Source organism: Pituophis catenifer, unplaced genomic scaffold (assembly GCF_029215685.1).
Source record: "Pituophis catenifer annectens isolate HBS135680 unplaced genomic scaffold, rPitCat1.0.hap2 SCAF_1, whole genome shotgun sequence".
Lineage (NCBI taxonomy): Eukaryota > Metazoa > Chordata > Lepidosauria > Squamata > Colubridae > Pituophis > Pituophis catenifer.
In genome coordinates this window covers 4,709,873-4,962,215 of record NW_027256881.1, presented here as the reverse complement: position 1 = coordinate 4,962,215, position 252,343 = coordinate 4,709,873, and the positions used below count along the sequence as shown (strand labels likewise).

The following is a 252,343-nucleotide window of genomic DNA, read 5'->3' as shown; positions in this document are numbered from 1 at the left end:
GCATAGAATACAAATTACATGAAGTATTAGTACTGCTTTATAAAGCCTTGGTAAGGCCACACCTGGGATACTGCATTCAATTTTGGTCACCACATTACAAAAAAGATGTTGAGACGTTGGAAAAAGTGCAAAGAAGAGGAACTAAAACAATTAAATGCCTGGAGACTAAAAATATATGAAGAACGGTTGCAGGATTTGCGTTTGGCTAGTCTAAAGAAAAGAAGGACTGGGGGAGGGGGACATAATAGCAGTATGACAGTATTTGAGGGGCTGCCACAAAGAAGAGGGGGTCCAAAGCACCTGAAGGCAAAACAAGAAACAATGGATGGGAACTAATCAAGGAGAGAAGCAACCTGGAATTAAGGAGAAACTTCCTAACAGTGAAGACAATTAACCAGTGGAACAGCTTGCCACCAGAAGTTGTGGGTGCTCCATCACTGGAGGTTTTTAAGAAGAGACTGGACAGTCACTTGTCTGAAATGGTAGAGGGCAGTGATGGCTAACCTTGTTGCCATCACGTGCCAAAAGCTGGAGGAGTGCGGGGTGGTCGCGCGCGTGCGTGCCCACACCCATAATTCTATGCACCCTGCCCCCCTATTCATGTGTGCGCGATCCCCCATGTTCCCCCTGCTTTTGGCATGTGATGGCCTAGTGGGCCCGGTAGGTCTGTTTTTTGCCCTCCCCAGGCTCCAGAGGCTTTCTAGGAGCCTGGGGATGGCAAAAACAGCCTTCCCCACCTCCCCGGAGGCCCTCCAGAGGCCGAAAACAGCCCATTTGCCGACTTCCATTGTGCCCAGAAGGGCCAAAAATCAGCTGGCCAGCTCATGTGCCCACCAATATGGCTCTGCATGCCACCTGTGGCACACGTGCCATAGGTTCGCCATCACGGGTATAGGGTCTCCTGCTTGAGCAGGGGGCTGGACTAGAAGACCTCCAAGGTCCCTCCCAGCTCTATTCCGATTGATGCTAGCTCAGGAAGGCGCTAAAATAACTCAGCTTGGCTATGATACTATAACTTGCTATCAGAAACTTAGCTGTTATTTCAAGCAATAGCAAACCTCTCTAGACAGTTCAGTGACATTGTAAAGATTAGACCGAGCTCCAAAATTACCGAAGCAAAGAAATGTTTCTTCTGGAAATTTACCATTTTCCTTTTGGGAAAAGAAAACGGATCTTCCGTGGAAGGTTAACGGGTGCGAGGTTGGGTTTCCCTTTCGCTGAAGACTTTGTTTTTTAAGGTCTGCATTTTTATGGCGTTGCATCGTTTACGTAAGGAGGTATGTCAAAAGTTTGCTTAGGTGCTAAATTCGACGTTTTGGAGTCTCCTTGATTCAGCTTCTCTCTCTCTCTTTCTCTCTGACATTTCAAACAAGGTGAATGCCAGCAATCGGTGTTTGAGAGAGATTTAATGTCTATGCAGCTGGCAAACTCCAGTCAGCCGCCAAAGGGAAATTTACAAAGATCACACAAGACAAAAATGAAAAGACACAAAAAAAATATACTCACCTCATTTATCTGAGGTGGGAAGCTTTATTTATAGTGACTTTCTGGTTCCAACTCAATGGGTCACTTCCAGTGGTGGGATTCAAATAATTTAACAACCGGTTCTCTGCCCTAATGACCGGCTGGGTGGGCGTGGCCATGGTGGGTGTGGGCGTGGCCAGGGGGTTTGTGACATGCAGCACTCAGTCTCCTGCACCCCCCTGGGAGCAAAAATCGGCCGGGGGGATGCACCGCCCCCCACACCCTGTTTTGGGCCTAGTAGGCCTCCCTGCACCCCCCTGGGAGCAAAAATGGGCCACCTTACCCCGTGCCCTGTTTTGGGCCTAGTAGGCCTCCCTGCAGCCTCCTGGGAGTAAAAATGGGCTGTGGGGTGGGGGGAACGGACACACACCACACCCCGTTTTGGTCCTAATGGGCCTCCCTACACATACCTGGGAGCCAAAATGGGGCATGTGGGGACTCCTGGAAGGAGTGGGCCAGCCAGGAATTTAACTACCGGTTTGCCTGAACCGGCTGAATCCCATCACTGGTCACTTCCATGACTTGGGACCTGGCTCTCTTCAGGAATTCTACCCTTTTTTTTAAAAAAAAAAATGATTTATATGCCACCCTTCTCCTGAGACTCAGGGCGGCTTACAATGCGTTAAGCCTTCATACTTTTGTATATTTATACAAAGTCAGTTTATTGCCCCCACAATCTGGGTCCTCATTAAAATCTCATTAAAGAGGATTTTGTGTAGAGTTTTCCTCATAAGGAGATCTTAAGTGGTCTATCTCATTCAACATCACTGGCCCTTATTTGGTGAAAACACCGGCCTCCTTATCAGGAAACTACAACAGAGAATACAAGGGTGTAGAGAGTCAGTAACTGCCGAGCATTAAGGCAGCTCTGATGGAGGAGCAGGTTGGAGATGGAGGAGAAGGTTGAGGGGGATGGCAGGAGTGGACAAGAAGAAGCCTGCAGAGATCCAGTCCCTCCAGGATGAAACCAGTAGAAGCAAACTTCCTCACCACTTTACACTGTCTGGCCTTGAGATGAAAAGGGAAGGGAGGGGAGGGGGAGAGAGGAGAGGGAAAGTCCAGAAGTGGTTTCCAAATAGAAATAAAAGTATTATATATATTTTTATATCTAAATATAAATACTTTTATTTCTATTTGGAAACTGCTTTTGGACTTTGTCCTCGAGGTGGGAAAAAAATGTAACTTTGATTTTGGGTTTTATATATATTCTTTTATCAAAACAGTCAATTTAGGCATCTCTGCTAACTCCATCAATTTTTGCAGTCATTCCTCCATTGTGGGGATCACTATGAGCTTCCATTTTTTTTTTTCGTAAATTAATCTTGCTGACGTCAACATACGTAACATCAAAGTTCCGAATTTTTTTTTCTCCGGGTCTTCTTCCCCGAAACCCCAAAGAAATGTTTTTAAATTCCACCTTCCTATATATTCATCTCCTTTCTTTCAATAATCAAAGTGTGTTTACAGAAGATAGTAAGCCATAAATAAATAAACCCATTAATAATCCACAGTTTACTTAGCCATGAGTGACCATGTCATAAAACCCCAGCCCAGAGGAATATAACTGAGTTTGTACACGGAAAGGTTAAACTCGCAAATCTAATTTACAGTGCTCAGAATAATAAACTGTATTTATTAAAAAAAAAAACACACAAAAGTACACAGTAGATAATAAAACAAGACTGTCAAACCAATTAGTTAATTAGGCCCCTTTCGGTGAACCGAGTTAATGAATCATTACATCTGTAGAGTACTTGCATATTACCGAAATCTTAGTTCAAGCATCTTTTTGAAGTATTAAGGGAGGTCTGAAGTAACCCACAATTTAATAAGCAAACAAATCCTCCACATGCAAATAAAAGGCCCGTTTTTCAGCGGAGGAATATTCTTTGCAGGCGTTTGCACAAGGATTCAAGTTTCAAATCTTTCAAAGTTTGAAATCCTCCCGTTTCAAAATACTCGCTACCCTAACTAGAAAGTTTTCAGTCATTCTTGAAACCCTTAAAGAGCAGGGATGCCCAAACTTGGCAACTTTAAAACCTAGTGTCATGGCCCCATCGAAGCTGTTGCTGAAGAGGACGACAAGCCGGAGCTAGGGCTGAAGAAGGTCGAAGGGGCGGCCTCGCTGGCTTCGGAGGAACGCGGGGAGGAGCAGGACGAGGCAGCCCAGAGTCCCTCAGGTTTGGGATGGCTTGCCAGCAGGGAAGAACGGGGGCAAGATGACCGAGAGGCGGGGAAAGAGAGGGCAGGCAGTGGAGACGAGGAGAGACAGAGCTCAGGTGACGAACAAGGACCGCCTCCTCCTGATCCCCAAGCATGGAGAGAGGAAAGTGTCAGGGCATTGATTAATCCCATGTTTGGCTCTGGGACAAATCACCCTGGTTAGAGGATGGATCGTGGCTTATTCCTTGTTGCAATATTCTGAAAAGAAATCCTGAAGAAAAGTTCTCTAATAAAACTCATTTATTTGTTATAAAGAAAATAAAACACCTCACTAACTAAGAAAGATAATTGTTACATTTTGGCAAGTGAGGTCTCCTGCCGGTCCAGCCGGACCTCTGGCAAGAGAACAAAGGAAGGAGTGTGTGAAGCAAGTGAAGGAATGCAGACATGCATAGTAACTTTTGATAACAATTCTTGGCAAGGTACGGAAAGTCAGATAGTCCAGAAATATGAAGCTCAGCTGGTAAATAAAATAGCGCAGTGACATTCCCCTTCTTTTGCCAGTTGAGCGAATATCAGTACATCATCAAATAAGGCACATCTTCTTACGCAGATACTCGTGTTGAACTGCTGGAAGTGGTTTGTTGAGCATATCAGCAATTTGATCATGTGTAGATACATATTGCATTTTGACAAAACCTTTTTTCACTAAATGTTTTATGTTTTGATAACGGATGTCAATGTGTCTGGACCTAGAACCTGTAAAATGAGATTCAGAAATATAAACCACCGATTCATTGTCTTCCATCACGGTGATCGGTTTGATCGGGTGTGTCCAGATATCTGTGAGGCAGCAACAGCGCAGGCTGACCGGACAACTTGGGAGGAGAACGCCCCGCTCCTCTTCACAAGACACACCTGGGGACTGAGACTTAAGGAGACACTGTGGGGAGGGGCATTTGTCAGGAACAAAAGCTGAATTCGTGGAGTTTGGTGTGCCTTTGCCGACGTCTGGAGTTCAGTGGACATCTTGCCTTGTTCCTTTGCTTCCTGGACTCATTGCTTTGTTCCTTTGCTTCGTTGGACTCCTTGACTGGTTCTCTTGACCCGCTGGACTTCTTGCCTTGAAGCCATTGTGCTAACAGCATTTTGCTGGATTACTCACAGCCAGAGGCTACTGGAAGTGTGTGTGTGAGTGCTTTGCTTTGGGACTTGCCATAAACGTGGGAGTGTTTGGGGGAAGGTTGGGAGTAATAAAGGGGAGTTTTGAACTATCAGCTGTGTTGCCTTCGTGTGATGCCTTGCCCCGGGTCATCACAGCTGTAGACTTTAATTCCCAGAATTCATGCCAGTTGCCAAGGGTCCAAATTTTTATCATGTGACTGTGGAAAATGCCACAACGGTTGTTAAGTGTGAAACGAGTCACTTTTTTTAGTACTGTTTTAATTTTGAATGGTCAAAATTGGTTGTACCTGTACAAAGAGAAGGAGGGAGGGAAAGGATTCTTAGACTGATGATATCTGGCAGAAGACACAAAACAGCTGAACAGCTGAAACTTTCATGCAAAATCGAATTTGGGTCGCTTGGAGGTGGGAGATACTTCCAATGTAATCTATTGGATCTCCTGTGTGGATTGTCCCTGTGATTCTGCAGGACAAGCAGGGAGGAAGCTAAGCCATCAGATTGCATGAACGCAAGTGAGCGGTCAGACGAGGAGACTCAAGCTCATTGGTAGCCTCACATTGCAATGAACAAGGACAAACATTCAATTTCGCAGCTACTAAGATTGTTGGCCGAGCAGGGACAAAAATAGCCAAAGAAGCGATTGAAGGATTTATCTGCAGCTTATCAGGTACTTAGGAGCCAAGGGCTTGGCAGCACAACAGCAGCCGATCTCTAGCCATCAACACACCAATCAGCCAATAGGAAGGCACCACATAAACACGATTCACAGAACAGCCCAAAGCATGTATTCCATTAGAGAAATTCCCTGAAGATGGGCTCCATCACGAGTCCAAAAGCTCAGAAGACCAGGGACCAACCCAAATTCGATTTCCCATCATTATCCTGGGATAAATATATTTGCCTTCATTCGTGAAACTTTCATCACCGAAAATAATTTCCTGAACAGAATAGTGTTGGAAGGAACCTTGGAAATCTTCTAGTCCAACCCCCTACTAAAGCAGAAGACTCTATCCCATTTTTTTTAAAAAAAATTGATTTATATGCCGCCCTTCTCCGGAGACTCAGGGCGGCTTACAATGCGTTAAGCAATAGCCTTCATACTTTTGTATATTTATACAAAGTCAGTTTATTGCCCCCATAATCTGGGTCCTCATTTTTAGAGAAGTGGCTGTCCAGTCTCTTCTTCAAAACCTCCAATGTTGGAGCACTCACAACTTCTGGAGGCGAGTTGTTCCACTGGTTAATCGTTCTCACTGTCAGAACTTTTCTCCTTAGTTCTAAGTTGGGTCTCTCCTTGATTAGTTTCCATCCATTGCTTCTTGTCAGACCCCAGGAGCAGAAATGGCACACCGCAAAGGGCAACATTTGAAAGCAGATTCTCTTGGGACTATTTTCACACACACACACACACACACACATCCAAGCTGAGGAAAGAAAGGAATTGAAGATGGATGAAAAGGAAAATAAGAAGATGAAAAATCAATGCACTTCCCCAAGATCTACAGCCAAGACTTGGCTGCAAACGCGCCTAAAGATTTATTCATCAGTGCTACCTACATTTTCCAAGACAAAATTCAATAGCAACTTTGACACAGATAGTTTCTGCACCCCAGCAGGAGGCAAAAATTAGAAAATGTTGGCCTTTTTTGTGGGGGATGGGAGTGGGGGGCACCGTGTTACGGTGGTTCTCCTCCTTCCTCTCTGACCGTACGCAATGTGTTGACGGGGGGACAGAGGTTGACCTCGAGGCTCCTCACTTGTGGGGTGCCGCAAGGGTCAGTCCTCTCACCCCTCCTGTTCAACATTTATGTGAAGCCGCTGGGTGAGAGCATCTGTGGCTTTGGGGTGAAGTGTCAACTGTATGCCGACGACACGCAGTTGTACATTTCAACCCCAGGCCACCCCAATGATGCCCTTGACGTGATGTCCCGTTGCCTGGAGGCCGTGCGGATCTGGATGGGGAGGAACAGGCTTAGACTCAACCCCTCCAAGACTGAGTGGCTGTGGTTTTCGATGTCCCGATATAGCCAGCTAGAACCATCACTGGCTATTGGGGATGAGATCTTACCCCCCTCAGAGAGGGCTCGCAACTTGGACGTCCTCCTGGACTCACGGCTGTTGTTGGATGATCATATGACGGCCGTAGCCAGGGGGGCCTTTTATCAGGTTCGCCTGATCTCTCAGTTGCATCCCTTTCTGGATCGGGACGCCTTGCGCACAGTCACCCACGCCCTCGTCACTTCCCGTCTGGACTATTGTAATGCTCTCTACATGGGGCTCCCCTTGAGAAGCACCCGGAGGTTCCAACTGGTCCAGAATGCGGCCGCGCAAGTGATAATGGGGGCGACTCGTCACTCCCATGTAACACCTCTCTTGCACGAGCTGCACTGGCTCCCGGTGGTCTTCCGGGTGCGTTTCAAGGTGTTGGTTACCACCTTTAAAGCGCTCCATGGCTTAGGGCCTAGATATTTACAGGAGCGCCTGCTGCCACTGACTGCCTCCCACCGACTGATACGCTCCCACAGAGAGGGCTTCCTCAGCGTGCCGTCGGCCAAACAATGTCGACTGGTGACTCCCAGGGGGAGAGCTTTCTCTGTGGCGGCTCCTGCCCTATGGAACGAATTGCCCCCGGATATATGAAGGATCCCCAACCTCCGTGCCTTCCGTCGTGCGCTGAAGACCCTGTTATTCCAACAAGCTGGTCTGATGGGACAATAATTTTAATTGGGTTTTAAATATGGGTTTGAATATGTTTTATAAGGGTTTTAGAATGGGAATTTTAAATTTAAGTCAATTTGAAATATAAAAGATTTCTCTTAATTCATTTGTAATTTTAGTTTAAATATTTTGTTGTTGAATTTACTAATTCCACATTCTTTCACCTCTGAATGTACTTTCATTTGTAAACTGCCCAGAGTTGCTTTGACAGTGAGATGGGCAGTATCTACATTTGATAAATAAATAAATAATTAAAAAAATCTTCCTTGACAATCTATTTCATCAACCCTGTAATCCTTATGACATATGTGCTCAGTTCTCATTCTTAATTATTAATTTAAATAGCTAATACGGAAGGCTCTCTTATTTATTAACTGAAACAATACTTTAATTTTTAAGCTCAATAAATCTATAGAAAAGTGTTTATCATTCAAGGCACATACACATATGGCATCATGCACAAATACAAAGGTGTAAGACTATATTTTATTGACTACATTTGTGTGAGTGTGTGTTTGCACGCATTTGTGAGTGATGGTTCAAAGACAATCAATATAGTAAGTTGTATTATTACATACATGGACACATGTTACTTATACAAAATAACCTTCACTGGAAGACTGATCACAGCATGCTAATAAATCCACTTTATGGGATTTTAATTTCCAATGATCTTCTGAATAAAAGCAAGTGAATTGTACTTCCCTTTGTTAGATTCATTCTGTACCTAACTTCTACAAGGAGGAGAAGCGGTCTGGCCTCTTCAAATCCCTACCAGCAAAAATAATTAAATATATTAATAGCTCTGGACTCATACAAAAATTCACGAGTATTTATCAGTTAGAGAATGACAGATAAGTAGACAGAACTACTTCCCTGAGCTCTTCAATGGCCTCGGTTCCAAAGATGGATGCGAAAAGCATTTCAGATTTTTTAAGTAGTGGGTTTCAGTTCAAAAAACAGTGTGCTGGTGAGGTCTCAAATTAGGGGAAATTTTGATTTTAGAAACACGCCGATTTAGCTTCCAAATATTTCACCCAACGTTTTTGGAAGGTGGGATGGAGGTTACAGTGCTGTCCAAAGAGATGTTCAAAAGTTTAGATTTCTACTTTCCAACTGCAGGAAAGGCACAGCCAAACAATGGAGGTAAGAATTAAGAACAAAATCAAAAGGGCTTAACTGTTGTCCTGTAGCACTCGCTGAGATTGGCAGCTCTTTCTCTATAAGAAACACATGCGCATACACACACACACATACATATAGCGAGAGAATCATTATTTTTCTAAAAAAAAAATTAAAAAAAAAAACCAATTTTATTCGACGACTTTTGGGGCCAATGTCATAACATCCACTTATGCAACATGTCACCAAGTTTTTTCAGGAAACGTGAAGGCCTTTTTTCATCAAGCAAATTGCTTTGGCATCCATCCATCCATCCATCCATCCATCCAATCCATCTATCCCTCATCCATCCATCCATTCTCCATCCATCCAATCCATCTATCCCTCATCCATTCTCCATCCATCCATCCATCCATCCAATCCAACCTCCCACCATCCAAACTATCCATCCATCCAATCCATCCATCCATCCAATCCATCCTCCATCCATCCAATCCATCCATCCATTCTCCATCCATCCAATCCATCTATCCCTCATCCATTCTCCATCCATCCATCCATCCATCCATCCATCCATCCATCCATCCTCCATCCATCCAATCCATCCATCCATCCAATCCATCCTCCCTCCATCCAAACCATCCATCCATCCAATCCATCCATCCATCCAATCCATCTATCCCTCATCCATCCATCCATTCTCCATCCATCCAATCCATCTATCCCTCATCCATTCTCCATCCATCCATCCATCCTCGATCCATCGATCCATCCATCCAATCCATCCTCCCTCCATCCAAACCATCCATCCATCCAATCCATCCATCCATCTATCCATCCATCCATCCATCCATCCATCCATCCATCCATCCATCCATCCAATCCATCCTCCCTCCATCCAATCCATCCATCCATCCTCCATCCAATCCATCCATCCATCCATCCATCCATCCATCCATCCATCCATCCATCCGGATGCAGTGACAGTGGTGATCTTTGGAAACAGTCTTGCCCTGCCAGAACGATGAGGAAAATCCAAGCTGGCTTCGTGCTCGCTGTGTCCTTGAAGATCCCACAGGAAACAGCCTGACTGAATTGAAATGGCTCATCTTGAGGGGAGTTCAGAAACAGAGATGGGGGGAGGGGAGAGTAGGACAAAAACATTGTCCCGCTTCCCAAGGTGATCATGGATGGCAGCTTCCTTAAGGTTCTTCTCCATCAAATGGACAGACTCTACCTTGGCTCTCCTGAGCGAGGCCTGTAGGGTGGTGGGACGATCCAAACCAAGAACTTCTCCCACATTCCAGAACCTCCAAAGGTCTCCTATGGATCACTAGGCTTGGTGTCCTTCTTCCAGGCGGGCCTGCTTGCCAAACAGTGACCGATATAATTCTGTCCTGGAGGGGAGGGGAGGGAGAGACAAGAGGCAGAGAAAAGCAAACAATTCGAAGTTATTAAAAAGTTATTCACGTTTGTAAGCCTTAGCTCATTCCAGAACCAGGAGAAAGCAAGAAAAGCAACAAAATAAAGTCAATAAAATAAGGAGGAGAAAGAGAGACTGGTTTCCACAGGTTTCGGCACCTGGTCCACTATGTATTTGGGATAAGTAGGATTGGACCCGGTTAATTCTTGTTGCTAAAATTCTTGACAGCATTCCAGACTTGCAGAGGCAAGATTGAGAAATCAAAATATCTTTCAGATATAAATGCACTGACAGTCTGTAGAGATTCTTGGTCATTTGGGTCATGATTGTCTCAGGACCTGGATGACTGAGAATCTCTACAGTAGGGGTCTCCAACCTTGGCAACTTTAAGACTTGTGGACTTCAACTCCCAGAATTCCTCAGCCAGCTTTGCTGGCTGAGGAATTCTGGGAGTTGAAGTCCACAAGTCTTAAAGTTGCCAAGATTGGAGACCCTTGCTCTACAGACTTTTAGCTATACAATTTGGGATGAACGCCCTTTGAATAGTGCGGGAGTAGGAATGGATTTCTACAAGGAAAAAAATAAAAAATAAAAAATTGCAGACTACAGGAACTGGGAGCACCACTCCGATGACCCTGAGGACACAGATAAACTCCCAAGTGCTTCAAAGCCCCAAGTGCTTCATCCTCTAAAAGGATGCAAATGACCAGCTGTCTGCAAGGAGTATAAATCCTTCCTCCACCATCCAGTCAGAGCCGAAGAAGCTTCTTCGAATGAGAAGCAAAATGTCTTCAAAAGAAAAAACAAGAAAGTCCTGTTGCCTCTTGAAAAATTCTGGGAGTTGGAAGTCCGCAGGTCATAAAGGAGCCATCTTTCCCCGCCCCTGCTCTAGAACATGGCCGATTGGGGAATTCTGGGAGCTGAAGTCCACAGGGCCATAAAGGGCCATCGTTTCCCACCCGTCGGGAACGACAAGATCCAGAGACTCCCTGAACAAATGGGGCGACGACACTTACGTATACCTGCTCTTAGCGCTCTGATCGGTGTACACTTGAGGAATTCATGGCAGTTGCGATGGAACGCAATTAAATGTTGCAAGTTTCTGGGCAAGAGCTGTTCAATTTGTACCTATTTTAATCTCGTATTTTAAATTTTTATGTCGTATGGTATGCCCTTATTTTAATTGGGATGCTTCCGACACGAATAAACAAGCAAACAGCATCTCCACAGCCCCCGTGAAAATGATGTTGCTGTAGGCGCCTTCTGAAGGGATTGGAGGGGGGAACGACAGGAAAAGTAACTTCTCAAGGACAATTTGATACAAGGCAGGACCTGCCACCTACGTCATCTGGTTCTTCGAGCAAAAAGGCCACCCGATAATTAAAAAGGCATCTTTATTAATAAACACCAGGACTGCAGAGACCTCACGCATGGCATCTCTCTCTCTCTCTCTCCTCACTCTTTCTCACTTTCTCTCTCTCCTCTCACTCTCTTTCCTTTCTCCTCTCTATCTTTTCTCTCGCCTCTCACTTTCTCACTCGCCTCTCCTCACTCTCCTCACTCTTTCTTTCTCTCTCTCCTCTCTCCTCTTTCTCTCCTCTCACTCTTTCTCTCTTCTCGCACTTTCTCACTTTCTCTCCCCTCGCTCGCACGCTCTACTCTCACTTTCCTTTCTCCTTTCTCTCCTCTCCCCTCACTTTCTCTCTCCTTTCTCTCCCTCACACACTTTTTCTCCTTCTCTTCCTCTCTCTCCCATCTTTCTCCTCACTCATTCCTGTCTTTCCCCTCTCACACTTTTCTCTCCCCCTTTTCTCTCTCTTCTCACTCTTCTCTCTTTTTCTATCCTCACACTCTTTCTCTCCCTCTCCCCTTTCTTTCTCCTCTCTTTCATTCCTCTCTTTTTGTCTCCTCTCTCTCTCTCCACTTCTTTCTCCTCTCCCTATTCTATCTCTTTTTCTATCCTCACACTCTTTCTCTCCCTCTTCCCTCTTTCTCCCCTCACTCTCATTCCTCTCTCTCCCTCTCTCCTTCCCTCCCCACTCCTCTCTCTCACACACACAGCCTCCCAATATGTAAATACGACACGAGCCTTAGATCCCATCTCTCCAGGGAATGGCATTTTTTTGTTCCTCCTCTAAGTTTGCCCTTTCCAAACAAGGCTTTTCAAGGAAGGAACAAGATTGAATATTTTAATAGGAATGTATGAGAACCGGGCGATGAAAGGACGGGCGATTCAATCAGCCAGGTTGTATGGGATTGTAATTTCGTTTTCATATATGTTATCCTTTCTTCCTCGAGACTGACATGATACTTGAAGGAGAGACAATCAACTGAAGCCCGCAACGATGTTCAAATTGATTGGGGTTTTGGACAAGCGGAATGTTGCTCGCTGAATTAAAATAAAAATTGGTTTGTTTTTTTCGGGGGAACAAAAAGTTACGTGCGATAAAGAAGTGGTCATAGGACCAAATGGCAGGAAGGTAGAACAGATTCAGGAAAACAACAGCTGTGCAGATATCACAGATGTTAAAACATATAAATATGCAATTGGAGATACTATTTAGGTCAGGGGAATCCAAGCCTGGGGACTTTAAGGCTTACGGATTTCAACTCCCAGAATTCCCCAGCCAGCATGGCTGGCTGGGGAATTCTGGGAGTTGAAGTCCACAAATCCGACATTTGTCTGGCTGGGGAATTCTGGGAGTTGAAGTCCACAAATCCGACATTTGTCTGGCTGGGGAATTCTGGGAGTTGAAGTCCACAAATCCGACATTTGTCTGGCTAAGGAATTCTGGGAGTTGAAGTCCACAAATCCGACATGTGTCTGGCTGGGGAATTCTGGGAGTTGAAGTCCACAAATCCGACATTTGTCTGGCTGGGGAATTCTGGGAGTTGAAGTCCACAGATCTGACATTTGTCTGGCTGGGGAATTCTGGGAGTTGAAGTCCACAAATCTGACATTTGTCTGGCTGGGGAATTCTGGGAGTTGAAGTCCACAAATCCGACATTTGTCTGGCTGGGGAATTCTGGGAGTTGAAGTCCACAAATCCGACATTTGTCTGGCTGGGGAATTCTGGGAGTTGAAGTCCACAAATCCGACATTTGTCTGGCTGGGGAATTCTGGGAGTTGAAGTCCACAAATCCGACATTTGTCTGGCTGGGGAATTCTGGGAGTTGAAGTCCACAAATCTGACATTTGTCTGGCTGGGGAATTCTGGGAGTTGAAGTCCACAAATCCGACATTTGTCTGGCTGGGGAATTCTGGGAGTTGAAGTCCACAAATCCGACATTTGTCTGGCTGGGGAATTCTGGGAGTTGAAGTCCACAAATCTGACATTTGGCTGGCTGGGGAATTCTGGGAGTTGAAGTCCACAAGTCTTAAAGTAACCAAGCTGGGACACCTCTGACTGAGATAGCTGTCCAAAATTCCCAAAGAGCCCACAGATAATTAGCCGAGCGTTGCAAACCATAAGGTCAATAATCTTCAGGAATTTATAAATTTAGCCAAGCCTGGTTTTTAAATCCTCAGTTTCCTAAATGTTTTCTTCCACGATAAGTATTTGGTTTGTACATTTTATCGCGGTATGGAAAGAGGTGCAACCCATTTGCCGGGAATAATTCAAACATTATTCATAGGAAGCCATCCCCGACAAGCAAAACTACACACTACGCAAACAAGACATGTTTTCTATTTTAAAACTAATGAAATCCGGATGAAAGGTACTTCCAAAATTACTTACAACAGCAGTGCTGGAATAAAAAAAGAAAAACAGTGAACCGACCCAATCTTCCCAACTTAATAAATAAACAAGGGTGCAGGATGGAGAGGGAAATCTTCTATTTTTTAGGCAACTCCCATTTCCAAATTGAAACTGGAAAGGAAGAATTCTATGTTTGCTTCTTTGCCCTCTCTCTGCTGCAGCGACTTAGGGTGGCTTACAAAATGACAAAAATGATAATACAAAACAATTAAAATTAAGAAGATTAAAAAAAAAGAAAACATAGGGATTAGATTGAGGGAAGAGATGTGGAAAGGATGGGATCTTTCAGAAAAAATATATATATGAAACTTTATTTTTTAACCTCCTCAATCAGGTCCAAGGTAGCAATTATGAAATTAAGTCTAGGTCAACATATTGGACATGTTGACGTAGACTTGTTGCTGCTATCAAGGTCAACGAATCTGGGCTGATAGTAGCAAGATTTCTTACAATCATAGCCTGGGAACCTTTGAATCAAGGGTGGGATTCAGCTGGTTCGAACGGATTCTGGCAAACCGGATGCTAAACCGGTAGTTGCAAGGACTAGCTGTCCCCACCTACCCCTCCCCAAAATTTCTGGGAGGCCCAGTTTTTGCCCTCTCCAGGCTCTGGAGACTTTCCTCAAGGCAAAAACTGGGCCTCCCGCAAGTGGGCCCGTTTCCGGAGGCCCACTCCGGAGCCTGGGGGAGGCCGTTTTCGTCTTGAGGAAAACCTCCAGAGGCTGGGGAGGGAAAAACCGGGCCTCCCGGAAGTGAGCCCATTTCCGACCTCTGGAGCCTGGGGGAGGCCATTTTCACCCTCTCGGAGGCTCGAGGAAAGCCTTCAGAGTTTGGGGAGAGCAAAAACGCACATACCCCCGCCATCGTGCAGGAAGCCAAGTAGGCCATGCCCGCCATGGCCACGCCTGCCCAGCAACTGGGTGGGGAACTGATTTTTGAGTTCCCTGCTTTGAATATCAACATGTTTCTTTGAGGCACAATTTTGGCACTCGTGTTTCACTCTACGAAGAGAAAGATGAGAACGAATTGAGGGGTTTTACGATAGTTTTACAGCTTCAAAAAGACTCAGCTATATTCTGAGTGGCAGGAGAAATCCTTTTACACGTCTGCCCTAAGGAAAGCGCGCAAAACTCTGGAAAGCAAGCTGTTAAGTGAATCGCTGGAGTTGTTAAGTTAGTAACATGGTTGTTACTAACAACCATGGTAAGTGAATCTGGCCTCCCCGCTGACTTTGCTAGTCAGAAAGTCGCAAAAGGGGATCGCGTGACTCCAGGACACGGCAACTGCCATAAATACAGGCCAACTGCCAGGCGTCCGAATTTTGATCATGTGTCCATGGGGAGGCTGCCAAGGTTGTACCGCTTCCCCTAAAATAAGACATCTCCTGATAATAATTGGGTAGATTATTATCTATCCGATTGGGTAGATCCAGGGGAGGAGACGGGGGCAGGTCTTGAGAGCGTTATCTGGGAAGAGTTTGACTCTGTGGCTCCTGAGGACGTGGACAGGATTCTGGGCAAGCTTAACGCTGCCACATGTTTATTGGACCCGTGTCCCTCCTGGTTGGTACTGGCCTCCCGGGAGGTTACACAAGGCTGGCTCCAGGGGATTATAAATGCTTCTCTGAGTGAGGGTGTCTTTCCCGCCGCCTTGAAAGAGGCGGTTGTGAAGCCCCTACTCAAGAAGCCTTCCCTGGACCCGGCTATATTATCAAATTATCGTCCAGTCTCCAATCTTCGCTTTGTTGCGAAGGTTGTTGAGAGTGTGGTGGCGCGACAACTACCCCGATACCTGGATGAAGTTGTCTATCTGGATCCGTTCCAGTCGGGCTTCAGGTCACGATACAGCACAGAAACGGCATTGGTCGCATTGGTGGATGATCTCTGGAGGGCTCGGGACAGAGATTGCTCCTCTATCCTGGTCCTATTAGATCTCTCAGCGGCTTTTGATACCATCGACCATGGTATCTTACTGCACCGGCTGGAGGGGTTAGGAATAGGGGGCACCGTTCTTCGGTGGTTCTCCTCCTTCCTCTCTGACCATTCGCAGTTTGTGTTGGCAGGGTGGCAGAGGTCGACCTCGAGGCACCTTATTTGTGGGGTGCCGCAAGGGTCAGTCCTCTCACCCCTTCTGTTCAACATTTATGTAAAACCGCTAGGTGAGATCATCCGTGGTTTTGGGGTGAGTGTTCATCAGTATGCTGATGACACACAGCTATACATCTCCACCCCAGACCACCCCAATGATGCCCTTGCTGTGATGTCCCGTTGCCTGGAGGCCGTGCGGATCTGGATGGGGAGAAACAAGCTCAGACTCAACCCCTCCAAGACCGAGTGGCTGTGGCTTCCGGCGTCCCGGTATAGTCAGCTGGTACCATCACTGACAATAGGGGATGAGATCTTGCTCCCCACAGAGAGGGCCCGCAACTTGGGTGTCCTCCTGGATTCACGGTTATCTTTAGAAGATCATTTGACGGCCGTGGCCAGGGGTGCCTTTTATCAGGTTCGCCTGATCCGCCAGTTGCGTCCCTTTCTGGATCGGGACGCCTTGCGCACGGTCACTCATGCCCTAGTTACCTCCCGTATGGACTACTGTAATGCTCTCTACATGGGGCTCCCCTTGAAAAACACCCGGAGGCTCCAACTGGTCCAGAACGTAGCCGCGCGGGTGATTATGGGCGCAGCTCATTACGCCCATGTAACACCTCTCCTACGCGAGCTGCACTGGCTCCCGGTGGTCTTCCGAATGCGATTCAAGGTGTTAGTTATCACCTTTAAAGCGCTCCATGGCTTAGGACCTGGGTACCTACGAGACCGTCTTTTGCCACCAATAGCCTCCCACCGACCAGTTCGTTCTCACAGGGAGGGACTACTCAGGGTACCGTCAGTCAAATTATGTCGACTGGCGACTCCCAGGGGGAGGGCCTTCTCTGTGGGGGCTCCAACCCTTTGGAATGAACTGCCCCCGGAGATACGGAATATCCCTGATCTCCGTGCTTTCCGCCGTGCCCTCAAGACCCTGATGTTCCAACAGGCAGGGCTAAACATACAAACATGCAAATGATTTTTTAAATGTTATCTAATTCTGGGTTTTATTTAATTGACCAAACTAAGTAACAATTTTAATTAGCAATTTTATGATGTTTGTGTGTCTATATTTTTCTTGACTGTACACCGCCTTGAGTCCTACGGGAGAAAGGCGGTATAGAAATATAATAAATAAATAAATAAATAAATAAATAAATAAATAAATAAATAAATAAATAAATAAATAAATAAGTCCAATCGGGCTTTTGAGCACATGCACTAAAATAAGCCCCCCCTGAAAATAAGCCCTCCCCAAAAATATTTAAACGCATGTGCAGCCAGTCCCCGCCATTTCTTCTGGTTTCCTCCATGCCCCCCAAAATAATAAGACCTTCCCAAAAATAAGGCCAAGTGCTTATTTTGGAGTTAAAAAAAATATAAGAAAGGGTCTTATTTTCGGGGAAACACAGTAAGTGTGAAAAACGGACACAAGTCACCTTTTTCAGTGCCATTGTGACTTTGAACGGTTACTAAACGAATGGTTGTAAGTCGAGGACTACCTGTATTTTAATGGATTGGAGCCGCTCATTCCCCTTGAATTCTCGTTTACAAAATGTCAGAAGTACGTAGTGCAGGAAACTAAGTGCAGGGTCTAAATCAGCAGAATTCTTATGTTCTTAAAGAGATTGAAACAACTGCTTCTAACTACATGGCGGTAGTCCTCGATATACGACCATAATGGAGCCTGCCCATTATGTCATAATGGTTGCAAAATGGGTTGGTCACACAAGCAGCACAATTCTACAATCCGTGTGTGTGTGTGTGTGTGTGTGTGTGTGTGTGTGTGTGTGTGTGTGTGTGTTGGTTTTTCAAGCAAACACCACAGTTCATTAAGTCAACCAATAAACACTGGTAGCAGTTTTGCCGAAAACAGGAAGTGCCAGTTTTCTGGCAAAACCATCGTAAAACGTGATCACATGACCGTGGGACGCCGGAAATGGCTATAAATGTAGCTGTCTTGCCAAGTGCCCGAAATTCAGTCACATGACTGCAAAAGGAGGTCCGTCAGAAGTTTGAAGCAGGGTCGTAAATCCTCTTTTTCGGATCGGTCATAACTTCGAACGGTTGCTGAGTGACCGGTCGTAAGTCGAGTACTACCTGTATGGAGGACAAACCTTTGATTTATTAGCAGGACTGCACCTCTAACCAGCTTAGAATACTAGCTATGTTTCACTTGTTTTTGGTTTTCGGGGGGGGGGCAGGAGGATGGGCCCCCCCATCAATTTGCCAATCTCCGTTTCCTGTCCAGACAAAGGGGCAGGGACCATTAGTAGCCAGGAGGGGTGAAGGGAGGAAGAAAAGAAGGAGTAATAAGACCACCCAAAGGCCAGGAGTAACTTACAACGTCCGTAATTGCTGGGGCTTTCAACTGGGTGGAAGGCCCGCCCGGGGGTTGAATTGAGACTCGCCTGAATTAAAATTTAACTTTATCACAATCTGAGAACGCAAGTAATGAGCAGTAACATTTTTATTTCTTTTAAACTGTCATTTTAGGCTGAGCTGGGAATAATTACCTATTTCCACTGCAGTAAGGTTTTATCACCTCGAGTGAGGCATTTTCTAATTTAATATTTTTACTATATTATCATAAAACTTGGTTCCGAGGAGAGGTGGGGAAAGTTATCGTGAGTCATTGGCTGTAAAACTCAGTGAGTGCCTGGGCTTAATTATTTATGTCAGCGTTTCCCAACTGTGGCAGCTTGAAGATATGTGGACTTCAACTCCCAGAATTCCCCAGCCAGCGTTGCTGGCTGGGGAATTCTGGGAGTTGAAATCCACACAAACTACCACAGTTGAGAAACATGGATTTATGCCTTTTCTAAAGCCTGAGGAGAGAGAAGCTTGGACCAGTTACCTGCATGGGGGCACTCTTGACATGCCCCACAGCCCACAGCAGTGAGAGGGTCGTGTGTAGGCCAGAAATGTTGACAGATTAAAGGAGAGCAAATTTTTCCTGCAATTTAGGCCTAGCAAAGAAACTGATAACAAGGAGGAAGGCCAATTTGGTGTGGTGGTTAAGGTGCTGGACTAGAAATCAGGAAATGGCGAGTTCTAGTTCTGCCTTAGCTGTACAAGCCAGCGGGGTAACTTTGGGCCGATCACCAGGAGAGGGCGAGTTCTAGTTCTGCCTTAGCTATATAAGCCAGCGGGGTAACTCTGGGCCGATCACCGGGAGACGGCGAGTTCTAGTTCTGCCTTAGCTATACAAGCCAGCGGGGTAACTTTGGGCCGATCACCAGGAGAGGGCGAGTTCTAGTTCTGCCTTAGCTATATAAGCCAGCGGGGTAACTTTGGGCTGATCACCGGGAGACGGTGAGTTCTAGTTCTGTCTTAGCTGTACAAGCCAGCGAGGTAACTTTGGGCCGATCACCAGGAGAGGGCGAGTTCTAGTTCTGCCTTAGCTATATAAACCAGCGGGGTAACTTTGGGCCGATCACCGGGAGACGGTGAGTTCTAGTTCTGCCTTAGCTATACAAGCCAGCGAGGTAACTTTGGGCCAATCACCCGGAAAGGGAGAGTTCTAGTTCTGCCTTAGCTATATAAGCCAGCGGGGTAACTTTGGGCTGATCACCGGGAGACGGTGAGTTCTAGTTCTGCCTTAGCTATACAAGCCAGCGGGGTAACTTTGGGCCGATCACCAGGAGAGGGCGAGTTCTAGTTCTGCCTTAGCTATATAAGCCAGCGGGGTAACTTTGGGCTGATCACCGGGAGACGGTGAGTTCTAGTTCTGCCTTAGCTATACAAGCCAGCAAGGTAACTTTGGGCCAATCACCGGGAGACGGTGAGTTCTAGTTCTGCCTTAGCTATATAAGCCAGCAGGGTAACTTTAGGCCGATCACTGGGAGACGGTGAGTTCTAGTTCTGTCTTAGCTGTACAAGCCAGCGAGGTAACTTTGGGCCGATCACTGGGAGACAGTGAGTTCTAGTTCTGCCTTAGCTATATAAACCAGCGGGGTATCTTTGGGCTGATCACCGGGAGACGGTGAGTTCTAGTTCTGCCTTAGCTATACAAGCCAGCAAGGCTTGGGCCGATCACCAGAAGACGGTGTCTTGCTTAGAAACAGAAACTTTGGGCTCCATTGTGGTCGTAAGTCAAAGGCTATCTGTTTTCCAGATTTCTAAAGCTTGCGGTCTTTGTGGATTTCCGCTACCCCAGATTTTAAACGTTGTTCAGACGAAGCAGACCAGTTTGTTCCTGGCGAATACAATCTGCTTACTTTCCGTTTTCCTTTCTGCTTGCGCTCTTCCCATCTCTTGAATTTATATCCAGGCTCTGGCCTAAATCTATTCCTTCCCATAAATCCTCTGGTTCATTGATCTCCTTTGTTTTTGCATTTTTCAGACAAAGGGGCGAAGACTTGGGAACGCACTGAACTCCGCTTGCAGAACGGAGCCGAGGCGGCTTCCCTTCATATCTGCATATGCGGCTTTGGTGAATCGCATCCACAGAAGGCAGTTAAGACTTTCGATTATTACTCAGGATGAGTTTCTACACATTTTAAAAATCCGAACGGAGATGAGTCTTGTTTTTGTTGTTGTTGCTGCTGCTGCTGCTGCTGATGTTGATTTGTTACAGTGATTCTTAGGCCATTATGTTCCCATGCCTTTGGGACAAGGCAGAAGATTAAGCCAACTTCCAATTGTGGTTTAATAAACCCCGATCTGTTCTGAAAACTTCCAACACCTTTTCCCACTTCAAATGGACTAGGAAACTATGATTAACTGAACCTGGCTTGTTCTTCAACTCATGGGCAAAACGCCTCTGTTTGTGTATCTTAATTTTGGGATAAGTTCGTTAAACAGAAATCTGAAGCCAAGTGCAGAAAAAACAATTAAGGCCTGTGAAAATATTTACAGACCTCTCACATCCTGGATATAAACTGTTTCAACTCCTACCCTCAAAACGACGCTATAGAGCACTGCACACCAGAACAACTAGACACAAGGACAGTTTTTTTTCCTGAACACCATCACTCTACTAAACAACTAATTCCCATAACACTGTCAAACTATTTATTATGTCTGCACTACTATTAATCTTCTCATTGTTCCCACCACCCATCTCCTCCCACTTATGATTGTATGACTGTAACCTTGTTGCTTGGATCCTTACGATTTATATTGATATTGTTTCCTGATTGCTTATTTGTACCCTATGACTATCATTAAGTGTTGTACCTTATGATTCTTGACAAATGTATCTTTTCTTTTATGTACAATGAGAGAATATGCACCCAAGACAAATTCCTTGTGTGTCCAATCACACTTGGCCAATAAAAATTCTATTCTATTCTATTCTATTCTATTCTATTCTATTCTATTCTATTCTATTCTATTCTATTCTATTCTATTCTATTCTATTCTATTCTATTCTATTCTATTCTATTCTATTCTATCCCATCATTCCATTCCATTCCATTCCATTCCATTCTATTCTATGAAATAGCTAACATGGGACAGGAACAATGATGATGATGATTTCTATGCTTGGAAAGCGAATATGCCAAAAGCGCTCCCTCTGCCTTTTAACTTTGCAATTATTCTTTTTAATCCTGTTTTAGTATTGTTTTTAACTTCGGCTTTTATATCATTTTATCTGAAAACTGCCTAGATTCACACAAGTGTGGCGGGCAGCACAGAAATTTGATGGAAAGATGGATGGATGGACGGACAGACAGACAGACCAGAGAATATAGTTTGTCTGCCCAAGCTAGAGAAGACAGATTAAAACTTTTCTTGTCTCACTTGCCATTCTAAATTATATTTAGATAATTAATCACTGCTTCTGTTTTAGGTTTAGAATTTTTCTGTTCCGTGTTGAATTTTTAATATTTGTAGCTGTGAAACTTTTGCAATGTGGCACAGATTCATTATTTTAATTTATTGCAATCGGAGCTTAAAACCATGAGGTTGCCTCTTGAAAAAGGTGCTTTTTCAAGAGGCAACTGGATTTTCTGGTTTTTCTTTGAAGACATTTTGCTTCTCATCCAGGAAGCTATTTCAGGTTCTTGGATGAGAAGCGAAATGTCTTCAAGGAAAAACAAAGGAAGTCCAGCTGCCTTTTGAAAAAGCAGCTTTGGGACAACAAAGACCTGGATGACTGAGAATCTCCACAGACATGAGGCTGAGTTGGGTTTTCCTGTTTTGTATCACACATTTTATAACTGATGTTAAGGCTTACGTTATACATTTACTTTTGACTGCTGGTTATTGCAAAAACTAATAGTGAGAGGTATAATCCCCTTTTTAAAAAAGCATTTCAGATTTATCTATAAAAGGTGCTGTAGGTACGTGGGACTGCAAAAACAGCAAAATCTGCACCTAAAACTTTAAAGCATGTGAGCCTTTTCTTGGGATTACAGAGTTACAGAACATTAAATGGAGACCGAAATCAAAGCATTGCACAGTCCTACTTAAAGTATGCAATAAACAGGACAACCCCAAATTAGTACAAAAAATATATATTTTTTTAAAAAAAAATGACTTCCTACTAATGCATGATCTCATTCTTTTAAGTCCCATGCTCACCTGATCCCCTCTGTCTTCTCTAACTAATAGGAACCACTGAGGATAATTCTAAGTGCTATGGATAATAAAAGTGATTTTCAGAGATTCAACGTTTTTATAATATGCAATTCTAGACTAGAGATGACAAACTACATTTAAAGCTACATTTCGAATATAGAGAGTTTAAATTTTAGTTTGCCACACATACCGAAAGCCTTGGTTAATCCTTGGTTTCCAGTTCTCTTCCAGACTTCAAGCGCACAAATAATGGCAACAGACAATTTTGCCCATGTTCGCCAGTAAATCAAGCTTCCTATTATTCCTAAATATAAACTAAGTCAGGTTGGTTTCATGGGTGCCAAGGATGACCCCAGATTGTCAAAAGGACCCTAACTGAAAGCCATTTACTTATGTTCACCACCCAAAGCGCTGTTTCTCCACCTTGGTAGCTTTAAGATGGGTGGGCTTCAACTCCCAGAATTCCCCAGCCAGCATGCTTAAAGGTAAGATGATAAGGACAGCAATAGCACTTAGACTTATACACTGCTTCTCAGTGCTTTACAGCCCTCTCTAAGCGGTTTACAGAGTCAGCATATTGCCTCCAACAATCTGGATCCTCTCTTTACACACATTTGGAAGGATGGAAGGCCAAGTCAATCTTGAGCCTGGTGAGATTTGAACCGCCAAATTGCAGGCAGCCGGCAGGCAGCAGAAGTAGCCTGCAGTACTGCACTCTAACCACTGCGCTACCACAGATGAGGTGAGGTGAGGTAGGCTAGGTTAAGTTACGCTAAACCAGGGGTCGGCAACCTTAAACACTCAAAGAGCCACAAAGGTCCTAACCGGAAGCCCCCCATTCAATTCTGGAGCCGACTGGAAGTCCGGTTCCCCCACCATAGAGTCTCCTCCTAGTGTGGCATCCTTTTTCCTCTGTCGACCGGAAGTCTGGTTCCCCCCACCATAGAGTCTCCTCCTAGCGTGGCATCCTTTTTCTTCTACCTGTCCTAACCAAAAGACCTATAAATTGTGGAGCCGACCAGCAACAGGGAGCCGCAGCAGAGGGATGAAAGAGCCACATGCGGCTCCAGAGCTGCGGGTTGCTGACTCCTGGGCTAAACTAAGCTAAGCTAAGCTAAGCTAAGATTTATTGTCACTTTTTTCTGTGGATACTCTGGCACACATTAAGAAATGAAATTCTGCTGCCTGCTGTCAAAAGAAATACACACACGCAGAGTATAAATGCCAGAGTTCCAAGTAATACACCCATAGCAAACAGAACTTCAACAACACTGAAGCCCCCAAGATGGCCTCAGTCAGGCCCACTTCAGAGTTGACAATATATATCCATACACATACATGCACATAGAGTACATATATCTCCATATGAGTCGCGGTGGCACAGTGGCTAGAACGCAATACTGCATGCTAACTCACTGCTCACTCCAGGAGTTTGATTCTGACCGGCTGATGGTTGGCTCAGCCTTCCATCCTTCCGAGGTGGGTAAAATAAGGACCCAGATGGTTGGGGGGCAAGAGGCTGACTCTGTAAACCACTTAGAGAGGGCTGTAAAAGCACTGTGAAGTGGTATAGAAGTCTAAGTGCTGTTGCTATATACATATGCATATACATATGTATATCTACTGGTATACACACACATATACATACCGGGGTGGGTTCTAAATTTTTTTACTACCGGTTCTGTGGGCGTGGCTTATTTTGTGGGTGTGGCTTGGAGGTCATGTGACTAGGTGGGCATGGCTAGCTGGTCAGAGTCATTTCTGGAAGGTCCTCGCACTTACGACCCAACTCATTTGTTTGCTTTTAACACTGATCAGCTGTAGGACGGCCCTTTGAAGCCCCGCGGCAAGAGTTTAAACAGTTTTTTTCCCTCTAATCATCAGCTGGGACTCAGGAGGCAGCAATAGATTGGGGGTGGGGCCAAATAAAAGGTAAGAATAACGTGGGGGGGGAGGGCGGGGGGGGGAGGAGAACCGGTTTGATGTCATATCATCACCGCTACTGGCTCAGCCGAACCGGGCCGAACCGGGAGGAACCCACCACTGATACATACATATATTAATTGCAGTCCACTTTGAAGAGATAGTGGTGGGAAAAAAGAGTCTTGAGAGTTAACAAGGTTGATACTATATGGCACAAAGCTATTACAGAATCTAGTTGTTCTGCTTCGGATACCGCGAAGCCCCTTCCCAGAAGGAAACAAAGAAAACCAGAGAGGATTGTGTAGTGTCCCTACAATATTGTGGGCCCTGCTCAAGCAACCTGTCCTGGATAGAAGGAAGGGTCCTTCCAATAATCTTTTCTGCTGTCCTCACCACTCTCTGCACTGCCTTCCTGTCCGATACTCCCAAACTACACAATACAATGTGACAGGATGCTTTCAAAGCGCCACACATCTTAAAACTGCCAAGGTTGAAAAACACATTGGCCCAAAATATATTATCCAATTCCTATCTACCCAATTCCTCCACTATTTTGATGCTCTCATGTTCCGAAGACTGAGATTATGCAAGCTACAATCCTGCCCATATGAAGATGACTTGACTAGGGGAAAACTGAGGCAATACCGTAGGAATGCTTGGTTTTTATACCCACTTGGACTTCTCCAAGCTGTACCGATAGGTTTTATAGTCTCTCTTCCAAGGTTACAAATCAAGGGGAACTGGACAGCCATTCTTGGATGGATTTTTATACGTCCCTCTCCTAATGCTACCCGTTCACTTTTCTGTAACCTATCCATAACAAACTAATGGGAGATGGTAGATCGTTGTTTTATTTACAACCAAGTTGTTCCCCAGCTAGAAAGAAAGAGAGGGGGGGGGGGGAAGGAAGAAAGACTGAGAATAAAGAATTTTTGTTAATAGCTGCTTCGTTATAGGAACATTTTCTAGAGAGCTGTACTGATGCGCAGGTAAGTCCCATTGGTTAAGTCCAGGGGTGGGCTTCAAAAATTTTAGCAAGGGGTTCTCCGCCCGGTTTCTGGGTGGGCGTGGCCTAGTTGGCCTCCTGCACCACAGCGGGGGGGGGGACGGACGGACGTTTTTGACCTCCCCGGGCTCCGGAGGCTTTCTTTGAGCCTCTGGGAGGGTGAAAACAGCCTCCCCAGGCTCCAGAGGCCCTCTGGAGGCCGGAAACAGGCCCGTTTCCAGACTTCCTGAACTTCCGGTAGGCCCGTTTTTCGCCCTCCCCGAGCCTCCGCACGTGCCCTGCACTTACCTGCATCCAAAATGGGCCACGTGGGGACTCCTGGGAGGGGGGGGGGCGGGACCAGCCAGGAGTGGGATTTGGGGGTTCTCTGAACCGCACAGAATCTTAGCTAGAGGTTCTCCCGAACACCTGCGAACCCCCAGCAGCCCACCCCTGGTTAAGTCTCGAAACGCCCTAAAGTCAGCCCAATAACTATTTTCACGGGACTTCAGGGAGGTACTTAACAGAATAGCAGATTTGGAGATCTTCTAGTCCAACCACCATCCACCCCCACTCAAGCAGGGGAGGGAGGGAGAGAGAGACACCCAAAGCAAACAGCAGCCCTAGATCCCAGCCAATGGGGTGATGCCCGCTGCAAGGAAACCTCCGACACATAAGGGAGGAAGTGAATTTTCCTCCTCCTGCTTTCCAGCTCACCTGTCTTCCCCAACTTTGAAAAGAAAAAAAGAAATGAACGCTAGGTGGCACTGTCACCCTCGGGAAGCCACGGCAGCTTCACAATTGCACACACATCCACAGAGAAACCCACGGAAGAACGTGGTCAAAAGAGGGGCCATAAATTAATCCACAAACTGCCTAGCCCTGCAGGATCTCTAGCTCCCCAAGGGAAGGCTGATCTTCCTAGCCCCACACAGATCTGCTCTTACAGATCCCCAAAGTCGAGCCCTGACCTCCCATCAGCCTGGCATTCCTGCCTGGATAAAGAATAAGATTTATATGGACTTTGCTGAAAAAAGAAATGGGGAGGGAGGGAATGAGGGACCCTTATATTCCAATGATGCTGCACAAAGGGGAAGTGCTGGTTATGCCAAGTGCTCCCTTTCCCCCCCTCCCCACCGCCCTTCACGCTTCATGCAATTTTACCCTCCAACGTGTCTTGTCCCACCCCAGAGCCATGATTTCTTCGCCAGCTGGGCTGCACGGCACCCGAGTGGGCTGCCGTCCCACTCTAATTATAGACTTGCACATGGCCATTCTTGAAATTGCCTGCTTCCTTTCACTGTTTTGGAGAGGGGAGGGCTCCTGGTGGGGGACAGGGAGAGCAAAGTAAAGAAGACTGTCCAGGGGTGAAATCCAGCAGGTTCTGGAGAACCTGTAGCGGAAATTTTGAGCAGTTCGGAGAACCGGCAAATACCACCTCTGGCTGGCCCCAGAGTGGGGTGGGAATGGGGATTTTGCAATATCCTTCCCCCAGGAATGGGGAGGGAATGGGGATTTTGCAGTATCCTTCCCCCTGGAGTGGGGTGGGAATGGAGATTTTGCAGTATCCTTCCCCTGCCACGCCCACAAAACCGGTAGTAAAAAAATTTGGATTTCCCCACTGGGACTGTCGGTCCTCTTCGTTTTTGTTTCCCAACCCCCCACCCCACCCCTTACGGAACTTTGGCCTAAATGATGTGACTGAAATTCGAACCCAGGGCTGGGCTCTCCTTCCCCACAGCGGTGGATTCTCCAGGACAAAATTTGTGGACGGGCGAAAGACGTCTTTCCTTCCTTCTAACTTTGATCTCCCGCCTTTCAGCTTGGCTGGATGACCCTTGGCAGTGGTTGATTTGGCTTGAAATCAGGGTGCAACGCAAGCCGTTTATTTATTTAATTTGTATCCTGCATTTTCAAGGCGGTAAACGTATCTAATATTCCTCTTTCCTCCTATTTTGCCCACAACGACAATCCTGAGGGGTAGGCTGGACAGAGAGAAGAGTGGTTGGTATAAAGCAGGGGGTGTCAAACTGGCGGCCCACGGGCCGGATACGTCACACGCAGGCCACGCCCACCTCAGCTCCGTGAAGGGGAAAAACATCGTGAACTATCACCTGACGGAGTTTGACACCCATGGTATAAAGTCATTAATGCCTAAGGCAGGTTAGAACTCACGGTCACTGGATGATTGGCCCAAAATCACCTCATTGTCTCCTGATTTCTAGCCTTGTGTGATGATTTCCCCGGATGCTTCCCCAGTTATCTCCCCAGATGTCAGCTCAGAGGAAGATGAACCAGTTGAAGGCACATCTGGAGGGGAGTTGGTCAATGAGAAGGATTTGGCTGAAGCACAGCTGCAGCGGGGCAGCCCAGAGGCTTCAGATGGGGGAAAGCATGCAGCTGCAGCCAGTCAAGTGATGAGGAAGAGGAACTGCCTGCTGCACCTGATCCTGGAACACGTAGGGCAGAGGAAAGGCAGGAGCAGTGAAGGTCAGCCTGATTGCTCACGAGGAGGCAGCCTCACCCCTATTAATGGGCTGCAGCATAAGCTGGCTATTTAGCACAGCAGACAGATGGAGGCTTCTGCGCATGCGCAGATCACCCATGATGACATCATGGCGGGTGGGCGGAGCCTCCCGCCGGTTTTACTACCGGTCCTATAGAACTCCTATAGAGGGCCTCCTCAGGGTGCCATCAGCCAAACAATGTAGGCTGGTGGCCCCCAGGAGGAGGGCCTTCTCTGTGGGGGCACCTACCCTCTGGAATCAGCTGCCCCCAGAGATAAGGAGAATCCAAGACCTCAGTGCCTTCCGCCGTGCCCTTAAAACCCACTTTTTCCAGCAAGCCGGGCTGGCTTAGGAAGAAATTTTTAAAAATTTTTAAATGTTTAATTGGTTTGTGGTTTTTTAAATTTTGGGCCAAATTTATATAGATTTTAATTGTTTTTAATATTTGTATTTCATGTTTTTAATTCTGGCTGTGCACCGCCCTGAGTCCTCAGGGAGAAGGGCGGTATATAAATTGAATAAATAAATAAATAAATAAATAAATAAATAAATAAATAAATAAATAAATAAATAAATAAACAAACGCACCACTGATGTGCGCCAGAAACCCAGATGCCAAAGGCGATGCCGTGCGTGCCAGGCAACATGGCTCCGCGTGCCACCTTGGGCACGCGTGCCATAGGTTCGCCATCACGGTCCTATCCCAAACAAGGAATGGTGATTTGGAAGTACAGGTAGTCTTCGACTTACAACAGTTCATTTAGTGACAGTTCGAACTTAAAATGGCACCGAGAAAGTGACCTGATTATTTTTCACATGTACAAGTGAAGAAGATCCCCAACGGTCATGTGAGAAAAATTCAGATGCTTGGCAACTGACTCATATTTATGACGGTTGCAGCGTTCCCAGGATCGTGTGATCACTTTTTGCGACCTTCGGACAAGCAAACGCAACGGCAAAAGCCAGATTCACTTAACAACAGTTGCCAAAAAAATAAAAGGGTCGCAAAATGTGGCGAAACTCATTTAAGAAATGTCTTGCTTAGCAACAGTAATTTTGGGCTCAATAGCGGTCGTAAGTCGAGGACTACCTGTACTTCCCTGAGAGATTTCTTTTTCTCTTCTTCCCTTTTCCTTCCCTTGCACTGAAATTTGGATAGATTAATCACTGTAAAGAAATGGCCATGTCTAAAGAGATGCGGAGGGGGGGGGAGAGAGAAGCACCTTCCTTTGTGTACTTTAATATCCCCTGTGTCCGGGATGAATTCTCCTTTTCACAGCTTGACTGTTTTGTTAACAGATTCCAGGCAAAGGGATGACAAATTGTCTCACTGGGAAAAGATGACAAATCACGTCGGCCGTTCTTAAAACAGGTTAGCTTTTTATTTATTTTATTCTTATTTGTTTTTTTCAGGCTTTTAAAGGATAGAAATCATGGTAATGAAAAAGGGGTTTGGCAAATATGTATGGCTGGATTTTTACCAAAGGGAGGGAGGGAGGGGGGGAGAGAGAGAGAAAGAGAGAATGTGTGTGTGTGAGAGAAAGAAAGAATAAAAAGAGAAATAGAGATAGAGAAAAAGAGAGAAAGAGGGAGAGGAAGAGAATGAGTGTGTGAGAGAGAGAAAGAATAAAAAGAGAAAAACAGAGAAAAGAGGGAGAGAAAGAGGGACAGAGAAAGAATAAAAAGAGAAAAAGAGAGAGAAAAAGAGAGAAAGAAAAAGAATAAAAAGAGAGACAGAAAGAGAAAGAATAAAAAGAGAAAGAGAAAGAGAGAGAGAGAATGAGAGAGAGAATGTGTGTGTGTGAGAGAGAGACAGAGAAAGAATAAAAAGAGAAATAGAGACAGAAAAAGAGACAGAGAGGGAGAATGAGAGAGAGAGAATGTGTGTGTGAGAGAGACAGGGAAAGAATAAAAAGAGAAACAGAGACAGAAAAAGAGGGAGAGGAAGAGAACGAGTGTGTGAGAGAGAAAGAATAAAAAGAGAAATACAGAGAAAAGAGGGAGAGAAAGAGGGACAGAGAAAGAATAAAAAGAGAAAAAGAGAGAGAAAGAGAGAGAAAGAATAAAAAGAGAGAGACAGAAAGAGAAAGAATAAAAAGAGAAAGAAAAAGAGACAGAGAAAGAGGGAGAATGAGAGAGAGAGAATGTGTGTGTGAGAGACAGAGAAAGAATAAAAAGAGAAATACAGAGAAAAGAGGGAGAGACAGAGAAAGAATAAAAAGAGAAATAGAGACAGAGAGAAAGAGGGAGAATGAGAGAGAATGTGTGTGAGAGAGACAGAGAAAGAAAAAGAGAGCGAGAAAGAGGGAGAGAGAGAGGGAGAGAGAGAGAGAGAGAGAGAGAGAGGGAGGGAGGGAGGGAGGGAGAGAGAGAGAGAGAGAGAGAGAGAGAGAGAGAGAGAGAGAGAGAGAGAGAGAGAGAGAGAGAGAGAGAAGCCAACAACTTCACAAATAATTAAATAAACAAATTTACTGCCTTCTTTATTAGGTCGGGTGAGTTTACTCGGTCAGGAACAGGGGTTGGTCAGGACCAAGAATCTTGTTTTCAGCATTATATGACACAGAGAAACAACACAGTCTATTTCGGATTTCTCTGACCCAGGTACTTTTATGCCACGGAAATGTATTGAGGCATTAAAGGCTTGGATTTGGGGTATAGGTTCCTGACTTTACAGCAGGGGTATCCAAACCTGGACTTCAATTCCCAGCTGGGGAATTCTGGGAGTTGAAGTCCACAAGCCTTAAAGCTGTCAAGGTTGGCCACCTCTGCTTTACCGTAAAAGGACAGGACAGAAACAATGGCGAATCATCACCCGTTTTAAGAACAGGATCAGCTCAATTGGCATCACCGTGCTCCGTCAGTGTAGCTAAAATCCTCCAGGCTCTCCTGCCCATGAGCCCTCTCCTCTCTATCTCTGCCCTTCAGGATACCCCCATGATCCCAACCAGTGGTGGGATTCAAATAATTTAACAACCGGTTCTCTGCCTTAAATGACCGGCTGGGTGGGTGTGGCCATGGTGGGTATGGCCATGAGTGTGTGACAGGTAGCACTCGGCCTCCTGCACCCCCCTGGGAGCAAAAACGGGGCGTGGGGGGGAATGGACGGATGTGCCACACACACCCCCGTGCCCCATTTTGGGCCTAGTAGGCTTCCCTGCAGCCTCCTGGGAGCAAAAACGGGTTGTGGGGGGGATGGACGGATGTGCCACCCCCCCCTGTGCCCCATTTTGGGCCTAGTAGGCTTCCCTGCAGCCTCCTGGGAGCAAAAACGGGGCGTGGGGGGGAATGGACGGATGCGCCACCCCCCCATGCCCCATTTTGGGCCTAGTAGGCTTCCCTGCAGCCTCCTGGGAGCAAAAACAGGCTGTGACCCCCCCCCCGTGCCCCATTTTGGGCCTAGGAGGCCTCCCTGTACTTACCTGGGACCCACCACTGAGCCCAACCTTAAATGGCAAAGCACAATTTGGCGCACAGAAGAGTCATTCTGTTGGCATGATTGATAAGCCATGAGGATTCAGCTTCCGAGCTTCCTGCATCTCACCTAGCAAATCTGAGGCTAGATCCAGAACTGCCTTCTGCCCAGCCATGATTTAGAACAGCTGCCAACTAAGGCCATTCAAGAGACCACCTGTTCTCTATAAAGCAGAATCAAGAAGCCAGCGTGCCACTCTCCCGAAGCCTCCGGGGCTTTGGGGGAAAACATCTGAGTCCTCACCTGTGATGCTCCAACCTGCTTTAAAGCCCCAGGTTGAAGTGGTTTCTTGACCTCTTGGGCAGGTGAGGGGAGAGGGTACCTCTGGGCTTCATCGCTTGATTGGTTTTTTATCTCAGCTGCTTTGGGTTGTTACAACTTCTCCCACCTGAATGCCTTTTGCATCTTTGTCCTTTAAAGCAAGGGTGAAATGCTACCGGTTCAGGCTGGTTCGCCTGAACCGGTAGTAAAAAAAAATACTAAAAAAAGTAAAAAAAAAGTTCCGATGATCAGCTATGCGACAATAAACTGTCACCACACTATAAAAAAGATGTTGAGACTCTAAAAAGAGTGTAGAGGAGAGAATCCAGGATGATTAGGGGACTGGAGGCTAAAACATATAAAGAACGGTTGCAGGAACTGGGCATGACTAGCCTAGTGAAGAGAAGGACCATGGGAGACAGGATAACAGTCTTTCAATATTTGAGGGGCTGCCACAGACAGGAGGGGGTCAAGCTGTTTTCCAAGGCACCTGAAGGCCAGACAAGGAATAATGGATGGAAACTAACCAAAGAGAGATTCAACCTAGAAATGAGGAGGAACTTTCTGACAGTGAGAACAATCAACCCATGGAAGAGAAGTTGCCTTCGGAAGTTGTGGGAGTTTCATCACTGGAGGCTTTCAAGAAAAGATTGGACTGCCATTTGTCAGAAATAGTGTAGGGTCTCCTGCTTGAGCGGGGGGGTTGGACTAGATGGCCTATCAGGTCCCTTCCAACTCTGTTATCTGTTTTTTATATTCGCTAGAAAGCAGGAAATCCTGCTTTCTAGCGAATCTAAATCGCACGGCACAGCTGTCCGTCCCCGTCCCCCCCATCGCTGTTTTACTTACCTTTGCAGACTCAGAAAAGGCTTCTTAATGCCTGCGGTGCGCATGCACCCAAAGCAAACGGGGTAGCAGATGTCAGAGCATTTCAACCCTGCTTTAAACCGTAACTCCGGGGTGGGGTGGGTGGGGGAAGCAACCACATAATATATTATTCCAATTAATGTTTATTAGTAACCAGAGTGGATTGCTGGAAAAAGTGAAATTGTAAAGTCTTTAGGAAATACAGATTCTAATCACTTCTTCCAGGAAATCAGGAGCCCTGGCAAGGGGAACGTTGGCAAGGCTTCATTACATCACCAGGAGGAAGGTGTGGCTTGAAGTGCTACAGCCAATCAAGTGTTGCAGGACATATTTATCAATCACAGAGGAACTTTTTCCCCTTTAGCTGCTCCTTCTCTCCAGCTCTCTTCTTGGCCCCCAAAATCTATCCACCTTGCAGGTATGCAACTCCCATTTTAGCCATGCTTGGGATTTTTAAAACTCGCTAAACTCCTTTGACCTAAGTCGGGGAAGTTTGCTGTGGGGGTGAAGTCCTTTGTGAAGATGATGATCCCCTTTTAAAATATCACTTTTTAAGCCATCAGGTGAAACTCCAAGGAAATCCCAATGCACTCCATTCTGCAATTAATAATGACTTATTCTATATAATGGGGTTTTAATGGGAATTTGAGTTTTTATTGTTGAATTTTAATTGGACTTCTTGTTGTTTATTGCTGTGAGCCGCCCTGAGTCCTTGTGGAGAAAGGGCGGCATATAAGTCCGATAATTAATAAATAAATAAATAAATAAATAAATAAATAAATAAATAAATAATGCTCAACCTGAGCAACTTTAAGAAGTGTGGACTTCCAGAATGCCCCCAGCCAGAATGCTTTAAGAAGGGTGGACTTCTACTCCCAGAGTTCCCTAGCCAATATGCTTTCAGAGGTGCGGACTTCAACTCCCAGAATTCAGCATGGCTGAGGAATTCTGGGAAATGAAGTCCATTCTAAACAGTGTTTAGAATGCTTTTTACTATTAGTATAGTTATCTACCTCAAAGATACCCTTAAGCAATAAAGGTTTGGCTTGGTGGTCTTTCCCTGGACAACAGCCTAATTCAGTGATGGTGAACCTATGGCATGTGTGCCGGAAGTGGCACGCAGGACCATCTCTCCGGGCATGCCAGCCGTCGCCTGTTGCTCTTCCGGTTTCTGGCACGTGCATACATGCTGGCCAGCTGGTCTTCGCACGTGCATGCCTGCCAGAAACCGGAAGACCAGTGACCGGCGCGCTTGTACATGGCGGAAACTGGAAGCTGAGCTTCCTGGCGTGCGCATGCGCGCCAGGGAACTGCTCTTCCGGTTTCTGGCGCTCACGCACGTGTGCACCAAGGAGCTGCTCTTCCGGTTTCCCGCGTTCCCGGCACTCGGTGCCGAAAAGGTTCGCCAACACTGGTCTAATTTATATCATGGCTTAGATCAGGGATGTCAAACTTAAGGCCCACGGGCCGGATCTGTGGGGGACTGGCCATGTGGCCCACCCGAGCTCTGGAGGCCGTCACAGCTGAAAACGGAGTTCGGGAGCCCGTTTTCACTGGCAGAGGGCTTGGGCCGCCACAGGCGCCCCCAACGTGAGTGACATTGAGCTGGCCACACCCATTCTCTCCCCCCCCCTTGAGGTCAAGCATAACCCTGATGCGGCCCTCAATGAAATAAGAGTTTGACACCCCTGGCTTAGATGGTTCATTAACCCCATATAGGTTTTTCGGCTTCCCCACGTTTCAGTCTCTGGGAACAATCTCTGGTTTAAAATCTGGGCAAAAGGGAACCGTTCATGAGTAACTGTTTTCCAACAAAGGGCTCCGGTCCCAGATGGATTGCTCCTACATCTGAAGATTATCTGGTTTTCCTTCTTTAGTTGGAATTCGGTGTTGTCAGCCATCCCGGTACAATTAATTTATTTTATAGGCAGTAAGCACAACTCTGTTTTTCTGATTTTTCACACTATAAACATGCAGCGCTCCCCGCTGTACGAGACTTTATTTGTTTTGGGGTGAAGCCTCCAAACTAACGGAGCAAAAGGCTGAGTGCATGATCGCACCACTGTGAAATGTGTATTTGCATTTTCAATCTAGTAATTCACACTTGCAAACAATGAAATTACCTTCCACTGCCGCTAAAGAAAGCAGTGTTATTATTATTACTGTTCATGCATATATGAGCTTTGCATTACCACACACACACACACAAACATACGGGAATGGAAAGGTATAAACTAGAATTTAAAATTGGACAGTTGTCTTCACATGCATTGTAGACATCAACAGCACTGGCTATACATCTCACAATTGTATCGTGAAGCAAAAACCAGTGCATGGTTAGCAACCAGCATTATTTAGCATCGCCAATTTTTATTTTTAATTTAAGGTCTCCCTGGCGAGCAGCTGTGTTAGTCTGCTGAAAACACAACAGCCATATTCAAATGACACCTGAGTCACTGTTCGGAGTTGCTGAAAACAGTGGTTTGTTTCAAACACCATTACACAAAGTTTCCTGGGTTGGCTAAAACAAGGAACTGTAGTTAATGAAAGACTTCATGAAGATCTGGTTTTATAATTGGATAGTTCACCAAAGAGAGATGCAGGGAGGAAGGAGAGAGGGGGAGGAGAGAGAGAGAGAGAGAGAGAGAGGAAGGGAGGTAGGGAGAAATAGAGAGAAATGAGAGGGGGGGGAGGAGAGAGAGAGAGGAAAGGAGGGAGATAGAGAGGAGAGAGGGGGGAATGAGAGGAGAGGACAGAGAGGTGGTGGGAGGGAGGGAGGGAGAGAGAGGAGGGAGGAGAGAGAGAGGGAGAGAGGGAGAGAGAGAGAGAGAGAGGAGGGAGGCGAGAGAGAGGAAGAGAGGGAGTGGGAGGAAGAGAGAGAGAGAAGAGAGGGAGAGAGAGAGAGGAAGGGAGGGAGAGGAGAGGAGGGAATGAGAGGAAAGGACAGAGGTGGTGGGAGGGAGGGAGAGGGAGAGGAGGGAGAGGGGGAGGAGAGAGAGAGGAAGAGAGGGAGTGAGAGGAAGTGAGAGAGAGAGGAGAGAAGGAGAGAGAGGAAGGGAGGGAGAGGAGAGGAGGTGAGAGGAGGACAGAGAGGTGGCAGGAGGGAGGGAGAGGGAGGAGAGAGGAAGGGAGGGAGGAAGAGAGAGAGAGGACAGAGGGAGGGTGGCAGAGAGAGGAGGGGGGGAATGAGAGGAGAAGACAGAGAGGTGGCAGGAGGTAGAGAGAGAGGAGGGGAGGGAGGGAGGGAGGAAGAGAGAGAGAGAGAGAGAGAGAGAGAGAGAGAGAGAGAGAGAGAGAGAGAGAGAGAGAGAGAGAGAGAGAGAGAGAGAGAGAGGGAGCGCTCTTAAGCCAAGAAATTATTGTCTGATCTTTCGCAAAGTGTCTTATGGCACCTTAAAACCTAATAAATTCACCATGCCAGGAGCTTTCACGGACTAGAATCCATTTTATGCCTTTGATTAAACAGACTAAGCCCACAAGAGTCGCATATGTTTATCTTGAACTTACAACAATATCCTGTCCAAAAAAAAAGAAAAAGAAAGAAAGAAAAAGAATCCCCCCTCCCCCCAAATAATCTAATTCCAGAGGGATCACCACAGGTAACATCTGTTCCAGCCAAAGAAAGGAAGGATGGAAGAATTTGGTGGCAACTTTGAATGGAAATAATTGGACGCGTGCATTTTGCGGGCCTCGCGCTTACATCCTTGTAAATCTCTTCTTTTAAGATGTCACAGAAGGCGCTATAACGCTGCAATCCTCCGCCCCACCCACCCCGCTAGGGCGGGGGGTGGAAGGAAATTAAAAGCACACGCGCGCCACAAACTCAGCTCTCCCTGAAGCACTGAAGCGGCAAATATCAAGGGCACAGGCCGGGCTGAACTGTGGAAAAGCGCCATGGTGACAATTTGGCAGGGGGTGCGGGAGTGTGTGGGAAGCGCAGGCAGCTGGCTCAGCCTGGATAAAAGGGGCGGCCTGGCCTGTGACAAATGGCCGGCTGATACAAAAGAACCCGAGACGGTGACAGGCTGAAGAACAGGTCAATATCAGGCTGTCACAAAGCCCTTCCAGAAGCGTAATTAACTGCTTACTAACCTGGCATCATCATTCATTGTGCAGTGGTCAATGGGTGCCATGAAGCTCACCAGCTTGCTGTGGACATGATACCTGGAAGGCCGGGGAGGTGGGTTGGCGGGGGGAGGGATGAGAGGAAGGAAATAAGAGAAGAGAAGGCGTTAAAGGAAGATCTTCCAATAGAAAAAGCTTTGCCCATCCTGAGAAAAAGGGGGCTTTAAGGTAGGGGCTCCGTGGAAGAGGTTTGGGGCTCCCGAGTTGAAGGGTGGGCTCCTGGGTGCTTTCTGAGCGTGGCTGTTTTCTTGCAGAGGTTTCATGAGCCAACTAGGTAACAACATCGGGGCTAGAAGGGAGCGCAGGGAAGAGGAGGAGGGCAACGGGGAGGACTCCTCTGGGATGCTTGGTGCTCTCTGGGTTCGGTTGTTTTCTTGCTAGACATTTCATGACCCAACAAGGTAACATCATCAGGACTAGAAGGGAGTGGGGTTTATGGAAAGGAGGAGGAGGAGGAGGAGGAGGAGGAGGAGGAGGAGGAGGAGGAGGAGGAGGAGGAGGAGGAGGAGGAGGAGGAGGAGGAGGAGGAGGAGGAGGAGGAGGAGGAGGAGGAGGAGGAAAATGACTCTGGGATCCTTGGGGCTCTCTCAGTTTGGTTGTTTTCTTGCAGACGTTTCATGACCCAACTAGGTAACATTATCAGAGCTAGAAGGGAGTGGGATTTATAGAAAGGAGGAGGAGGAGGAGGAGGAAAATAACTCTGGGATCCTTGGGGCTCTCTCAGTTTGGTTGTTATCTTGCAGACGTTTCATGACCCCACTAGGTAACTTTATCAGAGCTAGAAGGGAGTGGGATTTATGGAGAGGAGGAGGAGGAGGAGGAGGAGGAGGAGGAGGAGGAGGAGGAGGAGGAGGAGGAGGAGGAGGAGGAGGAGGAGGAGGAGGAGGAGGAGGAGGGGAGAGGATGATTTTGGGATCCCTGATGCTCTCTCAGCTTGGTTGTTTTCTTTCAGATGTTTCATGACCCAACTAGGTAACATCATCAAGTCTAGAAGGGAGTGGGGTTTATGGAGAGGAAGAGGAGGAGGAGGAGGAGGAGGAGGAGGAGGAGGAGGAGGAGGAGGAGGAGGAGGAGAACTCTGGGATCCCTGATGCTCTCTCAGCTTGGTTGTTTTCTTTCAGGCGTTTCATGACCCAACTAGATAACATCATCAGTTACCTCTCTACTTACCTACAACAACTTCAATTTGCGAACCTGAATCCCTTTTAACACTGGTGGTGCTACCTAGTTGTGTAATGAAAGGTTCCTTATACATATTATTGTGATTCTCCAGGCTCAATCAGATCAATACCCTCACAAGACTCCAGAAATGGAGTCTGACTTGAATTCTGTGAGGTTGTTTTGAGGGGCGGGGGATGGGGGAGTTCGCTGGGTGTTTTTTTTTGGAAAATTTTTGACTGATGGTTTGGAACGATGCATCCCACAAAGTTTAATAATGCGGATGGTTTGGCTGAGGAGGTAAAATGTCTACAGAAAACCTGACCTTGGTGTTAATCTCTCCAACCATGAAGGACCCCAATAAAAACCATGCAGTTTGAAATATTTCATCGTTTATTTCAGGGGTCTTCAAATCAGGCAACTTGTGGACTTCAACTCCCAGAATTCCCCAGCTGGCATGGCTGGCTGAAGAATTCTGGGAGTTGAAGTCCACACGTCTTAAAGTTGTCAACTTTGGAGAACCCCTGATCTATTTTATAGCACTCACAGAAAACCAATGATTTAAAGAACTAAACAGAATTGTTTGTCACAGAATTATTTTTTATAAAAGGGAGGGGGGGGGCAGAATCCAGAAGTTGAGAGAACAGAAAACGGTTGTGCCTCTTTCTACTCACCGGATTTTTCTTCCTTTACTGGCCTTGGTGTCCACTTTCTTCCGAATTTTACTCCTCAATTTCTGGATAGCCAGCCATTGTCTATGGAAACAGAATGACAGGGTGGCATTTGGGCTGCACGGTGAAGAAAGGGCCTTCTATCTCCTTCTCAAAAGTGATGGAATCAACAATTGCAATCCAATCAGCTGCTGCCTCCATCTTCTGAGGCGCCTTCGTGGTATAGATAGTCCTTAATTTATGACTGCTTCAAATTTATGACGGATCTCCCTTGGGGATACTTAACAATCCAGTTCCAAAGTTCTGACAGTCACGTGTCCCCCCCCCCATGGTCATGTGACTGCAGGTGGGTTGCTTGGCAACGAACGTGTGTTTGCGGCCATTTTCAGCGGCCCATGATCACGTGACTATATTTTATGATGGTTTTGTTAAAAACTGGTATTTATTTTCTGGTTTTTCGGTGAAACGGCTGACAGCGAACAATGGATTCACTTTAGGACAGTGGCATTCATTTAACACGTCGCAAAAAAGATGGTAAAATTGGGTCAGGCACAGGGGTGACTTGCTTTGCAGACACATTATAACTTGCGACCATAATGGGCTCCATTATGGTCGCAAGTTGAGGACTATCTGTGTTCCCTTCTCAGGACTGTGACATTGTGGGTTCAAGATCAGGGCTGTTAGAACTCAGCACCTGCAGCAACAGCCTCAGTGGCTTGCCCTTATGCCCACAATTCCAGGTAGTCCTCGATTTACGACCACAATTGATCCCGAGATTTCTGTTGCTACATGAAACAATTGTTAAAGTCAGTTTTCTTGCCACAGTTGTTAAATGAATCACAGCGGTTGTTAAGATAAGAACAGAGTTGTTAAGTGAATCTGGCTTCCCCACTGACTTTGTCAGAAGGTTGCAAAAGGAGATCACATGACCTGGAAGACTGGAACTGTCATAAATATGAGTCAGCTGGCTGGACATGCGATAAAGCAAAGAAATACTGGAGTAGGATTCATATCCGAATACAGAAGAGTCTTAAAGTGAATATTAAGATAAAACCAGAAATGTTTCTTTTGGGTTTAATGGAAAAAGACTTGGAGAAAAAGATTGGGAACTTTGATTTTATATACCCTATTGCCTCGAAAATAAGACCCAACTGGAAAATAAGTCCTAGCATGATTTTTCAGGATGCTTGTAATAGAAGCCCTACCCCCAAAATAAGCCCCAGTTAAGATTGTCAGCCAGATGGATGCATTTAGTATCGTATTTCCCCCAAAATAAGAACTAACCAGAAAATAAGCCCTAATGTGTCTTTTGGAGCAAAAATTAATATAAGACCTGGTCTTATTTTCGGGGAAACATGGTATGGCAGCAAGATGAATTTATGCACAAAAATGGAAGGACACTTCAATTCCCCCAATGGACAAATGTCTGCTAAAGTTGGTGAAGCAGACATTAGCAGAGATGGCTAAGCCAACTGTTTTGATAAAAGAAAAAAAAAATACAAGTAATTTTATTTCTACTTGGAAACCGCTTCTGGACTTTGTGCTTGAGGAGGGGAAAAAAAATGAAACTTTGAAATGGCTAGTTGATATTGCTATGTAAAAGTAAAAAGTTGAAGTTTGATATTACTATTTTATTTTACTGCACCAAAGGGAGTTGGAAGTCAACTCCCTTTCTTTCTTTTTCCCTTCTTTTCTGCAATTTTCCCTTTCGTTTTCCCTCCCCTATTTTTCCTACTACCTATTTGTTTTTGTATTTTATACTATAAACTAATAAAAAATAAATATTAAAAAATAATAATAAATATGACTCAAGTTATCAAGCATCTGAATTTTGATCACAGGGATACTGTAAACGGCTGTTAATATGAAAAATGGCCAAAAGTCACTTTTTTCACTGCCGTTGTAACTTCTGTCACTAAACAAACCGTTGTAAGTTGAGGACTACCTGTAAAAGTTCTTTTAAAAATGAAAAAAACAAATGCCATGCTATGGGGCAAATTCTCTATATTCCCAATTCTAAGAGGAAGAGGGGAAAAAAAACACCCCACAATATACATACACCTGTTTTTTTTTAATTCGTGTTTAATTAAGGATATTTATTTAATAACAGCCGCTGGCTAATGCATAGGAAATGTGTTAAAGGAAACCCAAAATGAAATTAAAAAAAAAAAAAAGATTCAAAGGGCTGAAACAGCAACTCACTGCTGCAAAAAAAAAAAAAAACACCACAAAACTACTGGATGCATTAAAAAAAACCCAGGTGTGCTGGCAAAATGGTTTCATTCTTCTTAAAATATTGCCTGAGTTTCAGCTGCTGGGTGTCAAATATATTTGGTGGTTTGGCTGGAATAGCTCAGGTAACTTTACTCGGCTATAATTTAATGGGACAGAGACCAAACTACCACCCCCCTGCACTTAAGCAGTTATTACACTGCACATTTATCTGACTTTACAATAAAATAGATTACAGCAATTAAGATTATATTAAGATTGCGGTAATTGGATTTTGAGATTTGCCTCCCTGATCTGGGGCTCCCCAACAAGTAAATCAGATGAAAGCGGTGCCATTTGGGGTCTTAAAATAAAAATGTCTGTAATTACAATTCCTCTTTCTTCGTGGTTTTACTCTTTGGCGCAACGCTGAAGGTAAAAAGAAACTTTTTAAAAACATCTGTCCTATTTTTCTCCTTGACCCAAATGTCAAAGTGATGTACCAGAATTAAAAAAAAAAAAAAGAGAGAGATTTGCTTTGCAGGATAGCCAAAAAACCTGAGTTCTGAACAAATTATACACACCATGTTCAAAGTGTTGTTTTATCGTTGAGCTGCAGGACGCTCAGCTCCAGAAATACTTGTAAATGGTCAAACTCTAAAGAGATGTGAACCTGCCTAGTTTTTTTTAAAAAAAACTGCAAGTTTTTAAGATATGGTATAGAGAAGCGGTATCAAACACAAGGCCCACGGACCAGATATGGCTTGTGATGTGGTTGGATCTGGCCCGTAGAGTCGTCCTGGAAAATGTAAGGGGCTGACCCGGTCTATCCAATTTGAAGAGGAAACATCAGGCCAGCATGACTTTGGCCCGGTCTACCCAATAAAAAGAAACATGCCAGCAGTTTGGGGAGTGGTGTCAAGCTGGCCACGCCCACCCAATCTGTCACACCCTCCTATCTGCCACGCCCACCCAATCGGCCACACCCGCCCAGCCCCCCCAAGGACAATAACAGCCCTGATGCGGTCCTCCATGAAATAGAGTTTGACACCCCTAGTATAGGGTATCCTGCCTAAGCAGGGGGTTGGACTAGAAGACCTCCAAGATCCCTTCCAACTCTGTTATTCTAAATTCTACTTTAAGGGGAAAAAAAAATCATGCTAGCTGTTAACGTTTTACCCTCAGCCCTTTAAGTTAGCAAACAGTGATTTGCTTGACAACTGTGGCAAAAAGATTGTAAAATGGGGGAAAACTCACTTTAAAACTCACTTTGCTTAGCAATGGAAATTTCGGGCTCATTTGAGGTTGTAAGACGAAGATTGCCTGCAAAATTGCATGTTAAGCATAGAGGCCCGTGATGGTGAACTTATGGCACACGTGCCACAGGTGACACAGAGAGCCATATCTGTGGACACGCGAGCGTTGCCCTAGCTCAGCTCCAGCGCGCATGTGCGGGCCGGCCAGCTGATTTGCCCATAAGACACAAGGAATATAGTGAAACACTTGCCTTGTTGCAATGTAAACACAGGAGGTATTGACTTCATCAAACTAATATGATCCTTACTTTCCGATTTACATTTTGTGATTATGCCTTTAACTAAGTGGATTATGACATACTGGTAGTCCTCGTTTAACGAATACTTACAAGAGCCTTGATAGTACAGGGGTTTAGTGCACCCTGTTATTAACACAGCTGCCTGCAATTTCTGCTGGTTCGAATCTCTCCAAGGCTCAAGGTTGACTCAGCCTTCCATCCTTTCTAAGGTAGGTAAACTGAGGACCCAGTTTGTGGGGGCAATAAGCTGACTTTGTATAAAATATACAAAAGAATGAAGGCTATTGCTTAACGCATTGTAAGCCGCCCTGAGTCTCCGGAGAAGGGCGGCATATAAATCAAATTAAAAAAAAAAAAAAAACCTTACTCGGGGATCATTTTAACTTACAAACGATGAATGAGTGGTTTTTAGGACCAATCCTTGAAATTCTGGTTGTTGCAGTGTCCCTGTGGTCACACGATTGCGGCTGGCAATTTGGTGCCCAGTTCACAATCACAATGTTGCAGCGCCCTCATGGACATGTGGGAAGAAGCCTCATGGACTTCACTGCCAGCTTTTGACAAGCAGTCAATGGGAAAGCCAGCAGGAGGTCCCAAACGATGAACATGTGACACTGCACTTAAATCACATCACGGGATTCATTCAATGACCGCAATTGGAAGTGCCGTTGCTAAATTGTGCAGTCACGTGTGCTTTCAACCGTGTCATTTAATGACAGAAATTCCTGTCCTGGTTGCTATTGTTAACCGAGGACTACTTATATTTATATTTTCTCCTTATTTTTTGTGGTTTCTAATTTACTGCCTGATCCTTGCATGTAGAATAGAATAGAAAAACAGAGTTGGAAGGGACCTTGGAGGTCTTCTAGTCCAACCCCCTGCTTAGGCAGGATACCCTTCACCACTTCAGACAAATGGTGATCCAACATCTTCTTAAAAACTTCCAGGGTTGAAGCATTCACAACTTCTGGAGGCAAGTTGTTCCACTGATTAATTGTTCTCACTGCCAGGAAATTTCTCCTTAGTTCTAGGTTGCTTCTCTCCTTGATCCGTTTCCATCCATTATTCCTTGTCTGGCCTACAGGTGCTTTGGAGAATAGCTTGACTCCCTTTTCTTTGGAGCAGCCCCTGAGATAGTGGAAGACTGCTATCACGTCTCCCCTAGGCCTTCTTTTCATTAAACTAGACATACCCAGTTCCTGCAACCGTTCTTCATATGTTTTAGCCTGCAGTCTCCTAATCATCTTTGTTGCTCTTCTCTGCACTTTCTAGAGTCTCCACATCTTTTTTACATCGTGGCGACCAGCACACTGCTGGCTGATATTTAAATGATTGAAGATCCCTCTCAGAGTTACTACTATTGAGTGAGGTACCACATATACTGTACCTGTGCGTTTTGTTTTTCTTGCCTAAATGTAGAACCTTACTTTTGTAAGGTTCTTTATATAAAAATATATATATTCAAAGTGTGATCATTTTGTGTACCAACCCTTCTCTGTATTGTAGCAACTCAGAAGCTCAATGTGTGGTCAGGATGTCTGGCTGAATATAAAGTCTTTTTCAATCTAAGGGCAATTTCCCTGATTTGAGTAGGAATAGATCCACTTCATGAATCAATCCGTGTAGACGTACCACGTCTGTTTTTTTTTAAAGGATATAAACTCCCTGCCTTAAGCTGAAAGATGGACCGCCTGACTTGTATTCTTTGTTCTCAATAAACTGCAGGGTCTGTTTAGAAGTGATAGGGCCCTGGAGCTGATAACGTTTGTGTTATGGGTGACCAGCTGTAGGAGATACACAGTCTGAATCTGCCCCAACAAGCTTCCAATCAAATACCGTCTTGAATTCTGCATCTTTTCACTTGCGTCGAAAAAAGAGGGAAAGTTTTGCCTTCCAAATTGTGAGCTCTAGTCTACCATCTGCTGCCATCCAATTTTAAAAAAGGCTGCCTGGTCCTGGATTTGTTTCTCTTCCTCTTCATTCATCTCTGCCTCCTTCCCACATCGGCTCTGACGGGGGCTCATAATTAATATCGAAGGCAAGTTAGTATAATAAATAGCAACAACATAAAATATAAAGACAAGCAAATTACCAAGAACGAAGTACAATTCAGTGAGGTGGGGGTGGGTGGGAGAGAGTTTTATTCTTATTTATTTTAGGTGGGTTTTTTTTTTACCTTGCCTTTATTATTTTTATGAATAACTCAAGGCAGTGAACATACCTAATGTTCCTTCCTAGTTCTGTTTTCCCCACAACAACAACCCTGTAAGATAAGTTGGGCTGCAAGAATGACTGGCCCAAAGTCACCCAACTGGCTTCCATGCCTAAGGCGGGACTAGAACTCACCGTCTCCTGGTGATTGGCCCAAAGTCACCCAACTGGCTTTCATGCCTAAAGCAGGACTAGAACTCACCGTCTTCTGATGATTGATCCAAAGTCATCAAGCCAGCGTCCGTGCCAAATTGGGACTAGAACTCACGGTCTCCTGGTGATTGGCCCAAAGTCACCCAACTGGCATTCCTGCCTAAGGCGGGACTAGAACTCACCGTCTCCTGGTGATTGGCCCAAAGTCACCCAACTGGCTTTCATGCCTAAAGCAGGACTATAACTCACGGTCTCCTGGTGATTGGCCCAAAGTCACCCAACTGGCATTCATGCCTAAGGCGGGACTAGAACTCACCATCTCCTGGTGATTGGCCCAAAGTCACCCAGCTGGCTTCCATGCTTAAGGCAGGAATAGAGCTCAATTTGCTGGTTTCTAGCCTAGTGCCTTAACCACTAGACCACACTGCTTTTAAAAGCAGAGCCTCTGCAAAAGAAAGGTCTGAAGTGGGAGGATTTACTAAATTTATTTGAGACATATTTGTCAATATTCAACCAAGATGGACAACGTATATTTAACATTGGTTTGATATACAGCTAATCCTTGATTTACAACAGTCCATTTAGTGACCATTCAAAGTTACAACGGCACTGAAAATGTGACTTATGACCATTTTTCACACTCATGACCGTTGCAGCATCCCCATGTTCCTGTGATCAAAATTCAGATGCTTTGCAACTGGTTCATATTTATGACCGTTGCAGTGTCCCAAGGTCACGTGATCCCCTTTTGCGACCTTCTGACAAGCAAAGTCAATGGGGAAGCCAGATTCACTTAACAACCAGGTTACTAACTTATCGACTGCAGTGATTCACTGAACAACTGTGGCAAGAAAAGTCGTAGAATGGGCCAAAACTCACTTAACCAATGTTTCACTAAACAACAGAAATCTTGGGCTCAATTGTGGTCCTACGGACTTGTATATTGTGCAATTATGATGATGATGATGATGATGATGAAGAAGAAGATTATTATTATTATTATTATTATTATTATTATTGTTGTTGTTGTTGTTGTTGTTGTTGTTGTCTTGTTTACAAACTTTGTATTTTTGTTTCTGTGGAGGTTTTTTAACAACTTATCTTTAAAATACATAAAATGTATTAGAAAAAAAAGAGTCTGAATGCAAGCTATTAGTCGCAGAGCCTCTATCTCTTGTTAAAGGCCTATGACAGGGGTCAGCAACCCACGGCTCTGGAGCCGCATGTGGCTCTTTCAACCCTCTGCTGTGGCTCCCTGTCACCAGTCGGCAAAAGGAAAAAGGATGCCGTCCTAGGAGGAGAGTCTATGGTGGGGGACCCGGACTTCCAGTCAGCAGAGGAAAAAGGACTCCATGCTAGGAGGAGACTCTATGGTGGGGGAACCGGGCTTCTGGTCGGCAGAGGAAAAAGGATGCCGCGCTAGGAGGAGACTCTATGGTGGGGGAACCGGGCTTCTGGTCGGCAGAGGAAAAAGGATGCCGCGCTAGGAGGAGACTCTATGGTGGGGGAACCGGGCTTCTGGTCGGCAGAGGAAAAAGGATGCCGCGCTAGGAGGAGACTCTATGGTGGGGGAACCGGGCTTCTGGTCGGCAGAGGAAAAAGGATGCCGCGCTAGCAGGAGACTCTATGGTGGGGGAACCGGGCTTCTGGTTGGCGGAGGAAAAAGGACACCACGCTAGGGGGATACTCTATGGTGGGGGAACCGGACCTCTGGTTGGCTCCAGAATTGAACGGGGGGCTTCCGGTTAGGACCTTTGTGGCTCTTTTGAGTGTTTAAGGTTGCTGACCCCTGGCCTATGATATCGAAGCACTTACCTGCCCATCGCCACTTGATCATTTGGATCCAAGGAAGTGGTTTTGCGTTCAATAAGTTCCCGGAGCAGCTGGAAGCAAGAAAAAGGGAAATGACGTTGAGAAAGAGCAGATCGAGACAAAGCTGGAAGCCTTTTGAATGGGCAGATAAGAATCATGATGATGGTTTGCATCACGACTTCTGAAGCTAGGAGCTATGCTTTCCAAGAGCTGTTCTCCTGATTTTTCCTTCTACATTCTAGAGAGAATTGTTCTGAGTTATAGCTTCTCGGTTTAGGAAAACAACTAGCTTGTATTCCACTGCTTGACTCTTACAAGCAAATCTGTATTGTTATCTTCTGATGTAGCTAAATTAGGGGGATTTGGATCTCTGTCATATATTTACGACCTGGTTCCGAAAATCAGACAGCACCAGCCGTGGGTTTCACATTAGGTTACTACCAGTTCGCCCCGCACACACCTGCTTCGTGCACCCGGCCTTCTGTGCATGCGGCCAGCCTCAAAAACGTGCCTAAATAGGATGGCATAGAGCAGGCCCACCCACAATTTCTGCTACCGGTTCGGGTGAAGTAGTCCAAACCGGCTGAATACCAACTCTGTACAGCACACCCCCTCCGCACATAAACAAAACCATAGCAAATAATGGATTAATTTAACAACCACAGTGTTCACTTAACAATTGCCACACACACACAGACACACACACACACACACACACACAAAAGCTCACAAAATTGGGTTGGTCATTGGGGTGATCCCCTTTACGATCATGACTTGCAACTGTATTGTTCTTGATTATATTGCAAGCCAGGGTTTGTGAAACTCAGCCTGGAATTTCCTCAACCGGTTTGTCACCTTTCAAAAAGAATAACAACTAAAACGATCTATTTAGCTGAAGAGACATTTTGCAAACGGCTCAGTAAGATACAAGTCTTCAAGGGTCTCCAACCTTGGCAACGTTAAGACTTGTGGAATTCAACTCCCAGGATACCCTAGTCACTAGAAACCAACCTAGAACTCAGGAGAAATTTCCTGACTGTTAGAACAATTAACCAGTGGAAGGACTTGTCTCCAGAAGTTGTGTGTGCTCCAACACCGGAGGCTTTTAAGAAGAGATTGAACAGATATTTGACCAAAATGGTATAGGACCGTGATGGCGAACCTATGGCACACGTGTCACAGGTGGCACGTGGAGCCATATCTGTGGGTATGTGAGCGTTGCCCTAGCTCAGCTCCAACTAATTTCTGGTCCCACCGGAAGTCAGGAAACAGGCTGTTTCCGGCCTCTGGGGGGCCTCCATAGGCTCCAAAAAAGCCTCAGGAGTCTGGGGAGGGCGGAAAACGGGCCTACCAGGCCATCATGTGCCAAAAGTGAGGAGAGCACCGGGGGGGAGGGGTCGGGATGCATTGAATTATGGGGGTGAGCACGCATGCACGCGACCCCCCCCGCTCCCCCCACTTTTGACACGCAATGGCAAAAAGGTTAGCCATCACTGGTATAGGATCTCCTGCTTGAGAAGGGGGTTAGACTAAAAGACCTCAAAAGTCCCTTCCAACTCCATTATTCTGTCATCTCCGGTAGCTTTCGGACATGGTCGTAGATACTCTACACTGAGCTTATTCTTTATTCTGGAGGTTCTGTCAAAAGCATGTCGGATATAAGAACCAGCTTGCCTTCTTCATTCCCTGCCAAGGTATTGAACAAACATGGGATCGCATCTCATAGGAGATGAGAAACTAAGCTATACTGTGGAAACACCATACAAGCTTATCCAAGACAAGCCTTGAAGCCCTAAAGGAGTTCTCACAAAGAAGAGGAAGTCAACCTATTTTCCAAAACATCAGAAGGCAAATCAAGGAACAGAGGGCCAGACAAGAAGCAATGGATGGAAACTAATCAAGGAGAGAAGGAACCTGGAATTAAGGAGAAATTTCCTGACAGTGAGGACAATTAACCAGTGGGACAACTTGCCTCCAGAAGTTGTTGGATACTCCAACACTGGAAGCTTTTAAGAGATTAGACAACTGTTTGTCTAAGGAGCACCTGGAGGCTCCAGCTGGTCCAGAATGCAGCCGCGCGGGTAATTATGGGGCAACATGGCGCTCCCATGTAACACCTCTCCTGCGTGAGCTGCACAGGCTCCCGGTGGTCTTCCGGGTGAGCTTCAAGGTATTGGTTCTCATCTTTAAAGCGCTCCATGGCTTAGGGCCTGGGTACTTACGAGACCACCTTCTGCCACCGATAACCTCCCACTGGCCAATTCGCTCCCACAGAGAGGGTCTCCTCAGGGTGCCGTCGGTCAAGCAATGTCGACTGACAACCCCCAGGGGGAGAGCCTTCTCTGTGGGGGTACCTGCCCTCTGGAACGATCTACCCCCAGGAATATGACTGATCCCGGACCTCTGTACTTTCCGCCGAGCGTTAAAGACCTTCTTATTCCAGCAAGCCGGGCTGGCTTAAAATTTTAATGGGTTATTTTATGGGGAAAGGGTTTTAAAATTTAGGGAAGCCAAACTGATTTAATTCTGTTTTAATTCTTTTTAATTTTTATACCGTATGTGTTTTAAATTTTGGCTGTTCACTGCCCTGAGTCCTTCGGGAGAAGGGCGGTATACAAATTTAAATAATAAATAAATAAATAAATAAATAAATAAATAAATAAATAAATAAATAAATAAATAAAAAAAATGGTATAAGGTTTCCTGCCTGAGCAGGGGGTTGGACTAGAAGACCTCCAAGGTCCCTTCCTACTCTTTATTATTCTGTATTCTGTCATCTCCAGTAGCTTTCAGCCCTGGTCACAGATACCCTGAAAGGAATCTTAGGAACGAAGGGGAGTGGCGAGTGGGGAAATCTTTGGTGTGACAGAAAGCGGGAGGGGAAAAAAAAATGAGGAAAGCGGAATCCACTTGGGAATGCAACACAGAACGCCATTAGGAAGACGTATTGTACTACAGTTAATTTCAGGCGAATCAATGAGCGTTGCGGCGTTCCCTTCATCATTTTATGATTAGTTTAATCCGCCCCGTCTATATCAGCTCAGGTCTCTTTGAAAGGTCAGGCAGAAAACACAGGGAGAAAGGTTTGGCGAAGCATCCATCTCTGCCCCGGTAGGGGTGAAATAAGTTAACACGCATTAAATTCCCGAGCGAGAGGATGGGGTGGGGGGTCCTGGATTAGCAGAATCATATCAGCTGAGTCAGTGAATGGGTAGGAGATCATAATTGTAGCTCGGGGTTGAACTGTGGGGTCCATGGTGCTTGGTTGTTTTCTTGCAGACGTTTCATGACCGAACTAGGTAACAACATCAGGGCTAAAAAGGAGTGAGCTTTGTTCTCTTGTTTATAGACCGGTGCTTTGCCCTGTCAAGTGTAGGTAGTCCTCCACTTATAACAGTTCATTTATTGACTGTTCAAAGTCACAATGGCACTGACTTAGTGACTTATGACCATCTTTTGCACTTACGACTGTTGCAACGTCCCGTAGGAATGGCGTAGGAGGCTAATGCCTCTTACTAAGGCAGCATTTAACATCCAGCTGCCTGCAATTACTGCGAGTTCAATTCTCACCAGGCTCAAGGTCGACTCAGCCTTCCATCCTTTCTAAGGTGGGTGAAATGAGGTCCCAGTTTGTGGGGGCAATAAGCAGACTTTGTATAAATATACAAAAGGATGAAGGCTATTGCTTAACGCATTGTAAGCCGCCCTGAGTCTCTGGAGAAGGGCGACATATAAAAATAAATTAAAATAAAATAAAATAAATAAATAAATAAATAAATGGTGACGTGATCAAAATTCAGCCGCTTGGCAACCGACAAGTCTGATAAAAGTTGCCAAGATTGGAGACCCCCTGCCTTACAGTATCGGCTGCCAACTTTGCCATGCTTTTCAGCCGAGCCCTCCAGGGCTGCTGTTTATAGAGCTCAGCTGTCCTTACATCGGTTTGCTGTGTTACCCAACTGCGTATGGGTGGATTTGGACCTTGTATTTAGCTGCCAAGAGTGGCTGTGATGAAGTGGGGGAGATAGAGTGATAAATTGTGTGCCAGGAAGATGTGGAAGAATCAATCAGAGAGCCGGCATGGAGGGAGGAAGCTGGTTGGGTTTCCAGGTTTCTCTTCCTAGCCTTTGCGAACAAAATTGTTGTCCCTTTGCACTTAAGAGCCCTGAATATAATTGCTACGGTCATAATAATTTGGTGGTAAAATAAACTGAATAACCATCATGGGATGCTTTTAAAATGGCTGGCTATATTTATTTTTCTTTAAAGAGAAAAATAAACAGAGAACTTAAAGAGGAAGGGTTTTATGGTTTTGCTTTATTAATGTATAATATTTGTTCAGCAAACATTAATGGGTAGAGATGCCAGACTAGTTTTTTTCCCCCCCCAATCTTAGCAACTTTTAAGATGTATGGACTTCAACTCCCAGAATTCCCTAACTAGCCATACTGGCTAGGGAATTCTGGAAGTTGACGTCCACGCTGGCTGAGGAATCCATGTTGCCTGGGAATTCTGGGAGTTGAAGTTGTGCTGGCTGGGTACTCTGTGCAAGTTGGTGAATTCTGGGAATTAAAGTGCACATGACTAGGGAGTCCATGCTTGGCTGGGGAATTCTGGGAAATTGGAAGTCCATGCATCTTAAAGTTACCAAGGTTGAGAAACTTTACTAAGATTTGAATGTTGTGGTCTGCCAGCAGCCTGCGGAGCTGGCAGCGGAGTCGGACAGTGAGGAGGCTGGGGAGGACCATGGGCCAATCCTGGAGTCTGGGGAAGGCCCGGACAAGGGCTCTGCGTCGGAGGCAGAGATGGGGCCAGGGCCATTTGGGAGTGATAAGCGGACTCCGGAGCCTCCAGAGTTGGACAGCAGAGAGGCAGAGGAACAGGAGGAGCCTGTTCCTAGTGCACGCATGCGCAGAGCAGCCAGAAGGCAAGAGCAGCTAAAGCAAAAAGGACGATTCAGGAGTAAGGCCAGGAGATGATTGGCCCCTCCCATGAGGCTTAAAAGAGCAGCAAAGGCTCTTGGGCTCTTTGTAGGAAAGCAACGTTGCTAAATCTGTTTTCCAGTCGGCGTCTCTTGTTTCTGAACTTCATGGGGCTTTGCCAAGAAAGGCCTTTGGCAGGGTGCCAAAGAAGATAAAGTTTTGTGATATGCCGAAGGACTTTTTCTGAAGGACTTGTTTTAGAATTTAGAATTTGGACTAAGCTGGGAATGAAGTAATTCTCAGCTGTTATAATAAAATAGTTTTGTTTGAGACTGTGTCCTTAATGACTAAGTGAGCCTAGGTCACAACACTGAATTACAGTTATCAGACAGGGAGCAAAACTATTACTTCTCTCTTGGCTCATCTCACCCTATCATAAGTTTTTATTTATTTTCATTTATTTATCAAATTTTAAATAGGTTCCTGGAGAATGATCAATAGTGTTATCTATATAGAACCGTGATGGTAAACCTATGGCATGCGTGCCAAAGGTGGCACGCAGAGCCCTCTCTGTGGGCACGTGCGCTGTCGCCAGCTGCTCTTCCAGGTTCCGGTGAGCGCAAGGAGTGACTGGGAGGGGAGGGCGAGGGGCGGAGCCAGCCAGTGGTGGGTTCAGCCAACAGGGAGCCACAGCAAAGGGACGAAAGAGCTGCATGCGGCTCCAGAGCCGCGAGTTGCCGACACCTGATGTAGTCATATGACCATGGGAGGGAGATGTTGTAACTTCAGAACAGGATCATAAATCACTTTTTTTTTTAAAAAAAATTTGATTTATATGCCGCCCTTCTCCGGAGACTCAGGGCGGCTTACAATGCGCTAAGCAATAGCCTTCATCCTTTTGTATATTTATACAAAGTCAACTTATTGCCCCCACAAACTGGGTCCTCAATTTACCTACCTTAGAAAGGATGGAAGGCTGAGTCAACCTTGAGCCTTGGCGAGATTCGAACCTGTAGTAATTGCAGGCAGCTGGTCTTAATAACCAGCTTAATAACAGGGTGCCTTAGACCACTGTACTACCAAGGCTCTTTTAGTCTCTCTTTTGGGAGAGTCTGTTGTAATATCAAATGGTCACTAAGTGATCAGTAACATTAAATGTACCAGCATGGAAGGGAAGTTACCCACAGGAAAAAAAATTAGATTGCTTGCACATAGTCGCACACACACATACAATCTTGTAGCATTCCATTTTTTGAAAAATATAATTAGATTTTCTGCCTTTTGGTTCACGGCCTCCCAGCCAGCCAGCTTTCCCCTCTCCCGTCCCCAGATGGATTCCAGAGCCAAGCAAGGGCTTCGAAATACAGGATAAATGATAAACTAATTTACTGAAAGAACTGGTCCTCTCTTTTTTTTCATTCTAGTACGGTGTCTAAAAAAAAAAAAAAACAGGAAGAAGAACGAATATCCCCTGTCCTCCTCCTGAAGTTGTAATATTTCATGGGGCCTCAGCAACTCCGACTGGAATTTATTAGCCAAAACAGTGTAAAAAAAAAAAAAGAAATGTAGCCAGGCCCACGCGTATTTCGTTAGGGATGACAAATATAAGGAAATCACACCCACACAGCATTAAAAAAAAAAAAATAATAGTAAAAAATTTTTAAAAAATGCCTGGGAAAAGTGACTGCTAAATCCAATTGGCTTCTCGTCTCCTAGGTTCCTGCAAAATGGGCACCATTTGACTTTTTCTGTGAACCAGGCAGCTTGGCTCACTTGCATGAGTCATCTTTGTCTGAAACGGTACAGGGCTTGGCTTGTCAGAAGGTCGCAAAAGGCGATGACATGACCTTGGGACACAGAAACGGTCATAAATGTGAAACAGTTTGTCAAGCATTTGAACTTCGATCACATGATCATGGGGGTGCTGCAAAGGTCTTAACTGTGGAAAAACCGTCATAAGTCACTTTTTTCATTGTTGTTATAACTTTGAATGGTCACTCAATGAACTGTTCTAAGTCAAGGACTATCGGTAGTTGACAAGCGCCTGGATTTTAATCACCTGACCATGAGGATGCTGCAATGGGTGTTAAGTGTGAAAAATGGTCATAAGTCACTTTTGTCAGTGCCACTGTAACTTCAAACAGTCACTAAACAAATCTGTCTATCTATCTGTCTCTCTCTCTCTCTCTCCATTTATCCATTCCATCTATATTTATCTACCTACCTATCTATTTATCCATTCCATATCTATCTATCAATCAATCTATCTATCTATCTATCTATCTATCTATCTATCTATCCATCCATCCATCCATCCATCCATCCATCTCCCTCTTTCTGTATCTCTCTCTCTCTCTCTCTCTCTCTCTCTCTCTCCATCCATCCATCCATCCATCCATCCATCCATCCATCCATCATATGTCTATCATTTACCATTTCACAATGTAAAAAAGATGTGGAGACTCTAGAAAGAGTGCAGAGAAGAGCAACAAAGTTGATTAGGGGACTGGAGGCTAAAACATATGAAGAACGGTTGCAGGAACTGGGTATGTCTCTAGTTTAATGAAAAGAAGATTTAGGGGAGACATGATAGCAGTCTTCCACTATCTCAGGGGTTGCCACAAAGAAGAGGGAGTCAAGCTATTCTCCAAAGCACCTGAGGGCAGGACAAGAAGCAATGGGTGGAAACTCATCAAGGAGAGAAGCAACCTAGAACTAAGGAGAAATTTCCTGACAACTAGAACAATTAATCAGTGGAACAACTTGCCTCCAGAAGTTGTGAATGCTCCAACACTGGAAGTTTTTAAGAAGATGTTGGATAACCATATGTCTCAAGTGGTGTAGGGTTTCCTGCCTGGGCAGGGGGTTGGACTAGAAGACCTCCAAGGTCCCTTCCAACTCTGTTATTCTAATAGTGCTTTATCCATCCATCCATCGATCTGGAAAATTTATATGGCCGCCCACTCTCTCCCAGGGACTCTGGACAGTTAAAACCCAATATAACCCCCCCTCATCCCCCCCCCAAAAAACCCCAATCACCCCTCCCCACCCACCCCGGATAATCAGCCACTTGATGAGCTCCATCCCACCCCTAGATTCCCCAGGCCCATTTGACAAAACCAAGGCTTCACGGTCGTTAAATGGAGGAGTACCTGTAGCCGGTCACTACAGGATGTTGGATGGCACAAGCCAGCAGAGTTTCTTCTTTAATCCCAACTTTACAGAGACGACGGGAAGGCTGCTCTCTCTCCCCCCAACCCCGCTGAGGGAGATCTATTTCTAGTTCAGCAACAACCTCGTGGGGGAAGGGAATCGCCTCCCGCTGTTGATGGGTCGCGGTTCTTGCTTGTTAACTGCCCAAAGCGGTTGACAAGGTACCATTTTCTTCATAGACTATTAAAAGAGATGCCCCCTCCCCCCCAAACGAAGCTTTAAAACGTGCTATTAACCATCTACTCAGCCATTCTGGAGATGCACGCCGATGATAATATTCCTGCCTTGCCATTAACCTACGCGATGGCTGCAGGCGTTGCCAATTTCTGCAAAAAAAAAAATCCTAAACGCCCGCCTAATGAGAGCCACGAGATCAACTGTCCATATTAATCACTCACCAGTTTAATTAAGGTAAACCAGCTTGTCAGAAGGAAAGAAAGCCAGGGGATGGGGTGGGGTGTGTGGAGGGGGTGGGTGTGGGTGGGAGAGAGATACAAGCAGATTTCTCTCCATCTTTTACTAACATCGGCTGGCAGTCGCTGGCTGGGTTTTTGTTCACCGCTCCTTGAAAATGCAAGATCGGACATTTCCGATCCAGAAATGAGGACCCGGATTGTGGGGGCAATAAGCTGACTTTGGGGCAAAAGCCCTACTAAGCAGGTATATACAAAAGTATGAAGGCTGTTGCTTAACGCATTGTAAGCCGCCCTGAGTCTCCGGAAAAGGGCGGCATATAAATTGAACCAATAAATAAATAAATAAATAAATTTTATATGCGGGTACAGAATATTTGCCGCTGTCAGACTTAAAATTCATTCAACATTTTCCACACGCCCACGAGTCACGACTGGAGAGAAACCCAAATCGATTCACAAATATAAAAACACACACACACACACACACACACACACACACAAAAATGGTTGCGACGTTATCGCCAGGAATCGGGTGCTAGTGTTGTGACCCAGGCCCAAGTAGGTATTATCAGACGCAAACAGTTCTAAACAAACAGACTTTATTAGAACAGCTGAGAAGTAACTCATTCTCAGAGTAGTCCAAACTAATTCAAAACAAATTCTTCATAATACAATTCTTCAGCCTTATCAGCAACCTCGGTCTAATTAGGCAACCTGCCAAAGGCTTTTCTTGGCAAAAGTTCAGGAGCAGAAGACGCCGACAAGAAATAAATGCAGCAAGACAAGAAACAAATCTATCAACGTTGCTTTCCTACAAAGAGCCCAAGAGCCATTGCTGGTCTTTTAAGCCTTGCTACAGGTATGTTACTTGGAACCCTGACACGAGATTCACCATTAGCGTTTTTAACATTTTGTAGAAAGTCGACAATTTTAACTTCCCTGGTTTTTCTACCCTTGAATGAAAGGTGACATCAAGTCATAGGTAGATTTTTGGACATGTATATACTGGGTCAGTGGTGGTCAGGAAGCAGATCCTTGCCATTTTTGACCAAGCTCAAATAGTTAAGCCAAATAGAACCATTTTAATACCTGAATGGGAGACCACAAAGTGATCCTGAGATTGAAGGTTCAGCTGGGAAATCCATCAAAAATGCCCAGAAAATAGTGGTAGTAAACAAATTGTGTGTTGTTGTCACGGGGATGGGTGGGTGAGTAGTTATTGTTTGTTATTTTTCTATAATGTGTTTTAATTATTTGTAAGCCACCTGGAGTCATTGTGAACGAGGACGCGGCTATATAAATTTTCTAAATAAATAAATACCGTATTTTTCGGAGTATAAGACGCACCAGAGTATAAGACGCACCTTAGTTTTTGGGGAGGAAAATAAGAAAAAAAGCTGATTGGCAGGTGGATCGGCCTCAGAATACCCCCAATCAGCTGTTCCCAGAGGTGAATTTTAGCAACAGGTTCCTTGGTTGTGAGCTCTGTGCCTTGCTTTTTTTTTGCTTTTTTTTCTGCCTCTGAAACTTCTGAAACTCCATTTCAGAAAAAAACTTTTTTCCTGCCTCTGAAAGCCTCCGAAACAGAGCTTCAGAAAAAAAGTTTTTTTCCTGAAGCTCTGTTTGGAGGCTTTTTTTCTGAAGCTTCATTTCTGATGCTATTTTCAGCCTCTGAAACCCCCGTTTGAGAAGCTGGGCGGGGCTGCATTTGGAGTATAAGACGCATCCAGATTTCCCACCACCCCCCTTTTTGGGGGAAAAAGGTGCGTCTTATACTCCGAAAAATACGGTAAATTCTTCAGACTGCCCAGGAATCGACATTGACATGACCATGAAAATTGACACAAGTTGAGCTCTACTTAAAATTGTTGAGATTTTTTTTTAAAAAAGGCTATATTGATAAAAATGAATGGAGACAGAAAATGGAGGAAATTTTTCATGATACAAGATGTTCAATGTTGCTTCAGAGTATCATGGTTTTTTTTTTCACCCTTGAGCAAGGGTTCCAATTATAGCAAAAAAATTCAGAAGCCACAGAGGCACGAAAGGCAAGGACCTTCCAAAGTTGTCATCAAATCAGGTTTAGTTAGATGTAAACATAAAAGCATGTGTCACGTTTCTCTCGAAACAGATTTGGCTCCTGGTGACTTCAAAGACCCATTTCTATAGTGCAGAGAGTACACCAGTTTAGTCTAGTGGTTAAGGCACTAGGCTAGAAATTACCCTGTTTCCCCTAAAATAAGACATCCCCTGATAATAAGCCCAATCGGGCTTTTGAGCGCATGCACTAAAATAAGCCCTCCCCTGAAAATAAGCCCTCCCAAAAAATATTTAAATGCACGCACAGCCGGTCCCTGCCATTTCCTCTGGTTTCCTCTATGCACCCCAAAATAATAAGACCTCCCTGAAAATAAGGCCAAGTGCTTATTTCGGCGTTCAAAAAAATTTAAGACAGGATCTTATTTTTGGGGAAACACAATAGAAGACCTCCAAAATAGTTTGCATGGGCTGGTTCTCCTCCAACAAAGTTTCTGGTATCTGAGCATAAAATAAAAGCCTATAAATCCAGGGACGTGATATTGGGGGCTCCATTTTTTAACAGGGAAACAAGCAAGAAGGGGTAAATCAAATCCCCAACAAGCATAATATATAACTTAACAAAGAAATTAAACTTGCAGGGAAAAAAAAACCCTCGGTCCCAAGATGAAATAAGGCTCTAAAAAGTTGACCCTAACCCAAGGATGGATTAGTCCAGCTGGGTTACTTTGGGCCAATCACCAGGAGACTGTGAATTCTAGTACTGCTTTACGAATGACAGCCGGATGGGTGATTTTGGGCCAGTCACTCTCTTTCAGGCCAGCCCACCTCACAGGATTGTTGTTGTGGGGGAATATAGAAGGAGGGAGGAGTACTATGTACGTTTGCTGTCTTACTTTTTTAAAAAATCTAATCAATAAAATAAATAATTGCAAATCAGTATGTGCTTAGGACTTATTCATGGGGGAGGGAGGATTAAACTAGGGGCCCCATCCCCTCTCCCTTGCCTCCCAAAGCCTTTCTCCATTCTGTTTTCCTCCTCTGGCAAATAAACGGTTTTCATGAAGTCCGTTTCATTGGGAGGAGAGAGGAAACACTCCCCCCCGCTTTGCTCCTTATCAATACCTAAGATTTGAGCGCCAATCTGTCTGCCAAATCCTGCTTAGCAGTGGAAGAAAATTAACCCGGTCAGAACAAAATGGGTACTGCACCGCTGTCCGTCAAAGAGGGGTGTGTGTGTGTGTGATGTCCCTGATCTCCACAATTACACAGTCAACACAAAGGGGCAATTTTTACTGACTGTCTCTTCCAAGAATCCATCTGGGGAAGAGGAAGGAAAGAGAGAGAGAGAAAGAGAGAGAGAGAGAGGGAGGGAGGGAGGGAGCAGGGTGTATTTGATTTAAATCGAGTTGATTTAAATCACAATTTAAATCATGATTTAAATCACTAGTAAAAAGGCTTGATTTAAATCAACTCGATTTAAATCCTAATTTTTAAAGAGCAACTGTCATCTCTGCTACTCCTTCGACCCACCGTTGACTCACCAATAGTCCCAGTGTTGCAGAATGTACAGCCTCCTGCTACATAACTAAGCTCCATTTCATGCTGAATAAACTAAATTATTTATGTATCTTAAATAGAAAACTATCTTACGATAGATTTTTACCCCAAAAGTTTTTTATTAAAATAAGTTCGATAAAAATAAAAAAAATCCGATTTAAATCAAAAAAATCTGATTTTTTTGATTTTTTTTTTAAAAAATCATTGATTTTTATCCACCCTGGGAGGGAGGGAGAGAGAAGCAGGAGTATCAAAAGTACAGCTGCCTCTTTGCTGAGCAGATGTCTACCTGTGATGTACGAGGAGCTGCTAAGCTGTCACCAACCCGCTGCTAGATCCAGGTAAATGACGGAAGCCACCACAGCTCCGTATTTAAAGATAGCAGGGCATCCCAAAGTCAAGCCTGCTTCACGTTCAGCTGCCAGATGTTGGCATCTGGGACGTTTCCCCCTTTCTCTGTTTGACAGAGACGGCAGACACACCGTCGGAGCGCTGAGCAGGCAAGCACCAAGCCGCTTCCTAAAGAAGGGGGTTAAAAAAAACAAAACCAACACCCCCAAACTTCAGACTGGAAGAGCTCTTGTTTTAGTCGATGCTCTCGACCTGCGTGCCCAAAACCTATGTCGGAAATCCCTAAGCAAGCAGGTGGCAACTCCTGGGAACTGAAGGTGTTTCGATTCAGATCGTTCTTCGCTTTAATTTGGATTAACCTTGGCACCCCTGCTCCCTGGAGGAGGGATCACACAGCTGTGACACGTCTCAAGTCTGAAGCCAGGGAACAGCAAATTAAAAGTGTGTTGGGGGCAGAGGGCACAATACGATTCAAAGTCCCAACACTGCGAAACTTCGCCGGCTCTTGTATCCCAGCAATCGATTGCCTGTCTGTTTATTGATTGACACGATCTCCTTTAAGGCAGTGATGGCAAACCTGTGACACACTTGTCGAAGCGGAGACACCGCGACGTGTTGGGTGACACGCCAGCGTTAACCAGCAACCAGCCACAATTATTCTGAATGGCATGCCTCATTCTAGTTTATGGCTATGTCTAGTTTATCTCTCATGTCTAGTTTAATGAAAAGAAGGACTAGGGGAAACATGATAGCAGTCTTCCAATATCTCAGGGGCTGCCTCAAAGAAGAGGGAGTCAAGCTATTCTCCAAAGCACCTGAGGGTAGGACAAGAAGCAATAGGTGGAAACTTATCAAGGAGAGAAGCAACTTAGAACTAAGGAGAAATTTTCTGACAGTTAGAACAATTACCGTATTTTTTGGAGTATAAGATGCACCGGAGTATAAAACGCACCTACCTTTTTTGGTGAGGAAAAGAAGAAAAAGAAATCTCCCTCTCCCTCTGAGCAATTTTGCTTCCTTGCAGCAAACAGCCTGCTTTACTTTCATTTTCGTTTTCAGCATAGCTTGATTAGCACAAGGAAAAAAAAATCTGCTCCAGCAATTTACCTCTTTGCAGCAAGCAGCAGAGCCCTGCGCAAAACAGCTGAGAGCAAATCAGCTGAGAATTGGGAGGCCGATACAATCAATTTATGCTAATTAGCCTGTGCTGAAGCTGAAAGGAGCTGATTTTTCTTGCTGTTTGCTTGCAAGGAGGTAACTGCTGCGAGGCAGAGGCCAAAGGGTGGGGGCCAGTGGGTGGGCGGGGCTACATTTGGTGTATAAGACGCACCTAAATTTTCACCCCCTTTTAGGGGGGAAAAAGGTGTCTTATACTCCGAAAAATACGGTAATCAGTGGAACAACTTGCCTGCAGAAATTGTGAATGTTCCAACACTGGAAGTTTTTAAGATGTTGGATAACCATTTGTCTGAAATGGTGCAAGGTTTCCTGCCTAAGCAGGGGGTTGGACTAGAAGACCTTCAAGGTCCCTTCCAACTCTAATTCTCATGCAATTTTCTAATCATCTCCTTCCGGCAAGCAAATTCGATGGGGGAACCAGATTCACTGAATCATGTTACTAATTTAACAACTGCAGTGATTCACTTAACAAAGTAGCAAAAAAAGTCGTAAAATGGGGCAAAACTCACTTAACAAATTTCTCATTTACCAACACAGATTTTGGGCTCAATTATGGCCATATGTTGAGGACTGTCTGTACTCTACTGCAGGAATGGACAACATTTTGTCCCTGGGTTCAAATACACTCCACCTTTTTTTTTAAGGAAAGGAAAAAAAGAAAGGAACATTTAGGAGGCTTTTAGAATGCAGAATTGCAGGCTAACTCTGCCCACAGCCTGGAGTTCGATCCTGACTGGCTCCAGGTTGACTCAGCCTTCCATCCTTTGGTAAAATGAGGACCCAGATGCTTGAGGGCAATATGCAAAATAATGCTTCCACATTGTAAAACACCCAGAGAATGCTGAAACACCATGAGGTAGGATACAAGTCTAAAATACTGTTGGCTATTGCTATTTATTCACAATACAGATAGTCCTCGACTTATGGCCAGTCACTTAGTGACCATTTGAAAGCACAAAGGACTTAAGACCTGCCTCGTGGTACTTATGAGCCAGTTCTGAAGTTTCGATGGCCACCTTCACCTGCCGTCACGAGATCACATGTCGGATACTTGGTGATACATGCAGCATCCACGGTCACATGATACAAAAAAAAAATAGCATTTAGACTTCTGGTTTTTTGGCAAACCGGCCCACAGTGAGCCCTTCGTTTGTTTAATGATCGCAACAGTCACTTTACAACTGCACTGGTTCACTTAGTGACTGTGGCAAAAAAGATCATACAATCAGGTTGGTTGTATGAGTGACCCATTTTATGACTGTCGTGACCGATGGCTGTGATGGGCAGGCTCCATTACGGTCATTAGCCAAGGAGTACTGTGTTTCCCTGAAAATAAGACCGGAATCAGATCGGCTTACTATGATACTGAAAGGACGGGGGGACACAGATTACTATATATCTTGGAGTCAATGGTATAATTGGATTTCAAATCGAGCTACAAATAGAGGTATTGGATAAGCATATCAATTGGTATATGTAATAGACTTTTGTAGGTTACCCTATATATGTAATGGGACAAGTTTATTTCCTTCTCGCATTGTGATGTAGACCGCTATAGATTTAATGTTTGTTGGATGTATAAGGTAAAATAAATAAATAAATAAATAAAATAAAATAATAAAATAAAATAAAATAAAATAAAATAAAATAAAATAAAATAAAATAAAATAAAATAAAATAAAATAAAATAAAATAAAATAAAATAATAAAATAAAATAAAATAAAATAAAATAAAATAAAATAAAATAAAATAAAATAAAATAAAATAAAGACTGGGTCTTATATTAATTTTTGCTCCCAAAGACGCATTAGGGTTTATTTTTTGGTTAGGTATTATTTTCGGGGAAATACAGTACTAAATCCATCTGTCTGGCTGACAATTTTTAACTGGGGCTTATTTTGGGGGTAGGGCTTATATTACAATATCCTGAAAAAAAAATCATGCTAGGGCTTATTTTCCGCTTGGGTTTTATTTTCAGGGAATGTTGTGACCTGTCAGCAGCCTGTGCAGTTAGTAGCTGATTCCGACAGTGAGGAGACTGGTGTGGTGCTGCGCCAGCAGCCTGTGCAGCTGGTGCTCGAGTCAGACAATGAGGAAGCTGGAGAAGATGTGGTGCCAGAGGCGGGGATTCAGCCAGGGCCTTCAGAACCTCTAGAAGCTCCTTTAAGTGAAGAGGAAGAAGAGGAGGAGCCTCTTCTCAATGCACGAGCACGCAGAGCTGTTAAAAGGCAGGAGTGGCTCCTCAGGAGGAGGTCTCCTCGAGAGTAAGGCTTGGGGCTAATTGACCACTCCCCTAGCCTATTTAAGGAAGGACGACAACTGATGCAATTTGCAGGAAACAACTTCGTTCATATTCCTTCGCATCTTGATTCCAGAAACATTTGATTCGGCTCTTGTTTCTCTCGTCAGTTTTCCTGCAAATTGCTTCTGGGCATTCTGCCAACCACAGTAAGATTACGGTTATCTGAAATACTGTGCCTCAGAATTGAGTTATTATTCTTTGGATTCTTGTCGGCTGTTAATGAAGTTAAATTAACAGCCCTTGTTCAGAAAAGACTGATTTAAACTGTACTTGTGTTCGAACAACTACTAAGGAAGCTCATTAGTAGTCCTTAATTAGTAAACTAAAGTTTGTATGGACTTTGTGTGTGCTGCGTTCTTTGGGGTCTGTAGCTGGGACAGAACAGGGAAACACGCTATCTAGTAACGCTTTTCAGTTCATTCGCATGTGAGTCAGGATGGAAACGGGCATCCAAGGAGAACATCTGAATGTGCTTTTAGAGGGATATTTTCCCCTACTCATGCCCAGCCATGCTGGCCTCAGCAGCAAGCAGATGAGTTGAGAGGGGTGTGTGTGTGTGTGTGTGTGTGTGTGTGTGTAAAACTCTCTTTCACACATTTCTTCTGGCTACTGCATCCCTGCCATAAACTCTTCAACCGGATGATGAAAAAAACAGTAGAGGACACTTAACATGTTCAGGTGCCTTTCCTTCAACACTCTGCACTTGTCAAGTGGGACTCACCTGATGATAAAAGTCATCGTCATCGAAGATCTCCTCGTCCAGGTCTTTGAGGTGGGCATTTGACATCGCTGGAGGAAGCGTCTCCTAGAAGGCCGAGAAAGAAAAGAGACTTCTGTGAGGACCGTCTCAGCTCCCATCTAGAACGGTGGTTCTTAAACTGGGGTGGGTGAGTGGGGGATAATCCAGGCATACCCTGGGAGTAGCGGAGCCATTTGTGTTTGCTTGTTTGTGAGTCAACGATAAAGTTTGAGAACGCCACTGCCAAAACTTGTGTAAAATAACAGTTCCTGGGGGGCTTGGGGGTGAAGATAATGGCAGTATTTGAGACTGGGAAAAGGAGTTATTGAGTCAAACGGTTTAAGAACTACCGATCTAGATTCACAGTGGCTTTTGTAGATAGCAATAGCACTTATATACCACTTCACAGTGCTTTACAGCCCTCTCTAAGCAGTTTACAGAGTTAGCATATTGCCCCCAACAATCTGGGTCCTCATTTTACCCACCTCGGAAGGATGGAAGGCTGAGTCAACCTTGAGCTGGTGAAGACTGAACTGTCGAACTGTAGACAGCCGGCAGTCAGCAGAAGTAGCCTGCAGTATTGCAGTATGTAAGTCTAAGTGCGAGCCATTCTGGCTTCCTCCATTTGACCTGCCAGGCCAAAAGATGTAACCGGAAGAAAAGCAATGTGTAGTTCAGACATTTGAAGAATGTCTCCTTACCAGTGGTGAAATGTAAAATTTGTTACTACCGGTTCTGTGGGCGTGGTTTGGTGGGGGGTAATATGACTGGGTGGGCGTGGCCAACTTTTTTTTTTTTAACTTTTAAAAGCATTTTTTCTACAACCTCTGAAGAGATTGTAAAAAAATGCTTTTAAAAGGCTCTGAAGATCTCAGTTGAGTTGCCTGAGCGTCAGAGGCTTTTTTTTCTTTTAAAAGCAAAAAAAAAATGCTTTTAAAAGAAAACAGGCAACTCAGCTGGGATTGTCAGAGCCTTTTAAAAGCATTTTTTAAAATAACCTCTTCAGCCGTAGAAAAAAATGCTTTAAAAAAAAAAAATTGGCCAGACCCATCCAGTCACATTAATCCCGCCACCAAGCCACGCCCACAAAACCGGTAGTAACAAATTTTACATTTCACCACTGTGTTGGGGGCAATATGCTGACTCTGTAAACCGCTTAGAGAGGGCTGTAAAAGCACTATGAAGCGGTATATCTAAGTGCTATTGCTATTAAGGTACCACAAGCGTCAGATTTCGCACTACAAGTCAGGAACAAGTAAGCAAGGACTAACCCGATTTTATTCAATGCTCCTCTGGGATCAACAGAGAATCTTGGGCAGCCTAAGCGGAATTTCCTATCCTCCTTTCTGGTGAGTTCATTAAGATGGAGATGCTTAAACACATTGAAATGCTTCTTCCCAGCTTTTCCTCCATCCTGGGCTGAGTTGCCATTTAAGAGCTAAAGCAGAATCTCCTTGGATAATTTCAATTTTTTTCTTCTCAGCTTTCTCTTCACCTGGACTGAATGGCTGTTTATGAGATAAGCTGCCAACAAGGCTCACTTCCTTTTTTTGGGGGGGGGGACTGTCTACTCTTCCTTCCTTTTCTAACCTCGCCACAACTCTCTCGCAGTGCTTGCTATTTGTTGCTCCAGAAATCTTAAAAATATGCAAAAATGCTTCGTTCTGAGTGTGGAAACACCATGAAATCTCCCATTTCAAAAGGGCTGCTGCTGCCTTGAACTTTAAATCAGCTGTTTTGAGCATCTGGGGGCATGCTTTGACTTCAAAACCAAGAGACGCTTTCGTACATACACAATTTATCTCTAATATATGTGTTAGAGTGTGTGTAAAAAGTATTTGTTGCTTGTGCAACGAGCAGAGCAGAAACACACAGGGAAGGAGATAAACGTGCAGCTCGTGTGAGAAAAATACTTTATATACAAGATAATAAGCAGTCTCGGTGTAGGTAAAACAGTCCAAGGTCATAAACAGTAATATCAGTCCAGTAAGTATCTTCCCTTACCAAAGCAAACAGACTTTAGTAACTCTCGGTATACAGTACCATATAACAATCCAGTCTAACACCAATCAGCAGAAAGACGCAGGAAGCAACAGGAACAGGAACAATCAGGAACAAAGAACGCTTCTCTGCGCTGCTTATGTATGCACTGTAGCCTAATTACAGGGTTCAGCAAACCCTGATTACGTGGCTCAGTTGTTTCTTAAAGAAACAGATATATTGCCTGACCAACAAGTTAGGAGTAAGCTACAAGCTGAACCTAACAATATGTACACTCAAATGGACACCGAAGGCAGGGCTGGTCTGTTCCCTTTCATATGTGCTATTCTTTATGGAGTGAGAAGGTCCGGGAAGACCATCATCCATCAAAAGTCTTTGCGCAACTCAAGCAAACAAGTCCTTGATTTTTCAAATCAGATGATAGCTTATAAACGTGACATATTACTCTGGTTATCCGGGATTTGAAAGGGGGACGGAGGGAAGCGCATGCAAAACAGGACAGTTCACAAGATGTGGCTCTTCAAACTAACATGTCACCCAGCTGCACCGAACAGTCGTTTTACCATAAAGGAAACTGGTAACGCTGCTCCACCTCGGCCTACCTAACTAACCTTGCAGGAAGCAATTTACAGACAGTTCTCGCTAAGCGACTGGTCACTTAAGTGACCGTTTAAAGTTCCTTGTTGCCTTCTGGGAGGAGGCTTCGGGCTATCCGAAGCAGAACATCTAGATTCAGTCACAGTTTTGTTCCATAGAGCATCGACCTTGTGAACTCTCAAAGTTCCCTCTTTCCTCTATGTATTCAAAATGGACAGTGATTAGTGTGTGTGTGTGTGTGTGTGTACATACACACATACTGAGAGAGAGAGAGAGAGAGAGAGAGAGAGAGAGAGAGAGAGAGAGAGAGAGAAAGACACAGAGATGAGAGAGGAAGAAAGAGGAGAGAGAGAAGAGAGAGAGAGAAAGAGGAAAGAGAGAGAAGATAGAGAAAGAGGAGAGGAGAGGGAGAGAGAGAGACAGGAGAGAAAAATGGGAGAGAGAGGAGAGAAAGAGAAGATAAAGATGAGAGAGAGAGAGAGGAGAGGGAGAAAGAGGAGAGAAGCTTTGAGGGAGAGGGAGACAGAAAGAGGAGAGACAGGAGAAAGAGGAGAGGAGAGAGAGAGAGAAAGAGGAGAGAGAGAGGAGGGACAGAGAGAGAGAGAGGAGAGAGAAAGAGGAGAGAGAGGAGAGAGAAAGAGGAAAGAGGAGAGAGAGAAAAGAAAGAGGAGAGAGAGAGGAGAGACAGGAAAAAGAGGAGAGAGAGAGAAAGAGGAGAGAGAGAGAGAAAGGAGGGACAGAGAGAGAGAGAGGAGAGAGAAAGAGGAGAGAGAGAGAAAGAGGAGAGAGGAGAGAGAGAGAGAGAGAAAGAGGAGAGGAGAGAGAAAGCGGAGAGAGGAGAGAGAGAGAAAGAAAGAGGAGAGAGAGAGGAGATAAAGACGAGAGAGAGAGAAGAGAGAGAGAAACTATATATGTATATAGCATGTGTATATGTGTGTTATGTGTTTGGTTAGATATATACTTTCTCTTGAGAGCAGGCAACAAATTTTCATATTCAATGTATATCGGTGTACTCACAGTAAAAAAAAAAGACAATAAAGTTATCTTAGCTTAAAGTTAAACAGACCTGGAGTTACGACAATTGCAAGCACATGCCTGCGCACACATTGTGGTCATGTGGTTACATTTGGGCCCCTAATCTTGCATTTATGGCAACTTGCAAATGTCCCGCGGTCACTCGACCATAAAAAAAAATGCCTGTTAAATGGTTTAAACGGATTCATTTAACAACCACCAGAGTCATATAACAGGGCATGACAGGTAGTCCTTGGCTTACAAACACCACTGGGGCCAAAACGTCTGTTGCTAAGTGATGCAGTTGTTAAGTGAGCCAGGCCCAATTTTGCAACCTTTTCGTTAAGTGAATCACGAATCCGGCTTCCTCCCCATTGACTTTGCCTGTCGGAAGCCCCCTGGGTAGGTTGCAAATGATCATGTGACCCAAGTGTCACATGATTGTGCTCATGTGACTATGGGGTTGCTATGATGGCTGTAAGTGCAGGGACCTGTTGTAACTCACTTTTTTTTTTGTACTGTCATAACTTCAAACAATCGTTAAACGAATGGTCGTAAGTTGAGGACTACCTGAAATTTGTTGCAATCGGCTTTTCTTCCCCCCCAAAATCAATTTCCTCCAAATAAAAGAATCAATTTGTTCCCCCTGCTTGGTCCAATCTGTGTCATTCCTTACCGTCTCGTCCAGTTCAGTTTGTGGAAGCACCTCAGCAGCCGAGGGGTTTTTTCCCAGCACCCTGTATGCTGACCTCTTGGTCTGTGTCCGTCGGAGTAACCTCCCTTTGTCCATCAGAATGTGATCCACTTGAGTCAAGATGGATCGGTCAAAGGCACCAAAACCCTGGAAGAGCATCAAGCAATGTCAGGGAAAGCAGGAAAGACACTGAGGTTTCTCCCAGCCACAGCCCCCCCCCCCCCAACTTTATCTTTATTTATCTTTATTTGATTTGTATACCGCCCTACTCCCGAAGGACTCAGGGCGGTGAACAGCCAAACAGTAAAATACATAAATACGGAAGGTGCGCAGATCCGGGATCCTCCATATCTCCAGGGGGAGCTCGTTCCAGATAGTAGGTGCCCCCACAGAGAAGGTCCTCCCCCTAGGGGCCGCCAGTCGACATTGTTTGGCTGACGGCACCCAGAGGAGCCCCTCTCTATGGGAGCGTACCGGCCGGTGGGAGGCTATTGGTAGTAGTAGGCGGTCCCGTAGGTAACCAGGTCCTAAGCCATGGAGCGCTCTAAAGGTGGTAACCAAAACCTTGAAGCGCACCCGGAAGACCACCGGGAGCCAGTGCAGCTCGCGCAGGAGAGGTGTTACATGGGAACGCCATGTCGCTCCCATTACCACCCGCGCGGCCGCACTCTGCCTCCTTTACCAGCCAATGAGCAGAATATCTTTCCTGCCATTATTTATTTATTTTTTTAACACAGTGATGACATTGTTTGCTTTTGGGAGGGTATACTGTATTTTTCGGAGTATAAGATGCACCTTCCCCCCCCCCCCCCAAAAGAGGGTGAAAATCTGGATGCGTCTTATACTCCGAATGCAGCCCCGCCCAGCTTCTCAAACGGAGGTTTCAGAGGCCGAAAAAGCATCAGAAATGAAGCTTCAGAAAAGAAGCCCCCAAACAGAGCTTCAGAGGCTTTTTTTTTTTTTTCCCCTGAAGCTCTGTTTCGGAGGCTTTCAGGGGCAGGAAAAAAAGTTTTTTCTGAAACGGGGTTTCAGAAGTTTCAGAGACAGAAAAAAAAGCAAAAAAAAGCAAGGCACAGAGTTCACAACCAAGGAACCTGTTGCTAAAATTCACCTCTGGGAACAGCTGATTGGGGGTATTCCGGTAGGCCAATCCACCTGCCAATCAGCTTTTTTCTTATTTTCCTCCCCAAAAACTAAGGTGCGTCTTATACTCCGAAAAATACGATACTTTTACTTGTAAATTTTTCTTCAAGGTGATCCATCCATCCATCCATCCCTCCCTCCCTCCATCCCTCCCTCCCCCCCTCTGCTTTATTTGTATAAATAAGGGGTCCCCAACAGTAGTGAAATTCAAAATTTTTTTACTACTGGTTCTGTGGGCATGGCTTGGTGGGTGTGGTATGGCTTGGTAGGCGTGGCAGGGGAAGGATACTGCAAAATCCCCATTCCCTCCCCACTCCTGGGGGAAGGATACTGCAAAATCCCCATTCCCTCCCCACTCCTGGGGGAAGGATATTGCAAAATCTCCATTCCCACCCCTCTCCAGGGGAAGGATACTGCAAAATCTCCATTCCCACCCCACTCTGGGGCCAGCCAGAGGTGGTATTTGCCGGTTCTCCAAACTACTCAAAATTTCTGCTACCAGTTCTCTAGAACCTGTCAGAACCTGCTGGATCTCACCCCTGGTCCCCAACTGGAGGACCGGAGACCTCTACTGGGTTATGGCCTATTGGCCACTGGGCTGTGTGAGTAGCCCCACTTGCGACAGCGTCGCTGCGAGCATCGCGGACGCTAGCAGCCCCACTCGCATGGGTGATCACAGCCCCACTTGCATGGGCACTTGCAGCCCATTCATGTGAGCATTGCTGTGGTGTGGGCACTTGTGGCCCACTCACGCAAGGGTCTTTGTGGATGCTCGCGTCCCCACTTGCACGATCAACAGGAGCACCCGCATGCGCCTGTCCGTCCCACAAAACTATCCCCTTTCCCCACTCCCCCCACTTTGGACCGCCAACCAGGAACTCTGGTTGGTGTCAAGCCTGAAATTGAGTGGGGTGCTGGGGAACTCTGGTATAAATAACTCAAGGTGGCAAACCTACCTCTTTCCTCCTCCTATTTTCCCTACAACAACAGCCCTGTGAGGTGGGCTGGGCTGAGAAAGAGTGACTAGCCCAAAGTCACCCATCCGGCTGTCATACTGAAGGTGAGACTAGAATTCACAGTTCCCTGGCAATTGGCCCAAAGGCACCCAGTCAGTTTTCATGCGAAGGCAAGAATACACTTCAACACAACCTGGTGATTAGCTCAAAGTCATCCAGCCAGCTTTCATGCCTGCGGCAGAACTAGAACTCGCAGACTCCTGGTGACTGGCCCAAAGCCACCCAGCTAGCTTTCATACCTAAGGTGGGACCAGAACTTACAGTCTCCTGGCTGGACTGGCCCAAAGTCACCCAGACAGCTTTTGTGTCTAAGATGGGACTAGAACTCACAGGCACCAGGCTTCTTGCTGGTGAGTTCATACCATGCATCACTCCCCAGCACCTCTATAAAGAAATAATACTTGCCTTGCCCAGTTTGCCAGAAGCCAGTCTGGTCCTGTCGTGCCACTTCTGTAGGGTGTTGTTTCTGTAGACCCGAAACTCGGCAAACCTCTTGGATGCAAATTCAGGGTAGTCCTCCATCTCCAACTTCCGTTTGGGTGGCCTCTGCACAACCCTCTTCTCTTCCTCAGCTTCATCGCTGCCACTTGAGATCTCTTCATTGCTGACAATAAAGATGGTGGCACAATTAGCCTACAGAGCTGTCCGAGCATCTCCCGATAGCTTTCTTTCTTTAGTACGGCTTTATCACTAAACCTGGTTAGCAACGGGCAACCTAAAGGCAAAGCTGTCAAGCTGAACCAAGGGATGGAAACTAACCAAGGAGAGAAGCAACATGGGTTTTTTTTCAAGAGGCAACTGGATTTTCTTTCCTTGAAGACATTTTGCTTCTCATCCAAGTAGCTTCTTCAGCTCTTCAACCGTTCTTCATATAAAGAACGGGTGCTGGAATTGGGTATGTCTAGTTTAGAAGGACTAGGGGCAACATGATAGCAGTCTTCCAATATCTCAGGGGTTGCCACAAAGAAGAGGGGGGTCAATTTATTTTCCAAAGCACTTAAAGGCAGGACAAGAAGCAATGGATGGAAACTAATCAAGGAGAGAATTAACTTAGAACTAAGGAGGAATTTCCTGATAGTGAGGACAATTAACCAATGGAACAACTTGCCTCCAGATGTTATGAATGCTCTGACACTGGAAGTTTTTAAGAAGAGACTGGACAACCATTTGTGGGAAATGATATAGGTACGTGATGGCGAACCTATGGCACGCGTGCCAGAGGTGGCACACAGTGCCCTTTCTGATGGCACGTGAGCCGTTGCCCCAGCTCAGCTCCACCGTGCATGCGCACGAGCCTCCTGCCGATCAGCTGATTTTCGGGTCTCTGCTGCGCCTGCGCTGGAGGGGAGGGAGAAGCATGCGGGAGATGAATGTGCACGGGGTCTCACTTGCATGCATGGGGTCGCGCACGTATGTACAGGGGTGGGGTCACACAGCTGGTCGTGTGTGCATGCACAGGGGGCAGGGGTCACGCGAGGGGGTTGTGCACGGTGGTGGTGGGAGCACGGGGGGCCCGTGCATGCGCAGGTGGCCGGGGCCCGCGGTGAGGTGGTTGCACACGCCTTGCATAATGGGTGCATGCGTGCAACGACACAAAGGTTAGCCAACACTGATATAGGTAGTCCTAGACTTAGGACCACAACGGAGGCCCAAATTTCTGTTGCTACGTGAGACAGTTGTTAAGTGAATTTTGCTCCATTTTACGACCTTTCTTGCCACAGCCGTTAAGTGAATCACTGCAGTTGTTAATCGCAGTTGTTAAGTGAATCTGGTTTCCCCCATCGACTTTGCTTGCCAAAAGGGGATCATGCAACCCTGGGACACTGCAACCGCCGTAAATACGAATCCGTTGTCAAGTGTCTGAATTTTGGTCAAATGCTGCTTATGGTCGTTAAGTGTGAAAAATGGGTCATAACTCCCTTGTTTCAGTGCCGTTGTGACTTTGAACAGTCATTAAATGAAGTGTTGTTAAGTCGAGGACTTACCTGTATAGAGTTTCCTGCCTGAGCAAGGGGTCGGATTCGAAGACCTCCAAGGTCCCTTCCAACTCCGTTAGTCTGTTAAAGCAGCGGATTTATCCTTTGCTGCTTCATATCATCTTGGCCTTCAATGGTATACTGCCCCTGAATATGGCATTTCCATTTAGCCTTATGGTCAACAGAGGCTGATTGCATTTCTCTCCCCCCCCCCTTATGAATAGCTAATCCCCCGTTAAAGCCATGTAATCACACAAGCAGATAATACCCTATGAAACGGGAACAAGCCTTTCGACAGCTCTGAACCTTATCCCTGGATAAGCCTTAGGCCTAATGCAAAGGGGAGAATGGAAATATATCTATATAAGGGACATGGTGGCTCAGTGGCTAAGACACTGAACTTGTCGATCGAAAGGTCGGCAGTTCAGCGGTTCGAATCCCTAGCGCCGCGTAACGAGGTGAGCTCCCGTGACTTGTCTCAGATTCTCCCAACCTAGCAGTTCGAAAGCACATTTAAAAATGCAAGTAGAAAAAATAGGGACCCCCTTTGGTGGGAAGGGAACAGCGTTCCGTGCGCCTTTGGCGTTGAGTCATGCTGGCTACATGACCACGGAGACGTCTTTGGACAGCGCTGGCTCTTCGGCTTTGAAACGGAGATGAGCACCGCCCCCTAGAGTCAGGAACGACTAGCACATATGTGCAAGGGGAACCTTTACCTTTATATATAACTGGGCAAGCGAGGTATTATTTCAGAAGCCTCATTGTGGTCTTCCAGTGCCTTCCCACCCCTAAATCAAGACATTGCTGTTGCCAGATTTTTTCAGAATTGGCTCCTTTTCGGCCTCAATAAATAAGGCCACTCATGACCAGGTTTCTAAGTTTAAATCACAGGTGGGGGGCCACTATGGCAATTTTACAACCTGCGGACATCAACTCCCAAGAATTCCTTACACGAAATTAAATTTCAATTTCTCTTAAATTAGCTTAAATGAGACTCTAGAAAAAGTGCAGAGGAGAGCAACCAGGATGATTAGGGGACGGGAGCTAACATATGATGAATGGTTGCAAGAACTCGGCATGTCTAGTCTAGTGAAGGATAAGGGGAAACATGATAGCAGTCTTCCAATATTTGAGGGGCTGCCACAGAGAGGAAGGAGTCAAGCTATTCTCCAAAGCACCTGAAGGCTAGATAAGGAATAATGGATGGAAACGGATCAAGGAGAGATTCAACCTAGAAATAAAGAGGAATTTTCTGACACTGAGAGCAATCAATTATTGGTTGCCTTCAGAAGTTGTGGGAGCTTCATCACTGGAGGCTTTCAAGAAGAGAACTGGACTGCCATCTGTCAGAAATAATGTAGGGTCTCCTGCTTGGGCGGGGGGTTGGACTAGATGACCTACAAGGTCCCTTCCAACTCTGTTAATCTGTTCACTTGCCTGTAGCTTCGGGGTTGTGCCACCAGATGCTGAACATGCCTAAGTCAATGGGGAATCCAAATTCACTTAACAACCGTGTTACTAACTTAACAGCTGCGGTGATTCACTTAACAACGTTGGCAAGAAAGGCCGTACAGTGTGGCAAAATTCACTTAACGACCATCTCGCTTCGCAACAGAAATTTTTGGCTCAATTGCGATTGCAAGTTGGGTTCAAGGGATGACCCCCATCTCATTTTTTCCTGCCCTCCGCCCCTATGTTGGAAAGGTGTTTTGTGGCCTTTGCCCGCCCGTTGCCCAGCCACCGCCATCGGTATCTTTTTTTACCTCTCCTCTTTCTTTTGTCCTGTTACCAAATGTCTGGTCCCCGAGTTCTGGTGCCACAGCTCATCCTGAAGATCCACCAGGCTTCTCAGCAAAGCCTTTAACGCTTTGTAACCTGCGGAGCAAAACGAGAAAGTGCGTTAAGACGACTCTGCGAGGAATGCTACCCACTTGATAGGAGAAGAGGTTGTCGAGAACCTGACAGGTTGGGATATTGCTCAGAGGAAGACTTCTCCACCCCTGAAAGCCTGTAGAGATTCTCTATACATTTCTTTAACTTTCTCTTAACGCAGATAAGAAAACGTATTTTTCCTTTATATATAATGCTTAGGTAATTCCTAAAGTTTGTAAAATATTATCCAAAGTGTATTTGAGCAGTTCAGATTCTTGCAGAGACCATTAACATGCAATTAACCTACAGTCACTTGAACTGCCTTGTTTCCTGATTTCTTGCACCTGACCAGGCTTAACTATGGGCCCATAAGTCAGGACTACCTGTTGTTCATCATAGACTACCTGTACATGCTTCTTATCTGGACTGCCTCGCAAAGCTGACAACCTCCTCAGAAGAATTCTGGAATGGCCAATTGTCGTAAAGGAAGTTGACAGAGAATGAAGAGAGAAAGAAAAGACAAAAAGCTGCCTTCCACTAAATTAGATCACTAGTCTCATAGTTCCATACCGCAGGTAGCTCCCGAACCACTTATGAAGAGCTCGTGCCTCAAGCTATTAAACTGGAACCAAAATTATTAAGCTGGTTTGAAAGAGGAGTCAAAGAAGCCATCTATGTCAAAATTGAGCAGCCCTCTCTCGACAGAGGGGGACTGTAAGACATCATCTATCTCCAGTCAACACGGTCCTTTCAGCAGTTCCAAGAAGGTTCCACACCCATTTGCACCACTCAGGTGACTCTGATGCCACAGACAAACCTCCAGTGGCCTCCACAATTATCTAAAAGGATGCAAATGACCAGCAGTCTGCAAGGAATATCGAATCCTTCCGTTTCCCCACCATCCAGTCAGAGCTGAAGAAGCTTCTTGGATGGAGAAGCGAAACGTCTTCAAAAAACAACAACAAATTCCAGTTGCCTCTTGAGAAAAAACACCTTTGGGACAACCATGACCGGGATGACTTGAGAATCTCCATAAACATATTAAACTGGAACAATATTTCTTAAACTTTCCAACTTTAAGCTGTTTGGACTTCAACTCCCAGAAGTCTCTAGCCAGCTGGAGACTTCTGGGAGTTGAAGTCCACATATCTCAAGTTGCCAAGGCTGAGAAACACTGAATAGAGACAATGAGATCCAATGAAGGGCTTCCTATATCTGAGAAACATGCAATCTTGATGAATTATTAGTGGAAGGTTTGCAAAGCCTAAGAAACGACTTTGAGCCATCAGTTCTGACAGGAGATTCTGGAGGTGGAAGGTATGGCCTTCTCCATGCAAAGAAATACTATTTCCCAAATTAGGGCCTCTTCCATACCGCCATTAGGAGAAATGGATAGACTAGTCTGTTTATATTTAAATCTAGAAGCCACGTTTCTGGATTAGCGGTAAGGAAACAGCCCAGAACACATTTCCCATTTATCCTGTGCCTGCATGCCTCCCTCCCTCTTATTTTTTAAATGTTTTTTTTAATCTTATTTTAATACAAACATTTCATCTTTCATTAATCAGTGTGTTGTCTGGGTACAAAATCTTTTGTGCAATAACAATTAAAATTTACAGCCATGTTCATTATTTTATCTATTCTTAAATTAATACTAATACATAGCATACCTAGCATTATGACAATCCTCAACTTATTTAACTTTGCTAATACATTTTCCATATTTCACTCCTCTACTTTTATTTCTAATTTTCATCTTTATTCTCTAATCATTGATAAAAAACCTGCCATATATTATAACAGTATAGTCAAGGCTATGGTTTTCCCAGTTGCAATGGATGGCTGTGAAAGTTGGACCATAAGGAAGGCTGAGCGCCAAAGAATTGAGGCCTTTGAACTCTGGTGGTGGAGGAGACTCCTGCGAGTCCCTTGGACTGCAAGGCGATCCAACCGGTCAGTCCTAGAGGAGATCAACCCTGACTGCTCTTTAGAAGGCCAGATCCTGAAGATGAAACTCAAATACTTTGGCCACCTAATGAGAAGGAAGGACTCCCTGGAGAAGAGCCTAATGCTGGGAAAGATGGAGGGCAAAAGAAGAAGGGGACGACAGAGAACGAGGTGGCTGGATGGAGTCACTGAAGCAGTCGGCGTGAGCTTAAATGGACTCCAGAGGATGGTAGAGGACAGGAAGGCCTGGAGGAACGTTGTCCATGGGGTCGCGACGGGTCGGACACGACTTCGCAACTAACACCACTATAATAGTCAGATTCTTCCTTTTCTTTAATTGCTTGTGTTAATCTATTCATTTCTGCACATTCTAGTATCCAGTCTGTCTCCCTCTTGCCAGCTTTAGCAAGTCAAAAAGAGCCAGCCCATTCATTCCGAACAGTGGTTTTAGCCAGCGACAAGAAGGCCACAAAAGGAGGCATCATATCACCGTGCCGGAGGAATGGCAGGCAAGCTCTCCAGAGGAACAAAGCCGAGATAAAGTGGGGGGAATTATTTTTGCCATCAAGCACATTACATATTTATTCCTGAATGGTGAAGGCGCTGGAGATGTATTAAAAGGGGGAGGGGGAAGGAGGGGAGGCATCCCTGCCGCTGACAACTGGCACATGCAGAGAGACGGCAACATATGTATTACTTCTGCTCTGGATGCCAGTTTCTGAAAGGGCTAAGAGAGAGGGACCGAGTTGCCGTATTACCCCTACTATCATCTCTGTTCATTGTGGGCTATGGGCCTACAGACTGGGAGGTTGGGAAAATTGTCATTTTACTAGACGAGCAAACAAACATGATTAAGGGACTGGAGCTAAAACATATAAAGAACGTCTACAGAGATTCATCCAGATCATGGTTGTCCTTCCATTCCCCACCATCCAGTCAGAGCTGAAGAAGTTTGGATGAGAAGCGAAACGTCTTCAAAGAAAAATCAGAAAATCCAGTTGCCTCTTGGGGGAAAAAAAGCACCTTTGGGTTTTTACTTGTAAAGTTTTCTTCAAGCTGATCCTATTCATCCACCCATTCCTCTGCTTTATTTGTATAAATCAGGGGTCCCAACCTGTGGGCCGCGGATCACCACTGGGCCACAGCCTATTGGCCATTGGGCCACGTGAGAAGCTCCACTCGCGACAGCGTCACCGCAAGCAAGCATCACAGGCACTCACGGCCCCACTCCTCCAAGAAGCTTCTTCAGCTCTTCAACCGTTCTTCATATGAAGAACGGTTTGCTGGAATTGGGTATGTCTAGTTTAGAAGGACTAGGGGTGACATGATAGCAGTGTTCCAATATCTCAGGGGCTGCCTCAAAGAAGAGGGAGTCAAGCTATTCTCCAAAGCACCTGAGGGCAGGACAAGAAGCAATGGGTGGAAACTAATCAAGGAGAGAAGCAACCTAGAACTGAGGAGAAATTTCCTGACAGAACAATTAATCAGTGGAACGACTTGCCTCCAGAAGTTGTGAGTGCTCCAACACTGGAAGCTTTTAACAAGAGATTGGACAACCGTTTATCTGAAATGATATAAGGCAGTGATGGCTAACCTTTTTGCAGTCGTGTGCCAAAAACAGGGGGAGTGCGGGGGGGGGGGTCGCACCCTCGTGTGCCCACATCCATAATTCAATGCCCCCCAGTGCCCCCCCCCGCATGCATGTGTGACCCCCCCCACATGCGCGTGCAACCCCACTGTGCTTTTGGCACACGATGGCAAAAAGGCTACCGGTAGGCCAGGTAGACCCATTTTTCGCCCTCCTCAAGCTCCAGAGGCTTTCTTGAAGTCTGGGGAGGGCGAAAATGGGCTTCCCCCTCCCCCTGGAGGCTGGAAATGGCTTGTTTCCCAACTTCCAGTGGGCCCGGAAGGCCTGAAAATCAGCTGGCCGGTGCACACTTGCATGCTGGAGCTGAGCTAGGGTAATGCTCGCGTGCCCACAGATATGGCTCTGCATGCCACCTGCGGCACGCGTGCCATAGGTTCGCCAACACGGATATAAGGTTTCCTGCCTGAACGCAAGGTTAGACTAGAACAGGGGTGTCAAACTCAAGGTCTGCAGGCCGGTTCCAGCTCTCAAAGTGGTTAGATCTGGCCTGTGGGGCTGCCATGGAAACAGCAAAAGATCGGCCCCCGGCCCCAGCCCAGCTGAGTGCTGATTTACAACTTGGTGGCGGCCATCGAGGCTGGAACGCAGTCAGATCCGCGGGGCCCCCCTGGAACCAGCAAGGGGCTGCCCCCACTTTGCTCCCTGGGTGCGTGCTGGAAACAATGGATCCCCCAGGCCCACCACAGGCACCCCGCCCCGACATGAGTGACATCGAGCTGGCCATGCTCACCCTGGCCACACCCACGCAGTCTGCTGTGACTACCCGGCCACGCGGACCCGGCCTCCAGAGGTCAACCACAATCCTGATGTGGCCGTCAATGAATTCGAGGCTGACACCCCTGGACTAGAAGACCTCCAAGGTCCCTTCCCACTCTGTTATTCTATTCTGTATTAATGTCACGGGAGAATTGCGTGCTAAGAATAGCAGTTCCCCCAGTTTCAAATTATTTCTCTTGCACAGTATTTCTCTTGCAAGGGACAATAACCCTTGCACCACAGTTATTTAAGGATAAGTATGGATGTCAAGAGGAAGTCTAACCTAAAGCAGCAGAAGAATTAATGGAAGAGGGACGAAGGCAGCCGAGATTCATCAATTCAGAATGCAGCCTCGATGCCACACCGACTGCCAAAGGCAACCAAACCAGCCCTCTTTCTGTTATCTCTGCCCGTTGACAGGAGGACATTTTTATTCAATTTTCAAAAGCCCATCTAAGCCTGATGAGTTCTATCAATCGGGGCGAGTCCCGCTGTTTAATTTTACTGCTAGGCCTTTTATTCCCAGGTTTCCATCTCTTGCATTTTCAAGGTTTTGTTTATCCTACTGCCTCTTTTATTAAAGACCCTGAGCACCGCATTTAGCCCTCAGTCTTTTCGCTGGTGAGATCTCAAGGCGGCCAACAATACTGGAAGGAAGGAAGGAAGGAAGGAAGGAAGGAAGGAAGGAAGGAAGGAAGGAAGGAAGGAAGGAAGGAAGGAAGGAAGGAAGGAGAAAGAAGAAAGAAAGAAGGAAAGAAAAAAGGAAGGAAGGAGAAAAGAAAGAAAGAGAAAGAAAAAAGAAAGAAAGAAAAAAAGGAAACAAGGAAAGAAAGAAAAAGGAAGGAAGGAAGGAAGGAAGGAAGGAAGGAAGGAAAGACAGGAAGAATGAATGAATGAATGAATGAAAGACAGAAAGAAAGAAAGAAAGAAAGGAAAGGAAAGGAAAGGAAAGAAAGAAAAAGGAAGGAAGGAAGGAAGGAAGGAAGGAAGGAAGGAAGGAAGGAAGGAAAGACAGGAAGAATGAATGAATGAATGAATGAAAGACAGAAAGAAAGAAAGAAAGAAAGAAAGAAAGAAAGAAAGAAAGAAAGAAAAGGAAAGGAAAGAAAGAAAAAGGAAGGAAGGAAGGAAGGAAAGACAGGAAGACAGACAGACAGACAGACAGAATGAATGAATGAATGAAAGAAAGACAGAAAGAAAAAGAAAGAAAGAAAGAAAGAAAGAAAGAAAGAAAGAAAGAAAGAAAGAAAGAAAGAAAGAAAGAAAGTTGGAAAAGACTAAGGGAGAAAAAGAAACTAAACATGAAAGGAGATAACCAGAAGCTGAGGGAAAAATAGCAGGAGAACCAACAAGACCTAATACGCCTTTGATAGGTAAAAATCAAGCTGTTGTTTTCTACTAGAAGATAAAATAATAGAGTCGAAAGAGACCTTGGAGGTCTTCTAGTCCAAATCTCTGCTTGAGCAGGAGAACCTATACCATTTCAGACAAATGGTTGTCCGGTCTCTTTTTGAAAGCCTCCTGTGATGGGAGCACCCACAACCTCTGAAGCCACTAGCCCTTTGCAGAACTGTGCCTAACACAGTGCTAGATATGCAGGGAAAAAAGTACATCAAGGGTGTCTAACATTGGCAACTTTAAGACTGGTGGACTTCAACTCCCAGAATTCCCCAGGCAGCCATGCATGCATGGCTGGCTGAGGAATTCTGGGAGTTGAAGTCCACCAGTCTTAAAGTTGTTGTTCTGTCCCCGTCTCACACACGCACACAAACAGACAGCCGGGGGTTAAATAAACTGGCAGACAACCAATTCTTCCGATAAGAAGCTTGGCAGCAACCCAGTAGCTGCTTGCCAAGAACTTTACTCAATAAACAAAATACACACAGTCAAGAATTGTCCAGTTCGTAAAATAAATCCAAGGCCGATATTGCTGTTTCCAAAGATGCAATGTGACTTGATAGTAGTTAGTTTTGTCCGTCACAGAGTATGAATGGCCACCTCACCCCCTTTTATACCCTGTGGGGTGTGGTCCAGTGACTCAGCTTAATCTCTGGCACGCCTCTTCTTCTGTTGCGCGCGCTTATCTCTGCGATACTGCTGAGGATCCAGCCAAGACTCATTTCCCTCATCACTGTCCACCTGTGGCTGTACGGACGTGCTTGGCCCTGGCCCTATCTCTTGCCCTTCGGCGGACACCGAAGGCATTGCCAGAGAGGAGGGTCCTGGAGAGGGAGGCCTTGCCAACTCCTCTCCTTCACTCTCGGAGTCCTCTCCTGCCGATGACACAGGCTCAGGTAACGGAGCCACAACAGTTGTCAGGCTTGGATATCCCTGCTGTAAAGTCAGGAATCTATACCTCAAACCCAATTCTGGGAGTTGAGGTCCACAAGTCTTAAAGGTTCCCAAGGCTGGACACCCCTGAGTTAGATCGAGGTTGACAAAAGCAGAATTCACCTGATAGCAACCCCTGGCTTTCACTTGCATGAAACGAAAATTCAACCGTTCTTAAGGTGCCTTCAAAAGAGGACAGTCTTCAATGGGGAATTCTGGTGGCTCAGCAGACTAATTAACATCCACTTACATCTGCTGCCTGCAATTACTGCAAGTTCAAATCTCCCCAGGCTCAAGGTTGACTCAGCCTTCCATCCTTTCTAAGGTGGGTAAATTGAGGACCCAGTTTGTGGGGGCAATAAGCTGACTTTGTATAAATATACAAAAGGATGAAGGCTATTGCTTAACGCATTGTAAGCTGCCCTGAGTCTCCGGAGAAGGGCAGCATATAAATCAAATTTTTTAAAAAAAATTCTGCAGAATTCTACCTCGCTCACAGCTGAAGTATTGGGAAAGTGGAAATTTATTGCGACTGAAGGTACTGGAATTGGATCACAGGAAACCAAGGAGTGGAGTTTCCACTTGACCACAAAGCTCAACAAGTAACTTGTACCATCCTTGCTGAGCCTGCTGAGACGGAGCAGAAGCCTTCGCGTTTTAGGGAGGGAACGATTAAAAAAAAAAAGGGGGAAGTCTTGTTGTGAGGACGTTCCAGCGTGCACCTTACGTTTCTGGTAAAACACAGCAGTAGTGAAATCCAATTTTTTTTTACTACCGGTTCTGTGGGTGTGGCTTGGTGGGCGTGGTGTGGCTTGGTGGGCGTGGCAGAGGAAGGATACTGCAAAATCTCCATTCCCTCCCCACTCTGGGGCCAGCCAGAGGTGGTATTTGCCGGTCCCCCGAACTAATCAAAATTTCCACTACTGGTTCTACGAATTTTTCAAAATTTCCACTACCGGTTCTCTAGAACCTGTCAGAACCTGCTGGATTTCACCTCTGAAACACAGTGATATTGTTCCTTCCTGATGGGAAACCTGAGGGGGGGGGAAGGGGAGAGAGAAAATAGAGGCAGTCCTTGACTTATAACAGTTCATTTATAGTGACTGTTCAAAGTTAACAGCAGCACTGAAAAAAAGGGACTTCTGTGATTTTCATACTTACGACCGTTGCAGCATCCCCGTGGTCACGTGATCAAACTTTGGACGCTTGGTAGCTGTTTCATATTTACGACCGTGGCAGTGTCCTGGGGTTCCTGCGAGATCCCCTTTTGCGATCTTTTGACAGGCAAAGGCAATGGGGAAGCCAGGTTCACTTAACAATCGTGTTACTAACTTTAACAACTGTGGCAAAAAAAAAGGATGTAAAATGTGGCAAAATTCACTTAACGACTGTCTCACTTAGCAATTGCCTCACTTAGCAACAGAAATTTTGGGCTCCATTGTGGTCGTAATTCGAGGACTACCTGTTACCTCCAAGGAGGGGCATTTCATGGTGTTCCAACTCCAGCATGGAGGATGATGTATCTCTGAGAGGGTTTTTAACGTTTGTAAATCTCCTCCCCACACACATCCTATAAATACTAGCAGCCCCCTAGTAAATCATAAGGATAAGCTGTACATACCTAACTAGACTACTTGGACAGGGGAGGAAAAGTTATCTTACTTTTAGACTAAAGTAAAGGTAAAGGTTCCTCTCACACATATGTGCTAGTCGTTCCCACCTCTAGGGGGCAGTGCTCATCTCCGTTTCAAAGCTGAAGAGCCAGCGCTGTCCAAAGACGTCTCCGTGGTCATGTGGCTGGCATGACTCAACGCCAAAGGCGCACGGAACGCTGTTCCCTTCCCACCAAAGGTGGTCCCTATTTTTCTACTTGCATTTTTTACATGCTTTCAAACTGCTAGGTTGGCAGAAGCTGGGACAAGTCACAGGAGCTCACCCCGTTACACGGCACTAGGGATTTGAACCTCTGAACTGCCAACCTTTTGATCGACATGCTTAGCATCTTAGCCACTGAGCCACCGCGTGGCTTTTCGACTACAATTGAGGAAATATCACAAATGTGGATAAAGGTCCTTTCAGATCTTCCCTTTGGAAAAATTTACTGAGGCCCAAAACACCTGCCCTTCCTTGCTAACTGATTTGAACATTCAGGAGAAAAACAGGGAGCACAAGTAGTCCTCGACTTACAACCACAACTGAGCCCCAAATTTCTGTTGCTAACCGAGACATTTGTTAGGTGAATTTTAAACCCCCTCCCCCAATTTTACGACCTTTCTTGCCACAGCGGATAATCGAATCACTGCGGTTGTTAAGTTAGTAACACAGTTGTTAAGTGAATATGGCTTCCCCGTTGACCCTTGCTTGTCAGAAGAGGGCAAAAGGGGGATCGCGTGACCCCCCGCGGGACACTGCAACCGTCATAAATACGAGTCAGTTGCCAAGCTTCTGGATTTTGATCATGCGACTGCTTCAACGGTACTATGTGCGAAAAAAACAGTCATAAGTCACTTTTTTCAGTGCCACTGTTAACTTCGGTCACTAAATGGGTTTGGAGGAGCATATAACAGCCGTGACCAGGGGAGCGTTTGCCCAGGTTCACCTGGTGCACCCATATTTGGACCGTGATGCCCTATGCACAGTCACTCATGCGTTAGTCACCTCCTGGATTGACTACTGCAATGCTCTCTATCTGGGGCTGCCCTTGAACACCACTCGGAGGCTTCAGCTGGTGCAGAATTCGGCCGCACGGGTTGTAATGAGAGGATCCCGATACTCCCATGTTACACCTCTCCTGCGCGACTTGCATTGGTTGCTGGTTGCCCTCCGGGTGAGATTCACGGTGCTGGTGTTAACCTATAAAGCCCTTCATGGCTTAGGCCCAGGATATCTGTCGGACCACCTGCAACCAGCATCGACTTTCCATCACCCGGTGCGTTCCCACAGAGAGGGCCTACTCAGGGTGCCGTCGGCTAGACAATGTCAGCTGGCGACCCCGAGGGGTAGATCCTTCTCTGTGGCCGCGCCCACCCTTTGGAATCAACTTCCGGTGGGTCTTCGGCTGGCCCCCGACCTTCGTACCTTCCGCCGCGAGCTTAAGACCTGGCTGTTTAAACGCCCTAGCCAGGACTAATGGGGTCCAATGTTTTAAATTGGGTTTTAGTCTGTTTTAATTTGTATTTATTGGGATTGTTTCGTTGATGTAAGCCGCCCTGAGTCCTTTGGAGAGAGGGCGGCATATAAATCCAATAAATAATAATAATAATAATAATAATAATAATAATAATAATAATAATAATAATAAGATAAAGCAGCAAGAAAAAATCACAAAGTACCGGGACTTACAAATTGAAGTTGAGCGACTGTGGAAAAAGAAATCGTGTGTTGTCCCGATTGTAATTGGAGCCCTTGGAGCAATACCCAAAGGGCTACCCCGCTATTTAGAAATTCTAAATTTGCCGGACTTGAACATTTTGACTGTACAAAAAACCACCTTACTCGGAACAGCTTACATCCTCCAACAATAACAGTTCCTAGGTCCTTGGTTAGGACTCGAGCTGCTGAGCTATTAACCAGCCTCAAAGGCTGTGAATCTCACTAAAGATTAACCAATAAATAATAATAATAATAATAATAATAATAATAATAATAATAATAATAATAATAATAATAATAATAATAATAATAATAATAATAAAAATAAATGAACTGAGGTAAAGCGAGGACCACCTGTATCCTTTCAAAGGGAGCCTTCTCCTTCACCAACTGCTCCAGAACCAAGTTAAAACATAGGTCAAACACAATGCCCAATACGTTGGCCCAAGAACAATACTCCTCATTCAAACCCCAAGCCAGCCCCCTCCCCACCTTACCCGCCTCTCTCTCTCTCTCTCTCTCTCTCTCTCTCTTCCTCCCCCCCATCATCCCTGACAATTAATCCTCCAAGAAACACGTTTGATTAAATCTTTTCAAGCAAATCCTTTGCTTTGCTTTTGTTAGTTCACTTCTTGTCAACATCTATTAAAATATGCCTTTAATTCTCCCACAATCTTAAAAAACACTGATTCCACTGTCTTCAACTTTAATCAACTGTATGGCCGGCATTTTTCATTTCATAATAATGCGCTGCTTGGAATTCAAGAGGCGAGCTCCACATCAATCATTCCGCGAGAATTTTTCCACTGCAATAAATATGCAAATGAGCAAAAGCCAGTCAGTCGTATTTCAGGCCCGACTTGCTAGTGTTTTAAAAAAAAAAAAAAGACACAAATTTATTAATTGCCGTTGGCCAGCGGAATCCTATTACTTTGGGCATTGATTACAAAGCTGTGTGAGTGATTATCGTGCAACTCACGGACCATCCAGGCATGAGGAAAAATTATTAAAGCAAAGGAGAGATTATCAACTCGGAATAACAATAAGCTGTAACATTTTAAGGCCCCTAACTTCGGCGACTGAGAAAATTATGCCACTGCTTTAAAACATCGCCATTCCCAGAGATTTTTGCACCTTGTTCCTTTCCTGTGGCCGATCATCTTTCGGCTTTATGTCAAAACAAGAAAAAGTCCTCAGTGCTTTCCTCTACTTTTGTATTGGCCACCACAAGGGAACTAGAATGAAAAGAAAATTATTGTGTTTTCTTGAAGTTCTTTGATGAACTCCAGGGAGAAGAAGAAGAAAGAAAAGGCCATTGATGTTCAAGAGATGTATATTTCTGCTTCTAAATATAGGTTGTCCTCGACTTATGACCCAAATTTTGCTGTTAAGTGAGATATTTGTTAAGGGAGTTTTGCCCAGCAATGAAATCCGGCCGGATCCGGTTCGTGTGAGCCGGTAGGACCGGCGGCGGGAAGCTCCGCCTATCAACTGGGATGTTATTGTCCCGTTTTTGACCCTCTGCGCATGCACAGAAGAGGCGTGCACGCTCACATTTCCAATCCGGTAGCAAAGATAAGTGCATTTTACCTCTGGTTTTGCCACATTTTACCACCTCTCTTGCCTGAGTTGTTTAAGTGAATCACTGCAGTTGTTAAATTAGTAACTCGGTTCTGGCTTCCTCGCTGAAGGTCGCAAAAGGGGACCACATGACCCTGGGTATGACTGAAGCAGTCATAAGTATGAGTCAGTTGCCAAGCATCTGAATTTTGATCACGTGACCATGTGGGGGGGGGGGGTTTGCTGCAAAAGTCGTAACTGTGGAAAAACAGTCCTACGTCACATTTTTCAATGCTGTTGTAAATTTGAACGGTCACTAAATGAACTGTTGTAAGTCGAGGACTACCCATAAAGGTTTCCATGACAGTAACAAGCACTTTTTGAAAGCTCCTTTCCCTCCCCCCCTCCAAAAACTGCTTCAAATTTCTAGGCACCAATGTAAAATAAAAAGAACCAGACATGCTCAACAATAGCAAAAGACCAGAATTTTCTCTTTTTAGATCGATGCTTTATATGGTTTGAAGTTTCTCTCTTCAACAATATTGTCATTTTTTTGACAGTATGTGATCCTAGGCCGAATTCTCCTTGCTCAAGGGGTTTTCTTCCCATCTACCACATTTGTGAAACAAAAATGAAGTATATTATTACAACAGATTGCCTGGGTTAATGATAAAAAGTCCAGATTAAGGAAATAAATAGGTAATCTTAAAAAAAATCTATGCTTAGGTATGCTTATTGTTATATTATGATGACCCTGGTCTTGCTGGTAGGATAAAATGTGTAGACACAGTGAAATTTGAAACAAAACCATGCATTAAATAAAACCTCGACACCGTAACTACTGGGTTAACATTCTTTGCCCATCGTGTTCTGTCACAGAGTTAGAATAAGCTACAAACAAACCCCGTTTCCCCATTTCCTCAGTAATCAATATATCCCTAGGAATTTCTCTACCGTGGTGACCATGTGCTGATTCTTTATGTTGTGTAGGAATGTTTTATCACCAGTTTTATAGTGAGACCACATGTGGCCATATTAAACCTTTTCTCCATCTCATGTTAGAGTAGAGTAGAGTAGAGTAGGGTAGGGTAGGGTAGGGTAGGGTAGGGTAGGGTAGGGTAGGGTAGAATAGAATAGAATAGAATAGAATAGAATAGAATAGAATAGAATAGAATAGAATAGAATAGAATAGAATTTTTTATTGGCCAAGTGTGATTGGACACACAAGGAATTTTGTCTTTGGTGTATATGCTCTGAGTGTACATAAGGAGAATAAAATACATTCATCAAGAATAAAAAGATACAACACTTAATGATAGTCAAGGTTACTATCAAATCGTACTATCAAACAAGTAAAAACAATATTAATTGAAAGGTACAAGCACGTGGTTATAGTCATAAGTGGGAAGAGATAGATACTAGTAAGGAAGAGAAGAAGAATAGTAATACAGTCTTAGTAAATTATTTGACAGTGTTGTGGGAATTAGTTGTTAAGCAGATGACATGGGGAAAAAACTTGTCCTTCTGTCTAGTTGTTCTGGTGTGCAGTGCTCTATAGCGTCGTTTTGAGGGTAGGAGTTGAAACAGTTTATGTCCAGGATGCGAGGGGTCTGTAAATACTTTCCCAGCCCTCTTTTTGACTCGTGCAGTATACAGGTCCTCAATGGAAGGCAGGTTGGTAGCCATTGTTTCTTCTACAGTTCTAATTATCCTCTGAAGTCTGTGTTTGTCTTGTTTCAATGCAGAGCCAAAGCAGACAGTTATGGAGATGCAGATGACAGACTCAATATTAACACTGAGATCCACAATGTTAGTCAAGGTGCAGAAGAGTAGGGTAAGATTCAAAATACAATACAAATTTCAAAGTAATGAAGCCAGTTTGGTCTAGTGGTGAAAGTACCAGGTTAGAATCCAGGAGACCGGTAGCAACCCACCACTGTTGTAAGTCGAGGCCTACCTATAAGGCAGGGGTGTCAAACTCGATTTCATTGAGGGCAGCATCAGGGTTGTGTTTGACCTCAGAGGGCCGGGGGGTCGTGGTGGGTGTGTGGCCATGGTGGACATTTGACACAGGCTCAAGATGCATTTTTTTCCTTTTTTTTATTCAAATCAGCTATGTGTTTCCCCGAAAATAAGACCCTGTCTTATATTTTTTTGAACCCCGAAATAAGCGCTTAGCCTTATTTTCAAGGTCTTATTATTTTGGGGTGCATGGAGCAAGACGGGGCTCCTCTTGCCGTCTTACCTGATTTCCAGCTCTGTCTCCCTAACCCTAACCAGAGGAAATGGCAGGGACCGGCTGTCCATGCGGTTAAATATTTTGGGGGAGGGCTTATTTTCGGGGGGAGCTTATTTTAGCACATGCGCTCAAGAGCCTATAGTACGGTGGACTAAAGCACTGTTATTAACAGATTAACATCTGCTGCTTGCAATTACTGCAAGTTCAAATCTCACCAGGCTCAAGGTTGACTCAGCCTTCCATCCTTTCAAAGGTAGGTGAAATGAGGACCCAGATTGTGGGGGCAATAAACTGACTTTGTATAAATATGCAGAAGTATGAAGGCTATTGCTTAACGCATTGTAAGCCACCCTGAGTCTCCGGAGAAGGGCGGCATATAAATTAAAGCCAAAAAAAAAGCCCGATTGGGCTTGTTATCCGGGGAGGTCTTATTTTCGGGGAAACAGGGTATTCCAGACAAAGGGAGATTTACTTTTTGGCACAAACAGTCTCAATTCCATAATGTAGAGATTAAGGACATGTAGAGTCTCCAGCCGTTTTTGGCTGGCAGAGGCACCGTGGGACAGTCCTTTTGATATTTCCAGGCTTGTCCTGTGGGCCAGATCTAAGCAGCCGGTGGGCCAAATCTGGCCCGGGGGCCTTGAGTTTGACACCCCTGCTGTAAGGGGAAGAGCCTCGGTGGTGCAGCGGACTAAAGAGGCCTTACTGAGCCTCGGTGGTACAGCGGACTAAAGTGCTGTTAAGTGCTAGCACTTAGCTGCCAGCTGCCTGCAATTAGTGCAAGTTCGAATCTCACCAGGCTCAAGGTTGACTCAGCCTTCCATCCTTTTGAGGTAGGTAAATTGAGGACCTGGATTGTGGAGGCAATAAACCAACTTTGTATAGAACAACACCGCTTAGGGGCCCCCGAAAGCCCTAATAAGCAGGTATATACAAAAAAGTATGCAGGCTATTGCTATAATGCATTGTAAGCCACCCTGAGTCTACAGAGAAGGGCGGCATATAAATTGGACTACAAAAGAAAGAAAGAAAGAAAGAAAGAAAGAAAGAAAGGAAGGAAGGAAGGAAGGAAGGAAGGAAGGAAGGAAGGAAGGAAGGAAGGAAGGAAGGAAGGAAGGAAGAAAGAAAGAAAGAAAGAAAGAAAGAAAGAAAGAAAGAAAGAAAGAAAGAAAGAAAGAAAGAAAGAAAACGACAGTTAATTTTGAGCCTCACATCATTCTAAGAAAAAAGAAGAAGCAACTTGAGAATTTGCAGGACAGTTGGAGAAAGCAGCAGATGACAGACGATGAGCCAAAAGGAGACGGATGCTAGAAGCACTGATGCACTGATGATGTTACCTAATCGGGTAATGAAACGTCTGCGAGAAAAATAACCAACCTCGGAGAGCACCGAGGACCCTTCATCTCAACCCTGAGCTACAAATAATTCTCTTCTATCGCTTCGCTTAGGAACAGCTGCTTTTGCATTTTAGTACAGTACAAAAACTGCCGGTTCCCATTTGCATCAAGTACAAAAAGAAAGAAGCAAATATATGCAAATAGGCCCAAATAAGACAGGATGCTAATCTCCCATTTCCTTTAATGCAAGTTTTTAATTCCTCCAACCTTCGGAGTTCACAAAGCTGCGATCGGGGAGGGTGTCTGTGTTTCAAACAGACCCAGCTACACTTCCGATAGTGAAGACATGAACTTTTGCACTGCTTTTTTCTTTAAAAAAAAAAGAGAAAAAAAAAGGTCCTATTGAGAAATCTGACTGCCACCTCCCCAAATTAAAAGACAAAAATTCCTCAGCTGCCCTGCTGTTTCAATTCCCAGCGGGCGTCCGGCTATGGCCTGCATTGATACTGTCATTTCAAAACTCCAAGAGCCATTTCCCTCATCCTCTGCTCCCTCAGTACAAGATTAAATGATTTATATATTGTTTAAATAGCTAGGATTCCCAGCTGTTTCCCCAGCAGCATGACGTATGGAGCTTCCAGTCTGAGCACGGATTGAAACCCTACCCTCCGAAGATTAGCTATAAATAAAAATAAAAAGATTGGAACTGTAAATGGAGGAGGGGAGGGAGGGAGGGAGGAAGGAAGGAAGAATTTGTAATTAAGCGCTGTCAGGTCTTGCAAATTGACAGGGTTATATTCTGTGCAGTTCAGAGGACCCCCAAATCCCACTCCTGGCTGGTAGTCCTCGACTTACAACAGTTCGTTTAGTGACCATTCAAAGTTGCAACGGCACTGAAAAAAAGTGAATTATTACGACCTTTGCAGCATCCCTATGATCATGTGATCAAAATTCAGATGCTTGGCAACTGGTTCATATTTATGACCGTTGCTATGTCCAAGGTTATGTCATAAAGATGGGAAAGCCTGGGGAAAAAAACCCATAACAATTTGGGGAAAACCAGTTTTCCCCCCCCCCCAATTTTTCCGGTTTTTTCCAGTCCTTCCCACGTGATCCTCTTTTATAACCTTTTGACAAGCACAGTTAATGTGGAAAGCAGATTCACTTAACAACTTACTAATTTATCAATTGCAGTGATTCCCTTAACAAGTGAGGCAAGAAAGGTTGTAAAAGGGGACAAAACTCACTTAACAAATGTGTCACTTAACAACAGAAAATTTTGGGCTCAATTGTGGTCGTAAATTGAAGATGACCTGTATAGGGGACACCATGTCCGATCTACTCCGCATCCAGAAATAATTACCTTGATTAGGTAACTGTGTTCCAGGACTTTGGATAGCCACAGAAACTTTCTGACCATCTCAATTGTTTTCAATAAACTTTGGGACCTTCTCTTTAGCTTCTCTCCAGGTACACAGCTCGCTGATCCTTCCAGTTAGTCGGTGTTTGCTGTGATGGGCAGAGTTTTGCCCAAATCTCTGGCAATTTCTCCGTTTGGTTGCTATCTAGCTCTTGTATAAGTGTTGTGGCCCGCCAGTGGCCTGTGCGGATCGTGGCTGATCCCGATGACGAGGAGGCTGGTGTGGTGTTGCACCAGCAACCTGCGCAGCCGGCGCTTGCGTCGGACAGCGAGGAGGCTGAAGACGATGTGATGCCAGAGGCAGAGACTCAGCCTGGGCCTTCAGAAACTCCAGAGGCTCCTTCCAGTGGAGAGAGCGAAATGGAGGAGCCTCTCCTCAATGCTCGAGCACGCAGGGCTGCCAAAAGGCAGGAGTGGCTACTCAGGAGGAGGAGGTCTACTCGAGAGTAGGGCTTGAGGATAATTGGCCACTCCCTTAGCCTATTTAAGTCGCACGCAATTAGTGCTTTCTTGCTAGAAACAACGTCTCATTACTACAGAGCATCTTGGAGAGTGAGCGACTTCTCATATCTGGTTTTCTGGGCTGATTGCCAACCTTTGTCGGACTTTGTTCTTAATAACTTTGATAAGGACCATTTGCACAGGAAGCCTGCATTCTTGAAAGGGGTTTGTTTGGAATTAAACAGTGTTTGCGAAGCTTGATGTGTGTCACATTCTCTGGGAATCCGAAGCTGGGGCAGAACAATAGGATATGCCAGGGTTGAATGTGGAAAGGGTGCAAAGAAAGGATGTTCTGTGGGGGTCCTTGGTGCTCTCTGAGCTTGGTGGTTTTTCTTGCAGACCTTTCATTACCGAACTAGGCTACATCATCAGTGCTTCGAATGAAATGTCTGCAAGAAAATTTCTCCTTATTTCCAGGTTGAATCTCTCCTCGAGATCAGTTTCTATCCATTATTTCTTGTCTGGCCTTCAGGTGCTTTGGAGAATAGTTGACTCCCTCCTCTCTGTGGCAGTCCCTCAAATATTGGAAGACGGCTCTCATGTCTCCCCTGGTCCTTCTTTTCACTAGACTAGCCATGCCCAGTTCCTGCAACCGTTCATCATATGTTTTAGCCTCCAGTCTCCTAATCTTGGCTTAGGACCTGGTTATCTACGGGCCAAATGGCTAAGCCACATGGTTAGGACCTGGTTATCTACGGGACCGCCTGCTGCCACCAATAGCTTCCCACCGGCCGGTACGCTCTCACAGAGAGGGGCTCCTCCGGGTGCCGTCGGCCAAACAATGTCGACTGGCGGCCCCCAGGAGGAGAGCCTTCTCTATGGGGGCACCTACTATCTGGAATGAGCTCCCCCCCGGAGATACGGAGGATCCCGGATCTGCGCACCTTCCGCTGTGCTCTTAAGACCTTTTTATTCCATCAGGCTGGCCTGGCCTAATCTTTTCCCTTTTTCCCTTTTTAAAATGTAAATTTTAATCTGTTTTAAATTATTGGGGTGTTTTAAATCTGTCTTGGGCCAAATTGTTTAATTCAATTTTACTTTGCTTTTAAATTTTGTATTTATGTGTTTTATCTTGTGGCTGTTCACCACCCTGAGTCCTTCAGGAGTAGGGCAGTATATAAATCAAAGAAAAGATAAAGAAAAGATAAAGATAATCATCCTTGGTGGTACAGGGGTTTAAGGCACCCTGTTATTAAGCTTATTAAGACCAGCTGCCTGCAATTACTGCAGGGTTCGAATCTCGCCAGGCTCAAGGTTGACTCAGCCTTCCGTCCTTTCTAAGGTAGGTGAAATGAGGACCCAGTTTGTGGGGGCAATAAGCTGACTTTGTATAAATATACAAAAGGATGAAGGCTATTGCTGAGCACATTGTAAGCCGCCCTGAGTCTTCGGAGAAGGGCGGCATATAAATGAAATTAAAAAAATAAATTAAAAAATCCTGGTTCCTCCTCATTTCTAGGTTGAGATTGGACAACCACTTGTCTGAAATGGTACAGGGTCTCCTCCTTGAGGGGGGTGGGGGTTGATCTAGAAGACCTCCAAGGTCCCTTCCAACTTTGTAATTGTTATTTCCCCGCTTCCCTTCCTTTTTTTCCTAATGATCTGAACTATGCTAACCAGCTAGCTTTAATTTAAAACTGAACAGGGACATGTTTTGATTCGAAAATGGACATTATTATATTACTTAAATTTATTACAACCGCCCCTTTTCCAAAACACTCTGGGCAGTTTGTGGTATCCAAATACATAATTAAAAAAAAAAAAAACCTAGTTTTAAAGACATAAAATAAGACAAGGCGGACCAAACTAAAAACAACCGCATCAATACAAACAATAAAAACACGATAAATATAATAAGGGCTCCTCAGGCACGCTAACCCCCCAGGTCTGGAAACAGGAGCAGGTCCTAAGAGCCACCCAGAGGAAAGTGGGTGCCCTATGTATTTCTGGGGGATGTTGTCCCAGTGGGCAACAACAAGAGAAGGGACATTTCTTTGATCTCACAAAACGATGGTGTTTAAGTGGAGGAACCTGAAGCAACACTCATTGGGCCTGAATGTAGTAGGCAAGCAGGAAATTAGAGACAGACAGTCTCTCAAATAACTAGGGCCATAAAGTCCATTAATCAACACTCTGAATTGTGCCTGAAATCTGACTGGCAACTATGAAGTATTTCTGTTGGGAATCTTACCAGAAACTTATAGATTATTCATGTAATAACCACAGCTAGAATTGTATTTGCACAAAACTGGAAAAGTGAAGAGATTCCTACAGAGGAGAATATGATAAGGAAAATATTAGAATGTGCAGAAATGAACAGATTAACACTGGCAATTAAAGAGAAAGAACAAACTGGTTATTATGCGATATGGGAAACGTTTTATCGATGGTTAGAGGACAAATACAAAAATTAGAAATAAAAGTAGATGAGTAAAATATAGAAAATAGTTAATAGAGTTAAGCAAATTAAGAAGAGGATGTAAAGTATTAGATATTTAAAGTATTGGTATTAAGCTAAGAATAGATTAAATAATGAATAGGATTGTAAAATGATTGGGGTATTTTAATCTGTCTGGGCCAAATTGTTTAATTCGATTTTACTTTGTTTTTAAATTTTGTATCTATGTATTTTTACTGTTTGGCTGTTCACCGCCCTGAGTCCTTCGGGAGTAGGGCGGTATATAAATCAAATAAAGTAAAGTAAAGTAAGTAAAGTAAATTTTAACTGTTATTGCACAAACCTTTGTACCCAGATGACACACTGTTTAATGGAAGATGGATTATTTGTACTAAAATAAAAAATGTGTATTTAAAAAAAACCCTAATACAGCAAGAGTAGCAGTCACAAATGGACATAAAAAGAGAGGCGCCGATTACTGCTTGCGCTGCTGCATACTGTAACTTCTGGATGGTCCTCAAGGTGGCCTCAAGTTCATATAACATGCAAGGTAAAATGTTGGGTTAGTTCGTAGCTGGATGGCTCCTTGTATACTACATTCAACCAGACAATGCAACTACAGGTAATCCTTGAGTGTCCGAAGACCTGAAGAGTCCTTGGCTGTTCACGTTTATGGCAGACCCCAAAACAACAGAGTAACACAGTTGGAAGGGACAGATTAACAGATGGGACCTTATAGGTCATCTAGTCCAACCTTCCCCGTTCAAGCAGGAGACCCTACACCAGTGCTGGCTAACCTTTTTGCCGTTGCGTGCCAAAAGCAGGGGGAGCGTGCCAAAGCAGGGGGAACCCATAATTCAATGCGCCCCACGCATGCAACCCCCCCGTTCCCCCTGCTTTTGGCACACGATGGCCCGGTGGGCCCGGTAGGCCCTTTTTTCACCCTCCCCAGGCTCCAGAGGCTTTCTTGGAGCCTGGGGAGAGCAAAAACGGCCTTCCCCACCCACCCAAAGGCCCTCTGGAGGCTGGAAACGGCTCGTTTCCCGACTTTCGGTGGGACTGCAAGACCCATTTTTTGCCCTCCCCAGGCTCCAGAACCTTTCTAGGAGCCTGGGAAGGGTGAAAATGGCCTTCCTCACCCCACCAGAGGCCCTCTGGAAGCTGGAAACAGTCCGTTTCCCGACTTCTGGTGGGCCCAGAAGGCCCAAAAATCAGCTGCGTGTGCCGAAGCTGAGCTAGGGCAACGCTTGCGTGCCCACAGATATGGCTCCGTGTACCACCTGTGGCACATGTGCCATAGGTTCGCAATCATGGCCCTTTCTGGCAGTCCAATCTTTTCTTGAAAGTCTCAAGTGATGAAGCTCCCACAACTTCCGAAGGCAACTTCTGTTCCATTGGTTGATTGTTTTTTTTTTTAAAATTTGATTTATATGCCACCCTTCTCCGGAGACTCAGGGTGGCTTACAATGTGCTCAGCAATAGCCTTCATCCTTTTGTATATTTATACAAAGTCAGCTTATTGCCCCCACAACTGGGTCCTCAATTTACCTACCTTAGAAAGGATGGAAGGCTGAGTCAACCTTGAGCCTTGGCGAGATTCGAACCTGCAGTAATTGCAGGCAGCTGGTCTTAATAACCAGCTTAATAACAGGGTGCCTTAGACCACTGTACTTCCAAGGCTCTCTGAGAACAATCTCTGATTGTTCTCACTGTCAGAAAATCTCTATTTCTAGGTTGAATCTCTCCTTGATCAGTTTCCACCCATTATTCCTTTTCTGGCCTTCGGGTGCTTTGGAAAAGAGCTTGACCCCCTTCCTTTCTGTGGCAGCCCCTCAAATTTTGGAAGACTGCTATCCTGTCTCCCCGGTCCTTCTCTTCACTAGACTAGCCATGCCCAGTTCCTGCAACCGTTCATCATATGTTTTAGCCTCCAGTCTTCTCATCATCCTAATTGCTCTTCTCTGCACTTTTTCTAGAATCTCAACATCTTTTTTATAGTGTGGTGACCAAAACTGAGACCTTGGAGATCTTCTACAGTAGATCAACCCTCAAGCAGAAAGTCCTTATGAATGTTCTAATTTTATGTTCTGCTTTCTATTAGCAATTCCTTCCTCCCTCCCTCCCTCCCTCCCTCCCTCCCTCCCTCCCTCTCTCTCTCTCTCTCTCTCTCTCCATACTTGGAAACCAAAGTTGAACTATTACTTGATTAATCATCAGGGCTGCTGCTTTATACTTAATTATTTTGTGGATGTTTTTTATTGTTTTACTGTCTTTTAAATCGTGTTAATTGTTTTACAATTTTGGAATTGTAAGCTTCCCACTTGCTTAAGTTGGGCGGCTACAGAAATGATGGATTGATTGACTGACTGGTTGATCAATTGATTAAATGTTATATGACCAATCTTACATCTGACTGGTATCTCTCTCTCTCTCTCTCTCTCTTCTCCAGCCCCATCATCAGCTTACGTGGAATTCCTAGTCTTTTTTGGTCACCTGGGCCTGCTCCATCCCTGCTCCACCAAGCTGCCAACTCAGAGAAACTACAGGGAGTCTTTGACTTATGACCACAATTGAGACCAGAATTTCAGTTTTCTAAGCAAGCTCGTTGTTAAGTGAGCCGCGCCCAATTTAACCGCCTTTTTTGCCATGGCTGTTTACTTAAGTGAATCATGTGGTCGTTAAGCGTTGTTGGAAGCCAGATGGGAAGGTCGTAAATGGAATACGATTCTAGGATGCTGCTACCCAGTGGTGAAATCCAAATTATTTTACTACCAGTTCTGTGAGCGTGGCTTGGTGGGAGTGGTGTGTCTTGGTGGGCGTGTCTTGGTGCGCGTGGCACAGGAAGGATACTGCAAAATCTCCATTCCCACCCCACTCCAGGGGAAGGATAGAATAGAATAGAATAGAATAGAATAGAATAGAATAGAATAGAATGAACTGGAAGGGACCTTGGAGGTCTTCTAGTCCAGCCCTCTGCTCAAGCAGGAGAACCTATATCATTTCAGATAAGTGACTGTCTAAACCAAGGGAGTCTAACTCAAGGCCCACGGACCAGATCTGGCCCGTGGGGTGCTTAGATCTGGTCCTGGGAACAGCAAAGGACTGGCTCGTACTGCCTCTGCCAGCAAAATGCGGCCCTCCCGTGCTCCGTTTTCGCTGGCAGAGGGTTGCAGAGACTGTGGCAGCTGGAAACGGAGCTCGGGAGCCCATTTTTACCGGTAGAGCGCTCGGGCTACCCACAGGCGCTCCAGACACGAGTGATGTCGAGCTGGCCATGCCGCCCCCCTACGCCCCCCCCCCCCCCAAGGTCAAACACAACTCTGATTCGGCCCTCCATGAAATCGAGTTTGACAGCCCTGAAAAACATCCAGTGATGGTTATAAACCGAGGCCTTTCCTCCACAAGAGCTTTATATATATAGGATTCCTATACTCTGCCATGCTACGGTTTTGTTTCAACCATAGCTGTTGGAATAAACTAGGTACCCACGATTATAACGACCGGCCCACATACACAGGCCACCTCCAAGGTAAGCAAAACGCAACATGGCTTAGCACAATGTGTAAATCCAATGATTAGCTTCCAATTGACCCACAAGGGCCTGTTCTTAGAAAACCACCCAGCTTTGCCTCCTTCAGCGCAGCAGGCTGAATTTGTATTTAAGGGGTGTGTGTGTGTGCACGTGTGCGTGTGTGTGTGTGTATGTGTGTGCGCACATGTGCGATATGGACAGCCCCTCTGCTCTCAAGGGTTTAAAGCCTAAACAAAGCGACACTGCCTCTTTAAAAAAAACAAAAAGCTATCCTATATAAATTATGGCCATAAAGTTTTTTTTTTTTTCCCTCTCTTCACCACGCAGTGCAGCCTAATTAATTCCTGTTCCATACACAAAGGGAAATGCTGGGTGACAAATGGGTGCGAAGCTTGAAAGCTGCCACGTCGGCAAAACACTTTCTACTTCAATTTATAAGCCATTTTGCAGTAAATCATCCGCCAGAATCCGGAGATCCACAGGCCGGTGACAGGCAGGCCGTGCTGTGGTACGTAAAGCAAGGCGGAAAAAAAGGCGCTGCTAGGAGAGGAGAGGAAGAGTTCCCCCCCCCCACACACACACACGCCCACCTCCCCAGTTTAAAATTATGTGCAGCCCAGTCCCCCTCGTTCAACCGATCTCTCTCCCATGCTTGCAGTTCTGCACACAATAGCCTCACAATCACAACTGAGCCCAAACTTTTTGTGGCTAAAGTGAGACAGTGGTTAAGTAAAATTTGCCTCATTTGAGGATCTTTTTTGCCATAGTTGTGAAGTGGACACTGCAACTGTTATGTTAGTGACACCCTTGTTAAGTGTCTTAAGCGGACTTTGCTTGTCGGAAGATCTTGCTTAGCAATGGAAATGTTGGGCTCGATGGTGGTCGCACGTCGAGGACTACTAGTCCTCGAGTTACGACCACAATTGAGCCCAAGCTTTATGTTGCTCAGTGAAACATTTCTTAAGGGAGTTTTGCCCCATTTTACCACTTTTCTTGTCACAGTTGTTAAGCTGAATCATTGCACTTGTTAAATTAGTAACCTGGTTGTGAAGTGAATCTGGCTTCCCCATTGACTTCGTTGCCCAGAAGGTCGCAAAAGGGGAATCACATGACCCCCGGTCATAAATATGAACCACTTGCCAAGCATCTGAATTTTGATCACGTGACCATGGGGATGCTGCAACAGTCGTAAGTGTGAAAAACGATCAGAAGTCACATTTTTTTCCAGTGCTGTTGTAACTATGATCTGTCACTAAACGAACTGTTGTAAGTTGAAGACTACCTGTCATATACAGCAGTGTTTCTCAGCCTTGGCAACTTTAAGACGCATGGACTTCAACTCCCAGAATTCCTCAGCCAGCTCTGAGAGTTGAAGTCCACGTGTCTTACAGTTCCGAAGGCTGAGAAACTTCGATATACAATATGCAATCGTATACAACGCAATATATATATATATATAATACACAATAATATACAATGTTAGGATATGGTTTGAGCCTAACTAAGTTGTCCAGGCAATATAAGTGTACTGTAACTTTAATCTGTAAATGTAATATGTTACTTTAAAGGTATTCATTGTAATGCTGAGTCATGCTATAATTAGGTAATGACTGGTTGTGAAAGTATTTAAGCAAGGTACTGTAACGTATTCAGTTTGATGATGAAGCTGCTATGATATGCTGCCATTAATGATGAAGCTGCTATGATAAGCTACCATTGAGAGGAGTTGTTATCTGTAATCATCGTTTGATGGATCTGCTACCATCGTGGTTTGTGAACCAGAGTGAGTTTGTTATTCTAACCAACTAATGTTTGTTTGGTAAGAAGATATCTGTAACTACTGGACTGATTTAACTGGCAAAGACTTGGAATTTGTTTAAAGACTATGAGACTGTTTTTCTACTATCAAGTAAGCTTTTGATAAACCAGTTTGCATAACTCTTATTCATTGCTCTCAGCAACGTTTCCTTGTGCATACACTCTGCTGGTTGGTAACACAACAATATCCTTAACATACAATATTCAATAAACTCTCCTTTAAACATTTCTTAATAAACCACTGAAGAGCAAAAGTTGGTTTCTCAACCACCGGCCTGCCATAAATCCTGCTCTTTTGCACTTCCACATTTTATACACTGTCCCCTCTAGTGCCCTTTCCACCTAAATCATGGGTCTCTTTTAAGAGTTGTGGACTTCAACTCCCAGAATTCCTCAGCCCGCTTTGACAGCTTTAACCTTCGCTGGCTGAGGAATTCTGGGGGTTGAAGTCCACAACTCTAAAAGTTGCCAAGCTTGGAGACCCCTGACCTAAATGATGCTAAAAGTCTCCCAGACACTCTTAAATGAACAACCAAACACACGACCTACTGACCACACTGGCACACAAGACATTTATAAGCTAAAGGGGAATAGGACAAGAAAACCCTACTGATGATGTTACCTAGTCTGGTAATGAAACGTTCAGAAACTAAATTGAAACAAGCTTGGAGAGCAAAACAACTGCCAAGATCTAAAACCTGAGCGAAAGTATTTTCTATTATTTCACACCTAAACTGGCGGCATATAAAGGGCGCCAGTTTAAAGGGCGGCATATAAATCAAATTAAAAAAAACAAACTAATCCCTGTGCGTTCACTTTTGCTTTGGATGGGGAAACAATAACACTAATTAAACAAGTTGGACGGCTACAAGCAGATTGCATCCATGTTTTAATATTTCTTCCATTACGTCATCTACCCCCAGTCTCACCATTTTTCAACATTGGCACAGCATTTATGCCTTCCTCGCCCCGATTTTTAAGACACACTTACAACATTTGTTTCAATTCCTCTATTCAACATGTCACTATCATTCCATTTTATGTGGCTTAATAAAATACCCGACGTTAAAGATCAAGATTTTATAAGAGTTGGAAGCAGCAACGAATTCTAAATCGTTCTGCCAAGCTAGTTACTCAACTTTGAGAAGAGATAGGATTATGGTATTTTTATGGCTGAACTGCTTCTATGGAAGGAACAGGACTTCTGGGTGATTTTCACAAAAGTCTGTGAGGCAATTAATTTTTTTTAATTTTTTTAAAAAATTTAAAAATCCATTCTTTAAGGAATTACTTAACAAGCAGTGTTTTGAAAGCAACAAATAGAAAAAAGTTCCATATTTATCATCTTTTATCATGATATCGTTTATTTGCATGAAGAAGAATGTATTAAAAACTGATACCTGAAGAGACAATAATTCATGTAGGTTGCAAGAAAATTATTAATCAGAAAAAGATGAAACCCTTCAAAAGTCTCTCTTCAAAATAGTGAGAACTAAAAACATTTCAGTATCTACAACAGCTGCAGTCCAAAATTAATTACGAAAACAAAGTGGCATTCTAAGAGATCTGATTAAGTTTGAAACATTTATCACAGAAAAATGCAGATAATTTATATGCTGCGATTAAAGTCTGGTTCAAAAAGTAAAGAAGTAAAATCAATGGCGAAATGGCAAATTCACAATAAATATTACCCTTAGAGAAATATAGTAAGAGAATTTGTACTGTTGGTGTAAACCAATATTGATTGTGAAAAGATTCCTTTTCTAAAAATGTCGGAAATTAGGAAGCATTTTTTTCTTCTTTTTTTTTTAAATTTCTGGTGGCAGTCTTGCAAAGTTCAACAATTTTGGAAAATGATTTATTAAAGGATAAAACAAACTGAAAAGTAGATTTCTCTTTTCAGCTAGCTATTTTCTTATTAAATATTTCTAAACCTCCTGTTCCTTCAAACTACATAGAACTGGCTTTGTACATAGAAATAGTGGCTGCAATTTTTTATGCCAGTATCCTCCTACCTGGTCACGTGACCTTTTGGGTGGTTGGCTTGGATTTATGGCTGTCTGCAGCATCCTGTGGTCATGTGACCGCGGTTTGTTTGTTTTTTTGCCAAAAACCAGCACCTCCTTCCAGTTTAAACACTCACAGCAAACAATGTGTTGACTTAGCAACCGCCGCAAAAAAGATTGCAAAATCAGGTTGATCACATGATGACCTGCCTTACGACCGTTACAACTTTATGATTGTAATTGTCAGGCTCTATTACAGTCCTAAATCAAGGACTACCCATAGGCAGATTTTATATCGCTGTTACTTTGATATTTTATAGCGCACTTTACTATGCCTTTTATTTTCTTTTTTCATTTTTCTTATCTCTTCCCTATTTTTTCCTCTGGTCGCATCTGTGAAATTCATCACACGTAAATTATGTTTTACTTTTTATTTTTCTTGGGCCTTTTAACCTCTTGTATTTCCATAACTGTGACCTGATTTAAATGTAGTTTTATTTTTATAATAGTTAATAATACTTTCTATAATAGTGTTTTAGCCACTGCCGTTTAACTGACTGCTTTATTATGCTTCTTTTGCTTTGGTTTCTACAGATTTGTGTTTTATTTGTGTTTTTATCATGCATTGTTCTGAGCGCTATTAACTAGAAAACAAATAGTGTCTTAAAAAGGTTTTGTGAGATCTATGTTTGAAACGCAGAACTTTCTCAGGTAGCAATAGCTGGTTAAGCCAGTCAGGATTTTATTTCTAAATCCTTTAAATATTTAGCACTTACTAGCTGAAGATACCATCAGCGGAAGCCATGCTAGAGTGCAGAATCTTCTTTTATCACCCTGGCAAAGCTTTAAAAAAAAAAAGTCCTATATATGAATTTCTAGCTCTTTACGGGATTTATGTATTAAACTCCATGTTCATAACTGAGTTTTGCTTATGGGAAATATCAAAATGTCAACCATTGTTTCTGTTAAAGGTCTTAACGATATCACCGTTTTTGGACCAGTAATGAAACACGTCGTTTGCTGTCGTTTGTAATGCATCTCATTAAATACGTTAATAGCATACGTTTTACTAAAAGGTCAGGCTTCCTGTTGCTGGGACTTTGCCTTTTAAACCAAAAAAAAAAAAAAAAAAAAAAGAGGGGGGGGGAGCCTTGGTTTAAAGAAGCAGCAAGCTGTGTGTGCATGTGGGTTTTCAAACACCGAGGAGCCGTTGCAGGTATGGGACAGTCCTTGACATACAACTGTTTGTTTAGTCACTGTTTGAAGTTACAGTGGCACTAAAAAAAAGTGACTTATTTTTCTCACACTCACAACCAGTGCCGCATCCCTATGTGATAAAAATTTGGATGCTTGACAACTGGCATGTATTTATGATGGTTGCAGTGTCCTGGAACTGGTAAATCATGTAATTTACCTCTCGCGACCTTCTGACATGATGCTAAGCCAAAAAGAAGCAACCTTCACAAGATACAGTGAAGGTGTACACAGTGGCCAAAATTGTGGAAACCTTTTGTGAAAAGTGTATTTTTGAGGTTTGATAGCTAATAACACCACTTTTTTTTTGGAGGTTCAAGATAATTCTATCCCACTGCTGGAATGGCCTGGGAATAGTCCAGACCTTAACCCAATTGAAAATCTATGGAGCCGACTAAAGAAACTTCTTAGTCAGAAGCAACCCAGCAATAAAACCCAGTTAATAGAAATGTATTTTCTAAAACTAGCTAATAACCCCACTTTTTGGGGGAGTAGTGCCATAAAATTATATATCAATGGGAAGATAAATTAATCAAGAATGTAATGCAATAACTTTTATGAAGGATTGGCTATTAGAATAGCAATTACAGTATAAAGAAGAAAAGTGAAACACGTAGAAAAAACGAGATATACAAAAATGATCACCATCGAAAAAACGAGATATACAAAAATGATCACCATGTCAGTTAATCCTTAGTTGGGTAACCTTTAGCATGAATTACAGCCTTACAACGTCTTCCCATGGAGTGAACCAAAAGTCTTTTAGTTCTGCAGCTGTTAGATTGAATGATTGCTTTTCCCAAAAGGTTTCCACAATTTTGCCCACTACTGTATATCTCTCTAGTCTAGTTCTTTCTTGCCTGTCTATTATGGTTGTATTGATTATTAACCCTTGGCTGTTTAAATTACAAAAGCAATGGACAACTTGTTTCCTTAATCCCCAGTTGGGCCATGATTTAAATGCTCTTTGCATCTTTTGACATATAATGAACATTCCAGGGATGTGACTCCGATTGCTAAATAGCAAAGTCAATGGGGAAGCTAGATTCACTTAACAACCGTGCTACTAACTTAACTGCAGTGATTCACTTAACAACGATGGCAGGAAAGGTCGTAAAATGGGGCAAACTCACTTAACAACTGTCTTGCTTAGCAATGGAAATTTTGGGCTCAATAGTGGTTGTAAGTCGAGAACTACCATATTTTTCAGAGTATAAGACGTACCTTTCGCCCCCAAAAAAGAGGGTGGAAATCTGGGTGTGTCTTATACTCCGAATGTAGCCCCATCCAGCTTCTCAAACGGAAGTTTCAGAGGCTGAAAAAGCATCAGAAATGAAGCTTCAGAAAAAAAGCCCCCAAACAGAGCTTCAGAGGGTTTTTTTTCTGAAGCTCTGTTTTTGGAGGCTTTCAGAGGCAGGAAAAAAAGTTTTTTCTGAAAATTTCAGAGGCAGAAAAAAAAGCAAGGCACAGAGCTCACAACCAAGAAACCTGTTGCTAAAATTCACCTCTGGGAACAGCTGATGGGGCGTATTCCGGGAGGCCAATCCACCTGCCAATCAGCTTTTTTCTTATTTTCCTCCCCCAAAACTAAGGTGCGTCTTATACTCCAAAAAATACGGTACTTGTATGAATGGGTTCATTAGCAACACAATCTTTTCACAAAGTACTGATGAAATCTAGCTGCCTTGGCATCAAACAAATTCTTCCATGAGGCAATGTCATGAAAAATCTGTCTGGACTGAAAACTTTTTTTTCCGGAAAACTCAAAAGCTTCCTCTCTCATTTGGTGTTCAGGTAGTCCTCGACATATAAATGGAAGCTGCCCATTGCAATTGTAGGTCATGACGGTCATAAAACAGGTTTCTTATGGCAGTAAGTGAAAACCACCATGATTAAGCAAACCAAATGTGTGTGGTTTTGCCAAAAACAGGAAGTGCTTATTTTCAACACAACTGTCATAAAATGTTGATACGGGACTGTGGGACATCTCAAACAAGAGCAACAAAGAGGATTAGGGGACTGGAGGCTAAAACATATGAAAAACGGTTGCAGGAACTGGGTATGTCTAGTTTAATGAAAAGAAGGACTAGGGGTGACATGATAGCAGTCTTCCAATATCTCAGGGGTTGCCACAAAGAAGGAGTCAAGCTATTCTCCAAAGCACCTGAGGGCAGGACAAGAAGCAATGGGTGGAAACTAACGTGAGGAGGTTGAAGAGGAACCTGGCCCAGTCCTGGGGAAAGCTTGGACGAAGGCTCTGTGTCGGAGGCAGAGAGGGAGGTAGACAGCAGTGAGACAGAGGAACAGCGGGAGCCTGTTCCCAGTGCGCGCATGCGCAGAGCTGCCAGAAGAACTCAGAAAGCAGGGTCGACTCGGGAGTAAAGCCACACCTTGGAGGTGTTGGCCCTTCCCACAGGAAATAAAAGAGAAGCGAACAGGGAGTGGGCTTTTGCAGGAAACAATTTGTTCATTCCGTGACTCTGAGAGACTCTGTGCCAAGTTTGGCTTTGTACTGCGGTTGGAAACAAGTTAGGTGGCAGCTTGCCAAGCGAGATTAGATGTGTTGAGAAATATTCCTTTGAAAAACTGTTTGGATAAACCTTGGTGACTGTGAATGAACGTAATTCAGTTGTGTAAATAAAAGAGGTCAATCCCTGCCTCCTTCTTGTTAAGGGACCCTAGGTCAGAGCACTCTCTTAAGTATGCAAAATGTCTACCTGTCTGTAAGGAAGCTCATAATGCATGATCAATACTGTCAATAATTATTGATTATTGCTTGAATGCTATAAAAATACATAATCGCAGACAGATTCTTACTGTTCTTGAGCACGTTAGAATATTCCTGCCCTCCTTTCTTCTTGAATTCGGAGAAGGTATCTGGCTGGGGAAGTTGGTTGGCTATTAAGAGGGCCTTCTGAAGCTTGATTCGGCTTTCCAAGAGTTGATCCCACAGGGCTTTTGGGAGAAACAAAGAAACGGGAGGGGAGAGAGAAATGAGGGGAGGGTAGAGAAACACAAAACATTCACTGTCATTCATTTGTCGTAGCCGTAATTTTAAATAGAGCGGATGCCTCACGGAGAGGGGTTTCACAATTCCAATTTTTTTTTCCTTGTCTTATCTAAATTCCTTGGAGGGAAAGCAGAAACTGCCTTTCTGAGCACGGCAGTCCTTTTTATTCAATCCAAGCAAAAAATACAAACAGCTTAGCTTTCTTCCATTTCTCTCCCACCCCATCCCCATGTATTTTAAATGACTATAGGTGAATTTCCCTCTTGAGGCAGTTAAAGCAACAAAGCCATATCAGAACAAGGAAAGTAAAATAAAATTTAAAAAATTAAAAAAAAGGCGGGAAAGAAAAAGCAGCTGCAAAATCTACAGAAATCTTCTCGGCAATTTTAACGGAATACGGTATTCATTCTATCCTAGCGTTGCAGGTTGTCCTCAACTTAGCAATAGCAATAGTGCTTAGACTTATATACTGCTTCACGGTGCTTTACAGCCCTCTCTAAGCAGTTTACAGAGTCAGCCTATTGCCCCCAACAATCTGGGTCCTCATTTTACCCACCTCGGAAGGATGGGAGGATGAGTCAACCTTGAGCCTGGTGAGATTCGATCTGCCAAACTGCTGGCAGCCAGTGATCAACAGAAGTAGCCTGCAGTACTGCACTCTAACCACTGTGCCACTGCGGCTCTTACGATCACAATGGAGCTCAACATTTCTGCTGCTAAACAGTTTGTCAAAGCCTCACTTCGCGACTTTTTTTTGCCACAGTTGTTAAGCAAACCACTGAGGTTGTTAAGTGAGTCACATGGTCAGTAAGCGAATCTGGCTTCCCCCAGTGATTTCGCTTGTTAGAAGATGGCTGGAAAGGTCAGACCCTGGGACAATGTGATTGCTGAAAATACATTCTACTTTCCATGGGATCCCATTTTGATCATGGGGATGCTGCGACTTTCAGAACTGGGAACAACTGTCATATGTCACTTTGTTCAGTGCTGGTGTAACTTCAAGCGGTCACTAAATGAATGATTGAAAGTTATAGATGTGATCCATTTAATTAATATTTGACAGATACTGTTAGGCCTCGACTTACGACCGGTCACTTAGTGACTGAAGGTACAACAGATCTACCTGGGGGTAGTTGTGACCTGGATCCAAATTTCCGAGGGTTGTCCCCACCCCCAGAGTCATGTGATCACATTTCAGGTGCTCAGCAACGGGGCTGCCTTTACAGCTATTTGCAGCATCCCAGTCATGTGACTCTGTTTTATAATGGTTTTGCCAAAATAAAACCCCAGTTGTTGTGACCCCGACTCCCGAGCCTGTCCTAACAGAGGAAGAGGACTCAGAAGGTGATGGGGAGGAACTGACAAGGCCTCCCTCTCCAGGACCCTCCTCTCTGGCAATGCCTCATATTCCATCTGAAGGCCAGGAGGAACAGCCTGGGATGTGCCAGGAGGAAGGCATATCGGAGCAGCCAATTGATAGGGAGCGAGGATGATGAATCCTGGCTTGATCCCAGGCAGCGTCGGAGGGAGAAGTGTGCGCAGCAATGGAAGAGGCGTGGGAGGGCCAAAGATTGAGCTGAGTCACGGAGCCACGCCCCACCAGGAATAAAAGTGGGTGTGATTGCTCTTCAGGCTTTGTGACGGACAAAGTTAAACCCTGAAAGTCACATCGTGATCTCTGAAATTCGGCTCGGATATATTTTGGACTGAACATTGACTGAACTCTTGTCTCGTGGATAATTTGTTGCTCCTGGAACGGACTGAAGATAAGTCCTCTTCTGCTTTATGGGAGTGAAAACGGTCTTGGCAGGCATTTGGCAGTTTGCTGCCAAAACCTTGGTCTGCCAAGAATTCTAATCTGTTTACCTAATAAAATATTGGCAGGCATGCTTGGTATTACGTTTGCCTGTGTGAGGAAGGGGGACAGAACACCAGTAGTTACTTCTGGTTTTTGGCCAGAAGTGCCATCTCCATGCAAACTATTGCTTTGCTTAATGACCCTGGTGTTTGCTTAACAGCCCTGGCAAAAAAGGTCATAAAATCAGGTAAGAATAGAATAGAATAACAGAGTTGGAAGGGACCTTGGAGGTCTTCTAGTCCAACCCCCTGCTCAGACAGGAAACCTTATGCCAGTGATAGCTAATCTTTTTGCCGTCGCATGCCAAAGCAGGGGGAGCCCAGGGGGGTCGCGTGCGCATGCCCACCCCCATAATGCAATGCTCCCCCCGCCCCCGTGCATGCGCGCACGACCCCCACGGATGTGTGTGCGTCTCCTGCATGCGCCCCACCCCCGAGACCCGAAAACCAACTGGCTTGAAGGAGGAACACGCACATGCGTGGTTGAGCTGAGCTGGGCGACAGCTCGTGTGCCCACAGAGAGGGCTCCACATGCCACCTGTGGCACGCCTGCCATAGGTTCGCCATCACGGCCCTATGCCATTTCAGACAAACGGTTGTCCAATCTCTTCTTAAAAACTTCCAGTGTTTTTACAATTTCTGGAGGCAAATTGTTCCATTGATTAACTGTTCTAACTGTAAGGAAATTTCTTCTTAGTTCTAGGCTGTTTGCCAGGTAGCAGTATCTGGTTGACCAGGGTGGATAAAAATCAATGATTTTTTTTTAAAAAATCAAAAAGATCAGATTTTTTTGATTTAAATCGGACTTTTTTGATTTAAATCGGATTTTTTTGATTTAAATCGAACTTATTTTAATAAAAAACTTTTGGGATAAAAATCTATCGTAAGATAGTTTTCTATTTAAGATACATAAATAATTTAGTTTATTCAGCATGAAATGGAGCTTAGTTATGTAGCATGAGGCTGTATATTCTGCAACACTGGGACTATCGGTGAGTCAACAGTGGGTCAAAGGAGTAGCAGAGATGACAGTTGCTCTTTAAAAATCATGATTTAAATTGGGATTTAAATCAACTCGATTTAAATCAAATCCACCCTGTGGTTGACACATAGTCAATCCTGAAAACAGGCACCGCTGGGTGTAATTTGTACTGGGATGGGAGACCACCAGAAAATCCCACGGTTCTGGATTGGACTGGGGTGCTAGAAAACCTGGGAAGAGGCCAATGTGAAGCTTCCAAATTGCTGCCAAGAAAAGTGCACGGCTATGAAATCTTCAGGAGTGGGGCTTGAATTATAAGAGACGTTAAATTTTGTCTTTTGCAGCTGTTCACAGTTTAACAGCCACATTTTAACATGTCTTTGAGGGAGACGGGCGGTTCAGAGGTGTAAACAATAAATATGTAAATAAATTAAAAAGTTGTTTTGCAGCGTCATTTGTGCATCTCATCCCCAGCAGTGACTGTTCGAATTAATTAATTAATTATCCTGACTAGGTGGCTCAGTGGCTAAGACACTGAGCTTGTCGATCAGAAAGGTCGGCAGCTCGGCGGTTCGAATCCCTAGTACAGGTCTCCTGTGTGAGCAGGGGGTTGGACTAGATGGCCTTCCAAGGTCCCTTCCAACTCTGTTACTGTTATAATTTTTAAACACTTGGCTTTTGGTAGTCCTTGACTTATGGATGACAATTGAGGCCAAAACTTCTCTTGCTAAGTGAGACAGTTGTTAAGTGAGTTTCGCCCCATTTTACAACCTTTCTTGCCTGAGTTGTTAAGTGACTCAACTGCAGTTGTTAAATTAAAAACACGATTGTTAGGTGAATCTGGCTTCCCCATTGACTTTGCTTGTCAGAGGGTGGCAAAAGGTGATCACATGACCTCGGAATACCGCAACCGTCATAAATACATGCCAGTTGCCAAGTATTATCTGAATTTTGATCACTTCACCATAGGGATGCTGCAACGGTTTTAAGTGTAAAAGCCGGTCATAAGTCAGGGTGACCGGTCATAAGAGCCACGGTGGCGCAGTGGTTAGAGTGCAGTACTGCAGGCTACTTCTGCTGACTGCCAGCTGCCTGCAATTTGGCAGTTTGAATCTCACCAGGCTCTGTACTTTGAAAAAAGTACAGAGAAGAGCAACTAAGATGATTAAGAGCCATGGTGGCACAGTGGTTAGAATGCAGCATTGCAGGCTAATTCTGCTGACTGTCAGCAGTTCGACTCTGATCGGCTCAAGGTTGACTCAGCCTTCCATCCGTCCAAGGTGGGTAAAATGTGGACCCAGATTGTTGGGGGGCAATATACTGACTCTGTAAACTGCTTAGAGAGGGCTGTAAAGCACTGTAAAGCGGTATATACCGGTTCGTTGACGTCATATCGTCACCGCTACCGGCTCGGCCGAACCAGACCGAACTGGGAGGAACCCATCACTGGTGTGGGGTCTCCGGGGAGGGGCCGGGCGGGCGAGGAGTGGGATTTGGGGTTTCTACGAACTGCACAGAATCTTAGCCAGAGGTTCTCCCGAACCCCTGAGCCCACCCCTGATCTACACACAAAGTACATGTCCCATCACTGAAACAAGGCCCCTGCTACCTTTCAAAGGGGTCTCTATTGACTCTCAACCCAGGAAGCCATGAAGACCTCACCTAGAAACCTCCTACTCACCTATTTGATTTTTCACCGCTTTTCCCTTTGCCACTTCTTCCGCTGCTTGGCCTTGAGAGTGAGTCAAGAGGATTCCACTTTCTGGATCTCTATTAACGTCTGCCATTTCCTCCTCCTCGCTCTCCTTCACGCTTTCCTGGGAGTCACTTTCCCCTTCGTCGTCTTCTCCAGAGCTGGCTTCCTCTTCTTCTTCTTCTTCCTCGCTCCCAAGCTCATCCATCCCTTCAGCAAATTTCTCAAAATCGTCAATGGCTTGGAAACTGAAGGCTGGTTTTTTCAGCTTGTGGGACAGCTTTTTGTCTTCTTCAGCATCACTGGCTGCCTCTTCCTCCTCCTCCTCCTCTGTTTCTGGACTCTCATCTTCAGCCAGAGATTCACTGTCAAGATCACCTTCATCGGTCTCCTCACTTGATGTTTCTTCATCTACCAATAAGAAAACACAATGGCTAGGTTTGGTGAAAGACGGACTTACACCTGCAGCTACTCGTAACCTACAAGGTAATTCTTGACCGAGAATATAATTTTTAAGAAGCTGGAAAGTAACAAGTGAGAATATTTATAATTCTTTTCTTGCTTATTTCAGGAGCAATAACCTACAGGTGAGATGCAGGATGAACCAGCTTCCCAATTATTAAAGATTAGACTTTATAAAGATTCTAGTGACACCAACAGGTTTTTTCCCCCCGATTGTAACATTTAATGAGTTAAGTAAATAAATGAACTACACTTGTACAGGCAGTCCTCAACCTACGACCACAATTGAGCCCAAATTTTATATGGCTACGTGAGACATTTGTTAAGTGAATTTTGGTCCGTTTTACAACATTTCTTGCCATAGCTGTTAAGTGAATCATTGCAGTTGTTCGGTTAGTAGAATGGTTGTTAAATGAATCTGGCTTCCTCGCTGACTTTGTTTGTCAGAAGTTTGCAAAAGGGGATCACATGTCATAAATATGAACCAGTTGCCAAGCATCCGAATTTTGATCACATGGCCATGAGGATGCTGCAACGCTCATAAGTGTGAAAAACGGTCATAAGTCACTTTTTTCAATGCTGTTATAACTTCGAATGTTCACTAAATGAACTGTTGTAAGTCAAGGACTACCTGTCTATTCAAACACAAAACAAGGATTGGTTTCTGAATCCAGGAAAGTTACTGTAAGGAAATATGCTTTTGGTGAAAGAGGTTTAACTCCCACCACCTTTTCAGAAGGTTGTAAGTCAAGGACTGTACACAGAACACAAGAGTATTTTACACCACAACTCCAGGATCACATGCAACTAAAGATACCAACAGCCAGGGCTCCCCAGCTGAAATCTACCAGCAGATTCTTACCTGCATATCTCACTCTCTTTTTAAATTGTCCTACCCCCTACCTCAAAAACTATAGATGTTTCTTCCCTTACAACAGGGGTGTCAAACTCAAGGCCTGCGGGCCAAATCCGGGCCCACAAGGTGCTTAAATCTGGCCCGTGGGGCCTGGAAATAGCAAAGGATCGGCCCACGGTGCCTCTGGCAGCCAAAATGGGGCACGAGGGGGCTGTGCGAGGCCCCCTACCGCCCGTTTTCAGTCTGGACGGCCTCCTGCACCACTCTGCTGGCCAAAACGGGGCGCAGGAGGGCTGTGTGAGGCCCCCTGTGCCCCGTTTTGACTGGCAGGGTGCTGGAGACCATCCAGGCTGAAAATGGGGGGGCGGAGGATCTACGTGAGGTCCCCCGTTTTGGTCAGCAGGGTGCTGGAGGGCGTCCAGGCCAAAAATGGGGTGCGGGGGGGGCTACACAACCCCCCCCCCCCGTGCCCTGTTTTGACCAGCAGGGTACAGCAGCAGACATCCGTCCCGTCTCCCACCCCCCGGCCGATGGAGAACTACAATGCTGATCTGGCCCTCGAAGAAATCCAGTTTGACACCCCTGCCTTACAATGTCAACAAGCATGGAAATTTCAAGAAACCTCATTAATCATACATCTGGAAATTTGGGACTATTAAAAGTTAAAAGAAATGATACAGACATTCCACACATCTCTTCCCAAAAGCATCACTTCTCATGTTTTCCACCTTACGAGGGACGTAAAATACCAACCTCGGGGTTTTTGGCCCGAAGGGACCACTGGGAAAGTCTCCAGCAGATTAAAATCTCAAACTCATGCTTATCCACAGCAGGAGCTGGACTGATTATCAGACCCATTGATTAGCTGACAGCCTTTCCCATTAAATAATGAGATAATGGGTGAGCATTACAAAGCAGGGTGGATAAAAATCAATGATTTAAAAAAAAAAATCAAAAAAATCAGATTTTTTTGATTTAAATTGGATTTTTTTGATTTTTATTGAATTTATTTTAATAAAAAACTTTTGGGGTAAAAAATCTATCGTAAGATAGTTTTCTATTTAAGATACACAAATAATTTAGTTTATTCAGCATGAAATGGAGCTTAGTTATGTAGCATGAGGCCTATCGGTGAGTCAACAGTGGGTCAAAGGAGTAGCAGAGATGACAGTTGCTCTTTAAAAATTATGATTTAAATCGAGTTGATTTAAATCAAGCCTTTTTACTAGTGATTTAAATCATTTATTTATTTATTTATTTATTTAATTAAATTTTTATACCGCCCTTCTCCAAAATAGGACTCAGGGCGGTGCACAGCCAAGGTAAAAACAAGACATATATACAAACATGGTGAATCTAAAAAACTATTTAAAATAATTAAATGTTTTGGCCGAATTAAAACCATTTCCAATTTAAAATCAATTTAAAAATTAAAAATTTGGTCAAGCCAGCCCAGCTTGTTGGAATAAATAGGTTTTTAGGGCCCGACGAAAAATCCGGAGGTCTGTTATTATGCGTAATTCTGGGGGGAGGGTGTTCCAGAGGGTAGGCGCCACCACAGAGAAGGCTCTCCCCCTGGGGGTCGCCAGCCGACATTGCCTGGCGGACGGCACCCTGAGGAGGCCCACTCTGTGTGAGCGTACTGGCCGGTGGGAGGCTATTGGTGGCAGAAGGCGGTCTCGTAAGTACCCCCGGCCCTAAGCCATGGAGCGCTTTAAAGGTGGTCACCAACACCTTGAAGCGCACCCGGAAGACCACCGGGAGCCAGTGCAGCTCGCGCAGGAGAGGTGTCACGTGGGAGCGCCTCGTCGCCCCCATGATCCCCCGCGCGGCCGCGTTCTGGACCAGCTGGAGCCTCCGGGTGCACCCCAGGGGGAGCCCCATGTAGAGAGCGTTGCAGTAGTCCAGGCGGGAGGTGACGAGGGCCTGAGTGACTGTGCGTAGGGAGTCCCGATCTAGAAAGGGACGCAACTGGCGTATCAGGCGAACCTGATAAAAAGCCCCCCTGGCCACGGCCGTCAAATGATCTTCCAAGGACAGCCGTGCGTCCAGGAGGACGCCCAAGTTGCGAGCCCTCTCCGTGGGGGCGAGTGATTCACCCCCAATAGTCAGCGATGGCGTCAGCTGGCTATATCGGGACGCCGGAAGCCACAGCCACTCGGTCTTGGAGGGGTTGAGTTGGAGCCTGTTTCTCCCCATCCAGGCCCGCACGGCCTCCAGGCACTGGGACAGCACTTCAAGGGCATCATTGGGGTGGCCTGGGGTGGAGATATACAGCTGGGTGTCATCAGCGTATTGATGGAACTCCACCCCGAAGCCACGGATGATCTCACCCAGCGGCTTTACATAAATGTTGAACAGAAGGGGCGAGAGTACCGACCCTTGTGGCACCCCACAAGCAAGGTGCCTCGGGGTCGACCGCTGCCCCCCTGTCAACACAGATTGCGACCGGTCGGAGAGGTAGGAGGAGAACCACCGCAAAACGGTGCCTCCCACCCCCAACCCCGCCAACCGGTGCAACATGATACCATGGTCGATGGTATCAAAAGCCGCTGAGAGGTCTAACAGGACCAGGATAGAGGAATGACCCCTATCCCGGGCCCTCCAGAGATCATCCACCAATGCGACCAATGCCGTTTCCGTGCTGTGCCCAGGCCGGAAGCCGGACTGGAGCGGGTCTAGATAGACAGCTTCATCCAGGTACCGGGGAAGCTGTTGCGCCACCACACTCTCAACAACCTTCGCAACGAAGCGAAGGTTGGAGACTGGACGATAGTTAGCCAAAACAGCCGGATCCAGAGAGGGCTTCTTGAGGAGGGGCCTCACCACCGCTTCTTTCAAAGCGGCCGGCAGGACCCCCTCACCCAAAGAAGCGTTAACAATCATCTGGAGCCAGCCTCGCGTCACCTCCCGGGAGGCCAGTACCAACCAGGAGGGACACGGGTCCAATAAACATGTGGTCGCGTTCAGCCGTCCCAGGATCCTGTCCATGTCCTCGGGAGTCACAGGATCGAACTCCCCCCAGATAACACTCTCAAGACCTGCCTCAGTCATCCCGTCCGGACATACCCAGTCAGAGGCCAGCCCCTCTCGAATCTGAGCGATTTTGTCATACAGATATTGCACAAAATCCTCAGCTCGACCCTGCAAGGGGTCATCCCGCACTTCCAGATGGAGGAGGGAGCGGGTCACCCTAAACAGGGCGGCTGGGCGATTATCTGATGACGCGATAAGAGCGGCAAAATAGCTAGTTTTCGCCGTTTTTATCGCCACTAGGTAGGTCTTAATATGAGACCTCACCCGTGTTCGGTCAGATTCGGAGCGGCTGGTCCTCCAGCTACTCTCCAGGCGTCTTTTCCGGCGCTTCATCTCCCTAAGCTCCTCGGAGAACCAAGGAGCTAGGTGAGTTCGGTGCCGGGTCAGAGGCCGCAAAGGCACGACTCGGTCCAAGGCCCCGGCAGCCGCACTGTCCCAGGCGGCCACCAGGTCTTCCGCCGAGTCATGAGCCAGAATCTCAGGAAATGGCCCAAGCTCCATCTGGAACCTGTCAGGGTCCATCAGGCGCCTGGGGCGGAACCACCTTGTCGGTCCCGCCTCCCTGCGGCAGGGTGCAGCGGTTAGAAAGTCCAGTCGAAGGAGCGAGTGGTCAGACCATGACAAGGGTTCGATGACTATATCCCCTATATCAAGGCCACTCAACCACTGACCAGAGACAAAAACTAAGTCCAGAGTGTGTCCCCCTGTGTGAGTGGGGTCATGAATTAACTGAGTAAGGTCCATGGCCGTCATGGAAGCCATGAACTCTCGAGCCACCTCAGACGTTTCACCGATGGATGGCAGGTTAAAGTCCCCCATGATGGCAAGTCTGGGGGTAGCCACCGCCACCTCGGCTATAACGTTAAGGAGCTCGGGCAGGGCCGTTGCCACGTGGCAGGGAGCCAGGTACGTGACCAACAAGCCCATCTGTACTCCATGACCCCACTTCACAAAGAGGGACTCACATCCGGCTATCTGTGGAACAGTGGTCTCCCTTGGATCTAGACCTTCCTTTATAATAACCGCCACCCCCCCCGCCCCTGCCCTGAGCCCTCGGTTGATGAAATGCACGGAAGCCTGGTGGGCATATATCCACGAGGGGGACTCCCCCCTCATGGCCCAACCAGGTCTCCGTAATGCCCGCCAGGTCCGCCTCCCCCTCCTGAATAAGATCGTGAATGAGGGGGGCTTTATTAACAACGGACCTGGCATTGCACAGCATCAGCCGGAGGCTCTGGCCCTGAGAATCTGGACAGCCTGGGGAACAAGAAAAGCATTGGGGGCCGGAGTGCGCAATCGCTCTAAGATAGCGAGTGCGCATTCCCCGCACATGATATGGTCCCCAGCTTCCGCCATATCTGCCCCTCCCACTCACTATGCTGATGGAACAGCCCTCTTCCAATCGAACTCCAACCCCCTCCCCGACCTCCGGTTCTGCGTCCCTAGTGTCGCAGCCCTTCGCTAAGGCTGGTCTTGAACCCAGTGGATTTCCCCCAGAACCCACCCTAATCCCCCCCGAACCCCTTAAAATTTTTGTTAAAAACCCACTAAAAAACCCACTTAAAAAACCCCTCAAACTCTTCTTAGCCGCATGCCATCTCTCGGGGCTCCAACGCCCGTCATCAAGATAGGCCCTCGATAGCGAAGAGGGCCAAGCCTGCGAGAGGGGGGAGTCTCGCAGGGCACGAAGGTCATTCCCCGAATACATCAACGTCAAGGGAGGTGATAATTCATGGCCAATAGCCAGGGGCCAATTTGATGTTAACACAGTCAGAAGGAGTGGAATGCCAGATTTCAATAGAGTTCCGTTGGAGCATGTGAGACCTCAGTGCCCTCTCACGGCAATGGCGGGAGTAAAATGCTGTTTCGATCCGGCAGGGGTGCTCCAGCCCCCCTCTCACGGCGGCTGGTCAACCACGATCGTCCAAAAGGCCGGAATTGAGACAGTAGTTATAGACCCACTCCACCACGACTTGAATCCCCAGATGTAAACCTCAACTCGATTTAAATCAAATCCACCCTGTTACAAACTGATCACGTTCCCTTACCCATGTCTTCATAAAGAGAGTAGGAGAAGATGTTGTACATGAGAAAGATACAGTTCCTGCGAGATCCATCAGTATAGATATATATAAAAAATGGGCTGCCAATTTCTTTCCCACCAAACTGATGTTCCTTGTGACAAGAGGGTTCCCCACTGATAAAGGTTAGATTTCCTATGGTTCCCCGAAACCATGTAGGGAGCGGTGCTCATATCTTAGTCAAGAGAGCCAGCATTGTCCAAAGACAATGGTCATGTGACCAGTATGGCTATACGCCAAAGGCGCACAGAACGCTGTAACTTTCCCACCAAAGTGGTACCTATTTATCTACTCTCATGCTTTCAAACTGCTGTTCTGACTTAGGTTTCCCAAGAGCATGAAGCAGATTCTTTGTCCCGACAAAAACCCCTTTTTATTAAGTTACTGTGAATTCCTCTCATTCACATCCAGCAAAGTCTTTCAAGGGAGAATTTACAATCACAGACCTTATCTGGCTTGGAGAGCTGCCAGGCCGATATCTTCAAAACTTGGCAAGGAGTCTTAGAGAGTCACGAACCGATTAAGCAAACTAATTGTCTGTTGCAAACTCCACTCCCCTTTCGCTCCTCTTTATTCCCTGTGGGAGGGCCCATTCATCTTCCCCCTGTGGCTTTACTTCTGAGTCGACCCTTGTTCCTTAGCTGTTCCCTTCTCCTGGCAGCTCTGCTCATGCGCACATTGGGAACAGGCTCCAGCTGTTCTTCTGCCCCACTGATGTCTGGCTCGGAAGGCAGATGACAACTGTCAGACAGCACTCGCCCCATCTCTGCCTCCAACGCAGAGCCCTCATCAGAGCCTTCTCCAGACTCCAGGACTGGCCCATGTTCCTCCCCAATCTCCTCACTGTCTGAGTTTGTCACCTGCTCCGTTGGCCGCTGGCGGGCCACAACAACTGCTAGGTTGGCAGGAGCTGAGGCAAGGACAGGAGCTCATGCCATCGTGTGGCATTCAGGTCTCGAACTCAGGCTGTCAGCTTTCCAGGTGACAAGCTCAGCGTCTTTACCAACTGAACCATCGCGCCAAGAATGTACCCATCTTCGGTTAATAGCTACGCTTTTCTGCTAGAACCTCCAAACTATGTCAAAGTGCCCACAGATACCATACGGCAAGTAAGGACTGGGCTGAAAAGACCAGCTCACAAAGTCCTTGATTTATGGCTGGTCACTTAGCAGTCACTTCAAATTACAGCGAACCTCCCTAGGAGTACTTACAATCCAGTTTCGAGCTTCCAACAGCCACTACTCCCTGGTCATGTGACCAGTCTTTAAGTACTCGTCAACCAGCCCACATTATACCAGTTTGTAGCGCCCCGCAGTCATGTGATGGCATTTTACAAAGGATTTGCCAATAAATGGCATTTATTTCTGGTATTTAGCAAAATCACCCATCGCCAACTATTGGTTCACTTAATAACTGCCATGTTCCCTTAACAACTACCACAAAAAAAAAAAAAGGATATAAAATCAGGTTGGTCACATGGGTGATCCACTTTACGACCGTCACAACTGAAGACTATAAAGGGCAGGCTCCACTACAGTTATAACTTGAGGACTACTTGTAATTTCTACGGAAAATCTATCCAGGTAGTCCTCGACTTATGACCACAATTGAGCCCAAAATTTATGCTACTAAGTGACAAATTTGTTAAGTGAGTTTTGTCCCATTTTACTTAACATTTTGTTAGTTGGATCACTAACAGTTGTTTAAGTGAGTAACATGGTTGTTAGGTGAATCTGGCTTCCCTGTTGACTTTGCTTGTCAGAAAGCTAGAAAAGGTGACCCTGTAACCCTGGGAACTGTCATAAATATGAAGCAGTTGTCAAACATCCAAATGTAAATCACGTGGTCATGGGGATGCTGCAACGGTCGTAAGTGTGAAAAATGGTCATAAGTCACTTTTTTTTCAATGCAGTTGTAACTTTGAATAGTCACTAAATGAACTGTTGTTACATCGAGGACTACCTGTATAGACTCTACAGATTTACTGGTACATTTTTATTTTTAATGTGTAAACGTCTGGCAGGGCACCAATCACAAGAAAATCTACACTCTTGAAAAGAATAGGGAACTTATGTAATTTGTATTCAAGACTGCCGGCGTGGTGTGACTGATCAGAGAACGGGGCATGGGAGAGAATGTTCTCTGCTAGTGCTTCACATCATAACATGGTCAATTTATGTCAATAAGAAAACAGGCCTCTGTTATCCTTTTATTATTTAAAGTGTTTGCATACCATCCGTTATGCAACAGATATTACGACACCGGAGGAATAACTCAAATATATCATAAAAGCCATGCCATTAATAAAACGAGGCAGCAAGGAAAGGCGTGCGGCAAGAGAAGACATTTTTCAAATTAAAGAGCCTGGAAAGATAAACACTGTTTTAAACCTGAATATTTAAAGAGAAAATTGTAATGAAGGACCCCCGAGACCCTTCCCTGCCTCAGAGGTGTCAAACCCAATTTCATTGAGGGCCGCATCAGGGTTGTGTTTGACCTCAGGGGGCCAGAGTGGGTATGTCCAGGCTGGGCGTAGCCAGCTCGACGTCACTCGTGTCGGGGGCACCTGTGGTGGCCCGAGCACTCTGCCAGCGTTAACGGGCTCCCGAGCTCCGCTTTTGGCAGCGACGGCCTCCTGTAACCCTCTACCAGTGAAAACGGAGCTCGGGAGGGCCACCTGCGGCCCTCCCGAGCTCCGTTTTCGCTGGCAGAGGCACCGCAGGCCAATCCTTCGCTGTTCCCAGAGCAGCCCTGTGGGCCAGATCTAAGCACCCCCATGGGCCAGATCCGGCCCCTGGGCCTTGAGTTTGACACTCCTGCTTTAAACACACAGAGCAGTCTGACTGGATAGAACAAGCTATCATTTCACACTGCCCACTGTTCCTAACAATCCTGAACAAACTCCAGCTAAAAAACCATTGCTAGCAACCTGCCTTCCATTGAGGACCTGTATACTGCACGAGTCAAAAAGAGGGCTGTGAAAATATTTACACATCCCTCACATCCTGGACATAAACTGTTTCAACTCCTACCCTCAAAACGACGCTATAGAGCACTGCACCCCAGAACAACTAGACACAAGGACAGTTTTTCCCCAATGCCATCACTCTGCTAAACAAATAATTCCCTCAACACTGTCAAACTATTCACTAAGGCTGCATTACTATTACTATTAATCTTCTCATCGTTCCCACCACCCATCTCCTCCCACTTATGATTGTATGATTGTAACTTTGTTGCTTGGATCCTTACGATTTATATTGATATTGTTTCCTGATTGCTTATTTGTACCCTATGACTATCATTAAGTGTTGTACCTTATGATTCTTGACAAACGTGTCTTTTCTTTTATGTACACTGAGAGTTTATGTACCGAAGACAAATTCCTTGTGTGTCCAATCACACTTGGCCAATAAAAAATTCTATGCTATGCTATGCTATGCTATGCTATGCTATGCTATGCTATGCTATGCTATGCTATGCTATGCTATGCCATTCCATTCCATTCCATTCCATTCCATTCCATTCCATTCTATTCTCTGAACGAATTGATGCCAGATGCCAGCCACTGGACATAAATGGGGTACACATCCTGCTCCCTATTTAGTCATGCCGGCCACATGACCACGGAGACATCTTCGGACAGCGCTGGCTCTTCAGCTTTGAAACGGAAATGAGCACCGCCCCCTAGAGTTGGGAACGACTAGCACATATGTGCAAGGGGAACGTTTACCTTTACCTAAAAGCAATAAGCTTTTGCTATAGCTATTTTGATTTTTCCTAAAAATAATAATAATAATAATAATAATCTTGGATCATTTTCTTAAAGACTTACATGCTACTTTATGCAACACAAATCCCTGAAATTGTTTGAGCCAGGACAGTATGAACACAGCGGTACCTTGGTACTCAAGTACTTTGAAATTCATTGAATTTGGTACTCATTGCTTTTTGATGCAATTTTTTTTTTGTCCTGGTACTCATCGTCATCATTTGTTTGGTACTCAAAGCACAAGCTAGAACTTGTCAGTGTCGGCTGCCTTGTGACTCACTACATTATTCCTTATGGCAGGGGTCGGCAACCTTAAACCCTCAAAGAGCCACAGAGGTCCTAACTGGGAGCCCCCCATTCAATTCTGGAGCCAACCGGAAGTCCGGTTCCCCCACCTGTCCTAACCAAAAGCCCTATCAATTGTGGAGCCGACCGGAAAACCCGTCCCTTGCCATAGAGTCTCCTCCTGGCATGCCATGCTCCCCCCCCCCCGAACTGGAAGCTCCTCTCAAAATTGTGGCGCCAACCAGCGATAGGGAGCACAGCAGAGGGATAAAAGAGCCACATGTGGCTCCAGAGCTGCGGGTTGCTGACCCCTGCCTTATGGGAAAAATTTATTTGGTACTCATAGTTTTTGGTACTCATCACACCTCCTGGAACCAATTAACGATGAGTACCGAAGTACCACAATCTTGCAAGATAGATGCAACCTGTTCGTGGGCTGTCAAAACCACAGCAGTTTGGCTAGAAAATAAAAAAACAGGTAACAACTCACCTGGCAGCTCAGCTGCGCCCCACAACTCTTCTTCTAAGGCTTTGCGGGTTGTAGCTTTTCCCTGGTACCGCTTATCAGCATCCAAAAGCCGAGAGGCAATTCCTTTCCGGATTTGACCAACAGAAAGGACGTCTTCATCAAGGTTCCCTTCGTCAAATTTGTCGATTACTTTGGCTGCCGTAGCTGTACAGAGGAAAACCCAAGAGGTGGTTAGTTCGGGTCCCGGCCCATCCAATCTCCTCCTTTCTCATCAGACCCCTGTAGCAGGGTGCTATGGGTCCATCAATTCAGCTGAGCTTCACAAGACTTCTTGGTTACTTTATGATCCAATATTATCTTACAACTCCAGAAAATAGGTTAATTCAGTTATCAAGCTGAGTGTGGTATTACAAAGGTAGCAATGAAATCTCAAACTAATCCAGGGGTCTCCAAACTTGACAAGTTGAAGACTTGTGAACTTCAACTCCCTAGAAGTCCCCAGCCAGCATATTTCCCCCTTCCAATATTTGTTTAATATAATCCCATCAATATTCAGCACTCAAGTTCCCGATCAAAGAAGCATGGAAATATTATACCAGGAAAAGACAATCTGGCACCCCTGGATATGTTACCTGCTAACTCTGCTGGACTCCCCAAAAAAGATATACAGAGAATAGAATAGAATAGAATAGAATAGAATAGAATAGAATAGAATAGAATAGAATAGAATAGAATAGAATAGAATAGAATAGAATAGAATAGAATAGAATAGAATAGAATAAGAAAGACAATAGAATAAGAAATAGAAGAGAAGAGAAGAGAAGGGAATGGAATGGAATGGAATGGAATGGAATGGAATGGAATGGAATGGAAGAGAAGAGAAGAGAAGAGAAGAGAAGAGAAGAGAAGAGAAGAGAAGAGAAGAGAAGAGAAGAAGAAAGAGAATAGAATAAGAAAGACAATAGTATAAGAAATAGAAGAGAAGAGAAGAGAATAAGAAAGAGAATGGAATGGAATGGAATGGAATGGAATGAAATAGAATAGAATAGAATAGAATAGAATAGAATAGAATAGAATAGAATAGAATAGAATAGAATAGAATAGAATAGAATAGAATAGAATAGAATAGAATAAGAAAGACAATAGAATAAGAAATAGAAGAGAAGAGAATAAGAAAGAGAATGGAATGGAATGGAATGGAATGGAATGGAATGGAATGGAATGGAATGGAATGGAATGGAAGAGAAGAGAAGAGAAGAGAAGAGAAGAGAAGAGAAGAGAAGAGAAGAGAAGAGAAGAGAAGAGAAGAGAAGAGAAGAGAAGAGAAGAGAAGAAGAAAGAGAATAGAATAAGAAAGACAATAGTATAAGAAATAGAAGAGAAGAGAAGAGAATAAGAAAGAGAATGGAATGGAATGGAATGGAATGGAATGGAATAGAATAGAATAGAATAGAATAGAATAGAATAGAATAGAATAGAATAGAATAGAATAGAATAGAATAGAATTCTTTATTGGCCAAGTGTGATTGGACACACAAGGAATGTGTCTTGGTGCATATGCTCTCAGTGTACATAAAAGAAGAGAGACGTTTGTCAAGAATCACAAGGTACAACATTTAATGATACCTTAAAGGTAGTCCTCGACTTACAACAGTTCATTTAGTGACTGTTCAAAGTTACAACAGCACTGAACAAAGTGACCTATGGCCGTTTTTCATACTTACCACCGCTGTAGCATCCACACGATCACATGAACAAAATCCAGATGCTTGGCAACTGGTTCATATTTATGACGACTGCCGTGCCCTGCAGTCAAAGCATCAGCTTTTGCGACCTTCTGACAAGCAAAGTCAATGGGGGAAGCCAGATTCACTTAACAACCGTGTTGCTAACTTAACAAATGGAATGATTCCCTTAACAACCGTGGCAAGAAAAGTCGTAAAACGGGGGCAAAAATCACATGTTGTTAAGTGAGACATTTGTTAAGTGAGTTTTGCCCCATTTTGTGACCTTTCTTGCCCCAGTTGTTGTTAAGGGAATCACTGCAGTTGATCAGCTAGTTACCCGGTTGTTAAGTGAATCTGGCTTCCCCGCTGACTTTGCTTGTCAGAAGGTCGCAAAAAGGGATCACGTGACCTACCTTGGGACGCAGCAACGGTCATAAGTATGAACCAGTGGCCAAGCATCTGAATTTTGATCACATGACCCTGGGGATGCTACAAAGGTGGTAACTGTGAAAAACAGTCTGAGTCATTTTTTTCAGTGCCGTTGTAAATTTGAATGGACACTAAATGAACTTGTTGTTAAATCGAGGACTACTTGTATTAAATGATTAGATTTGTTTGCCATCATCTTCACTGCAATAAAAAACCTTCCTCTACCAAAACTTTGTAAAATTGCTCTCGGGGTTAAAAGCTTGACCTGGATTGCTGGACCTGATATAAGATTATTATTTTTTCCCCCTCACTTCCCAGGAAGTCATAACAAACTTTTCCAATCTAACATTATAGTTTTGAACCACTGGAGAAAGAATTTGCATCGGAGTGGCAGTGCTGCTAACTCTTAACTGGTTCAGACACAAAGGATGTAAAGCATGAATATCACTCAAACAGGGGAGCCTCGGCTGATTAATTTCAATCATGCCAGATGAGTTGTCGTAAAACAGCCTATGATTAAAATGCCATTTTAAAAAAGGACAATACATACATTTGTCGCACCCAGTGTGATTTGAGAAGAGTCATTCTTCTTCATGAGGACAGAGAGAAGAGGCCTCTTCTAATAAAAGGCCTGACCCAGCCATTTTTCATATTATCTTTGTAATATCTAGGTATCTTTGATAATCAGCTACCCCATTTGCTAATTAAAAATAATGAACCTTTTAATCTAATCAGCCGTCAATTAAACACTGCTGATCTATCCAAAGACCAGCATTTCACGCCAGGTGGCAGCAGCCAATCGAGCTTGCTGATCATGGAAAAAAGCTAAGAGTTGAAGATGGTTAATATTTATTTGGATGTTAGGTCATCAGAAGACCTCAAGGCCTTCTGAAAACTGGAGTAGAAAGTTGAAAAATAAACCTTCATGCAATAAAGAATACTTATAGAATTATAAGAGCCTTGGTGGCGCAGCAGACTAAAGTGCTGTTAAGTAGCACCAGCTGCCTGCAATTACTGCAAGTTCAAATCTCACCAGGCTCAAGGTTGACTCAGCCTTCCATCCTTTCGAGGTAGGTAAAATGAGGACCCGGATTGTGGGGGCAATAAGCTGATTTTGTATAAAAAAGAACACCGCTTAGTGGGGGCCGAAAGCCCTACTAAGCAGGTATATACAAAAGTATGAAGGCTATTGCTTAACGCATTGTAAGTCGCCCTGAGTCTCCGGAGAAAGGGAGGCGTATAAATCAAATCAAATCAATCAATCAATCAATCGCTAGCTAGCTCTGGGTTGAAATGAGGGGTCCTTGGTGCTCACTGAGCATGGTTGTTTTCTTGCAGACATTTCATTACCCAACTAGGTAACATCATCAGTGCTAGAAGGGCATGGGGTTTGCAAACTGATGTTATCTAGTATGGTGATAAAGTGTCTGCAAGAAAACAACCAATGTTAGAGAACACCAAGGACCTTCTCCAATACAAAGCCAACTCCATGGTATTACTCCAACAAAACCTACATGTCCAGCCTCATGAAGTCGAGCTTGATATAAAATAAAGTAACTAATATACCTGGAACTCATATTCTTAGAATAGTTTGTAATAAAATAAAGTTTATATTTAATTAATTTAATTTAATTAATTAAATTTATATGCTGCCCCTCTCCGAAGACTCAGGGCGGCTCACAACACATTTAAAAAATCATCATAAAAAGACATTGAAAAATTAAAAAACATGAAAAACAATTAAAACCCATTCACACCATTCATGGCCGGATCTCGCCAGATCACAAGAGTGAAATCAACGGCCCCAGGCCTGCCAGAAAAGCCAGGTCTTCACCACTTTTCAGAAGGCCAATAGGATGGGGATGGTCCAGACCTCAGGAGGTAACTGGTTCCAGAGAGCTGGGGCAGCTGCAGAGAAGGCCCTCCCCTGCGGGCCCACCAACCGGCATTGTTTAGCTGACAGGACCCGGAAGAGACCAACTCTGTGGGATCTTACCAGTCTCTGGGTGCTATGCAGCAGAAGGCGGTCTCGAAGATACCCTGGTCCTGAGCCATGTAGGGCTTTAAAGGTAAGAACCAACACCTTGAATTATGCCCGGAGACCAATAGGGAGCCAGTTCAGCTCGCGGAGAATTGGTGTAATGTGGGTGTACCTAGGTGCACCCACGACAGCTCGCGTGGCTGCGTTCTGGACCAACTGTAGTCTCCAAACACTTTTCAAGGGTAGCCCTATGTAGAACACGTTTCTTTCTACTTGTGGGTTACCGTGTTTGGTTGATGCATTATTAGTAAGAGGTTTGGATAGCAGTGGTACAGTACATTAAATAAATTACAAGTAGTCCTCGCTTAACAACCATTCATTCAGCGACCGTTCAAAGTTATGATAAATAAATAAAGTTTATTTATTAAATTTGTTTGCTGCTCATCTCACATGGAAATTGTGATTGTGCTGCTTAACAAAGGCAGTACTGGTAGTCCTCAACTTACGACCACAATGGAGCCCCAAGTTTCTGCTGCTAAGCAAGACAGTTGTTAAGTGAGTTGTGACCCATTTTATGATTCTTTTTATCACAGTTGTTAAGTGAATCACAACAGTTGTTAAGCAAATCAAGTTCCCCCATTGACTCTGCTTGTTGGAAGCTGACTGGGAAGTTACAAATAGCAACAGCACTTAGACTTATATACCACTTCACCGTGCTTTACATCCCTCTCTAAGCGGTTTTACAGAGTCAGTATATTTCCCCCAACAATTTGGGCCCTCATTTTACCCACCTCTGAAGGATGGAAGGCTGAGTCAACCTTGAGCCTGGTGAGATTCAAACTGCCAAATTGCAGGCAGCCAGCAGAAGTAGCCTGCAGTACTGCATTCTAACCACTGCACCACCACAGATCTTAAGTGCTCTTAATAGCACTTAAGACTTATATACCACTTTGTAGTGCTTTACATATGACACGTGTGATGATCATCATTTGTAATATATGATCTCGGGACAGAGCAAGTGTCATTAATACATGTCAGCTGTCAAGTACCCGAATTTTAATCGTGTGACCTTGGGAATGCCACAACGGCCGTGTGAAAACTGGACATAAGTCATTTTTTTTCAGTGCCATTCACTTAATGGATGGTTTTAAGTCAAGGACTATCTGTAATTGAAATCATGGCTGTTGCAGATCATAGCTAAAAATCTATGGAGATTCTCAGTCATCCAGGTCATTTGTCCCAAAGCTGCTTTTTCAGGAGACAACTGGACTTTCTGTTTTTTTCTTTGAAGCCATTTTGCTTCTCATCCAAGAAGCTTCTTCAGCTCTGACTGGATAGTGGGGAATGGAATAAGCTATGCACTTTGACAAAAACACCCTTTGAATGGTGTGGGAGTATGAACGGATTTCCAGAAAAACTGCAGAGTACAGGAACCAGGAGCACCACTCAGGTGACCCTGAGGACACAGATAAACCTCCTAGTGCCTCAAGGACTCTCTAAAAGGATGCAAATGACCAGCTGTCTGCAAGGCATATAAATCCTTCCATTCCCCACCATCCAGTCAGAGCTGAAGAAGATTCTTGGATGAGAAGCGAAATGTCTTCAAAGAAAAAACAAGGAAGTCCAGTTGCCTCCTGAAAAAGCATCTTTGAGACAACCATGACCTGGATGACTGAGAATCTCCATAGACTCTTACTACTGTCATACTAATGGATATCCCCAGGGAGTTTCCAGGGAATGGCTATTTTAATTCTCTTGGTGTGTTGTGATGCTTTCTCCCAAAGCAGAATACTGTAACTCCGAAACCCATCACTGCCCTTTCAACTGCCCCGTCCCTATAGCTCCTTGGGGGAAATATAGTTCCAGCCCCAGTTTATGCTTTCCCTCCCCATTCTTTCCCTTTCACACACAAAGGTGCTTATTTTCAAGAGGCAACTGGACTTTCTGGTTTTTCTTTGAAGACGTTTTGCTTCTCATCCAAGAAACTTTTTCAGTTCTGACTTGGATGGCGGGGAACGGAAGGATTTATATCCCTTGCAGACAAATTTGCAAATTTCCAGCTGTCTGCAAGGAATGCCACTATCCAGTCACAGCTGAAGAAGCTTCTAGGGATGAGAAGCGAAACGTATTCAAAGTAAGACAAGAAAGTCTAGCTGCCTCTTGAAAAAAGGCACTTTTGGGACAACCAGGACCTGGATGATTGAGAATCTCTACAGATTTTTAGCTGTACAATTTGAGATAAACACCCTTTGAATGACGTGGGAGTAGGAATGGATTTCTAGAGGAAAAATTGCAGACTACAGGAACCATTTACACTACTCAGGTGACCCTCAGGACACAGGTAAACCTCCAAGTGGCCTCAAGGATTCTCTTAAAGGATGCAAATGACCAGCTGTCTGCAAGGAGTATCAAATCCTTCCATTCCCCACCATCCAGCCAGAGTTGAAGAAGCTTCTCGGAGGAGAAGCGAAACGTCTTCAGAGAAATGTCTATGGAGATGCTCAGTCATCTAAGACATGGTTGTCTCAAAGGTGCTTTTTTTCAAGAGGAAACTGGACTTCCTTGTTTTTCTTTGAAGACGTTTCGCTTCTCATCCAAGAAGCTTCTTCAGCTCTGACTTGGATGGCGGGGAACGGAAAGATTTATATTTCCTTGCAGACAAATTTGCAAATTTCCAGCTGTCTGCAAGAAATGCCGCTATCCTGTCCCCCGGGAGTAGGGCGATATAGAAATTTGATAAATAAAATAAATAATAAATAGACATTTCCCTTCCACACATACCCATCGCCTCTCCTACCCTCACAAGTTTATCCATCCCTTGCTCAAGTGCACCAGCGTGCCTACAGTCCCTGTCCCAATGTCCCTTTTTACTTGTATCCTTTTCAGGTATTCAAATTATGTTTATACTTTTATCTGTTATCTTATATAAGCTTGGCAAAATAAATTAAAAAAATAAAAAAATAAAAATAAAATAAATAAAATAATAGAATAAAATAAAATAAAATAATAAATAAATAAATAAAATAATAAAATAAAATAAAATAAAATAATTAAATAAAGTGGGAAGGCACCGACCTCTCCCAGGGCCAAGATACGGGTTTTCAGCCCATAGGGTGGGGGCAGAGTTCGAAACAGGCGCCCCCCCCTCCGTCCCAGCTCTCTCACACACGACACGTGTACAGAGGCTACGTCGGAAAGCCACGTGAAAACACAACCACCCACCCTCCAAATTCTCAACCCAACCCCTTTAAGAGTCTAAGAAGCCAAACCCAGCTCGGGGCCTTCCGCACCGGCCCCGCAGTCGAGCCCTCACCCTCCTCGGGGTCGTCCTCCGGGTCAGGCTGGGCTCGGGGCAGCGGGTTGAGGAGACGCTCCAACTCCGCCGCTAAGGGCGCCGCCATCTTGTCCCGTCAGGAGGAGGAGGAGGCGGTGATTGGGGCAGCGCGAAGGGCGGGGCCTCTCTCCACGGAAACGGCGATGGGCGGAGCCTCGAGGCCCCGCCTTGCCCGGGTTCTGGCGCGCGCGCGCATTATACGGACGCTGCAGCCTTTTGAATAAAGCGGAGCACCTCTTAATATGTTTTTAATGGCAGTTTTATGGAATGTATTTTCCGGGTCTTGGTTGGCAAGAGGATTAAAGCGAACAACAGTGGAACAACTTGGCTGCAGAAGTTGTGAATGCTCCAATAATGGAAGCTTTTAAGATGATGTTGGATAAGGGGCGTGCATAAGTGCACCGGTGTGCCTACCATTTATATTATATTATATTATATTATATTATATTATATTATATTATATTATATTATATTATATTATATTATATTATATTATATTATATTATATTATATTATATTATATTATATTTATATTATATTATATTATATTATATTATATTATATTATATTATAATATTACCAGTTATATATGTTTGACAAATAAAATTATGATTATGATTATGATAACCATTTGTCTGAAGTGGTGTAGGGTTTCCTGCCTGAGCAGGGGGTTGGACTAGAAGACCTCTAAGGTCCCTTCCAACTCTGTTATTCTAAAGCCATCTTCGGCGGAGGCCTTGAATTAAAGAGTGTTCCGGAATAACGGGATTTGTAAAGCATGGGGTAGGTTGCTGGAGGCAGAAAATGGTGGAGAAGCAGCAACTCCAGGAATGGGGTGCAAAGAATGGAAAGGAAAACACTCGTGTCAAGGCTGCTTTTTATACAGGTAGTCCTCGATTTACCACAGTTCATTTAGTGACCGTTCAAGGTTTACAACGGCACTGAAAAAAGTGACTTAGGACCATTTTTCACACTTAACGACTGTCGCAGCATCCTGGTGTCATGTGATCAACATTCCGATGCTTGGCTAACTGATTCATATTTATGACGGTTGCAGTGTCCCCGGGGCCATGTAATCGCCTTCTGCGATCTTCTGACAAGCAAAGTCAACGGGAGAAGCCAAATTCACTTAACAAAGGGGCTACTGGTTTAACAACTGTAGGGATTCACTTAACAACTCTGGCAAGGAAGGTCATAAAATGGGGCAAAACTCACCACAAATGTCTCACTTAGCAACCTAAATGTTGGGCTCAATTGTGGTCGAGATACATTTCTGAATGGGCAAGTCATTTCTACTTCCCTCTGCAGCCTTGTTCCTATGTCTGTTTGGGTTGCATATATGTTGGATAAGTTGGCTGCCTTATTTGTAAAAATAATAAAGGCAGAAAATAAATAGTTTCCATTGGGTGATCTTGCATACATTTGAATCCTGGATTGCTGGCTTAATGGTTCTGTTTTAACCTTGCATTGATTACCCAGTTTTATTTATTTATTTAGAAAACTTACATGGCCTCTCAATTCACTCTGTGAAGTGACCCAGAGCAGCTTATAAAGATAAAAGCCCAATACAAAAAGTCTAGTAAACACCACTCCCAATCCCTTGGCGACAAAACTCTGATAAACCATTTGATGGGTTCCATATCTACTCATTGGCAGATCTGTGTCTTCAGGCCATTGGAAAGAGAGTCAAGAGTGGGAGCTCAATCTTACCTCCACAGCAGTGGTGAAATCCAAAATTTTTTACTACCGGTTCTGTGGGTGTGGCTTGGTGGGCGTGGTGTGACTTGGTGGGCCTGGCAAGGGAAGGATACTGCAAAAATCTCCATTCCCACCCCACTCCAGGGGAAGGATATTGCAAAATCCCCATTCCCTCCCCACTCGGGGGCCAGCCAGAAGTGGTATTTGCCGGTTCTCTGAACTACTCAAAATTTCTGCTACCGGTTCTCCAGAACCTGTCAGAACCTGCTGGATTTCACCCCTGCTCCACAGGGATGATGTTTCACAAGGAGGGAGCCATCATGGAAAAGACCCTTGTTCTTGGACCCTCAAGATGGACCTCCTTAGCATTCCCTGCCTCCCTGCTCTGGTGAGTCCAGTAGATATGACTGGGAAATATAGTCCAAATAGCTATTGTCTGAGTTGAAAGGTCATAAAGGATTTTTAAAAATAAATAACCAAAAGTTTCTTGCTGGCCCAGAATCATTCAACATATGTGGTACCTTGCTCAATAGTAGTAACTGTGAGAGGGATCTTGGAGTCCTAGTGGACAATCACTTAAATATGAGCCAGCTGTGTGCAGCAGCTGCCAAAAAAGCCAACACAGTTCTAGGCTGCATAAACAGAGGGATAGAATCAAGATCACGTGAAGTGTTAATACCACTTTATAAGGCCTTGGTAAGGCCACACTTGGAATACTGCATTCAGTTGTGGTCGCCACAATGTAAAAAAGAAGTTGAGATTCTAGAAAGTGCAGAGAAGAGCAACAAGGATGATGAGGGGACTGGAGGCTAAAACGAAGAACGGTTGCAGGAACTGGGTATGTCTTGTTTAATGAAAAGAAGGACTAGGGGACACATGATAGCAGTCTTCCAATATCTCAGGGGTTGCCCCAAAGAAGAGGGAGTCAACCTATACTCCAAAGCCCCTGAGGGAAGGACAAGAAGCAATGGATGGAAACTAATCAAGGAGAGAAGCAACTTAGAACTAAGGAGAAATTTCCTGACCGTTAGAACAATTAATCAGTGGAACAATTTTGCCTCCAGAAGTTGTAAATGCTCCAACACTGGAAGTTTTTAAGAAGAGATTAGACAACCATTTGCCTGAAGTGGTGTAGGATTTCCTGCCTAAGCAGGGGTTGGACTAGAAGACCTCCAAGGTCCCTTCCAACTCTGTTATTCCTATTCTATTCTATTCTATTCTATTCTATTCTATTCTATTCTATTCTATTCTATTCTATTCCATTCCATTCCATTCCATTCCATTCCATTCCATTCTTGATAAACATCTGAGACATGTGGACAAACTTGAAATAAATTAGCAAGGCCATTCCAAATGGTACAGGGGTTAATGGTTTTAATCCAGGGGTTGGATTAAAAGACCTCCAAGCTCCCTTCCAGTTCTGTTATTCTGTAATTCTGTATGCAAAGAAAGGGTTTTGAAGGGCAGATTTGGGATTGAGTAGATCAGAGACTAAACCAACATGATGGATTGCGGGATCAAAAGCTTATAGGACTCTGAGACTTTCTCCATTAGTCTTTAGGATTCATCTTTACCCCTCCCATCAAAAATAGAATGGCTGCTATCACACAACAGTCTCAGCCCTATTGACTGTGTCTTCTCCCAATTGCGAGTCAAATGTAGTCAAAACACCTCCATCCATTCCGTCCTCAACTGGGAGATTCTTGAATTCAGAACTACAAATTGTGCAGAAGTTGAAACAATCTGAAAGAGTCGGAATGCCGCGAGAACATCTTATCTCTTGAAAAACAAGGCAGTTTGAAAACAAGGTGAGCGTGTACAGTACATGTAGTCTTCAACTTGCGTCCACCATTGGGGCTGGAATGGATCTCACTGGAAAACAAGGTCAATATATTGATCCACGTAAAATTTGCATTTCTACATGCCCCTCAAGGGCACTGCTTTTCTTTTTTCCAATCTAGAAAAGCAGTAAATATTATGGCAAGGCATGTTGGATGGGAATCACTCTCCGATTCAATTAACATTTTTTGCCAGATGTGGGAGAGATTTATTCAGAAATAAGCTCTTACTTCCTCATTTATTTAACCATTTAAACTGCCAGACTCCCAATGACTCTGGGCAACTGACTCTCAAAAGTTTTTTTTTTTTAAATTAGAGACCAAAAAAATAAAATCATAACTGTGCCCCAAAAATATATAGAGCAGGGGTGCCCAACTGTGAAGTCCTGTGGACTTCAACTCCCAGAATTCCTCAGCCATCCCTGCCCATGAGAAATCGACATTATATTCCCTCCTGCTGTTATTTGTGATAGATCATAGCCTCCTTCACTGCAGTTAGGAGAGTCCAAGAGTAACCATGATTGCTGGATTGATACACAAACATAGTCACAGACACCGCAATCCTAAGGCAGTGTTGAGCAGAGAAGCAATGACAGAGAGGCGTCGGTAGAGGAGGTTGATATAAACAAGATAGCATCACTACATGTAATCCAAGCTCCACCCCTTTTAATGAGCATGCAAAGCTCCTCCCCTTTTAAAATCCAGATGCATAAAAGGGGTGGGGTTTTGCTGATTGGTCTATCTTGGCCTATGAAGTATGCATTGATTCCAGGGGCAGGTTCCAAATCCTGTTGGTACCGGTTCGCTTGTGTGCGTGGCACTTCTGCACATGCGCAGAACTTTGCGCATGCGCAGAAGCGTCCGGGTGGGCGGAGCCTCCTGCTGCCGCTACGGGTTTGCCCAATCCGGTGCGAACTGGTAGCATCCCACCACTGATTGACTCCCATGTGCACATAGAGATTTGTGCATGCACATGTTGATTGTACACTTGCAGTTCTTTGCTGAGGAATTTGGGGAGAAGCTGTGGGATGTCCCATAAAATGGCTGCCAAGACAGGAGGGGATGATTATGACTTTTTCACAAAATGGCTGCCATGCTAAGCACCAAAAGGCATGTTGGCTTTTTCCAGCAGGCCCAGCAATCATCTTTACCACATCCAATTATTTTTGCCTTCCCCTTCCAGGCAAGGGACAAAGTTCCACACACACTACTGGGAAAGGAACCAGCAACCGTTATTAATAAAAGTTATTTAATAAAATTATTATTTTCTAAGGAAGCCTGTATGGGGCCTGTATGGAGTTGAGCAGAGTTGATACAGATTATTGTACATCGGGCTTCTCTTTTTCAGATCTATGGTTTCTAGGCTGCAAAAATGTGGATCACCACTAGGGAGTGGCAAAGTCATGTTTTAGAGCAGGGGTGGGGAACGATGGCCGTTTTATCACTTGTGGACTTCAACTCCCAGAATTCCTGAGCCTGCTGGCTCAAGTATTCTGGGAGTTGAAGTCCACAAGCCATAAAGGGGCCACAGTTCAGTTTTAGAGGTTTGGATTTTTGCAGTCATGATATGGCCAGCCCAGTTGCATGGCACATGGTGCCATCTTTGAAAACCTTAACAACTGTGGCAAACAAGATCGTAAAATGGGGCAAAGCTCACTTAGCAAATGTCTCACTTAGCAACAGAAATTTGGGGCTCAATTGTGGCCAATTGGTACCTGTATTTATTCAAGCTTTCCCTCACCACAACCTCACCCACTGAGTTTCCATGGATGGGGCTCAGTTTTGTTTTAGGCATTAGAGGTCCAACGTTGCCTTTGAAGGTGTACCCAGAACCAATCAAATCCAGTATTGGCCATAGAAATCCACTTATACCAGATCTTACCGCAGGGATGGCTCACTTGTTAGAAATCTGGAACATATTTAATTTTATATCTTTAACACCTTCAGAAGGTTGAAACTGCTGATTTTTTTAATCAGTATTTGCAGTTGTAAATACTAAGAGAAGACTTTTCTTAGGTTTCCCTTCAAAATTTCACCAAGATGTCCACCGTCACATTCCAGCTGAGTGTGATGGAAAATGATAAAAAAAAAATCAAACTCATCTTTGGATTGTCTTGAAAGCTGGTTTTAGATTCTTACAGAAATTTGAAGGAGAACCAATGATGTAAAACAGTGTTTCTCATACTTAGCACCTTTAAAAAGTGTGGAATTTATTAGCTGACTGGGGAACTCTGGGAATTGAAGTCCATACATCAGAGTTGCAAAGCTTGAGAAACAACTCTATAGCAAATTCCCTAAAATAATTGCACATTTTTTTTAACCTATTTGTTTTGGATAGTCTCAACGTAACCTTGTTGAAAGCACTGAATGAAACACGGCTGATCTAAATATCAGATTTTCTAGTTTTATTAAAAATTCACAAATTCTTTTAATCCAACTTTTCCCCCCTTTCATACAGTGAATGGTCTAATATGCACTGGAGGTCACACGAGCTTAGTTTTATTTGAACAATAAAAGACCTATGAGAAATTTAATATATAAAGAAAAAAAAAAAGTAGCAGCTGTTGACTGCATATTTGATCATAAAATTTAAATATTTTGGACTTTCTTTTAAAGACACAAAAATAAAACCTGTGGGGTCTATATAAGTCATATTAACAATTCCATTAATGTTCAACAGGACTAAACATTAGCAAAGATGTTAATTCCCCCCAAATTAAGCTTGTAACACTTGGTTTAAAAGATTTTCCTGGCCTGTTGGGTAGCTACACCCAAGTATTTTGTGCTATAGAATTGTTTATTTGGCAACCGTCTGGTTTTTTTTTAAAGGTATGTCTTCTTTTGTCTTGTGTAAACACCATCTCAACAAACTAGCAGAGTGAATCATAAGCCCTGTAATGTCCTATTACATCTACAGGGTGGGTGGGTGGGTGGGGGAAATCAAAGGAAAAATAAAGCAAAGATGACACGATTTTGGTTGATTGCTCAAAATATTTTGCTTTTGAACAAGAGGTTCTAAAACAGGATTATTATTTTTTGTAAAACATTGAGCTCCTGAATTTTAACATTCGACGTAAACAGTTGACTGTTTTTTTTTTCCTAGTTCCATAGAGTCTTTATTTGTTATTTGTTTAGCTTTTATTTTTATTTTTTTTTGTGAAGGTAGAACACTTTATTCATTTTTTTTTCAAGTCATTCTTTTTAAACATAAAAGCCAAAGAGGACTTCTGTCTTTTGAGGATTATTGGTGTGTGTTGCTCGGAGAAGGTAGAAAGTTGATACTGAGGGCTAACATTTAAATATTTGTTACTCTGGTCACCCCGCCCGCCCCCCCAAAAAAACAAAAATCCCTTCCCAAAAGAACAATAAAATAAACTACATTTTGTCTGCCTGAGAAGCGTTTCAGAGGCTTGAAAAGTCTTGTCACGGTGAACTGCGGTTCAACTTTCAGAGGCAAAATTAACAAGCAATAAAACCATAAATTTTAAAATCGCTAGAATTCTTTTAAGCTGTTCGTTTTTCCCTTTTTTTCTTCTTCTTCTTCTTCTTATGGACCTTGGCTTGCTTTTGTTTTTTCAGTACTAGTTTCTTTTTTTTCCTGATGGAAGGTTATTCCTCTCCATTCCTAGAGGGATCGTACGTGCCGTGAGCATCCAAGGATATGCCATCCCATAATATATATTGCAGTATCGAAACACTTCACGAGTGTCTTTTTCACTCAATATAAAAGGGGGGAAAAAAAGAGCAGTCTTCCTTCATTCTGTTGTGTTAAGATTGTCCCCCAGTTTATAGCAAAATTTCCCTGGGCTCTGAATAATTCAATTAATTCCCAAGAATTAAGCCGAATGAGGAAAAAAAAAAAAGAGCGAAAATAAATGTAGGGCAGAACGGGGGTGGGGGAAAAATGTCTATTTCTTGGAACTCATTTCTATACATCTCGGTATATGCAGGATGGAAATTGCTTGACCCATGCCTTCCAAACAAAGTTCCAGATGTTTTAAAGCTACCATACAACAGCCTCATTCATTTCCGGCGGATGCGACAAGTGGTTACCGTAGTTACCACCTCCGTTGACCGATATGGATGAAAATGGAGGGCTTGGTCCAAAGACTTCTGCTGACATGGAGTGCAAGGAGCCAGGTAAATTGGGTTCTGGACTAGGTGAGTCTCCGGGAGGGTGGGACATGATGTCTGTGAAACGCTGAGCTTCGCTGGAAGGGTGATGTCCAGGTAAAGGATGGTCCATCCCCCCAAGTGGGGTCCCTGATGGTCCTGAGGAGGGTACGAAGGGGAGATCCACTGGGGTCTGCGCTTGGGAAGATGGAGGTCCTTGCGGGAAAAAATCATAATTGCTTCCGGGTCCATAATATTCACTCTGATAATCTAGTGAATGGAGAAAAGAAGGGAAAGGAAGAGGTTAAGTTATTAAATTTATACAGTCGCCCAACTCACGGTAACTCTGGGCGGCGTACAGAAATAAAACCCTAATACAAACCCCAATACAGGGAGTCCTCAACTTACGACCATAATTGAGCCCCAATTTTCTGTTGCTAAGCGAGATGGCTGTTAAGTGAATTTTGCCCCATTTTATGACCTTTCTTGCCATGATTGTTAAGTGAATCACTGCAGTTGTTCAGTTAGAAACACTCTAACTCTAAATGGTTTACAGAGTCATCCTATTGCCCCCAACAATCTGGGTCCTCATTTGACCGACCTCGGAAGGATGGAAGTCAACCTTGAGCCTGGTGAGATTCAAAGTGCCGAAATGCAGGCAGCCGGCAGTCAGCAGAAGGAGCCTGCAGTACTGCATTCTAACCACGACGCCACCACAGCTCATAAATTATGAAAAATGGTCATAAGTTAACTTTTTTTCAGGACCGTTGTCACTTTGAACGGTCATTAAATGAATTGTTGTAAATTGAGGACTATCTGGACAGCCTCACCCTGGTAGCAAAAAGCTGCTATCCATCCATTTTTGTTTCCATTGTTCCCTGCTCTTCCCAGTGCAAATGGGTGTGTGTGTGTGTGTGTGTGTGTGTGTGTGTGTGGAATCGCAACAAAAGGGAAGAGAGCCAAAGGCCAGAACCATGAAATTTAATCTCTTGGCTGCCATCCAGGGGTGAAATGTTCCCGGTTCAGACCAGATCGCCTGATCCAGTAGCGATGGCAGTGGGTAGTTCGGAGAATCAGTAGCAAAAATCCCTGCCCCCCCCCCATGCCCAGCTGAGCTGCACGATCATCAGAGGCTTTTTTTTTTACTTTTAAAAGCATTTTTTCTACAACCTCTTCGGCCGAAAAAATGTTTTTAAAAGTAAAAAAACAAAAGTGTCTAATGATTGCGCGGCTCAGCCGGGATCGTCAGAGGCTTTTAAAGGCATTTTTTTCCCCTACTGAAGAGGCTGTAGAAAAAAAAATGCCTTTAAAAGCCTCTGACGATCCCAGCTGAGTTGCCTGATCGTCAGAGGCTTTTAAAAGCATTTTTTTCTGCAACCTCTTAAGGTTGTAGAAAAAATGCGTTTAAAAGTAAAAAAAAGAAGTTGGCCATGCCTAACCAGTCACATTACCCCCCCACCAAGCCACACCCACAGAACCATTAGTAACAAATTTTACATTTCACCACTGCTGCCATCCTGTCTTGATGTCTTATCCATTCCCCGTGGATCAATCCTGCATGCTTTACTCACCTCCATAGAAAGAAAACGGCCCGTTGGGAATGAGTTCGCCGGGCTCCAAACGGTCCACCAGCGGTCTCATGCGGCGGGGGCTGCGGAAAAACGCGTGCCTGCGGGCTCCAAGTGCGCTCAGCTGTTTCATGCGCCTTTCCTTAGAACGCCGGTTCTGGAACCACACCTGCCAGGGAAGGAGGAGAAAGAAAAACGGGGGTGAAAGTCAGTCCCATTTTTTTTTCCTGGCAATTGGGAAACAACCAGGGATCGTAAAATGAGCCATGATCAATACGAATTGCAGATAGAAATCAAGGAGCAGGCACATCATTGCAAGAACGAGAAGTTCGAAATTGCTATTTCTGTAAGGAAGCTTTGTTTCAAGCAGCACTGCAGCTGTTAGCAGGGGTGGGTCTTAAATTTTTTTACTACCAGTTCTGTGGGCGTGGTTTATTTTGTGGGTGTGGCTTGGAAGTCATGTGATTAGGTGGACGTGTCTAGCTGGTCAGAGTCATTTCTGGAAGGTCCACGCACTTATGACCAGTCCTCGCACTTACGACCTGACTCATTTGTTTGCTTTTAACACTGATCAGCTGTAGGGCGGCCCTTTGAAGCCCCGGGGCAAGAGTTTAAACAGGTTTTTTCCCTCTAGTCATCAACTGGGACTCAGGAGGCAGCAATAGATTGGGGGTGGCACCAAATAAAAGGTAAGAATAATGTGAGGGGGTGGGTGGGAGGGGGGGGACAACCGGTTCGGTGACGTCATATCGTCACCGCTAACGGCTCAGCCGAACTGGACCGAACTGGGAGGAACCCACCACTGGCTGTTAGGATTCTCTCCTCATGGCTTTTAAACTTTTCTTCAGTAAAGACGGATCAAAAGTTCTTGGATTCTTGGAAAGTAAAATTGTACGAAGAAAAGCAAGGAGACTGGGATCCTCAAATAATGTTGTTCTTTAATTTTCTCCCAAACTAGCATTAATGCATTCCTTATGTAATGTCTTTCAAAATATCCATGTATTGTCGTGACCGAGGCCCATGTAGTGATTACCAAACACAATTCAGTCCTGAACAAACTTATTTTATTAAAACAGCGGAGAATTAATTCATTCTCAGCTTAGTCCAAAACAAATTCTTTATAACCAGTCCTACCAGGCCTTATCGCCAACCTTTGATGTCTTTGGCAACCTGCTAAAGGCTTTTCTTGGCAAAAACACCCCCCAAAGTTCAAGAGACGCTGACAAGAAGCACTGGAATCAACGTTGCTTTTCTACAAAGAACCCAACGGCTCGTTGCTGCTCTTTTAAGCCTTCTGGGAGAGGCCAATCATCTCCTGGCCTTACTCCTGAGTCGCCCTTTTTGCTTCAGCTGCTCTTGCCTTCTGGCAGCTCTTCTCATGCGTGCACTAGGAACAGGCTCCTCCCGTTCCTCTGCCTCTCTGCTATCTGCCTCTGGAGGCTCCGGAGCCCGCGCATCGCTCCCAGATGGCCCTGGCCCCATCTCTGCCTCCGAGCCCTCGTCCGAGCCTTCCCCAGACTCTAGGACTGGCCCATTGTCCTCCCCAGCCTCCTCACTGTCTGACTCCGCTGCCAGGTCCGCAGGTTGCTGGCGGACCACAACATGTATCTTATTTTTCCCATACCACAAGAAAGCATGCCATACCAACCTAACCGAGTGCCCTAACCGGAACATGTACGCGCACCGGAGCCCCAGAAACCTGAAGACCAGCTGGTCATCATGCGCATGTGCACCGGCCAGCTGGTCGTCAGGTTTCCGGGGCTCCAGCATACGCAAAGATCAGCTGGCCAGCACGCATGCGCTAACCGAAAACCAGAAGAGCAGCTGGCAACGGCGCTCTGTGTGCCACCTCTGGCACGTGTGCCATAGGTTCGCCATCATGGCAATAAACAATACCGCAATCGAGGAACCACTAAGAACACTCCCGCCAATTCTGACAGGGGAACCCACTTGTATACGTAGTCCTCAACCTACGACCACAATTGAGCCAAAAAAATTTTGTTGGTGAGTGAGGCATTTGTTACGTCAGTTTTTCCTCATTTTACAACCTTTCTTGCCACGGTTGTTAAGTGAATCACTGCAGTTGTTAGCAACACGGTTGTTAAGTGAATCTGGCTTCCCCATTGAATTTGTTTGTCACAGTGTCGGAAAAAGTGATCACATGCCCCCGGGAACACTGCAACTGTCATAAATACATGTCAGTTGTCAATCATCCAAATTTTGATGATGTGACCATGGGGATGCTGCGACGGCCATAAGTATAACTGAGCCGAGGTGGCGCAGTGGTTAGGGTGCAGTACTGCAGCTACTTCAGCTGACTGCTAGTTCAGCAGATCAGCAGATCAAATCTCACCGGCTCAAGGTTGACTCAGCCTTCCATCCTTCCGAGGTGGGTAAAATGAGGACCCAGATTGTTGGGTGCAATATGCTATTTAGTATACTGTCTTTGGTGTAAGCCGCCCAGAGTCCTTGGAGAGTGAGTGGCATAGAAATATGAATAATAAATAAATAAGTATGAAAACAGTAATTAGTCACTTTTTTTAGTGCCGCTGTAGCTTTGATTGGTCGCTAAATCGCAGCACCATTGAGAATGTCCTGACATACGGCATTCTCGCATGGTGTGGGAGCAGCTCTGTAGTGGACAGAAAAGCTCTACAGAGAATCATTAAAACTGCCCGGAATATCATCGGACTCCAGCTACCAGCCCTGGACGACATCTTCGAATCTTGCTGTTTGAGGAAGTTGTATAACATTCTCAGAGACTCTTCCTATCCCGCTTACAATCTTTTTGGACTGTTGCCTTCTGGCAGAAGATACAGAACAATTAAAACTCAGACCACACGTTTTCTGAATAGTTTTTATCCCAGAGCTATAATTGTACTCAACAATGAACTAAAGGGCCACCATCAGTGAGCTGCTGGACAGCATTACTTGGTCTGTTGTGTGGATGTTTGGGTGGTTTAGGGGTGGGGAATTGTGGTGGGTGGGAGTGTGTTTGGGGATTGTTATGTGTGTTGGACCTGGTCTTTGGATGTTAAGTGAATTTCGTTGTACGGGTATACTGTGTATACACATACAATGACAATAAAGTTATTATTATTATTAAATGAATTGTTGTAAGTGGAAAACTACCTGTATATAAACAGAGCGCAATCCCCATTCCTTTCTAGCACTGATGATGTTACCTAGTTGGGTGATAAATCGTCTGCATGAAAACAACCAAGCTCAGAGAGCACCACGGACACCCCCCCCCCCCAGTTCAACCTTGAGCTACACATATTTTCTTCTGTTGGTCTTTAAAAGCGTTTAAAACTTTAACAACCCATATTAAAGAAATATTTGCGTTGGAAATATATTGGTTTTGGAAGTGAAATAGTTCAGCTGCTGGGATTCTTAGACCTCAAAAAACTAGGATGATTTTTTAAAAAAATAAGGATGATTTTTCTTCTAATAGACTGGTAAGTCTCTAAGGATGGGGGAGTTTCAGATGATTTTTTATTTGAACGACTCCTAAATCTGTTATCAGTCTGGGAAGCAATACACATGTTTTCCTTGATTAAGCCAAATTTTCTGGGTTGCACAAGATAAACTTGTGTAACAAGAAGATAAAACCACACACAAACCTTTCAGATTGTCTAAGGTGCAAAACTAACTAGCTTTGTAGGGGTTGCTGCCGAGATTTTATTCCAACCCAGTTTATGTACATAAGTTGCCCTCCTTCCTTCCTGCAAAGAGCCCCAGAATGCTTCCACGTTTCCTGACATTTTCTCATGTGGCACTCTATCTGATCTATCAGGGAAAGCAGAGAACTGGCCTCACTTCCCTTTTAACAGTTAATTTTAAATTTATTTTAAAATAGGGGTGTTTTAAATTTGTTTTCTGGGCCAAATTATTTAATGTATTTTAATATGGTTTTTAAAGATTGTATTATGTATATTTTATCTTTGGCTGTTCACCACCCTGAGTCCTTCGGGAGTAGGGCGGTATATAAATTCAATAAATAAATAAATAATAAAGAAAGAAAGAAAGAAAGAAAGAACATAAAGCAGCAACTTTTCTTGCGTGCTGGACTGATTGGTGCCTTTTTTCCCGGGAGAATGCAGAATTCAAATCAGAGATTTGCACGGTTTCTTGCTAATTAAAAAAATGGGAATAAAACGAAACTCCCATTCGTTGGCACTCAGCTGCCCCCAAAACAGGCTTCTCTTTTTCTATGAAGAGCGGTTGCAGGAATTGGGTATGTCTAGTTTAATGAAAAGAAGGACTAGAGGTGACATGATAACAGTCTTCCAATATCTATGGGGCTGCCACAAAGATACTAAAATACTAAAAAATACTAAAAAGCAGAGACATCACCCTGCCAACAAAAGAGCGTATAGTCAAGGCGATGGTTTTCCCAGTTGCAATATATGGCTGTGAAAGTTGGACCATAAGGAAGACTGAGCGTCAAAGAATGGAGGCCTTTGAACTCTGGTGCTGGAGAAGACTCCTGCGAGTCCCTTGGACTGCAAGGCCATCAAACTGGTCAGTCCTAGAGGAGATCAACCCTGACTGCTCTTTAGAAGGCCAGATCCTGAAGATGAAACTCAAATACTTTGGCCACTTAATGAGAAGGAAGGACTCCCTGGAGAAGAGCCGAATGCTGGGAAAGATTGAGGACAAAAGAAGAACGGGACGACAGAGAACGAGATTTAATTTAATTTAATTTAATTTAATTTCGAATTTATATACCGCCCTTCTCCCTGAGGACTCAGGGCGGTGTACAGCCAAGATAAAAAACATAGAATACAAATATTAAAACATTTAAAAATATATATAAAATTTGGCCCAAAAAATTAAAAATCGCAGACTAATTAAAAGGATTTAAAATTTTTAAAAATTTCTTCTTAAGCCAACCCGGCTTGCTGAAAAAGATAGGTTTTCAGGGAACGACGGAAGGCATTGAGGTCCTGGATTCTTCTTATCTCCGGGGGCAACTGATTCCAGAGGGTGGGAGCCCCCACAGAGAAAGCCCTCCCCCTGGGGGCCACCAGCCTACATTGTTTGGCTGATGGCACCCTGAGGAGGCCCTCTCTGTGGGAGCGCACGGGTCGATGGGAGGTCATCGGTAGCAGCAGGCGGTCTCGGAGATAGCTAGGCCCTATGCCATGGAGCGCTTTAAAGGTGATAACCAACACCTTGAAGCGCACCCGGAAGACCACCGGGAGCCAGTGCAGCTCGCGCAGGAGTGGTGTTACATGGGAGCGCCATGTTGCTCCCGTCACTACCCGCGCTGCTGCATTCTGGACCAGCTGGAGCCTCCGGGTGCTCTTCAAGGGGAGCCCCATGTAGAGAGCGTTACAGTAGTCAAGGCGAGAGGTGACGAGGGCGTGAGTGACTGTGCACAGGGAATCCCGATCAAGAAAGGGCCGCAACTGGCGAATCAGGCGAACCTGATAAAAGGTCCCCCTGGTAACAGCCGTCAGATGTTCCTCCAAAGACAGCTGCCTATCCAGGAGGACTCCCAGATTGCGAGCCCTTTCAGTGGGGGCCAAAGACTCGCCCCCAATAGTCAGTGATGGAGTCAACTGACTATATCGGGATGCCGGGAGCCACAGCCACTCAGTCTTGGAAGGGTTGAGCCTGAGCCTGTTCCTCCCCATCCAGATCCGCACAGCCTCCAGGCACTGGGACATCACTTCAAGGGCATCGTTGGGGTGATCCGGGGTGGAGATGTACAGCTGGGTGTCATCAGCGTACTGGTGGTATCTCACCCCAAAGCCACGGATGATCTCGCCCAGTGGCTTCACATAAATGTTGAACAGAAGGGGCGAGAGGACCGATCCCTGCGGCACTCCACAAATGAGAGGCCTCGAGGTCGACCTCTGCCCCCCTGCCAACACAAACTGCGACCGGTCGGAGAGAAAGGAGGAGAACCACCGTAACACGGTGCCTCCCACCCCCAACTCTTCCAGCCGGTGCAGCATGATACCATGGTCGATGGTATCAAAAGCCGCTGAGAGATCTAATAGGACCAGAACAGAGGAATAACCCCTGTCCCGAGCCCTCCAGAGATCATCAACCAGCGCGACCAATGCCGTTTCCGTGCTGTGCCCAGACCTGAAACCTGACTGGAACGGATCCAGATAGGATGTTTCCTCCAGGAATTGTGGAAACTGTTGCGCGACCACACTCTCAACAACCTTCGCAATGAAGCGAAGGTTGGAGACAGGACGATAGTTAGCCAATATTGCTGGATCCAGGGACGGCTTCTTGAGGAGAGGCCTCACCACCGCCTCTTTCAGGGCAGCGGGGAAGTGACCCTCACTCAAGGAAGCAGTAATAACGCCCTGGAGCCAGCCTCGTGTAACCTCCCGGGAAGCCAGTACCAACCAGGAGGGACACGGGTCCAGTAAACATGTGGCCGCACTAAGTCTCCCCAAAATCCTGTCCACATCATCGGGAGTCATCGGGAGATGGCTGGATGGAGTCACTGAAGCAATCGGCGTGAGCTTAAATGGTCTCTGGGGGATGGTAGAGTACAGGAAGGCCTGGAGGAAAGTTGTCCATGGGGTCACAATGGGTCAGACATGAACTTCGCAACTAACAACAACAACAACCACGAAGAAGAGGGAGTCAAACTATTCTCCAAAGCATCAGGACAAGAAGCAATGGATGGAAACTAATCAAAGAGAGAAGCAACCTAAAAGTAAGGAGAAATTTCCTGGCAGTTAGAACAATTCATCAGTGGGACAGCTTGCCTCCAGAAGTTGTGAATATTCCAACACCGGAAGTTTTTAAGAAGAGATCAGAAAAAGAAAGAAAGAAAGAAAACACCATGATGAGAAAGAAAGGACTTGAGTATAATCTATCTATATTAGCACTGCACACTTCACCATCTTTGCAATTCCACATCCCACAGCATCATAAATTTGTCGCTTTGTAGAATGAGGTGGGTGGCATATAAATGAAATCAGTCAATCAATCAATAAAATTAAAATAAATCTGCCAAAACGCTAAGTAGATTGTATGCTACAGCTCCACCCCAAACCTACACAGGTTTAACCCTGATCTGCCATCTCTACATGTGTGCAAGCAAACTGCTTAATGAGAAATAATCGGCGGATTGCAGCAAAAATGTCATAAATTGTGCAATGCAGATGTTTGCCCAAAATGTGGTCATGTGACCACAGGGGATGGCAGGGCCAGGATGCGAGAATTTATGAATTTGGATTGTAAGTCATTTTTGGGGGGCCGTCATAACTTCAAACAGCTGCTAAGCAGCCAAGTGTAAGTCAAGGACGTCATGTAGAATCTTCTTCTTTTAATAACCCCATAATAATCCCTTGTGGGGTGGAGTCTGGGCAACTGAATGGAGCTGAGCGTTTACTGGCCGGATGCCCTTCCTGTCACCAATGCGGAGTTACATTCAGCAGATATATTCTCATCGTGCCCAGAGAGAGAAATATCTGCCTCTACCTAGGATCGAACTCACAGCCTCCTGATTGTGAGGCGAGAGCTCCACCTCTAGGCCACTGCACCACTCAAGGATGTCCTGTGATGGATGGATGGATGAATTAATTAATTAATTAATTAATTAATTAATTAATTAATGAAATCTCCCCAACCTCTTAGCCACCATACCTGAGTTATACTGTCTGAGTTGAGGGAAGATCCAGTGAGTGGGTGATTACTGACCCAGTGGGTAAGGATCCTTTGAGCCCCATTTTGAGATCAGGGTCTCGGCTCCTGCAATTCACTTCTGGCCAAAGGCAGTTGGCTCATTAGAGATTGCTGGAACAACCTAACCATTGCTGCATTCATGCAGCAGTCCATAAAGGGAGCTCTGTATCACCCCAAGGTTGAAAGTGCTATAAATCAGGAGTATGAAACTACCTTTTACATCTGTTTCTAAAATATTTCCCCAAGGCAGGACAAAAAGAAGGGGAAAGTTGGAACACCGAGTTGCAGAGAGAAGAAGGCAGAATGCATCCATCCGGCCGAGATTAACCTCAATTTTTTAAAATTCTGCTCCCCCCGCTTTTTAAACAAGGTGCGGAGCCTTGTGAAGAACCAAACCTGGTTCTCTGCAGAAGGAACGGCAGAGGTTGGGGGCTCCATCACTGGAGTTTTCAAAAAATAAACTGGACAAACTTTTGACCAGGATGGTATAAGGGTCTCCTGTCTAGAGCAGGGGATTGAACTGGAACAGGGGTCAGCAACCTGCGGCTATGGAGCCTCATGTGGCTCTTTCACCTCTTTGCTGCAGCTCCCTGTCATTCAAAATATGCGTCACAACTGCCAATGTGCGACACCCACCGGCACGCGATTTATTGAACTTTTCAACCTCCGGTAGGCCAACCATGGATAAATCCAAGAAAAGAAAAGTTTCAGAAGAAAACAGAACATTTAATTCAACTACATATGCTAGTTTTGTGACTCAAGAAATAGTCAGGTACAGGAAGGGTTTTGTGGCTCCCGGTGTTTTCTTTTCTGTGGGAAACGGGTCCAAATGGCTCTTTCAGTGTTGAAGGTTGAAGACCCCTGGATTGGAAGACCTCTGAGGTCCCTCTCTGTTATTGTTAGTTACGAAGTCATGTCTGACCCATTGTAACCCCATGGACAACATTCCTCCAGGTCTTTCTGTCCTCCACCATCCTCTGGAGTCCATTTAAACTTACACCAACTGCTTCAGTGACTCCATCCAGCTACCTCGTTCACTGCCGTCCCCTTCTTCTTTTGCTCTCAATCGTTCCCAGCATTAGGCTCTTCTCCAGTGAGTTCTTCCTTCTCATTAGGTGGCCAAAGTATTTGAGTTTCATCTTCAGGATCTGACCTTCTAAAGAGCAGTCAGAGTTGATCTCCTCTAGGACTGACCGGTTTGATCGCCTTGCAGTCCAAGGGACTCGCAGGAGTCTTCTCCAGCACCAGAGTTCAAAGGCCTCAATTCTTTGGCGCTCAGCCTTCCTTATGGTCCAACTTTCACAGCCATACATTGCAACTGGGACATTGAGACATACATTGCAGCTAGCTCTATGATTCTATGTTAAAAGAAATCACGATGTTTCGCCTTTAATCTCCTTTGGCTTAAATCCCCAGAGCCACAAATAGTTCAGTCTGCAAATTTCAAGCAGTTAGAGAGACTTTCACACCAACTCTTAACTGTTAAACTGTTTGCCAAACAAGCTTATCTGAGACGGTTAGAGACCTTCCTTCTTGAATATACATTCATGCAATTTGAGAGGCTTGGATGTGGTGGCTGGTTGTGTGTGCGTTTGTGTACGCATAACCTTTCCTGCAAACCAAAGTGACTCTTGTTAGCTTATAGTTAAATACGTTGGACGTATCCAGAAAATGGGTTAACTCCATCATCACATCAAAAGGCTTCTGTGGACAGAGCAATTGGGTTAGCTCTTGATTGCGTTTAGAAGGTGAGAAAATGCCTTCCATGCATTTCTCCCCCCCCCCTCTTTCCTTTGCACAAAAGGGTCTTTGCATCACTAGATAATCCTAACATGGTGGGGGGGGGATTCTTTCAATCAGACCTCTGCTACTTGAAAGTACAATGTGCTTTGTTTGGTTTAAGATTTGCATATTTCACCCGAATTTTCAGAATCAAAGAATCAAGGAATTTTAGAATTTTAGAGATTCTAAAGCAGAGGTCTTCAAACTTGGCAGCTTTAAGACTTGTGGACTTCAACACCCAGAATTCTGGGAGTTGAAATCCACAAATCTTAAAGTTGCCAAGTTTGGGGACCCCTGTTCTATTATTATTATTATTATTATTATTATTATTATTATTATTATTATTTATTAATCATATTTCTATGCTGCCCACTCTCCGAGGACTCTGGGCGGCTTACAACAATCGACAGTACACTAAATAGCATATTGCCCCCAACAATCTGGGTCCTCATTTTACCCACCTCGGAAGGATGGAAGGCTGAGTCAACCTCTAAAGCAGTGGTTCTCAACCTGTGGGTCAGGACCCCTTTGGGGGTCGAACAACCCTTTCTCAGGGGTCGCCTAAGACCATCGGAAAACACATATTTTCAATGGTCAATGGAATAATTTTATGGTTGGGGGTCACCACAACATGAGGAACTGTATTAAAGGGTCGCGACATTAGGAAGGTTGAGACCCACTGCTCTAAAGAGTCTACCATAGATAGGAAGACCATCAACCATCCTCAGGAGATGACTGTCCAGCCTTTAAAAAAAAAAAAACCCAACTTCCAGAGAGGGAGAGTTTGCAATCTCCATTTAGAACCATAGGTCTGGAAGAAACTTTGGAGGTCTATCAAATGAAACTAGCAGAACTATTATCGGATGCCTAAAACCTACCCAGAATACTAAAAAGGAGAGACATCACCCTAACAACAAAAGTGCGTATAGTCAAGGCTATGGTTTTCCCAGTTGCAATGTATGGCTGTGAAAGTTGGACCATAAGGAAGGCTGAGCGTCAAAGAATTGAGGCCTATGAACTCTGGTGCTGGAGAAGACTCTTGTGAGACCCTTGGACTGCAAGGCGATCAAACCGGTCAGTCCTAGAGGAGATCAACCCTGACTGCTCTTTAGAAGGCCAGATCCTGAAGATGAAACTCAACTACTTTGGCCACCTAATGAGAAGGAAGGACTCACTGGAGAAGAGCCTAACGCTGCAAAAGATTGAGGGCAAAAGAAGAAGGGGACAATAGAGAACGAGGTGGCTGGATGGAGTCACCGAAGCAGTCGGCGTGAACTTAAATGGACTCCAGAGGATGGTAGAGGACAGGAAGGCCTGGAGGAACATTGTCCATGGGGTTGCGATGGGTCGGACACGACTTCGCAACTAACAACAAAAAAAATTATATTTTATGTCAGATAGTATGCCTTATTTTAATTGGGATGCTTCCAACACCAATAAACAAACAAACCTCCTGCCCAAGGAAGGATTCCTTATACCTTCCTGGACACATGATGTTGTCTAATCTTTTCTTGCAAGCCTCCAGTGATGGAGCACCCATAACTCTGAGAGGCAAGCTATTCCACTGATTAATCATTGTCGGGAAATTCCTCCTTATTTCCAGGTTGAATCTCCTTCTGATGAATTTCCACCCATGCTTTTGTCCTGCCCGCAGGTGCTTTGGAAAATAAATCTATTTCCACTTCCTCTGTGGCATCCCTTCAAGTATTGGGAGACGCCATCAGGTCTGCCCTTTGTTAGGCTAAATATACCTAGTTCTTTTAGCTAGTCATCCTACTATTTAGCCTCCAGCTCCTTTCCAGGTAGTCCTCGACTTACGACCACAATGGAGCCCAAAATTTATGTTGCTGAGAAATTTGTTAAGTGAGTTTTGCCCCATTGTACGGCTTTTCTTGCCGCATTTGTTAATTGAATCACTGCAGTTCTCAAGTTAGTAACTGTTGTGACCGAGGCCCAAGTAGTGATTACCAAACACAATTCAGTCCTGAACAAACTTAGTTTATTAAAACAGCGGAGAATTAATTCATTCACAGCTTCGTCCAAAACAAAATTCTTCATAACCAGTCCTACAGCCTTATCACCAACCTTTGATGTCTTTGGCAACCTGCCAAAGGCTTTTCTTGGCAAAAACACCCCACCAAGTTCAAGAGACGCTGACAAGAAGCACTGGAATCAACGTTGCTTTTCTACAAAGAACCCAACGGCTCGTTGCTGCTCTTTTAAGCCTTCTGGGAGAGGCCAATCATCTCCAGGCCTTACTCCTGAGTCGCCCTTTTTGCTTCAGCTGCTCTTGCCTTCTGGCAGCTCTTCTCATGTGTGCACTAGGAACAGGCTCCTCCTGTTCCTCTGCCTCTCTGCTGTCTACCTCTGGAGGCTCTGTCTACCTCTGGAGTCCGTGGATCGCTCCCCGATGGCCCTGGCCCCATTTCTGCCTCTGATGCAGAGCCCTCATCCAAGCCTTCCCCTGACTCCAGGACTGGCCCATTGTCCTCCCCAGCCTCCTCACTGTCTGGTCCAGGTCCGCAGGCTGCTGGCGGACCACAACAGTAACCCAGTTGTTAAGTGAATCTGGCTTCCCCATTGACTTTGTTTATCAGAAGGTGATCACGTGACCCTGGGACACTGCAACCGTCATAAATGTGAATCAGTTGTCAAGCATCTGAATGTAAATCACGTGACCCCGGGGATGCTGCAAAGGTCATAACTGTGAAAAACGGTCATAAATCACTTTTTTCAGTGCCGTTGATACTTTGAATGGTCACTAAGTGAACTGTTGTAAGACGAGGACTACCTATATTTGTTTGGATTCAGCCATTTGTGTTTGATTAAATAAACCACGATTAACAGACCATGGTTTAGCATAATCCATGTATCCATTCAACTGTATTTGTGCATTCACTACGTCATCTTTTATGGAATCAATCACATTTTACTGGATTCGTAGGGCGCACTGAGGCGTAATCAGGGTTTCAACCAAAATAAATTAATCCACAGAACTGTTCTGCCCCAGCTACGGACCCCAAAGAACTCAGCACACATAAAGTCTGTACAAACCTTAGTTTACTAAATTAAATCAGTTTTTTTTCAAACAAAGGCTGTTAATTAACTTTCTTAACAGCCTACAAGAATCCAAAGAACAAATAATCTTAATCTTACTATGGTTGGCAGAAAGTCCAGAAGCAATTTGCAGAGAACTAAGATCAAGGCACGAAGGAGAGTGAATGAAATTGTTCCCTGCAAATTGCTTCAGTGGGCATTCCTCCTTAAATAGGCTAAGGGAGTGGCCAATTAGCCCCAAGCCTTACTCTCGAGGAGACCTCCTCCTGAGGAGCCACTCCTGCCTTTTGGCAACTCTGTGCGCCCGTGCATCGAGAAGAGGCTCCTCCTCTTTGTCCTCTTCACTTATGGGAGCTTCTGGAGCTTCTGAAGGCCCTGGCTGAATCCCCACCTCTGGCACCAAATCTTCTCCAGACTTCTCATTGTCCGACTCGAGTGCCAGTTGCACAGGCTGCTGGCGCAGCACCACACCAGCCTCCTCGCTGTCCGAATCAGCCACCAGCCGCATAGGCCGTGTATGGGCCACAACAAGAACACACTAAGCTAAAATTCAGCAAATTCCATGACGATTTAACTGTACACTGAGACAAAGTGTGAAGAGATAACTAGAACAAAATTGCAATGGACTCAGGATGAAAGTCAGATGATATCCGAAGTAAGAAAAATTAACAGACTGTCCTTGGGGTATTTTACATCCAGACAAACATGCGCAATATGAATTGAGCATCTCCCTATATACAGGGAGACTTTCATAAGTCACTTTTTTTCAGGGCCGCTGTAACTTCGAACGGTCATTTAATGAACTGTTGTAAGTCAAGGACTGCCTCTGTGTGTGCCTGTGTGTGTGTGTGTGTGTGTTTAGATATATATATGTGTGTTTGTGTGTGTGTGTGTTTCCAGGCATAAGAGAAGCCCGTAAAAGTAAGACGCAGCATCACGGAAGGCGAATGATCCTCAAAGCGTCCTTGAAGGTGATCATAACAAAGAGATTGCAGCTCTGACGTGTGTGGGGGGCAGGGTGTGTGTTTGTGCGTGTGATTTTGTATGGATACATACCCTTCCTCTCCTCTCTCACAAAGATCTCCTCCAGTTCTAGGCTAGAAAACTGCTGTTCCTGCAAATCCAAACCCATTAAAAGGTCTTCTTCAAAGGACACAGAAAGGAGCTCTGTTTTTGGCTCTTGCAATCCCAAACAGTGCCTAACTTAAAGCAGTAGCAAAGCTTTTAGAGCAGGGGTTTCAAACTCAAGGCCCGGGGGCTGGATTCGGCCCTAGGGGTCCTTAGATCTGGCCCGCAAGGCCGCCCTGAGAACAGCGAAGGACTGGCCCGTGGTGTCTCTGCCAGAAACATCCTGTGTGGGTGAGGTCCACAAACCAAAGCCCCGGATGTGGCATCACAGCCATCTGCTCAGGACATTACATCAAAAAACTCAGGATATCGCCAACACTAGAACTCAGGATGTTAACACACAGCCCATTACCCAGGTCGTTAAAACACAAAAGACTAATGGGCACACATCAAGGACCTCACCCACACAGGATGTTACGAAACAGCTGACTAATCTGCAAACATCAACTCCATCAACTAATCAAGATGTAACAACACAGGCAACCAACCCGCTCACAGCAACAAAGCCAGCACCCCACATCTCCCCACCAGTATTTATAGAGAGATGGCAGCTCCGATCACGCTTTCCTCCCACAAGCACGAAGCCGAAGACACCAGCCTGAAGATGACGAGTGGAACCTTGTCGAAACATCGCCACGATACTCTCAATCTTACATGGGAAAAGACCCGAATACACCAAAACTTGCAAATGTGTGTGTGTGTGTGTGTGTGTGTGTGTGTGTGTGTGTGTGTCTTCTTAAGTTTTCGCGGGTGTGTATATGCAAAAAATTAAAATCTCGGGTGTTTTCCCGCGTCATGTTAAATAAGTTAGTTAAAATGTTTAAAATTCTGGTTAAAATCCTAGCTTAAAATCTTCCAAAAATCCTTACAGAACACTCTGTAAGTTAAAAGTTTTAATTTTTCATATATATATATATATATACATACATACATATATGAGAAAACATACATATATATATATATATATATATATATATATATATATATATATATATATATATATAATATACACTTCTCAAAAAAATAAAGGGAACACAAGCAGAAGACATCCGAGATCTGAATGAATGAAATAGCCTTATTAAATACTTTGTTCGTTACATACAGTAGTTTTGTGTTCCCTTTAGTTGTTTGAGCAGTGTAAAAACTACTGCATGTAATGAACAAAGTATTTAATAAGGCTATTTCATTCATTCAGATCTCGAATGTCTTCTGCTTGTGTTCCTTTTATCTTTTTGAGCAGTATCTATCTATCTATCTATCTATCTATCTATCTATCTATCTATCTATCTATCTATCTATCTATAGTGTATATATACAGTGTATGTATGTGTATATATATGTATATGTATATACATATGCATACGTATATGTATAAGTGTATATACATGTTTGTGTGTGTGTATAAGAGAGAGAGAGAGAGAGAGAGAGAAATAGGATAAAAATATAATCATCATAATAAAAATAGTGATGATGGCTTCAAAGCAGTGCAAACCATTTCCAGCCTGCGAGGCCCCCTAGGCCATCATAATAATAATGAACAGCTTATATCTTGCAACAATACGGTTAGTATCATGAAACAACAACATCTGCCTATCGCAGGTTTTATCCCAACTGGATAAAAATGCCAAGTCCAGTCTAAACATCTGGCCGACAGAAGCAGAATATAAAGGCCTGCAAATAGAATGACTTTGGCGGAAAAAAAAGCAAAGAGAATACCAACAGAGGTAGGCACCTTGGGCGGCATCCCAAAACATCTGGAGCTCCACCTGAGCACCATCGGCATTGACAAAACCACCATCAGTCAATTGCAAATGGCAGCTTTACTCAGAACATCTTACATCCCGCAGCGATACTGTTAACACCATGAAATTTCAACATCTGCCCATCCCAGGGCCTTAGGAAGGACTTGCTAGGTGGATAAAAATGCCAAATACAATCTGAACATCTGGCTGACTGTGTCACCAAACCATCAACATAATATTTATTGATGTGGATAATTGACTAACTGGTTGGGGATTTGATTGATTACGTGCCATCAAGTCATTTTTGATTTGTGGCACATTACTTTTTTAAAAATTGTTATGCTGATTTTTCTACATTTCTCTTTTAAACATTGCAAGAACATTTTTTTGTTTTTCCAAAAAAACCCTATGTGTCTGTGGGAGCAACAGAAAGGGCTCCTTGTTTTGGGGGCAAAAATCTTGCCGCATTCCCTTGGGTTTTCTCCGTAGCCAAGGGAGGAATTGGAGTTGATGTAGCTCCTTAACACAGCCAAATTGGATTAACAGACCAATCAGATTGGATTAACAGACCCGAGTCCCCGAGGGGCTTCTAATATTCCCCTCGGTCAGTAAATACCCCTCCTTCAGCTGGCAGCCCAATTCCTCCTTTCCCTCTACTCAACAAATAAAAGCCAGTTCTGAATAATCACATTTGTCCGTCAATTTTTTGGTTTTTGCCTTGATTCCAAATAAAATTGCTTTCTCCCATATGGGAAGCTTGCAATTCACCTATGCCAGTGATGGCTAACCTTTTTCTCGTCGTGTGCCAAAAATGTGCACGACCTCCCCCTCTTCCACACAACACCCCCCCCCCCGTTTTGGGCCTAGCAGGCCTCCCGGCAGCTTCCTGGGACCAAAAACGGGTCATGGGGGTGGTGGGGGGCCCACTGCACCCCCTATGTCCCATTTTGGGCCTAGCAGGCCTCCCTGCAGTCTCCTGGGCCCAAAAATGGGCTGTGGGCGAAGGCGTGCGGCACCCCCCGTGTTCCCCCCGCCCCCCATTCACGTGTGCGCGACCCCACCTTGTGCATACACTCGCATCTCCTGCATGCGCCCCAACCCCCGCGCATCCTAAAAATCAGTTGGCTGGCGGGAGGCGCATGCGCGCATGCACGGTAGAGCTGAGCTTGGCGACGGCTCGCGTGTCCGCAGAGAGGGCTCTGGGTGCCAGCTGTGGCACATGTGCCATAGGTTCGCCATCATGGATCTATGCTAAGCCAGCTTTATTTTTGTGAAAAAACTAGAAGATAACAAAGAAGATAACAATAACAGAGTTGGAAGGGACCTTGGAGGTCTTCTAGTCCAGCCCCCTGATCAAGTAGGAGTGGAGCAGTGGTGGGTTCCTCCCGGTTCGGTCCGGTTTGGCCGAGCCGGTAGCGGTGACGATATGACGTCACCGAACCGGTTCTCCCCCCCGCCCCTCCCCCCCCACCGTTATTCTTACCTTTTATTTGGTCCCACCCCCAATCTATTGCTGCCTCCTGAGTCCCAGCTGTTGACTAGAGGGAAAAAAACTGTTTAAACTCTTGCCGTGGGGCTTCAAAGGGCCGTCCTACAGTTGATCAGTGTTAAAAGAAAACAAATGAGTTGGGTCGTAAGTGCGAGGACTGGTCGTAAGTGTGAGGACCTTCCAGAAATGACTCTGACCAGCTAGCCACGCCTACCTAGTCATATGACCTCCAAGCCACACCCACAAAATAAGCCACACCCACAGAACCGGTAGTAAAAAAATTTAGAACTCACCCCTGGCGTGGAAGGTGTGTTGGATACGTTCACCCCCTTTTTTTTAAATTATTATTATTATTATTTATTGAATTTGTATACCGCCCTACTCCCGAAGGACTTAGGGCGGTGAACAGCCGAATAAAATATATATAATATAAATGTTAAAAAACCATTAAAATACAATTAAATAATTGGCCCGGAAAACGAAACTTAAAACACCCCAAATTCATATCTTTGAGTTACAGGTAGTCCTCGACTTACAGCCATTCGTTTAGTGACCGTTCAAAGTTACAAATGGATTGAAAATGTGTCTTAGGACCGTTTTTCACACTTATGACCGTTGCAGCATACTCGTGATCGTGTGATTCCCCTTTTGCAACCTTCTGACAAGCCAAGTCAGGGGGGGGGGGAAGCCAGATTCAGTTTACAACCGTGTTCCCAACTTAACAGCCTCCGTGATTTATTTAACAGCTGTGGCAAGAAAGGTCGTAAAATAGGGAAAAAGTTACTTAACAACTGTCTCACTTAGCCAATATTTTGGTCTCAATTGTAATCGGAAGTCGAGGACTACCTATGTTTTTATAATTAATGAAGGTGGGATACAAAGAAATCAATAAAATACAATTTTGAAAGCTATAGAACAGGGGTGTGAAACTGGATTTCTTCAGAGGCTGGATCAGCATCGTAGTTCTTCTCCGCGGACTGGCTGAGTGGGGGGAATGGGACAGATGCCTCCTGCCAGCCAAAACAAGGCATGGGGGGCACATGTGCCCCCCCATGCCCCATTTTCAGCCTGGACGGCCTCCTGCAGCATCCTGCCAGCCAAAACAGTAAGCAGGGGGTCTCACATGGCTCCCCCGTGCCCCATTTTGGCTGGCAGGGTGCTGCAGGAGGCTGTCCAGGCTGAAAACGGGGCACGGAGGGCACATGTGCCCCCCCGTGTCTTGTTTTGGCTGCCAGAGGCACTATGGGCCGGTCCTTTGCTGTTCCAGGCCAGCCCCACGGGCCAGATTTAAGCACCCCATGGATTGGATTTGGCCTGTGGGCCTTGAGTTTGACACCTCTGCTATAGAATCTCTGCATCAAAGTTTCTCATCTTTTCACCCCAAATTCTCTAGTCCCGGACAATAAAAGGTAAAGGTAAAGGTTCCCCTTGCACATATGTGCTAGTCGTTCCCCACTCTAGGGGGCGGTGCTCATCTCCGTTTCAAAGCCAAAGAGCCAGCGCTGTCCGAAGACGTCTCCGTGGTGATGTGGCCGGCATGACTAAACGCCAAAGGTGCGTGGAACGCTGTTACCTTCCCACCAAAGGGGGTCCCTATTTGTTTCTACTTGTATTTTTTTACGTGCTTTCGAACTGCTAGGTTGGCAGAAGCTGGGACAAGTCACGGGAGCTCACCCCGTTATGCGCACTAGGGATTCGAACCGCTGAACTGCTGACCTTTCGATCGAGAAGCCCAGAGTCTTAGCAACTGAGCCACGGTGTCTCTTACTTACTAGATAAGTGCAAGTCAATTAAAAGCAAAAATAGAAAAAGACAAATACAAAAAAAAGTTCACGAGTGTGACATTCACACAATAGTAGGGCCCCCAATTCCTTGATTGATAGAAGCAGCTTCTTTTAGCCTCTTCCAACTGTGGCAATGAAAAGTAACCAAGGACCATATTCAAGTATATGGATTTTATTTATTTTTAGCCCAGGCAAAGCTCTAACAAATCTGTTTGGGAGCGTCCAATTAAGGCTGATAAGATCATCTTCCATAGGTCTCACATTTTCCAATGATTCTAACCAGACAATATTGTGTCACCTCCTCGCTTTATTTTTCAAACAGCCCGGCCCGCCTGAAGTACAGGTAGTCCTCGACTTCCGACCACAATAGAGCCCAGAATTTATGTTGCTGAGAAATTTGTTAAGTGAGTTTTGCTCTGTTTTGTGACTTTTCTTGCCACGTTTGTTAAGTGAATCACGGCAGTTCTTAAATTAGTAACACAGTTGTTAAGTGAATTGGGTTTCCCCATTGACTTTGCTTGTTAACTGCAACGATCATAAATATGAGTCCAGATGTAAATCGCGTGGACCATAGGGATGCTACAACGGTCAGAAGTGTGAAAAACGCTCGTAAGACTTTTTTTTCAGTGCCGTTTAACTTCGAACGGTCACTAAACGAACTGTTGTAAGTCAAGGACTACCTGTAGTTAAATTCACACAACTCACCAAACTTGGGCCAAGAAAAGAAATAAAAGTATATTACACTCTAACGCACAACCTCAATATTTCTCTCTTTTTCGTGGTTTAACGGGTTGGCCAGTTTCACCCACAACGTAGCAATATTGCCTTATTTTTCTTATCATGCAGTCTTCAACTTATGGCCACAATGGAGCTCAAAATTTCTGTTGCTAAGAGAGACAGTTGTTAAGTGAGTTTTACCCCATTTAACGACCTGGATTGTCACTTGTTAATTGCAGTGCTGCAGTGGCCTAGAGGTGGAGCTCTCGCCTCACAATTCGGAGGCTGTGAGTTCGATCCTAGGTAGAGGCAGCTATTTCTCTCTCTGGGCATACTGTGAATATATCTGCTGAGGGGGAAAAAAACTCCGCATTAGCGACAGGAAGGGCATCCGGCCATTAAAACACTGCTAGCTCCATTCAGTTGCCCAGACTCCATCCTGCAAGGGATTATGGGGCCGTTAAATGAAGATGATGATTGTCACTGTTGTTAATTGAATCACTGCAGGAGTTAAATTAATAACACGGTTGTTAAGTGAATCTGGCTTCCCCCATTGTCTTTGTAGGTCAGAGGGTTGGACCACTGCAACCATCCTAAATATGAGCCAGTTGCTAAGTATCTGAATTTTGATCATGGTGACCCTAGGGATGTGTTGTGACTCTGACCCCCGAGCCCGTCTTATTGGAGGGAGAAGGCTCCGAAAGTGAAGGAGAGGAGTTGGCCAGGCCTCCCTCTCCAGGACCCTCCTCTCTGGCAATGCCTCAGGTGTCCCCCGAAGGAGAAGAGATTGGCCAGGAGCCAGGTATCACCGAGCAGTCGCAGTCGGACAGTGACGGAGATAAGTCTTGGCTGGATCCACGCCAGCGTTGGAGAGACAAGCGCAAGCAGCAGAAAAGGAGGCGTGCCAGAGATTAAGCTGAGTCACTGGACCACACCCCACAGGGGATAAAAGGGGACGTGGTGGCCATTTAGGCTCTGTGACGGACAAAACTAAACAACTAGTGAGTCGCATTGTATCTCTGAAACTACGTTACCTGCCTGCCTTGGATTTAATACAGACTGGACTTGACAATTCTGTGGCTTTGTGTATTTGTTTTGGTTTATCTGACGAAGGAGGAACACCTCCCTCTGTGAGTAAAGTTCTCGGCAAGCAGCTACTGGGTTGCTGCCAATCCTGTTATCGAAGGAATTTATTGTCTGCAAGTTTTATTTAACCCCTGGCTGACTGTTTGCGTGCGTATGTGAGACGGGGACAGAACAGGATGCTGCAACGGTCGCAAATGTGAAAAATGGCCATAAGTCACTTTTTTCAGTGTCGTCGTAACTTCAAACAATCACTAAATGAATGGTTGTAAATCAAGGACTTTCTGAGTCCAATCAATTAATATACTCTCTTGGCTATGCCTGCAGAGGCCTCAATTAATGATCAGCATCGACTTAAGGAACGGCAAGAAAACAAAGAACACAGAATTATAGGCTGGAAGGGACCTCGGAGGTCTTCTAGTCCAACCCCCTGCTCAAGGCAGGAAACCTTATATCAGGGGTGTCAAACTCAAGGCCCACGGGCTGAATCTGACCCATGGGGTGTTTAGATCTGGACCGTGGAGCCAGCCTGGAAACAGCAAAGGACCAGTCCTCCGCCATGCATGGCCCCCCCATGCCCCGTTTTAGGCCGTGACGGCCTCCTGCAACCCCCTTCTAGTAAAAATGGAGTTGGGGGCGTGCGTGGCTCTCCCCAGCTCCATTTTTGCTGGCGGAGGGCTGCAGGAGGCTGTCCAGGCCGAAAATGGGGCACAGGGGGGCCGCGGCGGGTTTCAGGGAAGTCCTTCCTTAGCATTTGACCACCACAGGTGCCTCAACACGAGTCCCATGTCACGCCCATCAAGGCCACGGCCCTGGCCATGCCCGCCATGGCCACGGGCCCATGGCCGTCCGAGGTCAAACACAACCCTGATTCGGCCCTCAATGAAATCGTCTCAGTCAAATGGTTGTCCAGTCTATTTCTGAAGAAAACTAGTAAAATAATAATAGTAATAATAATAATAGTAATAATAATAGTAATAATAATAATAATAATAATAATAATAATAATAATAATAATAATAATTTTATTTCTATACCGCCCTTTTCCCGAAGGACTCAGGGCGGTGTACAGTCTATTAAAAGCACAAGACAAACATCAATTAAAATAATTTAAAATTATTATTTTTTATTTTATTTTATTTTTTTTTAATTTGATTTATATGCCGCCCTTCTCTGGAGACTCAGGGCGGCTTACAATGCGTTAAGCAATGCGTTAAGCAATAGCCTTCATACTTTTGTATATTTATACAAAGTCAGCTTATTGCCCCCACAAACTGGGTCCTCATTTAACCTACCTTAGAAAGGATGGAAGGCTGAGTCAACCTTGAGCCTGGTAAAGTTCGAACCTGCAGTAATTGCAGGCAGCTGTGTTAATGACAGGGTGTTCTAAACCACTGTACTACCAAGGCTCTAAATAATAATTTAATTAAATAATTCGGCTCAATTTAAAACCCCAGAAATTTAAAACACCCAATTTAAAATTATTATGTTGATAGCCCGGCCTGGCGGAACAACAGGGTCTTGAGTGCACAACGAAATACCCGGAGGTATTTATAATAATAAATATTTATAGTAATAATAAATAACAAGAAAAAGTTATTTCTTCCCATCTAAACAGGGCCTGAACTTGATAAGTCTCCTTAGTGCTGGCTATATGGAGGAAATGTGTCCGACGTGAAAGGCCAAGTCCACCCCCGAAGATCCAATTAAATTGATTTAGTGTTACTCGTGCCTGTGCACAAGAATCTTCTAAATGAACGATTAAAAATTGGAGCTAATAAGGGTCAATGGAATTCAAGGGTTTGCTTGTGGCTACGTAAGGGATTCTAGGCTGATTCCTCTTTTTAACTCCACCCCCAGGTTCTGCCATTCCTTCCATAAAACACCAAGAAAAATGGCACGGGGCCATCTTATTTGAGGGACCACATCTTGCCAATTATATCTACCTGTTCTAACAGATCCACCAGGAGAGGCGTGTTATAGATCCCGACTATTACGGAGTGCCATCTGGTGTGTGTGGGGGGGGTAGGAGTGGTGCGGTGGCCTAGAGGTGGAGCTCTTGTCTCACAATCAGGAGGCTGTGAGTTCGATCCTAGCTAGGGGCAGATATTTCTCTCTCTGGGCAGAATGAGAATATATCTGCTGAACAAAACTTCGCATTGGTGTCGGGAAGGGCATCCGGCCAGTAAACACTCTGCTAGCTCCATTCAGTTGCCCGGACTCCATCCTGCATGGGATTATGGGGTCGTTAAATGAAGATGCTGGTGATCGGGCGGGATGGGTGGGTGAAGGAGGAGTCTTTTATGTCATGTCTTAGCTATGTCACCATGTGTTCTGTCCCCGTATCACACACGCACCCCCACAGATGGGCCCGGAGTTAATAAGCCACACAACAAAACTCTTTGAAGATAAAGCTGGCAGCAACCCAGTGGCTAGCTGCCAATTCAGACTTTACTCACACAAAACAAAGATTAGACTGCCAGCATTCCGATAAAGCAGGCAGAGTTTCAACAATACAAGGATTAATCCAAATGCAGTCCGATAAAGCAGGCAAAGTCCAGTAACGCAGAGATCATGGATTATTTCTAGTTTTTGCTCGTCACAAACTGAACCGGCCACCACACCCACATTTATACCCTGTGGGGTGTGGTCCAGTGACTCAGCTAATCTCTGGCACGCCTTCCCCTCTGCTGCGCACGCTTCTCCCTGCGCCTCTGGCGAGGGTCCAGCCAGCACTTATCTTCTTTGTCGCTGTCCACCTGTGGCTGCGGGGACATGCTTGGCTCTGAGCCTATCGTTTGGCCTTCGGTGTCCTCCGGAGGCATTGCCAGAGAGGAGGGTCCTGGAGAGGGAGGCCTTGCCAACACCTCTCCCTCACTCTCAGAGTCTGCATCTGTCGATAGCCCAGGCTCAGGGAACGGAGTCACAACACCGTTTATGGTGGCCAGACTCCACGACAGAGCTCCTGAAATGGATGCTGATTTGATGGCTTTGGAGGTTTTCATCTCGGCTGCTGCTTTAAGTATTTATTACATTCTTGTTTACGTTGGCTATGAACTGTTATAACCATTAATCAATGTTACAAATGTTATTAACCTTTTTAGCTGCCCAGAAGCCATGGTTTGGAGGCGGGCAGCTATATCAATTAAAAGTAAATAAAATAAATAGGAGCGGCCATTGAAAATCACTGCTTGTTCCTCCTACCCCCCTTTTTTTTTAGCCTCCGAGGGAACTAGAGAGCTTCCCCAAATGTTGAGGGATAACAAAGGAAAAAGGAGGGAGGAAAAAAAAACAGCATAATGCAAGATTGGGCAGTATTTTATGTTGGATTAAAAAAAAAACAGTATCCTCCTCCTTCCTTCTTTCTTCTTCTTCTCCTTCCCTTTCTCCTCCTTTCCTCCTCCTTTTTTCTCCTTCTCCTTCCTCCTTCCTCCTCCTCCCTCTTTTCTCCTTTCTCCTCCTCCTCCCTAATTCCTCCTTTTCCTTCCTCCTTCCTCTTTTCTCCTTTCTCTTCCTCTTCCTCCTCTCTTCCTCCTTCCTCTTTTCTTCTTTCTTCTTTCTCCTTTCTCCTTTCTCCTCCTCCCTTCCTCTTTTCTCCTTTCTCCTCCTCCCTTCCTCCTTCTCCTCCTCCTCCTCCCTTTCTCCTTGCTTTAATGTTCTTAAGGTGAACAGCAGTAAAGATTAGGAATAAACATTCCGAATACATTGGGGGGAAACTTTCTAATACATCTTTGAATTATTTTTTTTTTAAAAAAACCCATACCTATATACCGTAAGCAATTTAGGATAAGGCTGGGGGAGAGAATGCAAAGTGGTTTGAGCTAAGCTACACACACAGTTCCTATGGACTTTGCATGCTCTTTTAGCCTAAAACAATAGTTTTGCTATTAATTTCAGCAAAATGGGGAAAATAAAAGAAATTTATGTTCATAATTGGGCTTTGGGAACATTTGCTCCCTATAATTCTCCTCTGGGTTATTGAGTTGCGGTTTTAATGTAGCTTCCCCTATCTCTCTCTCTCTCTCACTCTCTCTCTCTCCCTCCCTCCCACTCCCTCCCTCTCTCCCTTCCCCTCCTCTCCTCTCTTTCTCCCTCTCTCTCTCCCCCTATCTCCATCACCTCTCCCCCCCCCTCTCTCTCTTTCCCTCCCTCCCCTCCTCTCCTTTCCCCTCTCTTTCTCTCTCCCTCCCTCCCCCTCCTCTCCCCCTCTTTCCCTCTTTCTCTCTCCCTCCCTCTCCTCTCTCTTTCCCTCCCTCCTCTCCTCTCCCCTCTCTTTCACTCTCTCCCCTCCCTCTCCCTCCTCTCCTCTTTCTCTCTTTCCCTTCCCTCCCTCTCCTCTCCCCTCTTTCTCTCTCCCTCCCCTCCCTCTCCTCTCTCTTTCCCTCCCTCCCCCTCCTCTCCTCTCCCCTCTTTCTCTCTCCCCTCCCTCTCCCTCCTCTCCTCTCTTTCTCTCTCTCTCCCTCCCCTCCCCTCCCTCTCCTCCCTCTCTCCTCTCCTCTTTCTCTCCCCTCCCTCCCTCTCCTCTCCCCTCTTTCTCTCTTTCTCTCTCTCTCCCTCCCTCTCCTCTCTCTTTCCCTCCCTCCCTCTCTTCTCCTCTCCTTTCTTTCTCTCTCCCCTCCCTCCCTCTCCTCTCTCCTCTTTCTCTCTTTCTCGTTCTCTCTCCCCCGCCCTCCCTCCCCCTCCTCTCCTCCTCTCTTCCTCTCCCTCCTCTACTCCCTTTCTCTCTTTCTCTTTCTCTCTCTCTTTTGTATAGTTTAAGCTGCTCTGTTTTTCCCCATTTTCTTTTTCCTGATAAAACCCACCACCCACCTAACAGCAGACACAACAAGAGAGTTGGCAAAAGAGAGCACGCGGAGGACTGCTTAAAATCTGAACTGCCACTGGTGTTCTGGCCGAGCGCCTGTGCCTTTAAGGATGGTGTGACACAAATCTTCTCCCCTTGTGTGGCTTGTGGTGACATTCAGTGTCTGTCTGATAAAGAGAAGGCAACCATAGAGAGGAACAAGGGTCACATTTCAAATTAAACCTAAGCCCCAGAGGCTGAATTCCACACCCAGCAGCCTAACATATTCACACATAGTAATTATTGTGTTCACACAACAGCATCTTTCAGGTTGCCAGGACAGCCAATCACAATAATTTTACTTTTAACAACTGATATTGAGATGCAATTAAGCTGGCTCCCAAGCTGGGGAGATCTGCTTCCTTTCTAGACGTCAGCTGATGGAGTTTCTGTCAAATTCACAAGGGCAGAACGCAACCTTATTACTCCGGTCACTTGACAATCTTCTACGAAATTGGAAAATCTCTCCTTTTTTTTTTTCCATACATAACACACAGAAAGGTGGAAGGAAAGAGAAGGAGAGGAGCAGCGGCAAAGCGAATGGACTCTGTTATGGTAACAATGGGGACACCTTTGGGAGACCGAAAGAACCAGGTTAGCGTCAGATCATCATGGGGGGAAAAAAAAATCTATCGACAGGTAATTCTTGACTTATGACCACAATGGAGCCTGAAATTTCTGTTGCTAAGTGATTTTCAAATATCCTTCCCCCAGAAGTGGGGAGGGAATGGGGATTTTGCAGTATCCTTCCCCTGGAGTGGGGTGGGAATGGAGATTTTCCACTATCCTTCCCCTGCCATGCTCACCAAGCCACACCCACCAAGCCACACCCACAGAACCGGTAGTAAAAAAAATTGAATTTCACCACTGGCTTCATCATAATCATCTTTAAAGAGGCGCAGTGGCTCAGTGGCTTAAAAACGCTGGAAATGGTCTCAGCTCCAGCGGTTCGAGTCCTAACAACACGTGGCTGAGTGAGCTCCCATCACTTGCCTCAGTTTTGTGCCCTCTTAGTAGTTTGAAAACATGGTACACGCAAATAGAAAAATAGGTATCACTTTGCTAGGAATATAACAGTGTTTCATACAATTATGTAAATCCAGCCGCTACCAATGCAACACATGAGCACGAGGCGACATCGGTGGTGACAGAAGGCCACGGGTGATGCCACAGGATGCCACTTGTCTTTTTGGTGCAGAGCTAGTTCGACCCTTGTGGTGCATCCTGAATAAACCCATGAGCACAAACTAAATCGGCTAGCAATCTTCAACAGCCAAATATCCTTCCACAGAGGGATAGAATCAAGATCACGTGAAGGGTTAATACCACTCTATAAAGCCCTAGTAAGACCACACCTAGAGTACTGCATCCAATTTTGGTCGCCACGATATAAAAAAGATGTTGAGACTCTAAGAAAGAGTGCAGAGAAGAGCAACGAAGATGATTAAAGGATTGGAGGCTAGAACATAGGAAGAATAGTTACTGAAATTTGGTACGTCTAATTTAATGAAAAGAAGGTCTAGGGGAGACATGATAGCAGTGTTTCAATATCTCAGGGACTGCCCCAAAGAAGAGGGAGTCAAACTATTTTCCAAAGCACTTGAGGGCAGGACAAGAAGCGATGGATAGAAACTAATCAAGGAGAGAACCAACCTAGAACCGAGGAGAAATTTCTTGGCAGTGAGAACAATTAACCAGTGGAACAGCTTGCCACCAGAAGTTGTGGGTGGTCCAACACTGGAAGTTTTTAAGAAAAGATTGGACAACAATTTATCTGAAATGGTAATAGGGTTTCCTGTTTAAGTAGGGGGTTGGACTAGAGGACCTCCAAGGTTCCTTCCAACCTCTGTCATTGTGTTATAACAAGACCCAGGCAACGCATTATCAATCCAGATCCTTTCGAGTTGCCACTTCTGTGCAATACAGTATATACAAGAGTTTCTGGATCCAATTAAAATGGCGTCATATCTGGAAAGTGATAGTGGCTGGCAAACTCGTCCCAGCAGTTTTAATAAAGGTAACAAATACATTTAAATAAATAATAGACTGAAATAGAAAAGAAAGCCTCTGGAGCCTGGGGAGAGTGAAAAACGGGGCTTCTGGGCCCACCGGAAGTCGGGAAATGGGCTGTTTCGGCCTCTGGAGGGCCTTCGGGGTGGGTGGGTGGGGAAGGCCGTTTTCGCCCTCCCCAGCCTCCTAGAAAGCCTCTGGAGCCTGGGGAGGGTGAAAAACGGGCCTTCTGGGCCCACCGGAAGTCAGGAAACTGTGCCATTTCCAGCCTCCGGAGGACCTCCGGGGAGTGGGGAAAGCCTCTGGAGCGTGGGGAGGGCCAGGGGTGGGTTCTAATTTTTTTTACTACCGGTTCTGTGGGCGTGGCTTATTTTGTGGGTGTGGCTTGGAGGTCATGTGACTAGGTGGGCGTGGCTAGCTGGTCAGAGTCATTTCTGGAAGGTCCTCGCACTTACGACCAGTCCTCACACTTACGACCTGACTCATATGTTTGCTTTTAACACTGATCAGCTGTAGGACGGCCCTTTGAAGCCCCGCGGCAAGAGTTTAAACAGTTTTTTCCCCTCTAGTCGTCAGCTGAGACTCAGGAGGCAGCAATAGATTGGGGGTGGGACCAAATAAAAGGTAAGAATAACGTGGGAGGGCGGGGGTGAGAACCGGTTCGGTGATGTCATATCGTCACCGCTACCGGCTCGGCTGAACCGGACCGAACCGAGAGGAACCCACCAATGGGGAGGGCCAAAAACAGGCCTACCGGGCCCACCGAGCCATCATGTGCAAAAAGCAGGGGGAATGTGGGGTGTTGTGTGTGCATGTGTGGGGGGGCGGGGCACAGCCCCCCCCATGCTCTCCCCGCTTTTGGCACGCGACGGCAAAAAGGTTAGCCATCACTGGACTAGAGACCCTCCTAAGTCTAGATGGAAGCTCCGACGAAGGTGGTGGAGAATGAGAAAGCTAAGATCCTCTGTCCCAAAGGTGCTTTTTCAGGAGGCAACTGGACTTTCTTGTTTTTTTTCTTTGAAGACGTTTCGCTTCTCATCCAAGAAGCTTCTTCAGCTCTGACAGGATGGTGGGGAGATTTTATTATCTTCAGGTTTTTTTTTTTTAATTTGATTTATATGCCGCCCTTCTCCGGAGACTCAGGGCGGCTTACAATGCGTTAAGCAACAGCCTTCATACTTTTGTATGTTTATACAAAGTCAGCTTATTGCCCCCACAAACTGGGTCCTCAATTTACCTACCTTAGAAAGGATGGAAGGCTGAGTCAACCTTGAGCCTGGAGAGATTCGAACTTGCAGTAATTGCAGGCAGCTGAATGTTAATAAGCTGAGCCTTGGTAGTATGGCATCCTGTTATTAAGCTGGTTATTAAGACCAGATGCCTGCAATTACTGCAGGTTCGAATCTCGCCAAGGCTCAAGGTTGACTCAGCCTTCCATCCTTTCTAAGGTAGGTAAATTGAGGACCCAGTTTGTGGGGGCAATAAGCTGACTTTGTATAAAATATACCAAAGGATGAAGGCTATTGTTTAGCGCATTGTAAGCCTCCCTGAGTCTCCAGAGAAGGGCGGCATATAAATCAAATTAAAAAAAAAAAAAATAACAGGCGTTTAGTCTGTTGAGCTATCCAGGCTATCCAATTCTTTCTCTTTTTATTCTGCTGTCCCCAGCTACTGCCACTATCCAGATTTTATTGTCTTTCTTATCGACAATTGTGAAGTCTGGCATGTTATGCGGCAAGGGCCGGTTGGTTTGAATTCTAAAACCCCAGAACACTTTCGCTGCTTTATTCTCTATTCCTTTCTCTATTTTATGGTCCCATCAGTTCTTGCTGGCAGGCAAATGGTATTCTTTGCAGACCTTCAGAGGTTCTGGCTGCTCCATCCCTGGAGGTTTTTAAGAAGAGATTGGACAATCACTTGTCTGAAATGATAGAAAGCTCTTCTGCCTGAGCAAGGGGTTGGACTAGAAGATCTCCAAGGTCCCTTCCAACTCTGTTCTCTATGGAGATTCTCAGTCATCCAGGCCATGGTTGTCCCAAGGGTGCTTTATTTCAAGTGGCAACTGGACTTTCTGGTTTTTCTTTGAAGATGTTTCCCTTCTCACCCAAGGAACTTCTTCGGCTCTGGCTGGATGGTGGGGATTGGAAGGATTTATACTCCTTGCAGACAGCTGGTCATTTGCATCCTTTTAGAGTGCCATTAAGGCCACCTGGAGGCTTCTCTGTGTCCTCAGGGTCACCTGAGTAGTGCAAATGGGTGTGGAGCCTTCTTGGAACTGCTGAAAGGACTGTGTTGTCGACTGGAGATTCCAACTCTGTTATTCTTTTATGTCTATCTCTGAAGTTACCTTCCAACGTACCATTGTTGCTACTTTCTCATGCTGTTGCTTGTAGTCAGTCTGTGCGATCTTCTTGCAGCAGCTAATCAGGTTATCCCCTATTTCTTCAGCTTCTTCTAAGAGCCAAGGTGGCGCAGGGGTTAGAATGCAGTACCGCAGGCTACTTCAGCTGACTGCTAGCTGCAGTTCAGCAGTTCAAATCCCACCAGGTTCAAGGTTGACTCAGCCTTCCATCCTTCTGAGGTGGGTGAAATGAGGAGCCAGATTGGTGGGGGCAATAGGCTGACTCTGTAAACCGCTTAGAGAGGGCTGTAAAAGCAGTATATAAATCTAAGTGCTATTACTATTGCTATTCTATGCAGAGGTGACCCTTGCTGTCTGTTGCTGTCATCTCAATTCTGTATGCATTTGTTCTTAAGGCTTGAGGTCTTGTGCAGCCACAGAATTAATCCTTCTGTCTCTTTAGAACTCCAGAAGATCTCAGGGTAACTACAGGGAGTCCTTGCCTTACAACCATAATTGAGTTCCACATTCCTGTCATTAAGTAAGACCTTTCCTGCCACAATGATTAAGTGAATCGCTGCCATTGTTACATTAGTAACGCAGTTTATGGAGATTCTCAGTCATTTTCTTTTTCTTTTTCTTTATTTATTTTCGTCAAGCATGTATTAGATAACAGTTATAAGTATAAACATAATTATGAATACATGAAATGGATACAAATAAAAGGGAGACATTAGGACAGGGACGGTAGGTACGCTGGTGCACTTATGCACGCCCCTTACAGACCTCTTAGGAATGGGGTGAGGTCGACAGTAGACTGTCTAAGGTTAAAGTTTTGGGAGTTTGGGGAAGAAACCACAGAGTCAGGGAGTGCATTCCGGGCATTGACCACTCTGTTGCTGAAGTCATATTTTCTGCAATCGAGTTTGGAACGGTGTACCTTGAGTTTGTATCTATTATTTGCTCGTGTATTGTTGTGGTTGAAGCTGAAGTAGCATTGACAGGAAGGACGTTGTGGCAAATAATTTTATGTACTACGCTTAGGTCGGACCGAAGACGGCGAAGTTCTAAATTGTCTAAGCCCAAAATTTGGAGTCTGGTGGCATAAGGTATTCTGTTGCGAGCAGAGGAATGGAGGACTCTTCTCGTGAAATATCTCTGGACTTGTTCAATTGTATTAATGTCCGATATGCAGTGCGGGTTCCAGACAGATGAGCTGTATTCAAGAATTGGTCTAGCAAAAGTTTTGTATGCCCTAGTTTGCAGTTCAATATTACCGGAGAAGAAGCTACGCGAGATTAGGTGAACAACTCTTAATGCCTTTTTGGCAGTGCTGTTACAGTGAGCTCTGGCACTTAGATCATTTGAGATGAGTAGTCCAAGATCCTGGACAGAGTGAGAGTCGTCTACCAAGTTATGGTTGTCCCAAAGATGCTTTATTTTTTTTTTCCAAGAGGCAATTGGAGTTTCTGGTTTTTCTTTGAAGACATTTCCCTTCTCATCCCAGAAGCTTCTTCAAGTTTGGTTAAATGAATCTGGCTTTCCCATTGATTTTGCTTGTCGGAAGGTCGCAAAAGGATCACATGATCACTGCAATTGTTGTAAATATGAGTCAATTGCCAAGCGTCTGAATTTGGATCACGTGGCCCTGGGGATGCTGCAACAGTCATATGTGTGAAAAACGGTCATAAGTCACTTTTTTCAGTGCCGTTGTAACTTTGAACGGTCACTAACCGAATGGGTGTAAGTCAAGGACTACCTGTATTGGCACTACCCTCTGCTTTCTTTTGGCCAAGTCAAAAGAAGGTATATTTGCAGGTTTTTGTGTTTTATTATCTTCAGTTCCTTTTCTTCTATTCCGCTGTCTCCAGCTACTGCCACAGCCACTTATCCAGATTTTCTTACCGACAATTGTTAAGTCTGGCACGTTATGCAGGAAGGTTTTTTTTTTTTTTTAATTTGATTTATATGCCGCCCTTCTCTAGAGACTCAGGGCGGCTTACAGTGCATTAAGCAATAGCCTTCATCCTTTTGTATATTTATACAAAGTCAACTTATTGCCCCCACAAACTGGGTCCTCAATTTACCTACCTTAGAAAGGATGGAAGGCTGAGTCAACCTTGAGCCTGGCGAGATTCGAACCTGCAGTAATTGCAGGCAGTTGGTCTTAATAACAGGGTGCTTTAGACCACTGTACTACCAAGGCTCTACCAAGTGCTGGTTTGTTTGAATTCTAAAGTCATGGGTCACTTTTTTCGATGCCGTTGTAACTTTGAACGGTCACTAAATGAACTGTTGTAAGTCAAGGACTATCTGTACTCCTGGATCTTGGAGTCTTAGTGGACAACCAGCTAAATATGAGCCAGCAGTGTGCAGAGGCAGCCAAAAAAGCCAATGCAATCCTAAATTGCATTAACAGAGGGATACAATCAAGATCAAGAGAGGTACTAATACCACTCTACAAAGCCTTAGTAAGGCCACACCTAGAGTACTGCATCCAGTTTTGGTCACCATACTATAAAAAAAGATATTGAGACTCTAGAAAGAGTGCAGAGAAGAGCAACCAAGATGATGAGGAGACTGGAGGCTAAAACATACGATGAACGATTGCAGGAACTGGGCATGGCTAGTCTAGTGAAGAGAAGGACCAGGGGAGACAGGATAGCCACCTTCCAATATTTGAGGGGCTGCGACAGAAAGGAAGGGGGTCAAGCTATTTTCCAAAGCACCTGAAGGCCAGACAAGAAATAATGGATGGAAACCGAACAAGGAGAGATTCAATCTGGAAATAAGGAGAAATTTTCTGACCATGAGAGCAATCAACCAATGGAACAGAAGTTGTGGGAGCTTCATCACTTGAGACTTTCAAGGGGAGATTGGACTGCTATTTGTCAGAAATGGCATAGGGTCTCCTGCCTGGGGGGGGGGGTTGGACTAGATGACCTACAAGGTCCCTTCCAACTCTGTTAATCCGTCAGTCCCTTCCAGAATGAGAAAAGATAACCAGTAACGAGCAGTTTTCCAAAATTCCTTTCAGTGCGGAGTAGGAATTCTTTTTTTCTGTCTTTGCAAGCTGTGCGTTCACCTGTGGCATGGTTTCTTTTCATCGTAGTTTGGGAAACAAATGGCGGGAGTGGGATTCCCCATACACACACACACACACACACACACACACACTCACACCAAGCCAAAACCAAACAAACTGTTACGACTTAGAGCGAAAGACAAGCCTTCCATCTGGCACCTCTTCTACAGGGAATCTGCAGGTTGCATGTCAAACAGCAGAAGTCAATTATTTCTCATCTGCAAACAAAATTGCTTCCCTTTTTTTTTTTCCTTCCAAGGATTGTTTGACCAGGTGGCTGCTTTCCAGGTTCAGCGAAGTTCCCATCACTTGCTACCTGATCCAAATCAGATTCCCATATTGAGCCGAGCAGACACCTTCTGCTTCAAAGCATCTGCTCCTACTTGGAGGATCTCCAACAGATGTTTTCCACGCCGTTGTATCCCCCTAGGTTACAATCATAATTATTAAAGCCAATTTAAGAGCCGGGGAGGCACAGCTAATGTTCACCCAGAGGTGTTTGCTGCTGGAATATGGAATTTGAGGTGGTGGGGGGAATCAAAATGAATTTAGTTCCAGTTTTGTCCGTATCTTCTCCAGCCTAATGCCCTCTCCCTGACATTTTGGACTACAGCTCCCATCATCCCAATGGGGCTGGGATTGATGGAAACTGCAATCTAAGTTCTCTGGAAGCTTTACAGGAAGCAACATGTCTGGAAATCATAAATGCAGATTTATGCAGCTCTTGCATTTTAATTTAATTTTATTTATATTCCATCTTTGTAATTTTAACTTAAGGCAGCAAACACACCTAATATTCCTCCCTCTTCCTATTTTTCCTCACAACAACCCTCTAAGATGGGTTGGGCTGAGAGAGAGAGAGAGAGACTGGTCCAAAGTCACCCAGCTGGCTTTCATGGCTAAGGCGGGACTAGAACTCTCTATCGATTGGCCCAAAGTCATCCAATTGCCTTTCATGGCTAAGGCAGGACTAGAACTCTCCATCTCCTAGTGATTGGCCCAAAGTCATCCTGTTAGCTTTTATGGCTAAGGCGGGACTAGAACTCTCCATTTCCTAGTGATTGGCCCAAAGTCATCCAATTGCCTTTCATGGCTAAGGCGGGACTAGAACTCTCCATCTCCTAGTGATTGGCCCAAAGTCATTCTGTTAGCTTTTATGGCTAAGACGGAACTAGAACTCTCCATCTCCTAGTGATTGGCCAAGTCACCCAGCATGGCCATGGCAGGATTTGAACTCACGGTCTCCCACTTTCTAACCCACTACCTTAAAGAGAACATATTGACTCTCTTCATATCCATGTTTAAGGCCATTTCCTTTGAAAATTTTGAGCTCCATTGTGGTTGTAAGTCGAGGACTATCTGTACTTAAGACTGTTCCTCGCACTTATGACTGTTGCAACATTACCACAATCCTGTGATCAAAATTTGGTAATCAGCATGTATTCCCAGTTGGTTTCCAACAAGAAAAATCAGTGGGGAAAGCTGGATAGGCTAAACAACCATATGATTCATTTAACAACAGCAATGATTCATTTAACAACTATGGGGGGGGAAGGTCATGAAATCAGGCGTGACTCACTTAACAGCTGCCTTGCTTAGCAATGGAAATTCTCAGGCAGGAAACATTATACCATTTCAGACAAGTGACTGTCCAGTCTCTTCTTAAAAACTTCCAGTGTTGGAGCATTCGCAACTTCTGCAGGCAAGTTGTTCCACTGATTAATTGTTCTAACGGTCAGGAAATTTCTCCTTAGTTCTAAGTTGCTTCTCTCCTTGATTAGTTTCCATCCATTGCTTCTTGTCCTGCCCTCAGGTGCTTTGGAGAATAGCTTGACTCCCTCTTCTTTGGGGCAGCCCCTGAGATATTGGAACACTGCAAAAATGTCTCCCCTAGTCCTTCTTTTCATTAAACTTTTCATTCATATTCCCTTAGCACAGATATTTTTGTTTCCATTTTGAATATGCAAGCTCAAATTAAAATTTGCAACAATTACTGTAGGAGCATTTAAGTAAGCAAGTATGGTAAGCGAGTGAGTAAGTAAGTAGTAGCAGCTAGGCAAGCATTATTCCTCCACCCCATTGTATACTTGTTCCTTGTATATTTGCTAGCTATCTTTGTTAATTTTAATGTATTAAGTTCTTCTTTTCATGTTTTACATTGTCATTTTTATTTTGTTTTAAGCCAGTTACTCAGTGGCCAAATGAGCAACATATAAATTGAATAAATAAATAAGGCACAAAGTATTGCCTGTGTCCAACTTAATAATTCCTTTGGTTAGGAACTAACTTAAGTTGTGAGATAGTATTGGCTTGTGGTTTGCTAAGAGCGATTTTAAAAGAAACCCCATTGTCTTAACAGAATGGAGAATTGAACGAATCCCTATCTGCCATAAATTACTTATTTGATTTTTTAAAAAAATTCTAGCCTTTATTTTGGGTAAGTAAGTTCAAGGCAGCATACATACCTGATGCTACTATTTCTCCCTACAACGACAACATTGTGAGGTGGTTTGAGGGGAGAGATAGTAATTTACACAAAATTCACCTAGCATTAAATCAAATCAATTTGTTTTCTTAAAATGTTGGAAGGAATATTCAATTATAGAAATGACTGAAAAAAATATGCCCCATTGTCCTGCATTTGAACATATCCCCTCATGCTGTTTACTATCAAAGAAATTATATGCCAAATAAATTGGTGGTGTGAGATAAGGGAAAATAGAACAAAATTTGAATTAATGAACAAAATGACTTGGGTCTATAAATTATTATGGGATGGGGCTATAGTTTCTTAATATCTCCAGACCTTTTTGTGACTATGAAATGCCAAAGCTTCACCGATCAGCCATTTTCTAGATTGAAGACTTCTTCCAAACAAAAACTAAGGAGAAATTTCCTGACAGTGAGAACAATTAATCAGTGGAACAGTTTGCCTTCAGAAGTTGGGGGTGCTCCAACACTGGAAGTTTTTAAGAAGAGCTGGACTAGAAGACCTCTAAGATCCCTTCCATCTCTGTAATTCTGCTTTTAAGGACTATGCACATAGTTTAAAACTTAAATAGGATAATTCGTTCTTCTTTCCAGCTGATCTAAACCTCATGAAGGAAGCTTCTCCAACAAGGTGCCCTCCACGTATGTTTGCTTACAAATCATATCATTCTCAACTCACTCACGGTCTCTTGGAGCATCTTAACAAAAATAAAATCCCCAAATAAAGTCCAATAAATCCATGCCCTCTGGTGATCACAATCAAATAAATCATTGCAGGAAATGGACTGAACCTAGATCTCCCTTAGACTTAGTCCAGTATCTTCCCGCTGGGAAAAAAAAAATCCTTAAAAGTCTGAGAATCTTTTGCAAAGGAATTAATAAAACCAGATACAATTCTAAGTGCGTTGATGCTGCTACAAAACTCTTTTTTCTAAAGACAGTCGTAATGATTTTTTTAAAAAGTTCATTCTGCTTTGACCCTAAGAAGAGGGCGTGAGAAATTTTAAAAAGCAGCCCAAAAAGTAGCAATAACAATAGCACTTAAATTTATATATTGCTCTACAGTGCTTTATAGCCCTGTCTAAGCGGTTTACAGAGTCAGCATATTGCCCCCGACAATTTGGGTTCTCATTTGACCAACCTCGGAAGGATGGAAGGCTGAGTCAACCTTGAGCCTGGTGGGATTCGAACTGCCAAATTGCAGTCAGCAGAAATAGCCTGCAGTACTGCACTCTAACTACTGCGCCACTGAGACACATCTACTCTCAAAGTAGATTTCCAAACAATCAATTCAGCCAATGGATGAAGATCTGAACGCATTCCATGCAAGCCGCTGTCAGAAACCCCAAATCTGAATCCAGGCAGTCCAATCTTGAGCCAACTTCAAAAGATCTGGACCGTGGTTTTGGCTTCCCCATAGAAGTCCCGCCTTCCCGCCATTTCCCCCACCCTACTCTTCAAACATACCTGGATGACGCGCATGTTAAGGCCGGTCTCCTGTGCCAGCTGTTCACGGATGTGCCGGGTGGGTTTGGGAGTGGCGGCAAAGGCTGCTTTGAGGGTCTCCAGTTGCTTGGCTTTGATGGTGGTGCGGGGCCCTCTCCGTTTGGCCCCCAGGTTTTGGTCGTCGTTCTCATTACTGCCCACCTCCTTGTCGGAGATATTGGCGCTTTCCAAGTCCTTGGCGTCATCCTGACTGGGGTCCTGCGAATCCGGGGACAGGCTGGGGTCGCTACCAGTTGTAGCTGCAAGAGGAAGAAGCAGAGGTGTACATAAAAAGGGGATAGAGATTGTGTTACAGGGGTCCTGCAATCATTGATATGCAACACTAATCAAACACAAATATAAGTTTATGTAGAGCATCAGCCAGGGGTAAAATGCTACCGGTATGGATCGGTTCGCCCGAACCGGTAGTAATAAATGCTACCGGTTCGGACAAACTGGTATTTCCAAAGATCAGCTGTGCCGCGCGATTTAGATTTGCTAGAAAGCAGGAAATCCTGCTTTCTAGCAAATCTAGACTGCGGGGCACAGCTGTTTCCCCCCCCCCAAAAGCCTCCCTTTTCAGCGCTGTGCGGTAGCGCCTGCGGTGCACCTGTGCGTGCAGGGAACTGGTAGCAGACTTCGGAGCATTTCACCACTGGCATCAGCGCGCGCGCACACACACATATACATACACAAATACACAACACACAGTATGTATGTGTGCCTGTGTAATATGTAGACAGTACAATATATGAGATAAAATATTAAAGTTAGGTAAAACCATGATAAAAATCACCATAAATTGGCACCGGAGAGTCGCAATAGGATAGATGTTATAATTCAACATCTAAGGTAGCTAACCATCTATGACAGGTATGGGTGTAAAACTCAAGGCCTGTGGGGTGCTTAGATCTGACCCGCAGGGCTGCCCTGGGAACAGAGAAGGACCGGACCGCGGTACCTCTGCCAGCAAAAACGGAGCTTGGGAGGGCCGTGCATGGCCCTCCCGAGCTCCATTTTTGCTGGCAGAGCGCTTGGGCCGCCACAGGCGCCCCCACACAAGTGATGTCGATCTGGCCATGCCCCCTGTCCGCCCCCAGGGGTCAAACACAACCCTGATGCGGCCCTCAATGAAATCACGTTTGACACCCCTGATCTATGGTATACCTCCAAGCAGCATTCTATCTTAACAAAATGGCTAAAAGTCTACACGCATGATGACCAGCCCGGATATTGCAACTCTCACAATCAAAAACTACAGAGGCAGCAATTAGAAATGGTGCAAATCATTCACCAAGAGTTTCTGATCCCGAATTATTTCAGAGCAATGCGTTCAGAGAGACACCCCATCTTAAAACAAGCGGAAGAAAGCTTGAATGAGGACAGTGTGTGTGAACAGGGAATCAAGGCAGCGTTTTGGGATCAGTACATTGGACTTGAGGCTCCACCTTAATAAATAGCTGAGCTAAACTATTGAGAAGAACCGTCCATCTTCACTCTGAAATCCTCACAGCTGTATTTCGCAGTGGTTGGTAGATCTCTAGTAACATTAAACATGGTAAAGGTAAAAGTTCCCCTCGCATATATGTGCTAGTCGTTCCTGACTCTAGGGGGTGGTGCTCATCTCTGTTTCAAAGCCAAAGAGCCAGCGAAGATGTCTTCGTGGTCATGTGGCCGGCATGACTAAACGCCAAAGGCGCATGGAACGCTGTTATCTTCCCATCAAAGGGGGTCCCTATTTTTCTATTTACATTTTTTATGTGCTTTCGAACTGCTAGGTTGGCAGAAGCTGGGACAAGTCACGGGACCTCACCCCATTATGCGGCACTAGGGATTCGAACCGCTGAACTGCCGACCTTTTGATCAACAAGCTCAGTGTCTTAGCCACTGAGCCACCGCATCCCTTATTAAACTTGGTAGATCATGAAAAACTAATGTCCTGCCTCTCCCTGATCTCCGCTGGCTAAAAGCAGTGGAGCAACTTACTTAACAACCGCCTTGCTTAGTGACAGAAATTCTGTGGTCATCAGCACTGATGGCATTACCTAGACGGGTAATGAAACGTCTGCAAGAAAACAACCAAGCTCAGAGAGCACCAAGGACCCCTCAGACCAAGGTTTTATTTTATTATTTGAATTTTGTTTTTGATTTTACTTAAATTTATGGGCCACCCAACTCCAGTGGACTTTGGAGATGACCAGCAGGCTTGGATGTGAAGCAGCCTTTGAGAATGGCAATACGATGTGATTTTTTTCAAGCTAGCCACACAAGATGCTATATGGGAAGATCCTACAGATTTCCATACTAAACATCCCATCAAATATTCCCATGAGATTTTCCCTCAGGTAAATGTAAAGAGAATTTCTGCCTTAAATATGTATTTTAAGCATTTTTCCTGGAGGCCAATGATATTTAATAGCACATGATTCTTTAGAGAGCCAGTTTGATCTAGTGATTAAAGCACCAGGCTAAAAACTAGGAGACTAGGAGTTCTAATCCTGCTTTAGGCATGAAAGCTGACTGGATGACTTTGGACCAATCACCAGGAGACAGTGAGTTCTAACCTCAACTAACCATGAAAGCTGGTTGGGTGACTTTAAACTAATCACCAGGAGATGGTGAATTCTAGTCCTTAGGCACGAAACTGACTGGATGACTTTGGACCAATCACCAGGAGACAGTGAGTTCTAACCTCAACTAACCATGAAAGCTGGTTGGGTGACTTTAGACTAATCACCAGGAGATGGTGAATTCTAGTCCTTAGGCACGAAACTGACTGGATGACTTTGGACCAATCACCAGGAGACAGTGAGTTCTAACCTCAACTAACCATGAAAGCTGTTTGGGTGACTTTAGACTAATCACCAGGAGATGGTGAATTCTAGTCCTTAGGCATGAAAGCTGACTGGATGACTTTGGGCCAATCACCAGGAGACAGTGAGTTCTAGCCTCAACTAACCATGAAAGCTGTTTGGGTGACTTTAGGCTAATCACCAGGAGATGGTGAATTCTAGTCCTTAGGCATGAAAGCTGACTGGATGACTTTGGACCAATCACCAGGAGACAGTGAGTTCTAACCTCAACTAACCATGAAAGCTGGTTGGGTGACTTTAGACTAATCACCAGGAGATGGTGAATTCTAGTCCTTAGGCACGAAACTGACTGGATGACTTTGGACCAATCACCAGGAGACAGTGAGTTCTAACCTCAACTAACCATGAAAGCTGGTTGGGTGACTTTAGACTAATCACCAGGAGATGGTGAATTCTAGTCCTTAGGCATGAAAGCTGACTGGATGACTTTGGGCCAATCACCAGGAGACAGTGAGTTCTAGCCTCAACTAACCATGAAAGCTGTTTGGGTGACTTTAGGCTAATCACCAGGAGATGGTGAATTCTAGTCCTTAGGCATGAAACTGACTGGATGACTTTGGGCCAATCGCCAGGAGACAGTGAGTTCTAGCCTCAACTAACCATGAAAGCTGTTTGGGTGACTTTAGGGTAATCACCAGGAGATGGTGAATTCTAGTCCTTAGGCATGAAAGCTGACTGGATGACTTTGGGCCAATCACCAGGAGACAGTGAGTTCTAGCCTCAACTAACCATGAAAGCTGTTCGGGTGACTTTAGGCTAATCACCAGGAGATGGTGAATTCTAGTCCTTAGGCATGAAACTGACTGGATGACTTTGGGCCAATCGCCAGGAGACAGTGAGTTCTAGCCTCAACTAACCATGAAAGCTGGTTGGGTGACTTTAGGCTAATCACCAGGAGATGGTGAATTCTAGTCCTTAGGCATGAAACTGACTGGATGACTTTGGGCCAATCGCCAGGAGACAGTGAGTTCTAGCCTCAACTAACCATGAAAGCTGGTTGGGTGACTTTAGGCTAATCACCAGGAGATGGTGAATTCTAGTCCTTAGGCATGAAACTGACTGGATGACTTTGGGCCAATTGCCAGGAGACAGTGAGTTCTAGCCTCAACTAACCATGAAAGCTGGTTGGGTGACTTTTAGGCTAATCACCAGGAGATGGTGAATTCTAGTCCTTAGGCATGAAACTGACTGGATGACTTTGGGCCAATCGCCAGGAGACAGTGAGTTCTAGACTCAACTAACCATGAAAGCTGGTTGGGTGACTTTAGGCTAATCACCAGGAGATGGTGAATTCTAGTCCTTAGGCATGAATGCTAACTGGATGACTTTGGGCCAATCGCCAGGAGACAGTGAGTTCTAGCCTCAACTAACCATGAAAGCTGGTTGGGTGACTTTAGGCTAATCACCAGGAGATGGTGAATTCTAGTCCTTAGGCATGAAACTGACTGGATGACTTTGGGCCAATCACCAGGAGACAGTGAGTTCTAGCCTCAACTAACCATGAAAGCTGGTTGGGTGACTTTAGGCTAATCACCAGGAGATGGTGAATTCTAGTCCTTAGGCATGAAACTGACTGGATGACTTTGGGCCAATCGCCAGGAGACAGTGAGTTCTAGCCTCAACTAACCATGAAAGCTGGTTGGGTGACTTTTAGGCTAATCACCAGGAGATGGTGAATTCTAGTCCTGCCTTAATCATGAAACTGACTGGGTGACTTTGGGCCAGTCCCTCTTTCACAATCCAACCCAATTCACAGGGTTGTTGTAAGGAAACCAGGAGAAAGAAGAAATATTAGTCATGTTCGCCAGCTTGAGTTATTTATAAAATCATAAAGGCAGGGGAAAAAATATTAAATATAATTAATTAATAAATAAAATACGATCTCTGCCAGACCACGTCTTAGATTTCATATGAAGAAATCCCTCCTTTCCTAAACTTATCTCTTGTTTTTCATTCTGTTTTTTTTCTTTAACTGAAGAGAAGAAGGACTGTGTTAAAAATTTCTCACACGGGAGTGAAAATTGTTCCCAAGTCGCCCACCTTCTTCTTCCTCTCCCTCCCCACAAGCCTTCACACTTTACACGGGTACACACTGACACGTGGGTGTCAAAACTGACCCAGGCACCTCCGTGTTAAGTCTGCCAGGCCAAACATCGACCTGGCCTGTGAATTTCTTCACCGCCCGTTGCCCAACACTTGGCTTCTCCCCCCCCCCCCCCCCAAAACAGCTTTCCAGCAAAATCCACATGTCCCGTCTGCCTTCTCTGATCTCCTTGGCATTTAAAAATGGAGATCCAATTTTCGGTCCCCCCGGTGTCGCTTTTTCCAAAAGGAAGGGACCCATAGACACCTCACGGCTTGCTCCGCCCCGTAAGTTTACAACCGAGTGTGGATAGCGAGTTACACATCTCCCCGACCCCTGTGATCTGCTTTGTCTGGTGTGACTTTCTTAACACACAAACACACACTCACACCCCACCAGCAAAGTAAAAGAAACAAACAAGCCAGCTGAAATCAGACTCTGCAAGCAACACCACCCCATCACTTCAAATATTTGTCTGACATTCAGTCAATCTTTCCGGGCCACTGAAGCTTTGATTCTCATCCGCAAGAAAGCTCACAGCCTTTTCTCCAATCCAGACACCCACCCACCCCTCTCCATTCCTAAATAACAAAATAGTTTTCTTTCCTAACTGTGATGCATAGAAGGAAGCCAAAGAAAGGGGCAACCACGAAGAGAAAAGCAGAGAAAGGAGAGATGGGGGAGGAAAAAAAACAACCCAGGAACGACAAGAAGGAAAGGGTGCAGCTTTGCAGAAGATTGAGAAACGATTGAGATGAAGAAGGGAATGAACAAAAGCCCAGCCTAGAAAACAAAATGAAATATACATACATACATACATACATACATACATACATACATACATACATTGAAGCATCTCTCTCCGATTCAGACACATTTTATTCCAAATGAATGCCTATAGAATTAAGCATGCAAAGAGTGTTTCTAATTTTTAAGGCCTGCTAAGGAAGGAGCTCTTTTCTAAGCATGGCCCAGCTCTAAATTCCCCATTATTATTATTATTATTATTTGTTGATTTTATTTATTAATTATATTCTGTACTAATATGATTGTCTATTGATCTATTTTACTTATTATTTATTTATTTATTTATTTGGTCAAATTTATATGCCGCCCTTCTCTTGAAGGACTCGGGGCAGCTCACAAAGGATTAAAACCATAAAACAGTAAAAATAAATTAATTTAGATAAATTAAAAATACAACAATTAAAGCCCATATTAAAACCAAACTAAAAACTAATTACATTTATATGCCGCCCCATCTCGCTATCAATCTTACAATATGAAAAAACAACAGTATAATAATAATATCGTTGGGTTTTTTTTTCATATTGTAAGATTGATAGCGAGATGGGCTGCGTATAAATGTAATTAATAAGTAAAATAGATCAATAGACAACCATAATAGTGCAGAATGGACTATTATAATGATATAATAATATCGTTTGTTTGTTTATGTTATCCAATTTACAGGACTCTGCGTGAGGGATCCCAGTTCAAGACATTCCCTAAATTCATACAAAATTAACATGAAAAAAAAAATGCACACCTACAAGAAGAAAAGGAAAAAAAAGGCAGTTGAGGATACACCATCGACAATAATTAATCATGCCTCACAGGTTCCTGATCCCCATGCTGGAGAGAATTGTTGTTGATATTGGTGTCTTATTATGATAATGTTGTTACTATTACTGCTGGTATCCCTTCGAATCGAGTGATAACGGTGTAAGTGTGAAGGGTGATATGCGATAAAGGGTGATAAATTTGGGGGGAACATGTGGATTTACTGATCAGCCCATCAGGAATGTGTGATAGTTTGACAGGGGTTCCCAATTTGGGGGTGCGATCGTCACAAAACCACATTCACAATTTATCCTTCATTCATCTTTAACGTATCCACAAATTTATCCTCATTTTATCCTTGACGTAAGGATGTATCCTTAAATTTATCCTTAAATTATACAAAAGAAATGAAGAAAGCTTTCCAGAAACCAGGAAAAGAATTTGGGGATGGAAGGTATTTAAACTCTTCCAGTCCCCTAAAATAAATCTCTGGTATGAAAATATCACATCTTAAAGCTTTTCTTTTTTTGGTACGGCTTTGCTCTCGAGATTCTAGGATAAAGAACAAGGAAGCTACCGAAAAGTCTAAATCATCTGCTCCGGGATTAAAGAGAGAAGGGTTCAAATCACTTTCTGAGCTTTAAAATCACTGCTTGATCTATGTTATAGGTTCACTGTCAGAATAAAATGGAATATCCCAGATAAGCCATCCTGAGCTCTTAAGGTGGGTGAGGGAGGGAGAAAAAAAAGAGAGAAAGAGGTTATAAGTGTGAAGAATAAATGCACCACAATAGCAATTGTAGCTATTGTGCGCTTAGGAAATTCTAGATTTGGGATTTAATATTATGTAAAGGGTCCTTTCTTGATAAAAAAAAAATACATAGTAATTTAACATAATATATAAAAGATAAAGGTTTCCCCTGTCCAGTTTTGTCCAACTCTTATTATATATAATAATTAAACATAATTTAATGTGTCTTCTCTTGATGGTAATAAATAGAAGTTTCATGTGTGATTCCTCGTCTCAGTTATTTATTTATTCCAACATTTCATATTGCTGTTTCCCACCCATCCCCGCTTTCAAAAATATTTGTTTCCCCATCAGGGCAGCACGCAATATTTTAAAATCTGCACTTTACTTTAAAAAAAAAAAGAATAAAAATAGAATTTTAAAAAATATCCCCATCGTTGGTGAAAAAGACACAGCATGTCAAAGGGAGCAGGAATAAAATGAGATACTGTATATGAGCATCACAGCAATGTAAAAGAATTTAAAATGAAGTCCTTGCTTTAAAAAAATTAAACATCAAAGAAATTCAAATGCCTGGAAAAAACCAAATGCACTTGCAGCTAAGGTAAAGAAATGGTGGGTAGAATTAGGTGTGATTTATTAGGGAGGTTTTCCAGCAATCAGTTAAGCAGGAAGTAGGAGTCAATTCTAGATATTCACCTCTTGTGCCCCAAATAAAGAATAAACGTAGACTCTTAAATCTTAAGGCCTTTGATTATCTAAAGCAGTGATTTCCAACCTTGGCAATTTTATGACATGCGGACTTCAACTCCCAGAATTCTCCTGCCAGAATGCTGGCTGGGGAATTCTGGGAGTTGAAGTCCATACAAAGTAAAATTGCCAAGGTTGGGCATCACCGTTTTCAAGCCCTGTCAGATGCACGCCCAAATTTTACTGCTCTATCAAGCTTGCAAATTTATTAACTGTCTCCTGGTCTTGTTAATGGATTAGCAAAATCTTGATTTGGGAGTCTTCTATTCGAATAATGCTCTTTGTATTTGTAACATAGATAGTTATTTGAAAGATAATTTTCAAAGATGATGTGGAAGATAATTATTTGGTGAGGCGGTTTGGTCTAGTGGTGAAGGCACCATATAGAAGCCAGGAGACAGGAAATTCTAGTCTCTGTGAAACCCGGATAGATGACTTTGGGCCAGTCACTAGGAGATGGTGAGTTCAAGTCCTGCCTTAGGCATGAAAACTGGCTGGGTAACTTTGGGCCAATCACCAGGAAATGGGGAATTCTAGTCCTGCCTTCTGCAGGAAACCCGGATGGATGACTGTTGGCCAATCACCAGGAGACTGTAAATTCTAGTCCATGAATGTCGGCTGGGTGACTTTGAACCAGTTACTTTCTCTCAGCCCAACCCACCTCACAGGATTGTTGTTGTAGGGAAAATAAGAGGGGGGAAATATGGTGTGTTTGCTGCCTTGAGTTACTTAAAAAAGGATGAAAGCGGGATTTTAAAAAATTAATAAATACAGGCAGTCCTCGGCTTACAACAGGTCCTTTAGTGACCGCTCAAAGTTACAACGGTACTGAAAAATGTGACTCATGACAGTTTTTCACACTTAACGACCATTGCTTGGCATCTGACTCATATTTAAGACGGTTGCAGTGCCCCAGAGTCACGTGATCCTCTTTTGTGACCTTCTGACAAGCAAAGTCAATGGGCAAGCTAGATTCACTTAACAACCGTATTGCTAATTCAATTACTCCAGTGATTCACTTAGCAACGGTGGTAAGAAACGTCATAAAATGGGGCAAAACTCACTTAACCATTGCCTCACTTAGCAACAGAAATTTGGGGCTCAGTGTGGCGAAGGCAAGATATATAGGGCAGGGTGGGGCAGGGTGGGCGGGGCCAGACGGTGGTGTGATTTGCCGGTTGTCCAAACTATTCAAAATTTCCGCTACCAGTTTGCCCGAATTGGTCCAAACCGGCTGAATACCGCCTCTGGCTCAGTTATGGTCATAAGTCAAGAACTTGTGTACATATCCCATCCCTGGGTACAAGGAATCCTGGACTTACAACCAGGGTTGGGCTGCTGGGGGTTCGCAGGGGTTTGGGAGAACCTCTAGCTAAGATTCTGTGCAGTTCGGAGAACCCCTAATCCCACTCCTGGCTGGCCCCGCTCACCCTGCCCCATTCTTCCTAGGAGTCCCCATGCAGCCTGTTTTGGATGCAGGTAAGTGCAGGGCTCGCATGGAGCCTCAGGGAGAGCAAAAAACAGGCATACCAGAAGTTCAGGAAGGCTGGAAACGAGCCCGTTTCAGGCCTCCAGAGGGCCTTTGGAGCCTGGGGAGGCTGTTTTCACCATCCCGGAGGCTCAAAGAAAGTCTCCAGAGCCTGGGGAGGGCAAAAACGCACCCCCCCCCGCCATGGCGCAGGAAGCCAACTAGGCCACACCACCATGGCCACGCCCACCCAGCAACTGGGCAGAGAACCCCTTGCTAAAATTTATGAGACCCACCCCTGCTTATGACCACAAATTGAGTCCCACATTTCGTTTGCTAAGTGGGACAGTTACTCAGTTTTACCTCGTTTTACGACCTCGCTTACCACCGTTGTTAAGCGAATCCCTGCAGTTGTTAAGTTAGTCACACGGTTGTTAAGTGGATCTGGCGTCCCCGTTGACTTTGCTTATCAGCAGGTCACAAAAGGGGATCACATGACCCCCGGGACACTGCAACCTATCATAAATATAAGTTGTCAAGTGTCTGAATTTCGATCGAATTGACCATGAAAATCAGTCATATGTAACTTTTTTCAGCGCCATTATAACTTGGAACAGTCACTAAATGGGACTGTTGTAAGTCGAGGATTACCTGTGCTGTGGAAATTGGCTATCCTTGAGATATTTGTGCTGTCGTTCTAGGCCCATGATGGCGAACCTATGGCACGCGTGCCACAGGTGGCACATGGAGCCCTTTCTGTGGGCACGCGAGCTGTCGCCCAGCTCAGCTCCACTGTGCATGCGCGCACGCTTCCCACCGACCAGCTGATTTTCGGGTCTGCCCTGCAAGCAGGAGACGCACGCGCATGCGCAGGGGATCTACCTTTCTCCTCACTTTCTGCTGCCTGTGCCTTCCCAGATCTCCGGAGATTCCCCTCCCAGCCAGGGGTGAAATCTAAAATTTTTCACTACCAGTTCTGTGGGCATGGCTTGGTTGTGTGTGGGGGTGTCCTGTGACTTAGTGGGCGTGGCCAACTCGACCAGAGCAGCGATGGTGGCGGCTCATTCAAGAAGGAGAGTGAGCGACTCCAGTAACTTTCGGGCGCTTGCCTTCCCTGACAGCCAGCCGCGGGAGAAAGATGAGCAGTAGGATACAATGTGTGGCAAAGGGCGAGCAGGCAGCGGCTCTGCGGCAAGGCCGGAGTTGGGGAATGGTGCATTCCCCGACTCCGTGGAATGGGGCGGGTGGGCGGGTGGGCGGAGCCTCCAGCTGCCATTGCTACCGGTTTTCCGAACTACCGGCCATCATCGCTACCGGATTGGCCGATCTGGTCCGATCCGGTAGCATTTCACCCCTGCTCCCAGCGCTGTTTTGGGAGGCAAGGGTTTGTTCCCTCTCCCAGCACTGTTTTGGGATGTGAGGCAGGGGTGGGTTCTAATTTTTTTTACTACCGGTTCTGTGGGCGTGGCTTATTTTGTGGGTGTGGCTTGGAGGTCATGTGACTAGGTGGGCGTGGCTAGCTGGTCAGAGTCATTTCTGGAAGGTCCTCGCACTTACGACCAAGTCCTCGCACTTACGAGCCGACTCATTTGTTTTCTTTTAACACTGATCAGCTGTAGGACGGCCCTTTGAAGCCCCGCGGCAAGAGTTTAAACAGTTTTTTTCCCTCTAGTCATCAGCTGGGACTCAGGAGGCAGCAATAGATTGGGGGTGGGACCAAATAAAAGGTAAGAATAATGTGGGGGGGTGGGGGGGAGGGGGGGAGAACCGGTTCGGTGACATCATATCGTCACCGCTACCGGCTTGGCCGAACCGGACCGAACCGGGAGGAACCCACCACTGATGTGAGGTCAAAAGGGGGGTGTCATGCACATGCGCAGGTGGAGGGAGGGGGGTCTCGTGAGTATGCGGGGGGTCGCACGCGCATGTGCAGGGGGGCAGGGCGTGCGGGGGGGCATTGCATTATGGGTGTGCACGCACGATAGCACGCTTTTGGCACTGGAGGAGAAAAAGGTTAGCCGTCACTGTTCTAGGTAGTCCTTGACTTACAACAGTTCATTCAGTGACCATTCAGAGTTACAGGGGCACAGAAAAACGTGACTGATGAAGTTACCTTTGCAGCATCCCCTGCAAAGGTCATGTGATCAAAATTCAGACGCTTGGCAACTGACTCATATCTATGATGGTTTCAGTGTCCCAAGGTCACGTGATCCCCTTTTGGGACCTTCTGACAAGCAAAGTCAATGGGGAAGCCAGGTTCACTTAACAACCGGGTTACAAACTGAACAGTTGTGGCGATTCACTTAACAACTGCGTCCATAAATGTTGTAAAACGGGGCAAAACTCCCTCAACAAATGTCTCGCTTAATAACAGAAATGTTGGGGGTCAATTGTGGTCGTAAGTCGAGGACTACCTGTATGAAGGAGCTCCTGGCAGCTTGTTGAGAGATTTGGGGATCACCTTGCTTGGTGTGGATGCTTTTTATGCTATGCTTTTAACTAATAGGTAAAGGTAAAGGTTCCCCTCATACATATGTGCTAGTTGTTCCTGACTCTAGGGGGCGATGCTCATCTCTGCTTCAAAGCCGAAGAGCCAGCACTGTCCGAAGACATCACCGTGATCATGTGACCGGCATGACTCAACGCCAAAGGCGCACGGAACCGCTGTTCCCTTCCCACCAAAGGTGGTTCCTATTTTTCTACTTCCATTTTTTTTTTACGTGCTTTCGAACTGCTAGATTGGCAGAAGCTGGGACAAGTAACGGGAGCTCACCCCATTACATGGCGCTGGGGATTCGAACAGCTGAGCTGCCGACCTTTTGATCGACAAGCGCAGCATCTTAGCTGCTGAGCCACTGGGTCTATCTATCTATCTATCTATCTATCTATCTATCTATCTATCTATCTATTTATTATTTAACTAATAATAAAGTTTAAAATCCCTTATTTCCTGGCATGGTTGTTGTTGTTTTTCTGGCTCCAGAAGAACCAACCGCCTGGAACTTCATCCCTGCCTCGACACTGGACGAAACAGAATCCCGCAGCACCTTTTCTGAATGGCAACTTTTATTAACAGCTTCGGTGAGCTGCGTTTCATTTAATCCAATGCATAGATTGGCTCGACGGGTGAATGCCTGCAGCTCACAAAAGCCGCTGCCTTTTAATAAAATTTGTTAGTCAGACAACTTACCGCGGGGCTCCGTGTTCTATTTTGTTATAATATAACGCAGATATGTTCTCCCTTTCGGAAAACCTCTGCTTTTTTTGCTACCGTAAAATAATCTTCTATATAGACCAAGGGGGTTAAACTCAAGGCCCGTAGGCCGAATTCTGCCTGCGGGGTGCTTAGAACTGGCTTGCGGGGCCGCCCTGGAAACAGCAAAGGACCGGCTCGGATGCCTCTACTAGTGAAAATGGAGCTCGGGAGGGCTGCGGACGACCCTCCCAAGCTCCGTTTTGGCTGGCAGAGAGTTGCAGGAGGCCGTCGCGGCCGAAAACGAAATTCAGGAGCCCATTTTCACTGGTAGAGCTGATGGCCACCACAGGCGCCCCCGACACAAATGATGTCGAACTGCCACGTCCCCCCTGCTCCCCCGAGATCAAACACAACCCTGATGCGGTTGAAATCGAGTTTGACACCCCTGATATAGAGGGTCCTTGCTACAGTCTGAGCTTGGTTGTTTTCTTGCCAGACGTTTCATTACCAAACTAGGTAATCTCATCAGTGGTTGGTAGGGAGTGGGGTTTGCTCTCATTTTATATTTTAGTGGCTTGCCCTGTCAGTAGGAGTGGGAGTAAGCCTTGAAGGTTCTTTGGTTGGGCTGTTTACGGTTGGCTTGTCCGGAATATCGTTTGCTTCTTGATTGTTGGCCTAACAATGGTTTAATACCAAGATTACTACCGGTTCTGTGGGTGTAGCTTGGTGGGCGCGGCATGGCTTGGTGGGCGTGGCAGAAGGATACTGTAAAATCTCCATTCCCACCCCACTCCAGGGGAAAATTACTGCAAAATCCCCATTTCCTCCTGATCAGCTGGGACTTGGGAGGCAGAGAATAAATGGGGGCAGGGCCAGTCAGAATTTTTACTACGGGTTCGGTGGGCGTGGCTTGGTGGGCATGGCATGGCTTGGTGGGCATAGCTTGGTGGGCATGGCAGGGGAAGGATACTGTAAAATCTCCATTCCCACCCCACTCCAGGGGAAAATTACTGCAAAATCCCCATTTCCTCCTGGTCAGCTGGGACTTGGGAGGCAGAGAATAGATGGGGGCAGGGCCAGTCAGAATTTTTACTACCGGTTCTCCAAACTACTCAAAATTTCTGCTACTGGTTCTCCAGAACTGGTCAGAACCTGCTGAAACCACCTCTGGAGCAAACCCCCACTCCTTACTAACACTGATGATGTTACCTAGTTAGATAATAAAACGTCTGTGAGAAAACAACCAAGCTCAGAGAGCATCAAAGACCACCTTCATTTTAAGCCCTGAGCTACAAATATCGATAATCTCCTATATTATTAAAAAAAAAAAAAAAAAACCCTCCACTTCAGGTCTTCTGTTATACGATCCAGTGCAAACTTTAAATCTGTCGAATGTAAAATTCCTTCTCTTGCATTCCAGCTCCGAGCTGGAAATTGGATTCAGCAGCTGAAACAAACCTTTCTCATTTCAACGATTTTCACTGACTTTCCCTCCGTTCTCCTGTGACTTTGTTAATTATTTTGGCTTTTCTGCCTTTGCAAAGGCATCCCCCGCCCTGCCTCGACGCCGTTCCATTGTTCCATTGTTTGAGGTGGGTGTTTGGATGGTACATTAATTTGAGAAAAGGAAAGGATGTTGTTTAAGCAGAGACAGAGCTGCCAGTGTAAGCAGCGTAAACCTGCCTTTTTCAACCTTGGCAGCTTTAAGAAGTCTCGGACCTCAAGGGATGCTGGCTGGGGAATTCTGGGAGTTGAAGTCCAGACTTTAACAGTAACAGAGTTGGAAGGGATCTTGAAGGTCATCTAGTCCAGCCCCCAGCTCATGCAGGAGACTTGTGCTAGGTATTTGAACTGCCGACCTTTCTGATCGACAAGCTCAGTGTCTTAGCCACTGAGCCACCTAGTCAGACTTTGTAATTACTGCTATTAACGATACTGAAATATATAGGCCAGGGAAGACCTTGCTTTGCATTAACAGATTGAAAGTCTCGTTTCTCTGATAAAGGAGAAAACTCAAAGTCCCAAAGGCATGCTAGCACTGGTCTCGTTGGGTCAACGATCTGCAAGTCCACACAACTGTCAAACACATTCCCAGATAGACTGCCTCTGACTCTGGGAGTTCAACAGTAGTGGCCAAAATTGTGGAAACCTTTTGGGAAAAGTGTATTTTCTAAAACTAGCTAGTAACACCACTTTTTTGGGGGTAGTAGTATCATAAAATTATATATCAATGGAAAGATAATTTAATGAAGAATATAATGCAGTAATTTTTATGAAGGATTTGCTATTAGAATAGCAGTTACAGTTTAAAGAAGAAAAATGAAACACGTAGAAAAAACACGGTATACAAAAATGATCACCCTAGAAAAAACGAGATATACAAAAATGATCACCATGTCAGTTAATCCTTAGTTGGGTAACCTTTAGCATGAATTACGGCCTTACAATGTCTTCCCATGGAGTGAACCAAGTTTTTTAGTTCTGCAGCTGTTCTCATGTGAAACCAAGATTGAATGATTACTTCTATGAACTGGGTTTTATTGCTGGGTCGCTTCTGACAAACAAGTTTCTTTAGTCGGCTGACTCAGCTCCCTAGATTTTCAATTGGGTGAAGGTCTGGGCTATTCCCAGGCCATTCCAGCAGTGGAATAGGATTATCTTGAAACTCCAAAAAAAAAGTGTTGTTATTAGCCATCAAACCTCAAAAACACACTTTTCCCAAAAGGTTTCCACAATTTTGGCCACTACTGTACTCAGCTCTGTAGAAAAATGGAATCTACACATTTTTCCTCCCCTTAAGCTAATCTTGTCAGTTCTTCTAAACTGGGGCTTGGTTTCACCAACACCAGGGCACATAAGCCGAGTTTGTCACCTTTTGAAACCAATTCCTGCCTTTGATACCTTGGATCAAGCAAAGCGGAATCTGCTCGGATAAAGGCCTCCCCAGCCAAGAAAATGCCTCACCTGAGTGCAAACTGTTCTCTTTGGCAGAGTTGCTGTTGTTCAGATAATCTTCTTTGCAGACAAATTTGTTCTCGTCGATGATATAAAGTTCCTCGCCGGTGGACAGTTGTTTGTTGCACATCATGCAAGTGAAACAGTTCAAATGAAAGACTTTGCTTCTGGCCCTCCGGACCAAATCGCTCGGAGAGATGCCCTGCGCACAGCCGGCACACTTGGTACCAAAACACCTGGATGGAAGGGAGGGAATGGGAGAGAGAGAGAAAGGGGGGGGGGAGGGAGGGAATAAGGAAAAGGGAGGGAGGGAGGGAGGAAAAGAATGGAAGATAAAAGTGAAGGAAGGAAGGAAGGAAGTTAGGAAGGAAGCAAGAAAAGAAGGAAGGAAGGAAGGAAAAGGGAGGGAGGGAGGAAGAGAAAAGAAGGAAAAGAAAAAAGGGAGGAAGGAGGGAAGAAAAGAAAGGAAGGAAAAAGGGAGGGAGGGAGGAAAAGAATGGAAGATAAAAGTGAAGGAAGGAAGGAAGGAAGTTAGGAAGGAAGCAAGAAAAGAAGGAAGGAAGGAAGGAAAAGGGAGGGAGGGAGGAAGAGAAAAGAAGGAAAAGAAAAAAGGGAGGAAGGAGGGAAGAAAAGAAAGGAAGGAAAAAGGGAGGGAGGGAGGAAAAGAATGGAAGATAAAAGTGAAGGAAGGAAGGAAGGAAGTTAGGAAGGAAGCAAGAAAAGAAGGAAGGAAGGAAGGAAAAGGGAGGGAGGGAGGAAGAGAAAAGAAGGAAAAGAAAAAAGGGAGGAAGGAGGGAAGAAAAGAAAGGAAGGAAAAAGGGAGGGAGGGAGGAAAAGAGGGAGGGAGGAAAAGAGGGAGGGAGGAAAAGGAAAAGAAAGGAAGGAAAAGGAAGGAAGGAAAATAAAGAGGGAGAAAGAAAGGAAAAGAATGGAAGTTGGAAGGAAAGAAGGAAAAGAGAGAGGGAGGAAGAGGAAAAGGAAGGAAGGAAAAGAGAAGAAAAGGATGGAAGGATGGAAGAAAAGGAAGGAAGGAAAAAGAGTGAGGAAGGAAAAGAAGGAAGGAAGGAAGAAGGGAAGAAAAGGAAGGAAGGAAGAGGGAGGGAGGGAGGAAGGAAGGAAGGGGAAAAAAACAGATCACCAGTGAAATTGATCAGGAAAGAATTTTGATTCAGATCAACCATTTTTCTGGTTAAAAAACCCGAAGAAGGATAATCATGACTCTAATCCAATTAGATCTGCCAATCCTCCCACCTGGTGCATCTCAGATCGGTTGAATCAAATCCTTTTATTTATTTCTTGGATTTCCATCCTCTTTTATGTAGGAGCTGAAAGAGGAAAGACTTGCACCCACCCACCCCTTATTTCCCCCCACAACAGTCCTGCAAGATAAGTTGGGCTAGGAATACTGCCTGGCCCAAAGCCACCCAGGGAATCCCTGTACCTAAGGGAAGACTAAACCCTGGGCCCCCCTGATCCTAATCCAGCACCTTCCCCACCAGATCCAAAGGTGCTTTTTCCAAGAGGCAACTGGACTTTCTGGTTTTTCTTTGAAGACATTTCGCTCCTCATCCAAGAAGCTCCTTCAGCTCTGACTCATTCCCCACCGTCCAGTCAGAGCTGAAGAAGCTTCTTGGATGAGAGAAGCGAAACGTCTTCAAAGAAAAACCAGAAAGTCCAGTTGCCTCTTGGAAAAAGGACCTTTGGGACAACCATGTAGGATTTGGAGGGTTATATAATCCGATGCCTTTGAAAAACACACATTATTTGTGATGAACAACTATCAAGGAAACCACATCTTGTAGTGTTTCACCAGGATGTATAAACTCAACCCTTCTCTCTTCTTCTCCTCTACAACAGAGGTTGCAGTTACAACTTTGAACCCCCTTTATCGATGCTGGCAGAAGTTTCTGGGACTTTTGGTTCAGCCTTATCCGAAGGCTTCTACCTCTGTTACAGTCGGAGAGACACACTTTTCCATTTTTTAAAAAAATTGGGGGAAGAAATCCATGATATTATATACCATGTTTTTCAACCTCAGCAGCTCTAACAAGTCTGGACTTCAATTCCCAGAATTCTCCAGCCTGCGTGCTTGAAGCTCTGTGGACTTCAAGTCCCAGAATTCCCCAGCCTGCATGCTTGAAGCTCTGTGAACTTCAACTCCCAGAGTTCTCCAGCCTGCGTGCTTGAAGCTCTGTGGACTTCAAGTCCCAGAATTCCCCAGCCTGCACGCTTGAAGATCTGTGGACTTCAATTCCCAGAATTCCCCAGCCTGCACACTTGAAGCTCTGTGGACTTCAAGTCCCAGAATTCCCCAGCCTGCGTGCTTGAAGCTCTGTGGACTTCAAGTCCCAGAATTCCCCAGCCTGCATGCTTGAAGCTCTGTGAACTTCAACTCCCAGAGTTCTCCAGTCTGCATGCTTGAAGCTCTGTGGACTTCAATTCCCAGAATTCTCCAGCCTGCGTGCTTAAAGCTCTGTGGACTTCAAGTCCCAGAATTCCCCAGCCTGCACGCTTGAAGATCTGTGGACTTCAATTCCCAGAATTCCCCAGCCTGCACACTTGAAGCTCTGTGGACTTCAGCTCCCAGAATTCCCCAGCCTGCGTGCTTGAAGCTCTGTGGACTTCAAGTCCCAGAATTCCCCAGCCTGCACGGTTGAAGCTCTGTGAACTTCAACTTCCAGAATTCCCCAGCCTGCACACTTGAAGCTCTTTGGACTTCAAGTCCCAGAATTCCCCATCTTGAAGCTCTGTGGACTTCAAGTCCCAGAATTCCCCATCTTGAAGCTCTGTGGACTTCAAGTCCCAGAATTCCCCAGCCTGCATGCTTGAAGCTCTGTGGACTTTAAGTCCCAGAATTCCCCAAATTGCTTTAAAATGCTTAAAAGATGATTGAGACTTGAGACTTAAGACACATTTAAGAAGAAGTCCACACATCTTAATGATAAAGACTTATATATATATTTATATATACACACAACATTTCACTAGTAAATTTTATCTTAAGCTAAATTGCTCTGGCTTTGCCCTCTTTTTTTGTGTTTTTTGAAAATCTATTTCCATAAGGTATTGTCAGCTGAAGTCATTGGAAAAAAAATACCATGAACTTGAGAGGATCAATTGTCTGGTTTTTAAAAAGAACTTTCTTTCCTCTTTCTTTCTCATTGCAGCCAGAAGACACATTCATTAAAAAATGCATTTAAGGAAGGGTGAAATACAGCTAGGGGGCAGCACCGAGCCAGTGTTGGCAAGTCTCAGGAGGAGAAACTGAACTGAGCTGAGTTCATATGGAATGGACACCACCAGGAGATCCCAAGGACATGGAGTGGATCAGGGAGTCAAGGAAACTTTCCAGAAAAAAGAACGTTCTGTTTCCAAAAAATTAAGGGTGTGCCTATTTTATTTTCTTTGGGGGGGAAACAGAAACAGGACAATAATGTGACATTTTAAACATACGTAGATAAATAAATTAGGTTTCTAAGTGCACATTCATGCAAAGGGGAAAGTATTTCTCTCCACTAGCTACAGAAAAATGATATATAGGAACGGAAAGAGAGACTTTCTGCTTACTAGCACCAAATTTAAAAATAATATCAAACAGTGTTCCTATTCCCAAATCATACAAGACTACCTACTTTCTGAGAGCATCTTGACAGTAGTAAGAGGAAAAAAGACAAGAAGAAAAATTCAGTATAGAACCAAAGCCCAGATAGATCTTTTATCCTTTCTTTCTGATCCAACAAACACTCAAAGCAAGAAGTAAAATGGTAAAAGACAGTAGAAAAAAAATTCAAAAGCATAAAATTAATGCTTCAATCCATTAACCAGCAAGAACCCGGTGATTTGAGGTGGTTTTTTCTAAATACCAAGAGAGAACATGGCTTAAACCAGGCCATCCTGTTAAACTCTTTAAAAGGATTTATTTGCATGTATATAGCATGTTACATGAACCCAACAACGGTATTTGGATCATTCCGATTTAGAGGTTTAGCACCGAGCGGTCATAACGGAATACAAATTACAGTTTCCATTACATTTAATCAAATGCGCGGCGCTACCTACATACCAATAATAAAATCCCCATGTCTGCGAAATGTATTTATTTATTCGTTTGTTCGTCGCATTGATGGCCCTTCTTTTTTTTCCAGAGGGCGCTTTTCTGAATCAATTCCTTTCCCCCCTCAAAAAAAAACCCCCAATTATATGAGATTCACTCTCGGTTTTATCCTGTGAAAACAACCTTGCTAGGTAGGTTGGGCTGGAGAAGTTGAGCAACTGATTCAAAATCACCGTTGAAACACCCCCCCCCCCCGTGGTCAAGAGGAATTCAAACCACAAGAGGTTTCTATTTAGTGTCTTCGATCCTAACGGAAAGAAATCAACCATCTTTGGAAGAGGATCCTGAAACTCAACTACTGTATTTTTCGTACTATAAGACACACCTAAATTTAGAAGAGGAAAAACAAAAAAAAAAAAAAAGCTTTTGGCCTGTGCGTGTCCCATTTTTGGGCCTTTTGGGGGGCCTTTTTTTGCCCTTTTCCAGCCTTTTCTTGGCCTGTTTTTTCTGAAAAAAAAAAAAAACAGGCCGGAAAAAGCCTCAAATATGGGCCAAAAAAAGCCTCAAATACGGGCCAAAAAAGCCTTGAAAACGGGCCAAAAAAGCCTTAAAAATGGGCCAAAAAAAGCCTTGAAAATGGGCCAAAAAAAGCCTTGAAAATGGGCCAAAAAAAAGCCTTGAAAATGGGCCAAAAAAAGCCCCCCCCCAAAAAAAGCCTCAAAAAAAGCCCAGAAAATGGGCTGAAAAAAGGCCTGAAAAAGGCTGAAAAAAGGCCCAAAAACGGGGCGTGAGGAGGCTAAAAAACAGCTGGTGGGTGGGCGGGGCTTCAGCAATATTCGGTCTATAAAACGCACAGACATTTTCACCAAAATGTCAAAGACAAAAAAAATGTGTCTTATAGTCCGAAAAATACAGTATTTTGGCCACCCAATGAGAAGAGACCTTGGAAAAGACCCCGAGGTTGGGAAAGATGGAAGGCCAAAGGAGAAGGAGACAGCAGAGGATGGAGATGGTTAGATAATGTCATCCATGCAATGAACATGAATTTTGGCAAACTCCAGGAGACAATGGAGGACCGGGGCAGGGGGGGCTGGGGAGGGGCTGTGCTCCATGGAGTTGCGAAGAGTTGAAGTGTCGGACAAGACATAGCAACAACAACAAATCTGTCTGGTTTGTTCTTGGTGACCGTTTATTCATTTGCATGTGTATATCGCATGTTGGCTTTTTATTCCACATATATATATGTGTGTGTGTGTGTGTGTGTGTGTACAGTTTTATATATATATATATGTATGTCTCTTTAGCCAGGTTCTACCTACATAAACCAAGATATTATGCAGCCCTAGTTCAGTGAAATCACAATTCACCTCGTTTCTGGCCTTTTTTTTTTTTTTTTCTTCTGGCAGCCAGCAGATCCTTTGCTGCCCATTGGGAGACTGCTGGCTGCCAGGAAAAAAAAAAAGCCCAGAAACGAGTGAATTGTGATTTCACTGAACTAGGGCTGCATAATATCTTGGTTTACGTAGGTAGAACCTGGCTAAAGAGACATACACATAAAACCTATGAAAAAGAAAGAAAAACATATATATGTCTATGTAAGTTTCCACGGGTATATATGTGTGTACAGTTAATATTTCGGGTTTCTTCCCGTGTAATTGTGAACATATCCCTAAAATATCCCTACAGAGCCTTGGTAGTACAGGGGTTTAAGGCACCCTGTTATTAAGCTTATTAAGACCAGCTGCCTGCAATTACTGCAGGGTTCGAATCTCGCCAAGGCTCAAGGTTGACTCAGCCTTCCATCCTTTCTAAGGTAGGTAAATTGAGGACCCAGTTGTGGGGGCAATAAGCTGACTTTGTATAAATATACAAAAGGATGAAGGCTATTGCTGAGCACATTGTAAGCCGCCCTGAGTCTTCGGAGAAGGGCGGCATATAAATCAAATTTAAAAAAAAAAAAAAAGGGTAGAAGCTTCTACCCTTTTAGGGATATGTTCACAATTACACGGGAAGAAACCCGAAATATTAACTGTATACACACACACACACACACATATATATATATATTAGTTTTAATGTATTATTAGCCATCCAAAGTTTATGTTTGTAAGGGTAGCGATCCACGGAATGATTGGAATGATTCCATGGTTCAATCCATCAGTCTCTGGAGGAAACAGCAAAAGTGGAATGAATGCCTTGAGCCTGTTTTGGTCACCAAACTTTCTAAATCCTGGAGTGGGTGGATTACAGCAGTGGTGAGCTCCTAAAGAAAAAAAACGACCGGATATTGGAGAAGTCTAGCTACGTCAATCCATTCAGCCACAAAGCCAAATCACTGTTAATCTGGCCTACCAATCCATAATCCATAGCCTGAAGACATCAGACCTTGTTGATCTTGGTGAATTTCTGGAAATTAAACAAAGTTGGACCTGGGTAAAGTGTATTAAAAGACAACCCAGAGATTTGCAAGCTGTAAATTAGATCAGTAGTCTATAGAACAAAGCAAAAAAACTCAAAGCATCACTTTCTAATTATTGGTAAGAAAACAGCACTGATGTGTCCACAGAGTCACCAGAAATGAAGTCCAGATTTTATTCATTTTAGGGGAGGATCATAAACCGAATGACATACTAACAGCATTGCTCTTAGTTCAATTAAGAATTTAGAATTACATTTTTAAACTTACAACTTTTACTTTTAGCAATATCCTTCCAATCCAGATCCCATTTGAGAGCCAGATTTCAAATAAATTCAGCAGATGAGTAAAATTCCTTCTTCTTTCCTATCTTATCTATGGGGATGGAAGTAGGGCGCACAACAAGGCTGAAAAAGGTGAAAGAAAGAGGAGAGGGAAAAAAAGAAGGGAGGGGAGGGAAGGAGGGGAGGGGAGGAAGGAAGGTAGGTATTTAGACAAGAAGGTATCGGTAAGTTTATTTATTTATTTGTTAAATTATTTGTTGCTGATCTTGCCATGGGGAAGAAGTTCTGCATTTGGGACATTTTTGATAGCATCCATATTTTCTTCCTTATCTGTTTCTAACACCCCCCCACCCCCAATTTAATATACCTATAACAATTTTATAATGCATATCTGTGCAGATTTGATTTCAAATTCTATCAAGAGGTAAGCAACTTGATCCTCAGAGTCAGATGCTACCCCAAACATCTTTGGGTCTCCCCTTTCCCCCCTCCCCAACCCCCAACTCTGATCCTACTTGCTGAAAATCGTCTGCTTTATTTTCCTTCCATTCTGAGATTGAAAACTCTAAAAAAAATTAGCCTAAGCGAGGCAGCTTCTCTCAAAAATGTGGAACTTCTCCACAACTGGGACATTTAGGTAAAGAGACCAACAAGAGATTCAGGAACCAAGTTTAAAGAGCCTCTAAAATTACCCTTATTTCTAGCAGCATGTTGACATTCCCATTTCCAATGTTTTTTTGTTTGTTTTTTGAACCATGCACCAACCCACCCACAAGAAAGGGGGAGGGGGACATAATTGCAATATATGAAGGGTGTGAATAAGGTTCTAGAAGGCAGTCTTTAAGCAAAAATCAGGAACACGGGGACATAACCTCAAAACTGATATGAGGGACGTTTTAAAAAGTCCTGCTAGAAAGTATGACTTCACAGAAAGAGTAGTGGGAGCTTGGAACCTTCTTCCAGGAGAAAGAAAAAGAAGAAGAAAGAAAGAAAGAAAGAAAGAAAGAAAGAAAGAGAAGAGAAAGAAAGAAAGAAAGAAAGAAAGAAAGCAGGCAGGCAGGCAAGAAAGAAAGAAAAAGGGAGGGAGAGCGAGGAAAAAGAAAGAAACATTAACACTTACAACTTTTACTTTAGTGATATCCTTCCAGATCCATTTGAGAGCTGAATTTAAAATATATTCAGCAGATGAGCAAAATTCCCAAATAAACCCTCTTCTTTCCTATCTTATCTATGGGGATGGAAGAAGGGTGCACAACAAGGCCGAAAGAGGTAAAAAGGAAGGAAGGAAGGAAGGAAGGAAGGAAGGAAGGAAGGAAGGAAGGAAGGAAGGAAGGAAGGGAAGGGAAGGGAAAGAAGGAAGGGAAAGAAGGAAGGAAGGAAGGAAGGAAGGAAGGAAGGAAGGAAGGAAGGAAAGGAATGGAAGGAAAGAAGGAAGAAAAAGAAAAAAGAAAGAGAAAGGGAAGGGAAGGGAGGATGGGAAAGGGAAGGAAGGAAGGGGAGGAAAGAAGAAAGAAAGAAAGAAAGAAAGAAAGAAAGAAAGAAAGAAAGAAAGAAAGAAAGAAGAAAGAAAGAAAGGGAAGGTTGGAAGGGAAGGGAGGAAGGAAGGAAGGGGGTCGCTCATGAATAACTGAGTTTAAACATGCTTGGGATAAACAGGTCCATCATCCGACAAACATTTTAAAAAGCAAAATAAAAAAACCTCGAAGGGCAGACTTAATGGCCCACTAGGTTTTTTTCCCGCCACCAGTTTTTCTATTTTTCTGTAGTTGTCCGATCACAAAGATGGGGGCCCTCCCAAATGTGTGGGCTTTAAATATCTTTATCGCTTCCTTGCCACGGGTCTTCACCAGCTGCTTTCAAGCCCTTTAGCAATTGTTCTGGAACTAAATTCCATGCAGATCTGAATGACTGACAGCTAACCATTTGCTTGACCCCGGCTCCAGAAGGAGGAAGGGGGGTGGGAAATAAACCCCCAGAGGTGTTCCTTGTTGAAGGTGAAAATGGGAATTGCTGTTAGTTCCCCAAGATTTCCGAGTGGGGCAATGGAGCACATGCAAGGACTGAAAACACGACACCCACATCCCATCAGAAAGGTGGAGGGAGTTAGAAGTAGGGTGCACAACAAGACCAAAAGAGGCAATGGAATGGCTGCATATTTCTTGCTGATGCAAAAAAGAAAGAAAGAAAGAGAGGAGAGAGAAAGAGAAAGAAAGAAAGAAAGAGAGAGAGAGAGAAAGAGAAAGAGAAAGAAAGAGAGAGAGACAGACAGAGAGACAGAGAGAAAGGAGAGAGAAAGAAAGAAAGAGAGAGAGAGAGAGAAAGAGAGAGAAAGAAAAGAAAGAAAGTGGGAGACAGAGAGAGAGGGGGAGAGAGAAAGAAAAGAAAGAAAGTGGGAGACAGAGAGAGGGGGAGAGAGAGAGAGAAAGAAAGAAAAGAAAGAGAGAGGGAAGGGAAGGAAGGAAGGAAGGAAGGAAGGAAGGAAGGAAGGAAGGAAGGGAGAGAGGGAGGCATTCATAAAGCATAAATTAAGACTTGCAGCCCGTTACCATACAGAAAACATTAAATATTCCTCACTCCACAGGGATGCTGGAAAAATATCAAGGAAAATAAAGACGGTGTACTTTATTTTCGGTAGCTGCTATATTACATTTCTCCATCAATTATCTTATTACATGGTTCTGGGCATATTTACTTAGAATTATACCCCATAGTGTTTAAGAGAGTTTACTTGAGCAAATACACATTGAATAACAGTTTCCTTTGTTGTTGTGACTATTCTTAATAGCTCCTTTAATCAAGAGGTGTACAAAAAAAACAACGCACCGGTTTGCCTGAAAATATTAACAGGAATTGCCACAGTTTTAAGAACCTAATAAAGCAGATACTCCAGTGAAGAGTACAAAGCATGTCGGTGAACAACAAATACAGTTCCTTTTCTTTCTTTTTTCCTTTTTAAATGCAGTTTCCTGAGTTCTCTGTAGAATCTATTCCGATCTGCCTCGCTCTAAGAAAGAAAAATTGGGCACTGACACCGAGAGATGCCCAAAGTTGTCTCTTTGTCTTGTGCTGTGTTTTTTTTAAACAAACCTTTTCTGTACTGTTTTTTTTTTCTCCCATGCTTTAACAATTGTAAACCACTCAGAGTTACTCCTATTATTTTTTAAATATAGTTTTCTCCCCCACTGTCTGTGTAGAAGAGTTAAGTCCATTACTGCACGAGTCAAAAAGAGGGCTGTGAAAATATCTACAGACCCATCACATCCTGGACATAAACTGTCTCAACTCCTACCCTCAAAAATGACGCTATAGAGCACTGCACACCAGAACAACTAGACACAAGGACAGTTTTCTCGCAAATGCCATCCCTCTGCTAAACAACTAATTCCACAACACTGTCAAATAATTTCCTAAGTCTGCATTACTATTCTTCTTCTCTTCCTTACTAGTACCTATCTCTTCCCACTTATGACTATAACAATGTTGCTTTCAATTTATATTGTTTTTACTTGCTTCCTAGTACGATTTGATAGCTTATTAGTAACCTTGACTATCACTAAGTGTAGTATCTTTCTATTCTCGATGAGTGTATTTTATTCTCCTGAATAAAGTACACTGAGAGCATATACACCAAAGACAAATTCTTGTGTGTCCAATCACACTTGGCCAATAAAGAATTCTATTATATTGTACGGGGGTATAAAGAAAGAATCAACAAGAACTTCTGCAGCTCTCTCTCTCTCTCTCTCTCTCTCTCTCTCTCTCTCTCTCTCTCTCTCTCTCATGTGTGTGTGTGTGTATGAGAAAACAGGATTCAGGACCTTCTGCTCACCAAGGATACACCCTCTTCAAGTCCATCTGGTTGCCAGAGCCCTAGAACCGAAATCAGACAAGCTACCCCTTCCAACTCTGTTATTCTATTCTATTCTATTCTATTCTATTCTATTCTATTCTATTCTATTCTATTCTATTCTATTCTATTCTATTCTATTCTATTCTATTCAAGGACTCTGCTTCATTCCAGGAAATCCAGCTATCCTAACTGATCGACCCCTGATGTTTGATGCCATAGGAAATCCTGGACCATTGTGGGCTTATTCAAGCCAACCACAACGAAGCCCCGTCCTTAGCAAGGAATTCAAGAGTCGCCTTGAACCGCAAGACAGTCAGGGGCAAATAAATTCGATCAAGAAATAAAAACTCAGGAGTCCTTGGGGTCTCTCTGAACTCGGTTGTTTTCTTGTTGAGGTTTCATGATCCAAACTAGGGTAACATCATCAGTGCTAGTTGGGTAATGTAAGGTCTTCAAGAACTCAACCAAGCTCGGAGAGGATCAAGGATCCTTCATTTCAAACCCTGAGCTACAAATAAATAATAAATAAAACAAACCCCTTCAATTAAAAACTCCGTTGCAGAAACCCAAAAGGTGGGGTGGGGGGTTGGGGGGGTGGGAAGACTTCGGATTTTCATTTTAAAATGCTTTGGAGGAGATCCTCTCTACAGGGGGTTCTCTGCCAAGCAGATTCTTATCGATCCCATCTTTGGATGGAATTGACTTGGAAGGCCGAATGATCATCCTGGAGCTTTGGTGGCTTTGGAAGATGCCTCGGATCCAGTGGGATCTGGTAGGGATCTCGGTAACAAAAAAAAAAAAAAGTGGCTAGGAAAGGAAGGTTTCCATGCTAACCATGGTTGAGGACCAGTGGGTGAAATCCAATTTTTTTTTACTACCGGTTCTGTAGGCATGGCTTGGTAGGGATGGCAGGGGAAGGATTACTGCAAAATCCCCATTCCCACCCCACTCCAGGAGGAAGGATACTGCAAAATCCCCATTCCCACCCCACTCCTGGGGGAAGGATACTGCAAAATCCCCATTCCCACCCCACTCCAGGGAAAGGATACTGCAAAATCCCCATTCCCACTAAACTCCAGGGGAAGGATACTGCAAAATCCCCCATTCCCACCCCACTCCAGGGGAAGGATACTGCAAAATCCCCATTCCCACCTCACTCCAGGGGAAGGATACTGCAAAATCCCCATTCCCACCCCACTCAGAGGAAGGATACTGCAAAATCCCCATTCCCACTACACTCCAGGGGAAGGATACTGCAAAATCCCCATTCCCACCGCACTCCAGGGGAAGGATACTGCAAAATCCCCAATTCCCACCGCACTCCAGGGGGAAGGATACTGCAAAATCCCCATTCCCACCCCACTCCAGGGGAAGGATACTGCAAAATCCCCATTCCCACTACACTCCAGGGGAAGGATACTGCAAAATCCCCATTCCCACCGCACTCCAGGGGAAGGATGCTGCAAAATCCCCATTCCCACTCCACTCTAGGGGGAAGGATACTGCAAAATCTCCATTCCCACCCCCACTCCAGGGGAAGGATACTGCAAAATCCCCCATTCCCACTACACTCCAGGGGAAGGATACTGCAAAATCCCCATTCCCACCGCACTCCAGGGGGAAGGATGCTGCAAAAATCCCCATTCCCACTCCACTCTAGGGGAAGGATACTGCAAAATCTCCATTCCCACCCCACTCCAGGGAAGGATACTGCAAAATCCCCATTCCCACTCCACTCCTGGGGGAGGATGCTGCAAAATCCCCATTCCCCACCCCACTCTGGGACCAGCCAGAGGTGGTACTTGCCGATTCTCTGACCTACTCAAAATTTTTGCTACTGGTTCTCTGAACTGCTCAAAATTTCCGCTACCAGTTCTCCAGAACCTGCTGGATTTCACCCCCTGTTGGGGACCCTGTCTCTTCCCCTTGGGACAATCCTGGTTCATCTTTGCTTTTGAGAATTTCAAGGATCCAAGGTGAGAAAAAAGCTTCCAAACCAGGGATTCCTCGCAGCGAGAGAGGCCCGCCCATTCGTTATGGGTGACACACCATCACGGCTGCCATCTTGACTTTTTTTGCCCGCAGGCAGCAAAGACATCCTTGCAAAAAAAAAATCAGGGCCCCCGGAAGCTTCACACGGGATGGTTATGGGCACAAGTCCAGCTTTGCAGGAGTGACTGATGGGCTGCCTTGCTAACCAACCCACCAGCAAATAGCCTTGGTAATACAGTGGTCTAAAGCACCCTGTTATTAAGGCCAGCTGCCTGCAATTACTGCAGGTTCGAATCTTGCCAGGCTCAAGGTTGACTCAGCCTTCCATCCTTTCTAAGGTAGGTAAATTGAGGACCCAGTTTGTGGGGGCAATAAGCTGACTTTGTATAAATATACAAAAGGATGAAGGCTATTGCTTAGCGCATTGTAAGCTGCCCTGAGTCTCCGGAGAAGGGCGGCATATAAATCAAATTAAAAAAAAAAATCCCATAAGCAGTTTCCTCCAGCAGCCCTTCCAAACCCCTCCTTTGGGGGGTCACACTGCAGGGTGGGGCTAAAGGGGGAGCCCAGTAACTTTTACACCTGCCTTACTCAAATCCAGCAGTATTCACTAAACCAGCTTAAGGAGTGAGTAAGTGTGGAGAGTAAATTTGGAGAAGGGAGTAAGCTTGGAGAAGGGTGGGAAAAGTGGAGGGGTCTTCACCTTTCCCCTGCCCCTTTTAGAAAGTCCATTTTCTGCACCAGATATATTTTGCCTAGCGTCTGTGCATTCACACATAAGGTTTGACTGACTCGCTTTTCCCTGTGCCCCTAAAAACGGCACCCACCCTCTGAAATAAAATACGAATGTCCACTGCCGTTTTGCCTCCCTTTGCGCGGCCTTTGTAGACTAATCCTACCGGTGCGCAAGTCCCAGAGTGCACGATCCCAACCCTGTTCCTTCATCCACGTTTATTCTCTGACAGTGGGGAACTGGGACCGGCTAGCGGTCCCCAATAGAGCCTTGGTGGCGCAGCAGACTAAAGTGCTGTTAAGTAGCACCAGCTGCCTGCAATTACTGCAAGTTCAAATCTCACCAGGCTCAAGGTTGACTCAGCCTTCCATCCTTTTGAGGTAGGTAAAATGAGGACCCGGATTGTGGGGGCAATAAGCTGACTTTGTATAAAAAAGAACACCGCTTAAGGGGGGGCCGAAAGCCCTACTAAGCAGCTATATACAAAAGTATGAAGGCTATTGCTTAACACATTGTAAGCCGTCCTGAGTCCTCCGGAGAAAGGACGGCATATAAATCGAACCAATAAATAAATTAATAAATAAACTGATTTGAGCCCGGAGATGGTTCGGTCTGCGCCGCCAACCCCCTCTGCCTTTCCCCCCCTTCAACCAGCCAAGACAAAAGCTTAGGAGAAGGCAGGGAGGCCTCCAGAGAAAAATGGGGGATCGGGGCCACCGCCAGCCCCTGGCGCTTGGGTCCTTTCCCCACGTTCCTTTGGACCCGCGGGCAAAGCCCTTCAGCGCCGAGGTTTCTGTGCCCCCCCCCCCCGATTCCAGCTAAAGTCACGCTTGGTGGAATCTCTGCTTGTTTAAACCAGCCAGGCCGATCCGATTGTCCATCTTGTAAGCCAAGCCATCAAAGTCGGGTTTATTTATTTTATTTTATTCAATTTGTATACCGCCCTTCTCCTAGTGGACTCAGGGCAGCGCACACCCAGAATTAAAACACATACCAATACAAAATTTAAAATTTTTAAAAGAATTACATGACTTTGGCCCAAAATTTAAAACATTCAAACTAAAACCCATTGACAATTTAAAAAGCTAAAAAAGGGGGTTTTTTTTAGCTTTTAACAAACCATGGTTGGTTTGTTTAACACAAACCAACCGTGGCTAACTTCGAGCTGAGCCCAAAGAAGCGGAGACGCGGCTCAGAAGGATTTGTGCCACGGCTTGCTGCCGGAGATGGAGGCCCCCCCCCCTCTCTACCCCTCACCACCCCCAATCCTCTTCGCTTGTGAGTTCAGACCCCGTGGGCGACCTACTTCTGCCCGCCTGGCTGGTGCCCACGACCTCAGCAACGCGCAACGGGCGCTCGGTTCGTTCGAAAGCGGAGACGCGGAACGACTTGCCCAGCGACCGCCGCAAACCGAAGCAGAAGCGCGCGGTGGAGCCTTTTGCAGCCTGTCTTTTTGCAAGACTCCTGGCCGGGTCGGGGTATGGGGGGTGAGGTGGGGTGGGGTGTGGGGGATAATGGAGAGCTGGGAGTTTAGACGCGCTTCAACCGCGAGATGCAGAAGCGCTGTCAGAGGCCAGGGATGGTCTCTTATCAGTCCGACGTCTCTGTTGGTCAGGTCACGCTCTGGAGATCTGGTAGACACGTGTCTTTTCTAGGCCAAAGGACGCCGAGCTCCTTTCAAGGCTGTTTTCTCCTACTCCCAATAGATTTCCTAGTGGCCTCCTTTCCAAATTCTCACCGGACATAAAATTGCTCGGCTTCCAATGCGTGTCGGGGGGGGGGGGGGAAGGGAAGGGGACGGACCACGGGACCCCGCAAAGCTGCCTCTCAACATTTAATAGGCTACACGGTCTCTCTAACCATCTCCACGTCCGAGGCCTACAAACTGCCCGGCTCCCCCCAGCCTTTCCCCACTGACCAGGACTCCGTGCCCTGTGGGTAGCCCCTCCCCCCGTCCTTCTCGGGGCTTGGTCACCTCTCTCTTGCCTTGTGGGGGTTTCTGGGGTTATCTCTGCGGGGGCGATGGATGCTTTGAGGCCTTAAAAGGAAAGAAAGTCGATCCCGAAAGATCGTTTTCGGCAAGCAGCCGCCGGAAAGTCCCGGTTTTGAAGCAGCCAAAGGGTTCGCCCGGTTTTGCAGAAGCGAAAGGAGACACGGCGCAGAGGGAGGGAATTCAACCGAACAAAGGCTGGACAAAAAGGACTAGAAACTTGAAAAAGGCTCAGGAGAGAAATCTGGGAAAGCGCTGGGAAGAATAGGATGCACGTCTCTAATCTTTCTTAGGACAAACTGAGCGCAAAAGTTTCTGGTTTTTTTTTGGGGAGGGGGCGTTTTATCGGGGAGGGGGGGAAGGAAAGAAACCGGCCGATCTCGTCTGCGGTGGGGCGAGTGGAAAGCCGTCGGGGAGTGGCAGTGGGGACGCCTGTGGGAAAGAGAGAAAGGCTGCGCTTGGCTTGGAGGTCTCGGGTTGAACAGTCGGCAACCCGGCGCCCGAAGAGCCGCACTTGGAGAGAGGGAGGGGAAGGAGGGAGGGCGCGCCCCAGGGAAGCTGACCTTCCCCGTCCGCCCCTTCTCCTTCGCCTTCGTTGCTCCCGTCCGCTCCTCCTCCCGTCCTAGTTTTTTTTCCCCCGTGGACTTCACCTCCTTTTCGCACGACCTTCAGCGGGGGTGTCTCAGTTTCCTTCTGTCTCCTTCCTTTTTTCGGCTAGCCCAATTCTGTTCCATCCCCCCTCCCCCTTAAACACAACGCCTCCAGATTTTGTATTTAAGGGGGGGGGGGTGGGTGGCGGAATAGTTTCTCTGAGGTCTCCAGAGAACAAATACAGGAATTGCCCCAAATCAGAAGGAATCCGGGAATACTTTCCACCTTCCCCCACTCCCCCAAAACTAATACATTTTATTCAGTTTGCAGCTTTTGAATTAAAACGTGGGTACCTCGTAAAATTGAGCCTGGATAGCTCAACAGACTAAAAGCCTGTTATTAACATTCAGCTGTCTGCAATTATTGCAAGTTCGAATCTCGCCAGGCTCAAGGTTGACTCAGCCTTCCATCCTTTCTAAGGTAGGAAAATTGAGGACCCAGTTTGTGGGGGCAATAAGCTGACTTTGTATAAAATATACAAAAGGATGAAGGCTATTGCTTAACACATTGTAAGCCGCCCTGAGTCTCCGGAGAAGGGCGGCATATAAATCTAATTAAAAAAAAATTCGCCTCCCCACATTTCTGATTTTTTTTTGGCTGCCAGAAACTCTCTCCCCCCCCCCACCCGCTCTCCTCCTACAAATACCGAATACCGCTTCTACGCTCCGCTTCCTATTTTGACACCTCGCCTGCAACCACAACAACAAGAAAAAAAAAGACTTTATTTTCAGAGCCACTGAGGTGGAAAAAAAAAAAATCACAGCTTCGCCTTCCAATCTCCGCTTCTCCACCTTGGCATCCTCGGCCGCCGTTTCCTCTTTTAAAAATTGCCACTTTTTAAAAGATCGTATTAAGGTCTAGGATATCGTGGCGGGTTTCACACAACCAGCTCAACCCCGCCAGTTTCGCGAAGCATCGTGGCTTAAAAAGCTCACCAAATATGATGCGGAAATAACCATTTTGACCTTCGGTGAGATGCCCTGAATTTAGGAAGCCAAGAGTTTTGAGATGCCCTGAATTTAGGCTTTGCTTTCCCACGACCTTCAAGTTCCCCGTTTCAAGCCAAGTCTTGGCCTGCTGGGACAATCTCCCACCCCAAAACCCGGAACGACATTTGACTTCCCCAGCCGGGTCCTTTTTAATTCAGACTTAATTAATAACAATGAGCGCGTCGTGGGAATCCAGGAATCCGGGGTTAATTCCACTTTAGTTCAAGCTGGGTTAAATAATGTAAGTCCGTTTGCTTTTGCAGGACTCGCCGCCGGGGTTCAGAAGCAGAGAGACCAAAAGTCAATTAGAATTCGTCCCCCCCACCTCCACCCCCCAAATTGCGCGTTGGGAAGGGCGCAATTTTTGGCAAAGTGGGATTGGGCGCAAACCCGAGTTTCCTCCCACCTACCCCCCTCCAACGAAAGGAAAAAGGCGTTTTTTCACCACCACCGCTTCTTCCAGTTTAGGCTGAACAAAAATTTACAAGCCGGCGAGTCTTCCTCTATGGACATGTTTAAAAATAAGCGCCAACTCCTCATACGCCACCAAAGAAGGTCGCACGATTGGGGTTGGGATGGAGGGTGTCTGTGGGTCTGGATTAGAATCCACTTCTTGCCATTATCCCGGACAGGGACCCGGCGGTCATTAAAGAGGCGAGTCAGAGACACGTGCGAAGCAGGCGCGGTTCCAAGTCAGGAAAGCGCACAGCAAACTCAAGCTGGCGGGCCAATGGATGATGGCTTTAAAACGTGGTTTACAAAATAAAACCAATATGCACCAAGACAAATTCCTTGTTGTGTCCAATCACACTTGGCCAATAAAAAAATTCTATTAATTCTAATTCTAAAACCCAGCTGGCTGGTTTTCTAAAAATAACGCGGTTTGTTGCCCCCCAATATCTGAATCTAGTCAACGAAAATAAACCAGCATTCCGTCCACACGCTAAAGGAGGGTTTTTTAAAAAATTTTTAGCTTAGGGCCGGTGTGTACGTTGGTGAGGTTTAGCGTTGCGTAGATCCCTTGGATTCGTTTCTGGCCCGTGGCAGACAGAACGAAGAAATTCAGGAAGCGGGTCGAGAAGGGTCGTGTGGACGCAGCTGCTGGGGAAAACGGGGTGGGGCCACAGTTTATAACCAAGGGCGTCCATACGGCTGAAGCTGGGTTCCCGTCCCCTCCCCACGAGGATAAGCCGCGGTTTGCGGAATAGACTCTCTTTGGGCTGCATTGACTCGCGGCAAACCCAACCCCAAAGATCTGTCTTGACAGCTAAATTTGCGGGCCCAAAGGTTTGGCCTGTCTCTGTTGGTGGCAGGAGCGGAAAAACTAGCCCAGTGGTCAATTTGGGAAGGGGGCTTGGATCCTGTTTTTTTGGGGGGGGGTGGAGAGAAACGATGGAAGTCATTTTGGGGTGCCAAGGTTCCCCACCCCGAGGTGCATAAGATGGGGAGGGGGCTTTCGCGGCAGGTGCGAAGCCGAAAGAGAAAAAGTGTGTACTATTATTATTATTATTATTATTATTATTATTATTATTATTAATAATAATAATAATAATAATAATAATAATAATAATAATAATAATAATAATAATAATATTTATTCGGAGTATGTCGGCTTGCCCCGATATTAACACGCGAAGATCCTTCGCTTTAGGTGAGACGCTTCAGAGAACCCGATCCCAGATTCCGACGCTATCGGGGACCATTTAAATCTCCCCCAACTTGTCCTGATCAGCTCCCCCAATACCGTCTCCCCAGATTTCAAGCCCGCAAGGAAGATTTCACAGTCCCCTCATCTCCAACTCACTGGCCGGGCCTGGCGGTGCCTTTTTTTTTGGCAAACCATCTTTCCAAGCCGAGAATTTGGCAAATCGGGCTCAGAGAGCCGCGTGGAAGGGGGGATTGGAGGGGGGGGGGGCGCAGGGGTACAAAAGAGACAAAGCCCAGCCGAATTAGCCCCCGATCCTTTGCGCTCTTCTAAGGGCGGGGGGGGGAACCTCTCACCCGAGCGGTTCTGCGCGTTTGGGATGCAGCTTCGCGTCTTTTTTTCCGGAGGGGTCCTTTCCCCGGTTTAGACCAACGACCCTCGAATTTCTCTCAGGGATGGGGGGGGAGGGCAGGCAAAAGGGGTCGCTTAAACTTAAACGTAAATTTAAAAAGCGGGAGTTTTGACAAAGCTCCTTCTCGTCTCTACATTTCCTGTTTAATTTAGTTATTTTTTCCCCTCCCTCCCTTTTAAACATTTCTTTTAAATTTTAAAATGTTTCTGCACCATTTGCGAATTTTCCCTTTTTTGTTTTTTTTTTAATTTTTAATTTAATTTAATTTAATTTAATTTTTGGTTTTGGTTTTTTTGCGCCGTTTGAATGGGAGCGCGTCTGTCTCTTATTTTTTCCCGAATTCGTTCGGGTTGGGGAAAGCTTAGTTGGCCGGTCGAAGGAAGCGCGGCTCCTCGCCTCGGGTCCTTCTCTGGGAAAACGCGCTCCCATCCCCCAATGAGACTTACGCCCCCAATTCTTGCGCTTTCCGTTAGCTTTCGTTCCCGACTCAACGAGCGCGCTCCCTTCCCATGGAAAGCAATCTCCCCTGCTCAAACAAGGGCCGGAGGAAGGCGGCTCGGCCAAGCCGTGCGCGCCCGGACTAGATGGTTAAAAAACCCGAAGGCGAGGCTCCGATCCTCCGCGCTTTCTCCCATCCTGCGCGGGCCTTTAAAAAGCCGGTTTTCGCGAAACCTTTAAAAAGGATCGGCCGGCTAAACTATTTCCTAGGGGGAAAATTCAAATAAACAAAGGGAGAAGGATTTAATATGAAGCCACCGCCAGGCCGGGCTTCAAGAGAGGAGGCTCGCTTTCCCAAGCTGGGATGGATGCGCGGTTTTCGTGTCCAAGCTGGGTGGGTGGGTGGGCTCCAAATTAATCTGGGTTTTATTGAATTTCTTAATTTTAATTTGGACTTCTGTTTTAATGGTCTGTTTGTTCTGTTTTTAATCGTTGTGAGCCGCCCTGAGTCCTGTGGAGAGAGGGCGGCATACAAGTCCCAATAAATAAATAAATTAAATAAATAAATAAATAAATAAATAAATAAGTAAATAAATAAATAAAATAAATAAATAAATAAATAAATTTCCCCGAGGAAATTTGGAGCCCCTACCCAGCTTGGACACGAAAACCGCGCACCCCAGCTCTTATATATATTTATATTTATATACAATATAAATAAATAAACAATATATATTTATATTATATTTATATATAAAGCCGTCCCAAGCGACAAACACGACGCTAACCTCAGCTGCCTGAAGCCCGAGGCGGGCCGGGACAGATGGGACGTGTAGTCACCCTCCCCTTTCGAAAGAAAGCCGGCGGGGATCACTCCCCTCTCACAACCCGGATCTTGAAATAAATTCTGACAACCTTCCAAAGACGCGGGGATGGCGGCCTTGACCCTTTCCCTAATTTGGGGGGGCGCTCCGGGGCCTTCCTGGCCTGGCATTGGGGAGTTCGGGCGGAGGGCAACGGTTGAAGGGAGGCCGGATTCCTCCGTGGGTTTTTACCCCCCTCTAGTGATCTCCCACCCGGGTCCCCCGATCGAATGGACGCGCCACCCCGTTCAGCTCGCTTTGGATTCGTGGAGCAGACTTTGTTCTTCTCTAATTCTACATTTGCACACTCGCCTCCATTTCTACACGCGTATCTAGGTTCACATACCAGCCTCCATTTCTACACGCATACCTAAATTCTCACATCCGCCTCTATTTCTACACGCATACCTAGGTTCATACAGCTACCTCAATTTCTACACGCATACCTGGGTTCGCACACCCGCCTCTATTTCTACACGCATATCTGCGTTCACATATCCGCCTCTATTTCTACACGCATACCTGGGTTCGCACACCCGCCTCTATTTCTATACGCATATCTGAGTTCACATATACGCCTCTATTTCTACACGCATACCTGGGTTCACACACCCGCCTCTATTTCTACACGCATTTCTAATTCACATATCCGCCTCTATTTCTACAGGCATACCTAGGTTCGCACACCCGCCTCTATTTCTACACGCGTATCTGGGTTCACATATCTGCCTCTATTTCTACACGTGTATCTGGGTTCACATATCCGCCTCTATTTCTACACGCATACCTAGGTTCATATACCCGCCTCTATTTCTACACGCGTATCTGGCTTCTCACACCCGCCTCTATTTCTACACGTGTAATCTAGGTCCTGGCAACCACGCGCCTATCAGAATAGACCCCACGTAGGTGAAAGGCGAAATATTTCTCCATTATCTACCCCAGCCGCTCCCCGCTTTTGCGGGCTCCCTTTGTGGGAACCTCAGCTGCATCACGGCGCGGTTCCCCGCGCGGCGCCGGCTTGGCTCGGATCCCAAAGCCGCCCCTCTTGGTCCGGGAAAGAAAACGCGGATAAAAGGACCAGGCTTTTCCCCCTCCCAACCCCGCATTGAAAAGCTTTTTTTTCTTCCTTTTTCTCCCTTCTCTCGCCAGGCCGACTGTGGCGACCTGAGACCCGGGAACAAAGGCGACCCCAGAAATAGGCTTTCCACGCACTCGCTCGCCCTGGGCTTTTTCCTATAAGAGCGGAGCATCCCCTGCGCGCAAGGCGCTGAACGAGGCCGGGCCGTCGTTTGTCCGAGAGCTTCCCTTCCCCTTCTTCCATCCCTGGCGCCCGGTCGAACGGGAAAGAACTGGCCCTAATCCGCCTGGCCGTGGGAATCCCCACGAGGAAGAGGAAGCGGAAGGGGGAGGGGAAAAGCGCTCTGCACGCGCTCAGAAATGCTGTCTACGCTTCTGGGCGAGCGGAGATCTCCCAGACCCAGAACCTTTGAAGCGGAACCTCGGCCCGGAAAAAGACTCCCTCCCTCTCTCCCTTTCTCTCTCTCTCTCTCTCTCTCACGCGCTTATATCTCCCCTTTGAAAGGAGGCGTGGGACCGGTTTGCAATTGCACGTGTCGAGTCGAAGAAGAAGGAAAGAGCCAAAGGACAAGGTTTCAGGGCGCGGAACAATTCGGCGTGGGGGGTGGGGTGGGGGGAAGTAATGCCAAAGACAACCAGAAATCTCCCCCCCCTCCAGCCCAGGTAAGAGCAATCGCCGGCATATTTACCCAAAAGTAATCCCTCCCCCTCCCTCCCGACTCCATAGTTTCTCCTAAGAAGGAACAAGCCCGCTTCCGGATTCTCACAAGGCGTTGGACTAGGTCAGGGAAGGATTTAGCAGTCTGCGCTCAATCCGTGACAACGTTACTCTTTCTTTCTTTCTTTCTTTCTTTCTTTCTTTCTTTCTTTCTTTCTTTTTCTTTCTTTCTTTCCTTTCCTCTCTCTCTCTCCCTCTCTCTCTCCCTCTCTCTCTCCCTCTCTCTGTCTCTTTCTTTCTTTCTTTCTAGATTTGGGAAGTCTTAGCAGCCTTATTTGGATCCCAGGCCCGCCAGGATATTTCCCTGGTGAGTAACGTTTTGGGGAGGCGGGGAATACACCTGAACCCGGTTTAATTCAGGAAAGCAGGTTTAAGCGCGTCTTGTGAATGGTGGTGGGAAGGCTGACTTCCGTGTCAAGAGGCCTAGATTCGTGTCGTGAAAACGAAGAGGGAGGCGGAAGGAAGGAAAGGGGCACAAAGCCCTTTGGGAAACTTACCTAAAGAAGTCGTTTTTACAGTAGAGTTTTCCTTCTCTGGAAAAGCATTTCTCCGTCAAGTTACATTTACATTCGCAGCACTGGACGCATTTCACGTGCCAAGCCCGGTCCAGGACGTTGAGCAGGAAGCGGTCCAGGATGGGTCTTTTGCAGCCGGCGCAGTGAACCATTGTCTTTGGCTAGAGGTCGTGCTGGGGCGTGGGGGAGGGGGGGAGTCCTGGGGTGAGGTGGGGGTGTCGGAGGAGAGGGCGATGCCGAAGTTGGCCGAGAGAAAAAAAAGTCCGTGCTTCAAAAGTCCTTCCCGGATTTCAAGAGAGCAAGGGGGACGAAACGAAGGCGAGGAGTCCACAAACTCCAAGCCTCAAACGAAGACCCCAATTAGGGGGGGCGGGAGGCGCAGGCAAACAGAGAGAGAGACAGAGAGAGAGAGAGAGAAAGGAGCCCCCTCCCGACTCCGTTGGTTTGGCAGAGCCTGAAAGAAGCTGGCAGCTGGTCTTGAACAAGGTCGGGGCAGGATCGCGGAGCGTGGGGGGTGCCCCACAGACGCCCCTCTTTAGTGCATCTCGCCAACCGCCTTTTCCTTCTCAATTGTTCCAATCATCATCATCATCATCATCATCATCACATCATCAGCGAGTTCCCCTTTTCCCCGTCCAGAGGTTTTGGTGAGTCGAGAACCAAAAAAAAAAAAAGTTATTATTATTATTAATAATAATGTCCTTTTTCTTTCCTTCTGGGCTGTATGAATGTTTTGCAAGAGAAGTTCTCCAAAAGGCCGGCTAATAATAATAATAATAATAATAACAACAACAATAGTCAAGTCGAACTGAGCAGGATGAAAAATCGGAAGAGGAAGGAAGGAAGGACCATCGATCGGTTGTAAAAAGAAACAAAAGGCCAGGAGTATTCTCAGGTTTGAGGTAGAGCAGTCCGAGGTCAAAGTGCAATCAAGGACGAAATATATTTTTTTTGAAAAATCCCGCCTCCTTCTCCTCCTCTTCTTCTTCCTCCTAGGGAAAAAAATAATTCAGCAATAAATTTAAAAAAAAAAAAAAAAGGGGGGGGGGGAGGCGGGCAGCGGTGACCGCAGGCGAACGACAGGTCGACGAAACGAGAAGCGGGAGCGAATCTTTTAACACCTGGGCCGGATGGGAAGAAGAGCCGAGCCGGGAATTGGGGCGGATGGTGTGGGGGGAATCAGAGACAATTGGGGTCTCTCCAATCTAGAAAGAGTTTCATTTTAGGAACCGAGGACAAGGCAAGGAATCACACCGACTCTCTTTCTTTTAAACGGTCCTTTTCTCTCCTCCGTGGCTTTTGCGAATTATAGATATATAAATATGTATATAAATAAATAAATAAATACAAATCCAAGTTGTCCTAGAAGACGCGGCCTTTCCTACCTTCTTTCCCTCTGTATGAGGCTTCGCGATTTGTCCTCTATTTTAAAAAATAAAAATAACAATAATTCTTGGCCTGGGGGGGGTGGGAGGGGAGTGGGCGAAGGGGTGGGGGGTGGGGGGTAGAGAGGGGAAAAGAGAGCAAGGAAAAAGCAGCAAGTGACCTACCCCCTTTACGGGTGCCTGGGTGCTGGACTCCCCCACCTCTTCGCCTGGTCCATGGGGAGGGACGGGGGACGGCTCGGGTGCTGCTGGATCGAGGCTGCGTGCCGGGTGGGGGGCGCAAAGGAAAGGAGAGAGGGGGGAGATGGACCCCTCTCCGGAGGGGGCAAAAAATGCCTGGAGGTCCCCCTCTTTTTTCTCTCCTTGCTCCCCCAATTCCTCTTCCTCTTAGGGCGGCGTGGCTGCGGGGGAATAATGAATGCCCCCCCCCACCTGGCTGCTTCGCCAAGCGCGCGCCCGCGCGCGTCTGTTTGCCTGTCTGTCTGTTTGTCTGCCTTGCCTTGCTTTCCCTCCCGGCTTGGCTGCGTTTCGGCTTCTGCTTTGGCCCGGCCGGTTTTAGACTGCGGCTCGGCCTCGACCTCGCCTCCGAAGCCTTATGCAGCGAGCGGCCACGTCACGGCAGCCGACGGCCAATCGGCGCCCGGCTGGCTCCAACCTGCCCCCTCCCTCCCTCTCTCCTTCCCTTCCCTTCCCTTCCCTCTCCTCCCTCCCCTCCCCAACCCTCTCTACGCCTGGCCTCGGCTCCTGACGCTCCGGAGCGTCTTTGGCGGCTGCCCGCAGAGCCGGCTGCTTTCCGAGGGGCGGAGAGAGGATGGAGGCGACCCGCTGCCCCCCCACCCCCGCACCCACCCCCCTCCGAGAGAGCGGTACGTTTGGGTCAAGCCGCGCTGTCACACCCCCCCACACCCCCCCCGAAGGTTGGTTGGGGAGGGTAGAGGAAAAGGATGGAGATATGGGGCGGGTAGGATTCGAACGCGTCTGGAAAACGCCTGCCTGGAAGTTTTCGACGGGGCGGACTGTGGGAAGAGGAGCCCGGCCGCGCAAGAGTTGGGGGTCCGGTTTGTCTGCGCTGAAGCTTCATGGGAAGGGGCTGGCCAAGCGCCGGGAAAGCGAGCGGGAGGAGGCCGGAGGAAGATCGGGAAAGTCTTTTAAAATTTCCCCTTCCTTTTTCTGTCTCTCTTCCCTTTTCTCTTCCCCTCTTTTTCTCTCTCTTCTCTTTCTTGTTTTAAAATTTTCTTCTGTCTGCCTTTTTTTTTTTTTTGCTTTAATTTATATGCCGCCCTTCTCCGGAGACTCAGGGCGGCTTACAATGCGTTAAGCAATAGCCTTCATCCTTTTGTATATTTATACACAGTCAGCTTATTGCCCCCACAAACTGGGTCCTCAATTTACCTACCTTAGAAAGGATGGAAGGCTGAGTCAACCTTGAGCCTTGGAGAGATTCGAACCAGCAGTAATTACAAGCAGCAGATGTTAAATCTGTTAATAACAGTGCTTTAGTCCACTGTACTACAGGCTCGCTTTTCTTTTTCTCAGTCATTCTTTCCCTCTCTTTCCTTCCTCCTTCGATCCTTCGATCCTTCCTTCCTTCCTTCCTTCCTTCCTTCCTTCCTTCCTTCCTTCCTTCCTTCCTTCCTTCCTTCCCTCCCTCCCTCCCTCCCTCCCTCCCCCGAAGAAGTGAAGGGAGGACCAAGCAGAAAAGTCATTTCCACGTTCACTTCCCTGAGTGGATATCTCAAGAAATCCAGTCTTTTCTGGTCCACAGAGCTTCCATTCCGAACAGAGGGTCACTTCTACGTTCCTAAAAGTTTCCACTCTTTCCAAAAAGAAAAAAAAAAGGAAAGGAAAGGAGGAGGTGGGGGGAAAGCAAATAAAAATTAAAAGAAGGGGAAAGAGAGAGCTCGAGAAGGAAGCGAGGTCCTAGGAACCGTCCAAGGGAGGTGGGGGGCGGCGTTTGCAAGCATCCCCTGGATCGCGTCTTAAGAAGGCAGGCAAACCCTAAAAGTTTAGAATTCGCAAAAGGGAAACAACTGGCGCCGAATGTAATGTAGGTCCGTGGGTGCGTGGGGGGTGGGTTCTGCCAAAGCCACGGGTGGCGTCAGTGGAAGGCGAGCCTCTTGAGGGCTAGAATCTTGAGCCTTGAAAGTTTTGTAAACCGGAGGCTGCAATCAGCCTGGCTTTTCAGCCAGGTAAATCTTGGCGGGCGCAAAATGTGTGCGCGCCTTACACAAAAGGCTCACCTGAGCTTCCCCTTACCTTGGAATCGGCCCCTTTCTCCCCACAGACAGAGACTACCTTCGAAGCATCGAGGGATCCCCCGCCGCCAGCTGGCTGGACCGCTAGCCAGCCAACGGAAGAAATAATAATAAGAAATTCCCCACGCCGGAATTTCTAAGGGAAACCTTCCGTCTTTGTGCGGGGGGGGGGGGGGGGGGGGAAATGAGGATTAGCCAATACAGATTTCCTCCCTCCGGTCCATTTTTTTATGGGATGGGGGGGAGAAATGACCTGAATTTCTTTTCAAAGGAAAGTGTGAAACTGATTCCCCCTCCAGAGAAAATAAACGCGAAACCTCTGGAGAGGTTACGATTCCACGCACCCCCCTACGTGGTGATAAGGCCCAAGGGTCACCGTGGGCTTCTTTTGATGGCTCTACCAGCGAGAGTGGAATTCACAGATAAGGGTTTATATTGGCGGCGTTTTGTTTATTTAGGAAGTTTATTCTCGTTTCCCTCCTCTGTGAGTGTGTGAGAGAGAGAGGGGGGAGAGGGAGAAAGTGTGAGAGGGGGGAGATGGAGAGAGATAGAGGAAGAGGGAGAAAGAGAGGGGGAGAGAGGGAGAAAGAAAGAAAGAGGGAGAGAGGGTATAAGAAAGATGATGGAAACAGAGGGAGGAGAGGGAGGAAGGCACGGGGAGGAAGGGAGAAAGAGAGAAAGAGAGAGGGAGAGAGGGAGAAAGAGAGAGGGAGATAGAGGAAGGGAGAAAGAGAGAGGGGGAGAGGAAGAGGGCAAAAGAGAGGGAGGGAGAAAGACATGGAGATGGAGAATGAGAGAGGGGAGGAGAGGGAGAAAGAGAGAGGGGAGGAAGAGAGAGGGGGAAGAGGAAAGAGAAAGAGCGAGAGCGAGAAAGAGAGAGGGGGAGAGGAAGAGGGCAAAAGAGAGGGAGGGAGAAAGACATGGAAAATGAGAGAGAGGGGAGGAGAGGGAGAAAGAGGGGGGGAGAGGGAGGGAGGGAGGGAGAAAGACATGGAAATGGAAAATGAGAGATGGGAGGAGAGGGAGAAAGAGGGGAGGAGAGGGAGGGAGGGAGAAAGAGAGAGAGGAGGAAGAGAGAGGGAGAAGAGGAAGGAGAGAGAGAGAAAGAGAGGGGGAGAGGGAGAAAGACATGGATATGGAAAATGAGGGAGAGGGGAAGAGAGGGAGAAAGAGAGAGAGGGGAGGAAGAGAGAGGGGGAAGAGGAAGGAGAAGGAGAGAGAGAGCGAGAGCGAGAGCGAGAAAGAGAGAGGGGGGAGAGGGAGGGAGAAAGAGACATGGAGATGGAAAATGTGAGGGGGGGAGAGGATTATCTGCGCCTGTCACATATAAAGCTTGGGGAAGTTTGAGAGCAAAGAAAACGGAAGTCCTTCGCCTAATTCAGGTCGCAGAACTCCCACCTCCGCCCCTACCTTAAAAACTGACGCTGTGACACATTTTAAATTCCCCCCCCCCCACCCACCGCCGTGATCTACTTAGCATCTCTCGTATCCCAAACATCGCTCACTCTTGGTCCTTAAATTCAGCCCTGGGAGAGAGAGGACCAGGGGTTCCTTTGCAAGGGTGGGGTGGGGTGGGGTGGGGGGAAGCTAGATTTAAATCTCTCCCTATCTCAATCTCTCCCTCTGCCCCCCCCATTTCAAACAAAGTTAAAGTCTGTTTTGGACCAACAAACCCCTGAGCCAAAAATTCTCGCCGACCTACGAGATATATAATAAAGGCGTGAGGGACCCCCATGAGCGCATTTATAAATCGTCCTTAATCCTCCTTAACTAGGAAACAACCCACCCACCCCGCAAAAAAACAGATCCATTAAAAAAATAATATTTTTTTTAAAAAAAGGCAACATTGTCATTGTTAAAGGAGAGCACCTCAAACGAGCCGGTTTTATTTGTATTTTAGAAAACGCGGCTGGTTTCAAGGAAAAAAAAATTGAAGTGGGGAATGTACCGTTTGCTGCTCAGAAATGAACCGCATTAAATGCGGATTAACTATACCGTCCTTGCTCGGGATCCGATCTCGTTAGAAGTCAGAAAAGAAGCCCCAAATCAGGTTTTGGAGTGTCCAAATTAGCTCCATCACCCCAAAGGGATTCTCCCCCACCCCCAATGTCTGTCCCTAAATTTCCTGATATTTTCTTTCTCTCCCCTCCCCCCCCCCCCCCCCCCCCCACAAATCCAGAGGCTTTGGGCTTAATTGGTTTACGGATCAGACCAAATCAGGCCCGAATTCGAACTCGTTCCTGGGAAGGAAAGAAAGGGCACGATTTCAAACGAAGCCTTCGACAGCCTTCGTGGCTCCCCCATCCCCACCCCCCCACCCCGAGCGACTGCGGCTGCGGCTCAAACGAGTTTCACTCCGGATTAAGGGGAAGGGGTTACATGAGGTCAAGAGGTCTCTCTCTCTCTCTCTTTCTTTCTCTTTCTCTCCGCCGGGTGGCTTAAAAAAATTAAAAAAGCAGAAGGACAAATTTATTCGTTCAGTTGGAAGATTATAGAAACTGGGGGGGGGAGGGGGGAGGAGCTGGGGGGGCGTCTGGGAATATTCATCAGATCACCAAACAAACAAACAAACAAACAAACCGGGATGCTGAAACGAGAGCCCGGGTCGGAGGGAGCAGTTGAGGCCAAGCCAGCTTTGCTGGATAAAGATCATTAATCCATCAACTCCGCGAATGACACGGTGGGATATCCCCCCCCCAATTCCTGCATTAACCACCCCCCCCAAAAAAGCTCGCGAACCTTGTCTTTATCTTGTTGATTTGACGTAGCACGTTTTGCCTGCCACCTAAAGATGCCTTTTTAAAGGAAAAGCTTCCCCCCCCCACACTCCATCCTAACCATTTTAAAGGGGGGGGGGAAGGGGTGTATGAATAAACTAGCCGGTTTTCCGACTCTCCATCCTGAGCAGACGCCCAGGATTTTTATGTTAGGCTTCAAAAAAGGTTGGTTCTGTGGGGAAAATTTAAACAAGAAGACGCTTAAATCTGTCTTTAAAAAAATCGAAAAAAATAACTAGGGCGGGGGCTGGGTGGGTGGGATAGGGAGACGGGAAAACGCTTCGGTTAAAGTTAAAAGAGGCACCGACGTTGCAATTCGGTTCACTGAACGGCCGATTGAGCAGGTCGAAGTGGGATCCGGCACAACTTCGGCTATTGGGGGGAAGTGGGGGTTTGATTCTTGCTTTCAAAAATCCGTGGGGCAAAATGTGTAAGGGAGGCCGACTTCGAATAAGGGCAGCGAGGAAAGCGATTTCCCCGTTCCAGGGACATCCCCATGGAAATCAACCAATAACTTGCTCTTCGCCGGAGCTTTTTGCGAAGCGAAAAAGTCACGAACGGCTCCGAAAAGTACTGTAGGGAGGAAAGTGTGGCGGGCTGTGATTTGAGCGCTGGAGAGGGGGGAGAAAAAAAGGCGGGGAGTGGTGGGTGGGCAGAGAAAGGGGAAGAATAGGGAAGAGAAGAAGCGAAAAGGAAAAAGAGGGCCGGAAGACAGTGAAAAAGAAGCAAAGAGGGAGGGAGGGAGGGAGGGAGGGAAGGAGAAAACATATCAGACAGATGGAAAAAAGAATAGAAGATAAAGAGGAAGGAAAGAAGGAAGGAAGGAAGGAAGGGAGAAAACAGACAGATGGAAAAAAGAATGGAAGATGAAGGGGAAGGAAGGAAGGGAGGGAGAAAACATATCAGACAGATGGAAAAAAGAATGGAAGATGAAGGGGAAGGAAAGAAAGAAAGAAGGAAGGAGGGAGGGAGAGAAGGAAGGGAGGGAGAAAACGTGTCAGACGGAAAAAAGAATGAAAGGTGAAGGAAGGAAAGAAAAATAATGGAAGGGAGGGATAAGGAAGGAAGGAAGGAAGGAAGGAAGGAAGGAAGGAAGGAAGGAAGGAAGGAAGGAAGGAAGGAAGGCTAGTGGGAGGGAGGGCTAAGAAGGAAGGGGGAAAGGAGAAAATGGTGAGGCGGTGATGGGGGACATCAGATGCGCCCGTCCTCCTTCCCCTCTCCAGAAGGCCGAGCCGCATCCTCCCCACAGCCTCCGCCCGGGCGGCCTCCCGTGTGGCGGGCAGAGAGCCGCCTTCTTTCCGCCAAAGGTTGGCTGGGGTGCCGGCGGCGGCGGCGGCGGCGGCGGCGGCGCCCGCGCTCATGCCGGCTCTCCAACGCGACAGCTGCCCCGGCGGTGCCAAGGGACACATTCGCCTTTGACTCCAGGCGCCCAAGTGAAAAGGGCTGTTGGCGGGATGAATGAGGCCGGGGGGATGAGCGGGGGGGGACACCGAGGAGCGGGCAGAAGGGAGAAACCAACAAGCCACAGCTGGCTGGCTCTGGAATCGGGTCTTGGTTATCTGCCGGCGAAATAAGTGACTTAGAATTCCTTCCTTCCTTCCTTCCCCTTTATCTTCCATTTTTCTACTTCCTTCCTTCCTTCCTTCCTTCCACATCTTCCATTCTTTTTTCTTCCTTCCTTCCTCTTTCCTTCCTTCCTTTCCCTTTATCTTCCATTCTTTTTCTACTTCCTTCCTTCCCCTTTCCTTCCTTCCTTCTTTCTTTTCTTTCTCCTTCCTTCCCCTTTATCTTCCAGTTTTCTACTTCCTTCCTTCCTTCCCCATCTTCCATTCTTTTTCCTTCCTTCCTCTTTCCTTCCTTCCTTCCTTCCTTCCTTCCTTCCTTCCTTCCTTCCTTCCTTCCTTCCTTCCTCTTTCCTTCCTTCCTTCCTTTCCCGTTATTTTCTATTCTTTTTTTCCTTCCTTCCTTCCCCTTTCCTTCCTTCCTTCCTTCTTTTTCTTTCTCCATCCTTTCTTCCCCTTTCCTTCTTTCCTACATGCCCCCCCTCCCTTCACCAGCTTAGTCCTTTCTCTCAAACCCCCCTTTCTCTTCCAGTCAGAGAAAAAGAACAGAAAACCTGATATTGGAGCATTCAAGAGACGGAGGCTTAAGAAGTGGAGAAAAGTGTCACTCTCGCAAGCTAAATCTCAGCAGCCTCCACGATGCCAAATCAGGATATTTATTATATTTATCTAGAGCTCCGTCCCCTTAAGCACCTTGTAGGGGAAGGAAGGGTAGGCCGAGAGGGAATACATGGCCTGGGTTTGGCAAGCAGGACTTGTGATGTTGAGAAGAGTTGTAACATCTCCAGTGTTAAGCCAGGGAGTGGGCACTTGGTGGACCCAAAACTCTGTGTGAGAAACATCAGGAGTTTCTTTGCCCTGATAACCTGGGAAGCCAATGAAAATTGGTCCTACAAGACCCACCTCTAAAGGCCAAAACAATATACAAAAATAGTATATTCGACTTACAACCATTCCTTTATTTTGGCCATTCAAAATTACAATGGCATCAAAAAAAGGGACTTACAACCAGGCTTTGCACTTAGGACCGTTGTGGCATCCTGTGATCAAAATTAGGACACGTGGCAATCAGCCTATACAGGTAGTCCTCGACTTATGGCCACCATTGAGCCCGAAATTATTGTTGTGAAGTGAAACATTGGTTAAGTGAATTTTGCCGTGTTTGAAGACCTTTCTCGCCACGGCTGTTAAGTGAATCACTGCAGTTGATAAGTTAGTCACCCGGTTGTTAAGTGAATCTGGCTCTCCTGTTGACTTTGCTTGTCAGAAGGTCGCAAAAGGGGATCCCGTGACCTTGGGACACTGCCACCGTCGTAAATATGAACCAGCTGCCAAGCGTCTGAATTTTGATCATGGGATCATGGAGATGCTGCAAAGGTCATAACTATGAAAAATGGTGATATAATTTAACATTTTCCATTGCCGTTGTAATTTTCAATCGCGAGATCAGCCCGAAAGATCTACCTGCTCTAGATTCCTCCAGATTTGGGGCAGGGAGGAGAGCGAAGAAGCAGATCATTCTGGGAAGTGTGAAAACAGTGGGCTACGTCTGTTGATTCATCTCGTTTTCATGTTAGGGTATTTAGTAAATGTTTCCTTTGAAGTTTGGCTGACCGTTTAAGCTTCTCCTCCCTTGTCTGCTTCCTGAGCAAAGATCCTGGGGAGAAATGGTCTTGAGGATGCTTGCTGGGACTCCTCCACACCCCTCCTCCCAGAAAAAAACTTATGAAAAGTGAAAAGCCCATCCCATCACTGGAGGTTTTAAAGATGAGATTGGACAGCCATTTGTCTGGAATGGAATAGCATCTCCTGCCTAAGCAGGGGGTTTGACTAGAAGACCTCCAAGGTCCCTTCCAACTCTGTTATTCTGTTGTTCTTTGTTCTTTTATTCTGTTCTCTGTTATTGTTGTTCTGCTGTTCTGTTATTTTGTTATTCTGTTGTTCTGTTATTCTTTATTCTCTTCTCTGTTACTGTTATTCTGTTGTACTGTTATTCTGTTGTTCTGTTCTTGTTATTCTGTTGTAGTGTTATTTTGTTATTCTGTTGTTCTGTTATTCTGTTACTCTGTTGTTCTGTTACTCTGTTGTTCTGTTATTCTGTTGTTCTGTTCTTGTTATTCTGTTGTTCTGTTGTTCTGTTACTCTGTTGTTGTGTTATTCTGTTATTCTATTGTTCTGTTACTCTGTTATTTTGCTTTCTGCTGTTCTGTTACTCTGTTGTTCTTTATTTTTTTATTCTGTTCTCTGTTACTGTTATTCTGTTGTACTGTTATTCTTTTGTTCTGTTCTTGTTATTCTGTTGTACTGTTATTTTGTTATTGTTGTTCTGTTACTCTGTTGTTGTTATTTTGTTATTCTGCTGTTCTGTTACTCTGTTGTTCCGTTATGCTGTTATCCTGTTGTTCTGTTGTTCTGTTACTCTGTCGTCCTGTCATTCTGTTAATAGATCTCTTGACTTATTTATTTATTCAATTTCTATAACCACACAACTCAACCAAATGACTCTGGGCGGCTTACCATTCTAAAATGATAGAATTCTTTTAAAAAAACGTCTCTTTCTTTTCTTGATTTTGGGGGCGAGGGACGAGAGGAAGCTGCTGAATCACAAAATCTCGAAGGGGGAGGCTGGGGGTGGAAGGAAGCGTCAGGGGTCTTGGAAGAGCTTGCCATGAGTCAGTAAGGAGGTATAATTACACAACCGGTCCTCCTCCTGCACCCCCCCCCCACACTCCCCTTCCTTTAGAAGGCACACATATTCTCTTTAATGGTTTTCGGCACCTGGTAAGAAGCATTGGTCTGGAAAGCAGGGCACTTCCCCGGACCAAACCATAAAGCAAAGCTGCCTTTTGATCAAATGGATTTTGAAAGCTGGCATTGATTAATTGTCCGTCTTCCTGGCAAAGCCCCCTTCAGGTTTGGGCAAATGATTTGGGAAAGAAAGGAAGGAAACCGCTTCCTGCTTCATGCAGGCTGGTTCCTATGTAGTTGGGTCATTAACAGGATTGGGGCTTCACTGCGCAATTGTGTGTGTGTGTGTGTGTGTGTGTGTGTGTGTGTGTGTGTGTGTGTGTAGAGGGAGAGAGAAAGAGAGAGGAGGGGAAAGAACTGTGCACGGATCCCCTTTTTGTGAAGAAAAAGCAGGATGCCCCCAGTGTTTAATTATGAATTATTAGGAATTCTTTTAAAGATTTCTCCTAACGTTATTTTGATGCTGCCTTGGACAAAGCAGAGAGTGGAACGAGGTCTATCCTTCACTCCTGAAAAAGAGGCAGAGGCTGAGAGAAAGAGAGAGGCAGAGAAAGAGGCAGAGAGGCAGCCTGTCAGAGAGAAAAAGAGAGAGAGAGAGAGAGAGGGGCAGAGAAAGAGAAAGAAAGAAAGAAAGAAAGAAAGAAAGAAAGAAAGAAAGAAAGAAAGAAAGAAAGAAAGAAAGGCAGAGAAAGAGGCAGAGAGGTTGACAGTCAGAGAGAAAGTGAGAGGGAGGGAGAGAAAGAGAGAGAGAGAGGCAGAGAGACAGAGAAAGAAAGAAAGAGAGAGAGAGAGAGAGAGAGAGAGAGACGCAGAGAAAGAGGCAGAGAGATAGAGAGACAGAGTGAAAGAGAGAAAGAGAGAGGCAGAGAAAGAGGCAGAGAGGCAGAGAGAAAGAGAGAGGGAGGAAGGGAGAGAGGGAGGGAGGGGGAGAGAGAGAGATGGGGGAGGAGGTGAGGTGAGAAGAAATAGTCAAATTCTTGCTGAATGTTACAGGAAGACTGAGCACAACTGATCTCAGTCCAGAACTGAATCTGGTTGCTTACGATTTTTGAAAATCTCTCTCGCTAGGAAATCTGGGCTGGTTATTACAGAGAACAATATTTTTGAATTTTCATGTAATTTCAAAAGCTAACGGGTAGATTCGTCTTCTGAGAAAGCAACCACAAGAGGCAGACTGGCCGAGGAAGCAAATCTGCGCACTTCACTTTATATGCAAGGATTTCCCTGTGTGGTTTGCACTGAAATATTGGTGGACACTTCTCTAACAAGTATACACCCATGTGTGTAAGGGAAATATGGTACAATTATCCTGAATGGAATGTGCATTTAAATAAGGAGCGAACCTGGCTTAAGGTAAACTAGGAACGGGCCTGAAAGAATAATGCATCAGTACCTAAAATACATGCAGTTGATGAAACAAGTGAAGGATTTAGATATTTTGAAGGCATATATAGGTAGTCCTCGACTTACGACCACAATGGAGCCCAAAGTTTCTGTTCTTAAGTGAAACGTTTGTTAAGTGAGTTTTGCCCCATTTTTATGACCTTTCTTGCCACAGTTGTTAAGGAAATCACTGCAAGTTCTTAAATTAGTCACCCGGTTGTTAAGTGAATCTGGTTTCCCCAGTGACTTTGCTGGTCAGAAGGTTCACAAAAGGGGATCATGTGACCCTGGGACGTGGCAACGGTCATAAATACGTGCCAGTTGCCAAGCATCTGAATTCTGATCACCTGAGCATGGGGATGCTGCAACGGTCGTAAGTGGGGAAAACGGTCATCACTCGCTTTGTTCAGTGCCGTTGTAACTTCGAACGGTCACTAAACGAACTGTTGTAAGTCGAGGACTGTCACTGCGTTATGTATTTGCCAGCTGAGCTTCCATCCTAAGACTTATGGTAACCTGACAGAGAACTTTATCACGTCTCTGTAGTAACAGAGATAAGACTGTCTTATGATTTCTGAGCTACTGCGCATCTCTAAGTTTAAGGAAGAAACTTCCCGATTTTTTTTCCTTTGTCCATCTGTGTCATACAACTGCCGGCAAAATGTAGTTAGTAGATTTGTTTTATTTCTTTATAATAAAATGTTTCTTAGAATATATTTCAGGTTTTCTTTCTTTAAAGTATACAGCATGGAAAAACAAGATCTATCCATCTCTAATCAAGGTGCAATTACCCAAAGGGAGACGGGGCTGATTTACGCTCTGACAAGGACTGCCTGTACTGTAGCTGAAATCCATTATCGCTTCTATTTTTTTGTTTCTTTTTACTGCTTGTAATCTATTCAGAGGACCAACAAGAACCAACGAAGTCAGATCCTAATAAAGAGAGAATACAAGGGGTCTGTCAGCGTTGCAACACTGGCATAGAGAGAGCAGGGGAGAGCGAAAGATAAACCTTGAAACTTTTGCCTGCAAAATCCCTTTGAAGCTCGGTTGTCGTGGAAATCGGGGGTGTGTGTGCACATTCCTGAGAAATGACGAGGAAAAGAAGTCTGAAGAATGACTTGGAAGACAGCCAATGAGAAGCAGAGACTTAGGGATCGGAAAGGGAGGGATTGGGAGGCAAAAGGTCAGTCTTGTCTGCGCGGAGTCATGATTCGGTGGCTGAGCTCAATTAAAGAAAGATTTCCTTAAAGATTGGCAGTTTGGAAATTCATTTAATTTTGAGATAGCACCGCAGTCTGACAGGGTCCTTGGTGTTCTCTGAGCTTGCTTGCTTTCCTGGAGAGGTTTTATTATCCAAACTAGGTAACATCACCGGTACCAATAAAGGAGAATATTTGTAGCTCAGGGTTGACATGAGGGGTCCTTGGTGCTCTCTGAGCTTGCTTCTTTTCTTGTAGATGTTTCATTACCCAACTAGGTAACGCCATCAGTGCTAGTAAGGAGTGCTGTTTGCTGTCACTTTATATTCCGGTGACTTGCTATGAAGGACTTACTACTTCTGATGATGTTACTTGGGTTGGGTCATCAAACATCTGCAAGAAAGCCACCAAACTCAGAGAGCATTTCTAGTTTGATGAAAAGAAGGACTAGGGGAGACATGATAGCAGTCTTCCAATATCTCAGGGGTTGCCCCAAAGAAGAGGGAGTCAAGCTATTCTCCAAAGCACCTGAGGGCAGGATAAGAAGCAATGGGTGGAAACTAATCAAGGAGAGAAGCAACTTGGAATTAAGGAGAAAATTCCTGACTGTTAGAACAATTAATCAGTGGGACAACTTGCCTCCAGAAGTTGTGGATGCTCCAACACTGGAAGTTTTTAAGAAGAGGTTGGATAACCATTTGCCTGAAGTGGTGTAGGGTTTCCTGCCTAAGCAGGGGGTTGGACTAGAAGACCTCCAAGGTCCCTTCTAACTCTGTTATTCTATTCTATCTCTTATAGCACGTAAGGACCCCTCCTTCCAACCCTGAGCTACAAATATTCTCCTGTTATTGAGAGAGGAAACAGGAATTTAAACCTGAGAATACCTTTGCAGGGAATATCCTTTTAAGTGCATTAGAAGTCTACCAACTTCACAGGGTGATGTTTTCACAAGGTGCCCCCTCCCCCACTCCTCACCGGTTCCTGCCACCATTAATCCGTGACATTTATCACCCCACTTTGCTGAGCAGGAAGATGCCACGGGAAGAAAAGTCTAGCACATTTTTCTTTGTTTGTTTGCAGCTCGTATGGAGAAAACACAAACTTTTCTAGAGGAAAAGTTGAAGCGATGTCCCAATCCTCACTCAACTGTAAGCATAAGATAGCATATAAGACAATTGTAGGCATAAGACAAATTTAGATATTCTGGACAATGTACAGTAGTGGCCAAAATTGTGGAAACCTTTTGGGAAAAGTGTATTTTTGAAGTTTGATGGCTAATAACACCACTTTTTTGGGGCAGTTTCAAGATAATCCTATTCCACTGCTGGAATGGCCTGGGAATAGCCCAGACCTTCACCCAATTGAAAATCTATGGAGCCGACTAAAGAAACTTGTTAGTCAGAAGCGACCCAGCACTAAAACCCAGTTAATAGAAGTAATCTCTCAATCTTGGTTTCACATTATAACAGCTGCAGAACAAAAAAGACTTGGTTCACTCCATGGGAAGACGTTGTAAGGCCGTCATTCATGCTAAAGATTACCCAACTAAGGATTAACTGACATGGGGATCATTTTTGTATATCTCGCTTTTTTTATGGTGATCATTTTTGTATATCTCGCTTTTTCTACGTGTTTCACTTTTCTTCTTTATACTCTGCTTTTCTAATAGCAAATCCTTCATAAAATTTATTGCATTACGTTCTTGATTAAATGATCTTCCCATTGATATATAATTTTATGGTACTACTCCAAAAAAAAAAAAAAATAGTGGTGTTATTAACTAGTTTTAGAAAATACACTTTTCCCAAAAGGTTTCCACAATTTTGGCCACTACTGTAATTAAGGAACATTAAATTTCTCTGTCCCCTTTAGCAATGGGATATTTGCTAGGAGGTTTTCCTACATCAGTGGGAAGAAAGAAACTGCAGAACATTCTGATGTAGAATTCTGAAAACGCCAATATTGCTATTTCTCAATATTAGAAAACCTCATTTCTGCATAAATGCAGTACTGCAGCTTCTGCTGATGATGAGGGTTTGGGGGGCAAACTGTTATAGTGTTTGGGTGGCCAAGGTCTTGAAGAAGGAGACCAAGACTTCAGAAAATGATCTGACAAGGAACTGGAGAACTAAATCATTGGATTAAAAAAAAAAAACAATTCCAAGGACCCCAAAAAATGGGCCTCGTTTTTCATTTGACGATCGATGCAAAAACGTCTATTTACTTTCGCCTAGTTCCTTCCTCTGTTATACTTTGAATGCTGATCTCTATGCATGAAAGGGGGAAAAAAATAGCTTAATGGATGGTTTGCAATAAACTGAGAAACATTAGCTGGGACCCACCAAGACTTTGATCAACTGAGTGAGACTTAACAGTAAGAACAACAACAAAGGTTTGGTGGCATCAAGAGTCAACAGAGCAAGGAAACAACAGCGGACATTAACATAAGGAAGGAATTCTGTTTTAGGCTAAACTGTTGTGGCCCGCCAGCAGCCAGCAGTTTCGGACAGTGAGGAGGTTGGGGAGGAACATGGACCAGTCCTGGAGTCTGGGGAAGGCTCGGACGATGGCTCTGAGTTGGAGGCAGAGAGGGGGCCAAGGCCATCTGGTAGTTCTTTGCTGCCTCCGGAGTCTCCGGAGTCGAACATCAGCGAGGCAGAAGAACAGTGTGAGCCTGTTCCCAGTGTGCGCATGTGCAGAGCTGCCAGACAACAAGAACAATTAAGAAAGCAGGGTCGACTTGGGAGTAAGGCTTGGAGATGATTGGCCCCTCTCATAAGACATAAAAGAAGAGCGAACGAGACGTGAGCTTTTGCAGGAAGCAATTAGTTCATTTGGCCGAGTCAAGAATTGATAGTTCTGTTTGTGACTCTGTGCCAAGTTTGGCCTTGCCCTGCGTCTGGAAATTAGCTCTCTGGCAGCATTCCATGTGAGATAGGTGGGTATTGATAACCTTCCTCTGAAAGACTGATTATCGAGCCTTGTGGACTGTAAATGAAGTAATTTACAGTCGTATAAAAAAAAGAGGTTTTTCAGGACTAAGATTGTGCTTCATACTTTCTAAGGAAGCCTAGGTCAGAACAGAAACCGCCATGAGCATCATTTGCCTCGATTGTGAACTTCTGTAAAATGGGTCCTTTAATGCCATATCTGGTCAATGCAGATAGTCCTTGATATATAAGCTTATATATTGCCTGGACAACCTGTTAGGCATGCACCATATCCTAACAACAACTTTTCATTTAGTGACTACTAGAAGTTACAGTGGCCCTGAAAAAAATGACTTAGGACCGTTTTTCACACTTATGACTGTTACGGCATCCCCGTGGTCACGTGATCCAAATTCAAAAGCTTGTCAAATGATTTGTATTTATGACGGTTGTAATGTCCCAGCAGGGTCATGTGATCATTTTATGCGACCTTCCGATAAGCAACGTCAATGGGGCAGTCGGATTCGCTTAACAACCGTGTTACCAATGTAAGAACGGCAGTGATTTCACTTAACAGCTGTGGTGAGAAAAGTGATAAAATAGTGCGGAACTCACTTAACAACTGTCTCACTTAACAACATAAATTTTGGCCTTAATTGTGGCTATAAGTCGAGGACCACCTTTATATAAGCAGGTTATGTTTTTTCTGCGAAAACACCTCTCACTTTTCACAGCAAGCAACACAACGATCTCTGTACATGTAAATTTTTCTGGATACTTATTTCTGATCCTGAAATTTACGGATTCAAGTTGTTAAAAAATATAGGAATTTCTTTTTTCCCCCTGAAAATGTCCCCTGTGGAGGTTTAGGAGTTGAGATATACAGGCAGTCCAATAGGTGATTTTGTTTTTTTGTTCTATCTCTTGGTTATTTTTATAGCTGAAATGCAGTGGTGAAATCCAATTTTTTTTACTACCGGTTCTGTGGGCGTGGCTTGGTGAGCATGGTGTGGCTTGGTGGGCATGGCTTGGTGGGCGTGGCAGGGGAAGGATACTGCAAAATCCCCATTCCTTCCCCACTCCAGGGGAAGATACTGCAAAATTCCCATTCCCTGGGGCCATCCAGAGGTAGTATTTGCCGGTTCTCTGAACTGCTCAAAATTTCCACTACTGGTTCTCCAGAACCTGTCAGAACTTGCTGGATTTCACTCCTGGCTGAAATGTAATATTACTCAGTCTTTCTAATTCCTCAAATACCTACAGGTAGCCCTCGACTTACAACAGCCCAAATTTTCTGTTGTGAAGTGAGACATTGGTTAAGAGAGTTTTGCCCCATTTTACGACCTTTCTTTGCCACAGTTGTTAAGTGAATCACTGCCATTGATAAGTTAGTCACCCGGTTGTTAAGTGAATCTGGCTTCCCCATTGACTTTGCTCGTCAGCAGGTCGCAAAATTATGATCACATGACCCAGGGACGCTGCAACGGTCATAACTATGAACCAGTTGCCAACATCTGAATTTTGATTACGTGCTCATGGGGATACTTGCAATGGTCATAACGGTCATAAGTCCCTTTTTTTCAGTGCTGTTGTAACTTTGAATGGTCACTAAATGAACTGTTGTAAAAAGAGGACTACCTATACTCCCCTAATTACAGGTAATCCTTGATTTATGACCACAATTGAGCTCATTTTTTTTGTTGCTGAGCGTGACAGTTATTAAATGAGTTTTGCCTCATTTTATGACCTTTCTTGCCACAGTTGTTAAGAGAGACATTGCAGTTGTTAAGTTACTAACACGGTTGTTTGCTCCATTTTCGACATTTTATTGCCACGTTTGTTAAGAGAATCACTGCAGTTGTTAACTTAGTAACCCAGTTGTTGAATCCGGCTTCCCACTTTGATTTTGCTCGTTAGAAGACCATAAAACAGTGTTTCTCAACCTTGGCAACTTTGAAGATGTGTGGATTTCAACTCCCAGAATTCCCCAGCCTCGGGAATTCTGGGAGTTGAAGTTCACACATCTTCAAAATTGCCAAGGTTGAGAAACACTGCCATAAAAGATCACGTGAAGTGTTAATATCACTTTATAAGGCCTTGGTAAGACCACACTTGGAATATTTCATTCAGTTTTGGTCGCCACGATGTAAAAAAGATGTTGAGACTCTAGAAAGAGTGCAGAGAAGAGCAACGAAGATGATTGGGAGACTGGAGACTAAAACATATGAAGAACGGTTGCAGGAACTGGGCATGTCTAGTTTAATGAAAAGAAGGACTAGGGGAGACATGATAGCAGAGTTCCAATATCTCAGGGGCTGCCACAAAGAAGAGGGAGTCAAGCTATTCTCCAAAGCACCTGAAGGCAGAACAAGAAGCAAAGGGTGGAAACTCATCAAGGAGAGAAGCAACTTAGAACTAAGGAGAAATTTTCTGACACTGAGAACAATTAACCAGTGGAACAACTTGCCTCCAGAAGTTGTGAATGCCCCAACACTGGAAGTTTTTAAGAAGATGTTGGATAACCATTTGCCTAAGCGGTGTAGGGTTTCCTGCCTGGGCAGGGGGTTGGACTAGAAGACCTCCAAGGTCCCTTCCAACTCTGCTATTCTATTCTATTCTATTCTATTCTATTCTATTCTATTCTATTCTATTCTATTCTATTCTATTCAGTGACCACGTGACCCCCAGAACGGTGCAACCATCATAAATGGTTGCATAAATATCATAAATACATGCGTCCAAATGTTGATCACATGACCACGGAGATGCTGTAATGGTCGTAAGTGTGAAAAATGGCTGTAAGTGTGAAAAATGGTCATAAGTCACTTTTTTCAGTGCCGTTGCATCTCTGAACGATCCCCTCAATGAATGGTCGGTAGATCGGGGACTATCTATAGCGAAGGAATAAAACTATACAAATAAACATGATCATAATATGAAATAATATGAAGTTCACCAAATACTACCAAGAGCCTTGGTAGTACAGTGGTCTAAAGCACCCTGTTATTAAGACCAGCTGCCTGCAATTACTGCAGGTTCGAATCTCGCCAGGCTCAACATTGACTCAGCCTTCCATCCTTTCTAAGGTAGGTAAATTGAGGACCCAGTTTGTGGGGGCAATAAGCTGACTTTGTATAAATATACAAAAGTATGAAGGCTATTGCTTAGCACATTGTAAGCCGCCCTGAATCTCTGGAGAAGGGTGGCACATAAATCAAATTAAAAAAAAATGAATAATATGAAATTAAAAAGAGGCGAGGAGGGGGAGCAGGAAGAACGGGGGGGGGGGGGAGAAGAAAGTGGGATCAGCTAGTTTAGGGGTGTCAAACTGGATTTCTTCCAGGGCCGGATCAGCATTATAGTTCTCCGCAGGCTGGCTGGCTGGCTGGTGGGGGGAGGGGGAGAGGGGGGCATTTTCACGGCTGGTTTTTGACCTGGACAGGCTCCTGCAACATTTTGCTGGCCAAAATGAGGTGTTTTTTGGGGGGGGGGGCTGCACATGCTCCCCCCCCATGCCCCATTTTGGCTGGCAAAGTGCTTCAGGAGCCTGTCCAGCCTGAAAATGGGCCACGCGAGGCTGTGCCCCATTTTGGGTGCCAGAGGCATAGCAGGCCAATCCTTTGCTTTTTCCAGGCCAGCCTGGCGGACCAGATTTAAGCACCCCACGGGCAAGATCCGGCCTGCGAGCCTTGAGTTTGACCCCCCTGAGTTACCGTAGTTAGTCCAGGAGCCGCCTCCAGTGACATTATTCCTGTAAATTACTTAACAACCGTGGTCCCAATTCTCGTCGTAAATCGAGGACTACTTGTATGTGGGGGAAAACTTAAAAACAACAACAACAACAACAACCAAGGAAGCCCCCTAAAAAAGAGCAGAGTGAGAAAAAAGGTGGAAGGAGGGAGGGAAAGAATTGACAATAAGGGGAAGTGGAGAAAAAAAAAAAGAGAAGAAACCACAAAGCAAAATCCCAAAGAATATGCACCATCCGTCTTCATTCCCTTTGTATGTGGAAGAACCGGCCTTTGCATAAGGGAAAGCTACTATCCAATTCTTGGCTTTATTTTATATCCTATAGATCAGGAGGGAGGCAAAGCTTTATTTTCGCCCAGAGACTGATATTTTATTTCTCTCTTACGGTTTTATGTGTGAGAGATGTCAAAAAAGTAAAATAGATTGCTAATACATAAGCAAAAGGAAGCCGTTTTTGGCATGTTCGGTGTCTCCAGGTCTCCCTTGGAGAACAGCCTGGGGATTTAAGGCTAAAGGAAGACTCGGGGGAATTTTTCCGCTAAAACATCTCTCTTCATAAATTCAACAGCATGGCCGGCTCAGGAGGGAGAGGGGATTTTGCCAGGGGAAAGGGCTGGAAACGAGGTTTAAATGCCTCTGCGGCAGATTGCAACCTTCACACAAAGGGATCAATTACTCGCCTTTCAATCTACATACCCCATTGGTGACATTTTACTCAGAGGCTGAAGGACAGCCGAGTGGGGAGGGTGTGTGTGTGTGTTTGTGTGTGTTTGTGTGTGTGTGTGTGTGTGTGAGAGAGAGAGAGTGGGGTTGGGGGGCTGCACCAAAGGCTTCGCAGGCCGGTTAAAAGCAGAATTGCACGGAAACACGCAAGAATAGAATAGAATAGAATAGAATAGAATAGAATAGAATAGAATAGAATAGAATAGAATAGAATAGAAAATAAGAGCATAATAGAATAGAATTAGAACAGAACAGAATAGAACAGAATAGAAAATATGGAATGGAATAAAGAATAGAATAGAATAGAATAGAATAGAATAGAATAGAATAGAATAGAATAGGAGTAACAGAGTTAGAAGGGACCTTGGAGGTCTTCTAGTCCAACCCCCTGCTTAGGCAGGAAATCCTACACCACTTCAGACAAGTGGCTGTTAGTTTTCTCTGAAAAAGCTCCAATGATGGAGCACCCACAACTTCTGGTGGCAAGCTGTTCCACTGGTTAATTGTCCTGACTGTTAGGAAGTCTCTCCTTAATTCCAGGTTGCTTCTCTCCTTGATCAGTTTCCATCCATTGTTTCTTGTCCTGCCTTCTGCTGCTTTGGAAAATAAGTTGACCCCCTCTTCTTAGTGGCAGCCCCTCAGATACTGGAGGGGTTGCCACAAAGAAGAGGGGGGGGTTTCAATTGTATAGCTAATAGTCTGTAGAGATTCTCAGTCATCCAGGTTATGGTTCTTCCAAAGGTGTTTTTTCAGGAATCCGATGACTTTTAGCCATACAATTTGGGATGAACCCCCTTTGAATGGCCTGAGAGTAGGAATGGATTTCCAGAGGAAAAAATTGCAGACCATAGGAACCATTCGCCCTACTCAGGTGACCCTGAGGACACAGACAAACCTCCAAGTGGGATCAATGACTCTCCAAAAGGATGCAAACGACCAGCTGTCTGCAGGGAATATAAATCCTTCTATTCCCCACCATCCTATCAGAGCTGAAGAAGCTTCTTGGAGGAGAAGTGAAATGTCTTCAAAAGAAAAAAACAAGGAAGTCCAGTTGCCTCCTGAAAAAAACCACCTTGGGACAATAGGGCTGCACGCCAGTGGTGAAATCTAAAATTTGTTACTGTGTTCTGTGGGCATGGCTTGGTGGTGGTGGTGGTAATGTGACTGGGTGGGCGTGGCCAACTTTTTTTTTTTTAACTTTTAAAAGCATTTTTTCTACAACTCTTCAGCGAAGAGGTTGTAAAAAAATGCTTTCAAAAGGCTCTGACGATCCCAGCTGAGTTGCCTGATCAGCAGAGGCTTTTTTTCTTTTAAATGCCTCTGCCGATCAGGCAACTCAGCTTGGATCGTCAGAGCCTTTTAAAAAGAAAAAAAAAGCCTCTGCCGATCAGGCAACTCAGCTTGGATCGTCAGAGCCTTTTAAAAGAAAAACAGCCTCTGCCGATCAGGCAACTCAGCTTGGATCGTCAGAGCCTTTTAAAAGAAAAAAGCCTCTGATGATCAGGCAACTCAGCTGGGATCGTCAGAGGTATTTAAAAGAAAAAAAGCCTCTGCTGATTAGGCAACTCAGCTTGGATCATCAGAGGTATTTAAAAGAAAAAAAGCCTCTGCTGATTAGGCAACTCAGCTTGGATCGTCAGAGGTATTTAGAAGAAAAAAAGCCTCTGCCGATCAGGCAACTCAGCTTGGATCGTCAGAGCCTTTTAAAAGAAAAAAAAGCCTCTGCCGATCAGGCAACTCAGCTTGGATCGTCAGAGGCATTTAAAAGAAAAAAGCCTCTGATGATCAGGCAACTCAGCTGGGATCGTCAGAGCCTTTTAGAAGAAAAAAAGCCTCTGCCGATCAGGCAACTCAGCTTGGATCGTCAGAGCCTTTTAAAAGAAAAAAAAGCCTCTGCCGATCAGGCAACTCAGCTTGGATCGTCAGAGGCATTTAAAAGAAAAAAGCCTCTGCCGATCAGGCAACTCAGCTTGGATCGTCAGAGCCTTTTAAAAGAAAAAAAGCCTCTGCCGATCAGGCAACTCAGCTTGGATCGTCAGAGCCTTTTAAAAGAAAAAAGCCTCTGATGATCAGGCAACTCAGCTGGGATCGTCAGAGGTATTTAAAAGAAAAAAAGCCTCTGCTGATTAGGCAACTCAGCTTGGATCGTCAGAGGTATTTAAAAGAAAAAAAGCCTCTGCTGATTAGGCAACTCAGCTTGGATCGTCAGAGCCTTTTAGAAGAAAAAAAGCCTCTGCCGATCAGGCAACTCAGCTTGGATCGTCAGAGCCTTTTAAAAGAAAAAAAAGCCTCTGCCGATCAGGCAACTCAGCTTGGATCGTCAGAGGCATTTAAAAGAAAAAAGCCTCTGATGATCAGGCAACTCAGCTGGGATCGTCAGAGCCTTTTAGAAGAAAAAAAGCCTCTGCCTATCAGGCAACTCAGCTTGGATCGTCAGAGCCTTTTAAAAGAAAAAAAAGCCTCTGCCGATCAGGCAACTCAGCTTGGATCGTCAGAGGCATTTAAAAGAAAAAAGCCTCTGCCGATCAGGCAACTCAGCTTGGATCGTCAGAGCCTTTTAAAAGAAAAAAAAGCCTCTGCCGATCAGGCAACTCAGCTGGGATCGTCAGAGGCATTTAAAAGAAAAAAAGCCTCTGCCGATTAGGCAACTCAGCTTGGATCGTCAGAGGCTTTTTAAAGCATTTTTTCTACAACCTCTGAAGAATGCTTTTAAAAGCCTTTGACGATCCCAGCTGAGCCGCGCGATCATCAGAGGCTTTTTTTTTACTTTTAAAAGCATTTTTTCAGCTGAAGAGGTTGTAGAAAAAATGCTTTTAAAAATAAAAAAAAAGTCTCTGATGATTGCGCGGCTCAACTGGGCATGGGGGGGGGGGGCAGGGATTTTTGCTACCAATTCTCTGAACCACCCGCCTCCATAGCTACTGGATCGGGTGATCCGGTCCGAACTGGGAGCATTTCACCTTTGCTGCACACCCAATATTATTACCTTTTTGCTATGGCTGTTAAGCGAATCACATAGTCGTTAAGTGAAACCAGCCTGTCCCATTGTTGGAAATTGACTGTGAAGGTCTGAAGTTGTGATCACATGACTTTGGGATGATGCAATCCTCATAAATACACGCCTGAATTTTGATCACATGAATATGAAGATGCTACGAAGGTTGTTAAGTGTGAGGACTGGACATAAGTAACTTCGAACAGTTACTAAACAAATAGTAAGTCGAGGACAAGCTGGATTTGAAGAGTCCTAAAATTGGTGGATTTTAAAAAGCAAAAAGAACCATCATAAAAGTGCCCTTGAATTTTGCCCTAAATTTAACCACCAGACAGTTTTTAGGGCAGCTAAATATAAATACAAATAGGCATTCTGCGTTCAATTACTAGGAATAACCAGGCTGACCCATTTTCAACCAGTTCCAATTTTGGAACAGTTTTCAAGAGCAACTCCCAGGGCTGACCAGCAAATGGATTTTATAAGACACAATCCATTTTTTAAGAAATTCCTGATGGATTTTGCAACTTGTCTTAACAGAATAGCAGAGTAGGAAGGGACCTTAGAGGTCTTCTAGTCCAACCCCCTGCTCAGGCAGGAAACCCTATACCAGGGATGGCTAACCTTTTTTTCCTTGGGTGCCAAAAGCGTGTGATAGCGCATGCGCGTGTGCCCACACCCATAATGTAATGCCCCCCCTCGCCCCTCCCCCTCCGCATGCATGTGCGACCCCCCCCCCTGCACCCCATTTTGGGCCTAGCAGGTCTCCCTGAAGCCTCTGGAGGCCAGAACCGCTTGTTTCCGGACTTCCGGTAGGTAGGGGCATTTTTCGCCCTCCCAGAGCCTCCGCGCGAGCTCTGTACTTATCTGGCATCCAAAACGGGCCGCGTGGAGACTCCTGGGAGGAGAGGGGTGGCATGGGCATGTACATACATCTCTTGCATGCGCGGGAGAGACCTAAAAATCAGCTGTCCAGCGGGAGGCGCGCGCACATGCGCGGTGGAGCTGATTCAGGGCGACGGCTCGCGTGCCCGCAGAAATGTCTCTGTATGCCACCTGTGGCATGCGTGCCATAGGTTCGCCATCGCGGCCTTATACCATTTCAGGCAAATGGTTGTGCAATCTCTTCTTAAAACTTTTGGTGTTGGAGCTACCCACAATTTCTGGAGGCAAGTCGTCAATTTATTTTCCAAAGCACTTGAAGGCAGGACAAGAAACAATGGATGGAAACTAATCAAGAAGAGAAGAAACCTAGAATTGAGGAGAAACTTCCTAACAGTGAGAACAATTAACCAGTGGAACAGCTTGCCACCAGACGTTGTGGGTGCTTCATCCCTGGAGGTTTCTAAGAAGGGACTGGACAGTCATTTGTCTGAAATGGTATAGGGTCTCCTGCTTGAGCAGGGGGCTGGACTAGAAGACCTCCAAGGTTCCTTCCAGCTCTATTTTATTCTAAATAAAATGGGTCACACGCAGGGGTGAGCTTCAAATAGCAAGGGGTTTCTCTGCTATTGCTGGGTGGGCGTGGCCATGGTGGGCGTGGCCTAGTCAACCTCCTGCACCACAGCAGGGGGGTGGGCTTTGCCCTCCCCGGACTCCGGAGGCTTTCCTCGAGCCTCTAGGAAGGCGAAAATGGCCTCCCCAGGCTCCGGAGGCCCTCTGGAGGCCAGAAACGGGGCCTGTTTCCAGCCTTCCTGAACTTCCGATAGGCCCGTTTTTCACCCTCCTTGAGCCTCCGTGCTCAGGCTGCACTTACCTGCATCCAAAACGGGCCGCGTGGGGACTCCTGGGAGAGGCGGGGTGGGGTGGGTGGGGCCAGTCAGGAGTGGGATTTGGGTGTTCTACAAACTGCACAGAATCTTAGCTAGAGGTTCTCCCGAACCCTTGCGAACCCCCAGTGGCCCACCCCTGGTCACATGCATGTTTGAAAAATCCTGGCTGTAGGTTTGCAGGTACTCTTTGGCAGAGTTAAAAATACCCCTCCCCAGCAACTATACCATTTTAACCTGGGGGATTTACATAGCCCATTAAGCTGACGGCTCAGAGGCCCAAAGGCGTCGTTCTAGATTTTTCCCTGACCCAAACCTACCGTATCACCTCAGACTCCGTATTTTATCATTCGACTTCTTGGGTTTAAATTCACGTTACGGCAGATAATAGATGGTAATGCTTTTCCCCCTTCCTCATATTAATGCCATTTTTTCCAAGGGAACCTCGGCAAGTGAGGGTGATTTACAGATGCCCTCCAAACCTTCCTTCTCCTGGGGGGATTGGGAGAACAACATAAAATAAAATTATAAAATAAAATGGCAGACGCCACTTTTCTTATCCTGCCTCTTCCCCCGTTTTTGAAACATGGTTTTCAGGGCCTTTTTTGTGGCGTGTAAATTAAGAACCGTCATCGAAGGCGGAAATCGGCAGGTCAGTTAAAAGGAAAATGGCTAGTTTGAAGATTTACCAGCTGAAAAAGGAGTACAGGTAGTCCTCGGGTTACAAGGGTTCATTTAGTGACCGTTTGAAGTTACAACGGCATTGAAAAAAAGTGACTTAGGACTGCTTTTTGCACTTACGACCGTTGCAGCGTCGTAAGTGCAAAATCACCCAGCCAGCTTTCCATGCCTAAGACACAACTGGAACTCCCAGTCTCCTGGAGATTGGCCCACAAGTCACCCAGCCGGCTTCCACGCCTACGGCGAGACTAGAACTCACAGTCTCCTTGTGATTGGCCCAAAGTCACCCAGCTGGCTTTAATGTCTAAGACCGGACTAAAAGGGGCTCTCAGGGGCTGCCACAAAGAAGAGGGAGTCAAGCTATTCTCCAAAGCACCTGACCCCGTTTATGTGGCACTAGGGATTCGAACCGCTGAACTGCGTCCCTAGGGTCATGTGATCAAAATTCAAAATGCTTGACAACTGACTCATATTTATGACGGTTGCCGTGTCCTGGAATTGTGTGATCACCTTTTGCGACCTTCTGACAAGCAAAGTCAATAGAATTTAATCAAAACAAGTACGGTAATCAATGATTTGTTTAATAATTGCTACTTTTTTAAAAGAGATTTGTGTAGAATGTTGGTGAAGGATAGACTCCAAGTACAGAGAGAGAGAGAGAGAAAGAGAAAGAGAAAGAGAAAGAGTGAGATAGATAGAAAGAGAGAGAGAGAAAGAAAGAGAGAGAGGCAGAGAGAGAGAGAAAAAAAGACAGAGAGAGGCAGAGAGAGAGAGAGAAAGAAAGAGGCAGAGACACAGAGAGAGAAAGAGAGAGAGACAGAAAGAAAGAGAGACAGAGAAAGAGAGAGAGACAGAGACAGAGAGAGAAAGAAAGAGACAGAGAGAGAGGCAGAGAGAGAGAGAGGCAGAGAGAGAGAGTAAGAGACAGACAGAGAGGGAGAGAGAGAAAGAAAGAAAGAGAGAGAGACACACACACACACAGAAGCAGAAAAGCAGGGAGAGAGAGAGAGAGAGAAAGAAAGAAAGAAAGAAAGAAAGAAAGAAAGAACAAAAGAAAGAGACAGAGACAGAGGAAGTGAAATGGAGAGAGAGAGAAAGAGAGAATAGAACAGAACAGAACAGAACAGAACAGAACAGAACAGAACAGAACAGAACACAATAATAAAATATAAACTATGTGTATTTGATTTAGCAGCTGGCATGTCAGCCAGGCCTTAGTAGCAGGTGAAAAATCAATGTTTTAAAGGTTTGGATGCAGAAAATGTTTGCTATTTTACTTGTAATAGTTCGCAGTTATATTGTTATGCAGTATTTTTGTTTTGTTTTGTTTTTATAACTGGGAATCATGTAAGCCATTCACCGTCCTTTTGGCCTAAAGCAGCATATAAACCGTTACATGTTTTCGTAAAATAACTAAAGCAAGCATAAGCACACAAATAAATTTTACCTTCAGAGCTGAAGAAGCTTCTTGTATGAGCAGGGAAACGTCTTCAAAGAAAAACCAGAAAGTCCAGTTGCCTCTTGAAAAAAGCACTTTTGCGTTTAGGTGACTAATTTTGAGTAACATCTCAGGTCGGTGTTTTGCCACAGGAACTTTAAGGAATGTGGATTTCAATTCCCAGAATTCCTCAGCCAGCCATGCTGGCTGGGGAATTCTGGGAGTTGAAGTCCACACAGTTTAAAGTTGCTGGTTGAGAAAGGGATAGAGTACTATAATGACACCCAAGTGCATCGTGGTCTGGTTTCCAACATTATAATTAACCAAGGTTCGGGTTTTTTTACCTTAATTCAAAGAACAAACCACAGTTTGCATTGCTGGATTCCCAGCTGATGCTAAAGTGCACAGCTGCACTTGCTGACAAAGAAGGCCAGTTTGGTGAATTTAAGAGAGGGAGTAAGTCATGACTATTTCTACATACAGGTAATCCTCCACTTACGACCACAATTGAGCCCGAAATTTATGTGGCTCAGGGAGACATTTGTTAACTTGAGTTTCTTTTGTCCCATTTTACGACTTTTCGTGCCACGTTTCTTAAGCGAATCGCTGCAATTGTTAAATTAGTTTTTGTTAAGTGAATCTGGCTTCCCCACTGCCTTTGCTTGTCCGAAAGTCACAAAAGGGGATTACATGACTCCGGGACACTGCAACCGTCATAAATATAAGCTGACTTTGTATAAATATATATATAAGCTGACTTTGTATAAATATACAAAAGTATGAAGGCTATTGCTTAACACATTGTAAGCCGCCCTGAGTCTTCGAAGAAAGGCGGCATATAAATCAAATTAAAAAAAAAATAAAAAATGAGCCAGTTTGCCAAGCATCTGAATTTTGATCACGTGCCCATAGGGATGCTGCAAACGGTTGTGTGAAAAACTGGTCCTAAGTCATTTTTTTCAGGGCCGTTGTAACTTTTGAATGGTCACTAAATGAACTGTTTACAATAGAATAGAATAGAATAGAATAGAATAGAATAGAATAGAATAGAATAGAATAGAAGAGAAGAGAAGAGAAGAGAAGAGAAGAGAAGAGAAGAGAAGGAAGGGACCTTGGAGGTCTTCTAGTCCAACCCCCTGCTTAGGCAGGAAATCCTACACCACTTCAGACAAATGGTTATCCAACCTCTTCTTAAAAACTTCCAGTGTTGGAGCATCCACAACTTCTGGAGGCAAGTAGTTCCACGGGTTAATTGTTCTCACTCTCAGGAAATTTCTCATTAGTTCTAAGTTGCTTCTCTCCTTGATTAGTTTCCACCCATTGCTTCTTGTCCTGCCCTCAGGTGCTTTGGATAATAGTTTGACTTCCTCTTCCTTGTGGCAGCCCCTGAGATATTGGGACACTGCTATCATGTCTCCCCTAACCCTTCTTTTCATTAAACTAGACATACCCAGTTCCTGCAACCGTTCTTCATATGTTGAGGACTTCCTAAATGAATCTGACCTGGGAAGAGAAGCCAGAAGCTAATGTGGGGCAGGTGAACAAATTTTCCTATGCATAATTTGCAAGCATGATGTGCCCCATTGTTACACAAGTAGAAATAAAAATGCGCACCTCAAATGCTTGTTCAGCTGCTAGATGCGAAATTTCGTATTGGAGTGTAAAAAAAAAAAAAAGGCTTTAAAAAGTTAGCCAAAAGAAAATCTAAGCACCCTGGGCTTAAACAACCCTTTGTTTGTTTTTATTGCTGTACAGTATAGTTGTTTTTACTGTTTGTCCTTGAACTGTATAAAACAAATAAAACCTGTATGCAAAAACTGTCTGTGTGTGTTTGTAGATGATTATTGCACAACCAGGGAACTGAAGTCCTGAAGACCTAAATAATTGATTAAAATTATAAACTGCCTCATCCTTCCTTAAAAGTCCAATTTCTCTGAAACATCTTGTCTGGTCCATAAGAAATTCAGTGGGGCAGGAAAGGGTGGTAGAAGAAAGAATAAGAAAATTATTCAGCTTTTTGCAGGCCCTAATTATTAGATTTTTGTCCCACTTTTATTACTTTAAATATAACTCAAGGTGATGAACATACCTTATATTCCCTCCTTCTCCTTTTTTTTTTTTTTTTAAATTTGATTTATATGCCGCCCTTCTCCAGAGACTCAGGGCGGCTTACAATGCGCTAAGCAATAGCCTTCATTCTTTTGTATATTTATACAAAGTCAGCTTATTGCCCCCACAATCTGGGTCCTCATTTTACCTACCTTAGAACGGATGGAAGGCTGAGTCAACCTTGAGCCTTGGCGAGATTCGAACCTGCAGTAATTGCAGGCAGCTGTTCTTAATAACAGGGTGCTTTAGACCACTGTACTACCAAGGCTCTATGTACTACCATAGGCTCTTCTCCTATTTTCCCCACCAGAACAACCCTTTGAGGTGGGGTGGGTTGAGAGAGACTGGCCCAAAGTCACCTGGCCAACTTTCATGTCTAAGGTAGAACTAGAACTCACAGTCTCCTGGTTTCTAACCTGGTACCTTAACCAAGGTCAAGTTTCTAACTTGGTACCTTAGTCCTTCGGGAGTAGGGCGGTATACAAATTGAAATAATAAATAAATAATAAATAAAAACCACTAGTTTCCTGGTAATTGGCCCAAAGTTACCTAGCCGACTTTCATGCCTAAGGTAGAACTAGAACTCTCAGTCTCCTGATTTCTAACCTGGTGCCTTAACCACTAGTCTCCTGGTGATTGGCCCAAAGTCGCCTAGCCAACTTTCATGCCTAAAGTGAGACTAGAACTCACAGTTTCCTGTTTCTAGCCTAACTACTACATCAAATTGGCAGATATTCTTGCAAACTTGTAATGCAGTGGTTTCAGTGGTCAAAAGCCATCAAATAAAAAGAAAAACCCAAATTATTGGAAGAGGGAAAATAAATCATAGCCAAATATTGATATCAAATTTTGCTTGGTACCTTTCCTGTTATTAGAAGTCAAGATTGAGCATGCAGTTGGTCCAGATAGCAGTCTGCAAACCTGGTTAAACTGAGGCTTAGGCCATTTCCTCCAGTTCCTCCATGAATTTTGAATTTTGTCCGGAAAGGGGGCTCTAATGCTGAAAGACAGGAAGAAAATGGTGATGCATGGACCCATAATCCTGCTCGCTTGAATCTCTCTGATTTATGAGCCTCAGGGTTCATGGGGCACATTTCAAAGGATTCCATAAAAAGCATATTTGAAAGGGTATTTTTCTGTCCAGTTACTCTTACAAGGAGACAGTGTCCTTTTTATGTGTATTATGATGATTTCACACACACACACAAACACACACACATATATGAAATCATATATATATATGATATATATATATGCAAGTTTTGGTGTATTCGGGTCTTTTCCCGTGTAAGATTGAGAGTATCTTGGTGACATTTCGACGAGGTCTCACTCGTCATCTTCAGGCTGGTGTCTTCGGCTTCATGCTTGTGCGAGGAAAGCGTGATCGGAGCTGCAAATGAAATCATTTATATTTTCTTTTGTATTTTATATTATGATTTCATATTACTTACTATTTCACCAGGCCGGCCTGGCCTAATTTCCCCCCTCTTTTATAAAAGATTTTTAATTTTTAAATATCTTTTAGTATTTTATACATTCAATTTTAAATTGGTTTTAAAAGTTTGGGGTTTTAAATTTGTCGGGGCCAAAATTATTTAATTTGATTTTATTCTACTTTTAAATTTTGTATGTATGTGTTTTATTGTTTGGCTGTGCACCGCCCTGAGTCCTTCGGGAGTAGGGCGGTATAGAAATCAAATCAAATTATATATATATATAAAATTTATTTTCTTTTGTATTTTATATTATGATGATTTCATATATAAATATATATAAATCATATATATATATACACATACCCTATTTCCCCGAAAATAAGACATCCCCTATAATAAGCCCAATCAGGCTTTTGAGTGCATGCGCTAAAATAAGCCTCCCCCCGAAAATAAGCCCTCCCCAAAAATATTTAAATGCAGAGCTGGAAATCAGGTAAGACAGCAAGAGGAGCCCCATCTTACTCCATGCACCCCAAAATTTATAAGACCTCCCCAAAAATAAGGCCAAGCGCTTATTTCAGGGTTCAAAAAAATATAAGACAGGGTCTTATTTTCGGGGAAACACGGTATATACATATATGATTTCATTTATATTTTCTTTTGTATTTTATATTATGACCTTATATATATATATATTATTTATATTTTTAATATAGCATCGTTTCCAGATCTGGCAGAAGTCTTAGCGCTTCCAAGTCTCCTGCTTGTAGAAATTAAATGCTGCGGCCACCCACCGCTCAATCGACTTTGCCATCATGAACGCTAATCCCATTTATTCTCCTGACAACAGAGAACCTGAAGTCTGTCTAAGGCCGCGACAGCACTCCTGGCATTCCGATCTCTCCGCTCGGTGGACCAGGGGCACATAATGCCGGCTTGCCTTCGGCATGCGGCTTTACATAATACTAATCAATAGCATGTTAATTCAAAAATAAATCTTTTATGTACACCTGCTGGAGAGATTACGCCTCTATCTGGAGTAGGCAGAAGCGCACGGCTCTTGTTGATTTGGCCTTTTCTCCCTCTGGCCGGTTCGCCTCGTCTGAATAAGAAGCCTAAAAATCTATGGGTCAGAAGGCTAGGTTGGTTTTAGAATAACAAGAGTTGGAAGGGACCTTGGAGGTCTTCTACTCCAACCCCCTGTTTAGGCAGGAAATTCTATACCCAGGGGTGGGCTCAGAGGTGAAATCCAGCAGGTTCTGGAGAACCGGTAGCGGAAATTTTGAGCAGTTCGGAGAACCGGTAGCGGAAATTTTGAGTAGTTTGAAAAACCAGCAAATACCACCTCTGGCTGGCCCCAGAGTGGGTTGGGAATGGGGATTTTGCAGTATCCTTCCCCCGGAATTGGGTGGAAATAGAGATTTTGCAGTATCCTTCTCCTGGAGTGGGGTGAAAATGGAAATTTTACAGTGTCCTTCCCCTGCCACGCCCACCAAGCCACGCCCACCAAGCCATGCCATGCCACGCCCACCAAGCCACAACCACAGAACCAGTAGTAAAAATTTTTAAAACCCACCACTGCTCTGGAGGCCCTTTGGAGGCTGGAAACAGGCCCCTTTCCAGCCTTCCCGAACTTCTGGTAGGCCCATTTTTCACCCTCCCTGAGCCTCTGCGCACGCCCTGCACTTACCTGCATCCAAAACAGGCCGCGTGGGGACTCCTGGGAGGGGAGGGGTGGGGTGGGTGGGGCCAGCCAGGAGTGGGATTTGGGGGTTCTCCGAACTGCATAGAATCTTAGCTAGAGATTCTCCTGAACCCCTGCGAACCCCCAGTAGCCCATCTCTGCCTACATCACTTCAGACAAATGGTTGTCCAATCTCTTCTTAAAAACTTCCAGTATTGGAACATTCACAACTTCTGGAGGCAAGTAGTTCCACTGATTCATTGTTCTCACCGTCAGGAAATTTCTCCTCTGTTCTAAGTTGCTTCTCTCCTTGATTAGTTTCCACCCATTGCTTCTTGTCCTGCCCTCAGGTGCTTTGGAGAATAGCTTGACCCTGTCTTCTTTGTGGCAACCCCTGAGATATTGGAACTCTGCTATCGTGTTTCCCCTAGTCCTTCTCTTCATCAAACTATTTTATTTATTTATTTATTTATTTATTTATTTATTTATTTATTTATTTATTTATTTATTTATTTATTTATTTTATATGCCGCCCTTCTCCGGAGACTCAGGGCGGCTTACAATGCGTTAAGCAGTAGCCTTCATACTTTTGTATATTTTATACAAAGTCAGCTTATTGCCCCCACAAACGGGGTCCTCATTTTACCCACCTTAGAAAGGATGGAAGGCTGAGTCGACCTTGAGCCTGGTGAGAATTGAACTCGCAGTAATTGCAGGCAGCTGGATGTTAAATGCTGCCTTAGTAGGAGGCATTAGCCTCCTACGCTATTCAGGCTCATACTATACTTACCCAGTTTCTCCAATCATTCATGTTTTAACCTTCAGTCCCCCAATCCTCTTTGTTGTTCTTCTCTGCACCCTTTTTAGAGTCTCAACATCTTTTTCACATTGTGGCGACCAAACCTGGATGCAATATTCCAAGTGTGACCTTACCAAGGCCTTATAAAGTGGTATTAACACTTCACATGATCTTGATTCTATCGCTCTGTTTATGCAGTCTAGTTTTGGGAAAAATGGTGCGGGTCCAAGCCTATGCAGCTTGCTGGCATGGCAGAGATGCTTTATTTTTTTCCATAGGACCCTGTGTGGCCTTATCACACATGTTCTTTTGCATGAGGGTGGCGATTTAAGTAGGGTTAAATAGGAGGAAGTGATGCCAAAGGATCATGGCTTACGCACTTCCGTGGATGTACTGGTACATGTGGAACTCTCAAATGTTGCTCCGTGGTGTTCCAAAGCTTTTATTGGAAAAGAAAATGGAGCAGGGAATTGCTGAAGACAACCTGGTGTGGAAATTGTTAGAAGCTAAGGGTCAGTCTTTTTTTAATGTAGGTACTGCACTCCCTGGAACCCTGGGTGCTGTGAGTTTTTAAATTGAAGGTGTTGCGCTTCCTGGAACTAGGTGCTGTGATATTTAGATCGCAGGTGCTGCCCTTCCTGGAACTGGGTGCTGTGATGTTTTAGATTGCAGACCTTGCACTTCCTGGAACTAGGTGCTGTGATATTTAGATCACAAGTGCTGCACTTACTAGAACTGGAGGCTGTGAATTTTAGAACCAGGTGCTACCCTTGAGTGGACAGAGATTTTTTAAAATTTAGGTATCTGAAGGTTGTACGAGGAGGAACAATGATGCTATGCAATTAGACAAGCCGGGACTGAGCAATTTTTGTGATTGTTTTTAATCAAGCCCACCTAATGATTTAGTCTTTTGTTTGTCATAGAGTTTCTGCCTAAATGACAACATCTGGATGGCCTTGCTTGATGTTGAAAAGCTAAGCAGCATTGAACCTGGTGAATATTTGTTTGGAAGACTAGGAAGGATTATAGACTGGAGGTTTTTAAGAAGATATTGGCCAACCATTTGTCTGCAATGGTACAGGGTTTCCTGCCTGAGCAGGTTAGACTAGAAGACCTCCAGAGTCCCCTCTAACTCTGTTCTTCTGTTATTTACTGTATATCCTGAACTGGGAAATAAAAAAAAAATTAAACCCAAAGAAAGCATTGTGGAATTATTGCCAAAAAAATCTACATAGACACGATTATTGAATTTGATTGGAAAGAGTCTTTACAAATGGGTGGGGAAATAGCAACATTATTATTCAGTAATTTTATTAAAAAATATCAAATATTTATAATAATTAATTTTTAATTGATATTGGCTTAAAAGGCAGAAAAAAGGCCCTCAGTGTATGCTTAGGATTCCTTTGAAATATCTCACGGACAGTAGTTGTTCCTTCCTGAGGAATTATTAACCATGAATTATTGATTAATAATGTAATAACTGAATAATAATAATAATAATTAATAATAACAATAGTAATAGATGCCTTCAGTCTGCCTGAAAGAACTGGAGTACCATTTGAACACCACCGGCATTGACAAAATCCCGATCGGTCAATTGCAAAAGGCAGCTTTACAAGGAGCAGCTGACATCCTCAACAATCCCTTTAACACAATCAAAGAACACCACCTGCATATCCCAAATCCTTGGGAAGGACTCGATAAGAGGACAAAAAGACCAAATCCACTCTAAACACCTGGCTGAACTCTGCAACCAATCACCTTAATTAACAGAGTCTACCAGATACCGAATTGTATTGAATACTTGAATGGCCTAGTGCGGTTTTAAGACACACAAGGAATTTGCCTTCTGACAGGATTCAGTGCTTTCGATATCAGATCCCCAGGGAAGATATTGTCATTGATAGATGTCATCAAGGGGTGTCTTTGGTGCTCTTTGAACTTGGTTGTTTGCTTGCAGATGTTTCATTGCTCGATTGGGTAACCACATCAGGGCTAGTGAGAGTGGAGTTTCCTTCCTTTTTTTATACATAACAGTAGCTTACTTTGTCAGTGCTGGCAGAGATATGGTTTTTCTCCTTGGTAGTTCTTTGATTAGGGCATTGTTTTCTGCTTGATTGTTTGTCTGGTGCTAATCTCTGCTTATCTGTAAGATATTATCCTAAGATATTACCATTCCAAGTAATGCAACTTTTGTACTTGAGGAGTTGAATCTGTTCCTATTTTCTTCCAGTGCTTCCCCAGTTCTCATAAAGGAGAATATTTGTAGTTTGGGGATTGAAATGAGGGGTCCTTGGTGAGCTTGCTTGTTTTCTTGCAGAAATTTTATTACCTGATTAGGTAATATCATCAGTGCTAGTAAGGAGTGCTGTTTGCTGTCAGTTTACATTCTGCTGACTTGTCTGTCTGTGTGGGTTGGGGGCAGCGTTAGAGATTCTTCTGTTGGGCTGTTTACTGATGGCTCTTTGGCAATTTCTTGATTGGGGTATTATTTACTTGATTGTTGGTGTGAAGTTGACCTTGGAGTTAATCTATGCTGATCTAGGTGCTGATTCCTGATAGAGAGATGCTGGGTTTTTTTTTTTTTTGTTCTCTTTTGGCCTGGATGATTGTCTTTTTTGCATAGCCTACACTTGTTGTTTATATCTATGTGTCCATTGATGGCTGATTTGTCAGAATGACAGGCTTCTAGAAATCCCCTGGCATTTTTGGACTTGGCCTGGTCTAGGATGGTCACATTTTCCCAACTGAAACTGTGGTTAAATCTGTCTATATGTTTGTCATGTCTCCTGAATGCCAGTTGGTATTCATGGATGCATTCTCTGCCAGTTTTCTGCCTGATTGTCCTACATAATAGTTGTTGCAGTTCTTACATTGTATGTTGTTTCCCCAGATTTTTTGGCCTGGCACCAAACCCATCACCCCCAGATCACATCTCTACAATTCTCTTCTTCCACATTCACGCAATCTCTGATCATTATCTTTTATGAACCTTTTATCAGGTTCGCCTGATCCGCCAGTTGCGTCCCTTTCTGGATCGGGATGGCTTGCGCACGGTCACTCATGCCCTAGTTACCTCCTGTATGGACTACTGTAATGCTCTCTACATGGGGCTCCCCTTGAAAAGCACCCGGAGGCTCCAACTGGTCCAGAACGTAGCCGCGCGGGTGATTATGGGCGCAGCTCGTTACGCCCATGTAACACCTCTCCTACGCGAGCTGCACTGGCTCCCGGTGGTCTTCCGGGTGCGATTCAAGGTGTTAGTTATCACCTTTAAAGCGCTCCATGGCTTAGGACCTGGGTACCTACGAGACTGTCTTTTGCCACCAATAGCCTCCCACCGACCAGTTCGTTCTCACAGGGAGGGACTACTCAGGGTACCGTCAGTCAAATTATGTTGACTGGCGACTCCCAGGGGGAGGGCCTTCTCTGTGGGGGCTCCAACCCTTTGGAATGAACTGCCCCCGGAGATACGGAATATCCCTGATCTCCGTGCTTTCCGCCGTGCCCTCAAGACCCTGATGTTCCAACAGGCGGGGCTAAACATACGAACATGTGAATGATTTTTTAAATGTTATCTAATTCTGGGTTTTATTTAATTGACCAAACTAAGTAATAATTTTAATTAGCAATTTTATGATGTTTGTGTGTCTATATTTTTCTTGACTGTACACCGCCTTGAGTCCTACGGGAGAAAGGCGGTATAGAAATATAATAAATAAATAAATAAATAAATAAATAAATAAATAAATAAATAAATAAATAAATAAATAATATTTTCTTAGGTTTTTTTTTTTTCTAGTTCTTTCTTGGGCCTTCTATTGCTGGCAACTGCAATGACGTTGAATGGCAGTGGCATCATTTTTCGGAAAGATATTTGATGTGATTCACACCTTGAGGCCTATCATATCTTAGCTCTAAGTTGTGTCAATGATAATTGGGCAATGGGGATGGGAAATGAACTTAAGATGCCATTTTTAGATCTGTTATTATTATGAAATGATTTAGGGATGAGAGATTACTTCCCTTGAGATATTTCAAAAGGATCCTGAGTATATACTCTTTCATCTTCTCTCTCTCTTTTTTGCTCCATTTTGAATCACTTTTTGGCTCCTGGTGATTGCCTACACAAGTCATTGAACTTTTCTTGGCAAGTTTTTCGGAATGAGTTTGCCATTGCGTGTTTGTTAGGATATGGTTTGAGCCTAACAAGTTGTCTAGGCAATATATGTGTTCTGTGAATATATGAATATATGAATATGTATTGTATATGTATTTAATATGAATATGTATTGTGTGACTTTAAAGTTCTACTGCTGATTCATTGTAATGCTGAGTCATGCTGTAATCAGTTGTGAACGTATTTAAGGAAGGTACTGTAACGTATTCAGTTGATGATAAGCTACCATTGTGTGAGGAGTGCTATCATCGTTGGATGGATCTGCTACCATCGTGGTTTGTGAACCAGAGTGAGTTTGTTATTCTAACCAACTACTGTTTGTGTGGTAAGAAGATTTTGTATCACTGGACTGATTTAACTGGCAAAGACTTGGATTTGTTTAAAGACTATGAGATTGTTTTTTCACTATAAAGTAAACTTTTGATAAACCAGTTTGCACATCTTATTCATTGCTCTCAGCAACGTTTCTCTGTGCTCTACACTCTGCTGGTTGGTAACACAACAACAATATCCTTAACAGTGTTTCCTAGGGTAGAAAAAAGATGGACTAGCCCAAAGTCCCCCAGGTAATTTTGTGCCTAAAGTGGAACTAGATCAGATTAACAGAGTTGGAAGGGACCTTGTAGGTCATCTAGTCCAACTCCCTGCCCAAGCAGGAGACCCTACACCATTTCAGACAGACAGCAGCCCAGTCTCTTCTTGAAAGCTTCCATTGATGAAGCTCCCACAACTTCAGAAGGCAACTTCTGTTCCATTGGTTGATTGTTCTCACTGTCAGAAAATTTCTCCTTATTCCCAGGTTGAATCTCTCCTTGTTCAGTTTCCATCCATTATTCCTTGTCTGGCCTTCAGGTGCTTTGGAAAATAGCTTGACCCTCTCCTCTCTAGTGGCAGTCCCTCAAATATTGGAAGACTGCTATCCTGTCTCCCCGGTCCTTCTCTTCACTAGACTAGCCATGCCCAGTTCCTGCAACCGTTCATCATATGTTTTAGTCTCCAGTCCCCTCATCATCCTGGTTGCTCTTCTCTACACTCTTTTTAGAGTCTCAACATCTTTTTTGTAGTGTGGTGACCAAAACTGGATGCCATACTCTAGGTGTGGTCTTACTAAGGCTTTGTAGAGTGGTATTAGTACCTAGAACTCACTGTCTCCTGGTGATAGGCCAAAGTCACCCAGTTAGTTTCATGCCTAAAGTGGGACTAGAACTCATCGTCTCCTGGGTGATTGGCACAAACTCACCCAACCAGTCTTTATGCCTAAGGCAGGACTAGAATTTAGTCTCACTGTTTCTAGCCCAGTCTCTTTAACCACTGCCCCAAACTGCCTTTCTTTCCCTTCCACAGGTATAGTCCTCGACCTACGACCACAACTGAGCCCAAAATTTATCTTGCTAAGCGAGACAGTTATTAAGTGAATTTTGGCCTATTTTACGACCTTTCTTGCCTCAGTTGTTAAGCGCATCACTGCAGTTCGAAAGTTAGCAATACAGTGGTTAAGTGAATCTGGCTTCCCCATCGACTTTGCTTGTCAGAAGGCGGCCAAAAGGGGATCCCATGATCCCCGGGACACTGCGACTGTCATAAATACGAGTCAGTTGCCAAGCATCTGAATTTTGATCGCGTTACCAGTTTCCGTAAGATGGTTCGTGCCGCCATCTTGCCTTTTTTTATCTTCTCCCCCTTCAGATACCTCACCTCTTTCCCCAGAAGGCAGGGGTGGGCTTCAAAAATGTTAGCAAGGGGTTCTCTGCCCAGTTGTTGGGTGGGCGTGGCCATGGTGGGTGTGGCCTATTCAGCCTCCTGCACCATGGGGGGGGGGCGTTTTTGCCCTCCCCAGGCTCCGGAGGCTTTTCTTGAGCCTCCGGGAGAGTGAAAACGGCCTTCCCAGGCTCTGGAAGTCCTCTGGAGGCCGGAAACGGGCCCCCTTCCCGAACTTCCGGTAGGCCCGTTTTTCACTCTCCCTGAGCCTCCGGCATGCCCTGCACTTACCTGCATCCAAAATGGGCCACCTGGGGACTCCTGGGAGGGGCGGGATGGGATGGGTAGGGCCAGCCAGGAGTGGGATTTAGGGGTTCTCCGAACTCCACAGAATCTTAGCTAGAGGTTCTCCCGAACCCCTGCGAACCCCCAGCAGCCCACCCCCGCCCGACGGCCTTTTCCATTTCTCTAACACTTTGGCAAGGCAGCCAAGTCTTATTTTTTTTAAAGACGGCAGCCTAGTTACCAACCATGGATATTCGGCGGGTGGGATACAGTCTAATAAAAACACAAATAAAATTCATTGAATTGTTAGCCTAACCTCAAAGAGCTCAGCTGGAGTCCTTCCCTGCCCCCCTCCTCTTTTTTTTTTCTTTTTTCTTTTTCTTTTTTTGAATCTGCAAAATATAATTAACTCAGTGTGAGCTGCGGCTTCTTCTGTTTTTTTTTTTAAATCCTCACTTAGTCCAAACCTCCTGCATGGATAATATTGCTGGCTTGCCAAGGTTGCTTTCCCATAAATGTTAAGCAGACCACTGTAAAACTAATTGGAATTTACTGCACACGTGAATAGTTTGCATATCAATGAATTTGCTCCTGTACGGGCTTAAGAACTTTGCAAGATGGGGTTTCCCACCTCCTGTCTTTACAATGATCAAAGTTCTATATGTGTGTGTGTTTTCCTGATACATGAGGCGGCTTTATCATGAATTAAAATAGAGATGGCAATGCCCAAAATATGGGATGGCCCCTATTCCTATTCCCAATTCCATTCCATTCCTATTCCTATTCCTATTCCTATTCCTATTCCTATTCCTATTCCTATTCCCAA

General features: G+C 44.9%; 2 protein-coding genes across 2 annotated transcripts; both read right to left on the bottom strand.

Moving 5' to 3' along the window:
- Positions 1 to 9,624: 9,624 nt before the first annotated feature.
- AATF (apoptosis antagonizing transcription factor) lies at positions 9,625 to 127,611 on the bottom strand. Its single transcript, XM_070945249.1, has 12 exons — positions 127,524 to 127,611; positions 120,095 to 120,277; positions 109,101 to 109,523; positions 104,388 to 104,525; positions 73,343 to 73,454; positions 70,009 to 70,207; positions 67,427 to 67,591; positions 63,121 to 63,204; positions 46,422 to 46,489; positions 38,480 to 38,560; positions 36,615 to 36,686; positions 9,625 to 10,109 (listed from the first exon to the last, which is right to left on the bottom strand). Exons 1-12 carry the CDS (start codon positions 127,609 to 127,611, stop codon positions 10,046 to 10,048), a joined length of 1,677 nt encoding a protein of 558 aa, XP_070801350.1. The 3' UTR covers positions 9,625 to 10,045.
- Positions 127,612 to 135,083: 7,472 nt separating this feature from the next.
- On the bottom strand, positions 135,084 to 211,880 carry LHX1 (LIM homeobox 1). Its single transcript, XM_070945238.1, has 5 exons — positions 211,711 to 211,880; positions 189,108 to 189,334; positions 173,442 to 173,719; positions 136,765 to 136,930; positions 135,084 to 135,463 (listed from the first exon to the last, which is right to left on the bottom strand). Exons 1-5 carry the CDS (start codon positions 211,878 to 211,880, stop codon positions 135,084 to 135,086), a joined length of 1,221 nt encoding a protein of 406 aa, XP_070801339.1.
- Positions 211,881 to 252,343: the final 40,463 nt, after the last annotated feature.

What these genes read in the sequence shown, in the direction of transcription:
- AATF (XM_070945249.1), bottom strand. Translation starts at nt 127,611, where the DNA reads ATGGCGGCGCCCTTAGCGGCGGAGTTGGAGCGTCTCCTCAACCCGCTG. An exon ending in GGAGGACGACCCCGAGGAGG is followed by an intron (nt 120,278 to 127,523) that starts GTGAGGGCTCGA and finishes TCCTCTGTACAG; the next exon opens with CTACGGCAGCCAAAGTAATC. An exon ending in GGGCGCAGCTGAGCTGCCAG is followed by an intron (nt 109,524 to 120,094) that starts GTGAGTTGTTAC and finishes TCTTATTGGTAG; the next exon opens with ATGAAGAAACATCAAGTGAG.
- LHX1 (XM_070945238.1), bottom strand. Translation starts at nt 211,880, where the DNA reads ATGGTTCACTGCGCCGGCTGCAAAAGACCCATCCTGGACCGCTTCCTG. An exon ending in TTAACATGCGCGTCATCCAG is followed by an intron (nt 136,931 to 173,441) that starts GTATGTTTGAAG and finishes CTTCCCTGGCAG; the next exon opens with GTGTGGTTCCAGAACCGGCG. An exon ending in GCCGTTTTCTTTCTATGGAG is followed by an intron (nt 135,464 to 136,764) that starts GTGAGTAAAGCA and finishes TCCATTCACTAG; the next exon opens with ATTATCAGAGTGAATATTAT.